The sequence below is a fragment of the Dendropsophus ebraccatus genome, chromosome 1 (assembly GCF_027789765.1).
Source record: "Dendropsophus ebraccatus isolate aDenEbr1 chromosome 1, aDenEbr1.pat, whole genome shotgun sequence".
Lineage (NCBI taxonomy): Eukaryota > Metazoa > Chordata > Amphibia > Anura > Hylidae > Dendropsophus > Dendropsophus ebraccatus.
The window spans coordinates 139156069-139375053 of NC_091454.1; the positions used below are offsets into that span (position 1 = coordinate 139156069).

Genomic DNA, 218985 nt, shown 5'->3' on the forward strand with positions numbered 1-218985 from the left:
ATAAACAAAAGCAAAACTGCTGTATATATACATATATATATATATATATATATATATATATATATATACTCACTGTCAGTGATGGTAATGTAGAGCTTCATAGACATTTTCTCTCAATATTGGACTAGAAAATAGATCAGTTTTCTGATCATACGTGTGAGCAGAAAGAGGTAGTATACTCAATGATGATCAAGGAGGATCAATAATCTGACTACGTAATCCTGACAGAATAATCCACTTTGTGGGTCTTTAACTGTTCCTGTTATATTATTGAATCTCTTTTGTGCTGTAAAGTGATATTTTTTTGTATATCACAGTTGTGAGGCCACAGAACGCATTGTTATAGTTTACTGATATTATGAATTGCAAAATATACAGTTTAGAAAAGACAGAATAATCCACTTCAATTTTTATCATGTTTTACAGAGCTTCTTGCTTTCATTAGTACAGTGTAGTTATATGAGCTAGCAGAGCTAAATAGGATTTACGATTAAGTTGTGTTTTGTTTGTTTTTTTTAAATCCATATATCCAAATAATTAGCTTTTTTTGTAATACATTGTGGCAGATCACATTAACCTATTAACCTTAGGTTTTCAATATTGTACCTGGGCAGGAAAGACAAATGATTGAGTTATATAATGACAAAGCCACTAAGCCAAATTCAGAGTTACTACAGTATGTTCAGATTTACCACTAGGCCAAATGTACTGCCACCCCTAAGTATCCCGCTAGCACTGCGTTTGACTAGCATAAAGTAAGACCCAGGATAAGAGGACAAGGAAGTCAAACATGTCACAACTAAGCAATGAAAAATTAGAATCAAGTGTCCTCTCAGAGAAAAACATATTAAACTGCTGTTATGATAGTAGACTGTGTCTTCTTGGTTCCTTCATCAAAGACCTTTCTATACCTGTATTCTCAAATACAATTTTATTTTTTGTAATACAGTGGTACCTTGGTTTAAGAGTAACTTGGTTTAAGAGCTCACAGTTTTTCAAAATTGTGACTTGGTTTAAGAGCATTGCTTTGGTTTAAGAGCTCCCTGTACTGGGTTGGAGCGCGAGTGGAGGAGGGGCATGGTCTGCATAGCGGGGTCTACAGCACTGTACTCTGACCCAGGAAGTCTCCCCCACCTTCCAAATCATAGCAAATCCACTTCAGGCTGGGGCTTACATCAGGGGACAGGGCTGTGGAGGTAATCTCTTCATAGCTGTAACCTCTCTCTCCCCGGACAGACAGTGCTGCATGTATGTGCCCACATCTGCCCTGCTCATTCCTTCATGCTTTCTGCAGTCTCTGTAAATCCTTGTGTTTCCCATCCTCTCCATTACTGTACAGTAACTTATAATATCACATATTCTGCTGTTTCTGAATGTTTGTTTCATCTGTTTTACATGCTATTCAGAATAATAAATCATTATTTTTGGGGTGTGGAACCAATTGTCTGCATATCAGTGATTTCTTATGGGAAAATTTGCTTTGGTTTAAGAGTAGATTTGGATTACAAGCATGGCTCGGAACGAATTATGCTCGTAATCCAAGGCACCACTGTATTCAAGTTTAATGAGCTGAGTGCATTAGTAATAGAGTCCATATAAAGGTACAGGACAGTATGAACAAGAAAAAAAACAGCACCGCCACAAGTTATTTGGTACCAACAATGCCATTCCAACATCCTTGATGCAGATAGCGTCCTGCTCTCCTCTCTACACATAGAGGAGATAAAAAGAAAGAGAATGCGGGCGCCTCCTGGTGCAATAAATGACAGCAAAGGATGGTTAAAACAAAAGAAGATGAGTGGCACTCACCTATTAGAGTTGTGCTAGGTTATAGGCACAACTCTATGTAGAGCATAAGTAAAGGAACACCGCAGCTCCTGCCGGGGTACGTCAAGGGAGTCGTACGATAAGCAATGCAGTGGGCCGGCCGCAGCAGGCTGAAGGACCGTAGGGATTCCGGCTTGTGTAGGGCGCTGATGTTTAGTAAACCACAGGATGGCGTGGTTGTTCCATAAAGGAATTTTATTAAAAAGTCACAACGCGTTTCGGACACCGGGTAAAAGGGGGCCTTTCTCAAGTTGAGCCGGGATCCCTACGGTCCTTCAGCCTGCTGTGGCCCGCCCACTGCATTGCTCTCTACACATAGGAAATGCCAGCTCAGCCAATTGCTTAGACAGTTTACCACTACAGCCAGTGAGTCACTAAATAGGCATTTCCCATGTGTTCAGAGAAGAGAAGGAATTGCTTGGCAGCAGGAGCACAGGGTCCGGATGGCACCAGCAGGTGAGTACATTTTTATATTTTACCTTCCATCCAGAGTATAAATTCAATGCTCAGGAATACCACTTAAACATTATGTACTAAGTCTCTGTTTTCTATCTTTCATTTAGTAACTAAATTCTAATGGAATTTTTTGAAGACACGTATCATTGCAGCCAGTGAACTGAGTGGCCACTTCATTGTCGAATCCCTAGCTTACCTGGAACAGTTAAATATCATTTTGTAAACTTGATGGAACCAAGTAAGTTTTGTATATTACGTGTCATTTACAATAGTGGTGACGTATGTGGCCAATAGGCCTTTGTGCCCCCACTGCCTCCAAGACCCAGTTGCACCCTGCACTGCACCCTGTATAGCTATGGCCCAGGAGGTAAGGGTATAGTGTAGCTGCAACATTTGCCTTATTGCAATAGTTATAGATATTTTAGGTTGACTTTACAACCAGATTTTTAGTGTTTTGTAAAAGGGTCAATGTGAGCTTTAAAGGGAAACTAACAGCAGGTTACATGCATATAACCTGCTGATATGTCCTTATAGCACACGGGCGCTAAGAGCACACGGGCGCTAAGGATGAAGGTAATTTTCTTACCTTGATCCTCAGCACAGTTTTTGTTAAATTTGTAGTTTATTCCTTATGCAAATGGAGTGGTTTGGTTCACTGGGGGCAGGACTACGACCCTCAGTGCATCGATCTTCCCCAGTCATTCTGCCTTCCCTAATATTGATTCATTGCAGAGTGACGTCACTGCAGAGCGCCGCTACAATAATCATTTGAAGGGGCAGGCCAGCCAGTGTGGAGTGGTGCACTGAGGATGGTAGCCCCATCCCTAGGGCAACAAAATGCCTCATTTGCATAGGGAATAAACTAAATTTTCAACTAAATAGGTGCTGAGGATTAAGGTAAGAAAACTTTCATTCTCAGCACCCAATGCGCTATAGGGACATAAGAGCAGGTTGGATGTGTTTAACCTGCCTGTTAGTTTCCCTTTAAAGCATACCTGTCACTACAAATAACTTTTGACAAGTCATCAAACATGTCGAAAGTTATTTATCTAATCCCCACTATGATCAAAAGATATAGGCAAAGAGAGAATGTGGCAGTACACTCAACTCCCTGGCTGGCCGCTCTTTCTGTCAATATTTTCTCATAGACTTACATTGAATATACTGATGGAATAAGCAGACGGCCAGGGACTTGATTGTGCTGCCGCAATCTCTCCCCGGCTATATCTTCTGATCAGAGCGGGTCTGAGCAGTGAGACCTGATGTGATCAATAACTCTTGACATGTCTGATGTCATGTCAAGTTATTTGTAGTGAGAGTGCCCATTTAAGTTTCAGTCACTGATACAGTGTTATTCTTGCAGTAAGTCTCATCTTCTCAGACCATGAATTCTTCAGAAGAACCCCGTCCATCTTATTCACAGACCCGTGAGCGACTTGTGCGGGTTGTTCCTCCTCATTTAATATGTTCACTTACATGCGGAGGTCGTGAGTGCCGCTATGAAGGTCCAGAAGACTGGACTGTGGAACAGCAAGCAATTCGAGGACTGTACTCTTCTTGGTGAGAAACTCCAAAATAATAATTGTATAAGAAAATGTAGTATTAAGCACAATAAAACATCCTCAGGTTTAGATAGGGGCTACAACCTGTAGCTCTGACTTAATTGAAGGGCAGCAGTAAGGGAAAACACAGCCCTGTCTCAGCCAACAGTAGCTGTCTCAAGAAATATAGGGTTGCTAAAGCCCTGGTCCCTGCGAGATACATATCACCATGCCTGCTGCATTATTCAGCACTGGTAATCCTGAGCCTCCGCTTATGTCTCTTCCACTGTATGTTAGCATTAGAATAGACATTACAGTTGGAGAAGCAGCCTGTGCCAGAAGTGCTGCAGCACCCTGTAGCAGAGCGAGTGGTGATTGACAGTTATCTATTACAGAGTGCTAAGGCTGATAGCTTCCCCAAGTGTAATGTCTTTTCTTTTTTTTTTTGAATCAAGTAATTTTTTATTATTAAGATCTGTACAATACAGTATATGAGTATATGAGTAACACAGTCATACAGAGGATTCTTAATGACACAATGACAAGAGGTTACATGTAGGTAGCATTCAGGAAGGTACAGTTCCTAACTTTTTTCTATTTTATTCATTAAACGGGGACCATTCATATGTAATCAACAGCAAATACCGGAGGTAGAAGAAAAGGAAGTTCTTCCACTAACAGTCTCATGGTCCCATAGTAACATAAAAACCACAAAAAAAAAAAAAAAAGAATACCAGAAACTAAACCTCGTGCCATACCTCTCAGATTGCGTAATACCTCCTGCCGTCTCCAAGTGCATTATATCTAAACTACATTATCATCCAGTCAGGTTATCGGGATAGCTATAGTGTCCCCACCAACGCCTGCATAGGGCTTCTACAGAGTTGCAAGAGGGAGCGTGATGGTAGTCCCGGTGTATCCACCCACTTACCCCAAATTGCTTCAAATTTGCGAGGGCAACCCCGTTTTAAATACACCCCCCTTTCCAGGCGTATCACCACATTCATCTTATTTATATACTCTGTGATAGTGGGGGCCTGAGTTTGGATCCATTTGGCAGCTATAGTCTTCCTGGCCTGGTACAGTAGTCGCTGTACTCCCAACACCGTATAGTCATCCAGGTTAAGGTGATCTAATAGTCCCAGAATACACTGTTTGGGGTGCACAGCAGTATCCAGCCCGTACACCTTTTTAATGAGAGCCAGCACCTCCCTCCAAAAGGACTCAAGTTCCCGGCATGACCAAAACATGTGGAGAACGTGGGCTTCGTCCTCCCCACATCGTGGGCATCTAGAATCCGTTCTGAATCCGATTTTTTTCAGCACCAGAGGGGTACGGTACACTCTGTGTATCAAGAGCAGCTGTGACATGCGCTGTGGTTCACAAAGAGAGAGCAGAGGCGTTAGTGAAAGTATCTCGTTCCACTGCGCATCATCAAGAGGCCCCACCTCTGCCTCCCACTTATCCCTCGCTGCTAAGGGGACTCCCGCATGTCTAGCTGCCAGTAAGGTGTCATACCCCAGAGATATAGTGCCTCTTAGTGTACCCCTGTCTCCAATCTCTACCAACAAAGCATGCGTCCCAATAGTAAGTGGCGTGGCCGCATGCTGTGTCTGCAGAGCGTGACGCAGCTGCAAGTATTGATAAAACATAGTGTTTGGAAGGAGGTATTCCTCCTTCAACTTCTCAAAGGACTCCAGTGCACCATCTTTCCATACCTGTGACAGGAAACGTATCCCTCTTCTAGCCCACGGGGTAAAGCCCTCCAGTTTAAATACCTCTGGAAGGGCTGGATTACGCCACAGAGGTGTAAAGACTGTATGACCGGGAATACCCAAAAGTGACTTGACTCTAGTCCACACTCTAGTCATGAGGAGTAATGTGGGGAGCACCTTAGTGCGAAGTTTAGTACAATTTGCTTCAATTGCCGCTATGGGCGGTACATGTCCTGTAAGCCCAGATGTCAGTCGTCCCGCTATGCCCACATCATCAGCCTGCCCCCACCCTTTAATATGCTGCAGCTGTGCTGCCAAAAAATAATAGAATGGGTCCGGAATGGCCAGTCCCCCGTCATCTTTCCCCCGATGTAGAACCTCTAGTTTTATCCTTGCCACCGACTTTTTCCATATAACCTCCCTGAAGATGGAGTTCATCCGCTTAAAGTATTTAGCTGGGATCCAAACTGGAGAATTGTGTAGTACATACAGTAGCTGCGACATAAGGACCATCTTCAGGTAATGTCTTTTCTAATGATAACATGCACTGGGATAGTCATAAGGGAAGGTTTAGGATCATGCAGAAGTGCTAGTTATTACTGATATGTAACAATTTGTAACAGTCGATTCAAACAGCTTTACATTGTAGTTTGCTTCAGTGCAGGGGTAGGGAACTTGGCTCTCCAGCTGTTGCAAAATGACAACTCCCATTATGCCTGGGCAGCCAAAGCTAAAGTTTTGGCTTTCCAGGCATGACGGGAGTTGTCTTTTTGCAACAGCTGGAGGGCCAAGTTTCTCTACCCCTGCTTTAGTGTGTGTATGTAAATATTTATATCTACAATATATGTATATTATTCCTTTCATTTTAGGATTACTGATGAGATTCTGGCAACAAGCCGCCCATCTTCTCGCCTAATCCAGGATTACAACATCACAGAACAGTTCCACAAGTAAGAGCTGTATGTACTACAAGAGGATGGGGAGTACTCCGCCATATCAGGGTGATTAGGGGTTCTTACCGTATTTTAAATCTTACAACTAAGGTTCCACAGACCCCCTCTTTGCATATTCAAATTTTGTAGGGAGTAATTAGTGTAGACTCTTAAATGAGTACTCCATTGGATTTGTATTCACTGATCTCCCTGAGCTCAGTGATTGTTGTGTTTTTTGGACTCATACTACCAAACCTGACACTAGCTGGTCTGTTTGCATAAGGTGGTCTTTTTCTCCTTATCCTAACCGTGAGGACAACAATCCTTTTCTACACAAAGTCACTACCAGTCATCCTGGCAGAGTACTATACTACCAAGGCAAGGTCCCCAAGGCGGCCTTCTAACCTACTCAACTTAGCTACACCTTCTTCACCTACTATCTACACTCCAAGTACCCCAAGCTAAACGTTGTCCATCAAGAGAAATAATGACTATAATAGAAATCTTTGGTTGTTCAGGCATGATGGGAATTGTAGTTTTGCAACAGCTGGAGTGTCAAGGTTAGCCATCACTGGTATAGAGAAAGGAAGACTGATTAGTAGGGAGATACTATAGTCAAGACGAGAGTGGATCAGGGCGACAGTTAAGAGTCTGAGCAGTGTCAGTGGTGAGAAATAGGCAGATTCTGGAGATATTTTTGACATGTAGATGACAGGAGTGTGCAAGAGCTTGAATATAGGGAGTAAAAGATAGATCCGAGTCTAGCATAACCCCCAGACATCGAGCAAGATGCACAGGAGTTATGCTAATACCACAGACTGAGAGTGAGATGTTGAGTTTGGTTGGTTAGAGGCAGGGAATATAAGAAGTTCAGTTTTAGAAAGTTAAGTTTGAGAAATAGAGAGGTCATAGTGTTAGAGAGAGCGGATAGACAGTCACTGGTATTTTGTAGGAATGCAGGGGTGATGGGAAGACGTGTAGAGCTGAGTGTCATCAGCATAAAGATGGTATTGAAGACCAAACCTGCTGATGGTCTGTCCGATGGGGGCTGTATAGAGGGAGAAGAGGAGAGGACCCAGAACTCATCCCTGGGGAACATTGACAGTAAGAGGTGAGGGAGAAGAAGTATAGCCAAAGAAGGATACACTGAAGGAGGGGTCAGAGAGGTAGGAAGAAAACCAGGAGAAAACAGAGTCCTTGAGGCCAAGAGAGCAGAGCATAGAAAGGAGGAGCTGGTGGTCTACAGAGTCAAATGCTGCTGAGATATCCAGGAGAATCAGCAAGGAGTAGTTTCCTTATGATTTGGCCTTCAGGAGGTCGATTGACACCTTGGTGAGAGCAGTTTCAGTGGAGTGAAGGGAGCGGAAGCCAGACTGTAGAGGGTCAAGAAGAGAGTTGTCAGAGAGAGATCGGGTTAGGCGAGTACACAGAGAACCTTAACTTACTGTATAACAGTCAGCAGGCTAGTCACTGTGTTTCACTTACCTGGGAAAGAGATGGGACTGGGATGAACTACTGGAAGAAGGCAAGCGGGCAGAGACAGTGTGATACTCAGAGCAATGCTCCTCATGTGAACATTTATGTGGATGTTTCTTTGACATTACATACTTGAGGCTAGTTGTGTGGATGTGTGAATGTAACTGTGGTGTAAAACTAGCCTAAACATTGTTGCAGAATAAATATACGGTGACGTTTCTGCTGCATTGCACTTGTCTATAAGGAAACACAATGTTGCAGCATGTAATACAATGATTAAATCATGTTAAATAAATCATGTAAAATACTGTGTCAGGTCATCATGCTCTTAGGTATGGACTGGTATATTAAAAATCACTTTGTGTTTATTAAAGGTATGGTATACGGTCTCTGATCAATGCACAGATTCCCTGGGAACATGGCCACTGTGGAGATTCTCTTGATCCTCAGAGTGGATTTTCATACAGACCACAAGATTTCATGGACTCTGGCAGTGAGTACATTGTTGTTTATTGTACTGTATGTTCCCCAGGCCACAGTGTAGCCATTACATTGCATTAGCTAGTTCTTTTCAGAAAGGGAACCATCACTATGGCCACCCAACTTTTACTTGTGACTGATATTTGGAACAGAAAAATCCACATGGTCTTTGTAAAATAAACGCTATTTGACATTCAAGATATGATTTGGCAAAGAGTTTCAAATTTTAAACTAATTTTACCTCGATAACAGCTCAACCCAGAAGCTATAGCAAGTCCAGACTCAAAAAAAGCTAAAACATTTTATCTGCTCAGGTTTTATATATGTCTAAACATAGGTGTAACCAAAATGCTGCCATTATCCCCTTTTTTACCCCTCTCCTAACCCCTTGAAGTTATGCAAATAGTAAGAAATAACAGAACTTATTAACAAATAACATTGTGTCCTGGCATATTCCAGGCAGTATGCTTAGCGGTTAATCGTTGGCTATGTATTTGTTTTTACCTATGTATTCTAAAACATCTCATTGCTTTCACAACAATCCACAATCCACGACATTGCTTCTTATCACATTGTGTGTACTCTTGTCAATGCCAGTGTCACTTTTCAAACTTGATTTCTCTCCAACATGTCACTTTGTTCCTCACAGTCTCCTTCTATAATTTCGGGCTTCCTGACTTTGGGGTAGTTCCTGTGCCAAGAATTCTGGATGCAGTAAAAGTTATTGCATTTGCTCTGCGAGAAGGGAGAGTAGCTGTGCACTGCCATGCAGGACTAGGCCGCACAGGTAGTGCTTTATTATATCACATTTCATACATGGAAAGACAGACTAAGGCCCCGTTCACACTAAGGAATCAGCTCTGAATCCTGCCCTCAATCTTTTTAAAGGGGGGGGGGGGGCTCGCGTGCCTCTGCTCTCCGCACCACTCCGCTCAAAGAATTGACATGTCAATTCTTTAAGCGGAGAGGAGTGGAGAGGCACGGAGGCCCTCCTATTCGAACACATTGAATGCAGGATTCAGAGATGTGAACGGGGCCTTTCTTAATCTATACAATGGAGGTATGCCTCAGAAGTTGCCTCCAATGTTTACTCCTGTATTAGCTATTGGCCAAGGGTTAAAATAAATGTATACAGTCTTTTTTTTTAACTGATCAACAGTCTACTTCACTGTCTTAGGCTATGTTCACACTACGTAAATTTCGTAATAATCCCACCCGTAGTAACAATGGCTGTGATTACTACGGAACCCACATAGTTCTGCCTCCTAAGGAATCCCAGACAGAGTGTATACACATAGTATACATTCCGGCCGGGATCCCTAGCGGTGCTGCAAGAAACTGACATGTCAGTTTTCCGCAGCCACTATTTAGTGAATAGCGGGTGCAGAAAACCTGTCAGTGGACACAATGGAGCGTGCTCCAGCTGCACGCTCCATTGTATGCAGCGCGAATTCGGATGCAGATGCGCACAGATGCAGGGTCACGGAACGGTCGGTGTCTTTCTACGTGGAAACATGGCCTTATACTATAAAAACAGTATGGATGCTGGTGCATATTACCCAGATGGAGGCCAAGAGTACAGTCAGGACAGTAAGCCCATGGCTGCCCTGGCTCAAATGCTGAATGTGTTCACTCAAACACAATGAACATATATTATATTTACTTATGAATGTCAAAGAAAAAGAGAAAGTACTGAACCAGCACACCCAATACAGTATATCAAAAGAATCAAATTTATTAGAGTACAGAACAAACATAAAAACATTTAAAAACAGATACATTTAGTGCATGCCATGATAAGTAACACTAAAATTCTATGTCCACTAAACAGCAGCCAGTGAGCTGCCCAACTCCCACAATAAAGGAGAAGAGAGGGATAATCAGTTGCTGTATGTAGAGGCAAAGTGCAGACAGTGCAAAATAAGGTTCACAAATGCGTAATGAACTGCCACCTTCCCCTATAGACAGACAGGCTGAAGTACAAACAAATGCCAGCCCCACTCCAGAGGGGACTAAAAAATACAACCTGTACCGCAGCCAATGCCGAGTGGACAAGAGAGAGGAATGCCCAACGCGTTGCGTCGCACAATGCGACTTCGTCAGGGACAACAAACTAGTGCTCTGTACTGCCTTAAATACCTGAAGACCTGCTTGCAATGAACAACACCTGACGCCGCCATGCCTTCTCGCCGCGCGGACCGGAAGTGCCCTCTGACCCAGGATGACGTAACGCGCATGCGCACTAGACCCTGTGGGAATCATGTTACACGCACGCGCTCTGATGATCTACATATGCTATGGCAAAAGTGTAAGTCCCATAGCGGCGCACGCGCACTAAACAAGAGACACAGCTCAGACCAATGAAACCTACGTGTCACACGCGCATGCGCCTCCCATACCAAACTATGAGTTTTTAAAAGAAGGGAGCTACGTGTCAGCGCATGCGCAGGTAATTCAGAAAGTGGCTATAACCATATAGTGGATCTATGTGCATGGCAGTATATATGTAAGGGAAAAAAAATAATGTAGCACCTACATCTCGTGTATCTATTACATCTAAAAAAGGAGCTAAGTGTCAGCGCATGCGCAAATAGTTCTGAGCGTGGCCATATCTATATAATGGATCTGTGTGCATGGCAATATACATATGAGGGGCATATAATGTAGCACCTACATCTCGTATATATATTAAATCCAACAGCCATAGGTTACAGTATAATTGTATATAAATAGTGATTTCATGTTATATTTACTTAGCAGCATGTGTTTAAACACCTAAATATGTTTTGGCTCTGTCTTTTTCCCAGAAACATTTCTAAAATTTAGAAGGAATGCACTTATTTCCCTCCAATGCCAGCCCCAATGCCAGCTCTCTATTGATAATGTGGTTACCTAATATTAGGAAACACAATGTAATTATAAGTCTACCCTCAGTGGATAGTACAGCACTTATTAATGCAGTGAAACCTAAGATATCCTGGACCCTGACTCATTATTGTCATTGCTTTCAGGGTACATAGGATACCTCATTTTGCCAGTATTTGCCATTTTGCTTGCTATGAAGCGCAGAAAGACACTCTAGTGATAATAGTTGTATATAGAGTGTATATCTGGTGTCTGAAGTTTTGATTTTGCATATTGGTCTTTTCTGTCGCTTCTAGTCCTGGAGTTTTAGGATATGCATTAATGGCAGTAATATTTTTCTCTTTCTTTCAGGGGTGCTTATTGCATGTTACTTAATATATGCATGTCGTGTAAGTGCTGCAGATGCTATTCGTTTTTTACGTCTTCGCCGTCCTGGGTCTATACAGACAGGATCCCAAGTTTCTCTAGTTTGTGATTTTGACCTATTTTTATGTTCACAATGGACTGTTTTCCCAAATGTGCCCCCTGGCTATCCTGCCTTTACCTTACCTCAGTATCTGGTTCGCCAACGTCACCTTCTTCATGGACAGGAAGCTCGAAGTTTGCGCCATCTTCCAAAGCCTGTGGTGGTTATATGTCGCAGACTGGCCCAGCTGGCAGGAGGTAGGAGAGCGAGGGGCCCATGGGTGGAACTGGAAAGAGAGTCCGCACATAGACTTCTACGCCAGGTCATTATCAGGGCAGCTAGTGACCGTCACTATAAGAAGGCTCAATCCCCAGACTGTGAAAGTGAAGACACTGAACAGGATAGAAAAGGAAAAAAGAGACGAGGACTTCTACAAAGTCAGATTAGCTGTGACACAGGAATCCTCCAACTCCTGCTGACTAGTGACACATCAGTAAGTAATACTAAAGTCTTTAGTACACAATAGGACCTTGTGCATGGAGCCTCTATAGCGACACACAGTGTCGTCTTGGCTTAAGTCTACATTATGGCATTGTAGGCATGTAGGTTGTAGTGCTCAATGTCTTTTTTTTGTATAATATAAAACTCATTATTTACTCAGGTGGAAACAGTTACCAATGGGCTTTGTGAACTTGACCTTAAGATATCAGCATCTGAGGCATCAAAGCCTAAGATTCCTGAGGTTATACAGAATAAAGTGGAAACCAATGGCCCACAGGTGAGTTGTGCATATACATTTGTGAGTTCTCAGATAAGCATATTCGTAAAGGAACAGAAGCTAAATATCTGATAATTGACAATACTTTATATTTAATATACATTCCTCATTGGTTCAGGTCCACATGACCAACCTCATAAACCCGCAATGTCTGTTGTGTTAACTGAATTTCTCTACATGTATATTCATATGAGAGTGACATTGTGCATCTTTTAGAAGTGACTTCCGGTATGCTGTGGGTGTGCATCCTTCACCACCTCCTACACCTCTCTATCGCCTATGCCTACTTGAGTTAGTACATAAGGGGAAGGCACTCCTACACAGCAACACCCACCGTTCGTCTAACACTGGGCCAATCATGGTGCATCACTTGTCACTAGTAAAGAGAATATCACTGACAGGGAACATATTACACTTTGAGGCTGGGTTCACACTACGTATATTTCAGTCAGTATTGTGGTCCTCATATTGCAACCAAAACCAGGAGTGGATTAAAAACACAGAAAGGCTCTGTTCACACAATGTTGAAATTGAGTGAATGGCCGCCATTTAATGGCAAATATTTGCTGTTATTTTAAAACAACGGCTATTGTATTGAAATAATGGCAGTTATTTACTGTTATATGGCGGCCATCCACTCAATTTCACCATTGTGTGAACAGATCCTTTCTGTGTTTTTAATCCACTCCTGGTTTTGGTTGCAATATGAGGACCACAATACTAAATGAAATATACGTAGTGTGAACATAGCCTAAGGGTATACTCACATGTACCTACAGTGAGGTAAGGTGCTCTATGCAGTTTCTAGGAAATTACTTCTATGAAAAGTGTGATCATTGTGCCACATTTAAAATCTATGATAGGTTTACATTTCTGTAAAGGGCAGGGCATGATACATTGAGGAAAATTGGGCACTTTGTAAAATCCCATTCACTACAATCCAGTACATAAAGTAATTTACCCTAATTTGCAGAATTTTGAAACCTACAAAAATTAAACCTAAGATTGTTACTGGTAGAGATATGCATGACAGGCAAAATCAAGCACCCCTTTCCTTCTTTGGCCACATCACAACTCAAGTAGTATGGTCTGTAAATTCATATGACAATTCCACAAATGATCCATGAACTGTATATGAATGTATATACTGAAACTCCATTGTCAATCTATAGGCTAGTCTTCATGGGTCTACATCACAACCACAAAAGAAATGAAAAGCCCTGCAAATAATTACTGCTAATGCACCAACAGATATGGGATTACCAAGTACTGTGTTTTTAAGTAAATCTGGAGCTTTTTTTTGCATTGTGATGTGTTGTGTTGCTTTGTATTTGTACTTTATGTATCAGTGATTGACTGTTTCTGGCTGTTAACAGAGAGAGAATCCTGCAGATTCACGTCAGCCTGTTACCCCACACCATGTATTGTGCATTGCAGAAGCTATGGCTGAACTGGAAACCCCAGAACCAGTGGTAAAGCAGAGGGTGAATGATCTGCAGGTCAGAATGAAAAACAGATGAAAAAAAACATATGCATTTGAGGGCATCTGGTTGAATCGTTTTTTCCATTGGCTTACTTACATTATAACAAAAATGGACCAAAAAACAGATCAAAACTGATCCATTTTTAATGTACACAAAAACGTGGTTGACCATGGTGCAACAATAGTAAATGTTCCTTATAGTGTATATACTATAGCTACATATACACCAGCCAGATCACTGCTTTTAGAATAGAGTGGTGAGAGCTGTCAACAATAAGAGGGAAAGAGCAGCATATCAGGAAAAGGAGGCAAGTTTGCTAGATTAATGTATGTGCAAAAATATTTAACTTGATGAGTCCTACAAGATTAATTATATTAGTTGAGATGGGAATACCCCTTTAACACAACTTTGCATATTATGACAGAGGCATTAATATCTAGCGTATTTGTAATTCACTTCATTTAAAAAAAATTTATTTTTCACATTAGGTAATCTTCTGAACTAAGTAGTTATTGTTTTAGTCTTTTATGACACTAACAGTAATCCTGGTATGTCACCTTCTGAACTGACTGAATGTGACTAAAGGTAGCCATACACCTTCAATAACTACTGAACAATCGTTCAGCCAACAGTTCTCTCCCCTCCTCCCCATACAAAGGAATGTTCGACATGCCCAAGTGTTCCTGCGTTCTCTATGGGGATAAGCTACTGCCAGACAGATCTGTTTGTGGCTTATCTCTCAGAGAACAAAAAAGTCAGGCAGTGATTTTCCTTTACGCCCAACCCCAATATCCACCAACATTATCTGTCAGTGGATTGTCCAGACAGCCCCATACACCTTATACCGATGGATGAACAGTAAGCAGCGGTACCACCTACAAAAGTATAAAGTGTATGGGGACCTTATTGTCTCTACAATATTTTAGGATTTGGGGCCCCACTTTCAATTTTTTCCCAGGGCCCCAGTTAGTTTAAAACCGGCCCTGTATATAACATGGAGTGCATATAGAGTGACATACAGCAGAGATAAAGGTTTCCAATATAAACCTCAGACGAAAAGCTCTGTTATATGTTACTGTTTATGCATACAGTGGAAACACACAAACCCAAAGTAGACAAAGTTAATTTGGACTTTGTAAGGCTTATAAAATATATGTTTTTTTTAATAAAAGAAATCAAAGCAGATCCCCTTTGCTTAAAGCTTCAGTGCATAGAGGCGGGCTGGTGCATAGCAAAAGAAAGGCACCGAGTGTGGTAACTGGGTGGAGTTTTAAAAAAGAACTATGTCACTAGGATCCCCATGCTGGTGCAAATCAGCTCATGTAAAAACAAAATAACAATGTACCTGATGGTCATCTTCAATAGTACACATACAGCAATTACCAGGTAATCCTATCCTTATCACTGGTGATTACAGTTTACGGTTTATGGCTTTAATATAAATTATATACAACTACTAAAGTGAACAAATCTTGAAAAGGCACAGATCACCAGACTGAACTACGTCGCTCACTACATGAGATTTTTGTTTGATGATGCAGTTTATAGCTGTGCACCAATGGGCCTAACGGGCAGTACACTCTTCTAAGTGCACTGATGACTTCCAAACAATTGCATACAGTCGCCCATTGTAAAATTGGGAATAAAAGAGTCCTCTGCATGTTATGTGTTTTTTTTTTTTAAAGAGTATGCTTTTTAAAGTAATAAAATAAAGGTGAGAGGGGCCACCCAAGAGATTTCTCAGTGTATATATAAAACCACATATGTCACAACAATGGCATAACACTTATGACAAAATAGACAAAATAAATACCAGGTTTTACCTATTAGTAGTGACACTTATAAATGTTTTATTCCTTCTTTACACACAGAAGCTTGTAAATGAAGAAGGAGCCTGGGCTGAGGTGTCCACAGAGAGCAATCCAAAAATCCTTAGCATCCTACTGTGGGATTGGCTGCAACAATTATCGGTGGGTTACTCATTAGGCTAGGCCTAGTCTTCTGTCAGCATCTGTCAATGTCAGTACACGCAGTGGGATAGATTTGCTATTGCTGCTTACATGACACTGTTTAGACACCTTTGAGCCTGTGAGATAAAATCATAAAAAGTAAAGAAGGCCTCATTAACTGGTCTAAATTCACACTATGCAAGATACCAGATTTATCAAATAGACTGAGCTGCTATGATAAATATAACACATTAAAGAGGCCACAACCATACAATGTCTTTTTTTGGCCATTTGACAGACCTTTTTTTTTGGACGGTAGTTCTTTTGCACCCAAATAACAGCCATTCAAAAACATCCATCAGATAGCCAAAAAAAGACATTGGAGGAAAGCAGAATTTTCTTAGTTGCCCCTAGCAACCAATCAGATTCCACCTTTTATTTTTCAAAGAATCTGTGAGGAATGAAAAGTTGAATCTGATGGGTTGTTAGGGGCAACAAAGACAATTCTAATTTACACCAGTTTGATACCCCATCGTGTGGTCATGACCTCTAGCTGTTACACAGTATTAGTGAATCTGGGCCATTGTTTACTCAATTTATATAGACTATGGCTTAGTTTTTTTTCCTAGAGCTAGATAAGTAATAGACATTACTTACAATATTTAATATTTTGGGCAAAATACTGTAACAATATTTTTTAACATTATTTTGTATTTTGGACCAAAATTTTAATCAGATTCTATGGTATAGCTATGGTATAGATTTCGAAATCTTCCGGGGAAGGTGGCCGTTTCATTAAATAATGAGAAAGCCACCTTCCCCCACTAAGTGGGAACATAACCATGTTGTTTAACGATAAATCCTGATTCACCGCAGTGGTCACAAACAGGAATTTAATGTGTAAATCAATAGTCACTTACGTTCCTTGGTTCAGATGTCCAGAAATATGCTTTTCGCAGAGGTACATACAGAATAATTGCTGCAATGTGTATCTGTAACTAAATAGAGGCAGGAAATTAAAGGTTCTCTGTATGGAATAATTGAATTTTATTGTTACTGTTTACTGTTTTAAAGGAGATGTCCCATCAAATTGAAACACCAGCAGGCAGGCAGCGGGTGCAGGAAAATAATAAACAAAGTGAACTCACCCGTCCCCGTGTCTCCGTAGCGCCACTCCAGGGTCACGCGGCAGGCTGCCAGATGTCATTTCCTTCTGGAATCCGGGTACCTCATGTAACCTGCTCTTCCAGCTGCAATGTCACTGCCCAGCTAAACAATTTCCCACTGATCTGGGTATCAGGTACATGATGTTGCCGTTGTAAGAGCTGCAGGTGGCAGGCCGCTGTCAATGAGACCTGGGAACAGTGCTACGAGACACAAGGATAGGTAAGTTTACTTTGTTCATTATTTTCCCACACACCCCTGCCTTCCTCCCTTTTTGCACTTTCATGGGACTTCCCCTTTAATTCTTTCCATTAACTGGTCAGATAGGTATAAAAATCTGCCCGATCTGCCACAGCTGCCATTCCGACAGTGACCTGCCTCAACCAGCAGGTGTTGGGATGTGGACGCAAAATTAGTGAGCAGTGGGCACAATCGGAACATCAGGGGGGACTGGGCAGGTGAGCATATGTGCCATATCAGTTAATTGGTTTTGCTTTTTAGGAACCTGTACTGAGTCAGAATGATGTGAACAGCTTTTGTGATGGGTATTGGAGACACAATCTGAAGAAACTGAGTAGGGTAAGACCATATTTTTATAGCTGAGCTACGATAACGAGTGTCACTTTATTTTTAGTTTTACATGGAGTGCAAACAAGGAGGTAGCTTGTGCTGCTGCTAAAGAGTCCTATACATTGGCAAAATATTAATCTCACCTAATTTCAGATACAGTGATGACAGCAATTGCACAATAGTTTAAAGAAAAACTTTCAGGAGACTAGCGCCAGTAACAGGAGGAAAGTGGCTGCCAGGAACTATCAGCAGGTTCTTATGCACGAACATGCTGATAGTTCTTGGCAGCCGATTACCTCCTGTTATTGGCTCCAGTCTCATGATGCTTATACATAAATGTTCGAGTAATTTAATCCTTTATAAATATGCAAAAGCTGTCTCAGATTCTCACACCTATTTATGCATATGCATAAGCAGCAGGCTGGAATATGCATGAGTAGGCGTGAGCATCTGAGCTGGCGGACGGGCGGAGCGGTGCTCCGGGAAGCCAAGGAACATCCCCAGTGCTCTTAAACAGTTAATTTGCATATTTATATAAGATTAAATTATACGAATACGATGGGACTTGCAAGCATCAGGAGACTGGCCCTAGTAAAAGGGGGTAAGTGTCTGGTGGGATCTATCAGCATGTTCATATGATCGTTTTCTTTTAACGAAGCACTTAGAAGTGCCCACAGTGCGGTTACTTCTACAGCATTGCTCTCACAAATGTACCATGCACAGTGCTCATATCATAGAACACAGATGTCTTCTGTGTGGTCCTTAACTACTTTCCATTCTACTAATAGTAACTTCAATTTAAGCGGGCGCTCCCAGTATCATTTTCTGCATTTATGAATCAGCAATGGAGGATTGTTTCCAACAGAAGCAATCCATGACATGTTTCTTCTATTAGGGCCGATGTGCTGGGTTATGGTATGTGTCCTCAATGTAGAACGGTTTCACTCAATCATGGAAACTTAGGGTGGGATCCAGAAATCTAACCAAAGGTCCTGTAAATTGTATAGGACCTTGAGCCACACTGTGTCACCTAGATATAGTTATACTGATTTATAAAGTTACTTAGACTAATACCTTTTACAAATTGTATTTTACAGAGTCAAGGGGAGATACTCTGCTGTCTTCTGCAGTGTGTTAGCAAACTTCCTTCACTACCAAGTGCTTTGGAGGAGCTGGTGTTATCAAGACTCGTCAAAGCACTAACAAAAGTGAGTTTGAACAGTTTTAAAGGGCATTTCTTAAACATCTAAAAATGGTCTTCTTTATCAGTGCCACAGCTTTATTTCACCCAGAAGACTCATTCACCGACCCCCTTAATACCAGAGGTAATTTGAGTCATACTGACCACACACTAAGATTGATTTACAAATTTGATTTTCAAATATCCCAGGGAATTTCTTGGATAATAGACAGCAGTTTAGGTACAGCACACTCTTCTATTTGTCATTATGGAGAACTCCTCTGGGCTATGTTATAAATAATATAAACTTACTACAATCTAAAAATTATAGAATTGGCACACTTGGGTAAAAGGAACACTGCTGTGGATTTTTTTTTCATTAAAATGTTCACATCCATAGCAGATTACAGTACCAGCAAGTAAATGTGAGTTTTTACATTTCATCTGAGCATGGTTTGGGATATTTTCCTTACTAAAATTGATCTGTAGTGTACATTTTAAAATCTTCAGCATGTCAGCTTATGGTGTGGACTTCTCACAGATTTCAACCATCAAAATCAATGGTAAAATGACCCCTTGCTGGCGGCAGCACGGGAGCAAGGAAGGTGAATGGTTGTTATTTTTTTCATCCGTGCAGAGACCGTCCGTTCCGTGACCCAGCCGAGTCACAGAACGGCCGGTCTCTATACGTTGTGTGAGAATAGCCTGAAGCAGCAAAACATCCTCGCTTCCTGGTGGTCCACGTGGTATCGGCTCCCCTGCCCTCCCCTCCCTTCTGGGACCAAAAGTCACATGAACTCGGTCTCTTCTGTTGCCAGGCAAGCTGTAACACCTCATGTCTAACCCCGCCCACCACTGACATCACACCAATCAGTGAGCACCTGGCCGAGGGGCGGGGAAACCACAGAACAGTGACAGCCTCCTAGGCAGTATAGAGAACATTTTTTTTTTTTTATATATTTCTTTCTCTCTCTCCCGTTCTCTTTCTAATCTATGTAGTTGGATATGTGGCCCAGGGTAAGCTTCTCTGTCACTGTCAAGGGTTAATTAATTACCAGTAGTGTCAGCACAAAATACTGCTAGTTATCCAGTACTGAGCACGTTAACCCCTTAGTGACCAGCCTATTTTGGGTCTCAAAGCAATTTTCATACTTTTTTTCATTGCCGCCTTCACACACACTTAAATAGCCAGATGAGGTCTTTTTTTTTTGTGGGAAAACCTATTTATTCCTAAAACCTATTAATTATTTTTTGTTGACCCTTTATTGGAGGGATAATAGAAAAATGTCAATTATTTTATATATTTTTTTAACCTCTTTAAGACCAAGCCATTTGATGTGCAAAAGTCCGGGTCAAATTAATGCAATGTTCCTCCCCGCCTTCTAAGAGCCATAGCGCTTTTATTTTTCCACCTACAGGGTTGGTTGGGGTGTAATTTTTTTTGCGCCATGCTGTCTAGTTTTTATTAATATCATATTTGTGTAAGAGAAAAATTTTTGATTGCTTTTTATTAATTTTTTTTTCTGATTTACAATTTTAAAAAAATCAGCAATCCTGGTGTTTTTTTCCCCGTTTACGTCGTTCACTGTGCGGGAACAATAATGTAATATCTTAATAGATTGGACAATTCCACACGCTACGATATGTAATATGTTTATTTATTTTAATAAAAAAAAATATTTTTATGATGGGCAAGGGGGTATATTAAACTTTTATTGGGGGGTTTAGGTTTTTTTTTTTAATATTTTCAAAAACTTTTTTTTTTAACGGAATCACAGCTACCTCTCATTATCCTCAGCTCCCTGAACACTGATGTGTGCGGGGCCGCTCTCATTGCAACAGTCCCGCACACATCAAACCCTTTCAGTGCCAGGAACGTGCATATGCGTTCCTGCTGCACTTGGTGTGTGCAGCAGGAATGTATATATACATATTGCTGACGTAACATAATAAATGTATTCTCTGGGTTACTACGGTTATGACGATACCAAATTTGTATCAATTCTTTTTAACTATTACCACTTTGGCACAATAGAAACTATCTCCCTGAAAAAAAGCGTCCAAAACTGTGGCCACATTTAAAGATCCATAGCGTTCTTATCTTTCACATGAGAGAGCTGGTTTTGGACTCATTTTTTGCGGGAAGATGTGTAGTTTTTTTTGATAAAAAGGTTTACATATCTCATATATATATATATATATATATATATATATATATATATATATACTCACCGGCCACATTATTAGGTACACCTGTCCAACTGCACGTTACCACTTAATTTCTAATCAGCCAATCACATGGCGGCAACTCAGTGCATTTAGGCATGTAGACATGGTCAAGACAATCTCCTGCAGTTCAAACCGAGCATCAGTATGGGGAAGAAAGGTGATGTGAGTGCCTTTGAACGTGGCATGGTTGTTGGTGCCAGAAGGGCTGGTCTGAGTATTTCAGAAACTGCTGATCTACTGGGATTTTCACGCACAACCATCTCTAGGGTTTACAGAGAATGGTCCGAAAAAGAAAAAACATCCAGTGAGCGGCAGTTCTGTGGGCGGAAATGCCTTGTTGATGCCAGAGGTCAGAGGAGAATGGGAAGACTGGTTCGAGCTGATAGATAGGCAACAGTGACTCAAATAGCCAACCGTTACAACCAAGGTAGGCAGAAGAGCATCTCTGAACGCACAGTACGTCGAACTTTGAGGCAGATGGGCTACAGCAGCAGAAGACCACACCGGGTGCCACTCCTTTCAGCTAAGAACAGGAAACTGAGGCTACAATTTGCACAAGCTCATCGAAATTGGACAGTAGAAGATTGGAAAAACGTTGCCTGGTCTGATGAGTCTCGATTTCTGCTGCGACATTCGGATGGTAGGGTCAGAATTTGGCGTCAACAACATGAAAGCATGGATCCATCCTGCCTTGTATCAACGGTTCAGGCTGGTGGTGGTGGTGTCATGGTGTGGGGAATATTTTCTTGGCACTCTTTGGGCCCCTTGGTACCAATTGAGCATCGTTGCAATGCCACAGCTTACCTGAGTATTGTTGCTGACCATGTCCATCCCTTTATGACCACAATGTACCCAACATCTGATGGCTACTTTCAGCAGGATAATGCGCCATGTCATAAAGCTAGAATCATCTCAGACTGGTTTCTTGAACATGACAATGAGGTCACTGTACTCCAATGGCCTCCACAGTCACCAGATCTCAATCCAATAGAGCATCTTTGGGATGTGGTGGAACGGGAGATTCGCATCATGGATGTGCAGCCGACAAATTTGCGGCAACTGTGTGATGCCATCATGTCAATATGGACCAAAATCTCTGAGGAATGCTTCTAGCACCTTGTTGTATCTATGCCACGAAGAATTGAGGCAGTTCTGAAGGCAAAAGGAGGTCCAACCCGTTACTAGCATGGTGTACCTAATATAGTGGCCGGTGAGTGTGTATATATATATATATATATATATATATATATATATATATACACAGTGTATATATATATATATATATATATATATATATATATATGTCTTTTATGACGCATTTTCTGAAAAGGATTGATCAAATACAGCAATTCTGATGCTGTTGAAAAAAAAATGTTTACAGCGTGAATGATATAGTTTTATAGATTGGGTCGTTACAAATGTGGCAATACCAAACATATATAGTATGGGCGAATGATTAACAATGTATTTATGGTCAGCTCAAAACATGTAATAAACGACATATGAACAAGGCCCAATCGATTGTTTAACGATTTTGAAGCAACAATTTGTTTTTTATGACAATCAGTGTTTAGACGAATAAATCGTTAGAAAAATCGTTATTGCGATCGCTTAAGCCCATCTCACACATAGGGTGAATCTTTGAAAGACTGTTTACACGAAGCATTCTGAGAATTTTTAGCGAACGACCAACGACGATTTGAGAACATGTTGAAAGATCACAATGAACGATTTTTCACTCGTCGCTTGATCGTTTGCTTTGTTTACACAAGCCGATAAGCGCTCAAATGCTATCTTTATTGAAAAAATTCGAACGATAATTGTTCCGTATAATAAAAAATAATCTTATAATCTGCAGCAGCCGAGTCAATGTGGCGTGGCCCAGAGTATCTATGCCCTAGGCCTGCGACGCCTGTCCTTTCTTCCTCCCCTCCCTTCTCATCATTAGGAACACCCCTGGGCAGGATTTCTCATATTCATCACTTGTCTAAACACTGCACATGTGCCTTAACGATCCGAAGTGGACTTTGCGCAGTGTTTTTGGACAAGAAATAAGAGCATCCCAGGCCTAGGCTACAGCCTGCAGATTAAAGGATAATTTTTTACCCTAACCAAAGCACCAGGTTCAGTTTAAGGCCATGTTCACACTGCGTACGAATCCGTACGCAGTTCTTATGCCACTGTACATGTGTGGCTGAAACTACGGGCGTGCGAACAATCGACATGCGGCCGGATGCATACGCACTGCCAACATACGCCCGCAGTACAGTTATGCTTCCCTAGCTTGTTTCGAAGCGATCTGAAGCAGGTCATTTACTTGGAAATCTTCGCCCAGCCCAATAAAACACACAGAACCTTTTGGATCAAAAAATCAAGTTCAATTCCACTAAAATAAGTACTTCGTACGGGACCGCATGGAAATCGAACATGCGAACATTTCCGTCCTCAAACAATGGTCTTGTTCATTTTTCCCGGCGGCGTATACAATCCAATCGTAACTTTATACGTAGTGTGAACTGTGCGGGCGTATATCGTATACTTTCAAGCGAACGCATCAACCTCAAAACTACATGCGTATATTCGTGGTTTGCACTACGCGCGAAAATATACGTAGTGTGAACCTAGCCTAAAAGACATGACCGGAAAGGACTCTCATCAAAAGGACACTACCAGCGGTTTAGGGAGTGGGATGTGGTGGATATAATATCGCTTTAAATAGTTAGATTCTACACTTATGTATTATATGTTTGAAAAGAGAAAGGGGGAAAACGCTGCCAGATACCTTTGGCACCAACGTAACATCCTTTGAACAAATGGATATACAATATACATTATATATATATATATATATATATATATACAGGGGCGCCGCAATCATGAGGCGACCTGAATCGTCTGCCTCAGGCGGCGCCACTAGCTGTCACCATGGGGGCGGCATTCAGTGGCAGATTATAATATGAGCGGTTCGGCGGCCGCCCACATTATAATCCGCCACTGACTGTACCATGTACTGGAGCCCCCCCGCCCCCGGGCAGTATCTGTAATGAGATGCTGTGAGCGGGGGGGACTGTATTCATAAGCGCCGCGCTGTACTAAATCAGCCGCGCCGTGCTGATACTACAGTGCGGCGCTTATGAATACAGTCCCCCCCGCTCCCAGCATCTCATTACAGATACTGCCCGGGGTCGGGGGGGCTCCAGTACATGCATTCCACGTCCGTGATCCGTCAGGATCACGCAACGTGGGAATGCAGCCTTAGTCCCCCGGGTGATGCGCGGCTGCCGGAGGTGTCCCATCCTGTCCCCGGCAGCGCGCGCATCAGAGAGCTCCCCGTGCGCCGGAAGTCACAGCCACAGGCGCACGGGGAGATCTGTGATGCGCGCGCTGCCGGGGACAGGACGGGACACCCCGGGCAGCCGCACATCACCCGGGACAAGACCAGAGAGGCTCGACGGGGGAACGGAGGGCAGGTGAGTTGTGTGCTGTTTTTTGTTTTATCTGCTGTGCAGGGGGGGGGGGGAGAGGGGGACGATCTATAAGGGAGGGGGGAAAGAGGGGGACGATCTATAAGGGAGGGGGGAAAGAGGGGGACCATCTATAAGGGGAAACCATCTATAAGGGAGGGGGAGAGGGAAGAGGGGGACTATCTATAGGGGGGAGAAGGGGACCATCTATAAGGGAGGGGGGAAAGAGGGGGACCATCTATAAGGGAGGGGGAGAGGGAAGAGGGGGACTATCTATAGGGGGGGGAAGGGGACCATCTATAAGGGAGGGGGGAAAGAGGGGGACCATCTATAAGGGAGGGGGACGATCTATAAGGGGGGGGGACCATCTATAAGGGAGAGGGAAGAGGGGGACCATCTATAGGGGGGGGGAAGGGGACCATCTATAAGGGAGGGGGGAAAGAGGGGGACCATCTATAAGGGGGGGGCCATCTATAAGGGAGGGGGGAAAGAGGGGGACCATCTATAAGGGGGGGCCATCTATAAGGGAGGGGGAGAGGGAAGAGGGGGACTATCTATAGGGGGGGGGAAGGGGACCATCTATAAGGGAGGGGGGAAAGAGGGGGACCATCTATAAGGGAGGGGGACAATCTATAAGGGGGGGGGACCATCTATAAGGGAGGGGGAGAGGGAAGAGGGGGACCATCTATAGGGGGGGGGGGAAGGGGACCATCTATAAGGGAGGGGGGAAAGAGGGGGACCATCTATAAGGGGGGGACCATCTATAAGGGAGGGGGACCGTCTATAAGGGGGGGGAAGAGGGGGACCATGTATAAGGGGGGGAGGGTGACCATCTATAAGGGAGGGGGAGAGGGAAGAGGGGGACCATCTATAAGGGAGGGGGGAGAGGGGGACCATGTATAAGGGGGGGAGGGGGACCATCTATAAGGGGGGGAAGAGGGGGACCATCTATAAGGGGGGAAGAGGGGGACCATCTCCTAAAAGATCAGCACCCTCCTCTCCTGACATCCTCTGTGCTGCTGGGACTTCTCCTATAGGATTAGCACCCTCCTCTCCTGACATCCTCTGTGCTGCTGGGACCTCTCCTATAGGATTAGCACCCTCATCTCCTGACATCCTCTGTGCTGCTGGGACCTCTCCTATAGGATTAGCCCCCTCCTCTCCTGACATCCTCTGTGCTGCTGGGACCTCTCCTATAAAGTCAGCCCCCTCCTCTCCTGACATCCTCTGTGCAGCAAGGGACCAAACATTATGTTTATTGGGGGGGGGGCAGTGGGGGGGGGCAGTAGTGGATTATAATGTGGGCGGATTGACGGGGGGGGGGGGGGCGTCATTCTATAGTTCGCCTCGGGCAGCAGAGAGGCTAGAATCACCCCTGTATATATATATATATATGGAGAGAGAGAGAATATCAATAACACAGTATACTGAACCTTTAGCTAATAGCCCTGACTGAGAGCCTTTGCAGTGGGACACCTTGTGGCCAGCTTATTGTCAGAAATAGATTTTCCAGTGCAGACAAATTCTTTAAATAACTGCCCCATATCAGTGATTATTTAGTAGTAATTTATATAAACCTTTTTCATATGGTAAACCTTCAAAAAAATTTAGATTTTGCCATAATAATGTTGCTGCACAGCTACCATGTTCTGGTGATTATGTTAAATTGTGTTTTTTTTACAGCAACCACAAGATACCCCCCATGTGTCCCCTACTATTCTATTGCAACTGCGCTCCATTGTACATGAGATAAGAGCTTATGGTGTCACTTCCCGATTACAGCGGGCAGCTGCGGAATCAGCGCAAAGAAGACAACTAAATGCAGATATAAAAAAGGAAAAAAATAGTTAATGGATGTATCGAAGTCTACATGTCTTTCGGAGAATTACTAATACAATACTAGTGCAGCCAGTTAAAGGGGAACGTCGGCAATTTTATTATTATTTTTTTTTTAAATCAACTGGTACCATAAAGTTATATAGATATATAAATTACTTCTATTTAAAAATCTCAAGTCTTCCAGTACTTATCAACTACTGAATTTTCTTCAGGAAGCAGTGTTTTCTTTCCAGTCTGACACACTTCTCTCTGCTACCACCTCTGTCTGTGTCAGTAACTTCCAAAGCAGAAGAGGTTTTCTATGGGGATCTGCTTCTGATTTGGTTCCTGTCACAGACAGAGGTGGCAGCAGAGAGCACTGTGTTAGACTGGAAGGAAAACACCACTTCCTGCAGGACATACAGCACATGATAAGTGCTAGGAGACCTGAGATATTTAAACAGAAGAAACTATAAAACTTTCTGGTAGCAGCTGATTTGAAAAAAATACTGGAGTTCTACTTTAATTATAAGGAGCAGGCTAGGTTTTTTTTGCCTATGCACGTTTAACTAAGTATTCCAGTCATTTGTTTAATTCCAGCTTGTCTGCATCTATAAATTTTATTACTGCAGCTGGGACATGTGATCAATAAATTACTTTAATACGTAGATGTGACTGCATGGCTGACTCTCTGAGAATTGCTGATTTATATCAACACCTGTCATTTCCCTTCTAGTATTTCTCAAAACTCTCCCCACCCAGCTCCTCTGTCTTTTTTTTTAAAGGGGTATTCTACTCAAACATAGCTTTTCATATGTTGCTTCCCATGGTGAGACTGACGATTTATTCCATATCTACTCTGCCTCCCTCCCCCAGTTCTGAGCTGCTGCTTCCTGCTGAAGACACCAAAAAACTGTGTGTGTGTGCTTTTTTCTCTGTCTCCCCCTCCTCTTCCTTTCTTCTGAGATGGTTGATAAATGGTAAACAAGCCCCTGACTAGTTTAATCTGTAGCCTTGCAGTGCTGGGGTCCTGGGTTTAAAATGTCACCTTCTCAATGTCTGCAAGGCTGCTGCACAAGCATTATAGGAAATGTAGGTTGAATTAGGTCGATTAGGAGAACCATATCAGAGTGGAAATAAGAATCAGGATGGCAAACAACCAATGCATGCCACCTAAGCTACAATAGGTATACACAAGCTATATACAAGACCTTTACATTATTCTGTAATAATAGCCTATGCTGCAGTTTAGAAACAAATATATCCTGGAGTGTTTTGGTCCAACTTCTCTATACCTTTGCAATATGCTTATATCTCCTGGGTTGTCTTTCCATTATTTTCTCGATATTTCTGTTATAGACTCTTGATTCTAAGATCTTTTTAATACACTAACACTTTAATTAAAAAGTAAAAAGCTTGAATGTCATGGACACATCTGTGCTGATTGTTCTGATTGTTCACTTGATTCCTGGATGTAAAACTAAGGCTGTGTTCACACATTGCAGTTTCATTGAGTTACCGCATTATTTTCTTGATTTAATGATTTAATTGCAGCATTGCATAATTTCATTGCATTACTGCAATGTAACTCCAACGTGTGTGAACATAGACAAAGAACCTTCATTAAAAGTGTCCTGCTAATTTGTTGTAAAGTCTATGTTACTCATTCACCTAATTGGCTGTTCTGCTGCTTCTAAAATAGATCTGACACACTGGTATGGCTCTGCTCTCTCCTGCTAAACTTCAGTTTTTCCTTTAGTGTTTTAGTTTATGTTCACTCTACATAAAAGTATCGTCACCAATGGCCGTACTTTGTATGGTGTGGAACACAGCCTGTTCTTCTATGGGATGCCGGCCGGAGCATATACATATAGTATACGCTCCGGCCGGGATTCCATGCGGCGCCGCAAAGAACTGACATGTCAGTTTTCTGTGGCCGCAGTTCATTGAATGGCCGAAGGCTTCATTGTATGCTGTGTGAGGTTCTGATGCGGGCGCGCGCTGATGTGCCCGCATCAGAACACTGCGGCTGGAAACATCATCCGGCTGGTACTTATATGATCTTTGCAGAGACCAGCCGTTCGTGACCCGGTCGGGTCACGGAACGGCCAGTCTCTACGTAGTGGGAACATAGCCTTAAGAATAAAAATGGGATTATGGGATTATCATTCTTTCTTTACAGTTTGCCACATGTGAAAGTCAAATGTGACAAAATGTTTTTTACAATGTAACCAAATGGCTGGACAATTATGAATCAGTGAGACCAAATTACTTCAAGTATTTTAAAGGCTATCCCATGTAAGGGCCCTTTTACACAGAAAGGTTATCTGACAGATTATCTGCCAAAGATTTGAAGCCAAAACCAGGAACAGACTATAAACAGAGATCAGGTCATACATCAAAGCCTGAGATTTCTGCTCTTTTCAAATCCATTCCTGGCTTTGGCTTCAAATCTTTGGCAGATAATCTGTCAGATAATCTTTCTGTGTAAAAGGGCCCTTAGAGTAGCATAAACTAGTGACAGAGAAGCTGAACAGAATGATGTATCACTTACATTGTTCTCTGCAGCTGATCCAGAGATCTCCTCCTAAATACCATAGACAATAAGTAGTCCTCTCCATTATGTGCATGAGCCCAGTAGTCCTCAATATTTCTGAGAAGCAGAAAACTCCGTCCACCAGCTATCTATGCTGTGTATAGTCAGTCAGCTGTCAATCATCAGCTAAAGTACGGGAGGAGGGCTGTGGCAAGAATCCTATTCTCCTGCATATTAGTAAAACGGCTGAACAGAATTATACAAATAAGCATTCCTGTCATTAGTTTATTCTGCCCTCATTTAAGGCGGCATAAACTTAGTGACAGGTTCCCTTTAAGCTGTAATAATTATTCATTAGTTATTCTTTTTATCCTTTTTTTTCAATCAAATATTGCTTTTATAGAAACTGACAAAAATAAGAAAAATACATTTACCAATAAAAATATAAGAAACATAGAAAAGTCCTTTAACCTTCCAGCATCAGACCCACTATTCTTTTTATCCTTAAAGGGGTTGTCCGGCGATAAAAAATTATTCACAGAATAACACACATTACAAAGTTATACAACTTTGTAATGTATGTTATGTCTGTGAATGGCCCCCTTCCCCGTGTTTCCCCCCACCCACGCTAGACCCGGAAGTGTGGTGCATTATACTCACCGCATCTCGTGTCGTCCACGGTCTCCGATCCTCAGCAGTGACGTCTTCTTCGGGAGGCCGGCGGATCTTCCCGAGTGCCGGCCACCCTCTGCAGCGTCATCCGAAGCTCAGCCGCGATTGGCTGAGCATAACTGTGCTCAGCCAATCGCGGCTGAGCGTCTGATGACGCGGCCACGTCATCAGCTGCTCAGCCGCGATTGGCTGATCACAGTTATGCTCAGCCAATTGCGGCTGAGCTTCGGATGACGCTGCAGAGGGTGGCCGGCACTCGGGAAGATCCGCCAGCCTCCCGAAGAAGACGTCACTGCTGAGGAATTCTGGTCTCTCATAAATAAGAGCCAATCAGTGCTCTGCAGCTATTGGTTGAAGCAGTATTTTACAGCCATTATCCCTGCTGCTTGTGATCTGGCGTGTCTCTTCAGTCCTTCGACTACCAGCTGCATTAACAGCCATAGGAGGCAGGGCCTGAAGATATAGCCGGTGGCCAGAAGACTGGAGAGACATGCTGAATCATAAGCAGGACGGATGGTAAGTATACACCGCTTGTTATCTGGAAACTGACAGCACTCCAGTCTCACTGATCAGTTGACGCTGCAGAGAGGGGGTGCTTTTTTGGTAACTTCTATGCAGTACAGCAACTTTTTGGTTTCCTCAGAATAAACGGAATAATCACCTGTTATGTTTCATGACCCTTATAGATACATTTAACCAAATCTAATAAAATACTTTTCACTTTAATTATCTAGTACATATCTTAAATAGGCACTTTTGAAAAGTCCTAGTGATATGTCTGGGTGTTTAGACCCACACTAATTATTACGTAGAGACAGGAGAAGTGTTTGGCTAAGCATTAACTCTCTGGTTCCCTGCAGGAGATTGTCTCCATTTTGAGTCAATGTAGACTGTCCTCTGCAGCAAGACATGCAGGGAGTGAAGCACTTGGCCAAGAGCATCTCCTGGTTCTAGCTAATGATTGGTAAGCAGCTGAACACCAGACCTCTACTGATCAAACTTCTGACGTGTCTAGGACATGTTTAATGTATTAAAGTAACAGGAACACTTTAGGCTTTTATTATAAAACATTAATAAAGGTGTTAGCTGTCACTCAGTTGATCCCCCCTTCCCTGTGTACAGTATCACCATACTCTGCTTTCTTGCGTCGAGAACAAATAACATCTTTGATAAGAGGTGCAGGAATAAAAGCAGGCTTCTCTGAAATAGAAAGGGAATTCTCAAGGGTCTGACGTTGCACATCTTGAAGAAGTGGTTTATCATAATGGATCCGTATCCAGGAGTCTCCTGTCATAAGAAGGAGTGTTAGACAATGTAAGTTATTGTGTATTATTAATGTGCATTATTACATTATTATAAAAACACAGATATATTGGAAGCATAGTACTTAGTTCCTTTTAAGATGATCTCTTCCATTGAAAACCTGCGCCTATTTTTATAATAATTCCACACATCATTACATACTGTATGCAGACATGCAGGTGACAGCAGCAGTTACACCAAACTATGGCATGTTACCGATGTCACCCATCTACAGGCAATGGCATATACATAATAGAAAGCTGCATAGCACATGTTTTACCTTCCTCTACATGCTGCCCCACTCTCACAAGGAGTTCAGCTCCAACACTATGGTTAATTACATCTGTTGCTTTCTTTCTTCCAGCTCCAAGTGCATTCAGGATTTCAGCAATAGGTCTGGCTTGGATTGACTCCACTGTACCTAGATATACATAGAATTTAATCAGATTAAATTAATTAATTAAGTTAGCCCAAAAGCTAAATAATTTGTACTGTGCTACTAAAACATTGACTGCAAAAAGAGACCTTGAATTATGCTTTCAAACTATGCTTTTAAAGTTGTTCCACTTAACAAACAACATTGAACAACATTTTCCAGTATAATGCCAGGCACCATGACAGAAATCCAATGGACACCATTAAAAATAATGCTGTTGGCAACCAGTGTACAGAAATCCAGTATGAACCCTAAGGGCCCTATTCCACTGGACGATTATTGTTCAGATTATCGTTAAATCGGTCGAATTTAAACAATAATCGTTCGGTTGAAATGCAGTTAACGATTAACGGCCGAGCGAGAAATCGTTGATCGCTTTATAAGACCTGGACCTATTTTTATCGCTGCTCGTTCGCAAAACATTCGCAAATCGTTCGCATTGAATAAGACATTGTTTGGTCGTTCGCAATAGATACGAACGCAATAGCGAGTAAATAGCGAAGAAAAACGATTATCGTTCCATGGAAATGAGTGAACATTTTCAGGTCTTTCGCAATAGCGGTCGTTTGAGATCGTTAATCGTTAACGATTATGCAAACGATATTCGTCCGGTGGAATAGGGCCCTAAGACAACCCTCTTAGGTGTGGCCAAATCACCAAAAGTAAAGCAAAGGGAATTCAAACAAGCCAGGAATCAAAACAAGGACAACAATACCACAGAATCACACAAAAGACAAAATCAGTAGCAGAGGCAATATTGGAAAACAAAGATGAGGTCAAAACACAGACAGTGGCGTAGTACAAAATATCAAGCACATAGTCCAATAACAAAGCCAAGGTCAGGAGCACAGTAAGGGTGCGTTCACACTACAGAATCCTGGAGGATAACCCGCCTCGGATACCCACTGCTCGCACACATCTCTGCCCTTGCCATAGACTCCTTTCTATGGTCGGGTGGATTCTGCTGTCCGCCCAAAGAATTGACACGGACGGGAGGGCGAGGGGGCCAGTGGTGGAATCCGCGAGAACTTCTCTGCGTGGATTCCTCAGTTTGAACGCAGCCAGACTCAAATGATCATTGGCAATTGCTGCAGTCAGTCTGTTAGCTGGGAGCGCCGAGCTGCTCATTATTGGTACTGCACACCTGCACCACGGATGGGCTGACCAGCCTCAGCATCACTGGGGCTGACTAAAGACAGACTCCTGATTGACTGACTGCTATCAGCTGGCCGGGCAGCCATGGCAATGATGCCTTTCCTTATTTGCTGCAGTACAGGGAGAACGGTAAAGTAGCTTTTTAAGAAAATAAAAACAACAACAGGGATTTGGACCACAGGATTGAGCTTGCTTTATTACTATATATGTACCAGGTACCAGATGTGTTCTAAAACATCAGGGGCACGAGCCTCAAGAATAATGTAACATCATCCCACCCCCAAAGAAAAAAATATGGTATAATAATAGGCTTAGATTCACTGGCTCAGCAGTACAATGTTCTTTAAGGGAGTCCCAGCAGTCAAACCCCCCAATCATTGAGTTATCCGCTTACAGAACATTTTACTGCTAAGCCAGTGTATCTAAGCCTATCATTATCATACCATATTTTTTTCTTTGGGGGTGGGATGGTGTTACATTATTCTTGGGGCTCATGCTCCTGATGTTTTAGAACACACCTGGTTCCTAAATGTCAGAAAACCTGTATAAAACGTAATTTACATAAGACTACCTAGCGACAACACTATAACAGTAATCAATTTATAAATAAGGCCATACACTTCTTATATGCAGGAAGACAATAAAAAAATTAAACCGTAGAAGTAGTTAAACAGTTGGCATCAACTACCATGCAAAACAGAAGATAGTAAGGGCCTATTCACACAGAAAGATTATCTGACAGGTTATTTGCCAAAGATTTGAAGCCCATGCCAGGAATGGTTTTGAAAAGAGGAGAAACCTCAGTCTTTCCTTTATGACCTGATCTCGGATTATAGTCTGCTTCTGGCTTTGGCTTTAAATCTTTGTCAGATAATCTGTCAGATCTTTCTGTGTAAATGGACCCTAATGCTGGGTTTACACGGAACAATTATCGTGCGAATTTGCACGATAACGATCGAGTTCGAACGATAATCGTACGTGTAAACGCGGCGAACGACGAGCGAGAAATCGTTCATTTTAATCTTTTAACATGTTCTTAAATCGCAGTTCGTCATTCGCAAAAAAATTCGCCGATCGTTCCGTGTAAACAGTCGTTCACCTATTTTACCTATGTGTGAGATAGGAGTAATCGATCGCAAAACTAATTTTCTGTACGATAAATCGTTCCATCTAAACGCTGATCGTTATAAAAAAAAATTGTTACTTCAAAATCGTTAATCGTACGATTGGGCGAATTATCGCTCCGTGTAAACCCAGCATTAGTCATCTGTATGCAGTCCAGTCAGCTGTGCTCCCAGGTTTGAACACAGAGCAAAACAGACGAACAGATATTGAGCACTTGCTGATAGAAGCTTGAATGGACTTGCTTTATTAACGATCAGCTTACATAGGGCAGGCAGGACAGATGGATCAGCAGGCCTGTTCTAGTTTTTAATTTTAAAAATAATTTAACACTGTACTAGCCTGTTTTGTGAACTTTGAGTTCTTCAATGTGAGATGTTTTTCCCAGTTTGCTGCTGGAGCTCAGAGTTCTAGCTATGCCAGATTCAACACCCTGTGCTTCCAGCATCTTCCGGAAACATTGCAGCGCAGTTCCATTGCGTAAGACTTTGGCAATCTTTTCTGCCCCTTGTTTTTCTGAATCAGCCTGTTCAGAAAGCCAGAGGAGATAGCCACCTGTAAGTACAGAAAAATACATCAAAAATGCTAGATTTTTTTTTATACTACATACTGTAGGTAATACATATATAGTAATAAAACAAGCTCAAACCAGTGGTCCAAATCTCTATTACTGTTTTTATTTTCTTAAAAAGCTACTTTAAAGTGACTGTACCACCAGGCCCAGGCTGAAGCACTGGAGGTGGGCCGAACCACCCTTAGTTGGAAGAAAATCCAGCCCCTCCATGACGTGACTCCATTAGAATCAATGGAACCCTATCATAGAGGCTAGGGTTTCCTCCCACTAAGGGTGGGTCGGCCCACCTCCAGTGCTTCGGCCTGGGCCTGGTGGTACAGTCACTTTAAATCCTGGACAGTTGGGTCAAAAAGGCGGAGCCTAAAGCTGCTGTTCCCTAGGCTTTGCAAGCCCTCTCTGTGTATCTTCCCCACCTTTCCCCTGTGCTGGATTATAGCCTGGTCACTCTGACGGTCTTTTGCATGCACCATTGCAATGTGAGGTGGAGCAGGCATAATGATACAGGAGCATAGAGCGGCAAGCTCCTCTGCATCAGTGAACCTGTGCCGATTCATGTCGCAATAACGCATGCACAGGATTGGCAAAGCTGCCAGGCCATAATCCATGAAAAAGTTTGCTATGGGTCCCAGCCTTTTCTTGTTATACCCTGGCACTATAGGCACTTCTCACAGGAATAAAATAAATTCTATGACCTGTATGCAGAACCAGCTCTCTGAGGTCTTCAGGGCCTTGTCCCTCCAGACACTCCAGGGCTTCTATCACTTCAAGACTGTTTCCAATACAACGACCAATGGGAGTATCCATCTTTGTTATAAGAGCAATTGTAGGGATTCCCAAAGAGACACCAACATCAACCTGTTAAAAAATTTGTCCTACATGAAAATTGTAATTTATGCCCTTGAAGATGTATAAGGCTGTGTTAGGATAGGCTCCTATAGAAACAAACACTTACAAGAGAATGTGCAAGATGCCTTGCTTCTTCTATGGTTGGACTTTGAGCCGCTGCACCGAACTTTACATCCAGTATTAATGCAGAAAGACTCTCTGCCACCTTTTTACTCATAATAGAGGCTGCGGGAAAACAAGTCGGCAGATAATAGCTTGTTTATAATGAATAACACAGAACCTATTAACACTTAGAAGGTGAGAGAGAGATTTGTAGTTCAACACTGGAAAGCCATCACATTATTTGTCTGGTTTATTAATACCTAGGGGCATAATGTTCAGGGGGTCTTTATTCATGATCCTTACAGACAAGGTTGGTGAGTATGTATATGTTTAGTCGGTTGTATCCTTCTATAATTAAGTTGTGTTTATTCTAAAAAAAACAAAAAAAAAAACAGTAGTATTTGTGTTCCAGTGTTTTATACTAGTTGTATTTCAGGCATACTTTATAAGGAAAATTATATGATATTCTACATAGTTACAAGCCCATCTGTAATAAGATAACATCCCAGTAGACCTAGTAAAAATTATTAAAGATTTTATAAAAAATAGAATTTAGGGAGAGATTTATCAAACATGGTGTCAAATGAAACTGGCTCAGTTGCCCCTAGCAGATTCCACCTTTCATTCCTCACAGACTCTTTGGAAAATGAAAACTGAAATCTGATTAGTTTCTAGGGGCAACTGAGCCAGTTCTACTTTATACCATGTTTGATAAATCTCCCCCATAGTGTCTATGTAAGACATAGTTATAGCTCATACTGCAGATTGAATACACAGCATGTCCAATTCCACAAATGGCAGAATTTTTTAATGCAGTTTTGTTACAAACATGCAAATTATTGTAGATTTTCTATGCATCTCACCCCTATGTATAACATAGTGAGCGCTGTGGTTGCACATCTGTAGGCAAAATTTGCATCTTTTATGACCTGTGTGGATTCAACCCAAAATTTTGCAGTTACCGATATATTGGCAGCATCTCGTTGGCACAGTCTTAGTACATTCTCAATCAACCTTAGTAAAGATCCTACTTGATTTAAAAACTATCTGGCACTACCAATGAGGCCTTAGGCCCTGTTCATACGCTGTATTAGACCAGCCGCTCTCTGAAAAGATCATCCCGAATGATCTTTAGAGCCGCTCGCTTCATAGTGTGCACTGACATGTCAGTTGTTTGCGGCGCCGCAAGGGATCCCGGCCGGAGTGTATACTATGTCAATACGCTCCGGCCGGGATCCCATAGACGGCAAGGAAACATATATTTTCGTAATGATCATGGCCATTGTTACAATGTGCAACAACGGCCGTGGTTTTATGAAAAAATACGTTGTGTGAACATAGCCTTACTCTGGATAACAAAATATGTGTCACTGGTAGAGGGGCAGGAATAAGATAAACTACCTGTCATAAGCGGCAGACTGTCTACTGTTGCCGTCACATCTCGAATCTCATAAAAGATCTTATCAGCTGGTACAAGGTCCTTAGATTGTCCTACAATACAGCATCCAACAGATCTTAGGATTTCCAGCATCTGAAAACAAAATATAAAGGTCTCCGTAGGCATAATAGGGGAATTGCACAGTAAGGAGTATTCAACTCAAACTTTTCTTATGTCGCTGCCCATGGCGAGACTAAAATTTATTTCATTACCTATTATGTTATTCAGTCTCCTTCCCCCAGTTCTGAGCTGCTTTCTACTGAAGACACAAAAAACTGTGTGTGAGCTGTGTGTCTCCACCTCCTCCCTTCCGAGACGACGCATGTAAACAAGTCCCTATTTGCAACTTTGTAATGCTGAGAGGCTTCATCACAGTGCGTTCATTAGCAACTTGACCTCAGATTAACCCTGCCAGTATTACAAATAAGCTACAAAGTTGCAGAAAAAAACAGCCAGGGTCTTGTTTACATCAGCTATCTGGGAAGGGAGGAGAATGAGGGAGAGACAGAGACAGACACAGTTTTTCGTGTCTTCAACAGAAAGCGGTAGCTCAGAACTGGGGGAAGGAGACTGAATAGATAATAACAAGTATGGAATAAATTGTTAGTCTCACCATGGGCAGCAATACATCAAAAGTTATGCTTGAGCGGAATACCCCCTATAGTTTACTCACGTTTCACATTAACTTTGGATTTATTTCTACATACCTGTTCAGGGTTCTGCTGTGAGCTGAAACCTGGAACTGACTCCAATTTATCCAAAGTTCCTCCAGTGTGTCCTAATCCTCTCCCACTGATCATTGGAACCTTACACAAAGTCACCACAAGACATTACAAATAGCAATGACTATGATTATAATGTGCCTTCTTACCTACAGTGCTTTCTTAGAAGATAAAGAAAGGCTTGTTACATTCACACAATATTTTTTGCAAATGATTATAAACAGCAAACATGCAGAAGTTTTGCCAACAATCATCCATATTGTGTCAAAGAGTTGTCACTGGGAAAACTCACTTTTGACAAAGTGATTATATGCTACACAATTCTTTTGATGGTTATATCCAGGGCCGTATTTGCCACTAGGCACCCTGGCGGCGCCCCGCGGGGGGCGGCACCCGCAGGGAACACTTTTTTTTATTATTTAAAAAAAAAAAAAAACCTCCGTAGGCACTGGCCCACAGGTGCCTCGTCCACGCCGGGGGGAGGGGGGGGGTGACGGAGCGGCCGGGAGCAGGATGGGCAGGCAGGCTGGTTCCCTCCCCCCATGCAGCACCGGGGTGCGGGGCCGGGGGTGAGCTTCCGGCACACACAGTCTGACAGAGGCCGGAAGCTCACAGCTGCAGCCCCGCGGTCCTGGATCTTCTCTCCTGCTCGGCGGCGCTCACGTGATGTGACGTCATCGCCGAGCAGGAGAGATCCGGGACCGCGGGGCTGCAACTGTGAGCTTCCGGCTTCTGTCAGACTGTGTGTGCTGGAAGCTCATCCCCGACCCCGCACCCCAGCGCTGCATGGGGGGAGGGAACCAGCCTGCCTGCCCATCCTGCTCCTGGCCGCTCCGTCTCCCCCAGTCTCTCCCCTCTGCCCCCCAGCCTCTCCCCCTACTCTCAGCCTCTCCCCTGCCCCCCAGCCTCTCCCCTGCCCCCCAGCCTCTCCCCTGCCCCCCCAGCCTCTCCCCCTACCCTCAGCCTCTCCCCTGACCCCCAGCCTCTCCCCTGACCCCCAGCCTCTCCCCCTGCCCCCCCCAGCCTCTCCCCCTACCCTCAGCCTCTCCCCTGCCCCCCAGCCTCTCCCCTGCCCCCTCAGCCTCTCCCCTGCCCCCCCAGCCTCCATTGCCCCCCAGCCTCTCCCCTGCCCCCCAGCCTCTCCCCTGCCCCCCAGCCTCTCCTCCTTCTCCCCAGCCTCTCCCCTGCCCCCAGCCTCTCCCCTTAACCCCCAGACTCTCCCCTGCCCCCCCCGACCCCCAGCATCTCCCCCTAACCCTCAGCCTCTCCCCTGACCCCAGCTGCTCCCCCTGTCACCCCCAGCTGCCTCCTTTCCCCAGTCCCCCCCCAGCTGCCTCCCTTCCCCAGTCACCCCCAGCTGCCTCCCTTCCCCAGTCCCCCCCCAGCTTCCTCCCTTCCCCAGTCCCCCCCCAGCTGCCTCCCTTGCCCAGGCCCCCCCCCCCCAGCTGCCTCCCTTCCCCAGTCCCCCCCAGCTGCCTCCCTTCCCCAGTCCCCCCCAGCTGCCTCCCTTCCCCAGTTACCCCAGCTGCCCGCCTGCAGACGAGTTGTGGTCGGAGAAGTCTTCATGATGCTGCGCCAGATGGAGAAGAAAGCAAAAAGTTAGCGACGGCAATTCGAGAAGACGTCACCTGTGAGTCATTAGTAACTGCACTGTAATCACTTCTATACTGTGCAGAGCCTCTGTACCATTGGGGTCTCAATGGGTCAGTGTATTGTTTGCGGTAGTGTACTGACACAGCCCCGCGGTCACTACAGTACACTAGCGCAAACTTTTAAACTAGGACCCAACTACAAGAGCTGCAGGCACTACAACTCCCAGCATATCCTGAGGGCTGTAGACTGTCAGTAAATGCTGGGAGTTGTAGTGCCTGCAGCTGTTGTAGTTGGGTCCTAGGTGCATTATACACTGGGTGCTTTGTGGGAGATCAGAATACAGAGATCTGTGGGGGCTCAGTGTAGGGAAGTGACCCCAGAACATCACTAATAGGGGATAGAACAAAAACATCTCCCCCTATCCCCTATTAGTGCTGTTCTGGGGTCACGTCCCTACACTGAGCCCCCACAGATCTATGTATTCTGATCTCCCACAACGCCTCCAAGACCCAACTACAACAGCTGCAGGCACTACAACTCCCAGAACAGTCTGCAGCCCTCAGGATATGCTGGGAGTTGTAGTGCCTGCAGCTGCTGTAGTTGGGTCCTAGGTGCATCATACACTGGATACTTTGTGGCATATAAGTATACATAGATCTGTGGGGGCTCAGTGCAGGGAAGTGACCCCAGAACATCACTAATAAGATATAGGGGGAGATGTTTTTGTTCTATCCCCTATTAGTGATGTTTTGGGGTCACTTCCCTGCACTGAGCCCCCACAGATCTATGTATTCTTATATGCCACAAAGCATCCAGTGTATAGGACCCAACTACAACAGCTGCAGGCACTACAACTCCCAGCATTTACTGACAGTCTGCAGCCCTCAGGATATGCTGGGAGTTGTAGTACAGTAGTACAATCCTCTGATAGCTGCCGCTGTAGACAGATGCATTACTGGACCTTCAGGGCTGATGGTTGTCACCCACAGATTGCAGCCACCAGGAGCCTCTGCACACAGTGATTTATTACAGGGTTATCCTCTCAGAGACTACAACTCCCAGCATACCCTGAGAGCTGTATAAATGGAGGGTGTTCTGAGATTTGTCACAGATACAGATGAATTCCGGAAAGGAGCGGGTCAGCATGTCGTGTCTCACTGGTTCTATATTGGTGGGCGTCAGGTACCCCAGTCCAACACTGGACAGAACCGGTCCCCAAACTAAGACGTCCCCGGCCTCCTTCCTTCCTCCATCACGTCTGTTTGATGAGAACAGCGGGCATCAAGCAGAGCGGCACCCAAGTCCCAGGGTATATACCATGCATGTACAGTAACGGCGGGGGGGCGGGGGCGCCTCTGCGTGCAAAGTGCCTAGGGCAGCATGAACTGTAAATATAGGCCTGGTTATATCAAAGGAGAAGTCCGACACAATTTAAAATTACAGTAGAGGCAGGGGGTGAGGGAAACATAATAAAGAAAGGAACTGCAGAAAGAAACAGACAACTTGCACCAGCCCTGGAAAGAGTCTGATGAGAGTATAAGTGGCAATAGGTCAGTAATAGTAGATCACCGCAGTGCTCACAGCAGACAATAGAATCCAACAATGCACGGAAAAGAAAATTGCGGGCACTCACCATTGTAAGATCAAGTAGGAAGCATGCAGGGGAGGGGGATCAGCAGGTGTGCTACTCCTGGGACAGACTGTGTCCTGGGACAGCTGTGAATGCCAGCAATTTTCTTATCCCTGCATAATAAAGAAAGTATTGTTACCTGACTCCATGCCCGCGCTGCGCCACATCACTAGGCTCCTGTACCCCGCTGGATGTAATTTTCTCCTGGCTTGGGGGTACATCATGGGCCAACCAATCAGTGACTGCAACGGTGTTCCACCACAGTCACGTCAGTTGCTTTGTGGCATAGCGGAGGGAGATATGAAGAATGGCAGTGGTGAATATACGGGAATCAGTAAATATACGTTCTTTATTATGTTACCCCCACCCCCTGCCCGAAGTGATTTTTTCCCTCCCCACCAGACTTCTCCTTTAAATCAGGTTTATTACCCTGACTTCTTATGTCTTTATCTAAATTTTTTACTGGGTTTGAAGGGAAATTTTAAGATAATGTGAGGTAATTTGTAAACATTTGTAAACAGACAATAACCAGTTATAATGTTTTGGCTAGTGAGATGGAAAAGCCCTGCAATAGCTAACCCCATTATTGTACATAGTGATTAAATGACAAAACATCTGAATTGTGGTGTTAGTAGGATGACAGCACTACTGAACGCCTGTTGCCAGATGTCTAACTATCTTTGATGGTAAAACAGTAAAGATACATAGTGGAATATTACCTTGCAACCACAGGCAGCGAGCGCTGGGGCCAGCGGAAGGCTTACTTTGTCCCCAACTCCTCCGGTAGAATGTTTGTCAACCAACAAACCACTCCATTCTTCTGGCCACTTGAGTACACTGCCAGACGCCACCATTTCTTTTGTTAATGCCATGGTTTCTTCTGGATTCATTCCTTGAAGACGGATTGCCATAAGCAGAGCGCCTAGAGTTAAAAGCATACAGTGTGCCATGGTGTTTGAACATTCTCAGTTTTGTATCTTAGCACATGACGGAACTAAAGAGGAGATGGCGTATAGCGTATAATTTTTTACATTTGTTTTATTCCATTTACCATTTCATTCCATATGTATGCAATTCCCAGAATGCAATACTTTCCTTTAGCTTGTCATCACAAACCTCCCATCCTGCCTACACCTCTCCCACAGCATTTCTGCCAGTTTCCCACCCAAAGCTGTGGCAGAACATCTGATTTCATTGCAGACTATTGCACTGTGAGGTTGCAGAACCTGCTGTTCTAGTTCCCTGTAGCATCATTTATTACAAGGCACTTTCCCTAAATGTCTACACTTTTGCTGATTGTGGGACACCCTGTGATAAGCTTATAGTTTGAGTTTCCTTCTAACAAAAAAGCCGGCCAAAAGTAGACAGCCCCTTTAAAGGTTGGACTGTCTTTGACACATGAGAAGTTTCCTAAAAGGCTCCCTTACATTGACTATTATATGGGGCAGTATAAAATAATAGATGATGGTGAACAGAAAACAATGACATTGGCTTTTAACTTAAAATAGTGGAATCAATGTAAGAGGAACATTTTAAGATTATAATATCTAAAAGAATTTTATACTATGGCTATACTTCTATTACAATTTTGTATTGGTCTGGTTACCCAGCTGACAATCTTGAGCTTGGCCAGTCATTGCCGCTTTTACCACATGTCTGATCTCTTGTGTGGACAGTGTCAGGCCATCACGTTTCTTAGCAATTACATCAGGAATGTGAAATTGGGAAACAGCTGGGAAAGAAAGCAAAGAAAAATATGTTACAATCTCAGGGGAGCTATAATGTACATTTATATAATATATATTTAGCTTATTAAAGATCTCTACTGTTTCCTACATCATTGTATGAAAACACCTGTTTGTATGACAAGATCTCAGGATAGCCAATTTTACGTGGGTTTTGCCCAACACGACTTCTCAGGTTGTGTGCGGTCTTACTACTCTCCATTCACTTCATTAGACCTGAGCTGCAAAACTACGGTACTACTAAGGTATAGAGCTGTTGAAAGAAAGCAGCTAGGTTTTTCTATTCCTGGATAATACTTGTGCCGCAGCCTGGGGAGATGGTGGTTTTATGCAGCAGTTGGGCTAGGTGTTTAGTGGCTGGAACACTTGGACACTTGTCACAGTGGCCAGGAGTGGTGATACCCACCCCCGGAAACACAGGCACTGCACTTGAAAAGGGTAGCCCAAGGTGTAGGTGCAGCAACACAAAAAAAGGACAGAGTCAAGCACTCAATCAGGAATAGACATCAGTAAACGTCAATACAGAAACGTCAATACAGAAAAAATACAGAAACGTCAATACAGAAACGTCAATACAGAAAAAATAAAGCAAGAACTTGACAGGTGCAGGTGACTGTTGTGTGAGGTAGTAGGAAAGGTGGAACTTGTACAGCGCAAATGTGGGAACTGTCTTGGGGGCCTTTTTTAATGTAGATAAGTACTCTGCCGGAATCAGTGTAAAAAGGCGTGTAGTAGAACAATACTCATACTGACATATACAGAACCAAATATCTGACTGCCTTCTGCCCAACCAGATTAGGGAGTGCCAGGTTGGGTAATACGAGCCTTAGGCCTTTACAACTAGGTGTAGCAGACTTCCCAAGGTTTCCCAGGATAGCTGTGCGTAGTCAGTAGAATACTTTGGCTCTCAAGAACTTAGTTCTACTGGGGATCAGTTCCTTGACTTTGGCAACTGTCCTGAGAAGGATCCCTGGCGTGGACAAAGTGTACCCTAGAGGAAAGTTACCCCTCCTGTGGGTTTAGCACTGCATCTTGAAATAAATCTTTTTTGCTTGTGTCTGTCTCCCTCCAACCAACTAACTACCTAAGAACTCCTACCAGGAACCAACTGCACTTAATAGGACTGACTGGGTCCAACTCCCATTAGTGGGTGAAGTACATGGACAAAAGAAAGGGAGAGTGTGGTTGGTTGTTTAGTGTGTGGCACCTGCACTCTTGATTGGACAGAACAGCGGATAATACAGTGAAACAGTTATCCCTTCAGCTGTGCTCATATATCCATACAACATAACTGAAGAGTGGGACATCTAGTGGGGAAACACAAATACACACCTTCATCCCCTTTGTGCGATACCTGACAGAGATAATTTACTCAGGTGGTATAAAGACTTAGTGGGCCACCCATACTGGGACACTACACCAGCCCTTTTTATACATGTTATCTGGTTGTAAGGGATGGCAAACCGAATAATTATCCAGGGCATCTTAGGAACAGAAAACCTACAGTCCACAGAACAGTGTTACAGAACCACTGTCTCACTGCTTTCACATACCGTAATTAAATCAGTCAGGCAGTAATGTCACATTGACCTAAATATTAGTCACCCCATCGTGAATAGCTGTCAGCAGCATTTATTTTGCCTCACACATGTCCTTGTGGTACTAGTTTTTGCTTGTGTGTCTGCTCTCTGAAGGAAGGCATAGGTTGCAGCATGGCTGGATTTAGAGGGGGAACATCCTTCCTGGCCAGGCCAGTTATTCCACTGCACCAGCATCTTCTAATTATGTCCTGGCTCTGTTTATATGAGTGGGTCTACAGTACTGACTGGATTGGGAGATACTTTTCTTGTGAACTAGATGGGTGCCTTAAATGAAGAGGGCTACTCACAGGTGCCCTCCTCTCCTGCTGTAGGGGGGTTCTAGTGGGATCCAGGCTACAGTCTTCATAAATAACATTTAAAGGGAAACTCCAGTGATTCCATAAAATATTAAATGCCCCTGTTTTGTAGTATCTGCCCACCACGGGTTCAATCTGCTTCTACTTTGCACAGTAAACACAGTATCTATCTATCTATCTATCTATCTATCTATCTATCTATCTATCTATCTATCTATCTATCTATCTACATCATAGATTAGAAAAAAAGAGAAATGAAACCACAGTGTCTCCTTTCCCCTATACATTACTACTCAGGAGAGGCTGTTTCCCTGCCCATGGACAGGTGTGATGTCAGTGGTGGGTTTCAAAAGAGGTGTTACAGTTTGTCTGGCAACAGAAGAGACAGAGATCTTGTGACCTCTGTCTCATAAAGGAGGGGGGAGGACAGAGGAATGGAGACAGAGTGGACCAGAAAGTGAGGATTTTCAGCAGCTTTAGGGTGTGAGTCAGGATGTGCTGCAGACAAACAGCCCAATGTAATAGAAACCTGTTACAAACAAGCTTATATTTTAGGTGAGGACAGGGTTAAATCTTTCTTATCCGGAGTTCCCCTTTTAGGCCTTCCCTGTGCTTGGGCTCAGAATCAGGGGAATGTCTGGTAATGCAATAAATTACATTATACCTTCAGCTCCAGTAACTGATATGGACGACATCTGAAAAACAAGTGGGAAAAAATGTTATGAGAGCTGAAAAACAAGTGAGAAAAATTTTGTATGAGTACATTTATAATATACATTGTAATTTGTCTATCCCCCCCAATGTGAAAGTATACTTATGCTACTGGTTTGTAGCAGTGGAACATTGTAATGAGCCCTGTGTAACATGTACCACAGTTACAGAACTGATATACATAACTCTCATAGACACTTTGACAAGACAGTAAATAAGAAGCTGTTTGCTGTAATCACTAAAATGGTAAGGTACTTACTTACTTGAAGGGTCAATGTGTAAGCACCTGGAATGGTGCCAGCAAGCAGTTCAGCGCTTAGACACTAGTGATGAGCGAATTTAGCAAACATTTGGGTTTGTTCGGAGCTAAAAGCTTGGCATTTCGGCATTTGACAGCCATAGGTTGTATCCATGTTTTCCAGGGAGCCCCAGGGCTGCATCTAGCTTCTTCAGCTACCAGTAATCAAGTGCAGAGAGTTCAGGTTCAGGGGAACCAGAACAAGCTTAAAGGACAAGTTCAGCCTATTGTATTTTTTAATATGTTATTACATAAGGAAAGTTAGACAAATTCATAATACACACTTATTATGGGAAATGCACAAATACTGCAATTTTCCTTAATTTAGTAGATCTGGCAGACTTCAATTTCTCTAAAAAACCGTGACATCACGAACCAGAGCAGGGCTGGGTGTAATTCCTATGAAGCGTCCAGCAGGTGGAGCAGTATATGGAAAAATTACATTGTAATTTTGGAACACGTTGCAGTCATCCATAGCAGCTTGTGCACTCACAGGATGGCAGGAAGAGGCTCCCCGGCACCCATTCATCCCGCAGCGCCCCCTCCTAGCCCCCAAGGAGCCACCACACCCATCCATCCATCCAGCCGGCCACCCTCCCCTAGCCCCCCTGCTCCCGTCCATCCCTCGGTTGCCCTGCATTACACAGCACAACAGTGACATTTTAGCCTATACATGTGAGCAGACACTTATGATGGAGCAAAGATCACAGATGTTGCGGCAAATGCGACTATCAAAGACAAATAGAGAATGAGAGGTGGGAATGTTCTCCAGCCTAGTCATGTCCTTTGCTTCTTTATTATATCCCGGCCAGACTTGTTTAATGCAGTTTAGATTTTCACATCCTGGCCCCCCCGCACCCGACCATCCCGTCGGCCGCCCACACAGGACCGGGCAGCGGGGAGAGCGCTGCTATATCGTGGTTCTCACTGTTTCTCTCGAGCCGCACAGTTATTGACTGCAGTGTGAGAGAGAGCGGGAAGGGCTGCCTGCGGGATGGTCGGGTGCGGGGGGGCTAGGGGAGGGCGGCTGGCCCTCAATTTAGTAGATCTGGCGTACTTCAATTTCTCTAAAAAACCATGATGTCATGAATCAGAGCAGGAGTTGTCCTTTAAAGTATCACTGTTGTATTTTTTGCAGAAATCAATAGTTCAGGTGGTTTTAAGAAACTTTGTAATTGGGTTTATTAGCCAAATATGCCATTATCTGCATTTAAAAAGCCTTTTCCCAGGTCTCCCCCTCCCTCCTCTTTTCCATCTACTGCAAAAAATCAGGAAATTGTGACTTTTTGCATCAGACGTACCCAGTCTGGTCTAGGGAGAGGGGAGGGGGGAGGAGGGAGTTAGTTGGCAGCAGAAAGCAGATAACAGAGGATTACAGGCACAGAGCTGGTGACAGCTGTAATATGAGGTCAGAGAGGTCAGTGGTGACTGTCAGAGGAGATAAAGGGTGAGGTATTTGTAGATTAACTCTTTGTTGTCCTGTTTTGGTGTTTTATTTAGCTCTCTCCATAGGAGAACAATGAAGACAGGGGAGACTGACATGTCAGTTATTTGCGGGTCCGCATGGGATCCCGGCCGGTGTGTATACGATATGTATACGCTCCGGCCGGGATCCCATTAAAGTAGAGGCAGTGTTTACAGGTGCATAAAGTACGGCTGTTGTTGCCATCGCCGTACTTTTATGTAGCGTGAACATAGCCTTAGTGTTCACGTAGCGAGTTTGACACAAATTCGCTGTAATACTCAGTATCATTAAAGTCTATGGCCCTGCATTCTTGCAGTGGATTGTAGAGATGGCCTTGGTTAACTATTTAACTACTGTGGGGTTAAAAAATAAACAGCTGATGCTTACCTGCCTGCGATCTCCCGGTGCTCTCCTGTTTAAGTCTATGGGCCCCTGCACACTGACAGCACACTTAGTCAATCACTGGCTGCGGCTGGACAGTTTAGTGACAGGTAGGTAAGCATTGGCTGTTTATTATTTTTTCACCCCACATCTATTAAATAGTTAAACAAAGCCATCACTACGTTCACCACATTTTCATTCCACTGCAACAATGCAGGACCATAGACTGTAATGGTACAGAGCATTGCAGCTGGTCTTCTGCGAAAATTGTAGCGTGAAATCCGATGTGAACTCACTACAGGTGAAGGCATCCTGAAAGGGAACTGTGGTGAAATATTATTTCCTTTAAATTGACTGGTATCAGAAAGTTATGTAGATTTGTAAATAATTTGCATTATTCATCTGCTGCATGTCCTGCAGGAAGTGGTGTATTCTTTCCAGTCTGACACTGTGCTCTCTGCTGCCACCTCTGTCTGTGACAGAAACTATCCAGATCAGTAGAAGGTCACCATAAAAAAACTCTCCTGTTTTGGACAGTTCCTGTCATGGACAGAGGTGGCAGGTTGAAAAGAAAACACCACTTCCTGCAGGACATTCAGTAGCTGATATGTACTGGAGATTTAATAGAAGTAATTTACAAATCTATATAACTTTCTGGTACCAGTTGATTTAACAAAATAATAATAATCATTTTTCGCCATAGTAACCCTGTAGGCTATGTTCACACAACATACTTTTTATTAAAAGAATGGCCGTTGTTTTCAGTTTACACAATGGCTGTTCTTTTCATAATGAAATTATTTGCATTAAAGTCAATGCGAACAACAGCCATTGTTCACGCAATGTATTGAACAACGGCTGTTGTTTGCTACACCCGTCGAAATAACGATCATGTCAATTATTTCTCGCCATTGTCCATAGACTTTAATGAAATTTGCATTTAAAACAATTGGCACTGTTTATATAGTGTGTGAACATAGCCTAAATCTGTGCAGCAGGCGCACAAAAGTATTAGCCAAGTACAATGGGGCTAATCCTCAATTTCCACAAAGAATTTTTTTGCAGCAAGGGTAAATATATGCTGGAAACACGTCCATTGCATCTGAACAGGGTTAAAGGGGTTATCCAGCGCTACAAAAACATGGCCACTTTTCCCCCTACTGTTGTCTCCAGTTCAAATACAGTTTGCAATTAAGCTCTATTTACTTCAATGGAACAGAGTTTCAAAACCCCACCCAAACTGGAGACAGCAGTAGGGGGGAAGTGGCCATGTTTTTGTAGCGCTGGATAACCCCTTTAAAGTAACCCAGATCAGACACATAGGATGAGAACTGTCACTGGGTTTAGGCATTTGAACACACCCTTGGGGCAGTTTCACAAGTGCCGCTGTGCTGCAGTTTGATGATGCTGTTTTTGAAGCCAGAACAAGGGATAATAAAGGGAAGGATGTTAATGAAGGAAAGATCCTGCTCTCTCAAACTTCATTAAAACGGCATGTGTGAAAGAAAAGAGTGGAATGGTAGTGTTATGAGCCAGGAGTTAAACCAAGAGGAAAGAAAGGTATGAAGGAAAAACTAAGGGGGACATTTATCAATGGAAAAATGCGTATTTTTTGGCGGAAAGGGGCCAGATGGGAATAAATTTATTTGCAAATGGCGGTTTTGTGAATAAAATATTCGCATCGGGTTCCTTTCTGCTCAGTACGCCAGGGGGACGGAGAGGGGGTGTGAAGGGGGCGGAACGGGGGCGCGGACTCAGAGTCCGTACTATTCATAATTATTTTCGCAAAAAAATAGTCAGGAAACCTACTCCAGCTCTGAGCTGGTGTGGGTTTCCTGGCACGCGCCCTGGTGCGCACGGGATTTATGTAGAGGCAGTCCGCCTTTACATAAATCTCCGTACTGCCAGAACTGTGGGACATTTTTAATGTTTCAAAGAGTTTTATTGAAGATATTTTTTTCAAGAGTGATTTTTCACATACAGGAAACAAAGGAAATAGAGAGAGAACAAAACAAGGACCACCAATCATAAATCAAATAGTACAAGTTACATATGTCCCAGCAAAGACAAGGCCTGAAGGTCACATCCAATGAGGATATAGCGCAGTCCAGGTAGCAAGCAGTCCAGGTGTCATGTTAAGGCAGAGCAATGTCTTCGTAAGACTAGGCAGTCAATCAGAATAACGAATAACAGCAATATAGTAGAACAGTTATAGGACCAACAGAGTAAGCAAATGGTAAACAGACCAAACAGTAAACCAGTAAGTAGGCAGGGCAGCATCTCCAGGAGGCTACAGCGAAATGGGCATTGTGGGCTGCAGTGACTATCAATAACATGCAATGTAAAGCAACACACCAAGGTGGGGGGGGGGGGGGAATGGACGGAGGAGGAGGCGAGCAGATGCGGGGACATTTTTAAGTACAGCACAGACTTAATAAATGTCCCCCTAAGGGTTCTTAACTCTTTTGTATCAATTTTTGGCTTGGCTTCTAAAGTTTGTAACAAAAACTGCTAGTAAAACATGTCATTCCAGCTTAAAGTGTTAAGGAGCAAACAAGCTCTCTCAGCGCTCATTTGCTCCTCGTTCCCCGCTCGCTGCTGCCGCTATTCAACGCGGCTGCAGCGAGCAGGTGAGTGCGGGAGGGGGCGGCGGGGAGCTGCGTGGGGGCTGCCCGGGGGATCGCTGATCGTCCGGGCAGCCCATAGGATATAGCAGCGTCTGCTGCCAACGCTCCTACTCAATGGAGCAATGGCAGCAGATCGTTGCTGTATCAGTCTCTTGTTTTTCAACATGTTGAAAAACAAGCGACTGCAACGATCAGCTGACATGAACGATGTCGGCTGATCGTTGCACTCTATTCCACGGGACAATTATCGTCCGTAGCGGCCGATATCGGCCGTATACGGACGATAATCATTCTGTGGAATAGGGCCTTTACTGTAATGTTTCGAGGGTGGCGGGATACACTGTAAAAAGAACTGCCGCACCATTCCTGCCACTGTTCCGATGCTGCCACCCGCCAGGTACGGATTTCTTCCAACAGTGTTTTTGATTGCATTGAAATCAAAGAAAATTTTTCACAGCCTATCTTGCCACCCACAAAACATTATAGTTACCCTTTAAGGCTGGTATCATACACAGTAAAATAAAAGCTAAATATGGCTGTAATTAAGAATGAAAATAAAACAATGTGTGAACAGATGAAAAAAAAACTGTATTTTGCAAAAGCAGGTGGTAAATAATGAGCACATTTGTCATTTGGATGGTCGTAATCAATTACAGCCGTTATTCCATGCCAGTGATGATAAACCATTGGCACTTCAGCTCGTTATCATACCTAAACAGCTAAAGCCATATCTTCGGTTGTCCAGGCATAATGGGAATTGTAGTTTTCCAACAGCTTGAATGCCAAAGGTCCACCATCATTGTTCTATACAGTGTGTGAACTACTGTCCAATTTCCTATTGACTTCAATGGAGAGCATTTTTATATTGAAAATACTCCATATTTTAACCCTAAAGTTACGTCTATATTTTTTTTTTTATTTCACAGTGTGTGAACATAGCCAGATTATGTTAAGATGACATAGCAGGTTTACCAGCATTCACTATTCCAGTGCAGGCTTCCTGCGCTCAGAAATAGCCCAATAGACAGTCCTTTGGATCCATGCTCCAATATCTCTCTATGGCCACGACCACTCAATGTCTTTATTAGGACATTTTTTGGGATGGCCGGCATCTCTTGGCCAAATAAAGTCCGTCACTTTAAAAAAATGGATATTATTTTAGAATAATGGGCGTTATTTGGTTGAGAAATCATGGCCATTTGAAAAAATGACCGTCAAACAGCCAAAAAAAAAAAGTCATTGGGGGAGATTTATCAAACATGGTGTCAAGTGAAACTGGCTTATTTGCCCCTAACAACCAGTGCAAGTAATAAAAGGGAGGCTGATTATGATCAGCATTTAGGTTCTTGTCAAAGCCCAGTGCTAGAGCATGGTAGAGGTGCTAGAGGTGAGTAACCCTTCACTATCCTAGACTACCATAATCCTTCAGTACGGTAAACTAGCAATAATGTTGGCTTTTATCTCTTTTAATAGCCTACATTTTCAGAAACGTTGTACCTTTAGTACCCTAGCCCATCAGAGAAGAGGACATAAGCCCCTCCTCCACCTTAGGCTACCACATACATTAGAAAGCTGGCATTAATCCCTTTCCTAGCGTAATTATTCAGGAACATAGATTTAACCCCTCCATTATTCTAGACAACCAGGGAAGTTGACATTACCCCTTTAACTGCCTTAGACCATTAGGGGTGTTGGTTTAAAAGGGACCTGCATAAAAAATGTATTTTTAATATTATTGTGCAGTCTATTATGCAATATTCCAATGATGTTATTTATTTTGTCACTACTACTCCCTGTTACCAAGAAGCAGGAATATAATATTTATCAGATTGGCAAAAACTTTTCTGTTGCAAAAATCAGCGTTCAGGGGGTGAGAGTCTGATTCATGCTTCCTGCTGCAATATCCCCTGTGTCTGATTCATCCCAACCTAAGCCCCCCTCCCCCAGCTACAGTCAATACAGTCCAGTAGCAGTCATTTTTATTTTTTTTTTTTTCATTTTTTTAAATGAAATTGCTGTTCATCTGACTATTATCTGCAATGTGCAGATAGTCAACCAAATAGTAAGATTTGTCTTTAGATCCTATTACTACCCTAGGCCACTGGCATTGCTGACCATCTAGTGCGGGGGAGGCTAGGTGGACAGCCTCCCCAGGTGTGGCATCGAGCGCCACCCCTACTGCAGCCTGAGCGCTTGGTTTCATCTCTGGTGTAGGCGTGATCAGGCAGTAACACAGCCATAACCGTAGCTGCCCTTACTGTACCTGCCTCACTGAGATGAAACCCTGCAATCAGGCTGCAGTAGGAGCATCCCTCAACGCAACATCACTGGGGGTGGCAGAGACCATGGCACCAATCTTGGCAGGGAAAGGGTGCGCAATGGTGACACTGACCACCAATAAACTAAAGTGATTTTAGAGAACAAAGAAGACACAGACACATTTTATAAATGTATATATCAATTGTGCTATATCTAAGCTTAAGCATGGTGCTGACAACTGAGCAAGAGGATGACAGTACCACTTTAAAGAGGATGTACCACCAGATACATCCTCTCTAATATGAACCGACGGATCGAATGGTGCCTGTGCACGGCGCCGTTCTAATGGAGCCGCGTCATACAGGGGAGGAAATTCCCTCCCACTGGGGGCGGCCCGGCCTACCTCCAGTGCTTGAGCACCGGCCAGTTACGGTGCATAGAACGGCGCCGTGCATGGGAACTGGGCCACGGTCCAAAAAACGGACCGCGGCACCGGCTTCCCTGTGACGGCACCATTCGATCCGTTCATATTAAAGAGGATGTACCTGGTGGTACATCCTCTTTAACTACTCAACTCAATAGCTACAAAGGCATATAGGAGTTATAAAAAAAACGGATTATACCACTATATAAAGTTTGAAACCCAGCAAGAAAAACACAGACAAACATTTACCAGAAATCACAATTTCATCATTTACTAAGAAACCATAAAAGAGGAAGAGCCACACTCCCAATCCCAGATGTGGTAACGTGGTAATGTTTCTTGGTCAGTATCAAGTTGTCTCTGCTGTTGGTGCAGTTCTGCTCATTCCATCATATTGAAACATTTGCAGTTTACCTAGAGATGTTTATGCACATATAACTACATTTTATATGTTATTAGCTTTACCTTTGTGACATTTAATTGCCAATGTGCACATACTGGCCAGCTATCACCTTCTTTTATCATATGTTTCTTCCTCTTTTATGTTTATATACTATTTTAGACAAAAGATATTTATTGGGGCACATTTATAAAACATGGTGTAAAGTAGAATTGTCTCAGTTGCCCCTAGCAACCAATCAGATTCCACTTTTCATTCCTCACAGATACTTTGGAAAATGAAGGGTAAAATCTCACCTTGGTTCTCCAGGTAGATTATCTGTAGTAGTAGTTGTACAGGATGTGGCTCTCTGTTTTTCTTGCCCACTCTTATTTGTTGAACAAGCCTCTGGTCAAGCACTTCTGTAGCTTTCTCTCAGTGCAGTGATCTTTGCTTGTAATCGGCTCACTGCTCTTTTCTCGCAGTTCGAGTGCTGCTTCTGTTATTTGTTATCCAACCTACTTTTTTTCTGCCAAGTTTTGATTCTCTTTGGCAATAGTTCAACTTCTGTAGAAATAAATAACTCTGGTCCTTCCTAAGGAAGTTTTCTGTGTGATTGCTTCATCCGAGTGCATCTTCCTTGTACTTTGGTTGCAGGTAGAATGATGACAGCTGGGCTGCTGTCCAATCAGGAGCGGGGGGATGAGGGGCGGATGTCAGTGCACATAGTACTCATACACCTCTGACCTGTAGTAAAGGAGCTGTGGATGATTTGTCTGTCACATTTCTTAGGGTATATTTGTCAATTGGGAACAATTAGGTTTTTTCACATTTTGTTTTATTGCAGTCTTGTGCTGTAGCATAGCAATAGGGGTCGCAATGGTCACAATTACAACTAGGCCCCTAGTTATGGCAACCCACACGTTCCCCTTTGCCACATACTGGATCATAATACAGGCCCTGTATTCAGTTATATTGGCATCCTTAAGACTTCAAGATTATTGAAAAGCTAAATACTGACAGGAATAAGAAAGTGCTCCCTCTGCTCCCTGCCCTGCCTCTGTGTGTGGTGTGGGAGTGATTAGTGCTGTCTGCACCCACTCAGTCAGACCTGAGCAGCAAAGCCAAGAGCAGTTCAAGAGATGAGACAGGTTAGTATTACCAGGGTTATTTAGGGTTAGTATTCCCCTAAGTGGCTCTTCAGATTTTGAAGAACTATAACTCCCATCAAGCCCTGTTTTAAGGACAAATTAATTAGGAATAAGGGGCACAGACCATTAGGGGGAATGGTGAGACAGAACAGTTGGCATGATGGCAGATCTTACTGATTTCTTTGATTATGTCACAAAAGTACTGGATGAAGGTGGTGCTGTGGATATCGCCTGGACAGAACTGGACTTCAGCAAAGCCTTTGATACAGTTCCCCATGAAGAGCTGATAGAGAAGTTGGAGAAAATTTGACTTAATCCCTGGAAAGTTCAGTGGATTTGTTGTTGGCTGAAGGATAGATATCAGAGGGTTGTTGTTATTGGTCTATATTCCGAGCAGGAGACTGGTTACAAGTGGTGTGCCACAAGGGTCTGTTCTGGGTCCTATTCTTTTTAATATGTTTTTGTAAGTGACATAGGAGAAGGTTTGGTAGGTAAGGATTGTCTGTTTGCTGATGTGTGCAATAGGGTTAATATTCCTGGAGGTGTCAGTAATATGAAAAATGATTTAGCTTTGCTAGATAAGTGGTCCAAACAGTGGAAATTGCAAATCAATGTTTCCAAATGTAAAATAATGCACTTGGGAGAAGAAATTCTCTATCTGAGTATCATATTGGCAGTTCTGTGTTGGAAAAGACTTCAGAAGAGAATGATTTAGTGGTAGTGATTTCTAACGGCCCTATTACACCAAACGATTACTGGCCATATTAGGCCAATGAAGAGCAAGCGAGCACGGATCTGACAGGTCGGCCCATGTAATAGAGCCTTGAAAATGAGTCACTAGTACAATCAGGTGGTGCTGGGCTGTATAGCTAGAGATATAACTAAAAGAAAGAAGGAGATTGTGAAGAGGGTTTTCTGTTGTTCTGGCAGCTCAATACCTCTTCAAGTGTGCATTGCGGACAGACAGATCTTTAAATGGAAATTGTCATGCAGACCCCATCCTACACTGAGCAGTGATTTTGTTGGCAGCACTGGATCCAGCCTTTGGCTATTTTTTCTTTTTTGTACATGTGTTATATGGCCCCTTTTTGGGAGTATCCTGTTGGTGCCCTAGCCATCTCCTTGCAGTCCTTCCAGAACAACCAGTGTGAAGTTCCAGCCTTTGGAGGACCCCCCTGCCTGGAGAATCTTGACCTGGTACAACTTTACGGAGGTGATATGCATAAAGGGGCTATAAGATGAGCATTGCAATTGGTCACCTACTATAATCCTACCTCAATGTTATCACACAAGGTGCTTTTTGCCATTTTTCTCTCTCTATGCTTTTCTAATCCTGGATCAAAGTTCACCATTCCCTGAGGGAATACAGCTCTGAGAGGAATATAGAGCTAGCTACTGTTGGTCTATGTGAAGGTTAAACGTTACTAGAAAACATTTGTCCTATATTGCTTCACTAACAAGTGAGACCTTGAACTTGAGTTTTTTTTTTTTAAGTTTATTTAGTGTGGTGTGAAGAGCTGCAGTTGAGTTTGCCAACTACAGGGGGTTTTCTGTCCATGGTACTGACTGGGTGTTCTTTATCTTCCAAGTGTATAATTGATCCAGACTAAGGGTGGTATTACACGGAACGATTATCGTTCGAAAAATCGTTAAATCATTCGCATTTGAACGATAATCATTTAGTGTAATAGCAGGCAACGATTAAACGACCAACGAGAAATCGTTGATCGTTTAATAGGATCTGGACCTATTTTTATCGTTTGATCGTTCGCTCATCGTTCGCACATCGTTTGGTGGAATAAGAATTCACAGTTGAAACGTACGCAATAGCGACGACTAAACGACCGCAAGAACGATCATAAATAGCGATCATCGTTTCGTGTACTTGGGCGAACGATTTCGGGTCGTTTGCCTTAGCGGTCGTTTAAGATCGTTAATCGTTAGTCGTCGGAAAATTGCTTGGTGTAATAGTACCCTAACTCTCCTCCAGACTCTGACTCAGTCCATTTCCTTAAAAAAAAGAGATGGAAAAATCTGGACACTGTATCAGTAGTCACACCAACCAACAAATATTGAAAAGTGAATGTATATTACTCGATCTATATTAATACATAAATAACATAACACCACAAAAGACTTTAAAAAACAATAAAAAAGCTATATAGGTAATAATCACTCTAGATGGCTGGACATTATCCACCAACCCACCAGGTAATTCACATAATAATATAATTATTCCACATGATCCAAATTAATGTACAGATATATCCAAATGATAGCAATATACTATGTGGAAGGCCCTTATAAATAAATATAATACACAGTAGCAAAAAATAGTGCAAAATAGATTTACTCTACCCTGATTAGTGCAAAGCTAGACAAACAGTTCATAATCACTACTACTCTAAAAAGGTGCAATAAAACAATATGTCTCTAAATACAAATGACATATAAAGTACATGCAAAAAGGGGCCAAATCTACATCAATGAATAGTCAGTCACCCTAGGACCATGGAAGGAACAACCTGGTGCAGATTTCCTGCACTACAAGACCTTGTCTGGTTATAGGTGTAGCACTTTACCATTCCTGATGATTACTGCTGCTGACCTTTGGACTGTCCTGACTATTCTTCTGCTGCATTGCTGGGACTCCTGGTTCTATGGATTTGACTCTGGCTTGCTTACTGGACTTAGCTCATGGCCACTACTCTGGTACCTCTACTGTCTTCATATTTCCCACCAATACATGTTAAATATGCTTTTGTCTCCTCTCACAATTCTGCCAATCTTAATACTTTGATCCTGGGGACTCCCTGCTGTTGAGTCCACAGCACCAGGTTCAAAGGTGAAACCTGTATAATTCCTTAGACCGATTGTCAGTGCTACTGGATTATGTAAACAGACTAGACTACTAGTGGTGCATAACATGGGGCCTTCATAGATTTAACTTTTAAAACACATCCCATAGATGTTGGATCAGACAAAGGGTCCTATTCCACAGGCCGAGCAGGGCCCGATCAACGATGTAAATGAGTGGCGATCTGCTAGATCGACACTCGTTTACTGGGCCTATTCCACGGCCCGATGATCATTGAGCGGGGGCTGCAAGGACATCGTTACCGATGTCCTTGCAGCCCTTGCAGCAGCATACATTACCCTACATTCCTTGATAAAGCGAACGCGAAACGTGCGTAGGGTGAGTAGGTAGAGGGGACATCATATGTATATGCAGTTACCAGGGGTATATGTGTGTTTATGTATATAGGTATATACTTTTTTGTATTTATTCATTTGTCGTGGATCCGGTACACACCAATTTAACATAGGTTGAACCCCTTTTTATTGGGTCGGTTACTTTATTATTTATAGCACATTCTGCAATATATTTTGGAGTACATCCACATTTTTTGTATTTCTTTATGATTTTGAGTTATATACATTAATAATACACTTGGTTTCATTTAGTCACATACTGGTATTTGCTTGTACGTATACACACACATACATATATATCTATTTATATATTTCTCATGAATATGTGCAATATACTATTATACAAAGATATGTTAATCTGATATATGTCCCCTCCCCAATTTTTGGTGTATGATACTGTCTTTTGCCTTCTGTTTTCAATGTAACTTTTTATTGTGTAATAATAAAGATTCAATGTGATATATTATTTATTGTCTAGCAAAAATTCTTTTGGATCCCTTGTGTGGATTCCTTTTTTGTATGCTAAGTTGCGTTTTTTGCGTATAGGCCAGAATATTTAGGGCATCTTGTGGTATATAATTGCTGTCCAGGCTTCTTCTCCGCACTGTCTGCATCCCAGGGTCCCGCGCGCTCCGTCTTCTGAATGGCCGGTCAGCTGACAGGCCACACTCAGCCAATCACAGGCCACGGCGGCCTGTCAGCTGACCGGCCATTCTGAAGATAGAGCGCGCGGGTCCCGGGGATGAAGACAGCGCGGAGAAGAAGCCTGGACATGTAATGTATGATGATGCTGCTGCTGCTGTCAAATCGTCGGTCACCCGCCGCGCACCGCTATTCAACCGTAGCGATGCGCGGTGGGGGAACGATGATTTTAGGTCTGGCCCTAAATGAACGATCAGCCGATGACACGATCATCGGCTGATTGTTCTCTCTATGTCACTGAACGATAATCAGCCGAATCGGGCCAAATGGGGCCGATCCGGCCGATTATTGTTACTGTGGAATAGGGCCCTAAGATGTGGTGAATTTAGAGACCAATGTCTCTAAACTATGTGCCCATTGTAGGCATGGACACTTTGACCTGCACAGCCGACTGCAATGCACTGTATGTTCTGTCACATGGCTATCATAGCCAGGAGTAACCTTTTTAGCAGTCTGTGTTACAGTAGCTCTTCTGTGGAATTGTTTGAGACTGCATATGTGGTGAGTCCCCGCATTGCTATGGCGGAGGGACGGCCAAACACTTGCTAGATGGTGAGTTGTGACACAACTTCTGTGGTGGTTGGCCGAGATGTAGCTGGCCCCTGAGATGTTGTGTCGTGACGCCAGTGTCGGTTGGGCACACAGGTATGGTGGCACACCTGCTTTTATTTTAAAGGGCCAGTTACACCTTGTTCCCCTGTGGACAGTGATCTGCCGGGCTGCTACGGTGTCCCTTGGGTTAGTGTAGTCACGGTGGTTCAGAGTGATGTAGTGACCCTCCCAGACTATCGCTACCGGCATCCACAGAAAGGGGAGATGTCCCAAGGATGTAGTGTACACTGTGTCAGAGCGAAGAATCACAGAGTCTCTTTACCATAAATATTCGGTTGTTTACTTGAAAAGTTCTGTTTTTTAAGCAAAGTATACAGCTTTCCCTTGACAGGGTACATTTCTCTTGAGAAAGCACTTGATAAGACACTTGATAATACACACAGTAGAACACGTGATAATACAGGATCCAGTTCTGTGATAGGAGTATAGTGGAGAGTACAGTCGTGCTGACTGAGTAGCCTGTAGAAAAGATACAAACAATCAGAGGAGCAGAGAGGAAGATGTTGTAAGAGTCTCAACCCAAGTAGTTTTGTGCTCTGTTGGGATGTTGGAGGATGAAGTAGAAGAATACTCAGAAGAAGAAGACAATACATTGTACCCGTGTTTTGACTTTTGGGTCTTCGCCCCACCTAATGCCCACCAGTGTCGGCTGAACCATCCTATGAGGGTGACACAAGGCTTTGTTACCTGGCATGAGCGGAATGCTGAAGGTTCCCTGCTTACAACCACGCTGCAAGATAGAGTTCCTAGGCTCCATCCGGACCAGTTCCTAGCCTACTGCTGTCTTTGGATACTGTCCTGCACTGTGACTCTCCTAGTCCACGGCGTGGGTTGAGATGATCTCTGACTTGTCTTCTCCTGTAGGAGTTTAACACTGCATAGTTTTGTGTAGCATAAGCTGAGGAGAAACAGCTAGCTGTGTCTTGTCTTGCTTCCTACTCATACAGGAACCTGACTAAGACTGAACTGAAGGCAGGGGACCTGGCAGAGGGCCAGGGCCCAGAGGGACCACTGTAGAGGGCTTGCTAGCTTGCGTCGTTCCTCTACAATGTCCAACACAAAAGACACATACACTTCCTCTACCCATGTGACTTCCTTCCCCAGCGTATCTAAAGTGCGCTGTGAGTGGGTAAAGAGTGCATTAGAAGAAGTAAAGTGAGAGGTGATAGGATAAAAGAAGAAAAGTTTCCTATAGGTTCACAGAACCATGTGACACACAAATAAGCAATAACCCTTTACACACTTCAGCCGTGTAGCATCTAAGTACACATACTCACAATAGCGACATCTAGTGGCAAAACTTTAGCACTACCTTCATCACCACTGATTAACAATAAGTACAGGCTTTCGTAAAGGATGTAACCAATAGCCACACCCATGGTAGGACACCACACATAGCTTTTCTCTCCATGCACCTTAAGGCTGTGTTCACACTATGTATGACACCGGCCCTGTCACAGAACGGCTGCTGTCAGTGAAATTCTTCCTGAATTACCTGAAGTAACGGACGGATGAACTTAATTTCTTTTAATTGGGATGCAAGAGCATTCGGGTGTGCCCGCATTCCAATTAACCACAAATGACAATATAAAGTGCGTCTGGAGCTGTACTTTACATTGTCTGCTGTCAGGCATGTCTGTTTTCGGTGCGGCTGCACGGAATCCCAGCCGGAGTGTATAGATTGTATACACTCCGGCCGGGATTCCATAGCAATGAATGTCATAGGTAAATTCATTAAATAATGGCCGTGGTTGCAAACCTGCAACTACAACCGTTGTTTAATGAATTTTTACGTAGTGTGAACTTAGCCTAAGGGTATGTTCCCACTACGGATTAGAAGGCCGTGCAACAGACTCCGCTTCAAGTTCCCCCTGTCCCATAGACTCAATGATATTCTGAAGCTCAATCTACCATGCGCACAAACAATTGACATGTCAATTCTTTGGGCGGACGGTGGATTTCGTTTGAGAATATGATTGAGTCTATGGGACAGGCGGAACTTCAAGCGTGGTCCGCCGTGTGGCCTCCACTTGAAATTTCCACTTATATTTCATAGTGGGAATAAACCCTAACTTCAAGAACTGGCTTCTATAGTCATACGATAATCAATATAAGTCACGGCATCTCTAAGTAATGTTACTGCTGATCAGTGTTAGGAGGAATGTCCTTATGGATATAGATCCAGTGTACGTGAATTCCTAGAATGTGCTCCATAGCATGCCCATAGGTCAGTGACTTGTAGAAATTTCTGTAATGTCAATGTTATTTTTTGCAGCACTTTGGGGCTGGTATTCTCTGTGATATGTGAGTTCAAGTGTTGGGGAATGGTTAGCTAGCTATACAGTAGTTTTGTTTGTACAGGTCAGTGTTATTATACATAAACTGTAAATATCTCTATGAACCTTTTACCTTTACTTCTGTAGAAAAAACCATCTTTGTGTAAACATATGTAATAAGGGACAAACTGCAAGTCTGTCCAATGTTAACATGGATTCCCCCTGCTTTTTATTTCACAATCTAAAGTTTTGAAGCAAAGAATTGTCTGCTGTCTATATTAATTGTAAAGGTTGCCATACATTTTATATTGATGTCAGCTGAACCTTTCCCTGGCGGAGGGTTCACCTGTCAGTATAAAGTGTATAAGGGGGGTCTACCGAGTCTCCAATGACAGATAATAGGGTTGGGTGTGGAATTTCACCGCCTGACCTCTTTGTTCCCAAATAGATAAGAAGGGTTACCCTTCTCCTCCCCATAGAGAACACAGGGATGTTCAGCCACAGCAAAAGTTTGTGTAAGGGGTCGACAGGAGAGATGACCAAATGATCATGGCCGATAGACCAATATAACTTTAAGAATATGTCTCTTACATACGCAGAGTAAAATTATACAATAATGGCAGCCACTACTTTGGGGCACTAAAGGGTAAAACACAAGGAAAAACAGTTCAGAAAAATCCACCCCAAAATCAGCGTGGAATTTGCTGTGCAGTTTTTGGTGCAGATTTATCACACTGCATGCAACTTTTGTTTATTATACAAATGGTACATAGATAAGGCTGGTGGTACATATTACAAATTATTACTTCTCCTTTTGTATGTACATACAATCTCGTTGTAACATATGTATTTAATAGTCTAAAAAATTTAATATTTATTTCTAATAATGATGAGGTATTATAGTAGGTACAGTATGTAGCACCTCTTTCTCTTGCTGATCTGATATTGGGCATAAGGTTATGCCACTGCTGGGCACACTAAGCAGCACAAGGAAGTAAAACCTCTGATGCCCAGCAGGCATCAAGAGTTTGTCTGGTTAAATAAAATAGGATTTGTGCTCAATATCTGCTGGATTTTGGATTGTCAACCCAACAACTGTCCTGCCTGGTAAGCAGTCCCTCAATACCTAATATCCAATTTTGCAGAGAAGAACAGTGCTACATATCCTCTTTAAGGTTTCCTTTTTTGTGTCGCTACCACCTTATTGTTATGTAGCAAATTATGTTTGTCCTTATTTTCTAAAAAATTGTGCAACGACCAAAGCACTCCTGTTAGTCAAAAAAAAGACTTTCACAACATTAAAATATGGTTGATAATGAAATGAAGCAAAGTTACAGGTTCCGTAATCCAAAAAGAACCAAAGTCCATAAAAAGAGAAAAAAGTAACAGCTTCAAGGCGGATTCAAAGTGCAAAAAAAGTGCTATTTATTACCTCATGGTACATACAATTCAGCAACGTTTCGACCTACATGGTCTTCCTCAAGCTTGAGGAAGACCATGTAGGTCGAAACGTTGCTGAACACAATAGTCCAGGCGATTTTAAGAAACTTTGTAATTGGGTTTATTAGCCGAAAAATGCATTTTTATCATGAAAAAGCAGTTTAAAAGTCTACCCCCTGTCTTCATTGTTCTCCTATGGAGAGAGCTAAATAAAAGACCAAAACAGGACAACAAAGAGTTAATCTACAAACACATCACCCTTTATCTCCTCTGACAGTCACCACTGACCTCTCTGAGCTCTGATTACAGTGTTCACCCAGCTCCATGCCTGTAATCATCTGTTATCTGCTTTCTGTTGTCGGCTAACTCCCTCCTCCCTCCCCTCTCCCTAGAGCAGACTGGGTACGTCTGATGCAACAAGTCACAATTTCCTGATTTTTTGCAGTGGATGGAAAAGAGGAGGAAGGGGGGGGGGAACGTGGGAAAAGGCTTTTTAAATGCAGATAATGGCATATTTGGCTAACAAACCCAATTACAAAGTTTCTTAAAATCGCCTGGACTATTGATTTCTGCAAAAAAAAAAAAAAAAAATACGACATTGACTCTTCAAACCCTGTTCACACTCTAAAAACCTCTTAAAGGCTGTAATGCAATGAATGTGATGCATTCAAGAAATTTGTCTATCTCAGCATTACGAGATTATAATGTATAGTACTGGTAATTTCTTAATATTAATCCCTCTCCTACATGTTGTTTCATCATTTAATATGACACTGTCACCCCCTTTTTACATTCCAATGGTCGGCGAGGGGGTGGGGCCTATGTGCCTATGACGTCATGGAGGGGTTGACAGGGGGTGACAGCGCTAGAATACAAGGGACATCATCAAGATGGCAGCGCTGGCCTTGCTGCACCGGTACAGAGGAGTAGGTAAAGTATAAGATACAGACTGTAAAGGCAGTCTGTATCTTCATGAAGTCTATTTATGAAGATACAGACTGCCTTGCAGTCTGTATCTTTTTACTTTACCTACTCCTCTGTACTGATGCATCAAGGCCGGCACCGCCATCTTGATGACGTTACTTGCGTTCCAGCGCTGGAACTCAAGCGACGTCATCAAGATGGTGGCGCAAACTTGCTGCATAGAACAGGGAAGTAGGTAAAGTAAAAGATACAGACTGCAAAGGCAGTCTGTATCTTCATAAATAGACTTCATGAAGATACATTCCGATGCTCGGCATGATGGGAGTTTCCTGTCTCGTGCCGGCTCTTTTGAAAAGAACCGACGCGAGACCGGAAAGGAAAGGCGAATAAATTAAAAACGGGGCCACAAAATAAATTAATTATATTTGTAAATGTTAATAAAATTTTAAAATTTTAATTTAATGGAGTAATAAAAAAAATGAAGAAATTGTCCGTGATTGGTTCTCTTTAAGTGTACTTGTGATAAAGAATACAAATGATAAAGAATACAAAAAAGAGCATATTGACATTATAATTCTTCGATAGTAATATATATAAACACTGCAAATGTCATCCCAAGAACACATTCCAAGCGTCAGATGAAAAGTAAATAAGTAATTTTAATGTTATCTTAGTACACTGTGTATTAATATTTAGCCAACTGTGGATGGAGCAGAGAATAAAGATGAAAAGAGCATATGCCCAGAAAGTGCTCTGGATGATCTAATTTGGGTATTCCTCTATTAATGTAATAATATTTTATAGGAAGATAGCCTTGGCCTTAGGTTTTTGCAATAATCATACATGTTATAATAGGAAACTGACATCTCATTTTACTGTCTGCAATCTCTAAATGTTCAGGAATCTCCACATTTCTAGAAAAAACTGTAAGGCCAGGCATCCTGCCCTGCAGCAGCCGCATCTGGACAAGATCTTGCCCATGTGCAGTAGTTAGTGCATTTTTACCAGCAAAATTGTGTAGCCATTGGCCATGGGATATCGAAAGTATTTTGTGTGCATGCAGCCACAGCATGAAATCTTAGTCTAGATAGTAGTTTTGGAGGATAAATACTCCAATAGAGATGAAATCACTCTTTGGCCTAGATCTATCAATCTGTCTGAGACAAAAATCAGACAGATAGCAACCAGTCACAGCCCTCTCTCTGAGATCAATGGGATCTGACTGGCTTATCACTATCATCACACCTGGAGGAACACACCTTACACATTAGCTCGGTGTGATAAAATCTGCATTTTTAGGCTATGTTCACACTACGTAAGTTTCCGGCCGTATCGCGTTCCGTGAATAAGCGGCCGGAGATTTCCGTAGTTTGCGTACAATGGAAAGTATACGATGTACGGCTGCACAGTTCACACTACGTACGAACTTACGCCCGGATCGTACGTGGCGCCGTAAAAAATGAACCAGACCATTGTTTGCGGACGAAAATGCCGTAACTTACGCCCGTAGCGTTACATGCGGTCCCGTACGTAGTGGTGATTTCTTCATTTTTGCAGCTTTTTGTGCCGATCCAAAAGGTTCTGTGGGGTGTCCGGGGCTAGGCAAAGATTTCCAAGTAAAAGACAGCTGTCAGATAGCTATGTAGGGCGCTCGGGAAGCGTAAGTAGACTAGTAACTTTGCGGTCCGTACGTAGCCGGCCGCAAGTAGCGTAAATCCCCGGCCGGAGTTTAACGCGTATATGTGGCCGGACATATACGCAGTGTGAACATAGCCTTAAACAGCAGACAGATTTTAAAAATCCCAAAACTAATGTCTGGTTATGCATCTAATAAACGCATGCAGCGGTGTAAGGTATGATCATGATTTTTCAGTTTTTTTTCTCAGCTGTAACACTTTTCCTTCTGCTACCTGACACTTACTCTAAAAGAGTGGGAAAAGGGAGGTTTTGGGTTGTAGTCTGAGGGTTTGTTTGTAGTCTGTAACCACAAACTGTATACTGTATACACAAAATAGGAATATTTTTCTTTTGTTCAACACTATTTATAAAAATACCCATTCTTCTCTCTCCTGTTCTTTCATAATGTAGACAAATACTTTTATTCTCTAGTATGAGGTGTAAAAGAGGCTTTCCCAAGCACAGAGGGGGCCTAACCACTGTATGGGAGCACAGATGAGGCCTAACTTCTGTGTGGGGGCACAGGGGGGCTAAATACTATATGGGAGCACATAGGAGGCCTCATTTCTGTGTGGGCACACATAGGAGGGCTAACTACTATATGGCGGGATCCCACCTCCGTCACTGACTGGCTGAGCGGACTTGAAACGTCACGTCTTAAGCCCGCGTCAGAGACCAGGAAGTGGCCAGGCAGCGGGGACCGGAGCACCGAGACACGGGAACCGGGGAGGTGAGTGGACGTCGTTGCCCTCAGCCATCTCCTCCCTGGCCAGATCGGAAAAAAGCCCCCCCCCCTCCCGCCAGAGTACCCCTTTAATACTATAGGAAGGAAACCTGCATACTATATGTACGCAAGGAACCTAAATTGTTTCTCTGGTGGATTCTGAAGAGAAGAGTCATGTCTTGCATCAGAAAAGACGCCCCCTTGAGTTGATGAATATAAGTCTCTGTTTCAAATATCAGCATGCATGAACATCTGTGTATATATATATACTGTACACACACACACACACACACACACAATAAAATAAAAACATGATCTATACATACACATGTGTGTGTTTGTGGTTTCTGTAGATCGCCTCAGGCAGCAGAGAGTCTTGATTCACACCTGATCACATGCCTCTGACATCAGTATAAATCAGGAGCTTTTCTTGCCACTTCTAGGAGGTGATCCTGGCAAGGACCCCCTTGTGGCTGAGCGCAGAAGACTCGGATTCCAATGCCACATAGAAATTATCGCGGCTGTAATGTAGGTCCTTCAGACTATTCCAGTGCAAGCAGCAAAGGGACTTTATTGAATAATATGCTTAAGAAAGGCCTGATAGTATGTACAGGCCGAAACGCGTCGCTATTATTCAATAAAGTGCCTTGGCTGCTTGTACTGGAATAGTCTGTAGGACCTACATTGCGGCCGCGATAATTTCTATGCGGCATTGGAATCTGAGTCTTCTGCGCTCAGCCACAAGGGGGTCCTTTGGTCCACGGATCCTTGCTAGGATCACCTCCTAGAAGCCTGTTCACACAACTGCATCGGCAGCGGTGCCCCCGGAGGAGCCGCGCTGACATACATGCAAAAGCGCTCTATAGTGTTTTGCCTATATCATAGCACAACTTATCTAGGTGAGTGGGATAACCCCCCACACCCTTGCACACACTACAGAAAGCTTACTGTCATTATTGCACCAGAGAGCGCCCCTATTCTTTTTTTTTCTCTCACATACATACATACAAGTATACAAACAGGGGTTATCATTTAGATTTGACCAAGGCCATAAAGCTGGTTTGTACACTCAGGTATCATTATGACACTGGGAACTCCAAACCTATTTAAATTTTCCCGCTTCCTATAGGTCCCGCACAGCCAATCAGTGCATGGCCCCACCCAAGTCAATGATTGGCTGTGTGCGACCTACGAGAGCTGGGAGCCTTAGATGCAGCCCAAGTGTGGAGCAGGTAAAGTATGCTCTGGGTGGCGGCTAGTTAAAGGGGGTGAGTATGCCCCTGCGAGTATGTAACCCCAGTCAAGTCCACAGAAGAGGGAATCGCAGCGGATTTAGTTGCAGAACTCACAGCCTGAAATCTGCTGCGATTCGCTATGTGTGAAGCTGCCCTATAAGTAGATTTTAGTCTTATGCTGTTCGAAAAAAAGAAACTAAACACATGAAGTCTAACTTGTACAGAGAGTCACTGCTCAATGTGTCCAGCAATCACATGACTACCTTCTCTTTGAGTGCTAACATTACCTGGGAAACATGGGACTTCTTGTGTTTAGACTCTAAACAAAGGAAGTGCTATGTTTCCCATTATAAAAAAAAAATAATTAATGTAAATTGCAAAGTTGCTTTATATCACATCTACTGCTGATTTAGACTTTGAAAGTTGTAACGACAGTGACACTTTAAAGAGAACCAATCATGGACTAAAATGTATTTTTTTTTATTCCCTAATTAGATGTAAATTATGATTTTACCAGCATTTGTAAAATAAAATTAATTAATTTTACAGCTTCGTTTTTTAAATATTCACGTTTTACTTTCCTGCCTTGCGCCGGCTCTTTACAAAAGAGCCGGGCGCGAGACAGGAAACTCCCGTCATGCAGAGCGGCAGCAAGACCGGGCGGCCGCCAGGCCTAGCTACACCAAAGAAGCGGATTAGGTAAAGTATGAGACTGTAAAGACAGTCTGTATCTTTATGAAGTCTATTTATGAAGCTACAGACTGTCTTTGCAGTCTGTATCTTATGCATTACCTACTACTCCATGCCAGTGCAGCAGGGCCGGCGCCGCCATCTTGATGACGTCACTTGCGTTCCAGCGGTGGAACGCAAGGATCTAATCAAGATGGCGGCGCCGGCCCTGCTGCACTGGCACGAAGTAGTAGGTAGGACATAAGATACAGACTGCAAAGGCAGTCTGTATCTTCATAAATAGACTTCATAAAGATACAGACTGTCTTTACAGTCTGTATCTTCTACTTTACCTAATCCTCTGTTTCTGTGTAAGCAAGGCCGGGCGCCGCCATCTTGATGACGTAACTTGCGTTCCAGCGGTGGAACGCAAATGACGTTATCAAGATGGCGGCGCCATGCCTTGCTTACACAGAAGCGAAAGAGTAGGTAAGGCATAAGATACAGACTGCAAAGGCAGTCTGTATCTTCATAGATAGACTTAGGGAAAGATATACTTTAATATTAGGGACAGTGAAATTTAGATGATTGGTTCTCTTTAAGTTATCCTGGAGTATGTCCATTCCTATATTGCACCACCACAGTACGGGGAGAGACACTTTAACAGGCATGTGCTGGTACCAAGGGAGAACTACTACCACTCCAAGTGCCGTGACAAAAGTCACAGCGGCAACGCAACATCAGCTCTCACATTTAACACCTTGCACCCCTGGCTTACCACATGTGTAACTGTCTATGGCTTTCGCCCAATGATAACAACTTGACAATCAGCCACTATTAAAAATAGGGTTGTACTCTAAAATCATCAACAAACCCAAGATAAAAAAGGACAATAGCCTACTGACTGCACACCATTTTTTATGTTTCTAAAAGTTTAGTGATGCTGCCACCTGTTGGTTGTTCTGATTATGTCTCTTCAAAAGGAAGGGAAATTACTAGAGATGAGCGAACTGGGTTTGGGTTCGAGTCAATCCGAACCCAAATGTTTGGTATTTGATTAGCGGGGGCTGCTGAAGTTGGATAAAGCCCTAAGGATGTCTGGAAAACATGGATACAGCCAGGGGTCTGCAGTTTATGAAATGTTTGCCTTTCCAGAGCCTATATCTATATAGTAGTAATAATAATAATAATAATAATAATAATTATTATAATAATAATAATAACAAAAAGATAAATACAGTATAAAGGGTAGATAAAAGCAGCCTTAAACTACATACACTACCCAATTTAGTTTAATAAATTTGATTTAATTTAATAAAAAATGTGTATATATATATATATATATATATATAAATATATATATATATATATATATATACACACTTACTAATTCATGTACTGTATATACCATAAAAGTATACTAATATAAAGTATTAATAACAATACCTTTAACAACCAACAAACAGCTGAAAAAATTGGATGCCACCTTAGGGAGTCCTAGAAAACATGGATACAGCCATAGGCCATGTTCACACATTGTATAACACCGGCCATTCCGTGACTTGACCGGCAGTACCGGCCAGATGATCTTCACTGCAGTTGAATTTGCATGTTGAATAGCGGACGCAGAAAACGGAGATATCAGTTTTTTTGCGGCACCGCTAGGGGTCCCGGCCAGAGTGTATACTATGCAGGGGCGGATTAACTTTATCATAGGCCCCGGGCTGTTCACCAAGCATGGCCCCCCCACCCCACTGTAACTATGGCCAGGGCCGTCTTACCCATTGGGCAGGGTAGGCGGCTGCCCGGGGGCCCTTGCGTCCTAGGGGGCCCCTGCCCTCTGGGACACACCTGTATTTTTTGCTTTATAAGACGCACTTATAAAACTAAGTGCGTCTTATAAAGCGAAGACGGCTCCCAAGCAGTGCTGAGCACCGCAAGGAAGCGGTCCCGCCCGCCCCCTCTATTGCCGCTCACTAAGCATATGCATAGTGAGCGGCCCTGAGCCACCCCCTCCGCCCGCCCCTTCTATCGCTTCTCAGCTGACAGCCGATCAGAAGCCCAGGAAAGTGCAATGAGCAGCACTTTCCTGGGCTTCTGATCGGCTCAGCTAAGTGGCGATAGAAGGGGCGGGCAGTCCAGGAACTCACCCGTCCGGCGGCCCCAGCAGCTCCTCTCCCGGCAGCGCGCCACTCCCGTCATCCTCCGGCACAGGCAGCGGGGTACAGAGACGCTGCCTGTGTCCTGGATGTGTCGTGCAGCAGGTCACTTCCGGCACAGGCAGTCTGTCTGTACCCCGCTGCCTGTACCAGAGGATGTCGGGAGTGACGCGCTGCCGGGAGAGGAACTGCTGGGGCCGGCGGATGGGTAAGTAACTGGTTTGTTGTTTTGGGGGCCACTGGCTACTATGGGGGACACTGGCTACTATGGGGGCACTGGCTACTATGGGGGACACTGGCTACTATGGGGGCACTGACTACTATGGGGGCACTGGCTACTATGGGGGGCACTGGCGATTATGGGGGGCACTGGCTACTATGGGGGGCACTGGTTACTATGGGGGGCACTGGCTACTATGGGGGGCACTGGTTACTATGGGGGGCACTGGCTACTATGGGGGGCACTGGCTACTATGGGGGGCACTGGTTACTATGGGGGACACTGGCTACTATGGGGGACACTGGCTACTATGGGGGCACTGGCTACTATGGAGGGCACTGGCTACTATGGGGGCACTGGCTACTATGGAGGGCACTGGCTACTATGGGGGGCACTGGCTACTATGGGGGTGACTGGCTACTATGGGGGGCACTGGCTACTATAGGGGTGCTGGCTACTATGGGGGGCACTGGCTACTATAGGGGTGCTGGCTACTATGGGGGGCACTGGCTACTATAGGGGTACTGGCTACTATGGGGGGCACTGGCTACTATGGGGGGCACTGGCTACTATAGAGTACTGGCTACTATGGGGGGCACTGGCTACTATGGGGGGCACTGGGTACTATAGGGGTACTGGCTACTATGGGGGGCACTGGCTACAATAGGGGTACTGGCTACTATGGGGGGCACTGGCTACTATGGGGGGCACTGGCTACTATAGGGGTACTGGCTACTATGGGGGGCACTGGCTACTATGGGGGGCACTGGGTACTATAGGGGTACTGGCTACTATGGGGGGCACTGGCTACTATGGGGGTACTGGCTACTATGGGGGGTACTGGCTACTATGGGGGGCACTGGCTACTATGGGGGGTACTGGCTACTATGGGGGGCACTGGCTACTATGGGGGGCACTATATGGGGGAATTGGCTACTATGGGGGGCACTATATGCAAAGATGGGGGGGATTTGATGGCGGCGGTTGGGGGGGGGCCCAATTCGCACCTCTGCCCAGGGGCCCATAATGCTGTTAAGACGGCCCTGACTATGGCAAATCGGCAACAACGGCCGTGATTAATAACTTACATTGTGTGAACATGGCCATAGGCTGCAATTTCTCCTCTGCTGGGAGTCAAATACTGAGCATTTGGGTTTGGAGAAAGTTTCTGAACCGGAACAGTTCGACAAGTCTGCTAAACACTGGTCACCATTTCTCTTTGACATGCTGTATGTGGTTTTAAGCGTTTTTATACTCTTTTGGGGTACATAAAAAGATGAGTTATTAATTTATACCAACGTCCTACTCTGTATATGTATAGCAGCGGTAGGAACCCTGGCTCTCCAGCTATTGCGAAAGCTTTGGCTGTCCAGGCATGATGGGAGTTGTAGTTTTGCAACAGCTGGAGAGTCAAGGTTCCCTACCCCTGATTTATAGGGTGTATAGTTTGACAAAGAGGCCACAAATAAACTGGTCAGTAAAAAACTAACAACCGCGCATGACAAGTATAATGCTTAGTTTGTTGCTGCAGTGTTTATATGTGGCAGTGGTGCAGCTCCTTGGTGTTGAATTCTGCAGTCTTCAGATATGGCAGTGATGCAGCTCCCTAGTGCTATATGTTTCATGTGGCAGTGGGCAGAGTTCATACACCGTTGTATACTATGGGTGCTCCTGAATACCAAATACTACAAATGAATGCACTGACACGGCCATGCGTTTTTCACAATACTTCTTAAATTCTTTAGTAAATTTCAAAATGCATTACAAATACATCCAACCTTTTGTGATAAAAAGTCTGAACACCCACGAGTGCAAACACATAAAGGGGCTCCGTCTTCACGCTATGCAGAAGCCCATGAAGTCTGTGTGTCCAGTTCGGCAGAGACCTCCGTATCGGACGGGAGGCCAGTAGCTGGCATGGGCACACTACCTTTCAGAGGTCAAACCCTCCTTTGTCAAGCGTATTCGACACGTGAAACCCACCACCAATAAATAGTGTCTCTGACACTATTTCATAAACTCAGTATTTTTTTTAATTCTTACATTCAGTATACCATTTTGTTATGCCCGAAATCCTGCACTAAATGGCTAAACCCTAATAATGCTATTCCACCCTTATGAAAGACTGGAAGCTGCAGGTCTCAATCAATCCTTGCGGATGCTGAGACTCTAACGGACAAATCCGTTAAGTTTCCTTTTGCAACAATTTTTTCTTTATATGACTTTTATCGTTGCATCACACTTCTTCTAATACTGTCCACCTAAATTCATGTGGCAGTGGTGCAGCTCCCTGATACCATATCCTACAGTGTTTAGATGTGGCAGTGGTGTTAATTCCTAGTGGCATATTCCATAGTGATTAGATGTGACAGTGGTGCTTTATTGAGCTACATTATGCAGTGTTTAGATGTCACAAAGGTGCAGCAGCATGGCGATGTGTTTGACAGTGTTTAGATGTGAGAGTGATGCAGCTCTATGATGCAATGTTTAGACATGGCAGTGGTGCAGCTTTCCATTGCTGTATCCCATAGTGTTTAAATGTGGCAGTGGTACAGCTCCCTAGTGCGGTGTTTCCTACTGTTTAGAGGATGGGTTCACACTACGTATATTTCAGTCAGTATTGTGGTCCTCATATTGCAACCAAAACCAGGAGTGGATTAAAAACACAGAAAGGATCTGTTCACACAGTGTTGAAATTGAGTGGATGGCCGCCATATAACAGTAAATAGCTGCCATTATTTGCCATTGTTTTAAAATAACAGCAAATATTTGCCATTAAATGGCGGCCATCCACTCAATTTCAACATTGTGTGAACAGAGCCTTTCTGTGTTTTTAATTCACTCCTGGTTTTGGTTGCAATATGAGGACCACAATACTGACTGAAATATACGTAGTGTGACGTGTTTAGACAAGACAGTGGTGCAGCTCCCTGGTGCTGTATTCTGACATGTTTAGATGTGGCAGTGGTGCAGCTCTTTTCTGCTTTATTCTGTAGTCTGTAGACATGACAGTGGTTCAGCTCCCTAGTGCTGTATTCTTCAGTGTTTAGATGTGGCAGTGGTGCAGCTCTTTAGTGCTGTATTCTGTAGTACTTAGATGTGGCAGTGGTGCAGCTCCCTGGTGCTGTATTCTACAGTATTTAGATGTGGCAGTGGTGCAGCTCTCTGGTGCTGTATTCTGAAGTGTTTAGATGTGGCAGTGGTGCAGCTCCCTGGTGATGTATTCTGTAGTACTTAGATATGGCAGTGGTGCAGCTCCCTGGTGCTGTATTCTGAAGTGTTTAGATGTGGCAGTGGTGCAGCTCCCTGGTGCTGTATTCTGTAGTATTTAGATGTGGCAGTGGTGCAGCTCCCTGTACTGTATTCTGCAGTATTTAGATGTGGCAGTGGTGCAGCTCCCTGTACTGTATTCTGCAGTATTTAGATGTGGCAGTGGTGCAGCTGTACTGTATTCTGCAGTATTTAGATGTGGCATTGGTGCAGCTCCCTGTACTGTATTCTGCAGTATTTAGATGTGGAAGTGGTGCAGCTCTGTAGTGCTGTATTCTGTAGTATTTAGATGTGGCAGTGTTGCAGCTCCCTGTACTGTATTCTGTAGTATTTAGATGTGGCAGTGGTGCAGCTCCCTGTACTGTATTCTGCAGTATTTAGATGTGGCAGTGTTGCAGCTCCCTGTACTGTATTCTGTAGTATTTAGATGTGGCAGTGGTGCAGCTCCCTGTACTGTATTCTGCAGTATTTAGATGTGGCAGTGGTGCAGCTCCCTGGTGCTGTATTCTGCAGTATTTAGATGTGGCAGTGGTGCAGCTCCATGTGCTGTATTCTGCAGTATTTAGATGTGGCAGTGGTGCAGCTCCCTGTACTGTATTCTGCAGTGTTTAAATGTGGCAGTAGTGCAGCTCCCTGGTGTATTCTGCAGAGTATAGATGTGGCAGTGGTGCAGCTCCCTGGTGCTGTATTCTGCAGTATTTACATGTGGCAGTGGTGCAGCTCCCTAGTGCTGTATTCTGTAGAGTTTAGATGTGGTAGTGGTGCAGCTCCCTGGTGCTGTATTCTGTAGAGTTTTGATGTGTCAGTGGTGCAGCTCCCTGTTGCTGTTTTCTGCAGTATTTAGATGCGTTAGTGGTGCAGCTCCCTGGTGCTGTATTCTGCAGTATTTAGATGTGTCAGTGGTGCAGCTCGCTGTACTGTATTCTGCAGTATTTAGATGTGTCAGTGGTGCAGCTCCCTGATGCTGTATTGTGTAGTGTTTAGATGTGTCAGTGGTGCAACTCCCAGGTGTTGTATTCTGTAGTGTTTAGAAATTAGATATGTCAGTGGTGCAGCTTCCTGGTGCTGTATTCTGTAGTGTTTAGATGTGTCAGTGGTGCAGCTCCCTGGTGCTGTATTCTGTAGTGTTTAGAAATTAGATGTGGCAGTGGTGCAGCTCCCTGGTGTTGTATTCTGTAGTGTTTAGAAATTAGATGTGGCAGTGGTGCAGCTCCCTGGTGTTGTATTCTGTAGTGTTTAGAAATTAGATGTGGCAGTGGTGCAGCTCCCTGGTGTTGTATTCTGTAGTGTTTAGAAATTAGATGTGGCAGTGGTGCAGCTCCCTGGTGCTGTATTCTGTAGTGCTTAGATGTGGCAGTGGTGCAGCTCCCTGGTGTTGTATTCTGTAGTGTTTAGAAATTAGATGTGGCAGTGGTGCAGCTCCCTGGTGTTGTATTCTGTAGTGTTTAGAAATTAGATGTGGCAGTGGTGCAGCTCCCTGGTGTTGTATTCTGTAGTGTTTAGAAATTAGATGTGGCAGTGGTGCAGCTCCCTGGTGTTGTATTCTGTAGTGTTTAGAAATTAGATGTGGCAGTGGTGCAGCTCCCTGGTGCTGTATTCTGTAGTGCTTAGATGTGGCAGTGGTGCAGCTCCCTGGTGTTGTATTCTGTAGTGTTTAGAAATTAGATGTGGCAGTGGTGCAGCTCCCTGGTGCTGTATTCTGTAGTGCTTAGATGTGGCAGTGGTGCAGCTCCCTGGTGATGTATTCTGTAGTGCTTAGATGTGGCAGTGGTGCAGCTCCCTGGTGATGTATTCTGTAGTGCTTAGATGTGGCAGTGGTGCAGCTCCCTGGTGTTGTATTCTGTAGTGTTTAGAAATTAGATGTGGCAGTGGTGCAGCTCCCTGGTGATGTATTCTGTAGTGCTTAGATGTGGCAGTGGTGCAGCTCCCTGGTGCTGTATTCTGTAGTGCTTAGATGTGGCAGTGGTGCAGCTCCCTGGTGCTGTATTCTGTAGTATTTAGATGTGGCAGTGGTGCAGCTCCCTGGTGCTGTATTCTACAGTATTTAGATGTATCAGTGGTGCAGCTCCCTGGTGCTGTATTGTGTAGTATTTAGATGTGGCAGTGGTGCAGCTCCCTTGTGCTGTATTGTGTAGTGTTTAGATGTGGCAGTGGTGCAGCTCACTGGTGATGTATTCTGTAGTGTTTAGATGTGGCAGTGGTGCAGCTCCCTGGTGCTGTATTCTGTAGTATTTAGATGTGGCAGTGGTGCAGCTCCCTGGTGATGTATTCTGTAGTGCTTAGATGTGGCAGTGGTGCAGCTCCCTGGTGCTGTATTCTGTAGTGTTTAGAAATTAGATGTGGCAGTGGTGCAGCTCCCTAGTGCTGTATTCTGTAGTGTTTAGATGTGACAGTGGTGCAGCTCCCAGGTGCTGTATTCTGTAGTGTTTAGAAATTAGATGTGGCAGTGGTGCAGCTCCCTAGTGCTGTACTCTGTAGTGTTTAGATGTGACAGTGGTGCAGCTCCCTGGTGCTGTATTCTGCAGTATTTAGATGTGGCAGTGGTGCAGCTCCCTGTTGCTGTATTCTGCAGTATTTAGATGTGGCAGTGGTGCAGCTCCCTGGTGCTGTATTCTGCAGTATTTAGATGTGGCAGTGGTGCAGCTCCCTGTTGCTGTATTCTGCAGTATTTAGATGTGGCAGTGGTGCAGCTCCCTGTTGCTGTATTCTGTAGTGTTTAGAAATTAGATGTGGCAGTGGTGCAGCTCCCTGGTGCTGTATTCTGCAGTATTTAGATGTGACAGTGGTGCAGCTCCCTGTTGCTGTATTCTGTAGCATTTAGATGTGGCAGTGGTGCAGCTCTCTATTGCTGTATTCTGTAGTGTTTATATAGCTTCCTCTACTGTGTTGAACAGTTTCCAATGACAGAAGACATGGCTGGTTCTGCTGGTGATCACACAGGACTTCAGGCCCATACAGTACATCTGACAGATACCGACCGGCACTGAGACACTGGTGGCGCAGCGCATGCTGGGAAGCCTGAGGTTTTCCACGTGCGGCGAGCTCTGGTGTACTCAGCCCTGAGGCTGGCCGCAGCGTCGTTACCATGGTAGCGGTTACTAAGGGTCCCGTTACTCTAGGAGACATAAACAATGGCCGCGGTAAAGCTCGGAGCCAACAGCTAGGTCTGTCAGTGTAGAAGCCGGGCGCGGCGGACTGAGGAGCCGGAGGACTTCACAGCAGGTCAGACACTAGCTCTCCCTGATCAGCCCATCTGCTAGAGCGCTATGGGGCCCTATGCGAGCACCTCATACACTGCACGCAGGCAGAGGAGGCTGCCGGTGTACATAGGATCGGCTGATCTCCTGCTGGAAGTGATTCCTGCTATAGTGAGGCCACCCATACCGTGCCTGCCTCCTGCGTTACCGCAGCTGTCAGTCCTCTGTACTCCTTAGTATTGGTGAGATGAGGGCACATCGCAGCTCCCCCCAGTGTCCAGGGTGAGGGGCTCCAGCAGACACATCCCACCAGCTCTGTAATACTGAGGCGGTGGTCTCCTGGTGATGGGACGCTCTAAGGCGCTGTTCACACATCTGCAGTCACATAAGCGGCTGGTCAGCTGTCTGCCCCTGTTCTACAGCTGATCTGCCCAGCTATTACCATTACCAGTCACTGGGGGACATGCTTCTCCTCCTGCTGACTGGAAGTTGTCTGTAGTGTGAACAGGGCCACATACATGGGATGATGCAGCTTATCATTTATGTTGTTGTCTTTGTTTCATATCTGGCATGTGTGAACAGGGCCTATATAGTGTCAGCATTTGGGAGTGCCTGACCTAGTGTAGCAGGGTGCCTGGAAGGATTACTATAGCAGACAGATCAGTTCTTATAATGGGCCTCCTTCCAGTAGGTCATAGTAGTCTCAGGGTTGTATGGCTGACATGTAGTACCAGGGGATAGGATGTGTCATCTCATCCCAGTATATCCTGCCATCACATCATCTCCAATGTGAAGAACATAAACCAAATCTGTGTATAGTAAGGAAAAGAGGGATTCCGCCATTCTGTATTCCTTCATTATGCCTGATCCCATAGTCTGCTGCCCATAATGGTCACTATGCTGGGGAGTTCACATAGCAACAGCGCAGTACATAAAAGCCGCCACTCCATGTGTGTGGTGTTGTAGTGTATCTAAGCAATGGCCGCCTGCAGCAGTCTCAGCAATACCTTGTACAGTAGTGGCTCCTGACCAGGGGGTTCCCCAGAAGTGCTCTGTGCGCCCCTATTGCACAGGGAGGGATTCTAATTTCCAGCTACTCAGTGATGCTTTGCAGTAAGTGTATCTAAACCAAATAAGCATATGGTAGGAATACAGACTGCTGTACCCTTCCCTATCCCCCGGGCCTGGAAACATTTTGTAGGTTTTTTCATACGGTATTCTGGTTGGAAATTACTGGCATACAGGAATGGTGCTGCTGGATGGGACGGAGGAGGCTGGCGATTCTGACTTAATTCTGGTTACAACTGGAGCTGTGTACTGAACAGGCACAACCAGCGGTCCATAGCTGGAGTCACTTGTGCAGAATATCTTCAGGGACTTGGCCCATTTATATGCTGTAGGAGAGGTTCACACATAGGTAGAGATTGATCACACCGTCCTGTATTTCTGGGACTGTACCTTCCCTGTGTATGGGCTTTACATAAATCCATGTGCATAAAATATCCTCATGAATAACATGGACAATAAGTGGTCCTCTCCATTATGTGCTTGTGCCCAGTAGTCCTCAATATTCATGAGCACCAGCTCCTTCTACCCACTGATTGGCAGTTTTCTATACTGTGTATGGGCAGAAAATGTAATCAGGGCAGAGGGACTGGTTGAGTACAAAGCCTATTCTCCTGCATATAGCCTAAGGGTGCGCTCACATGTACAGGATCTGCAGCAGATTTGATGGCACAGATTTGATTTGAATCTGCAACTTTAAATTTGCACCATCAAATCTGCTGCAGATCCTGTATGTGTGAACGCACCCTAAAGAGGACCTGTAGCCAAAATAAGATGTTACTAACCTTAAGTAGCATAGGGTGCCCGGATTACACGCCTTTGTAATTTCTTTATATACGGGTTTATCTTTTCTCTGAGAATTCAGTTAACAGTCAGATGTGTGCAAACTTTTTAATTTTGTGAAGGAAGTAAATATCAGGTGATGAGGGTGATTAAACAGTTAATGGGTGTGTATTAGAGATGAGCGAATCGGGTTCGGGTCGATCCGAACGTTCAGTATTTGATTAGCTGGGGCTGCTGAACTTGGATAAAGCTCTAAGGTTATCTGGAAAACATGGATACAGCCAAAGACTATATCCATGATTTCCACATAGCCTTAGGGCTTTATCCAAGTTCAGCAGCCACCGCTAATCAAATGCCGAAAGTTCAGGTTCAGATGGACTCGAGCATGCTCCAGGTTCGCTCATCTCTAGTGTGTATGAGGCATTCCATGATAGTAACAGCTACATTTTGAGGTTGGCTACGGGGAGTCCAGGGAAAATTAACCACAATTCCAATTATGCCTGGACAGCCAAAGCTAAAGCTTTGTCTGTCCAGGCACGATGGTAGTTTTGCTACAGCTGGAGGGCGGAAGGCTTCATATATCCGTGATGTGAACAATGTGTTTTTCCACTCTGCCTATTCTGTGTAATGATGGGTTGGTACATGAAAAGTTTTGGTATCCAGGTAATGCTATCAAATAAAGCTATAGTACTTAGCTGCAGGTCCACTGCTAACAACTTCAAGTGGTAAAGTTATGATCTTTGCTGAATGTGTTCTGCCCCATACTCAGTACATAATGGGTGTGTCCATGCTGTAACTTGTAGTCCCATTCCACCAGCACTGAACCACATTGACTTGGCCAATAGTATAGTCTATCTCCCTGGCTACAGGTGGTTTCTGAAGCTTTAATGTAGACAATGTTCTAGGTTTTCAATTGCAAAAACCCTAAATATCTGATACAATTTGCGCTAAAAACTGTTTTATTTGGCTTTTCCACATTTGTTAGAGTTTTAGACATTTTTCCACTGGGCGTGGCAAAAGAGCAAGGCCTTAGTAAAAGAGGGCATAGGTTCATTTTGAAGTAAGGGTGTCCCCAACCTTTTTTTGTGGCCCCCAGAAAAACTGCCAAAGATTATCTTGGCATTTTTTTTCTGACATTTTTGACTTTGTGTGATTTATGTGTCAAACAAAAGAAATTCCATTAAACTCTATAGGAGAGAATGCCACAGTTTGCAGAAGAAAAAAACCCTGCCAAACTCTCAGCAGGCTGCATTTTGGAAAAACTGCCACAGAGCCAAAAAAAGAAAGGAGAGGAAAAACACCACAAAAAAAGTATAGCATTTCATAAGATTCCATTCACTAACATCTGGCCAGAGCATCTTTGCTCCAAAAAATGCCATGGGGTTTTTGCTAAAAGTACAGCCAGTGTGAAACCAGCCTAAAGGGGTTATCCAGCGCTACAAAAACATGGCTACTTTTCCCCAGGTCACGTGTGGTTTGCAGTTAAGCTCCATTTACTTCAATGGACTTCCAAACCCTACCCAATCTGGAGACAAGAGAGTGGAAAAAGTGGCCATGTTTTTGCAGCACTGGATAACCCCTTAACAACATAATGTACTTTTTTGTTATTGGAGGGATAAGCCAGTGCCAGATTTTTAACACAAAAAAATGTTTTTTAAGCCATAACATACAGCCACTAAGGATGTATTTTAATATGTTTCCTGAGTTTTAAGTGCCATATTATTAAATAAATGTGTGGGAATAGGACATTTTTTGGGGACATAAAACTGAGATTTTTAGGCTGGTTTACATCCCAAAAAAATGTGTGGTTATAGTCTCAAAGTTAGACTAACCAGTAGAGGTGAGTAAATATACAGTAAAAACAAAGCAAAGCGCTTCATTATGTCTGAAATCCACTCATCAGCCTGCTGCCTTATAACTGACTGCCGCTCCTCCCTGGTTGCTGGAAAAAGCTGGATCTGATCGTGGAAAACTGGGAGAAGTTTCCCAGGAATGGATCCAGCTTTATCGGCAGTCGATTAAATGGAAGCAGGCTTATGGGCAGATTTCAGACATAATGAAGCGCTCATCTCTACTAACCAGTTTATTAGAAATTAATTGTATAATTTCCTGCTAATTGAAGATGAGCTAATGTACAGTATAAATGAAGCTGCTTAGCTAGTTCAGCAGTCGGCTTATTAGCCTGCTGCCTTTGAACTCTGTGTCGCTCTTGGTGCCTGGAAAAGCTGGATCCAGTCCAGAAAAAAAAAAAAAGAAGTTTTCCAGGACTAGATCCAGTTTTTCCAGGCACCCAGAGCTGCCGAGCTAACAAAGCGCTTTCCTTTGTTTATACTGTAAATTAGCTCATCTCTACTGCTAATCAAATAGTCAGTAGCTTAGAAAGTGCACGCTTAGGGTATGTTCCCACTACGGAACACGCGCCAAAAATGTCAGTTCTTGGGCGGACGGCGGATTGAGCTTCAGAATATCATTGTGTATGGGACCAGTAAAATTTCAAGCGGAGTCCACCGTGTGAAATTTCAGCGCATATCTTTCAAAGTGGAAACTTACCCTTACAGGTCAGATTTCTGCTGTGGAATCTCACTCCATACACCACAGGTTTCTCACAAAGATTACCGACATCTAGACCACTCAGTTGTTCTGTGCCTGCACTGCAGTTGGTCTCTGTTCAATGTGTAGCAGTGATGACTTGTAACCGCAGCTCAGCTCCAGTTTAAGGGTGAGTTCAGATTACGGAATTCTCATGGATAAATTTCCGCGGAATTCCATCACCTGTACCCAATTCTTTGAGCTGCAGTTACACATCGCCACCAGTACAGTGAATGGAGACAAACTGCAGGTGCCACACAGCTGATCAGCATGGGTGCCGGGTGTCAGCACTCTACCAATCTGTGGATAGCCCATCAGTTCATTTTGCCCAGAAAATCCATTTAAATCTGAGGCCTGACATGGATTTCAAATCCACCGCAGAAAAAAAATCTGTGCTGTGTAAACCACAGAGTAAATTCTCATTGAAAGAAATGGGGCATTGAATTTCTACCATAAAACTAACTAATTTTAAATATGGACAGACTAAATCTGCTGTGTGAATATGTCCCTAGAAGTAGGGGACAGATGTTATTCTGCAGTCATACAGCCACTTCCATTACCCTTAGTTTGTTTGTCTGTTACCATGGTGATTAGAGATGAGCGAACCTGGAGCATGCTGGAGTCCATCCGAACCCGATCGTTCGGCATTTGATTAGCGGTGGCTGCTGAACTTGGATAAAGCCCTAAGGCTATGTGGAAAACATGGATATAGTCATTGGCTGTATCCATGTATTCCAGACAACCTTAGAGCCTTATCCAAGTTCAGCAGCCCCCGCTAATCAAATGGTGAACGTTCGGGTTCGGATGGACTCCAGCACGCTCGAGGTTCGCTCATCTCTAATGGTGATACATAAGTTTGTAAAGAAGCTGTAGACGCAGCATAGTAGGAAATCCTGTAATAAACGCTGTTTATAAAGCTACTGCATTTCAGATGCAGAAAAGCAAAAATACAACAAAAAACTGTGTGCAGGGGGCTATTTTAGGGAATCTAACTGTATTAAGAAGCAGATAAGCATATTCATAACTGAAAACCACCAGCTACCACAAAGGAACTGATGGTAATAGAGACCTTTTTTATATCATACAACAGGGGAGATAGGGATACTATCCTATAATATAGCTAGGGTTTGTTCTATCATGTAGTTGTGGTATTGCAGCAGTGTGAGCAGTGAAATCCTTTGCCTGCATGCCATGAATGCTGCTGATCTGCTCTTTGTGTTGGGTTGCTATGCTCCTTTGGGCTTTTTGTGAATATGGTGACTAGTTTGTTTTAGTAACAGCCTCCTAGCTTTCCTGGTAACCTGGGTCACATTGTTTCAGTGAAGATGCTGGGATAAAGGCACTGGGACTTCATCATGCTCTCTACATAGCTTCTTACTAAAGGAGACTGAGCCTAGGAGATATTCATATATTCCTATAGACTAACAGCAACTATCTAGAGCCATGTTATAGATCATTTTAAAAAAATGATTCCCTATTCCGTAATTTATCAGAATTGCTTCTTCTCCAAACAGGATCATCTCCAATAATAAACAAAACTCTAATGCTGCTCTACAGGCAGTGTGAATGACATCCATATTCTCTGAATCACACTCCATAAACTGGTCTGTTTGGTTGCCTGATGGTGCTAGGACTAAGTTCTAAAAAACATATCATCATAAGAGATTAGTGCAACTAGAGTCCTGTCATTTGCCATTTAAATACCAGTGAAGAAGTTGGATGCATCCCTAGTGAGTCCAGGAAAACATGGATACAGCCATAGGCCAGGTTCACACTATGTAAAAACTATGGCTATATTTCAGATTTGTGAAATGAAGGCCATTGCTTGCACAACTACGGCCATTTTTATGAAATACGGCCATTGTTTTTACATAGTGTGAACCTGGCCTATGGCTGTATCCATGTTTTCCTGGACTCCCTAGGGCTGCATCCAACTTCTTTAGTCACTAGAATTCAAATGCTAAACGATCAGACTTGAGCTTACTAGTTGTACTCACGTCTAATCAGCCAAACCATACTGTAGTGTAACTATCTGTCATAAGGAGAACCAGTTGTCCCAATATGCAGAAATGGAGCTTTGTAATTCATTTCTACATAATAGCTATTTATGTAACACTAGAACAGTTCAAAATGGGCCTACATTTCTGTACTTTAATATTACAGGTTATAGGATCTAGATTTTGGTCCAGGGATTTATTCTGATTTCCAGAAAGGAATAGTTTTTTCTATTAACTAAGGAAAATCAGTTTCTACCTGTACATGTTTTTTTTCTCCTCCTCTGGATGAACATTATAAAGAGGCTGAACTGGATGGAGTGATGTCTTTTTGCTGCCTCACAAACTATGTCCTATTCATTGTCCTACATTGAGATGAGCAGCTCATATAACATACACATGTCAGGCAGTTCAGTGAATTACAGACTTTTAATGTGCATGTGTAACATAAATGACTTCTATTTTGCAGTTATTCTCCATCTTTGTGTATGGTTGCTGTCCAGCATTAGCTCACCATGACTACTGAGGTGCAGATTGGCCCTTGGAGACCCCACAGGCCACGGGGACCGATTGCAGCTTTATATAGCAGCCCTGGACCTAAATATGCCTTGCCAGGAAATACAGGTAAGATTATACAGTATATATAGTTAGTCTAGAATCAGACAGACATATTAAATTTCTATGATCCTGTCCATAAACATTAGATCAGACAGATTATTGAAGCCAAAGCCAGAAACAGACTATACAGAGAACAGGTCATATAGGAAGGACTGAAATTTCTCCCCTTCTAAAGTAGATTCCTGGCTTTTGCTTCAAAAATAATCTGTCTGTGTAAACACATCATTAGGGTCTTTTTACACGCACAGATAAATAAGTTTGTTTAGCGAACAAACAATGATTTTTTTTCCCCTTTTAGAGGAGAAGGTAAATCGTTATGAAAAGTTGTTAATGCAATCGTAATTATAATTTAAGTACAGTGGTACCTTGGTTTAAGAGTAACTTGGTTTTATAGCGTTTTGGTTTAAGAGCTCACAGTTTTTCAAAATTGTGACTTGGTTTAAGAGCATTGCTTTGGTTTTAGACCTCCCTGTACTCAGTGGGAGGGCGAGTTGGAAAGGGGCATGGCCTGCATAGCGGGGTCTACAGCCCTGTACTCTGACCCAGGGAGTCTCCCTCACCTTCAAAATCATAGCAGATCCACTTCAGGCTGACAGATTATCTGCCAACGATTTGAAGCCAAAGCCAGAAACAGACTATAAACAGAGATCAGGTCATATAGGAAAGATTTCTCCTCTTTTCAAATCCATTTGCTTCAAATCTTTGGCAGATAATCTGACAGATAATCTTTCTGTGTAAATGGACCCTTAGGGCCCTATTCCACCGGACGATTATCGTTCGCATAATCGTTAACGATTAAAAATCTCAAACGACCGCTATTGCGAAAGACCTGAAAACGTTCACTCACTTCCATGGAACGATAATCGTTACTTATGATCATATTTGCGATCGTTTCTTCTTCGCTATTGCGTTCTTATCTACTGCGAATGACCGAACGACGTCTTATTCAATGCGAACCATTTGCAAACGTTTTGCGAATGAACAACGATAAAAATAGGTCTAGGTCTTATAAAGCGATCAACGATTTCCCGTTCGGTCATTAATCGTTAACTGCATTTCAACCGAACGATTAGCGTTTAGATTCAAACAATTTAACGATAATCTGAGCGATAATCGTCCGGTGGAATAGAGCTCTCAGAAAGTCAAATTCTGCAATAAATCCACAGGTGATGCAGATGTGAAGGGGAGCATGATCACTTTCTCACACTGCTGCCACATGGACTGCTTCTGTTGTATACTCCTTTGGCCTCATGAGCATCAGTTGATGCACCATTGCCCTTTATTACTTAGCGAGTGTCTTGGTACATACAGTACTGATTAAAATTGACAAGCTATGTAAAGTGCTGGGGAATCAGTTGGCGCTATAACAAACAAAAAGCATTTAATAACAAGTTATGTTTATTATACTGTAGTTTTTGCATTGTAGCATATTGAAAATTACTATAATAAATAAAGTAGGTACCTTAGTGCTAGGACTTCTGTTGCAAAACATTCAGTGGCAGCAATAGGTAACAGATCCGCACAAACAGAACCTTGTCCATTCACTTCCTGGTGGGGGGTGGAGGGGGGAAAAGACAGGGAAGGGGGGCAGATAGGTGATTGTAATGTGCTTCAATTACTGGGGAAAAGGTTTTCATGGCACTTGTCCTTTAACAGTTTGAATCAACAGGTATGTTTCCTCTTCCTGATCTAGTTTTTTTTTTTATGTTCCTATTTGTACTCCACAGGTTTTGTACAGCATGATCCATGTAAATATCGAGCCCCTGCATTCAGCTTTGGTAGTCGCCGATTCAAGTTTGTCGATGACTGCTCTCCAGGACCTGGGTACTTGGTACCAGCTAACATCACCATGAGGGGAAAAGATGGCACACCTGCATATTCTCTTTATGGCAGGCCAAGGGACCTAAATGCTTTTAGGACACCAGGACCAGGTGCATTTTAAATAGTCAATATCATTTTAATCAACTTGCCTCTGCCATGGTAATGATCCTAGCTATACACCTATATGTATAGCTTGTATATTCACTGGCTTGCAGGAAAAGGACTAACACAATGTACACTTCAAGGGTGTGTTCAGACGTGGACTAAAGTGTACTTAAAAGCATAGAGCAATTTGGGGAGAATCATAGTTTTGAAAACTGTGAATGTACCCTTGACTGAGGAAGTACATGACTAAATGCTAGAGAGAAACAGGGAAGGAGGAATTTAGGGTGTAGTTTCAAATCACATGAAAGTTACATGCCTAAGTATTTGATCATTCAGGAAGCCCAACAAAGGCGGAAGAAGGTCCGAAGCAAGGACATCAGAGGCAAGGGGAGGTTAATGTCAAATAAAGTTATGTAACTTAAGTGTAAATATATACATTATTTTTGTTTTACATTGAGTGGCAGCAGTAAAGGGGTTGAGAAGGCCAGAAACTGCATAAGCTCTGTCCTGGCACAATTACTGGCTATGGAGCCACTGAGATAGTACAGCATTCGGCTATCTCTTGGCTTCATAAAATAGAATAATTGGAGAGACTGAGTGTATGCCCTGACCCACTGTCCATTTTGCTGTCAGTCAATCACATACCATTGTAATAAGGAAGCCTGCCAGTCTTTCATACTGCCTGTAGCTTGGACACCATGAAAGTAGTGACAAACTCCCTTTAACTCGCTTAAAAAATTAACCAGGTTAATGAAAATCTGAAAAATATTTTGCTGGCATTACTTTATATGTAAAGATTAGAATTAATGGAATACACAGTACTGTATATAGTTTTCTCAGTTACCACATGTATGTCTCTTAACAGGGAGGTACTCTCCTGAGCGTGCTGGCAAGTCTGCCTATCGATCAGCTCCAATATATTCCTTAGGGGCAAGAACAAAGACATTCAGCAATGACCAAACTCCAGGTAAACCTGCAGCGCTGGAACATAATTGTCTTAAGTCTCATAAATTTTGCCAATAAAAAGAACAATTGCTTCGCAAATAAAAGTTGAAAAAAGGATTATCATATGAAGGACAAGAGACCATCTGAAACCCCAAACCAAAGCAGTGTTCTATATAGGTGCAATACACCAACCCAGAGCACAAAACTCTAATCTTTTCCCAACCCCCTCCGTTGTAAGCAACTACCTGTCCGGCTGTTTCTGCACTGTTTTTTCTCTCTGTACAGCAGGAGGGGTTAAGGCCCTATTACACGAAACAATTATTGGCCGTTATGGCCGATAATAGTCTTCTGTAATACAAGACAACAATCAGACAACATGAACGATTTTGGCTAATTGTTTCAGTCGTTTGTCTTTCAATATGTTGAAAGACAAACGACTAAGATAGCAGCAATCTGCTTACGTCGCTCCATGGAATAGGAGCGGTGGCAGCAGACCGCTGCTATATGCTATGGGCTTCCCGGACGATCAAACAATCACCCGGGCTGCTCCCCCGCCCCCCCCTGTCCTCACCCGCTTGCTGCCGACGCGTGTACTAGCGCCGGCAGCGAGTGGAGGAAGAGGAGGAAGCAAGCTCTTGTTTGCTCCCCTCCGTCATCCCATGTAATAGGAGCTTTATCAACAAGAAGGTCACAAGAAACTTGGCCTCAGATTACCCACCTGGGTTCAAGATACAAGTCAGTTCCAAATCTTGCTGTAGCCCTGATTCTTTAAAAACACAAACACTTTCTAACTATTCAAGGGATACGAGACTTAAAGGGGTTACCCAGGATTATAAAAACTACTGCCTTTTTTCAAAAAACAGCACTACTCTTGTCTTCAGTTTGTGTGTGCTAGTCCAGTTCCACTGAAGTAAATGGAGCCAAATTGTAATACCACATACAACCAGAGGACAGGAATAGCCAGTAGATTAGCTGTTATAGGGTATCATACAAAAGCCTTCATCAGAATGCCAGTACAAAATGAACAGTTAGAGCATAGAAGTGCAGTGACATATTGGTATAAGCATATTGCCAGTGCTAGCTTTAATGCTGGGCAATGGAGGTGATCGACTCCACAATGTGGGCAGCCACTTGCAGCTCATCTTCACATATGAATAAATAGCAATTTCTTGGCTCACAAACAGATCACAAATAAAGATATGCCTGTGAAGGAGCATATAACCTGGGAATTACAGAACCATTGCAAATTCTGGGGATTCTAAAATCCTCTAAACTCTATACAGATGTGTTGTAAAGGACCCCATCAATTCTCTATTGATTGTTTAAGGGGGTAAAGAAATGTTTTTAAATCAACTGGTGCCAGAAAGTTAGATTTGTAAATGACTTCTATTTTAAAAAAATCTTAAGCCTTCCAGTACTTATCAGCTCCTGTATGTCCTGCCGGAAGTGGTGTATTCTTTCCAATCTGACATGGTGCTCTCAGCTGTCACTTGTGTTCTTGTCAGGTATTGTCCAGAGCAGTAGCAAATGTTCATAGCAAACTGCTCCTACTTTTTTCTCCAGAGTACCCATTTTAATAATCGTCAGACTACAACACCTCACTTTGTCATAGAAGTCAGGTCACTTTTTGTTAACTTTTTTTTTGCAGCAACTACAGTTGTTGCCAACAGTCTATAAACATCTGACCCCTTAATGGATACAGTAATTCCAAATTAGCACAGGTGACATGTTGTATTCCCCCAGGGCCAGCGGCATACTCGCTTCCATCAGTGCTAGGACCAAAAATTGTCGATAAGTCGTCAGCACCAAACTACTCAATGACTGGAAGGAGCAAAATCGGAAGCTTCCATGAAGATCTACAAAGAGTGAGTTTCTGTCCTATAAAACACTGCATGCATGTATCAGCTGACACGTTTATCTTGTTTTACTGAGCACACTTGCTTTTAGACACCAGGTCCTGGAACATATCGAGTTGTTGAGCCAATAACATATAAATATAAGCCCCCCCAATACAGCATGACCGGTAGAAACTCGCTGCCTGGAGATACCACACAAAAGCCAGGACCAGGGGCCTACAGTCCGGAAAAGGTAACAGACTCCATTTGTGCAACTTACTCAAAGCAACTAATCACAGCTCAGATTTTATTTCACCGAGCTGTGATTAGTCACTATGGGCAGTTTAATCCAGTTACTTATTTTACATCATTTTTGCAAAAACTTCTGTTTTGTGCAAAAAATTTAAAAGTTTTTAAATTCTGTGTTATTACTTACGCCAGGGGTGTGGGAAAGTGGCAAGCGGCTGTATGTAAGTCCTCCAGTCTTGCCCTTACATAAATCCAGCATGCCAATCTCTCATCTCAATAAATGCCTCCTAAATGTTAACTAGTGCAATACTGCTGTTGACATAAGCTTTTATTTGTCATTTTTCTCTAGGTTGTTCTGTCAAAACATCAGGCACCTAATTTTTCTTTTGGAATCAGACACTCAGAATATGTCGCTCCCTTGATTGTGGATGTACTAGATTAACACGTGGATGAAAAGCAGACCAGCAAGGACCCCCATTTTAAAAACATTGCAAGCTAATAGCTATAAAAACATTACATTGTTCATGTCAAGAATTTCTTTTTTTCTGCATTAAGACAAAGCAGATCCATCAATACATTTATATTGCAAGGACTTAAAAATTATGTTGGGTTATTCTGACAATTATGTTGGGTTATTCTGACAATAACACATTTTCACCTATCCATGTAGACTTTATTCAAAATTTGAGAACAAGTAACAGACAGCCAAAAACAGTGCTCTGTTCGCTTCATCACCCACTGTCACCCATCCAGTGGAAAGATGAAAAATTTGTTATTCCTGGAATACCCCCTTTACGTTTTAATGGTTACTGACAAAAGTATATTATTCTTTTACTGACAAAAGTATATTATTCTTAATCGTGATTTGTTTTTGTAGAGTACTAGACCAGTTCAATAGGAGCTGCTAATAATCTAACATTCTTGAGGTCAGCCTTAGATTTTAACCTGTTATATCATTTGTGTCCTGAAGGTAAGTGTTGCCTAGTTGCCATTTATCACCCCTCACACACTTTAATGGAATACCATGCAGGCTTAGCCTTGATAAATATTCATGTGTATGGGGAACATTGATGTCTAACCGATAACTATCTTATATGACCAGTATGGCTGGTTAAATCTCCTTATCTCGGCAGACTAATCAGCGCTTTATCAACCTTTTCCTCTATTGTAGCCTATTTATATTATTTCCTACGTAATACAGTCACACAGATTAAAAACACAATTCCTTTATTAACAAAAACCAAGATTCAGTCTTAAAACAAAAGAAAGGTATACAGGAAATGTTATATGACCATAAAGAAAGGTTATGGACGGCTTTGCAGTGAATTTAGTTTTTACTGTTTATTTGTGTCCTAAAATGGAAAATTAGGCAACAATCTTAATAGTCTTCAAAAACTTCAACCATTTTGCTGTTGTAGAGTCTAAGCAGTTCTTTTACATAGCTGGTTGTCCTGCTGCTCCTGATATAAAAAAAAATCAGCACACTCCTCCTGGCTGTGTTGACTCTCTGTTGACCTTCTCTCAGTGTTAGGCTAGTTTCATACAGGCGTAATAGCTCCTCATTTCTGTGTCCATATTATAGTTAGAAGCGCTGGTTTGACTGTAGGTCTAATGACCCAAGCTGAGAGCATCATAGACTAGGAGCTGTGGCTGTAATACAGATGCAAACATGCTGTTGCATTACACTTATGTAAAACTGATCCTAGAGACAAAGAAGGAGCAACCCATTTAAAGTGTCACTGTCGTTATAACTTTCAAAATCGAAATCAACAGTAGATGTGATATAAAGCAAGTTTGCAATTTACATTCTTTTTCTTTTCTTGTTCTCATGCTGTAAAACAAAGCTGTACTTACTAGAAATCCAGGTCCAGTCTCCTGAAGGCAGATTTTCTGACTGAAAAAACAGACTAAACACAGGAATTCTGGCCACGGCTCAATATGTTCATCAGTCACATGACCGCCTTCTCTCTGTGAGCGATCAGATAGCCTGGGATACACAGGACTTCCTGTTTTCTGGCCGTTTCCTGTTTTTTTTTTTTTAATAAAAGTCAGAAAACAGGAAGTGCTGTGTTCTCCATGATAACTATAAAAAAAAGAATGTATATAGCAAACTTGCTTTATATCACATCTACTGTTGATTTAGATTTTAAAAGTTATAACAGTGACATTTTAAGGGCCATTTTTTAGGAAGGGCAGATGACACATACTGCAGAAAGGGGAAAAAATGCACACAAACTGCAGTTAGCAGTGGGAGGCTAAAACAGTGTTGACACAGGAGATCTAGAGAAGGTTGTGGCATCCTGCAATTATTATTTGGAGGGGAACACAGACATGATAAAAGCGTACCTGTACTTAAACTAACTTTTGACATGTCAAAAGTTATTGATCAGAGCAAGTCTCACTGCTGAGGCACGCTCGGATCAGAAGATCCCCAGCCAGTCGCACAGTCTGTCAATATTCGAGAAATTATTGACGTATTGCAGGGCTGGCCGGAGAGAGGATCACACTGCTGCGATCTTTCCCCGGCTATACCTTCTAATGAGAGTGGGTCCCGGCAGTGAGGCCCGCTCTGATCAATAACTTTTGACATGTTTGGCAACATATCAAAAGTTAGTTTTAGTGACAGTGCTCATTTAAACAAGGATCATGATTAGAGGTGAGCGAACCTGGAGCATGCTCGAGTCAATCCGAACCGGAACTTTCGGCATTTGATTAGCGGTGGCTGCTGAAGTTGGATAAAGCCCTAAGGCTATGTGGAAAACATGGATATAGTCATTGGCTGTATCCATGTTTTCCAGACAACCTTAGAGCTTTATCCAAGTTCAGCAGCCCCAGCTAATCGAATACCGAACGTTTGGGTTCGGATCGACTCGAACCCGGTTCGCTCATCTCTAATCATGATGCAAAACACATATCTGGTGCTCTGAAAGTGAATGGAAGGACGGAAACAACAGCATGAAACTTAGTGGAACTTTTTCTTTTTAAACTGGTTCTATCATTTCTATTAACTTTAGACGTGCTGTTCAGAGAAGATCACACTTGTAAGTTACAGCCAGGGGGAGCATGTGGTTACACATTTCATGCAGGCCCTATTCCACCAACAGATCTGATGACAGATTATCTGCCAAAGATTTAAAGCCAAACCCAGGAACAGACTATAATCAGAGAACAGGTCATAAAGGAAAGACTGGATTTATCCTCTTTTCAAATCCACTCCTGGGTTTGGCTTCAAATCTTTGGCAGATAATCTGTCGTCAGATCTGTTGGTGGAATAGGGCCTATTAGCCAGGTGCCCAATCCAACTGATTTTAGGAGTACGGCCTCATTATAATCTATTGTGTCCAACTATGGCCAGATGACCCTCCCCCCACAAACTCACAATTGCAGCAGGTCTCAGGACTGAGTCCTGTTGCTATCTTAACTTTTGACATGTCTGAACAACATAAAGAGTTAATAATAGTAGTGCTTTAACTCAAGGTAACCTCTAATATGTGGAAAAAATATTTTTCCCCTGTCAAAGGTCCACGACCTTGCTAGACACAACATATTTTACTGTCCAATTCAAAGGCATTGTGCACGTCATTTAATCTGTCCTGTGTAACTAAAATTTTAAACTGTACTGCATGAAAACACCACACTAGTGCAACATCCAAAGTGTAGAGAGACCATGGAATAAACCATGTACTGTTGCATCCAGTTATCTTTTGATGTATCCTTTACAATCTTTAGTGCCTTATAGTGTGTGCCAAAAGATTTTTTTTTCACACTTTGGATATTATCTGAAGTCTTCCATTACCTTTCTATGTGACTGTATCGTCATGAAATCAGTGTGCCAACATTAAATCTGTACCTTAACCCTGCACTGGATCTCTTCAATAGATTCCTGCCATTTTTAACATAAAAAAATATATGTCTGTCTGTAAACACAAAAGCTAGTCCACATGTAAGCATAATGAAAGGCCTCCAAAAGCATTGTTATTTATAATTTAGAAATGTGCATTTTGTTTATATGCATAAAATAATTGAAAAAAAGAAGCAGTGAACTGGTCATTTCTGGACAGACTGCATTGTCAAAACAGTCTTCAATCTTAGCTACATAAAGGCCATCACCTTGTTGTGCTAATTCTCTCCTTCATATTCTTTCACCACTGATGGTGGCTTTAATGAATTCAGGTTTACATAAACATAGCTGCATTCTTCCAAAAACAGCGCCACTCCTTGTGTGATACTACACTTCAATGGAAATGAGCTGTGTTACCACACACAAACTGAGGACATAGGTGGCACCAATTTTGTGAGAAAACGGATGTTTTTTTTCTAATCCTGGATTACCCTTTTAAAAGGGAACCAATCAACACATTTGTGCTGACTGGGATCCCAGAACGGCTCCTCCTATAGTGACGGGGGTTCCGGGCTCCGTAGCCTTCATGTTGGGTAAAATGCCACGCACAACGCAGGGGGAGAGCCATGAACTAGTCATCTGGGCTGTGACTAGTCACGACTCTGTCCTGTCAGTACGCTCTGCAGGGTGACTGACAGGCAAGGAGGCCTGTTAGCAGGATGACTAGTACACGGCTCTCCCCCTGCCTCGTATGCAGGATTAAAAAGTATTTTATCGCACATGAAGCCTAGAGCCCAGAACCCCCAAAACCATAGAAGACCCGGCTGCCGATTGGTTTCCTTTAGTGCTGGAGTGTAACAAATCATTTCCAGACGTACTCTGGCTTTAGACCCCCCAAATTACACACTACTCAACCAATGTACATCCAGGTACCATCATTCTTCTGCAAGTCGATGCTCAAGTGTCTCTTCATCATAGTATATTGGTCCAGTGCGATATAAAGGTTCCTGTTTCTTATACCAACGGGTAACATCAAATTCAGGGAAGAAGAATGAAATTTCTCTGCAAGCAGATTCCACTGAATCTACATCAAGGAAAAAAAATCATATGAAAGTTAGAAGAAAAAAAAACAAGGAAAAGCAAAAATACCCTTGAAAAATAAATACAGTCTTCCTATCCACCTTGTAATACCAGATCATTAAAGTACTGTAGTCTATAAATGTTTTATGTTTTATCTATTGCTGCTCTTCCTTAGAAAATAATAAACACCTTATTCATATCTAATCATGCTCCTCTGGGTTCCTCCTGTCAACGGAATACCTTGCTGAACACTGCCTGCTGCTACATCCAAGATGGACTCATTTCGGAAGGGACAAGTCCACATCGGAACGAGAGTCTGAGTGTTCAGTGAAGGACTCGAAGATGTCATAGGGGGACTCAGAAGAGCATGGTTAGGTGAGAATAAGGTGTTCCTTGCAAGGGCCCCTTAAATAGGTCCAACATTTTGTGCTCATTTTTTTTTTATCATCACTACAATGCATACCAACTTGCTGATATGTACTTCAGAATTAGAAAAACACAGCTGCTTTCTTTCAGAATCAGCACTACCTTTGTCCACCCCCAGAACACCAACACACCTAATTCGCATAAAACGTTTTTTTTTGGCTTATATTCCCCCAAAAAACACAACGGATTTAGAAAACAAACAAAAATAGCATTTTAATCAGGGTGCCACAGGCTACATGTACATAAGTTAGCATGCTTTGTAGTGATGATAGATTCCCTTTAACCCCTTAAGGACAGAGCCTGAAATGGCCTTAATGACAGAGACAAATTTTATGAATATGACCAGTGTCACTTTAGTCATTAATACCTTCGGGATACTTTTACCTATCCGGCTGATTCTGAGATTGTTTTCTCGTGACATATTGTACTTTACATTTCTGGTAAATTGGAGTCGATACTCATAACAAATCTTTATGAAAAAAACCCAAATAATGTGAAAAAATGTGAAAAAATGCATTTTTCCAACTTTGAAACTTTTTTGCGTATACAGAAAGTGGTTATACCACATAAATTATATATTAAATAGCATTAGCAACATGTCTACTTTATGTTGGCGGCATTTATTAAACTATTTTTCATTTTTTTTACACAATAGGGAGCTTAAAACATTAGCAGCAAATTTCCAAATTTTCAGTAAAATTTCAAAATCAGATATTTTTAGGGACCTGTTCAGGTTTAAAGTGTATTTGAGGGGCCTGTATGTTAGAAAGCCCCACAAAGCACCCCATTTCAGAAACTGCACCCCCCAAACTCTGCAAAAGCACATCCAGAAAGTGTTTTAACCCTTTAGGGGAGTCACAGAAATAAAAGCTAAGTGTGTAAGGAATTTGAAAATTTTAATTTTCTGTGCAGAAATTTTATTGTAATCCAATATTTTTCATAATTATAAACCTATTACCAGAGAAATGCACCCCAATAATTATTGCCCCGTTTCTGCAGTTTATAGAAATACTCCATATGTGGCCCTATTGCGCTATTTGACGCAACCACAAGCCTCAGATATAAGGGAGCGCCTAGTGAATTTCAACGCCTCCGTTATATTTGGTCATTTTTGACTGTACCACTTCAGGTTGGCAGAGGCTCTGGGGTGTCAAAACCTAAAAAACACCCCTAAAGGGACACCATTCAGAAAACTACACCCCTCAAGGAATGTAACAAGGGGTGCGGTGAGCATCTGGACCCCACAGGTGCTTCACAGATTTTCCGAACAATATGGCGTGAAAAAAGAAAAATTTATTTTTTACACTAAAACGTTCTAGCCTTCAATTTTTCATTTTCTTAAAGGGATAAGAGGCAAAAAAAGACAAAAAATGTGTAGCGCAGTTTCTCCCGAGTACAGAAATACCCCACATGTGGCGATAAAGTGCCAAGCGGGCGCAGGAAGGAGCGCCAATTGGCTTTTGGAAGCTGAATTTCACTGAAAAGGATTTCAAGGGCCATGTCGCATTTACAGAGCCCTCGTGCTGCCAAGACACTGGAAACCCCCCACAAGTGATTCCATTCTGGAAACTACACCCCTCAAGGAATCTAACAAGGGGGGCAGTGAGCATATGGACCCCACTGGTGACGGGCACAAATGTGGAACAATGTGACGTGAAAGGGAAAAATTTCATTTTTTCACTTTCATGGCACAAATGTGCCCGTCATCAAGGGGTCCATATCCTCTTTTCCCCCCCTGTTAGATTCCTTGAGGGGTGCAGTTTCCAGAATGGGGTCACTTGTGGGGGGTTTCCAGTGTTTTGGCAGCACGAGGGCTCTGTAAATGCGACATGGCGTTCATCATCCATTCTAGCCAAATCCAACCTCCAAAATCCAAATGGCGCTCCTTCCCTTCGGAGGCTTGCCCTGCGCCCACATGGCGCTTTATGTCCACATGTGGGGTATTTACGGACTCGGGGGAAATTGCTCTACACATATTGTGTGTTTTTTTCTCTTTTAACCCCTTGTGAAAATGATAAATTCAAGGCTAAACCAACATTATAGTGTAAAAAATGTAATATTTCATTTTCACGCCACATTGTTCCACATTTGTGCCCGTCACCAGTGGGGTCCATATGCTCACTACACCCCTTGTTACATTCCTTGAGGGGTGTAGTTTCCATAATGGGGTCACTTGTGGGGGGTTTCAACTGTCTTGGCAACACAGAGGCCTTTTGAATGCAACATGGCCCCTCAAAATCCATTCCATCCAAATCCAGCCTTCAAAAACGAAATGGTGCTCCTTCCCTTCGGAGGCTTACCCTGCACCCGCATGGTGCTTTATGTCCACATGTGGGGTATTTACGGACTCGGGGGAAATTGCGCTACACATTGTTTTTTTTCTCCTCTTTTAACCCCTTGTGAAAATGATATATTCAAGGCTAAACCAACATTATAGTGTAAAAAATGTAATATTTCATTTTCACGCCACATTGTTCCACATTTGTGTCCGTCACCAGTGGGGTCCATATGCTCACTACACCCCTTGTTACATTCCTTGAGGGGTGCAGTTTCCATAATGGGGTCACTTGTGGGGGGTTTCAACTGTCTTGGCAACACAGGGGCCTTTTGAATGCAACATGGCCCCTCGAAATCCATTCCATCCAAATCCAGCCTTCAAAAACCAAATGGCGCTTCTTCCCTTCGGAGGCTTACCCTGCACCCGCATGGCGCTTTATGTCCACATGTGGGGTATTTCCGTACTCAGGGGAAATTGCTCTACACATTAAATGTTTTTTTTTATCTTTTAACCCCTTGTGAAAATGAAAAAACATGACAAGATTAATAATTTAGAGTAAAAATTTTACAAAAATTACACTAAATGTTGGTCTAGCCTTGATTTTTTTCCATTTCCACAAGGGGTTAAAAAAGAAAATGAACACAAAACGTGTAGGGTAGTGTCCCCTGAGTACGAAAATACCCCACATGTGGGCATAATGTGCCATATGGGCACAGGGCAAGTCACCAAAGGGACAGAGCGCCATTTAGAGGCTGGAATGGAGGATGGAGGCCATGTCGCAATTACAAAGCTCCTGTGCTGCCAGGACAGTAGAAACCCCCGACAAGTGACCCCATTCTGGAAACTACACCCCATAAGGAATCTAACAAGGGGTGCAGTGAGCATATGGACCCCTCTGGTGACGGGCACTTACGTAGAACATGTGCCGAGAAAATAAAAAATACAATTTTTTTCACTTTCACGTCCCAAATGTGGCCGTCACCAGGGGGCCATATCCCCGCTGCCCCCCTTCTTAGATTCCTTATGGGGTGTAGTTTCCAGAATGGGGTCACTTGTGGGGGGTTTCTACTGTCCTGGCCGCACAGAGGCTTTGTAATTGCATCATGGCATCCTCTAATGGGAATGGCGGCCATACCTACTTAGCTGGGGAAAAGGGACAATTCTAATTTATTTGGGGGTATTAGGGCAATTATTAGTTTATAAGGTTGGAAATGACAGGTGTCCATCAAACTCAACCTATGTTGATCCAGAGGAAGGCAAAAAATCCTCGTGAGGCAGACGACAGTAGCCTCATCACAGGGGAAAAATTCCTTCCCGACTCCATAATGGCGATCAGAATAATCCCTGGATCAACGTGACCCCTGAAATAGGAATAAGGGACAGAATTTAGATAATGTAGAACCCCAATGACGTGTGGTGCGCCTTGGAGCGATCCAGTATGCAGAGGCCGGGGGGATCAGGACAGGCGTCACACTGGAAAATGGTGTCCTTCCTGATCCCCCTGTTACCCCACACTCTGCACTTCTTCTGGGGTCTCCTGTTCTCCAGTGTGGGGGACGTCACCTGGAAAATGTTGTCCTGGTGCGATACGGGGTCCTTCATATCCAGAAGCGCTGGGTCCGCTCCATGGCTGCTAAATATTAGGGCGCTATTACTATTTCTGATATGTTCGGATCGTGCCGCAAGCTACAGGGCAGCGAGGGACCGGAAGAGGGGGTGCTGGTATAAAAGTTATCCCCGTACAGATGGTAACCTTTATCCAGCAGTGGGAAGATCAGTTCCCGGACGATCTTCCCACTAACTCCGAGGATGGGGGGGGGAGGGGGCATCTGGGGGCTGGATTCGGGTGTCCCTTCCTACATACACTCTAAGGGTACATGCACACTGCGGAATCGCGACAGATAACCCTTCGTGCATTCCACAGCTGGCACCCGCCGGCGGACTGATGCAGGCGCACGTCTCCACACGTGTCATAGACTCCATTCTATGCACGGGCGGATTCCGCTCTCCGTCCAACGTGTTCATTCTTTGGATGGACGACGGATTCCGCCCGTGCATAGATTGGAGTCTATGACACGGGTAGAGACATGCGCCCGCATTAGTCCGCCGGCGGGTGCCAGCTGCGGAATGCACAAAGGGTTATCCTTCGCCATTCCGCAGTTTGCACGTACCCGAAATCTGTAAGTGTACCCTGAGGTACGCTCACAGAGTTTGTAGAATTTCACACCATACTGTGATCTCTTATTGGGACGGTACTGGCGGAAAAGACGTGTCTGGGGGGCAGCGTACGCTACGCTACCCCCAGACACGTCACTGGATGATGAGGATGAATGGAGGAAAGAAGGATCCCCCCCATTCATCCTCACTGGCTGTTTCGGTGTCGGAGGTAATAATAACGTATCCCTCTGACGCCGAAAACACCCTGGGGGCCATCTTTATACGGGGATTGGTATATGGGGTATGTAGTGGTGTAGTGTCAAACTTTATTCAATGTAGTGTGGTGTAATGTAGTGTTTTTTACGTGATTTTTTACAGTAAGTATAAAAAAAAAACCTACGCCAACAAAGGAGTTGCTGATAAATGGCGCACTTATGTGCGGCACTTATAAGCAGACCGTGGCAGTAGGATATAGAAAAAAAACACCCTACGCCAAAAAGGAGGAGTTGCTGATTAGCAGCGCACTTTCGTGCGATGCTGATCAACACTCAGCGGCGATAGGGTGCGGAAAATAGAAAAAAAAAAATTTGGAAAAAAAAAAAAAAACCTTTTTCTACATTCTGAATATCCCTGTAGCTGCTGATAAGTGTATTACACATATCAGCCGCTAGGGGGCAGCAGAGCGCAAAATCCGGAAAATGACGAGGCTGGAGCCGAAAATAGCCGAAAGAAGACGACGGGGACCGCCGGAAAGACCCGAAGACCGAACGGAATGACGGAGGACGCCGCGAACCCGGAAGACGCCGATCAGGAGCCCGGGACAGGTGAGTAATGTACAAATACCTGCTCTGGACCCCTCGGCTACCTAGCTGAGGGGTCCAGGGCAGGTATTTACTATATTGTGGGACTCTGATCGCCGTGCCACCGGCCCGATCGCCGTGAACGGCCGGCCGGCCGTTCACGGCAATCGGGCCGGTGGCACGGCGATCACCATTACTTTTTACAGTAATGGCGGTCGGTGCCGTCATCGGACAGCACCGACCGCCATTTTTTTCCGGGTCATCGGGTCACCGATGACCCGGAAAGGTTCCGATCGCCGCTATTGGCTGATCTGAATTGATCAGCCTATAGCGGCGATCGTAAGCACGGGGGGTGTTAACCACCCCCCGTGCCGTGAAGCTATGATGGCCTGCTATGATTTATAGCAGGCCATCTTCCCCGACCGCTGTGTGTGAACACGCAGCGATCGGGGAAACATCGGGCGTACCCATACGCCCGTTTGCGTTAAAGCCCAGGCAACGGGGGCGTATGGGTACGCCCGATGTCGTTAAGGGGTTAATCATACAACAGAAAAGGGGGATGCACAGCCAAATCAATGGTGCTCATACTATACCACCGACAGTCCCATACAAGAAAAAAAGATGTATGTCATAAGTGGTTTATGACTAGGCACACACCTAAAATTCAGAAATATATGTATATAATCTTTATTCATAACACAATACAAACGACACAAATAACCCTACACACACTCCAAAAAAACATTAAAAACACTTAAAAGACCCAATATATCCTGGAGGGACCTGTTAACAATACACCAGGTCCCTACACCCCCACTCAGCTCTGTATGACTATATGCACACTCTACCAAATAAATAAGATATTAGAAAACCTCCCAAATGAGAAAAAAATTTACAAGATACCAAGAGTTCAGCAATACGCAGTGTACAATTGTAAACAAAGTCAATAAAGAATAAGTAACTAAACTACATCACACTGAAATTAGAGTGAGTAGAGTGCGATCGGCTGAGTGGGGTCGAAAATACCCTACGCGTTACGTCCTGAACCCGAATAGCTGTTAGGGTAAGAAGACACACGGTACCTTTCATATCAGTCTGTGCCTCCATTCTCCTGTGCAAAGTGTCAAAAAAGGCATTTCCAAGTTCCTTAGGATCTAAAGGCTGTAATGCCTCCTCACTCCACCTCCCATCCCTATCCCTGCTTGAGTGACAATCAGCTAGAAGTCAATTCCCGTTCTAAATTTTGCACAGCACAGGAATGAGATTTGGAAACGGTTCAGCACTGGAAGCTAACTGTCAATCAAGGTATGAGAGTCTATTAAGGGAATAGTACACAAAGAATTAAATGCCACAAGGTGAGTTGTATATACATATATATATATATATATATATATATATATATATATATATATATATATATATATCATACAAAAGGGTTACATACTGTACCTATACACATGTACATAAGGTGCGTCCACATGGTATTAATTGCCCATTGCAACCAATAAATCAGCTTTCATCAGTTTATTCCAGTTTCTATTTTTCACACTTTAAAATATTAAAGCCATTGACTGTAAAGTTGCAGCATACACTGACGACCTCCTTTTCTTTCTTACCCAACCCACTATATCCCTTCCCAATCTCCTTGCTGAATTATCTAGATACCAGGCCCTCTCTAATTATAAGATCAATTTACAAAAATCAGAGGCGCTCAATTTCTCCATCCCTTCTCCTGTAGTCTCTTCTCTTGAGACTTTATTTCCTTTTCGTTGGTCGCATACCTCCCTGACATATCTAGGGGTCCAACTTACACCTTCCACTTCAGACCTATTTAAGGTGAACTTCCTGCCTATGCTTAAATCTATCGAGGCAGATTTGCTCAGATAGAACAACGGCACCTCTACCTGGTTCTATCTTCAAAATGAATATCTTACCTCCCTAAATCACATGGGGGTCTAGGCCTACCTAATCTTTACCAATATTATGTTGCTGCCCATCTTTCTAGGGTGCTGGACTGGCATTTTCATGCCTCCACAAAGTTGTGGGTCGGCCTGGAGATGACACTTTCGCCCCTTTCTCTACCCCCTGCCCTGTGGATACCGGCCTTCACCCGTTTTGCTGGTCCTCATCCCACTATTGCTCAGACTTTAAAAATTTGCCATAAACCTCTTTCCTCCTTTCCCCTTCCTAATCCTTCTTGCTTCGCCCGTATGCATACACAGTTTGAATCTCTCTGCCTTTGCTCTGGCCGTCTTCGACACTCTCTCTCTTATTTACGCCATGTTGGGCTCCCCAATCACGGAGCAATCACCCACTCCTTTTCTTGCTGCTTGGGAGATCTTAATATCTCTTTCTCTGCGGCACAGGTTGAGCGGCTGTTTTCCTGCACACACTCCTCCTCAATTTCTTCTAGTCTCCAAGAAGCAGGATTTAAAATTCTCTCTCATTGGTACTAGGTCCCTACCCTCCTCCATCGGATTTTCCCAGAGATGTCTCCACACTGCTGGAGGAACTGTGGTGGTGAAGGTTCCCTCCTCCATATGTTTTAGAGTTGCCCCAAACTTGTTTCCTTTTGGAAGGAAGTGTGGCTTATCACCCCAACCTTCACTAACCTCTTAAAAGTTACCATCACTCCATTCTCCGACACCTGGTTAACGCTACCCGAGCCTGTATTCCTGCTCTTTGGCGTCAACCTGACCCTCCAAGTATTTCCATGTGGATCCGGAAGGTTGAAGACATCAACTGTAGGGAGGATCTCACTGCACAGCTACACGATCATGTTCCATGTTTCTTTCGGACATTGTTTTACTGGGACCAATTTACCAAAACAGACGAATATAAATCTCTCATTGCTCAGTGAGGAGTTATCTATTCCCCGCCCCCCCCCCCCCCCCCGCCCCCCTATTTTCCCCCTTCTTTCTGCCTCCTCTCTGTTCTTGCTACCTTTTTCTCTTCCCTCTTTTCTTCTTCAGTTCTGAGCTGAGCATTAGCTCACTCCTTGCCTCTCTACATGCCTTTATTACCAAACTTTGGAGAGCCCTGGAATGTTTCTGTTTTGTTTCTATATGGTTACATGTTTGTATTCCACCTTTCCACATGTGTCATTGCACCTTATAAGTGCCAGTTGTATTGACGGTTTTTATAAAAATTGTAAAATGAATAAAATTTTGAATAAAAATAAATAAGGCCAGGCCATAGGTTTTTTTTGTTTTGTTTTGCATTGTTCTCTGAAGGTAACTAGGCCATCATTTTTTGTACATCTATTGCTAATACCTTGAGAATTCAGATGATTAGGTGTATCTATCAGCTGCAATTCAAAAATCTGTTCCGAACTGCTGCTAATGTTAGATAGCATTTATATATTTGTCTTTTGCAGAAGTATAAAAATTATTTTATCCTCCAGTGAAAAGTGTCAGAGGGAGACCATGCTTGATTGAGCTTTCAACACACTAATACTTTTCACCCGAGAGTAAAAGTGTGTTTTTATGTTCTGGAAGCACAAATACATATACAAAAACACATATATGAAAGGTACCATGTTTCCTCTTGACTTAACAACTATTTAACAGTGTCAGCAGTTTGGAACGTGAATTACAGCTGACCGAATCACTTTTATGAAATAAGTTCTTGAATGCAGGAACTCTGATGTTTCAACGCCAACAAGCATTCCCCCTTTACCCTTAAGACTCAAGACTTCAATTAAATATTAATTCTAAAGAATTGTCTAGCATAAATAAAACCTTTATCCTTCCATGCCTCCTCACTTTAGTGCACTTATTTATTTGTTCTGCTTGGTTCATTTAAAGCGTAACTGTCATTTTTTTTTATTGCAGAAATCAGTAGTATACGCGATTTTAGGAAACTCTGTAATAGGTTTTATCAGCCAAAAAAGCCTCCTTCTGTACTCAAGAAGCAATCTCCCAGCCTCCCCCCCTGACTTCTTATCTGTGCATTATCAGGCAAACACGTCTTCATTACAGAGAAGCCAGTGAAGACGGGTTTTGCTCTCTCCATTCTATCCTTATGGAGGGGGGAGGGGCTGAGGGAGATGAGGGAACAGGAAGAGGTGACATGAAGGTCAGCTGTTTGTAGACTCTCTGGGCACCTAAAACGCTAAATTCAGGTGTCAGAAAGGTCAGTGCTTATCTATGAACTTACTGAGAGAAGATTGCAGGGTGTTGTGCTTTGCAGAAATCCTCCGTGCTCAGTCACTCCTAACAGCCCCTCCCCTCTCCATAGCCACATAATGGAGACAGAAATCCTGCTGCTTCTGAGTGAGGGGGGAAGCTGGGAGATTGCTTTTTCAGCCCAGAAGGAAACTCTTTTGGTTTATAAAACCTATTACAGAGTTTCTTAAAATCGCTTGTACTATTAATATTAAATGTTTTCAAAAAAATGACCCTGAAATGACAGTTACGCTTTAAGGACAGAATCAGTCTTCTTTCCCCATTTGACAACTGGCTCCTTCTTACCTTCCAATCCAGCTTTAGGGTAGCTTCACACGTACCGTATCGCTGCGTTTTTAACGGTGCGTTTTGATCACTGCGTTTTTGGTGCGATTTTTGATTTTCACATGAAAATCATGTGAAAATCAAAACGCGCATGTAAAAAATGCAGCAAAAACGCAGCGATAAAAACGCACCGTTAAAACGCAGCGAGACTGTACGTGTTAAGCTACCCTTACAATCTTCGAAGTCTGAGAAGGAGTCTTCCCAGCTGCATACTACTACAGGTCTAATTTATCTTGACTACATTGCAGTAAACAGAGGATCAACTGCACGCAGCACTGTCTGAGGAAAGTAATTGAGCATGTGTGTCCGCCAGCAGTTAGCATATTAGGTGGACATGCACATTTCTATAAACTCTGAACACTAAGTGGGGGGACACAGTAATATATTGTTACTGGATTCTTGCAAATAAGTATAAATATGCTTCAGATTACAAATGCAAACTGATGGTTGTTGTTGTTGCAATTCTTGTTCATACAAAAAAATATGAGCTTGGTGGTTTAGCCTTACCTGAGCCATGTGTTGTGTTACGTGTATCAGTCAATCCTAAATGACCTCGGATACTTTCTGGTGCTGTAATACGGGCCCTGAACACTTTAGTTGGACCCATAATCTTTCTCCACTGTTGGACTGCATCCTCGTGAGCCAGTATATATGCTCGCATTGGACCACTGAGGCAAAAAAGGAATTTAAATAAAAGCCTGAAGTTTAAGAAAGTACATAAAATATTTGGGCAATAATTTACTATATATGCTACACTGTAAGGGTGTGTTCACACATACTTAATCTGCTGCGTATTACATGACTTTGGTGGTGCTGATTTGATGCTGCGGATTACAGTAATTGATTAAACACACACCATCAAATGTGCAGCAGATTAAGTGTGAACATACCCTAATACAATACAGTGGGTATACAGTGAACAGTGTGTACCAGAAGTTTAGCTGCAACATCTGGATCATCCTAATTTAATAAGTGGTAAAATGTTCTGCCTGACAAACCCTATCTGCACTTCACTCCACAGAGGGGATCTGTGCTGAAAAAAAAAAAAAAAAAGATACTCCTAACAAACCAATTCTAGTTCTAGTTGAAATCCTATCATCACAATTTGTACCAGTGCTGAATAGTAAAGTGATCTAAATGGATCTTTAGAGTGGTCGCTGACTAACTACTAGGTAAAACCACAAGACACCATGGAGATAATCACAAATGACTGCAGTTGTTGAGCACAACTTATCACATAAAACAGTATCCTCCGTTTCTAAGCAACTACTAACCACAGGTTAGAGATAAAGCATGCACATAATTCATACAGTATAACCACATGTCATTTTTACCTTGACATGAACTCTACCAACCGCTGATAGAAGAAGCGTCCTACAGAGATAAAGATTTGTATTCAGTATGGAAAAAAAGGAAATGAAAAGTCAAGTAATAGCCAAAAACTAAACCTCAACCTTTCATTATTGTATTTTACACTATTTAAAGGGGAACTATCAGCAGGTTAGACGAATCTAACCTGCTGATAGCTCCCTACAGCCCTGGGATGCTGAGGCGGAAAGTCCAGTATGTATCTTGCCTTCTTCCTCAGCACTGGTCCCACATTGTTAGCCGGGGTAAACTAACAGGACTACAGAGCACAGTTATGAGCACCGCCGCATCATCCGGCCCGCCACCCTCCATTGATTATCGTTAGAAGGGGTTGGCCGGATAACGCAGCAGTGCTCCAGAACGGAGTTTACCTACCCTGACTAACAGGGCGGGACTGGTGCTGAGGTAAGACATGTACCATGCTTCCCAGTGTCCCTGGCGCTATAGGAGGCTATAAGCAGGTTACATTCGTCTAAATTGCTAATGGTTCCCCTTTAATGTAAAATAATCGATTCCCGTAACCAGTGAGGTGAAATGTGCCACGGGGTGTGAGATGGGGTCCCCTCTGTTCCGCTGGATACATTGAGGGCGGCATATTCATTGTACAGAGGCTAACACACTACTGTTATTACGTTTATTTATGGGTATGTAGTATTTTTATTGATAACTATATGCAGCAATTTTTTCATTCTGCTGTGAGACTGTAAAGCCCCAGGATAATACATTTCCTGGCCATGCTCCTGCTGTCTTTTCAGGCTTCTGGCATCCTGGTGTCCCGCTCAGCCAATCAGTGCGCTGCCCTGCCGCAGCCACAGTGCCCCTTTAAGTATATGAACATGTTATAAACAATTCTTACCTGCATGTTCATGGTAAAAATGTTCAGAATCTTTTGCTCTCCATTGAAGTTCCTTATTTTTTACTATAAGAAATCTGTTGTCTAGTATCCTCTGATGTACAGCCTGTGAAATATAATAGAAAGCTATAAGAAAAACACACAACAGAAAAGTCTAAGGTTGGGAGAAAGGGTATTTTATTGTTTAATTTCATGGCTGTGTAAAGACAAGAGGGGAGTTTGAGCTCTTTATCATAAACAGAGACCCCTATAATGACTAGAGATGAGCGAAACTCGAGCATGCTCGAGTCGATCCGAACCCGAACTTTCGGCATTTGATTAGCGGTGGCTGCTGAAGTTGGATAAAGCCCTAAGGCTATATGGAAATCATGGATATAGTCATTGGCTGTATCCATGTTTTCCAGACAACTTTAGAGCTTTATCCAAGTTCATCAGCCCCCGCTAATCAAATACCGAACATTCGGGTTCGGATCGACTAGAGCCCGGTTTGCTCATCTCTAATAATGATATATTACAAAATTAAGATTTTTTTCCCCTATATAACTGCCTACCACCCCTTGATAGCAGGCATTGTGTGCCCTCATATTTAGGCATCATTGCAGTAAAAGGGGTTGGTGGCTCCCAGTTCACTTCTGCTCTAACAGCTAGAACACTTACTAAGACTGGGTTCACACTGCGTTTTTGCAATCCGTTTTTTTCATCCTTTTTTTTCAAAAAACGGATGAAAAACCGATGGCAAAAACGGATGCATTAGTGTGCATCCGTTTTGATACGTTTTTCCATTGACTTCCATTGTAAAAAATGGATCCAAACGGATTTTTTTTTAACAGACACAAAAGTAGTGTCAGCTACGTTTTTGCGTCCGTCAAAAAAAAAAAAAGGATCCTTTTTTTCCAATGGAAGTCAATGGAAAAACAGATAAAAAAGGATGGACACAAATGCATCCGTTTTTTCATCCGTTTTTTTGCAAAAAAAGGATGAAAAAAACGGATTGCAAAAACGCAAAGTGAACCCAGCCTAACAGTAACTGTGATGAACTACTGAACTTCATACATGGCCTCAATCCTAATGTTGAAATTGTTGTTTAGTTTGCTACTTTGTAATGTTTGATTTCATCTGTACATGTACACTCTAGATTGTATAGGGCTGCAAAACATTTTGGCTATATATATTATATATATACACACATACACACTACCGTTCAAAAGTTTGGGGTTACGTTGAAATGTCCTTATTTTTGAAGGAAAAGCACTGTACTTTTCAATGAAGATAACTTTAAACTAGTCCTAACTTTAAACAACTACACTCTATACATTGCTAATGTGGTAAATGACTATTCTAGCTGCAAATGTCTGGTTTTTGGTGCAATATCTTCATAGGTGTATAGAGGCCCATTTCCAGCAACTATCACTCCAGTGTTCTAATGGTACAATGTGTTTGCTCATTGGCTCAGAAGGCTAATTGAGGATTAGAAAACCCTTGTGCAATCATGTTCACACATCTGAAAACAGTCTAGCTCGTTACAGAAGCTACAAAACTGACCTTCCTTTGAGCAGATTGTGTTTCTGGAGCATCACATTTGTGGGGTCAATTAAACGCTCAAAATGGCCAGAAAAAGAGAACTTTCATCTGAAACTCCACAGTCTATTCTTGTTCTTAGAAATGAAGGCTATTCCATGCGAGAAATTGATAAGAAATTGAAGATTTCCTACAACGGTGTGTACTACTCCCTTCAGAGGACAGCACAAACAGGCTCTAACCAGAGTAGAAAAAGAAGTCGGAGGCCGCGTTGCACAACTAAGCAAGAAGATAAGCACATTAGAGTCTCTAGTTTGAGAAACAGACGCCTCACAGGTCCCCAACTGGCATCTTCATTAAATAGTACCCGCAAAACACCAGTGTCAACATCTACAGTGAAGAGGCGGTTGCGGGATTTTGGGCTTCAGGGCAGAGTGGAAGAGAAAAAGCCATATCTGAGACTGGCCAATAAAAGAAAAAGATTAAGATGGGCAAAAGAACACAGACATTGGACAGAGGAAGACTGGAAAAAAGTGTTGTGGACGGATGAATCCAAGTTTGAGGTGTTTGGATCACAAAGAAGAACGTTTGTGAGACGCAGAACAAATGAAAAGATGCTGGAAGAATGATTGACGCCATCTGTTAAGCATGGTGGAGGTAATGTGATGGTCTGGGGTTGCTTTGGTGCTGGTAAGGTGGGAGATTTGTACAGGGTAAAAGGGATTCTGAATAAGGAAGGCTATCACTCAATTTTGCAACGCCATGCCATACCCAGTGGACAGCGCTTGATTGGAGCCAATTTCATCCTACAACAGGACAATCAATGACCCTAAACACACCTCCAAATTGTGCAAGAACTATTTACAGCAGAAGCAGGCAGCTGGTATTCTATCGGTAATGGAGTGGCCAGCGCAGTCACCAGATCTGAACCCCATTGAGCTGTTGTGGGAGCAGCTTGACCGTATGGTACGCCAGAAGTGCCCATCCAACCGATCCAACTTGTGGGAGCTGCTTCTAGAAGCGTGGGGTGCAATTTCTCCAGCTTACCTCAACAGATTAATAGCTAGAATGCCAAAGGTGTGCAATGCTGTAATTGCTGCAAAAGGTGGATTCTTTGATGAAAGCAAAGTTTGATGTAAAAACAATGTTATTTCAAATACAAATCATTATTTCTAATCTTGTCAATGTCTTGACTCTATTTTCTATTCATTGCACAACATATGGTGGTGAAGAAGTGTGACTTTTCATGGAAAACACAAAATTGTTTGTTTGGGTGACCCCAAACTTTTGAACGGTAGTGTGTATATATATATATATATATATATATATATATATATATATATATATATATATATATAAAGATGATTTTTAATAACCCAAAGCAGACATCAGGTCTCATCATACAGAGTTACATCACCGTATGACATTAATATACTGTAAAGCCAGTGAAGTGACCAACTTTACATGGTGGCTATTTATTTAATAGACCAGCTCTCCCTGCTGGCACATTGAAAGGCTCCAGAGCCAGTGAGCCCCCCTATTACATACAGATTACAGAAAAGAATTTGCCATTCTTTAAGTTAAACACTGAGGACCATAGTTGGTACCAGGACTGCAGTAAATATAATATTTATGGAATAAAATACCTACATCTGATATGATTGGATGTGCCACTGCATCTGGCTTAATAACTGCCAATGTTAGCTGAAGGGAGCGAGACCAGCGAAATGTGGACATGACCACATACAGGAATGAGCTGTAGAGAAACAATATACAATAAAAAACATTGTACAAACATAAAAAGTGTCTGGTTTCAAAAGGATCTGTCTTATAGGGGTACTTGGGCGGGAGGCCTTATATCACTATAGCTGGGGAGCTGGTGAATGAATGAAAGCAATGTTGTCTACTTACCTTTCCGGTTCCTGAGCTGGGGCCTGCAAGACGCTGCTCAGGTCCCCTGTTGCTTCCTGGTCCTGAGATGGGGCTTTAGACGTGACATTTCAAGCCGCTAAGCCTTTCAGGGCCATGCTGCCAGGGGCAGGACCCTACTACAGCTGCTTACTGGCTGAGCGGGCCTGAAACACAACATCTCAAGCTCCATCTCAGACTAGGGGACCTGAGCGGTGAATGATGCAGGCCCCAGCGCTTGAACTGGGGACATAAGTAAAAAGTGAAAAAAGGTCTCCTGCCAAAAGGTAACCCTTTAAAGGGGTTTTCCAGTGAACATCTTTTTCTTTCAAGTCACCTGCTGTCAGAAAGTTATATAGATTTGTAATTTCTTCTATTAAAAAATGTCAAGTCTTCCAGTACTTAGCTGCTGTATGTCCTGCAGGAAAGTGTTTCATTTTCAGTCTGACACAGTGCTCTCTGCTGACATCTCTGGCAGAGACAGGAACTGTCCAGAGCAGGAGAGGTTTTCTATGGGGATTCCTACAGAAAACTTTTCCTGCTCTGGACAGTTCCTGTCTCTGCCAGAGGTGGCAGCAGAGAGCACTGTGTCAGACTGAAAATAAAACATTCTCTGCATGACATACAGCAGCTAATAAGTACTGGAAGACTTGAGAATTTTTTTAATAGACGTAAATTATGAATCTATATAACTTTCTGACACCAGTTGATTTGAAAGAAAAAGATTTTCACTGGAGAACCCCTTTAATGTCCAATTTAAAGGCGTGCTCCAATCTTGACATTTATGCATATTCATAGTTGTAAGCAGTAGTGGTCTCTTATCTGATGAACAATATGTTAAAATGGGCGTAACTAGAAATGGCTGGGCCCCATAGCAAACTTTTGATTGGGCACCTCCTGACTGACCACTAAGCCATCAAGTATACTCATAGCTGCAAGTGTTGGTCAGGGGTGGTTGCAGTTAAAGCGACTCTGTACCCACTGTTCCCCCTCCCCCAACCACTTATACCTGTTTGTAGCTCATGTGAAGTCCATTCTTCTGGTATGTTTCGGAACGCTGGTAGAGGTTTCCTTCGGCTGAAAAATAAACTTTAGTTGAGGAGATGCCGTGTCTAAGAGGCGGGGCCGAGAGCGTTGGTGCCCAGGTGAAGCGCCGCCTGTGTGGTCCTGGTCTGCGTCTCCCCTTCCTCTGGTTCCGCCCTCCGTCCGCCCTCACAGGCCAAGTTCTTCTTGCGCCTGAGCCGTGCTTGTAACCCCCTGGCGCTGTTGCGGGTCACGCTGTGGGTCCCGCTGCGCGTCATCCGCGTTGTCTTAGCGACGTCCTTCTGCCTGGCCCTCCTCCCATGTCAGTGTGAGCCGCCTCCCGTTATCCCAGTCCCGCCCCCTTGTCCGTCTGCAGCCAACACGCCCCCCGCTTACGCTTTTTGCGTCCGTCCTCTCCTCAGCTTCACATCACATGCGCCTTTGAGCACCATAGCGCACGTATCCCGCTCAAGCACAGTGACGCGAACGGTCTTCTACGGCCAGTGTAAAGTGTCACTGCGCCTGCGTGGGATACGTGCGCTACGATGCTCAACGACGCATGTGATGTAAAGCCGAGGAGAGGACGGACGCAAGGAGCATAAGCGGGGGGCGTGTTGGCAACAGATGGACAAGGGGGGCAGGATTCTGACAACGGGAGGCTGCTCACAATGACATGGGAGGAGGGCCAGGCAGAAGCGCGTCGCTAAGACAACGTGGATGACGCGCAGCTGGACCCTCAACGTGACCCGCAACATCAGGCAACAGCGCCAGGGGGTTACAAGCACGGCTCAGGCGCAAGAACAACTTGGCCTGTGAGGGCGGACGGAGGGCGGAACCAGAGGAGGGGGAGACGCAGACCAGGACCACACAGGCGGCCCTTCACCTGGACACGAACGCTCTCAGCCGCGGCTCTTAGACACGGCATCTCCTTAACTAAAGTTTATTTTTCAGCCGAAGGAAACCTCTACCAGCGTTCCGAAACATACCAGAAGAATGGACTTCACATGAGCTACAAACAGGTATAAGTGGTTGGGGGAGGGGAACAGTGGGTACAGAGTCGCTTTAAAGGGACATTTGCAGAACCTGGAAGGCCCGCCCGCTTAGCCACCAGGTGCAGCAAATGATGACGGCTCAGGGAGCCCAGTGTATTAAAAGAACAGGCCATGGGGCCCCTTAGCAGTCAGATAGATAACAGTTCATTTAAAAATAGTAAAGGATAAGAAAGGTTTGGTGTAATTTGGTGAAGAAATGCGGCATGGTCACAGGACAAAACTCTTCACCAATTTGGACCTGGAGTCTCCTCCATTTGTTTCCCATTGACCTCTATGGGAGTGCCCTCACAATGCTGCCAGACCTGCGAGCTTCTTATGAATCTTTCAGAGTATTAGATAACAAGAAAGGGAAGGCGGCTTGCTGACGCTGGATAATTCCAAGGCTCCCACTGAGTGTAATAGGAAGATTAGCCCCAGTGCTGCTGATGGTGACATCACGTGCACACCAAGAGGCTTCGAGGCTATCATCATGGTGGGGCCTCTGCTTGTGATACTTTACACACAGCAGAAAAAAGTCCCCTCACAGCATGCAGGCCGCACAGACACAGCCATTGAATTGTACTATCACACATGTGAATGGCTCCGTCACACCCTCGACACCCGCTCCTCACCTTTTACAGCGCCAGCAGCCCCGGCTTCTCTATGGTAACGCATGACGCGCATGATGTCACTTCCGTCCCGCTTTAATTAGCGCGCCATGAATACGCGGCTACAGCTCTTGCGCTCTGCCTCACATAGAGGTCTGCACTGCGGGAAACGAACGCCATTTTGTCGGAGCCCAAACTCAGTAGAATTAATGGCCCTGAAAACAATGGCTGTCACGTTATGTGTAATCGCAGTGAGTCGAATCCATTGTTAGTATATCATTAGGACACCAGGTTTACCTCTAGAAAATGCAGCTATAGTAAAGGATGACACAGACTACTGCGCCTGCGCGGAGTGCCAATAGCTGTGCGCCGGTAGCTTCGGTTGCTAAGCAGAGGGAAGCGGATTGAGGTCAGTAGCACTTGGGTGTATGTGCCTGTATGTAATGGTCAGAGTGGCTGGATGCAGGGTTTTAGGGTTATTTTAAAGGGGCAGAATCTGTCCCACACTGAATTAGGTGTCTTTGTGGGCTCTTCCTTACTCTACAGTACTGTTACAGAAGTGATCTCCAAGCAGCTGCTGAAACACTACAACTACCAGCATGCCCTTACAGCCACATCTTTATAGCAGGGAACACAATACTATGTGCAGTGTCCAAGCACAGATAGTGGGTACACCTCTGTATCTATATCATATACAGACAGGGAATGGACTAGTGTCAGGTGGTGCTCAGCATCAGAACCTATAGAGCAGAGATGGAAAACAAGGGCCTCTCACCAGCCCCAAGGAGATTTCCCTCATTGCAGCAACAAAGGACAAGCAGACACTACTATGTACAGTGCTATGGATAGTCTGCAGTTGTAGTTCGCCACAGTGGCCCTTATTGTGTTATATCACATTGCAGTGGACTTTGATGCCACGCATAGTTAAACCCCCATCGTGACCTTACCCATATGATGTCCTGAGTCTGTGGCTCAATATCGACTACAGGAAGCCATGTGCAGCTGAGATTGGATTGTGAGAAAATATGATGGAATATTGGTATTATGGCGATCACTTCCCTAAAATGTTTTTCTTCTTCTTAAAGTAGAAGCCATCAGAGTGTCTGCTCCAGTGACCGTCTGCATAGAGCCATGCTTGGCATTTAGTTTGGTGTCGATTAAGTCCGAGGCTCGTCGGTGCCACCATGGCTGGGGATGAACAGGGAGTCACCGAGGTTGACCAGGAAAAGTATGACGCAGATGAAAATGTTAAAATCATCTGTCTTGGAGACAGCGCAGTTGGAAAATCAAAGTGAGTATATGAATATTCACATCATGTTACCTTAACCTGAGAAGACATTACATGTGGCATGTGTTCTGTATCAGGAAAGTCAGCAGGTAATTGCAAAAGAAAAAAAAAAGAAAAACTGAGACTTTAGGAAAAGCCATGCAAAGGAACCTACATTGGGATATGCACAGTAAGACAGCCTAGATAGTGTACCTAGTGAAAAAGGAGGGCTGAAGAAGGCCAGTTAGTGAACAGGCATGGATGCTCAAGGCTTATTGGTGCACATAGGGACTGAAGGCCTGCCTATCTGGTCTGATTCCACAAAACAACTAATGTATATAGTACAACATAGCTGCAGAATGGTGATAGTGCCCATGCTTTCCCCTGTTAACCTTTAAGAGCACCTACAGCCAGCACATGAGCATCAGAACATGGCCATTGAGAATGGAAGAAGGTAGCCTGATGAATCATGTTTTCTTTTACACCACGTGGCTGGGCAGGTGTGTTTGCGCTAGACAATGTTCCCTAATGGTAGTGGACTTCAGCAGGATAAGGCTATGTTATGTGTGAGTAGTCTAATGTGCCCTGCCACACTGCAAACATTGATTGGACACAGTGTCAGGGTGTTAACTTGGCCTCTAAAATATCCAGATCTCAATCCCCTCTGAGCAACTTGTCCAATCCATGGAGAAGCCGCTTTACAACTTACAAATCTCTAGCGAACATCTTGGTGTCAGATACCACAGGAAACAGTCAGAGGTCTTGTGACGGCAATGCCTCGATGGGCCAGAGCTGTTTCAGGGACATGAAGGCTACATACTCAATCTTAGATTTCAGCAATATGGCTAATTTTGTAGAGCATCTTATAACTGAGCTTCTTAACGCTAGTCTTCTAATTAAACCTTTCATAAGAGAGTGGTATATAAAAAAGAAAAACATTACCTTCACACAAACAGTTATTGTTGTTTCTGACATCCATTTTTACTGCAGGTTGATGGAGCGTTTCCTAATGGATGGATTGTATCCTTTCCAAGCAGCGTTTCAACTTCATATATGGTATAATATAATAGACGTAGTAATAGTATAACTCAAAACCATGCCTTAAATAGCTATTGTATGTTGGTCATCATAGTTTCTTGTGAACTAGAAGAAAACTGTTCCTTTCAACAGGATGCAAAAAGGGTGGACTTAGCCTTAGTGTAGTAAAAAAAAACATACTACAATTGTTATATATAGAATCAGAATCAGAGTGTTATAAGATATAAAAGGTAAAATCTTCACCAAAATCTACTCTACAACCATCTGCCACGTATGGTTGGATTGATATATAGATATAGTCTGTATACAGTATATTTATATACACCAACTAGACCACCACTTTAAGAGCAGAGTGATGGGTGGTAACCTATACAATGAGCTGTCAGCAATGGGAGGGAAGAAGCAGCATATCAGGGATGAGAACACCCCTTTAATACTTCATCTTACTCCAGCAATCTTCAGTTTGACTGACGTATAAAATGTCAGTCTTAGTCATTTTGTCCCACAGAGGTTAGTCGATAATTTTCATATCTGTATCTGTCTTGAAACCTTAACCTTTGCCAGTCGTCCCCAGCAGCTTTCAACCTTTGCCCTAACACTGTATAAATATACCACAACTGTGGATGGAAAGACTGTCTTGGTTGGTAAGTACCACCTAATACTTCTACAATAGCATGTCCAAAGATTCAAGTAACACTTAGGTTAAATCTCCACTGCATATTACTGTAGAATCTGGATTCCCATCTGACATTACAGGGGGTTTCTTATAAGCGACACTCACCTGTCCCAAGGAATATTACAATGAGAAAAAGTTTGAATGGAGCGATATGAGCCCTGCTGCTCCATTCAAGGTCTATGGTATCAATGGAAACAGCCAAGCACTGTTATAGGAAATTCCGTTTGAACTCCTGACTGTCCAAAGATCTATTTTGCTTAAGTATTTTTGTATGTTTCAGATTTCTGGGATACGGCTGGGCAGGAGAGATTCCAGAGCATGCACGCTTCTTATTACCACAAAGCTCATGCATGTATCATGGTATGATTTTACTTCTGTTAATCTAGGGAGATTTGAGATTTAAGTTTTAGTAATTGTCTATTTTGGCCGGGTTCACACGTGCCGTATCCACAGCAGATTTTATGTGTGAACCCGGCCTTAAACAGTTGTTTTTTTGTTTTTTTTTTGGGGAGGGGGTTACAACCTGCCAGGGTCCTGAAAAACTAAATACACATGGCTTACCCGTGTTCTGCTTTCTGAATCAGTGACTCTGTGCTTGGGCCTTCCTGCTGCCTCTGTTTACGTCTCTGGATGACACCCTCTCCTGATGACTTCACAGACTCTCTGTATCCAGTCCCTTGCCTCAGGCTGAGGCAAGTGATTTGCTGCAGGGTGCTTATGGGATATCATCAGGAGAGCAGGGGCCACAGTGGCAACTAGACTCAGAAAGCATAGAAGAGATGAGTATAGTGTACTTTAAAATAATACCCTGTTAAATTTAGTTACTTATATCATACTAAACACAGTGGCTTGCTATTAAATGCTGTAAGAAGTATGTTATGTTTTTCGCCCTTGTTAAGGTTTTTGATGTACAGCGCAAAGTTACATATAAAAATCTGTCCACCTGGTACCAGGAGCTGCGAGAGTACCGACCAGAAATCCCTTGTATTGTTGTGGCAAACAAGATTGATGGTGACTTTTTTTTTTTTTTACTATTTAATAAAAATAAAAACTAAATGACTTTGACTATATGACCAAAACCATACCAACTGTAGAATTGCAAGTGTAATAGGACTGTGCTTCAACTCTCCGCACAATGGGTGGGTGGGGTGCCATGATACAGTACAACAGCACTGCAGTCTCTTTGTTCTCAGGAACAGTGGGGTTTCCAGCGGTCATACTAGTTCACTGTTCACTAGTAGACGGTTTGTCAACATTGTTCTTTTTCCTCAATTTAGCTGATAACCGGGTGACCCAGAAAGGTTTTAATTTTGCCAAGAAGCACAGCCTGCCATTTTACTTTGTTTCTGCTGCAGATGGTACCAACGTAGTAAAGGTGAGGCACAAAATATATGGTTGTATGTGGGGTTTTTTTTTTGTTGTTCTTCAGCTGATTGTAGGGGACACCAATTGTTCTTGCAAATGTTCATTTGGCTGGTATTCAGCCTGTGTAAAATGCCTTTTAGGCTTTGGTTTGGGCTTGTTTTTCCAAGTTCATTGTCTGACATTATAATATTTTAGTTTACTATAGTGAACCTTAGCCCTATAAACCCTCCCCAGTACCTTTATAGCAGTAGAAAGTTCCGACACTGTGCCTATAAGTTTTTTTTTTTTTTTTTTTATGCCATACTATAGTAGAAAGCAACTCTGCTGGTTAGTAGGCATGGGGGTGGAGCCACAGCTTATGTAGCCATGCTACCACCCTACTCAGAGCCACGCATGATAAATTGACTGAGGGCCTAGCACTTTACGCAGAGCCGGCAAATAAAGGGAAGGGCCAGCATGACTACATGCGTGGTTGTGGTGAAGCTTATAGGCACAGCTTACTGCTACAAGGTAAAGGGAGGGCCTATTTACAGTTCAGTACAGTTTTTCTTAACTTTCTGAAGTGACACCACTTTTTGCCATCTGTTGTTAATAAAGTTACTTACTTTTTCCTACTTAGCTATTTACAGATGCTATAAAACTAGCGGTATCTTACAAGCAGAACTCAAGGGACTTTTTGGATGAAGTAATGCGGGAATTGGAGGTATGTCACCAGTGTATTAACAAACTGTATCACATTTGCTTGGAATGTGTGCAACCTGTAGTTATCACTATTTGATGATTAATAACCACAGATTTAACAACATTAATAACAACAGAGTCTTTTTAGACTGGCAGATTGGTGCCCATTATGAGCGCCAATAAACTATATGCAAGTTGACTGGCACTTTTTGAAAGGATAGTTTATGCAGAGTAATTGTTGGAAGGGAATAGTCAACAGCCAAACAATTCCCAGCCCTACAAGGGAAAATAAAAAGCAGTACACAATAAATATGATTGTTGAAGCCTGTGATCTGTTAGATAAATGTCTCTGTGTAAACTCGCCCTAAGTGGCGTGCTCCTCTAGGTAAATCTGGCCGGGAAAAAGGGGATGGTGCTTTATCTAAGACTGGAATACAAGTAAGCCAGTCTTCATAAATGTCCCCCTCTGTCATTATATTTACTTTTTTTCTTTAATAAAGCATTTAGCAATTTAAAAAATCTTCACAACCCGAGGTAAAATACCAATGCTAAGTTACCCATGATAGCCTACTTCAGGTTAGTCAGCAGAAGTATTTTGTAATCTAGTACCCACCCCATTAAGTTGAGGGCTCTGTTCACGCAACGTTTTTCCCTCTCCGTTTTTCAAAAAGAAAAAATGATTTCCCTCTCCGTTTTTTCAAAAAGAAAAAATGATGTCCGTCATTTCACCGTTTAGCCGCCTGTCAGTGCAATAACAGCTGTTGGTACATTATTCTAGTTTAGGGTGCGTTTACACAGAAAGATTTATCTGACAGATTTTGGAAGCCAAAGCCAGGAATGGATTTGAAAAGAGGATAGATCTAGGGCTGGGCGGTAAACCGTGAAAATACTGATACCGTCTCTGGCGTCGGTTAACCGACCTCAACTTTGCCAGGACGGTATCTGCGGTATTTCACAGTTTTGGGTGCTTTATGAGCAGAGACGCAGGGATGGCAGAGCCAGGCAGGACGTGGCTGCAGCGGATGAGAGGAGTCTTATCCCAGGCTCGAGACAGGAGGGGGATCACTGAGCTCCGACACTACAGACCAGGGATCTGGCTTATCTCCCTCAGGTCCCCCAAGAAGCAGACACTGAGCCCCGCAGCCTCGGAGTGTCCTGCATCCCCCTACCCAGGCAGCGCGCGCAGAACAGACCGAACACCTTCTGCTGGGGTGACCGCTCTGCCCCCTCCCCCTCCTGTCACTGCCGGGCCATCCTTTCAAACAGGGCAATTGCCGTGCAGAGCAGTGACCAGGAGCCAGAACGGTTCCCAGGCTCCAGTCACTGTGCGCTGCCACAGATATTCCCCTCCGTGTAACAGCCAGCAGCCTTCAGGAGGTAAGCTACTACTGTGTGCTTCTGCCGTCCACACAGCCCTCCCCCGTAACTAGCCGCCACCGGTTTCCAGGAGATAACACTCTGCAGCTGAAGGGTTGTAGCTTCTCTCGTGTACTGGCCAGAGAAAGAGTGTCTGTGTAGTGGCAGTAACTGCACAGAGGAGCCTCTTTCTTATTTAGCTTCTCTGCTGCTCTAGATCACTGACATCTGAGGCAGAGGCTGAAGGAGAAAGTGGTTTCCCCATGTACACACAGGCTCTGTCTGTTCCTGGAATAGCAGAGCTGTCACACAGGAGGAAGGGGGACAGGTTGCTATATATACACTATGTACACACAGGAGGAAGGGGGGCCTGTCCCATCTTGTGTGTGTATATATAGGGACCTGTCCCCCTTCCTCCTGTGTGTATATATAGCGACCTGTTCCCCTTCCTCCTGTGTGTACATAGTGTATATATAGCGACCTGTCCCCTTTCCTCCTGTGCGTATATATAGCGACCTGTCCCCCTTCCTCCTGTGTGTGTGTGTGTATATATATATACATAGAAACCTGTCCCCCTTCCTCCTGTGTGTGTATATGTAGCGACCTGTCCCCCTTCCTCCTGTGTGTATACAATATAGCGACCTGTCCCCCTTCCTCCTGTGTGTGTGTATATATAGAGACCTGTCCCCTTTCCTCCTGTGTGTGTATGTGTGTGTATATATATATATATATATATATATATATAGCGACCTGTCCCCCTTCCTCCTGTGTGAACATAGTGTATATATAGCAACCTGTCCCCTTTCTTCCTGTGTGTGTATATATATAGAGACCTGTCCCCCTTCCTCCTGTGTGTGTATATATAGCGACCTGTCCCCCTTCCTCCCATGTGTGTGCGTGTGTGTGTATGTATATATATATATATATATATATATATATATATATATATATATATATATATAAAATATATAGCGACCTGTCCCCCTTCCTCCTGTGTGTGTGTGTATATATAGCGACCTGTCCCCCTTCCTCCTGTGTGTGTATATATAGAGACCTGTCCCCCTTCCTCCTGTGTGTGTATATATAGAGACCTGTCCCCCTTCCTCCTGTGTGTGTATATATAGAGACCTGTCCCCCTTCCTCCTGTGTGCATATATAGAGACCTGTCCCCCTTCCTCCTGTGTGCATATAGAGAGACCTGTCCCCCTTCCTCCTGTGTGAACATAGTGTATATATAGCAACCTATCCCCCTTCCTCCTGTGTGTATACTGTGTGTGTGTGTGTGTGTGTGTGTGTATATATATAATATAATATAGCGACCTGTCCCCCTTCATCCTGTGTGTGTGTGTATATATATATATATATATATATATATATATATATATATATATATATATATATACACACAGTGGTGCCTTGGATTACGAGCATAATTCGTTCCCGGGGCCATGCTTGTAATCCAAATCCACTCTTAAACCAAACCACATTTTCCCATAAGAAATCATTGATATGCTGACAGTTGGTTCCACACCCCAAAATAATGATTTAATATTTTGAATAATATGTAAAACTAATGAAACAAACAATGAGAAACATCAGAATATGTGATATTATAAGTTACTGTACAGTAATGGAGAGGATGGGAAACACAAGGTCTGACAGAGACTGCAGGGGACATGAAGGAATGAGCAGGGCAGATGTTGGCACAGTATAACAGCACTCTCTGTCCGGGGAGAGAGGGGTTACAGCTATGAAGAGATTACCTCCACAGTCCTGACCCCGGATGCAAGCCCCAGCCTGGAGTGGATCTGCTATGATTTGGAAGGTGAGGGAGACTTCCTGGGTCAGAGTACAGTGCTGTAGACCCCGCTATGCAGGCCATGCCCCTCCTCCACTCGCTCCCACCCTGGACAGGGAGTTCTTAAACCAAAGCAATGCTCTTAAACCAAGTCACAATTTTGAAAAACTGTGAGCTCTTAAACCAAGTTACTCTTAAACCAAGGCACCACTGTGTATGTGTGTGTATATATATATATATATATATATATAATGTGTATATATATATATATATATATATATATATATATATATATATAATGTGTATATATAGTGACCTGTCCTCCTGTGTGTACATAGTGTATATATAGGGACCTGTCTCCCTTCCTCCCGTATGTACATAGCCACCTGTCCCTTTCTGTGTGTGTGTGTGTGTGTGTGTGTGTATATATATATAGACCTGTCCCCTACTGTGTGTTCGTAGTGTATATATAGAGACCTGTCGCCCTCCTGGGTGTATATACAGAGATCTGTACCCCCTCCTGTGTGTACGTAGCTGTATAACTCTGCTGAGACCCTCTAATAATGACATATAATAATAATAATAATAGACTAAATTCACTGCCTTCAGTTGCTGCTCAGTGAGTTTCCTCCCTTTCCTCCTGTGTGTATATATAGCGACCTGTCCTCTTTCCTCCTGTGCGTATATATAGCGACCTGTCCCCCTTCCTCCTGTGTGTATATATATATATTAGGGCTGGGCGGTATACCGTGAAAATACAGATACCGTCTCTGGCGTCGGTTAACCGACCTCAACTTTGCCAGGACGGTATCTGCGGTATTTTCACTTGCATCTCCCCGTCTGAGCCCTGAGCTGCACAGGTTGGAGGATGTCTCTTGTGCTGTGTGTGCAGGGACGCACAGACAGCACATAGGAGACTCTGTGTGTCTGAGCGCCCCTGCCCGGCGTGTCAGAGCGGCCCGGTCGTCTCATCCCGCCCCAGCGCCCACAGACTTTGCACAACACAGCGGAGCCGCCACCCGCCCGTCCCAGCGTCCCCCAAACTCCCGGCGTGTCAGAGCGCCCCGCGTCACCCGCCCGGCACGGCACACCGCCCCTGCTCATCTCAGCCAGTTCCTGTGGCTCACACATGCCTCTTTCAGCGGCACGGCACGTCCCAGCGCCCCCCGCCACCTGCCCGGTGTGTAAGAGCATCACGGCCAGTCTCCTATGTGCTGTCTGTGAGTCCCTGCACACACAGCACACAAGACATCCTCCAACCTGTTCAGCAACCCATGAGAAAAAGAGCAACGTTTCTGACCACAACCGTGGTCTTTTCTCAAGCCAACTGTTATTTGGCTTGAGAAAAGACCACGGTTGTGGTCAGAAACGTTGCTGTTTTCGACATGAATGATAAAAGGTGTAGATTTAATCACAATCCATTTGGAATGCTGCTACTTTTTGAATATAGATAGAGGAGATAGATAGATAATAGATAGATAGGTAGATAGATGGATAGATAGATATAGATAGATAGATAGATAGATAGATAGATATCTATCTATCTATCTGTATCTGTCTCCGTCTATCTGTATCTGTCTCCGTCTATCTGTCTCCGTCTATCTGTCTCCGTCTATCTGTCTCCGTCTATCTGTAGAGGGATACAGCTAGAGGGATACAGCTAGAGGGATACAGCTAGAGGGATACAGCTAGAGGGATACAGCTAGAGGGATACAGCTAGAGGGATACAGCTAGAGGGATACAGCTAGAGGGATACAGCTAGAGGGATACAGCTAGAGGGATACAGCTAGAGGGATAGATAGAAATAGACAGAAATAGATAGATAGAAATAGACAGAAATAGATAGATAGAAATAGACAGAGATAGATAGATAGAAATAGACAGAGATAGATAGATAGAAATAGACAGAGATAGATAGATAGAAATAGACAGAGATAGATAGATAGAAATAGACAGAGATAGATAGATAGATGGATACCGATAGGAGATAGATAGGAGAGAGATAGATAGATAGATAGGAGATAGATAGATAGATAGATAGATAGATAGATAGATAGATAGATAGATAGGAGATATCTTCACGGCGTGTCAGCACAGTGCCATCTACAGCCCCCTATAATGTGCCACTCAGTGTCCCCATAACTGTGTCTTTGTACTGTCACCTATACATAACATACTGTATACCCATCATATATACTGTATGTCTCTATACTGTCACCTATATATACTATATACACATCATACTGTATATACTCCCTATAGTACTATAGTCCCTATACTACTGTATATACTCAATATAGTACATAGCTATATACTTGTCCTGTGGTGTGTCCATAGCTGTATACCTGTATATACATGTCCTGTGGTGTGTACATAGTTTGGGTTGCTGCTCATTGAGTTACTGTACTTTTTAAAAACTTTATTGAAACAAAATATCCCCAGTTTGGTATGGTCAAGTGGGTGTGGCTTGTAAAAAGGGGTGTGGCGTACAAAGGGGTGTGTCATAGTTATTGTCCAATTATCGTTACCGCAGCTACATATGCGATAAACTGCGATATTGATTTAGGCCAATATCGCCCAGCCCTAATATATAGCGACCTGTCCCCCTTCCTCCAGTGTGAACATAGTGTATATATAGCGACCTGTCCCCCTTCCTCCAGTGTGAACATAGTGTACATATAGCAACCTGTCCCCCTTCCTCCTGTGTGTGTATATATAGCGACCTGTCCCCCTTCCTCCTGTATGTGTATATATATATATATATATATATATATATATATATATATAGCTACCTGTCCCCCTTCCTCCTGTGTGAACATAGTGTATATATAGCAACCTATCCCCCTTCCTCCTGTGTGTATACTGTGTGTGTGTGTATATATATATATATATATATATATATATATATATATATATATATATAGCGACCTGTCCCCCTTCCTCCTGTGTGTGTGTATATGTGTATATATATATATATATATATATATATATATATATATATATATATATATATATATATATATATAGTGACCTGTCCTCCTGTGTGTACATAGTGCATATATAGGGACCTGTCTCCCTTCCTCCCGTATGTACATAGCGACCTGTCTCTTTCTGTGTGTGTGTGTGTGTGTGTGTGTGCGTGTGTGTATATATATATATATATATATATATATATATATATATATATATATATATAGACCTGTCCCCTACTGTGTGTTCGTAGTGTATATATAGGGACCTGTCCCCTTCTGTGTGTATATATAGAGACCTGTCCCCCTCCTGGGTGTATATACAGTGATCTGTACCACCTCCTGTGTGTACGTAGCTGTATAACTCTGCTGAGACCCTCTAATAATAACAAATAATAATAATAATGACAATAGACTAAATTCACTGCCTTCAGTTGCTGCTCAGTGAGTTACCTTTCTTTTAAAAAAAAAAAAAACTTAAACAAGTGGGTGTGGCTTACAAAGGGGCATGTCATATTTATCATCCAATTATCGTTACCCCAACTACCTGTGTGATAAACCGCGATATCGATTTAGGCCAATATCGCCTAGCCCTAGATAGATCCCAGTCCTTCTTTTATGACCTGTTCTCTGTTTATAGTCTGTTCCCGGTTTTGGCTTTAAAGGTCTGTCAGATAAATCTGTCTGTGTAAACGCACCATTAGGTGGACTAATTGGCATTTGGGTGTGTCTTTAATTGAAAAGTCCATTGAATTTAATAGTAAAAAAATAAAAAACTGTGTGTGACCAACTAAAAAACAACGTCCACTGTTTGTAAAAGACGTCTGAAAATAATTGTCATGATCATTATTTTAATGCCTGCGCAGACAATGTCCGTTATTTTCTACGCTGTGTGCATTGGACGTCCGTCATTCCATTGACTTCATTGCATTAAAGTTCATTAGATTGCAGCAATAACGAACTTCTTTTTTTAAAAAAAAAGTGGGTGCCTTTTCTGTTTGTTTGTTTTTTTTTTTTTACATTGTTTGAACATAGCCTAGGTCAGTCTACAGATATTTACCAGAATAGTTTATCATAAATGTAATATCCAGGAATTTTGGGACTCTGTGCGGCTCTATCTTTTGTCCACTTGGGGCCATGCCATACCACTTCTCCCTCTTAGTTATCTTTTTCATTTTATTGATATAGACTCTACTACTCCCTCTCCTAAATTACTCACTTCTAAAGGAATTCATTTAACTCTATTAGTTTCCCTGAAATGTTTATTAAGACACTGGATACTGGATACTCTACCAGACATTTCTGAGGTAATCTCCGCTCTGAAGGAGATCTTTCATTGGGAACTTTTGGATGTATTGCGCACCAAAGAAAAATCAACAAAAACATTTATGTCCAAATGGACACAATTTCTAATTCATGATTTTACTATAGAAGAGAGAGACTCTGTCATTAATCAATTTAAGGACACTGATTGGTATTGCATGGCCGCCCAAAGGGAAACTCTGGGAGCACTCCAAATATCTTAAGCTTTTCCCTTTCTCTGTTAAAGACAATTTTCTCCATTCTATTGGTAGCAAATTTGAATATCTGACATCTATATCATGTTTTAAGGTGATATTATAGGTTACTGTTTTTCTACTTGGATGTTTTTGGTAAGACTACGTTGTATTGTATATGATAATATATCTTTTAAGGTTATTACAAAGGCTCATTGTAGCTGTATGATATTGTAAACATACATCCTTTGTAGCCTGTGAGCTACTTTCTTTTTGAATATGTAATGAATTTTCAATATGTATGTTCAAATATTACATAAGCCACTAATAAAATATCGTTTAAAAAAAATAAATAAATGTAATATCTCTTCTTTTCCTGTACAGAACTTTGAGCTGGAGAAGCCAGAAGACACATCTGACAAAGAGGAAGTATCTGAAGGCACCGAATCACAAAAGACTATTTGAGGTGGCATTTACAGAGGATATGTTTAAGCAATAGTAGGTGCCCTGTTCACCATGGTCTATTTCCAGATAGGACCTTGTTAAAAAAAAAACTAGTTTTGGAGAAGCCAAAATGTCGCCTCTACACAGAATCCGCATAACTGAGCCTCCTGTTTCCTGTTACAACCTTACTTGGATAAATAATTGCAGACAGCGCTTATAACTGGAACTGAATACTATGAAACTTGGTCACTTTACCCATCTGTGAACAATGGTAGCTGCTGGTGACATCAGATTGTAACATAATGCAAGAGACCTGCATTTCAGCTTGCCGTCCTTCAATGTGATCTCATTAGAATTTACCATTCCCAACTTCCATACACGTGATTTTGTTTTTTTTTAATTTCTGTATCTATGACTGTATTACATTAGACCTTTAGACAGCTTAATAAATTATTATAATTGTTAATAATTCTTAACGAGTGTCTTTGTTTACATAGCTGTGGCTTTCTAAAAATGATTCAGTCATCATAAACACATGACGCCTGCCCTCTGTATCCCCTAATCCACACTGTTGCCATGGAACCACTGGTTGTAAAGCTCCATTAATCTCAAGGACAAATAGACTTTCGACAAGGCCCCATCAATGAGAAATTGATCTATGTGAATGGCATCAGATCCAGGCACTGAGATATGTTTAATACATATGGCATACACAGCGGTACAGATAACCTGAAGTAAACTCGATATGTTCCTTAGTTCATGTAATAACGAAATAAACATGGAACTCCCTAATATAAACCCGTAAAATAGTCACATATTTATAAAACCAAACAAGTAAGATAGAGGCTATGGGGGAGATTTATCAATTATGGTGTAAAGTAAAACTGGCTCAGTTGCCCCTAGCAACCAATCAGATTCCACCTTTCATTTTCCAAAGAGTCTGTGAGGAATGAAAGGTGGAATCTGATTGGTTGCTATGTTCCTACAATGTGTTTTTAGGCAAAATATCTGCCGTTGCTTTTAAAATAACGGCTGTAATGTTATAATAATAAATAATGATCATGATAATTAAAGTCTGTCATTATCAAAAACGTCAGTTTTTTCGCTAAAAGGCAGTGTGTACGCATAGCCATAGGATGCAATTACATGCTACAATTTAATGCCATATAAGGCTACGCTAAAATATCAAACTACAGCCATAATTGTGAGGTTAAAAAAAGTCAAATTTTCAATATAATATGCTCTATTTAAGTCAGTCGGAAATTGAACTGCATCTGTAGACTAAAAAATAGGATAAGTAAATCAAGTTACCCAGTGTCTAGTGTCCTGACTTTTATGCCATTCCCCACACCCAGAATATAACCATGAGACGAAGAGTGGTATTACACGGGCCGAGCAGGGCCCGATAATACCTGTAAACGAGCAGCGATCTGCTAGATCGGCGCTCGTTTACTGGGCCTACTACACGGCCCGATAATTGTTAAACAAGGGCTGCAAGGACATCGTTACCAATGTCCTTGCAGCCCTTGCATAACTATATACATTACCCATCCACGTTCCAGGGCTGCTGCTGCGGTCTTCTTCTCCCCGGGTCCCGCTCCCTCTTACGTCAGAGTGGCCTGTCAGCTGACAGGCCACTCAGCCAATTACAGGCCAGGACCACCGCGGCCTGTGATTTGCCGGGCGGCCTGTCGGCTGACAGGCCACTCTAACGTTACAGCGCGCGGGACCCGGGGAGAAAAAGACCGCAGCAGCAGCCCTGGAATGTGGATGGGTAATGTATATCGTTGGTTGCTGCCCGCGCACCGCTATTACACGTAGCGGTGCACGGTCGGCGCCCGACAAAAATAGGTCAGAACCTATATCAACGATCAGATGATGATCGTTGTCATCGGCTGATCGTTGTATTTATTACATGAAATGATAATCGGCCGAATCGGGCCGATTATCGTTCTGTGTAATAGTACCCTAAGGGTCCATTTACACAGAAAGATTATGTTACAGATTATCTGTCAAAGATTTGAAGCCAAAGCCAGGAATGGATTTGAAAAGAGGAGAAATCTCAGGCTTTTCTTTATGACCTGATCTCTATTTATAGTCTGCTTCTGGCTTTGGCTTCAAATCTTTGGCAGATAATCTGTCAGATAATCTTTTTTGTGTAAGTGGACCCCTGTAAGGGACCTATTACTCAAACAGATATATCTGACAGATTTCTGCAGCCAAAGCTAGGAATGGATTTGAAAAGAGATGACATCTCAGTCTTTCCTTTATGACCTGTTCCATGTTTATAGTCTGTTCCTGGTTTTAGCTGCAAAAATCTGTCAGACAAATCTGTTGGTGTAATGGCGCCCTATGACTTATGTTTAGAGATGAGCGAACCGGGTTTGGGTTCGAGTCCATCCGAACCCGAACGATCGGCATTTGATTAGCGGTGGCTGCTGAACTTGGATAAAGTTAAGCTTTCATTGGTCATGATTATGGTATTAAAAGAGTTTTTGTAAAAAAGGGTCAAGTTAACTATAATACACCATTGAACAAGCAACATTTACTGTATCTGTACCAACATTCAACTTAATTTTCCAACTACATTTCTGAAAAGTGCCCTCTAGTGGTTAGGTATCAAAAAAGACAAATGACTACATGTCTCTTTAATGAGCCCTCTCAGGGACAGAAACAGCTTTACTGCAGGATGGTTAGCTAATAGAGATGAGCGAACCGCGTTCGGGTTCGAGTCCATCCGAACCTGAACGATCGGCATTTGATTAGCGGGGGCTGCTGAATTGGATAAAGCTCTAAGGTTGTCTGGAAAACATGGATACAGCCAATGACTATATCCATGTTTTCCACATAGCCTTAGGGCTTTATCCAAGTTCATCAGCCACCGCTAATCAAATGCCGAAAGTTCAGGTTCGGATCGACTCGAGCATGCTCTAGGTTCGCTCATCTCTATTAGCTAATGCTACTGCAATGGTTAAACAATCACATTCTAAATAAATATGGAGCAAATGGCCCCTGTGCCTGCCCATCCTCAGAAGAGAAGTCAAATGGTTTTCTAGGAGAAATGCTGCATTAACCCCATAGTTCCGCTTTAATTAATTATCAGCAGGTTGGACGAATCTAACCTGCTGATAGCTCCCTATAACGCCGGGGACACTGAGGATGAAAGTATGTGTTCCCTTTCTCCTCGGCACCAGTCTTGCACTGTCGGCCATGGTAAACTCCACTCCAGAGCACCATTAAGAGCACTGCTGTGTCAATTGGCCCGCCCCTCCATTGATTATCATTAAAAGGGGCGGCTAGCTGAAGCGGCAGTGCTCCAGAGCGCAGTTCCCCCTAACATCGCGGGACCAGTGCCAAGGAGGAAGGTTAGACACATACCATCCTCCTCAGCATCCCCGGCACTATAGGGGGCTATCAGCAGGTTAGACTCCTCTAACCTGCTGATACTTCCCCTTTATGCAAGAAGCATGTCTTCAAGAACCAGGCTGTTCCAGTTAGGGAAGAGTTAAATAAAGTCACATTGGTTATACACTCCTACCTCTAATACGATGGGATCAGATTGGATCGGTCCACCGGAGTGCAGAAAAAGTCTGGAACGATCGCAAAAGCATATTAAGGGATTCATAAGTATACCAATATGCTTTTTTTTTTTTGCCAGAATCACTGGACAACCCCTTTAGGCTATGTTCCCAGTCAGCTGTGAGCTGGCGTAGGCGTCACAATTTTCGCACGGATGGGCTCTGTTCGCTCGGGATTTATTTAGAAGCAGTGCGCCTCTACATAATTCTCCGGAGCTGCGGGGACATTTGTAAGCCCGGCGTAAAAACTGCCGGACTTCATAAATGTCCCCCACTGTGTGTATATGCTATGGCTGTTGTTGCATTGAAATGAATGCAAGCATATTAAAGCGGTTGTCCAGCGAAAATCTTTTTCTTTCAAATCAACTGGTGTCAGAAAGTTAAATAGATTTGCAATTTACTTCTATTAAAAAAATCCTTGTTGGTGTAATAGGGTCCTTAATGTGCCTTACCATTTCCTGGTTGCACATTATAAATTAGGTTACAAAGTGCTTCACTGTACACAGGCCTGTATTTAGAGTTCATGCTGCCCTAGGCACTTTGCATGCAGAGGCGCCCCCCCCCCCACGTTGCTGTACATGCATGGTATATACCCTGGCACTTGGGTGCCGCTCTGCTTGATGCCCGCTGTTCTCATCAAACAGACGTGATCGAGGAAGGAAGGGGGCCGGGGACGTCTTAGTTTGGGGACCGGTTCTGTCCAGTGTTGGACTGGGGTACCTGGGGCTCACCAATATACAACCAGTGAGACACGACATGCTGACCCGCTTCTTTCCTGAATTCATCTGTATCTGTGACAAATCTCAGCACACCCTCCATTTATACAGCTCTCAGGGTATGCTGGGAGTTGTAGTCTCTGAGAGGACAACCCTGTAATAAATCACTGTGTGCAGAGTCTCCTGGTGGCTGCAATCTGTGGGTGACAACCATCAGCCCTGACGGTCCAGCAACACATCTGTCTACAGCGGCAGTTATCATAGGATTGTACTACTTTACTACAACTCCCAGCATATCCAGAGGGCTGCAGACTGTCAGTACATGCTGGGAGTTGTAGTGCCTGCAGCTGTTGTAGTTGGATCCTAGGTGCATCATACACTGGATGCTTTGTGGCACATAAGAATACATAGATCTGTGGGGGCTCAGTGCAGGGAAGTGACCCCAGAACATCACTAATAGGGGATAGAACAAAAACATCTCCCCCTAGATCTTATTAGTGATGTTCTGGGGTCACTTCCCTGCACTGAGCCCCCACAGATCTATGTATTCTGATATGCCACAAAGCATCCAGTGTATGATGCACCTAGGACCCAACTACAGCAGCTGCAGGCACTACAACTCCCAGCATATCCTGAGGGCTGCAGACTGTTCTGGGAGTTGTAGTGCCTGCAGCTGTTGTAGTTGGGTCCTGGAGGCGTTGTGGGAGATCAGAATACATAGATTTGTGGGGGCTCAGTGTAGGGACGTGACCCCAGAACAGCACTAATAGGGATAGGGGGAGATGTTTTTGTTCTATCCCCTATTAGTGATGTTCTGGGGTCACTTCCACACACTGAGCCCCCACAGATCTCTGTATTCTGATCTCCCACAAAGCCTCCAGTGTATAATGCACCTAGGACCCAACTACAACAGCTGCAGGCACTACAACTCCCAGCATTTACTGACAGTCTGCAGCCCTCAGGATATGCTGGGAGTTGTAGTGCCTGCAGCTCTTGTAGTTGGGTCCTAATTTAAAAGTTTGGGTTAGTGTACTGTAGTGACCGCAGGGCTGTGTCAGTACACTACCGCAAACAATACACTGACCCATTGTGACCCCAATGGTACACAGGCTCTGCACACTATAGAAGTGATTACAGTGCAGTTACTAATGACTCACAAGTGACGTCTTCTCGAATTGCTGTGGCTAACTTTTTGCTTTCTTCTCCATCTGGCGCAGCATCATGAAGACTTCTCTGACCATAACTCGTCTGCAGGCGGGCAGCTGGGGGTGACTGGGGCAGGAGGGCAGCTGGGGGTGACTGGGGTGGAGAGGCTGAGGGGTCAGGGGAGACGCTGGGGGTCAGGGGAGAGGCTGAGGGTTAGGGGGAGAGGCTGGGGGGGCAGGGGAGAGGCTGGGAGGGCAGGGGAGAGGCTGGGGGCAGGGGGAGAGGCTGTGGGGCAGGGGGAGAGGCTGTGGGGCAGGGGGAGAGGCTGAGGGTTACGGGGAGACGCTGGGGGGCAGGGGAGAGGCTGAGGGTTAGGGGGAGAGGCTGGGGGGGGCAGGGGAGAGGCTGAGGGTTAGGTGGAGAGGTTGGGGGGGCAGGGGAGATTCTGGGGTCAGGGGAGTTGCTGGGGGGCCGGGGAGAGGCTGGGGTCAGGGGAGTTGCTGGGGGGCCGGGGAGAGGCTGGGGGGGCAGGGGGAGAGTCTGGGGTCTGGGGAGATGCTGGGGGGCAGGGGAGAGGCTGAGGGTTAGGTGGAGAGGCTGAGGGTTAGGGGGAGAGGCTGGGGGGCAGGGGAGAGGCTGGGGGGGGGGCAGGGGAGAGGCTGGGGGCAGGGGAGAGGCTGGGGGGCAGGGGAGAGGCTGGGGGGGAAGGGGAGAGGCTGAGGGTTAGGGGAGAGGCTGGGGGGTCAGGGGAGAGGCTGAGAATGCAGGGGAGAGAGGCTGGGGACCGGGGGAGAGGCTGAGGGGTCAGGGGAGACACTGAGGGTTAGGGGGCTGAGGGTTAGGGGGAGAGGCTGGGGGGCAGGGGAGAGGCTGAGGGTTAGGGGGAGAGGCTGGGGGGGGAGGGGAGAGGCTGAGGGTTAGGGGAGAGGCTGGGGGGGAGGGGAGAGGCTGAGGGTTAGGGGAGAGGCTGGGGGGTCAGGGGAGAGGCTGAGAATGCAGGGGGGAGAGGCTGGGGACCGGGGGAGAGGCTGGGGGGAAGGGGGAGAGGCTGAGGGTTAGGTGGAGAGGCTGAGGGGTCAGGGGAGATGCTGGGGGGCAGGGGAGAGGCTGGGGGGGGCAGGGGAGAGGCTGAGGGTTAGGGGGAGAGGCAGGGGAGAGGCTGGGGGCAGGGGAGACGCTGGGGGGCAGGGGAGACGCTGGGGGCAGGGGAAAGGCTGAGGGTTAGGGGGAGAGGCAGGGGGGGGCAGGGGAGAGGCTGGGGGGCAGGGGAGAGGCTGGAGGGCAGGGGAGAGGCTGGAGGGCAGGGGAGAGGCTGGGGGGGCAGGGGAGAGGCTGAGAATGCAGGGAGGAGAGGCTGGGGGGCAGGGGGAGAGGCTGAGGGTTAGGTGGAGAGGCTGAGGGATCAGGGGAGACGCTGGGGGGCAGGGGAGAGGCTGGGGGGGCAGGGGAGAGGCTGGGGGGCAGGGGAGAGGCTGAGAATGCAGGGGGGAGAGGCTGGGGGGGCAGGGAAGAGATTGAGAATGCAGGGGGGAGAGGCTGGGGTCAGGGGAGACGCTGGGGGGCAGGGGAGAGGCTGAGGGTTAGGGGGAGAGGCTGGGGGGCAGGGGAGAGGCTGAGGGTTAGGGGGAGAGGCTGGGGGGCAGGGGGAGAGGCTGGGGGTAGGGGGAGAGGCTGAGGCTGGGGGGCAGGGGAGAGGTTGAGGCTGGGGGTAGGGGGAGAGGCTGAGGCTGGGGGGCAGGGGAGAGGCTGAGGCTGGGGGTAGGGGGAGAGGCTGAGGCTGGGGGGCAGGGGAGAGTCTGAGGCTGGGGGGCAGGGGAGAGGCTGAGGCTGGGGGAGAGGCTGAGGCTGGGGGGCAGGGGAGAGGCTGAGGCTGGGGGTAGGGGGAGAGGCTGAGGCTGGTGGGCAGGGGAGAGGCTGGGGGGCAGGGGAGAGGCTGAGGCTGGAAGGCAGGGGAGAGGCTGAGGCTGGGGGGCAGGGGAGAGGCTGAGAATGCAGGGGGGCCGGGGGCGGGCAGAGGGGAGAAGGATGGGCAGGCAGGCTGGTTCCCTCCCCCCATGCAGCGCCGGGGTCCGAGGTCCAGGGTGCAGGGCAGGTGTTGAGCTTCCGGCACACACAGTCTGACAGAGGCCGGAAGCTCCCAGCTGCAGCCCCGCGGTCCCGGATCTTCTTTCCTGTTCGGCGATGACGTCACATCACGTGAGCGCCGCCGAGCAGGAGAGAAGATCCGGGACCACGGGGCTGCAGCTGGGAGCTTCCGGCCTCTGTCACACTGTGTGTGCCGGAAGCTCAACACCTGCCCCGGACCCCGGCGCTGCATAGGGGGAGGGAACCAGCCTGCCTGCCCATCCTTCTCCCGGCCGCTCCGTCACCCCCCCTTCCCCCCCCCCCCCCCCCCCCCTCCCGCCGCGGACTAGGCACCCGTGGGCCGGTGCCTACGGAGTTTTTTTTTTTTTTTTTAAATAATAAAAAAAAGTGTTCCCTGCGGGTGCCGCCCCCCGCAGGGCGCCGCCCTAGGCACCGGACCACGGGTGCCTAGTGGCAAATACGGCCCTGACTGTACACCCAAACATATACACCAATGCAGAACGATAAAATGCTCATAGCTCAATAAAACATCATCAAGATAGGAACATTTACATAACTAGGGTATAGCTGAGTCCTTGTCCCCCACCCATAACCCCCCAATAATTTGAGATGGACACCGAGGTGGATTAATTGGCCACAGCAGCAATTTATTTTACAACAAACATGAACAGTATATATAACATGTCACCCCACAACCCCTAATCTGGGGTTCCCCAAACTCAGCCAAATCCCAGGCAGTCATTTGAGCCTCAATGCTGACGGTCCCCTAGTACAGGCATCCCCACACGGGATTTGCCGGCAGCCGCCAATCGGGCTTGCTGGCAGCAATGTTGACCCCCGTGTGTCCGGGGGATCGCTAGATCGTCCGGGCAGCCCATAGGATATAGCAGCGTCTGCTGCCAATGCTCCTATTCAATGGAGCGACGGCAGCAGATCGCTGCTATATCAGTCGCTTGTTTTTCAACATGTTGAAAAACAAGCGACTGCAACGATCAGCCGACATGAACGATGTTGGCTGATCGTTGCACTCTATTCCACGGGACGATTATCGTCCGTAGCGGCCGATATCGGTCGAATACGAACGATAATCGTTCCGTGGAATAGGGCCTTAACACAGTCATGCAGGCCTCCGTCTTAGGTTCCCTGTACTACAGCCTAACTAATTTACTTATATACTCCAGCCTACAGAACAGTACCTCCTGACCAAAATGTAAAAGCCAAACTTTTGACATTTTGGACTCTCTTTGGCATGTTTCCGACCCATATTTGGATATGTTGAGGCTATTATCAGGTGCAGATACTCTAAGCACTGTGGGGACATTTATCATGACTGATCATAAATTAGGACCAGCACGCCTCTTAGATTAATCCTTTGGGACCTGCAGAAATCTACACCTGCTCCTGAGCAGGCGTAAACCATGGTAAGTCAGATGTGGGCTCCTCCCCAAGGAGTTGTTAAGAATCTGCACCTTCTCCGTGGCGTATGCCACAGGTGCAACAATAATATAGCCTATAGACATTATTAAAGAGTATGAACAGTTTGGATGACACCTTTTCTGATCACAGACGAACTGATCAGAATAGGTCCTGTTTCCTGAAAGCTTGATGTCAGGACTGTTCCTTGGCGCTGCTCGGTTGGGGTTCTGCGGCCGAGAAGGCTCTGTGTTTTAGTTTCTGCGCAGTTTCCTGAACCCTGTCTGAACACAGGTGTATATTAGGTTTGTTCAGCCCCACCCATCTTGCTTGCTATGCCTTGGCAGATTTAGGGTTAACCTGCTGCTGTGCAGGTGAGCTGTGTTGAAGATCAGGGGCCGGTCCAACCATCTTCTGGCTCCTCCATAAATAGTATTCAGCTAAAGCAATTCTTGCTGGTTATTGTAGCTTCATACTCTTGTTCAGCTTTGTATTGATTCTCTCTCTGTGTTTGACCCTTGGCTTTCTTTGGTTTGACTATCCATGTTTGCTGCCTGCCCTGAACCTTGTGCCTGTATCTGGATCTTCCTCTTGCCTGTCACTTTTGCTGCCCACTATTCCTGACCCAGACTCTAGACTTTGATAGCATTGTGTTTGTTTGTCTGTCCTGTTACATATTATCCACCTATTTCAGTGCAGGGACTGGCACCGTGGTTGCCCGCAGTCGCCTAGGGCTGTCTTGTGGCAAGTAGACAGGGAGAGTGGGGCGGGTTCAGCGTAGGGCTTACTGTCCTTGTCCTGTCTGCCTATCTTGCCAGTGTCCTGGTGCTAACACCTGATGCTTCACCCGACCCAACTGATCATTGCACGGCTCCCTGTCATCTGTCAGAGGTAACAGAAGACAATATTTTCTCCATAGTTAAGACTATTTCCAGGGTAATAAAGTTCATAAAACAGCAATTATGGAATGCAATAAACATTTATTTCTCAAAGGATCTGATGGTAGTTAGCCATAAACTTATAGATTTCCTTTCTTTTTACTGGATTTTGCTAATCTTTGCTTAATATGCTTATGGCGTGGAAGTTGCAAAGTGCAGGTTTGGTGGAGTATCTGAACTTGTGTTGTCTGGGCTTGTTGTCTAGGTTTTGATTCTCCTTTAGGGGAAACCGTGGTCCTTGGAATATTTTCCACTTTAGGCGGTGGTGTTGATGATGAGATGCCTGTCAACTTTTCTTGGAACCACTCCAAAAAGTACTGGGTGTTGGTGTACACACCTGGTTTCTTTGACTGGGCACAGCCGCTCCCCCAACTTGTGACCCCAGTTACATAATATTTAGCGGTTACTTCATCCAAGCACATGAGGGGTCCTCCGCTGTCACCCTGTATGTGGTTTTAAAGAAATTATTATTATGTTAATAATAGTCAATCGGTAATAGTAAACACAGATTTACAGGGACATTTAGAATAAAGGGACACATTTTGATATTATAAATCCTACCTGGCAGCTGTCAATTCCACCTTCTTCATACCCAGCACATAGGTTGTAGTCCCAAATAACACCATTATACCACTGGGAGCTGTTGCACCTTTTGGGATCCACCTGGTTCACTTTAGCCTCCTGTAGAATATCTGCGGTTTCTGCAGCTGTGCATAATAATTTATGTCATTGCTGTGCATGAAAGCTTCAATAATATACATAACTCACCAATGTAATCTGTCAGCTGCATTTCACTTCCCACACTGCTAACACGGATAGCTTTCATGTATTTAGCTGTGTTTCCATAAGGTAGGAAGAGAGGCTTTCCCAAGCACCTGATCATCTGGGGGCTGTAAAACCTCCTCCCTCGCCATCCCTGACCTTGCATGAAGCTCAGGCTGCAATCCCACGGAGCCCAGGCGCGGAATGCCAGTACCGGTGTCCCCCCGTGCCTGGACAGCATCTGTAATTAGATGCTGGGAGTGGGGGACCTGTATTCATAAGCGCCACGCTATAATGAAGCAGCCACGTGGTGCTGTTACTACAGCACAAGCTTATAAATACAATACGCGGGGGGACTCTGGTACTGGCATTTCATGTCCGTGTTCCGTCAACATAGGAATGCAGCCTCAGTTTGCAGCTGACTGTCAATCAAGCAGGGTCAGGTATAAAAAGGTAGTTAGGAGGTATTCCAGCTTAAAATGCAGCCTGGGAAAGCCTCTCTCAGAATATGCACTGAAAAATAAAAGCTTGTCTCTACATCCTGGAAGCACAGCTGGATATATGAAAGGTACCGTGTGTCTTCTGACCTCACAGCTAGCTACCAGTGTCAGTTTGGAACCTGAATTGCAGCAGACGAGTTCACTTTAGGCCTGCTAAAATGTAATATAGAAAGCAGATCAAACTAGATAACTATGTTCAGCATTCCCTTCCAGACAAACCATATAGCCCCTTTTCTTAGAAGCAATGCTTCCTTAGTATTAGTTCTGCTCATTCTGCATATATGTATTATCTTTTTATTGCACATTACTGAGTATCACTATTTGGATATGTTCACACACTGTCAAAATAACATCTGTTTTAATTGGACAGCCATCATTTAACAACACATAAAGGCCTTTATTTTATAACAGCGAACATTAGTTATATAATAACGTATGTTGTTTTTCTTAAATAGCAGCCACGATTTTCCATTAAATGATGGCCGTCAATCCTCCTCTCTGGCCTTCCATCTAACTCTCTTGCTCCCCTCCAGTCTATCCTTAACTCTGCTGCCTGACTAATCCACCTTTCCCCTCACTTTGCCTTTGCCCACTTTAAATTGTCGACCATGACGTACAAGGTACAAGATACATCTCTGACCTGATATCCCGCTACCGTACCTCACGCAACCTTCAATCCTTCATTCCCCCCTTGTTCGTACCTCACACAACAACCTCCAAGACTTTGCCCGAGCCTCCCCCATACTCTGGAACTCGCTACCCCGACACATCCGTCTCTCATCCACCATCAAGTCCTTCAAAAGTAACCTGAAAACCCATCTCTTTAAACTAGGCTACAACATATAAAAACTTTGTATCACACTTGACTGGCTGCACTTTATCTCCTGTTTCTCTCCCTATACCTTATAGATTGTAAGCCCTTGCGGGCAGGGTCCTCTTCTCCCATGTATCAGCCTGCCATTTGCCTTTATGTAATGTGTTTTTGATCTTGTATTGTTCCTGTTTGTTACCCCCTATCGCTCTGGAATTAAGGGCCCTTTATAAACAAACAAACAATAATAATAATATTAAAAATGGCTGTCATTGCAACGGCGTGTGAACATAGCCTAATAATGCAAATTGAAAATGCATTAAACATTCTCTTCCATCATCTTTGGGTTATTTTTAGGAGATGTTCTTGTATATTTGCTTAACCCTTACTAGACGGAGGACTCCCTAACCCCCAAAACAAGCTGCTGCTCTTACAAGTAACATACTGTACAAACAAGGGAAAGATTTGTATGAAAATATATTATTACATGCTGCTATAAGAGTAGAATTGAAGGGGGTATCCAGGATTTTAAAAAGTACTTACTTGCAAAAAACAGCACCAAAACTGGTTGTGTATGGTATTGCAATTAAGCTCCATTCACTTTAATTGAACTATGTTGCAAAACTCAAACCCAAATTGGAGACAAGAGTCACGCTGTTCCTGGAACAACGCAGCCATGTTTTTCTGGGCCTGGATAATCCCTTTAACAAAAGTGGCTACGAGAAAGTGTACTAAGCCAGAGGATATTAAGAAGGTCCATCATAAATACCATTAATTCCCCCACATTAGGTGAATGTGGAATAATCAGGAGTTATAGATTATAGTTGTTACTTACATTTCTCAGCCATGACTCCCCAGCCACTTATATAGCAAGGGTGGAATATGTTGATGTTCATAGTGGTATTAGGTAAACAGGCTGGCTGCACATAGTCATTATATTCCACTGATGAACTGAGCTCAATAAGTGCAATATCATAGGCCTCTATACGTGGGTTGTAGTTCTCATGAGCAGTATATGACTTGATTGAACGTATCTGGACATCTTGAGAGAGTGCAGAAAGTTGATGACCTCCTACAATTATTTTCCACTTAGGCACAGACCTGAAATGGGGGAAAAAAGTTACTAAAGAGTTAGATTTCCACATATTTCTAAACATTATATACATATAATAAAATATTGTTACCCATATTAAAGGGGTTATGCAGCGTTATAAAAAAACATGACCACTTTCTTTTGGACACAGCACCACTCTTGTCTCCAGTTTGGGTGCAGTTTTAAAACTCAGTTCCATTGAAGTGAATGGAGTTAATTGCAAACCACACCTAAACAGGAGACAAGAGTTGTCTCTGGAAGAAAGTGGCCATGTTTTTCTAACGCTGGACAATCCCTTTAAAGGGGAACTCCAGAAGTTTCATTTTTCTAACCTCTACCTGGAGTTTCCCTTTAACTGATTGCACTTCATTTAAATGTATTGGTCAACAAAGCAGGGTAGAGGTCTATAATAATGATGGTTTTGCCCTGAAGAAATCAAGGCTTCCTCCTGTTGCTAAATGTAATTATTATTATTATAATATTAAAATGAATAAAATTTCCCACATTCACCAGTGAAAAATATGAATCAACAAGGGGCTAAATCCGGCTATACCTAATCAGGGCCATATTTACCACTAGGCACCCGTAGTTTTTTTTTGTTTTTATTTTTTTAGTCTCTCACCTCCTGTTCAGACTTGCCAGTAAATCTGGTGTCTTTTCCAGGGGGGTGGGGGTATGGTGGTATTGGTCAGGCCTGGTATGGCCAATCTGTGCGTGAAGATGGGGCGTCTTCAGGTTTAGTGTCTAGGACAGCAACAAGTGTTAATACGGCTCTGTACCTAATATATATATATATAATCACACCAAAAGTTAGGGCCATTAGCCCAACACACACCTAAACTGCACCTCACTAATAAAATAGCCCCTGGGGCCATGCGGCATGTTTTTATATCACTCCACCATGAGTCTTTATGTATAGAGAGATAGTGATATATTGAGTTAGTCAGTAGACTGAAGCTGCTTAGACTATGTGATACATACAGTATACATAGGGATATACCCTAATCACTAACTGTAGTGGTGTGTGTATCCTAATCACTAACTGTGGTGGTGTGTGTACCCTAATCACTAACTGTGGTGGTGTGTGTACCCTAATCACTAACTGTGGTGGTGTGTGTACCCTAATCACTAACTGTGGTGGTGTGTGTACCCTAATCACTAACTGTGGTGGTGTGTGTACCCTAATCACTAACTGTGGTGGTGTGTGTACCCTAATCACTAACTGTGGTGGTGTGTGTACCCTAATCACTAACTGTGGTGGTGTGTGTACCCTAATCACTAACTGTGGTGGTGTGTGTACCCTAATCACTAACTGTGGTGGTGTGTGTACCCTATTCACTAACTGTGGTGGTGTGTGTTCCCTAATCACTAACTGTGGTGGTGTGTGTACCCTAATCACTAACTGTGGTGGTGTGTGTACCCTAATCACTAACTGTGGTGGTGTGTGTTCCCTAATCACTAACTGTGGTGGTGTGTGTACCCTAATCACTAACTGTGGTGGTGTGTGTACCCTAATCACTAACTGTGGTGGTGTGTGTACCCTAATCACTAACTGTGGTGGTGTGTGTACCCTAATCACTAAATGTGGTGGTGTGTGTACCCTAATCACTAACTGTGGTGGTGTGTGTACCCTAATCACTAAATGTGGTGGTGTGTGTACCCTAATCACTAACTGTGGTGGTGTGTGTACCCTAATCACTAACTGTGGTGGTGTGTGTACCCTAATCACTAACTGTGGTGGTGTGTGTACCCTAATCACTAACTGTGGTGGTGTGTGTACCCTATTCACTAACTGTGGTGGTGTGTGTTCCCTAATCACTAACTGTGGTGGTGTGTGTACCCTAATCACTAACTGTGGTGGTGTGTGTACCCTAATCACTAACTGTGGTGGTGTGTGTTCCCTAATCACTAACTGTGGTGGTGTGTGTACCCTAATCACTAACTGTGGTGGTGTGTGTACCCTAATCACTAACTGTGGTGGTGTGTGTACCCTAATCACTAACTGTGGTGGTGTGTGTACCCTAATCACTAAATGTGGTGGTGTGTGTACCCTAATCACTAACTGTGGTGGTGTGTGTACCCTAATCACTAACTGTGGTGGTGTGTGTACCCTAATCACTAACTGTGGTGGTGTGTGTGCCCTAATCACTAACTGTGGTGGTGTGTGTACCCTAATCACTAACTGTGGTGGTGTGTGTGCCCTAATCACTAACTGTGGTGGTGTGTGTACCCTAATCACTAACTGTGGTGGTGTGTGTACCCTAATCACTAACTGTGGTGGTGTGTGTACCCTAATCACTAACTGTGGTGGTGTGTGTACCCTAATCACTAACTGTGGTGGTGTGTGTTCCCTAATCACTAACTGTGGTGGTGTGTGTTTTTAACTTTAGTAACTTTAGTAACCATTATATGATACAAGTGAAGTCATTAAAAGTTATATTTTATTAGTGGGGTGCAGTTTAGGTGCGTGTTGGGATAATGGCCCTAACTTTTGGTGTGATTATGTAATACACTGCCGAGACCCTGCTACTACTGCGGGGAACGAAAGAGAGTCCATTCCTGGCAGTTAACCCTTCACATGCTGCATGGTAGGTGAAGGATCTGGGAGGGAGCTTCTTGTCAACATCGGCACACAGCAAAATCAGTTGCTGTGTGCTGATGGTTGCCATGGCATCTAGGAGCCTAACAGAAGCTCCAATGGCTGCCATGGCTATAATCTGTATTGGGCTGTGCCTAGCACTCATACACAGACAGGCAATAATAATGCTTTGGCATATAAAGCAGATATGAGCGCAAATCCGCTCGTTCTTCATTTGAATACCGGGGGCTGAAGAAGTTGGATGCAGCCCCAAGGAGATTGGGAAAACATGGATACAGGCTGTTTTCCCAGGCAGCCTTGCAATTGACAGACCTTACTTTATAGTTTGGAGGTGAAGAGTTGAAATAAGGTACAAGGCTAGTAAATAAAGCTTATTGACCTTTTCTGCTAACAATTTACTATATGAATTTACTTTCCTCCTAACAAATGTCAGGCACTAAAATAGAGTACTTCCTCACTATGGCTTTAGACTTCCATTATTATTTTGCAATCTTTCTTACCTTTTGTTGGCTTTGAAGCAATGTGCTGCTGTTAGCACCCACAACTTATTAATAAGTGTTCCCCCACAAGAGTGTCGATGACCAGTTCGAGTTGGGACCTGAATGCTCACAAGCCATGGCCATGCACCTGGTTGAGCGTCTACTCCACCAACAATCCTCATGCCGCCATACCCTGCTGCCAGGGGACGTAGACCACAGTCTTTAGGAAAGAAAGAGCTTCATGTTAGAAAGGTTTTAAGTAAAAAAAGAATGAATAAATACAAAGCAGTGACCTACTATGTAGTCAAGAATATACCAGTAAGCATTAGTCTTGCTCCAGCATGATATTTACGTTTACATGCTTTGCCTATGTACTTTTAGAGACTTACCTTCGAAATTCAATCCATTGTTAATTGGTATAAGCACTATGAAAATAGATGTGATGACAACAGAGGAGACGTATGGAGCCATTACTAAGTCATTTCACCAGGTTTTCACACTATGCCATTTCTTGGATATTACAGTTGTCACAGTGTTCCATTGCTGCTGAGAACACTTGATGACATCACAGAGATGCATACTGTTGCCTTGCAGGAATGCATACAGCTGGTAAAAGGGACAACTGCCCTGGGGTTTTACCAATTGAGGGTGTCCACCCCTACACATTCTCATAATGTACAGCTTATCTTACTTATAGTGTGATGATATGGTGCTAGATTCATAAAACTGAGATTTAAATCTAGTGTGTGGGGGTGGGATGGGGTTGCAAGTTCTGCTCTGTTTCCAGGTGCGGTGTCAAGTGTCAGTGCCAGGGAGTTGGGCGAGGGCTGAGCGCTCTGACAGGCTGTGAGTGGCCGCTATGAGTCACTGAGTCCGGGGGTACAGGTGTCCCTGTGCGGGTAGCTGTGGGTCACTGCACCGAGGGGTGTCAGTGTTGTAGCCTTCATGGAAGCTACGCCATTGTATACATGCCATTGAATTAGGAAGGGCAAGTACACAGGGCTGGCCTTAGGAGTGTGCGACCTGTGTGGCGGCACAGGGCGCATCAGCCCATCAATCAAAAGGGGCGCCAGCTCCCTGGTCCTGCACCAACCTTATTGACTACAGCATGTTTAATGACATTCAACATGTTCAACAAGGATCCTAAGACACACTATCCAGACTCCACTGAATCTGTATTGTCCGTAATTGTATCAGGAAAAAAGTATGGTACAAACAATGGTAATTCCATTATACAAGTCATACCTTAGATCTTCGCAGCTTTTTATTAAAGGCTTATAACTCTATGTAGAGAAGACGCTCACTGGACTTCATATTGCTGTATTTTATTTTACATTATGGCACCTCGTAACACTCTGCTCACAGACTGATGTGTGATCAAGCCACACTCCGACCACTTCGGCCTCCCGAAACGCGTTGTGTTTTGTTCTTTTAATAAATTTTATATTTTTTATCACTGTTACCTCTTGGACCTGCGTCTGTTTTACCGGTCTTGGAGTGGAGGAGGATACTGACTGTCTTTAATCTCTGTGGGGATTAGTCGGGAGTGGCTGCGGTTCATTCACATGCTATCAGTAATAGTTGTGCCTTACACCAGCACAACCTATTCAGGGGAGAGTTCTATGTGCTTTCTTTCACCACTTCAGCCGTGTCTGAATTACGCTATGGAGCGCTGTTATATTTTGTGACATTACTACGTGACAAGATTATTTATGTTTTGCACATAGGGGCCTGATACTATACATGGGCTTCTGGGGGTAACTGATATTAAATGGGAGCTGAAGGGGGGTACGGATACTATAAGTGGCCTGCAGGGGGGGACTGATATTATATGGGGCTGAATGGGGGGCTAATACTATACTGTATGTGGGTTGCACGGAGTGGCTAATTCCATATGTGGAGGCTTTAGAGGAGGGAGCCTGATACTATATAGGGGCTGGAGAGGGGGGAGCCTGATACTATATAGGGACTGCACCGGTGGGAATCTATACTATCTGGGTGCTGTGCAGAGGAGTCTCATTCTATATGGGGGTGCAAAGAAAGGCCTTATACTATATGGGGACTGCACAGAGGGGACTATATTATATAGAAGTGAAGGCACATCTTGGTACTTCAATTGTAGCAAAATGCAGTTCCAAAATCAACCTTAACCCCTTAGCGACCCATGACGTATCTGATACGTCATGGTGCCGTGGGGGGTGTTCAGAGCGGGGTCCCGCCGGGACACCGCTCTGAACAACACTGATCCCAGCTGACATGTGCAGCCGGGGAGCGTCTCTATTATCCGGCGCGGGTCCCGTTGCCTGACAGCTGCACTTAGATGATGTGCTCTCCCTGTCCCTGGTGTCTAGTGGGACGGATCTCCCCCCCGCGATGCGATCGCGGGGGGGAGATCCGTTCTTCTGCCCGTGCCGGGCCTCAGCGTCGGAATGACGCTGAACCCGGCTCGGCAATAGATTGCTATGGCCTGCAGCAGGCCATAGCAATCTATGACTGATCTGATGGATCTTTGCTGTGTATATACACAGTATTGATCTCTATGAGAGATCAGTGCTGTTTATATACAAGTCCCCCAAGGGGACTTCTAGTTAAAGTAAAAATAAAAATGTTTTTTTATTAATAAAAAAATCCCCTCCCCCATTAAAAGTCCAAATCACCCCCCTTTTCCCATTTTATAAATAAATAAATATACAAATAAATAAACATATTTAGTATCGCCGCACGCGTAATCGCCCGAACTATTAATTAATCACATTCCTGATCTCGCACGGTAAACGGCGTAAGCGCCAAAAAATTCCAAAGTGCAAAATTGCGCATTTTTGGTTGCATCAAATCCAGAAAAAATGTAATAAAAGGTTTAAGGAACATATATTTGTTAACAATGGTTTGAATTTTTTACAAGCCATCAGATACAAGAAAAGTTATACATGTTACATATCGTTGTAATCACAACGACTTGAGGAACATGCATAACAAGTCAGTTTTACCATAGGGCGAACTGCGTAAAAACTCCCCGAAATCAAAACAAATTCCTTTTTTTTTTTCAATTTGACAGCGCAAATGATTTTTTTCCAGTTTCGCAGCATATGTTATGGAAAAATAATGCCTGTCATTGCAAAGTACAATTGGTTTTGCAAAAAATAAGGGCTCATGTGGGTCTCTAGGTGGAAAAATGCAAGCGCTATGGCCTTTTAAACATAAAGTGGAAAAAGCAAAAGTGCAAAAACGAAAATTGGCTTTGACCTTAAGGGGTTAAGGCCGACTCTGTAAGACAGCCCCTATTCCTGCCTTAAGGCCCCACACACACTTTAATTCATCTCTGTTCTATGTTTACTGGTAAAATAAAATTAAAAAAAATTATTGGGAGAAATAAATATCAAGCTCTAATATGTTATGACATCACGCAACATTAACAGATACTAGTATCACTGTGAACAAATATTGACCCTAATATCCACTCAGCCATAAATATTAGTTGTCAGACCCTGGCCCAAAAGGAAAATATTCGACAGTACATCCATATGTCCCTCATCTATTCTCACTTGAACTAGAATATTTCTAATGTAAATGTCCCTTCATGCTGACTTTCCATCTGGAAGTGTAGGAAGCAAAACAGACCATCCTTTGTGCACTACTCATACAGAACACTTGGACTGGAAAAAGACAGATAAACAAATGTTTGCAGAGCTATTACCAGTGTCTTTCTTTATTATTGGTTTCTGATGAAAGGAGTTACACCAGGAATTATTAAAATGGTTAAAATAGCTTGTGCACAACAATGACAACAACAGACCATTCTCCATCAGTGAATGTTGATGTTCAGGGCCTGTATTCTGTGTATGCACTGTACATTGTACACGTCTTATAACCATTACCTAATGAATTTTCTTAAAGTACTTATAACAAGAACTTTGATCCTTAGAAGTAATATTGCCCAAAGGGGTGCTACTGCAGTGGCAGTTACATTAGATGTTTAAGTACAATATTCCACACTTGGGAGCTTGTTAAAATTTGCGCACAGCCCTCTTTTGCGCATATAAAAATATGTCACTGACATATGAAAATGTGTCAGTCTTGTCTAATGTATTTGCCTTCTCCAGAGCAAGCGAACACTTGCAGTGATGGCTTCAATTTATTTTTTAAATTGAGCAGTTCATAAATTCTTGTAATACACTCTTTATGGTGAATATATTCACCTTTTCTGCCTTTCAGGGAATATGTTAAAAATATTGCATTAAACCAGTATACACTGAGCGAATTTCCAATAATAAATACCACTATAAATTATGTGCAAAGAAATTGTATTTGAACAGAAAAACACACAAAGGTTATGTTCACACAAGTTTTTTCAGCTTTGGACGTTATTTAGCAGCCTGGCCTCCCCTTAGTGCAATGACTGGTGTTTGTACATTATTTTAGTTTGGGGTTACTAATTGGACTTTGGGTCCGGCTTAATTGAAAAGTCCATTGAATTTAATAGTGAAGACTGAGAAAGAACGGTGACAAAAGAAAAACTGCGTGTGAACTGCTAATAAAAGACATCCTAAAATAATGATCATGTTCATTATTTTGCCGTCCGTGGCAAAAACGTCCGTTATTCAATACACTGTGTGCATTGGACGTCTGTCTTCTCATTGACTTCAATGCATTGCCATTGCAGGCAGTTAAATCGCGGCAAAAACTGACAGTTTTTTTAAATATGAAAATCGTCGGCCTTATGAATATTTTTGACGTTGTGTAAACATAGTGTAGACATGTCACTGGAGATGTGTTCGAGGGGGTGTACATCTCACCTAGGCTGATGCATAGTGTGAGATGGTAAGTCCAGGAGGGATCTCTTGCTCAGCAGTGCTATGCTGCTGAGCTATTATTTATTTTTACCGGGCCTGGATTTACATGGAATGGCAGGTAGGTTTTGGTTGTGGGATCTGCCATTCCCTCCCCCTCGATCCAGTATGGGTTTTGGGATCAGGTGAGCTCTGATCCCAATCAGCCTGAGAAGGCAAAAGGTGTGCTCAGTGTGCAGGTCCTCTCTCTCAGCCAGGAGTGAACAGCCTGCATGCTGTTTGGTGAGAGCTAGGAAGACAGCCGCTGCTGGGGCCTGTTCACACCCCGCAATACTGCCGACTGAAGTGCCAGAGAGGTAACCTGCTTTGTTAGTTAGCGCCCAGACGGGCAAGACCTTTTGTTTTGTTCTTAAAGCACAGTGTTGCTATATTTCTGTTATGGACTGTTTATGCTGCAAATAAACGCCAAGCTGTTATTTTACAAGTCCAAGTCTGCTGTGAACTGTGTCCAAACACACCATCCCCTGGGAAGATCCCTACAATAGCCAAATAATGAATTCCCCCAGTACCTGTATAACCTTAACACCCATATTGTACCTCTAATTTTACATTGAGGCCCACAGAGATTCATGCCGGCAATCAGAGCATAATAATATAATTTGTTATTGACAGAAATCTGTTCAACTAGTCTAAATTTTATTAGATGTTTTCTTTAAGGGTCTGTCCACACATACAGATTCGCAGCATAAATCTCGCTGTGAGTCTGGCAGGTCCTGGCAGTTCCCTGTCACTACATACTCGCAGCTGTGTGAAAGACTGCTGCGATTATGTAATTCTGCCGCCCCCTTAACCCCTTTGGCTCCTGCTCTGCTGCGTCTATACGCAGGGCCGTCTTAACAGCATTATGGACCCTGGACAGAGGTGCGAATTGGGCCCCCCCCCCAACCGCCACCATTAAATCCCCCACATCTTTGCATATAGTGCCACACATAGTAGCCAATCACCCCATATAGTGCCCCCCCATAGTAGCCAGTGCCCCCCCATAGTAGCCAGTGCCCCCCCATAGTAGCCAGTGCCCCCCCATAGTAGCCAGTGCCTCAGGGCTTCTGATCGGCTCAGCTTAGAAGCGATAGAAAGGGCGGGCTGGGCCGGTGGAGGGGGGTCGCTCAGGGCCGCTTACTATGCATATGCATAGTAAGCGGCAATAGAGGGGGCGGGCGGGACCGCTTCCTTGCGGTGCTCAGCACTGCTTGGGAGCCGTCTTTGCTTTATAGGACGCACTTAGTTTTATAAGTGTGTCTTATAAAGCAAAAAATACAGGTATGTCACAGAGGGCAGGGGCCCCCTAGGACGCAAGGGCCCCCGGATGCTGGGGTGCCGACTGTTTGCAATAGGCATCTGTATTGTGGTAAATACTTGTAATCAAAGTATTTTAGGAGTGATACCTTTATTGGCCAACAAAAATTGTTAGAGCTGTGAGCTTTCGGGATTCACAAGATCCCTTCATCAGACAAGTTCACGAATGAATAACTTGCAGAAACAGCACAACATTATAGGGATGTTACAAGCAAGAAAGGAGAGACATCTGTGAATAAGGGGTTGGGGGATGAGGGGGTAAATACATCACAGATAAGCCAGGGCAATAAAAAGGACTTGTTGTAAATTAAAGCTTATGTAGAAGTCCAAGATTCTTGGTCAGTTCAGTCTTATCTGTGGAGTGTGTCCGTGTAGTGGGTCATAAATCCAGGTGCCAGGTTTAGTCCGTGTAGTGGGTCATGAATCCAGGTGTCAGGTTTAGTCCATGTAGTGGGTCATAAATCCAGGTGCCAGGTTTAGTCCATGTAGTGGGTCATAAATCCAGGTGCCAGGTTTAATCCATGTGTTAATGACTGGAATGTTTTTATAAATTTGAATTCCCACACTTTCCTCTCTGTCACTCTGGAAGTGACCTTTGAGGACCATGACCTTTAAATCTGTTATTCTATGGTCCAGTCCTGAGAAATGTTGGCCTACAGGGGTGTTGAGACTTCTTTTTATTTTATGTCTATGTAAGTTCATTCTAGTTTGTAATTTCTGTTTTGTTTCCACAATGTAAATCCCTGTGGGGCATCGTGTACACTTTATCATGTAGACCACATTGGAGGATGTACATGAAAAAGCATTGGTGATTGTATAGTCCCGTTGTGTATTGGGGATGCGGATTGTGTTTGTTTGTAGTATGTGGGGACATGTGCTGCATTTTCTGTTGTTGCAGGGGAAGGTGCCAGTCTCTGTTGTTGATGTCAGAACGCTTTTTATAAGGAGGTTTCTTAAATTCGGGGGCTGTTTGAATGAAAGAAGAGGTAAACCTGGGAAAATCTCTTTCTCTCCTCACCTTCACGACGGCACCATAGGAGGATAGGTTATACCCTAGGGACAGGAAAAAGCACGAGAGGTTAAAAGCCCCTCCCTTTCCTCCCAGCACCAGTGCTTTTTCCTGTCCCATTAGGGCAGGCACGAGAGGGAGGGGATCCGCGTGAAGGCAAGGAGAGATCCCCTCTAAAGAAAGAAAGAATTACCAGGAAGGCTGTGGGGTCGATCGGGGCCTGGCTCCCTTCCTCCCAAATCGACAGCCGGTCTCGGGGCATGGAGCGGTTCCGTCGTCCATAGGGAACCTCGCACCGTCTCCAGACGCCCGGTGAAGGCGGAATCGACGCCGCCGTCAGAGGTAGGCCTCAATTTCCCCACCAGAGTCCGTACGGGGACGTCGGGCGTCGCGGCGCTCTGCACGTGACGTCGGACGCCGCGTCGCTCTGCGCGTGACGTCGGACGCCGCGTCGCTCTGCGCGTGGCGTCGGACGCCGCGTCGCCCCGTGGTGACGTAGGACGCTGCGGCGCTCCGGAAATGACGTGGGACGCCGTGCGGCCGTGTACGCTTCCGGAACGCACAGTTAAAGCCACATTGGGAACTGGTCGGATCGTCTTGCCGGTAATGATGGATCCCTCCACGTCCGACAAGACTGCTCCAACGGTAACCGTGAGTAATGATCCGACTCCGGCCGCTTCCGCATGCGTAGCTCTGCATTTCAGCACGCTTCCCATGCAAACTCTGCAGTTCTTATCCCTTGGGGTCTGTGCATGTCTCCACTGGGGGTATTTATTACCTTGAATATGTTATCACTATGGTCCCTCTCCACTCACATTATATATTCGGGGGAAGAGATATACCAGCCGCAGCAGGCTTTAGGACCATGTAGGATCCCGGCTTAGATAGGGCGCAGATGTCCAGTAACCACAGATTGAAGCAGTTATTTACATGGAAGGGGTGTTTATTTAAAATCACGACGCATTTCGGCCGCCAAGTATGAGGTGGCCTTTCTCAAGTGGTACCACTTGAGAAAGGCCACCTCATACTTGGCGGCCGAAACGCGTCGTGATTTTAAATAAACACCCCTTCCATGTAAATAACTGCTTCAATCTGTGGTTACTGGACATCTGCGCCCTATCTAAGCCGGGATCCTACATGGTCCTAAAGCCTGCTGCGGCTGGTATATCTCTTCCTCTGACTGTACGACTCCCTTGGACGTACCCCGGCAGGAGCTGCGGTGTTCCACTATATGTGCCCGATATGGAGTTGTGCCTATAACCTAGCACAACTCTATTAGGTGAGTGCAACACTTTTTTTCCCCTGTGTTTTTCACTCTAGCCATCGTTTATTGCACCAGGAGGCGCCCCCACCTCTTTCCCTCTTCTCTCCTCTCCACATTATATATTCGGGTGCAGGGAATGCATATGTACATGTATATATATGGTGGTATATATACAAATGAAATCTTCAGTGCAGCACTCCTTAAGATGAAATAGGTTTGGTGCCTTCCAGCATGCACCCTTGCGACCACAGGTGCTGGGTATATACAAACAGAAAAAGCCGTGGCACTCAAAGTTAAAGTGAAAAAAATACGTGGTTTATTAGCCCAAATCCGCACTGGTGGTATATATATATATATATATATATATATATATATATATATATATATATATATATATATATATATATATATACATACATACATACAGGGGATATATATATATATATATATATTTATACAACTGGTGTGTGGGTACTATCCATCAGATCACTGTGTCTCATATGAATTCTGATGTGCATATTGCTTATCCTCCCTAGGAGACTAAAGAATCCAATCCTAGGAAGGATAAACCCAAAACACCAGAGAGGAGATGTGTGACCTGCAATTCTAAATTGTCACATAGTTGCAAGAAAAACATTTGCCCATCTTGCATTGGAGATATTATAAAGGAAGACAGATCATCTTTCCTAGAAGATATTAGGAAAATGATGAAGGATGAGATTGCTACGTCCATAGCTAACCTCCCTCCTCCTCCTCCTCTACTGCCACCTCCACCTCCTCCTGCTGCGCTAGATCCAAATCCTCCTCAGATATCCCCGGTCCATCAGGTGGTGACTAATGATGCACCGGTGGAGGCTATTTCTAATTATTCAGCTTCCGTAGCAGCGTCAGATGAATCCACATCATCCAGAAAACGCAGGAGACATTCATCTGCGTCTTCTTGTGAATCGGGTCAGATTCAAGAAAGAATTGAATTAAGTGACAATGACACGGAACAAAAAGAGGAAATAAAGAAATATTTCTTTGCCTCAGACCACACCTCTGCTCTTCTTAAAGCGGTCAGAGATGCTCTGAGTGTAGAAGAGATTCAGGAGCAGGTGGCTCCCAAGGATAAAATGTTTCAGGGCTTGAAAACCAAGAGGAAATTGGTTTTTCCAGTTCATGAGACCCTACAACAGCTAATCTCTGATGAGTGGGAAGAACCAGAGAAAAGACTGCAGGTGCCCAGTGAGATCAGGAGACGATTACCCTTCGGGGAAGAGGATATGTCTAAGTGGGGAGATATCCCCAAGATTGATGCTCAAGTGGCAAAAACCACTAAAAGATCATTACTTCCCTTTGAGAATTCTTCTCAACTTAAGGAACCCATGGACCGCAAAGCGGAAAGCCTGTTAAGGAAATCATGGGAGACGGTATCTTACTCCTTAAAAAATAACATTGCGGCCACTTGTGTAGCCAGGGCCCTCCACGTCTGGGTAGAACAGCTTGAAGACCATTTAAATGATAAATGTCCAAGACAACAGATAGTGGACTCCTTACCTCTACTAAAAGACGCCACGGCCTTCCTAGCTGACGCCACAGCTGAATCTATTAGGTTTGCAGCTAAAGATGGTGCTTTAACCAATGCCGCCCGCCGGGCGCTCTGGTTAAAAAACTGGACCGGAGATAATACTGCTAAGTCAAATCTTTGTGGTATACCCTTTGAAGGGCAGTAGGTATTCGGGACGCACCTGGATAAAATTATAGAAAAATCAGCAGATAAAAAGAAAGCCTTACCGGAGGAAAAGACTCCGCAAAAGAAACAACAATTCAAGCGGCCTAAGTTCCAAGATAACTACCGCGGTAAAGGGAAAGGAGGCCGCTGGAGTTATGCCAAAGGAGGGAAAGGGAGAAATATTTTTTTCAATCCCAAGACCTCCCAAGATAAACAGTGACATCGGTCCGGTAGGGGGAAGACTGCAGGGCTTTTCAGGTGTGTGGGAATCTATTACCAACAACAACTGGGTAATGGATATCATCAGAGAGGGCTATCGAATAGAACTGATTCACCCTCCCCCACACAGATTCACCATCTCACGCCAGTCTTCAGATCCCCTACAAAAAGAACTACTAAAAAGCGTGAGGAAACTACATCAGATGGAAGTAATCTCCCTAGTTCCACCAAAGGAGAAAGGAGCGGGTCATTACTCAAACTTGTTTCTAGTAAAAAAAAACAACGGCTCCTTCCGTCTAATTATAAACTTGAAACCGTTGAACCAATATGTCAGGTACCAGAGGTTCAAAATGGAATCAATAAAGACGACAACACCACTAATAGCGTCCAATGCCTTGATGGCCTCCATAGATCTCCAGGACGCTTATTATCACGTCCCAATACATCAGGACTCCCAAAAGTACCTAAGATTTGCGATACTAATAGGGAAGGAAGTACGCCACTATCAATTCACAGCTCTCCCATTCGGGATCTCCTCGGCTCCAAGAATCTTCACCAACGTAATGTCAGAGGTGATATCTTTTCTCCATCTCCAGGGAGTAAATATAGTGGCCTACCTGGACGATCTTCTGGTCATAGCAGACACACAAAACAAACTACTACGGGATCTAGAAACAACTCGCAACCTTCTTACATCCCTAGGTTGGATCATCAATACCGACAAATCCGACCTGACGCCATCACCCAGGAAAATATTTCTGGGAATCCTCATAGACTCGACTCTCCAAACGTCCTTTCTCCCAGAGGAAAAAATACAAAAGATCATCACAAAAGTCAGGAGACTAAAGAGCAGTTCTCTGACATCCGTGAGAGAGGCCATGTCAGTACTAGGCTCAATGACTTCATCCATCCCAGCGGTGCCATGGAGTCAAGCCCACTCTCGGTGGCTTCAGGCTCAGATCCTAAAAGCCTGGAACAAAAAACCCTCGGGATTGGACATGAAGTTTTCTCTCACCCCGCAAACGAAGTTATCTCTACGCTGGTGGCAAAAAAGAGAAAACCTACAAAAAGGGGTACAGTGGAACCCTCAACCCAAGATAACAGTAAAGACGGACGCAAGCCAGACAGGTTGGGGAGCCCAAGTCGGGACCCAGTTCTTTCAGGGGGTTTGGGACACAAACAATTCAAAAGACTCCTCAAACCTCAGAGAACTCAAGGCAGTAAAAAATTCATTACTGGCAGCTCAGAACACCTTAAAAGGGACCCACGTTCATGTCCTATCAGACAATGTAACTACGGTAGCCCACCTAAGACACCAAGGCAGTGCGAAACACAATCTCCTGTGGTCAATATCAAATCAGATATTCACTTGGGCAGAGGCTTACCTTCTGTCTCTTTCAGCAACTCACCTGAAGGGAACAGAAAATATTCAGGCAGATTTTCTCAGTCGCCACCAGGTCCATCCGGGGGAGTGGTGCCTCAAACACCAAGTCTTCCATCAACTAGTACAGCGCTGGGGGAACCTCGAGATAGATTTGTTCGCCACGAGAAAAAACAAGAAAGTGGCAAACTTCTACTCCTTAAACCCGACAGACCATCCTGCCGCAGTAGATGCCCTGACACAGGATTGGAGGGTAAATCTGGCGTATGCCTTTCCACCCATACCATTAATACCAAAGGTATTCCAGAAGATCAGGGACCAAGGAGTAAAAACGATTCTGGTAGTTCCGTATTGGCCAAAAAGAAGCTGGTTTGGCCTCCTCAAGGCATTAGCACTAGAAGAGCCAGTCCTACTTCCACATTTAACAGACCTTCTCTCTCAGGGTCCGATTCTCCACCCAGAACCAGAGAAACTACAGCTGTCTGCATGGATCCTGAAGAGACAATATTAAGGAGACGAGGCTTATCAGAAGAGGTAATATCCACTCTAATGAAAAGCAGAAAGAAAGTGACTAACTCAATCTACCTAAAGGTCTGGAAGGTGTTCTCCTCTTGGTGTACATCTCCCCCACCAATTCCGGCAGAACCAAATATAGCCCAGATACTGGACTTCTTGCAGGCTGGTCTATCCAAAGGCCTTAGACCAGCCACGCTTAAAGTACAGGTTTCCGCCTTATCGGCGATCTACGACACTAATTTAGCAGACCATAGATGGATAAAGAGATTCATAAGAGCCGCGTCTAGGATTAATCCTAAACCTCAGTCCATTCATCCGTCATGGGACCTAAATTTAGTACTAGAAGGGTTAACAAGACCAACCTTCGAGCCTATAACAGATATCAACATAAGACTACTCTCATACAAGACAGTCTTTCTGGTCGCGATATGTTACGCCAGGAGGGTGAGCGAGATCCAGGCCTTAACTATCCGTAGACCATATTGCACTATCTCAGAGGACTGCATTACGCTAAAAACAGATCCCTCATTTCTACCCAAGGTAGTTACAGAATTCCATAAGAATCAGGACATTATCCTTCCATCATTTTGTCCAGATCCCAAAAATTCATCAGAAGAGAAATTCCATACTTTAGATGTCAGAAGAGCAGTCTTACAGTATATGGAAACTAGGGCCCCCTGGCGAATTGACCAAAACCTGTTCATACAATTCCAGGGAAAGAACAGAGGGAAGAAGGTGTCAAAAAGTCCCATCGCTCGATGGATAAGAAATTCAATAACAGAAGCTTATAAAGCTCAGGACCTGCCTTCTCCCATTAACATCAGAGCCCACTCTACGAGAGCAATGTCTACATCGTGGGCAGAAAGAGCTTCAGCTTCTCTAGAACAAATCTGTAGGGCCGCGACATGGTCGTCCCCTCATACATTCACAAAACATTACAGACTACGTCTGCAGTCAAAAGAAGATCTCACCTTCGGCAGGAAGGTGTTGCAGGCTGTGGGCCCCCCCTAAGAGTAATGGTTGGTATTGCTCCTATGGTGCCGTCGTGAAGGTGAGGAGAGAAAATAGGATTAGTCTTACCGGTAAGACTGTTTCTTCGAACCTTCACGACGGCACCAGTATCCCTCCCTAGTATTGTATGATTAATATAATACTCACGTGGTGCTATTGGTTGTTATAAAGGCACTGGTGCTGGGAGGAAAGGGAGGGGCTTTTAACCTCTCGTGCTTTTTCCTGTCCCTAGGGTATAACCTATCCTCCTATGGTGCCGTCGTGAAGGTTCGAAGAAACAGTCTTACCGGTAAGACTAATCCTATTTTCAGTCTGTTGTCCCTCTGGAATATTGGTCTCCCTGGATTACCTTCTTTATGAATTTTTGGTAGGATGTAGAAAGTCCCCATTTTGGGATTGTCAGGTACAAGGTTCAGAAGATTGGTAGATGTAGAGTTGAAGCTCTCTATGACGTTTAAAAGTTCCTTAGTATATCGTTTTGTGGGGTCCTCCTGCAATGGCTTGTAGTATCTTCTGTCCTGGAGTTGTCTCTTTGCTTCCTTGATATAATCAAACGTGTTCATAATCACTACAGCTCTTCTTTTATCTGCCGGTTCAATAGTGATATCTTTGATAAGTTTTAGAGATTTTATAGCTTTCCTTTCCTCCGCACTGAGGTTATGCGTTTGGTTGTGTTGTTTATCCAAAATACCAGATTTAACTTTCTTTCTAAAACAGTCTATGTAGTAATCCAGGGTTTGATTATGTCCGGGTTGTAGTTTTTGTAGTTTCTTGTTCCGTGTCAGTTTGTGAGTTAAAATCCATTCTTTCATAGAAAAACTCTTTTAATCGTAATTTGCGAAAAAATTCTTCTATATCACAGCAAAATTGGGTTCTGTCAAGTTGTTTTGCAGGGCAGAAGGTGAGTCCTTTAGACAACATTTATTTCTGCTGTATTTGGCTGATACTGTGAGAGGTTTACAACTGAAGATGTTTCCAGCTTGTGCTGATCCAAGTTTCTCACCGGTGTTATGAGACCTGCTTTCATCCTTAGTCTGTAGAGTTTCTTCTTCTTGTTGATTATAAGTTGATGTTGTAGTTTATTGTGGAAATTCCAAAGTATTTCTCTTGTTGAGCAAAATGTTGGTCCTTCTGTTGTGTTCAGAGAATTAATAGCTTCTTGGACGGTTTTTTTCTTGCTGTAGAAAACGTGGATGAGGTGGTTCCTCAGACGTTCAGATGTTCTGTAGCACAGTTTCTGTGTAAAATAAGTTTTGTACGTACACCTATGTTGGGTTCTTGACCATGAGACCCTTGGGAATTAAATTATCCTTTTTGCATTGGGATAGGAAGAAAATGTCGCTGTTCAGTTGTGCCAGTTTCTTCAGTAGGTTTTTAAGATCCATCTGAAAATAATCGACATGATCATTGTCCACCATTATACACTGTGTGCATTGGACGTCCGTCATTCCATTGACTTCACTACATTGCATTAAAGTTATATACATCGCAGCAATAACAGATGTCATTTTAAATAGCAAAGGCAGACGCCTTTTCTCTTTTTTTGTTGTGTGCTCATAGCCATTGAGTCATTCGCAATAAATTAGTGTGAGCAACACTGATGTCAGGAAGGTCAGATAATAAAGCAGATACAGAATATGAGACACTTGCCACACTAGGAATACTAGTCTAATAGCTAGCGAAGGTAATGGGAACTAAGGTCCATATATCTATGGGAGGATGGTCTGGCCCAGAACTTGATTGGACCCACCCCCTGATCAGCAGTTTGCCTTTTTTCCACTTAGCTCTAAGGCTGCAGTGAGGCTTATGCTGGGTTTACACAGAACGATTATCGTTCGAATTTGCACGATAACGATCGAATTCGAACAATAATCGTACGTGTAAACGTAGCGAACGACGAGCGAGAAATCGTTCATTTTGAGCTTTTATCTTGTTCTTAAATCGTTGTTTGTCGTTCGCAAAAAATTCGCCGATCGTTCCGTGTAAACAGTCGTCGCACGAAAGTCTGGCCCCCCGCTCATCCACAGCCCCTGCGCCGGCTCGATCACCACCCCCGCCGCCCGATCGCCGCCACTCCAATCGCCACCCCCACTGCCTGATCGACACTCCCACCGCCGCTCCGATCGCCACCCCGCCACCGCCCCGATCGCCACCCCCGCCGCCACTCCGATCGCCCCCGCCTCCCCGATCGGGGCCGGGGGCTGCGGTTGACCGTGGGGCCGGGCTGCGAGCGGGGGGCCGGGCTGCGAGCGGGGGGCCAGGCTGCGGGCGGGCCGGGCTGCGGGCGCGATCACAAAACGATTTTTCCGTACAATATATCGTACTGTCTAAACGCTGATCGTTATGAAAAAAAATCGTTACTCCGACATCGTTAATCGTACGATCAGGCCAATTATCGTTTAAACCCAGCATTAGGGTCCATTTACACAGAAAGATTATCTGACAGATTATCTGCCAAAGATTTTAAGCCAAAGCCAGAAACAGACTATAAACAGAGATCAGGTCATAAAGGAAAGCCTGAGATTTCTCCTCTTTTCAAATCCATTCCTGGCTTTGGTTTCAGATCTTTGGCAGACAATCTGTCAGATAATCTTTCTGTGTAAATGGACCCTTATTTATCAAAATCTAAGTCCCTTGCAACCATACTTTCTATAGCAACAAATGTCAGGATTCACATTGCCATATTTTCATACAGTATCAGCAAATATATATGGCACAGTAACTTCATCATTTTAAACTGTCCAAATCTTTGTTTTCTTAGATAAAAAAAAAATCCTAGTCATAGTGCATATTGTATAGCACATTTCACTGTAATTGTTAATTCTCTTTTTGCTTCCTTTTAGGAGACAGCGGACAGCGGTGCTTGTCCATCCCACCCTGGCAACACAATCTCTGATAACATCAAGAGATTAATTTTCCATCGTGTGCTTGGCCGGAAGAGTTTTGGAGGGGTAATAAAGCAGAATAATATAATTGTAACTATTACTGTGTCCCTGTCTGAGAGATTACAACCAATCAACATCCGTAACATTATCCTAACTGGAGAATACTCCTCAGAATTATTCCAGCTTGTATCACCAGAAAACACTATGTGCAGCCACCTTGTCCTCTTAAGCAGCCAATGCAGTATTGGAGAACACACAATAAAATGTATTCTATGTGCTTGTTGTGTTACATTCTTTTTTATACCTGCTGTTTTAGCCCCCCTCTCCTTCCCCCATTAAACATTTACACTACATACTGTGGTGGGTTTCGTTTGCGAATTTCACAACCAAACCTTATCAACACCACATGGCTTTGCCCTAAGGGTGCTTTCACATTTACCCTTTCACTTGATTAGTAACTTGCCAGTATTAAATATATGACAATACAGGTACACAGAGCAGTGAATATTGGAAGAGTGCCCATGAACCTGTCAAGGTAATAAGCAGGGTAGCGTACATAACACTGCTGTCCAGTTAAACTGTACTAGATGTCCTCATCAGGAAAGATGGGAATGATGGACATCTATTTATCGTAAACTCACATCGACAAATCTGTTGCGATGGGAAAACCATCACCCATTAAAGGAGAAGTCCGGCGAAAATTATTTTTTTATATGTTATTACTGATGAAAAGTTATACAATTTTCTAATGTACATTAATTATGGGAAATGCTCCTATACTGCTATTTCATAGAGTAAGGAAGCAGCAGGAGGGGGATGATGGCTGCAGTGATGAGCGGCTCCCCCTGCGCGGCATCGCGGCGGCGATCTCAGCCATATAACCCGGCTACTACTCTCCCATCACCTGCACATGCTATGAGCAGGTGGGGAGAGTAGTAGTTGAGAGTATTCCACAGCGGCGGCAGTGGCGGCAGCGTCGGGCGTTCGGTAGCGACGGGCTTACTGTGATGTACTGATTGCTTACATTTATGGAATACTTTGGGGAGCAAGGACACTTGCTCCCCAAAGTATTTCATAAATGTATTCAATCAAAAACACTGTATATTACATTACATACACATCCATTGTAATTCCAATGGAGTGTCCAGCAGGGGCGCACTATATATAGAAGTCAATGAGTACCATTGACTTCTATATATAGTGCGCCCCTGCTGGACACTCCATTGGAATTACACCTTTCGTCGTGACGTCACTGCTTTTGAGAGAATTCTAACACTTCCTGGTACACTAAATTAAGGGAAATAGCAGTATAGGAGCATTTCCCATAATTAATGTACATTAGAAAATTGTATAACTTTCCATCAGTAATAACATATAAAAAAATAATTTTCGCCGGACTTCTCCTTTAAGGAGAATAACAAAGAGGTTATCTAGATACAATGTTACGAAAAGCCCTTATGGGCCAGTTCACACTGAGTAAACACGGCGTAATCCCGCGGAGCTCAGTGTGCTACTTTAAGTGAATGAGAGGGTGCGTGCTTGTCCGCTGCTGCCGCTCTCCGCTCAAAGGGTGGGTTCACACTGAGGAATTCTCGCGGAAAAATTCCGTGGAATTCCGTAGCCTGTAGGCGCGCACGGCCGCGCACCTTTCCGCCGGCTCCATAGACACCATTCTATAGGCCGACTGATTCCGCATCCCGCCAAAAGAATTGACACATCAATTCTTTCGGCGGAATGCGGAATCAGCCGGCCCATAAAATGGTGTCTATGGAGCTGGCGGAAAGGCGCGCGGCCGTGAGTGCGTTCTAGCAATGGAATTCGGTGGAATTTATCCGCGAGAATTCCTCAGTGTGAACCCACCCAAACATGTTAGTTCTTTGAGCGCAGAGGAGAGAAAGTGGACGAGCGTGCGCTCTCCCATTCGCTCAAAGCAGCACACTGAGCGCAGCGCCGTGTTTACTCAGTGTGAACTGGCACTAAGCATGCAATCAGAGAAAATTGTGATAACCTGACGACCCCCAAGCCAAGAGATTGATATGCACATTTGACAAACGGTCAAATGAAGTTATGTCTATTATTAGGAAATATTGGAATATGTTGAAGGTGGATCTGAACATTAGGAATAATGTTTGTCATTGCCCATCTGTTACATACAAAAAGAGAAGATACCTTTGTGACCGGTTGGTCCACAGCCATTATCAAACACCACCTAAGAGTGGTATGTGGTTGGATCATAAGCCCCTTGGTATGTACAGATGTGGAAAACATTGTATAGCTTATCCCTATATAGACAAGACAAAGAGCTTCACAAGATTATAGGCAAAGGTTATGAAATCATCAAAGGTTATGAAATCATCAAATTTTGCAGCTGTGGGAGTACTGGTGTGTCTACCTGTGTCTATGTACCTGCCCATTAGAATATGTGGGGAAAAAAACAGGAGATAGCTTAGAAGAGGTGTTGATGACCTTTTGGGGAAGATATGACATCAAGGACACACACCAATAGCAAGTCATGTATGGTAGGTACACAAAGTAAATCGCGGTGTGATTAAATTCCTAGTGATTCCTAGTACATCCTGTGGCTAGAGCAGGTGGCTTTGAAAAATTCTTAGGAAGGCATGTAAGTGGACCTTTAGGTTGCAAACAAATAATCCAAAAGGCATGAATGAAACAATCTCATTCCATAGTTTCATAGTGTGACTCACCACCATCTTGACATTGGTCATTTCTTTATGTATGTTTGATAGTATTGTACATACACATATCAAGTATATGTTTTATATATATATATATATATATATATATATATATATATATATATTTAGTCCATGTTATTCATTTGTTCCCCGAGCCACTTAATCTCATCCTTCTCTTCTTAAAATTTTTAGTAAACCCTATGTGACTTCACATTCATAAACGATCATAAACTTCCATGTTTCTCCGAAAATAAGACAGTGTCTAGTGGTCTAGTGTATAATTTTTTTTTCTCTGAAAAAAGGGCTAGGGCTTAATTTTCAGTATAGGACAATTTAACCCCTTCACATCAGTAATGTGTATATATACGTTCCTACTGCACATACCCCGTGCAGTAGAAATGTATATATACGCTCCTGACTGAAGTGTGTCTGGGGCTAAAGATAATGAGAGGCAGCTGCAATCCCGCAGCTGCCTCTCATTAACCCCTTAGGGTCCATTTACACAGGAATATTATCTGACAGATTATCTGCCAAAGATTTGAAGCCAAAGCCAGAAACAGACTACAAACAGAGATCAGGTCATATAGGAAAGCCTGAGATTTCTCCTCTTTTCAAATCCATTCCTGGCTTTGGCTTCAAATCTTTGGCAGATAATCTGTCAGATAATCTTTCTGTGTAAACGCACCCTTAAACATCGCAATCTATAGCGAACGCAGTGTTTAAGGTACCTTGTCGGGGGTCCCGATTCCTTACACTGACGGGTGGGGGTAATCCACTTACCTCCGTCCTGTCGGATCGGCCATCCATGCATAGAGTCTGCTCTGAAGTAGGCTCTATGCATAGATCGCCGATAACACTGATCTATGCTTTGCTATGACATAGCATAGATCAAAACATCTAATGATTGCATGTTTTACTGTAAAGTATTAAATACTTTAAAGTATTTAAATACTGTAAGTATTTAAAAAAAAACCTTATAACACCCCCCTAATAAAAGTTTAACATACCCCCTTGCCCATTACAAAACAGAAAATATAATAAAAAAAAACATATTATATATCGTAGCGTGCAGAATTGTCCGATCTATAAAAATATAACATTATTGTTCCCGCATGGTGAACGGCGTAAACAGAAAAAAAAAAAACACCAGGATTGCTGATTTTTTTAATTATCAGAAAAAAAAAAGCGATCAACATTTTTCTGTTACACCAATATAATAATAATAAAAACTAAGGCTCATGGTGCAAAAAATGACCCTGTAGATGGAAAAATAAAAGTGCTATAGCTCTTAGAAGGCGGGGAGGAACATTGTATTAATTTGATCCGGACATCCGTGCATCAAAGGGCTCTGTCTTGAAGGGGTTAAAATACAGAAAAAGCGTACACTTTTTCTATTTAAAGGGAACCTGTCACCCCCCGTGCCGGGGTGACAGGCTCCCGACCCCCCGTTAGAGCCCCCTAAACTCACCTAATCCCGCCGGGTCCCGCTTCTGGAGGTGGTCGGGTGATGAAGGTCTCAGCCGCTGCAGCCCGGCGCGCGCGCTGAGAGATGAGTCCAACGCTCATAGAGAATGACAGGAGAGTCCAGCGCTCCGTCATTCTCTATGAGCGTTGGACTCATCTCTCAGCGCGGGCCGGGCTGCAGCGGCTGAGATCTCCGTCACCCGACCACCTCCAGAAGCGGGACCCGGCGGGATTAGGTGAATATAGGGGGCTCTAACGGGGGGTCGGGAGCCTGTCACCCCGGCACGGGGGGTGACAGGTTCCCTTTAAAAAGATGTCTCTTATTGCCACAATTTATTTGATTTCAATGCAATGCACTTAAGAATGACAGACATCCAATGCACACAGTATATAAAATAATAGACATCCGCACAGACATCAAAATAATAATCATGACAATCAGGAGGTGGGGCTCTAAACCAGGACTCAGAATTGGGTTAGCGGTGTGTGTGTGTGTGTGTCAGGAAAACATACAGACAAATTGTACTGAGACTTTTTGTTGCTTACTCGGTTATTTAATGTATATTTGTGCTTCTTTATTTAGCAAAGTTCTAAAAACATTGGATAAAGGAGATCTAATCCCCTGTGTCTTCTTGGTTATAAGTAACCTCTCTGTAATCCTCTTTGACACTGACTCTTCTATTGTTTGCTGTCAAAATGTTATCTTTTACTACCCCCCCCCCCCTCCTTGTAGTCTTCCTGGTAGGTAGGCACCCTCTGTAGGTAAGCCCCCCCCCTAGAATGTAGCATTTCCTATGTAGGTATCCCCCTGTAGGTATTCCCCCCTATTAGTTACCCCCTCCAGTTGGCATTGTCCTGTAGGTTATCCCCCTGGTAGTATCCCCCAATTCTGCTATAGGTAATACCCAGCTAGCTTTCCCAGTAGATAGCTACCCCAAAACTTATATTTTTTTACTATGTTTTTTTTTACTTAAAGGTCTTGATGGACCCACCAGACCACATTTATATTTAGACAACTGATATGTTACTCTGCTTGAACAATTTACTGCAGCTAAAATGTGTCACATTTATTAAAGAAATGTATTAAATAAAATATATTCAAATATTCCTGCTCACCAGTTATACATTGTGAATGCAGGAAAATAAAGCCAGTTAGGGAATTTCTCCATAAATATGTCAATGAGAAATAGCTCCTTCCCTCAATTGCTCCCAGTGGAGCTGACTCAGAATGCAAATGCAGTATTCACAAATTGATCCAAATTTGGAGTACAACATTAATATTATTTTTGCTCCCAATCTGTTCTCCATACAGGTATATAGTATACCAAATCTTGGAGACTTTTACATATTTCTGACATTTATCTGGGGTGCTTCAGTAATTTTGCTGCCTAAGGCAAAAAGTGAAACTGTGCCCTTTATAAAATTCTATATAGAGAAAGATCACGGATAAACTATGTGCCTACTTAGTGGTGTAAAATACTGCTCATTATATTAAACTGGTGATCCACCTGTAAGATATCAATAAGACACTATTGATTATAAGGCATGGTGGAGACATTGAGAGGTTACATATACAGTTGTGCTCAAATGTTTACATAACCCAGCAGAATTTTTGCTTTCTAGTCCTTTTTTTTTTTTTTTTTAGAGAATATGAATGATCGCGCAAAAACTTTTCTTCACTCATGGGTAGAGGTTGGCTGAAGCCATTAAGGGTAGCTTCACACGTACCATATCACAGCGTATTTTCTGCTGCAGATCAGCAGATTTGACTAAATGAATGCACACAGCATCAAATCTGCACCATCAAATCTGCTGCGGATCCGCAGCAGATTTGACTGTGCGGAATTAATGCTGTGTTCATCCATTTAGTCAAATCTGCCATGGATCTGCTGCGGATCCGCAGCAGAAAATCAGCTGCGATACGGTACGTGTGCAGCTACCCTTATTGTCATACTACTGTGTTTCCTCTTTTTAAATCATAATGACGACCAAAAACATCCAAATGACCCTGATCAAAAGTTTACATATCCCAGTTCTAATACCATGTATTGCCCCCTCTAACATTAACCCCTTAACGACATCGGGCGTGAACCGCGCCGGTCCCGGGTGCCGCGTGTAGCCCGGGACCGTAGGTATTAGCGGGCACGGTCCGATCGCCGTGCCCGCTAATACAGTAATCGGATGCAGCTGTCAAACATGACAGCTGCATCCGATTACCGGACGCAGCGTCATCCCTGGTGTCTAGTGGGGAGATCGCTCCTCCGGGATGTTATCCCGGAGGAGCGATCTCCGTAAATGAAGCCGGCCGGGGACCGCTCCAAGATGGCGCCGTCCCCGGCTCGGCACTCGTTTACTTCCGGCTGCAGCAGCCGGAAGTAAACGAGTGCCTATCTCATGGATCTCTGCAGCATATCTATGCTGCAGAGATCTCTATGAGAGATCAAAGTATATATACTAGAAGTCCCCCAGGGGGGCTTCTAGTATAAGTGTAAAAGTTTAAAAAAAAATGTCATTATTAGTAAAAAGCCCCCTCCCCTAATAAAAGTCTGAATCACCCCCCTTTTCCCAGGTTATAAATAAAAGTAAATAAATAAATAAATAAATAAACATGTTTGCTATCGCCGTGTGCGTAATCGCCCGAACTATTAATTAATCACATTCCTGATCTCGCACGGTAAATGGCGTCAGCGCAAAAAAATCCCAAAGTGCAAAATTGCGCATTTTTGGTCGCATCAAATCCAGAGAAATTGTAATAAAAAGCGATCAAAAAGTCGTATATGCGCAATCAAGGTACCGATAGAAAGAACATGTCATGGCGCAAAAAATGACACCTGACACAGCCCCATAGACCAAAGGATAAAAGCGCTATAAGCCTGGGAATGGAGCGATTTTAAGTGACGTATATTTGTTGACAATGGTTTAAATTTTTTACAGGCCATCCGATACAATATAAGTTATACATGTTACATATCGTTTTAATCGTAACGACTTGAGGAACATATATAACAAGTCAGTTTTACCCCAGGGCGAATGGCGTAAAAACACATTTCCCCCAAATAAACAAAATGCGGGTTTTTTTTCAATTTCACCACACTTTGAATTTTTTTCTGGTTTCGCAGTGTACTTTATGCAAAAATCAGCCTGTCATTGCAAAGTACAATTAGTGACGCAAAAAATAAGGGCTCATGTGGGTCTCTAGGTGGAAAAATGCAAGTTCTATGGCCTTTTATGCACAAGGAGGAAAAACCGAAAACGCAAAAATCGAAATTTGCTCTGTTCTTAAAGGGTTAATGACAACAGAAATGAAGATTATCTGGCCGGTACTGCAGTACCAGCCAGGATGATCTTCAGTAACACCGGCCGCGTCTTTATTTATATAGGGCCAACATATTCCACAGCACTGTACAAAGCTTGTGATGACTCAGATTGGTCCCTGTCCTCAGTGGGGCTCACAATCTAAATGTTTTGTTACCCACCCTCATTTATAGTTATTTGTTTCCAAAAATGCATTTTATTTTAGAGAAGTATATGAAGAATTTCTTACATATGAAACATTCAATAAATTAATAAAAATATATATTTATATATTCAAATATTCATGTTCACCAGATCTGAATGCAGGAAAATAAAACCAGTTGGTGAATCTCTCCATAAATATGTCAATGAGAAATAGCTTCTTCCCTGAATTGCTCCCAGCAGAGCTGACTCAGAATACAAATGCAGTTTTTAGCAAATGTATCCAAATGTGGAGAACAACATTAGTATTATTTTTATTCTTAGTCTGTTCGCAATACAAATATATACCAAGGCTTGGCGATTTGAGCATATTTCTGACATTTGTTGGAATTTTGTCAAAGTGTCTAAACTTTATCCAGCATTTCTTTTTCAAACTGTGCAAAACCTGAAGGTTCCATCACATCAAGATCACAGATGGGATGACTGGAACAGATGGGCCCAGACAGATTTGGCAACACATTAAATCCAGTAAGATAACATTAGTCATTTCTAACACAGTGAAACAATATACTGAATTTTTTAATTGGAGAAAAATTGCTTCAAGGTAAGAACAAGTTGAAGACGGAAATTAGAAAACCAATGCTAGAAAACTTGTGCTCTAGAAAATGGCAAAGTCATGTCCCTATACCATACAGCAAGTATAATGAGTGGATGTTGAATGTCATGATTTAAGTGAATGGATTTGGAATTAACCAGATGGAATTATCCATGGTAATTATTCCCTAGAATGCTAATGCAAATAATTTTATTCCACAAAATATACAGAAGACTGCCAAAGTTTGAAGACGATGAGAAAAGATGATTATGATAAAATAATCTTTATGTTTTAGGCTAAAACTTTTCTTGCCTTAATTCAGCAGTTTTGCAAATCAGGCTTCAGGGAGAACCCATATTTAGTAAGCTCACGTTTAATAAACCACTCTAAGGCTATGTTCACACAACTTTTTTTTAGCTCTGTTTAAAATGACGTCCATCATTTTGAGTCTAAAATAACAGACGTCATTTAGCAGCCTGGCCTCCCCTGGCGTTTGTACATTATTCTAGTTTGGGGTTACTAATTGGACTTTGGGTGTGGCTTAATTGAAAAGGCCATTGAATTTAATAGTAAAAACGGAGAAAGAACGGTGACAAAAGAAAAACTGTGTGTGAACAACTACTAAAAAAAGTCTGTTGTTTGCAAAAGACATCCGAAAATAATGATCATGTTCATTATTTTGAGGTCTGCCGTAAAAACGTCCATTATTCAATACAGTACATTGTTTGCATTGGACTTCCGTCTTCCTATTGACTTCAATGCATTTCTGTTGCAGTCAGTTAAATTGCGGCCAAAACGGACGTTTTTTAATATAGTGAAATCAGCTGCCTTTTCTCTATTTTTGACATTGTGTGAACATAGCCTATCACTGTGTAAATTTGCCAGCAAAATATGCCAGATCCAGTAAAAATTTGTAATTTTCTCTTTATCTTATCTTTTACATATATTTACATTACACAAACATGGTACAATACAATAATAATAAGAATACTTTTTATTTATATAGCTCCGACAGATTACACAGCATTTTACAAATCTGGATAAAATAGCTTAAGCGTAAAACAACTCCCATAGAAGGGACTCAATTTATTTGGAGCACTAAATCCCATGCTATTGCCACAGAGGTTACCCGAAGATGCCACTAGGGGGAGCTCATTATGTTGGAATTTACAATGCATTTGGGAAGTATTAAGACAGTCTCCCTTTTTCACAATTTATGTTGCAATATTCTGCAAAAAAAAAGCCAGTTTTCCCCCCATTAATCAGCACTCAATACGCCATAATGACAAAGTGAAAAAAAATGTTAGAAATCTTACATTTATTGAAAAGAAAAAACTAAAATATTACAATGACATAAATATTCAGACCCTTTACTCAGTACTTAGGTAGTGTAGTGTCCCGATGCCTGTTTCACAGTTGCTGAATGTGTAGTGTCGCCTGGCTGATAAATACTTTTTTTTGCATTCTAAATATTGTATACTCTGTCTGTGTACTGCTGATTCACTTGTTACATTGCTAAATACTGCTTAACAGCATATACTAAAGGGCAGTGCAACATACTGTATGGAAGTAAGGTTATCTAGTCACCACCTCATCCTCTACCAATGAGTGTAATCTCTAGTCACCTAATGCCTGTTAACCAATGAAAACTATTTCTAGTCCAATGCCTGCTAGTCTATAAAAGGTCTAGACAGGTCAGGCTCTTAGCCATTGTACAGTATGTGTCTGATAGCTCAGCTATTTAGCTGTAAATTCTCTTAAAGGGAATGTGTCGCCTAATTTTTTATGTAGAGATCAAATGTCTTCTTCATATTTTTATGTTGTTTAGGGACTTTTTTTTTAGTTTGTTCCCTTGTTAGGAAAAACATTAAATACAAATTTTCCATATTTCCCACCCTTGACCAACAAAGGGCGATAACATGGGAAATTGGTGAAGGCAAGCAACATGTAACTTGACTGCTGCGAATTTGGCCTTGCCCATCACGCTGGTGACCTTACTCCCCCCCCCCTTCTTCTTGTGATTGTGAGTAAAAGAGGGGGAGTAGGCTTTTTCTTTGTCACTGAGTGGTGCTGTTTTGTTAGTGTCTGCATGGTAGTAAACTAGAGCTACTGCGAGTTATGGGTGGTAAAATATTTTAGTGTACAGTATTAGTGCAGTACAGTATTAGTGCCCCCTCAGTGTCCACCACTGAGCCTGTATTTCCCAATTGAGACACTGGGGGTGGGGCATGGTAACATGCTCCTCCATGTGGGCCATCTTATGGACAGACTCACCACAGAGCAGGGCAGCCCAGCCTAGAGGAGGGGAGTCTGGTTTTAGCTCTATAAGATACACAGGGAGCTGCTGTCAGTAAGTGCAGTGAGTACAAGGGACAGGTCTGACGGGATTCTCTATTATGTGCAAAGAGGAGTGCAGAAGAAAGGAAAAGTAAAGTAACAGGGAAGAGGGACCTCAGATTTTGATATTCTCTACAGGCCATAGTGCCAATTTTCAGGACATTAAAAAGCACAGGGCTCTAAGGATGAAAGTATGCTTCGCCCCCAGATGGCCTGGTTAATTAAGAGTGGGCAGCCATCTGGCACATCGGTGCACTGGGGGCAGTAGTCCCACCCCAGTGCACCAAAGCAACTTATTAGCTCAAGGATCAAACTTCTAATAGCACAAAAATGGCGCCTAGTGATAATAAACTTACCTTCATCCTTAGTGTCCTGTGCACTCTAGGGATCTAAAGTGGTGGCAAGAAGGGACAGAACATTGGGGCATATTCTTTCTCTTAGTTTCTGTCTCTGGCCCAAACTTCAATTAAGTGTGTTTACTACAGAAGAGTTCCTGTGCTACTTTGTCTTCTATGTCAGCATTGCACACCTTTGGCATTCTAGCTATTAATCTGTTGAGGTAAGCTGGAGAAATTGCACCCCACGCTTCTAGAAGCAGCTCCCACAAGTTGGATTGGTTGGATGGGCACTTCTGGCGTACCATACGGTCAAGCTGCTCCCACAACAGCTCAATGGGGTTCAGATCTGGTGACTGCGCTGGCCACTCCATTACCGATAGAATACCAGCTGCCTGCTTCTGCTATAAATAGTTCTTGCACAATTTGGAGGTGTGTTTAGGGTCATTGTCCTGTTGTAGGATGAAATTGGCTCCAATCAAGCGCTGTCCACTGGGTATGGCATGGCGTTGCAAAATTGAGTGATAGCCTTCCTTATTCAGAATCCCTTTTACCCTGTACAAATCTCCCACCTTACCAGCACCAAAGCAACCCCAGACCATCACATTACCGCCACCATGCTTAACAGATGGCGTCAGGCATTCTTCCAGCATCTTTTCATTTGTTCTGCGTCTCACAAACGTTCTTCTTTGGGATCCAAACACCTCAAACTTGGATTTATCCGTCCACAACACTTTTTTCCAGTCTTCCTCTGTCCAATGTCTGTGTTCTTTTGCCCATCTTAATCTTTTTCTTTTATTGGCCAGTCTCAGATATGGCTTTTTCTTTGCCACTCTGCCCTGAAGCCCAAAATCTCGCAGCCGCCTCTTCACTGTAGATGTTGACACTGATGTTTTGCGGGTACTATTTAATGAAGATGCCAGTTGGGGACCTGTGAGGCGTCTGTTTCTCAAACTAGAGACTCTAATGTGCTTATCTTCTTGCTTACTTGTGCAACGCGGCCTCCCACTTCTTTTTCTACTCTGGTTAGAGCCTGTTTGTGCTGTCCTCTGAAGGGAGTAGTACACACCTTGTAGGAAATCTTCAATTTCTTAGCAATTTCTCGCATGGAATAGCCTTCATTTCTAAGAACAAGAATAGACTATTGAGTTTCAGATGAAAGTTCTCTTTTTCTGGCCATTTTGAGTGTTTAATTGACCCCACAAATGTGATGCTCCAGAAACACAATCTGCTCAAAGGAAGGTCAGTTTTGTAGCTTCTGTAACGAGCTAGACTGTTTTCAGATGTGTGAACATGATTGCACAAGGGTTTTCTAATCATCAATTAGCCTTCTGAGCCAATGAGCAAACACATTGTACCATTAGAACACTGGAGTGATAGTTGCTGGAAATGGGCCTCTATACACCTATGTAGATATTGCACCAAAAACCAGACATTTGCAGCTAGAATAGTCATTTACCACATTAGCAATGTATAGAGTGTATTTGTTTAAAGTTAGGACTAGTTTAAAGTTATCTTCATTAAAAAGTACAGTGCTTTTCCTTCAAAAATAAGGACATTTCAATGTGACCCAAAATTTTTAAACAGTAGTGTACATGTAAAAACTGCAAATACTCCTGCATAAACAATACTCTATAATGCTGTGTTGATGTAAAAATAAAAAAATATATTAACTCTGGAATGGCAACATAAACATCGATATATTTTGTGTGGTCCTAAAAGCCAAAAATGCCCTAGTCCTATACTTTTGTGCCAAAACATCCATGTAAAATACAGTGAGCTGTCTCAGAACAATCCCAACAATTATCTGGAGTTACACATTGAAATGCTTTTCTACCTATCTAAATAATAAAACTTATGAATATTGGTATGTGGTCGACCTAAGACTTCCTACAAGATTTTCTGATAGTGGGGTCAATAATGTTTTTCCACCCCAAAATCACACAACCATACCTTTATGGATCTTGTTTTATTCACTGGGGCACAGTCATGCTGGAACAACCCCATAGTATTATCCTTCTTCCATTAAATTTTAGAGGTGACACACTGCATTCAGTCAAATGTTCTCCTGGCATTCGGGAAACCCAGACCCATCCATAAGTGTGGTGGCCTGCACAACTCAGTGCTGTTATTGTGCTTGATAAAGTAAGTACGACATGGAGAGAAAGGAGCGGATGCACATCCCACGTATGGCTGACACTAATGCCGCTAGACTATTTTTAAAAACCAATGCCAGGATGTTGGTATATACGTTGATCAAACCATATTGCTCTGTGTACCATGTGCCGGTCTCTTGGTTCACACGGGTCCCTACTCTAACTCCACACTAGGCTATTTTTAAAAATAGCATAGTGGCATTAGTATCAGCCATAGGTGGGATGTGCAGCCGCCCCTCTCTCTCCATGTCGTATTTTATAGTTCTCCCTTTTCTGAGCAGCTGGCACTCCTCTTCATAAGACCCACATGACCCAAATTGGCAGGATATACCTGTGCTCACATGTCAGTACCTTATGTCTTTCCCATTCTGTCTGCAGCAGTGGTGGTGAGTGCAATACCTTATTCATACTTGTGCTGTTTGGGGGCAGCCTTCCTCGCCGATGGTGCCAGATGGGTTTTGGTGCGGCATTTTGGGTTTGGTCCTGTGACATTGGGGTTGCAGGGTCATTCCATGGCCTCCCTTCCCTGTATGTGTACGCTTTGCGGGGTTGGCGGTCGCTGACCGACACAGTGTGGAGTTAGCGTAGGTACCCTTGTGAACCAGGGGACCTGCACATGGTACACTGGGAAATATAATTTTATCAAATTATATACCAACATCCTGGCGTTGGTTTTTAAAAATAGCCTAGTGGCATTAGTATCAGCCATAGGTGAGATGTGCAGCCGCTCCTCTCTCTCCATGTCATACTTGATAAAGTAAGGTTTGCACACAGCTTCCTGGCTTTGGAATTCCATGTCACAGAACTCCCAGCACACACTATTTGTGCTAATATTAATGAAAGATGGGGTTTGGAGCTCTACAGTTATGTCAGCAGAGCGTCAGCCATGAAAACCAGACCGGAGATCTTCTCATCTGGAAGCTGATAGTAAGTATACAGCACTGTATACTCTTTACATGTCGCTGTCACAATTTGACCCCAACATGTAAAGAGATGATCTATCAGGAAGGTTCCTCTGTTTCTGATAGATACAGCGGGGGGCCTAGTTGTCATACTGACAGCCAAGCTCCCACGATCCCCACACGGTGGGACCACAATTCCTTACTCTAGGCTTGCTGTAAAAAGGCGGCGGCCTAAAATAAAGGGCCTTTAATGAGTGCAGTAAAAGCTGTCTGGGGAGCAAAAGACGGCCAAAGCCTTTTGTTTCCCTGTGTGGTGGTGTAAGTCCTGATTATCGTATCCAGGTGAAACTCCCCCCGGATGTGATGTCCAAGCCTTCTGTTTCCTTGTGCAGTGGGGTAAGTCCTGATTATCGCATGCAGAAGAAACTACCTCCGGACGTGATGTCGAAGCCTTCTGTTTCCCTGTGCAGTGGGGTAAGTCCTGATTATCGCATGCAGAAGAAACTACCTCCGGACGTGATGTCGAAGCCTTCTGTTTCCCTGTGCAGTGGGGTAAGTCCTGATTATCGCATGCAGAAGAAACTACCTCCGGACGTGATGTCGAAGCCTTCTGTTTCCCTGTGCAGTGGGGTAAGTCCTGATTATCGCATGCAGGGGAAACTACCCCTGGATGTGATGTTGAAGCCTTCTGTTTCCCTGTGCAGTGGGGTAAGTCCTGATTATCGCATGCAGGGGAAACTACCCCTGGATGTGATGTCGAAGCCTTCTGTTTCCCTGTTCAGTGGGGTAAGTCCTTATTATCGCATGCAGTGGAAACTACCCCTGGATGTGATGTCGAAGCCTTCTGTTTCCCTGTGCAGTGGGGTAAGTCCTGATTATCGCATGCAGGTGAAACTACCCCCGGACGTGATGTCCAAGCCTTCTGTTTCCCTGTGCAGTGGGGTAAGTCCTGATTATCGCATGCAGGTGAAACTACCCCCGGACGTGATGTCCAAGCCTTCTGTTTCCCTGTGCAGTGGGGTAAGTCCTGATTATCGCATGCAGGGGAAACTACCTCTGGACGTGATGTCGAAGCCTTCTGTTTCCCTGTGCAGTGGGGTAAGTCCTGATTATCGCATGCAGGGGAAACTACCCCCGGATGTGATGTCCAAGCCTTCTGTTTCCCTGTGCAGTGGGGTAAGTCCTGATTATCGCATGCAGGTGAAACTACCCCCGGACATGATGTCCAACAGCTGCATAATATATTTGATCATCACAACTTATGCTGCGTTTACACAAAATGATAATTGGCCCGATCATACGATTAACGATGTCGGAGTAACGATTTTGTTTTCATAACAATCAGCGTTTAGACGGTACGATATATTGTACGGAAATTCGTTTTGCGATCGCTTAAGCCTATCTCACACATTGGTTAAATCGGCGAACGACTGTTTACATGAAACAATCTGCAAATTTTTTTTTTACGAACGACAATTTTAGAACATGTAAGATCAAAATGAACGATTTCTCGTTCGTCATTTGATCGTTCACAGCATTTACACGTACGATTATCGTTCAAATTCGATCGTTATCATGCGAATTCGTGCGATAATCGTTTCATGTAAACGCAGCATTAGACCCATTCCTCAACATTTAGGAAGGGGTGGGGGGACTGAAAAAGTTTCAGCGCCAGGAAGAAGGAGGCTTTTTAGCAGTTTTCTGCATCCCGGACAACCCCTTTAAATACACACAATTTTTTGTTTTCATAATATATGTAAAGATCCTGAAGTCAGCAGCTTTGCCTCATTGAAAAATACAAAGTACTATTACCTCTGCAGAAATGTCTTTTATTTTTAAGAAAACATATTCAAGGTGTTAATACTGTTTTAGGTGACTTATCCAAGGTTGCCATATTTCTTTATGGGGTTGGATTCGATTTTGTCCAAGATCCAGTTGAAGAAGTATTGGGTGGAGGTATAAACCCCTGGGCTTTGTGCTTGTGCACAGCCTGATCCCCAGCTGGTTATTCCAACAACTAAAAAGATTGTAGCCTTAGGATCCTTGCACATCAATGGTCCCCCACTGTCACCCTATAAGGCAGAAGAGAAAATATCTATTAATACTGTATTATGGATTTAAAGGGGTAGTCCACCAAAAAAATTTTTCTTTCAAATCAACTGCTGCCATGAAGTGCCAGAGATTTGTAATTTACTTCTATTAAAAAATCTCAAGCCTTCCAGTACTTATCAGCTGCTGTATGCCCAACAGGAAGTTGTATTATTTCCAGTCTAGAGAGCAGGAGAGGTTTTCTATGGGGATTTGCTCCTGCTCTGGACAGTTCCTGACATGGACAGAGGTGGCAGCAGACAGCACTGCGTCAGACTGGAAAGAAAACACCACTTCCTGCAGGACATACAGCAGCTGATAAGTACTGGAAGACTTAAGATTTTTTAATAGAAGTGAATTACAAATCTCTGGCACTTTATGGCACCAGTTGATTTGAAAGAATTTTTTTGGGTGGACTACCCCTTTAAAAAACAGCAATAGCTACATAAATTCACACTATGATTACCTGGCAACTGTCAATGCCTCCTTGTTCATAGCCTGCACATAGGTTGTAGATACCCACAGCACCATTATACCATGTAGTGCTATTGCAACGCTTAGTAGAAATCAACTCTACGTGGGCTTCTTGAAGGGTATCTGAGGGTTCTATACCTGCAAGGAAATAGTATAATTTAACTATAAGACACCATAACCTCAAGCCATATAACTTTATCCATTTTTTTTGTACCTTCTGTAGGTAAAACAGAAAGTGATTGATTGGAAAATTACAGTATTAAACAGAAGCAGTTTACAAATTATTGCTGCACAGAGAAAGGTTTAGCTCGAGCACATGGCACACAGCCCTGGCCCTTGTTAGTTTTGCAACACTGCGGAAATCTGCGGAATCTGTTGGCGCTATACAAATAAATATTATTATTATTATTACTGCAGGCAATGATTGGCTGAGCAGGCAGGTCCAGCTAAAAGCTCTTGTCTCAGAAGCAGGCAGAAAAGATGAGTAGCAGGAGAACAGAATAAGCCAAATGACAGCTGCAGCAGGACCAGAGGGGGACCCGGGTTAGGTAGGTATAGCTTTCTTTTTTTTTTCCATTTCTCAACAACCCTAGCAATATATAACTTTTTTTTAGCCATACTAGCATACCCCTTAAATTCCATTCATGGTCCTATAGTTGCTTAAAATCCAAGCCTTACTTACATAAAGAAACAAGAAGTTCTTCAAAATGTGTACACTGTTCATGGTCTTCTAATGTGGTAATCTTTTTCATGGTTAATCATTACCGGATATAGTGAGCTTCAAAAAAGCACGCTGCTGTATATTTTAATGAGCTTAGGGAGATATTCTGCATATTTATTATAGACTACTAAAGCATCATGAGGTTGCATATTAAGGAGGATTTGTCTCATATTAATCAGTATATGCATAAAGCCTATGGCACTATTTAACTGTTACATGTTTCCTTTCTTTTCCATAAAATACAGTGTGAAAATAATTATCAAAATGTGTTTCTCGCCGCTATTGTAATACTACTTATGCTTATCCATTAGGCAGGAGCATGTGCTTTTTAGATGTGTATAAGGACAAGCGTTAGAGAAGAACTGGTTCTGGGTTTAAATCTCTTTTCATTACAATGGTCATCAAAAATAAATTACATGTTGTCCTGCAGCTGGGACCCCCAGAGATCAACTAGTAGGCTTTCCATGTATTGCATCATGTATGTACAATGTTCTCAAGAGAAAGAGATCTCTGTAGCCACGCTCTACCCTAATAAGAGATGAGGGCTCCCATGTCACTGTCACTCATATCTCACCTCTTATAACATGTCAAAGTATACATACAAGTTTATATTAAAGAGATGCTGTCAATAGGTTTATGCTGCCCTGAAGGCAGAGAAGCTGAACAGAATGATGTATAACTTACATTGTTCTGTGAAGCTGTTTGGGAGATATCCTCTTGAATAACAAGAACTCTAAGAACCACACACTAGTCCCCCTTATTATGTGCCTGTGCTCAGTAGTCCTCAATATTCATAAGCATCAGTTCCCTTTGCCCACTGTCTGCTGATTGGCAGTTGTCTGCCTATACTGTGTAAAGGCAGACAGCTGTCAATAAGCAGTTAGAAGGTAAAGGGAATGGAGCAGCATAAAGCCCATTCTCCTGCAAATTAGGGGAGCCCTGAACAGAATGATGTAGTTAATAAACTGATCTGTTCATCATCTCTGTCACTAATGATTCTTACTCTGACTGGTCCTTGGTTATAAGTGGTGTACCCCAAGGTTTAGTACTGGGCCCCTTCTGTTTAATATTTTTATTAATAATTTAGAAGATGGAATTAAGCTTTGTAGTACAGTACAGTACAGTCTATGGAAGATGTGCACATGTTTAAAGCTGGCTTAGACACATTGAGGAACATTTATCAAAGGATGTAAAATACAGTTAGGGCCAGAAATATTTGGACAGTGACACAAGTTTTGTTATAGTGCTTGAAAAGCACTATATTGTAATCCGTATTCTTCTTCTTCTTCTAGCCATTTTTCTGCGCGTAATACAGCCCAAACCGCTTTGTGCACACACTCCATTCAAACTGCGTTTCGAAGCCCTCGGCGGTGTGTGGTGTGCTATTTTTCGTTTCGATCGGATTTGTCGTTTTTAAGAAATTTACGTTAAACGACCCCAAATTTCCCATAGAAAATAATGGCCCATTGCAAATAATGGCCACACTCTAACCGCTGACAGCCAATCACAGCACATATGCAAATAGCTGAAATATAGCAGCCAATAGGAACTCTAAGGTTTTGTCAGGCAATGTATCACAACATCCACAGTCACATGTCCACTATTGGCCAATAGAAGATGTAATATATGGAAGGTCCTTAATGATTTTGTCTCACTGACATGAGGAAGATTGTCATGGTAACCGAGCAATGATCTTTACCATTATAAGTACCCAGATCGCTCTTAAAGGAACCCAGGTCGCCCTTAAAGGAACGCAAGTCGCTCTTAAAGGGATGGGAGCCATGTCGCTCTTAAAGGGACCCAAGTCGTTCTTAAAGGGAACCAAGTCGCTCTTAAAAGGACGGGACCCAAGTCACTCTTAAAGGGTCCCATGTAGCTCTTAAAGGGATCCAAGTCGCTCTTAAACTGACAGGACCCAAGTTGCTCTTAAACAGACGGGACGCATATTGCTTTTAAAGGGACCCAAGTCACTCCAAAAGGTATGTGACCCATGTCGCTCTTAAAGAGACACATGTCGCTAGAGCGACCTGGGTCCTTTTAATAGTGACTCGGGTCCCTTTAAGAGCCACCTGGGTCCCTTTAAGAGCGTCCTGGGTCCCTTTAAGAGCAAAATATGTCCCTTTAAGTGTGAAATTGGTCCCTTTAAGAGTGAAATTGGTCCCTTTAAGAGTGAAATTGGTCCCTTGAAGAGCGACCTGGGTCCCTTGAAGAGCGACCTGGGTCCCTTGAAGAGCGACCTGGGTCCCTTGAAGAGCAAAATATGTCCCTTTAAGAGCGAAATATGTCCCTTTAAGAGCAAAATGGGTCCCTTTAAGAGCGACCTGGGTCCCTTTAAGAGCGACCTGGGTTCCTTTAAGAGCGAAATGGGTCCTTTTAAGAGCGACCTGGGTCCCTTTAAGAGTGAAATGGGTCCCTTTAAGAGTGAAATTGGTCCCTTTAAGAGCGACCTGGGTCCCTTTAAGAGCGACCTGGGTCCCTTTAAGAGCAAAATATGTCCCTTTAAGAGCAAAATGGGTCCCTTTAAGTGCGATCTGGGTCCCTTTAAGATCGACTTGGGTCCCTTTAAGAGCAAAATGGATCCCTTTAAGAGTACCCTGGGTCCCTTTAAGAGCAAAATGGGTCCCTTTAAGAGCGAAATTGGTTCCTTTAAGAGCGATCTGGGTCCCTTTAAGTGCCATCTGGGTCCCTTTAAGAGCGAAATGGGTCCCTTTAAGAGCGAAATGGGTCCCTTTAAGAGCAAAATGGGTCCCTTTAAGAACACCCTGGGTCCCTTTAGGAGCTACCTGGGTCCCTTTAAGAGCGACCTGGGTCCCTTTAAGAGCGAAATATGTCCCTTTAAGAGCGAAATATGTCCCTTTAAGAGCAAAATGGGTCCTTTGAAGAGCGACCTGGGTCCCTTTAAGAGCGACCTGGGTCTCTTTAAGAGCTAAATGGGTCCCTTTAAGCATGAAATTGGTCCCTTTAAGAGTGAAATTGGTCCCTTTAAGAGCGAAATATGTCCCTTTAAGAGCGAAATGGGTCCTTTTAAGAGCGACCTGGGTCCCTTTAAGAGCAAAATATGTCCCTTTAAGAGCGAAATATGTCCCTTTAAGAGCGAAATGGGTCCTTTTAAGAGCGACCTGGGTCCCTTTAAGAGTGAAATGAGTCCCTTTAAGAGTGAAATTGGTCCCTTTAAGAGCGACCTGGGTCCCTTTTAAGAGCGACCTGGGTCCCTTTTAAGAGCGACCTGGGTCCCTTTTAAGAGCGACCTGGGTCCCTTTAAGAGTGACCTGGGTTCCTTTAAGAGCGAAATGGGTCCTTTTAAGAGCGACCTGGGTCCCTTTAAGAGTGAAATGGGTCCCTTTAAGAGTGAAATTGGTCCCTTTAAGAGCGACCTGGGTCCCTTTAAGAGCGACCTGGGTCCCTTTAAGAGTGAAATGGGTCCTTTTAAGAGCGACCTGGGTCCCTTTAAGAGTGAAATGAGTCCCTTTAAGAGTGAAACTTGTCCCTTTAAGAGCGACCTGGGTCCCTTTAAGAGCGAAATGGGTCCCTTTAAGAGCGAAATGGGTCCCTTTAAGAGCAAAATCGGTCTCTTTAAGAGCGACCTGGGTCCCTTTAAGAGCGACCTGGGTCCCTTTAAGAGCGAAATGGGTCCCTTTAAGAGCGATATGGGTCCCTTTAAGAGCGATATGGGTCCCTTTAAGAGCGACCTGGGTCCCTTTAAGAGCGAAATATGTCCCTTTAAGAGCAAAATGGGTCCCTTTAAGAGCGACCTGGGTCCCTTTAAGAACGAAATATGTCCCTTTTAAGAGCAAAATGGGTCCTTTTAAGAGTGACCCGGGTCCCTTTAAGAGCGAAATATGTCCTTTTAAGAGCGACCTGGGTCCCTTTAAGAGTGAAATATGTCCCTTTAAGAGCGACCTGGCTCCCTTAAAGAGCGAAATGGGTCCCTTTAAGAGCGAAATGGGTCCCTTTAAGATCGAAATGGGTCCCTTTAAGAGCAAAATCGGTCTCTTTAAGAGCGACCTGGGTCCCTTTAAGAGCGATCTGGGTCCCTTTTTAGAGCGACCTGGGTCCCTTTTTAGAGCGACCTGGGTCCCTTTAAGAGCGACCTTGGTCTCTTTAAGAGCGACCTGGTTCCCTTTAAGAACGACCTGGGTCCCTTTAAGAGCGACCTGGGTCCCTTTAAGAGCGACCTGGGTCCCTTTAAGAGCGACCTGGGTCCCTTTAAGAGCGACCTGGGTCCCTTTAAGAGCGACCTGGGTCTCTTTAAGAGCTAAATGGGTCCCTTTAAGCATGAAATTGGTCCCTTTAAGAGTGAAATTGGTCCCTTTAAGAGCGAAATATGTCCCTTTAAGAGCGAAATGGGTCCTTTTAAGAGCGACCTGGGTCCCTTTAAGAGCGAAATATGTCCCTTTAAGAGCGAAATATGTCCCTTTAAGAGCGAAATGGGTCCTTTTAAGAGCGACCTGGGTCCCTTTAAGAGTGAAATGAGTCCCTTTAAGAGTGAAATTGGTCCCTTTAAGAGCGACCTGGGTCCCTTTTAAGAGCGACCTGGGTCCCTTTTAAGAGCGACCTGGGTCCCTTTAAGAGTGACCTGGGTTCCTTTAAGAGCGAAATGGGTCCTTTTAAGAGCGACCTGGGTCCCTTTAAGAGTGAAATGGGTCCCTTTAAGAGTGAAATTGGTCCCTTTAAGAGCGACCTGGGTCCCTTTAAGAGCGACCTGGGTCCCTTTAAGAGTGAAATGGGTCCTTTTAAGAGCGACCTGGGTCCCTTTAAGAGTGAAATGGGTCCCTTTAAGAGTGAAACTTGTCCCTTTAAGAGCGACCTGGGTCCCTTTAAGAGCGAAATGGGTCCCTTTAAGAGCGAAATGGGTCCCTTTAAGAGCAAAATCGGTCTCTTTAAGAGCGACCTGGGTCCCTTTAATAGCGACCTGGGTCCCTTTAAGAGCGAAATGGGTCCCTTTAAGAGCGATATGGGTCCCTTTAAGAGCGATATGGGTCCCTTTAAGAGCGACCTGGGTCCCTTTAAGAGCGAAATATGTCCCTTTAAGAGCAAAATGGGTCCCTTTAAGAGCGACCTGGGTCCCTTTAAGAACGAAATATGTCCCTTTTAAGAGCAAAATGGGTCCTTTTAAGAGTGACCCGGGTCCCTTTAAGAGCGACCTGGGTCCCTTTAAGAGTGAAATATGTCCCTTTAAGAGCGACCTGGCTCCCTTAAAGAGCGAAATGGGTCCCTTTAAGAGCGAAATGGGTCCCTTTAAGATCGAAATGGGTCCCTTTAAGAGCAAAATCGGTCTCTTTAAGAGCGACCTGGGTCCCTTTAAGAGCGATCTGGGTCCCTTTAAGAGCGATCTGGGTCCCTTTTTAGAGCGACCTGGGTCCCTTTTTAGAGCGACCTGGGTCCCTTTAAGAGCGACCTTGGTCTCTTTAAGAGCGACCTGGTTCCCTTTAAGAACGACCTGGGTCCCTTTAAGAGCGACCTGGGTCCCTTTAAGAGCGACCTGGGTCCCTTTAAGAGTGAAATGGGTCCCTTTAAGAGCGAAATGGGTCCCTTTAAGAGCGACCCGGGTCCCTTTAAGAGCGACCTTGGTCCCTTTAAGAGCGACCTTGGTCCCTTTAAGAGCGACCTTGGTCCCTTTAAGAGCGACCTTGGTCCCTTTAAGAGCGACCTTGGTCTCTTTAAGAGCGACCCTGGTCCCTTTAAGAGCGACCTTGGTCCCTTTAAGAGCGACCTGGGTCCCTTTAAGAGCGACCTTGGTCCCTTTAAGATTGACCTGGGTCCCTTTAAAGGGAACCATTCACCCCGTGGCCCCCGTTAGAAACAGACAAACAGTTACATAAAGGTCAATATACTTACCATATCGCTCCCGGTCCCGTCCCGGATCTCGTTGTTGACACGGAGAAATCGCCGATTCTTCTTCTCGCGCCCATTATGGTAATGAGCGCCGCCGGCCCGAAGTCCAGCCTTCTCCCCGCCTCCGACACTTGATTGACGCCGGGTCTTCTTCCTCCTCGTCTTCTTTCTTCTCGCTGAATCCCACGCAGGCGCCGTGACGGTCGTTTTCGGCGCATGCGCAGTTCACAATTGAAGCCGCTCCACAGCTTCAATGTTTACTGCGCGTGCGCCGATTGTCAGAGCTGAAGTGACGTGTTGGACTTCGCGCATGCGCGGTACACAGGAACGTCACGAGCACGTATCCTGTTTACCGCGCAGGCGCAGAAGAGATGACGAGACCTTTGCAACGGCGCCTGCGCGGGAATTCGTGAGGAGACTGAAGACTGAAGACGTCAATCAAGTTCCAGGAGGCGTGGATGGGCGGCGACGAGAAGAGGACCTCATGAATAAGTTGGACTCGTCCGTCGTTTCCTATGGACGTTGGACTCATCTCAGCTCATTACCATAATGGGCGGGAGAAGAAGAATCGGCGATTTCTCCGTGTCAACAACGAGATCCGGGACGGGACCGGGAGCGATATGGTAAGTATATTGACCTTTATGTAACTGTTTGTCTGTTTCTAACGGGGGCCACGGGGTGAATGGTTCCCTTTAAGAGCAAAGGGACCCAGGTCGCTCTTAAAGCGACCCCGGTCGCTCCTAAAGGGTTCCCATTTTGCTCTTAAAGGGACGGGAGCCAAGTTGCTCTTAAAGGGATGCGACCCAAGTCGCTCTTAAAGAGACGGCACCCAGGATTAAAGTTTCTCTTAAAAGGAAGTCACTGGTAAAGGGGCGCTCTGGAAGTCACTGGTAAAGGGGCGCTCTTTTGAAGCACTATGTATTTCCCTGGAAATGCAAATCTAGTTATTTTAGCTTTTTACAAAAGCATGTTCAGAAATACAATTATATATATATAATATGGGCTGAAAGTGCACACTCCCAGCTGCAATATGAGAGTTTCCACATCCAAATCGGAGAAAGGGTTTAGGAATCATAGCTCTGTAATGCATAGCCTCCTCTTTTTCAAGGGACCTAAAGTAATTGGACAATGGACTCTAAGGGCTGCAATTAACTCTGAAGGAGTCTCCCTCATTAACCTGTAATCAATGAAGTAGTTAAAAGGTCGGGGGTTGATTCTAGGTGTGTGGTTTTGCATTTGGAAACTGTTGCTGTGACCAGACAACATGCGGTCAAAGGAACTCTCAATTGAGGTGAAGCAGAACATCCTGAGGCTGAAAAAAAAAAGAAAAAATCCATCAGAGAGATAGCAGACATGAGAGATAGCAGACATGCTTGGAGTAGCAAAATAAACAGTCTGGTACATTCTGAGAAAAAAGGAATTGACTGGTGAGCTTGGGAACTCAAAAAGGCCTGGGCGTCCACGGAAGACAACAGTGGTGGATGATCGCTGCATACTTTCTTTCGTGAAGAAGAACCCGTTCACAACATCAACTGAAGTCCAGAACACTCTCAGGGAAGTAGGCGTATCTGTCTCTAAGTCAACAGTAAAGAGAAGACTCCATGAAAGTAAATACAAAGGGTTCACATCTAGATGCAAACCATTCATCAATTCCAAAAATAGACAGGCCAGAGTTACATTTGCCGAAAAACACCTCAAGAAGCCAGCTCAGTTCTGGAAAAGGATTCTATGGACAGATGAGACAAAGATCAACCTGTACCAGAATGATGGGAAGAAAAAAGTTTGGAGAAGAAAGGGAACGGCACATGATCCAAGGCACACCAAATCCTCTGTAAAACATGGTGGAGGCAACGTGATGGCATGGGCATGCCTGGCTTTCAATGGCACTGGGTCACTTGTGTTTATTGATGACATAACAGCAGACAATAGTAGCCGGATGAATTCTGAAGTGTACCGGGATATACTTTCAGCCCAGATTCAGCCAAATGCTGCAAAGTTGATCGGACGGCGCTTCATAGTACAGATGGACAATGACCCCAAGCATACAGCCAAAGCTACCCAGGAGTTAATGAGTGCAAAAAAGTGGAACATTTTGCAATGGCCAAGTCAATCACCAGATCTTAAAGGACAACTCCCACGAAATTTTTTTTTAGCTTATTTAACACACATTACAAAGTTATATAACTTTGTAATGTGGTTAAATACCCGGTCTGGCCCCCTTCCCCCACTTTCGGACCCCCGACCCCCCCGCCCGGAAGTTAAAGAATATATACATTACCTATTACGATCGTCACGGTCCTCTTCTCCCGGGCGGCATCTGGTGACGACGACGTCAGAGCCGGGGGGCGGTCCGGGTCTTCTTCCTCCTCGGCGTCTTCATAGAGAGTGAATGGGACGGAAAAGGCTGCTGGTGCACATGCGCACCAGCAGCCTTTTCATTGGCTGGAGCGCATCACATGGCTTCCAGCTTCGTCAGCCCTGATTGGCTGAGGTTAGTGGAAGCCATGTGATGCGCTCCAGCCAATTCCATCCCCAGGACCCGGAAATCAGAGACATCGCTGGACAGCGGACGGCGGTGACGGTGAGGCGGACGGCGGGTGAATGGAGTGGCGATCGTCACCGGAGGGATGGTGAGTATGGTGTCTGTGTGTGTCTGTGTTTTTTTTTTTGGGGGGGGGGGGGGTCCCGCGGGAGTTGTCCTTTAACCCAATTGAGCATGGATTTCTCTTGCTCAAATCCAGACGAAAGATGGAAAGACCCACAAACAAGCAAGATCTGAAGGCTGCGGCTGTAAAGGCCTGGCAAAGCATTAAGAAGGAGGAAACCCAGCGTTTGGTGATGTCCATGGGTTCCAGACTTAAGGCAGTGATTGCCTCCAAAGGATTCGCAACAAAATATTGAAAAAATTTTTTTTGGTTTGGATTATGTTTATTTGTCCAATTACTTTTGAGCTCCTAAAATGTGGAGTGTTTGTAAAGAAATGTGCACAATTCCTACATTTTCTATCAGATATTTTTGTTCAACCCTTCAAATTAAATGTTACAATCTGCACTTGAATTCTGTTGTAGAGGTTTCATTTCAAATCCAATGCGGTGGCATGCAGAGCCCAACTCGCGAAAATTGTGTCACTGTCCAAATATTTCTGGCCCTAACTGTATAGACTGGTGTAAACTGCCCACAGCAACCAATCACAGCTCAGCTTTCAGCTCTGTTAAAATAATACAGGAGCTGTGATTGGTTGCTGTGGGCAGTTTACACCAGTCTATATTTTACACCCTTTGATAAATCTGGGCCATTGAGTATTTGAGCATCCACTTGGTAAATGAGGTTTAATGTGGATTAATGTAAAGTTCTGCACCTGGTTTCTAATAACCTGCATGCTTCATATGTCCTAGGGGGAGTTACACTGGGAGAGAAGGATTCTACTCGTAGAGAATAGACTACAGAATGGCATGCAATGCCAATTAGCTGCTTCTGATTGGCAATGTGTGCCATTCTGTAGTCTTTTATCTACACAGGATATTATCATGCATTAAAATAGGCATGGACTCTTGGAACAGGGATATAATATTACCAAAGCTATAATGCGGCCTTATCTGGAGTATGTTTTTGGCCGTGATTCATAGAAAGGGTGTCCTTTAATTGGAAAAAGTACAAAGGTGGCACCTAAACTAATAGGGGCATAGAACTTAGTTATGAGGAAAAAATTAAGTCTTGAGAAAAGGGGTTTAGGGGCTGACACGATTAACTTATTTAAGTACATACATAGGCTGGGTTCACACTATGTATATTTAAGCTGTATTTGGTCCTCATGTCAGGTCCTCATAGCAACCAAAACCAGGAGTGGATTGAAAACACAGAAAGGCTCTGTTCATACAATGTTGAAATTGAGTGGATGGCTGCCATATAACGGTAAATAACTTCCATTATTTCAATACAACAGCCGTTGTTTTAAAATAACAGCAAATATTTGCCATTAAATGGCGGCCATCCACTCAATTTCATCATTGTGTGAACAGAGCCTTTCTGTGTTTTCAATCCACTCCTTGTTTTGGTTGCTATACAGCCTCAAACATACAGCCTCAAATATACAGTACGTAGTGTGAACATAGCCATAGGCTGTATAATAAATATGGTGAAAGATGTGCCAGGTAAAAAGACAAGGGGCACTCCTTTTGCCTAAAGAAAAGAAAAAAGGTTTAATCTCCAGAGGCGACAAGCCTTCTTTACCATGAGAACAGTTAATCTGTGGAATAGTCTACCTTAGAAACATGTCACAGCAGAAACAGTACAGGGCTTTAAAACAGGCTTAGACAAGTTATTATAACAAAATAACATTAATGCATATGTATAGAACCTACCCATCACCCATCCCCCTTCCCTTCATCCATCCCCTTCTTGGTTGATCTTGATGTTCATGTGCCCTTTTTAAAAAAAAAATATTTTAAACTAGCTATATAACTATGTATACTCTGCAGGCTGGGTTCACACTACGTATATTTCAGTCAGTATTGTGGTCCTCATATTGCAACCAAAACCAGGAGTGGATTAAAAACACAGAAAGGATCTGTCCACAAAATGTTGAAATTGAGTGGATGGCCGCCATTTAAAGGCAAATATTTGCTGTTATTTTAGAACAACGGCTGTTATATTGAAATAATGGCAGTTATTTACTGTTATATGGCGGCCATCCACTCAATTTCACCATTGTGTGAACAGATCCTTTGTGTTTTTAATCCACTCCTGTTTTTGGTTGCAATATGAAGACCACAATACTGACTGAAATATACGTAGTGTGAACCCAGCCTTAAGCTGTTTTCTGTTTTGTTCAATGACCATCAACATGTTAACCATCCCGGCCACTTCACAATTTATGGAGCTGGCTGCTTTTATCTTTTCTTTAATAGTGTATACAGGTGTTGTGGCTCTGGTATGCAGCTGATTGTCAGGGTGCGGGATGTGGGAGCCCAACCAATCAGATATTAATGGCCTATTCTGAGGAGATGCCATCAATTAAAGAGTGCCAGAAAACCCCATTTAATAAGAAATAGTACAATCAGAATTTGTTGTCATATCATATTGTGCTTAAAAAACTGATGTACCTTGTTCTTCCAGTACACCCCAGCCAGCAATATAGCAATCAGTCATGAGTGTAACATCTGCAGTTCTCCGAGGAAGGCATGCTGGTTGAATATACTTATTATAAGAGATTGGCCGATCCACAGAAAGCAGAGTGATGTCATTGCGTTCCGTCTCTGGGTCATACTTCTCATGTTCTATCTTTTTGGATATGCCACGAATCTGTACACCTGGGCCAGCAACTGACAACTGATGGCCTCCAAACACCACTCTCCAAGAATAGAAATGGCTGAAACAATAGAAATTATAAATATAAACAAACACAAAGATTATATGTTTAAAAAGGACAAGTTTGTTATGTCTGTTATGAAAAATGAAGCCTAATAGTTATGCAAGATTTACAGAAAAAAAGTAAGGTGGCCTTACCTAATTTGTATCTTCAATCCATACTTTTTACCATTTTTCACTTTTTATTTTAAACTTTACATTTTTGTTATATACAAAAGTTCAGAAATGTGAACCACAGGTTTAAAAGACTCATAGAATTTCTACCAAAAGCTACACCGACACTCAAATACAGAATAAGAGTTTCTTCTGTGACCTAGTTATTCATCTGCCGGCTTCTGTCAGCTCTACTCTTGCCTTTGATACCATTTGACTCTTTCTTACTGTACAGTCTCCAGTGGGATTTGAGAGAATATCTGTCTTGTTAGTTTGTTTCATCAACCAATGAACCTGTGTTTTCTGCATTTACAGATGTTATGCTGTGAGTCAGAAGCTGTTGAGAGCAGATTCCCAGAAGGTCAGTTATTTTTGATGTATCATGGTTGGTGCTCAATTGTATTTGCTGCACAACCTCAATGATACATAAATTATCTGCCTCAATAAATTATATTGTAGCAAACAATGCAGTGCTCCCTGTTGAACACCACATTTTCTACACAACACATTTTCTACAATAGTTATAGCCTTATGTGCTTTATAAGTTGTAATGTGATAACTAGAGCTGAGCAAGTAGTAAAATACTCAAGTCCTCATTACTCGAGCCACTGATTTTTCAATGCTTAAATTGAGTAATGAAACCCATTGAAATCAGTGGGAGACTCAAGCATTTTGCCAGGTGCCCACTACTCAAAACCGAAGGTGAAAGTTAACATAGGGAATTTTAACTCAGGGCGTTCATCTCCTATTGTTCTTCATCTGATATGCGCTTCCTGGGACATTAATCCAATAACAGCTAGAATAGGCATACTAGCAGTAGTGTAGTTACATAGTCAATGCCTGTGATTGGTCTCTCTCGGAGCCTCACTAGCATTCCTTTTGCCTTATCCCCTAGCTGCACCAGTCAGTAATAGTACATCCTTATAAGAGGTTAGTTTCAGCACCAGGACATTTATTTACTGACCTGCCTCTGATGCTCACTGGTTACACAAACAGTGACCGGGAGCCGCAACTAAACTGTCAGCTGATAGCTGGCAGTTTAGTGTAACTGTCACTGGACCCCAAAAGGGGATCCAGCACTGGGAATCGCCCCCATTTATGGATTGGTAACGGTAATTGGTGTGCTAAAAAAATACATAGGATTACATTGGAATCTCTGCCAAGAAAATGCGAATTGTATTTTTTCAGAGTACATTCACGCGTACAGGATCCGCAGCAGATCTGCAGCAGATTTGATGGTGCAGATTTGATGCCGTGTTCAGTTATTTAGATCAAATCTGCTGCAGATCTGCACCATCAAATCCGCTGTGATACGGTACATGTGAAGCTACCCTCACTCATACTTTGCAGGTATTCTTGTGAAATGCTCAAAGGGTTAAAAAAAACTGTATAAAATGTCAATTTGAATACTTGAAAAGGTGAAAATTTCAAAATGGGGTAAATTATGGGGGTTTATAGTATACAGGCCTCTGAAATATACTCCAAAACTGAACATGTTTCTAAAGAATTTCTGAGTTTAAAATTTGCATGGAAAATTGGAAAATTGCTACTAAACATTTACGACCTTTAACATCCTAAAAAAGTAAAAGCATATTCCCCAAATGCTGTTAATATAAAATTACACATGTTATAGATATGAATTAATAAATCATTTATGTAGTTTAACTATCTTCCTTATTGGCGGAGACTTTCAAATATAGAGAAATACAATTTTTTTAACAACATTTTGGAGCTTTTACAAAAAAATTGTAAAGGTATCAACCCAAATTTACCACTAACATAAAGTAGAATATGTCACTCATGCTTAAAGTGACACGTCATATTTGAAAAATTTGGCCGTTTTATAAGCACTAAAACTGTCTGTGTCCCCAAGGGGTTATACTGAGCTTTCCCAGTATCCTGATTTCCAGCTTGTATTTGACCCTGCCTTTGCCTGACAATTAACACCCTGATGTGACCTCTTGGTATTGACCTAATCTTACTGACCTGTTTTTCCTCTCTGACTTTGACCCTCTGGCACATTATGTGTTTTTTCTCCTGTCTTAAGGCTGCCATGCTGTAAATGAGCACCAATCTCCTTGGTCCCTGCTCGTTTACATCGCATATTACACGGCACAGTGATCAATTGCTAGATTGTTCATGCAAAGCTTTGCTTTGGGTAAGAACAGGGCTGTACTGATCCCTACTTAATGTGACAATACCTTGTTTTATTCATAATTGGCGTACCTTCTGTTGCCTAACAGGTAACACAACAAAAGTGGCATTTATAATGTAGACCAGATCTATCACTTTATACTATGCAGTCCAGAATGTTTATAGAAGTGTAATTCAAGCGACATTAATGCAGCTTTAATAGACTTTACACTCCTAAGTGCAGTGATAAATACTGTAAACTAAGATCAACTTCTATGTCTCTTATCTGAAATGGAATTTTATCAAAAGCCTAATGTAATACAAAAAGTATAGTAAAGTCCAAGGTCAGTGACTAATATAAAATTGCAGCAAATTATAAATGTAGCAAAAAAAATTCCTACAGTAGAAAGATAAAAGTGAAACATAGAACCAACTAATTACATGGTCAGGGAGACACATGCATTCGCTATCTAAGTAAGGAACAAGTGTACAAGCACCAGTGTAATAAATAATGATACCATACATTGACCATATAGTGATCACAAACCAGCTGTACAAAGGCTCTGCAGACTGTACAAGAGAATACAGCACTAATGAAAAGCAGTCACTGAAGGATCTGTCAGCACTCCTGACCTGTCTCGACTTGAGTAACAAGCTCTACTGAAATCAATGGGAGACTTAAGCCTTTTGCCAGGTGCCCGCTACTCAAGAGCAGACAGTGCGGGTTAGCATAGGGAATTTAAAATTTTATTCCTTCTGAAAATGTATGAATGAATTGACAACTGGGTGTTTCAAATCACCTTTTCAAAGGGCTGAGTCCACTCATTGTTGGTAGTCCCAGCATGTGTAGAGACCCATCCTATTGGCAGACAAAATGATACCACCCAGCTATTAATTACGTCTACACTACACAGAGACTTTATGTAGCCTGAAGTATAGGTTTTCATCATCATGTGGTTACGTTCACACATACAGAATAGCGGATGTTATGCTGCGAGTTAGCAGTGAAATCCGCTGTGGATACCTGCCCCTTCACTTCAATTGGATGACAATCCCGCTGCAAGTATGTAATCCAATTGAAGTGAATGGGCAAGTATCTACAGCGGATTTCGCTGCAAACTGGCAGAATAAAATCCGCTGAGGAAACATTATGTGTGAACGTACCCTAAGGCTTTGTACTGCAGCTATAGGTCTAATCTATTATTTTCATAACTTTATAATGTTCAGATGAGCATGAAAAAGTTCTAAATAGAGATGTTCCAGAATTTTTATCTTATGGTTAATACAAGGATTTACTATAACGGCATGTAACGACTCTATAAACCCAGTGACATCTTCCTTTTCTTCTGCTGAGTACATGAAGCCTATACCAACATCCAGTATATAAATCTAAGCATAACCTGAGAATGCATTCGACTGCATGCAATAGTAACATAAAGAGTGAGGTTATTTCTTACTCTGCTTGATTCTTGAAGCAGTGGGCAGCTGTCAGAATCCATTGACTGTTCAAGACTGATCCTCCACACAGGTGTGTAAAATGCTCTTCATCTATGGGTTGCTGGATGCTGACTAACCATGGCCAGGACCCAGGTAGGGCATCTTTTCCACCAACAATGCGGGAGCCAAAGTCATAGCCTGCCAGAGGTCGATTTCCACAAGCTAGAGGGGAAGATAATATTTACCTGCATGTTAGCCTTTGCTATATAAAGGCCGGGGGGAGGCGGTCAAAATGCCACAATAAACCCTAATTTTATGTTAATTACTACTGGCATTTTTATCTCTACTTGTTTATCCCCTGATTTTTTTTCCTGCCCAAATCATGTGATTCTAGGATTTCTATTGAAGAATTGAGGAAAAAATGCCAATGTTTCTTGACAAAAAAAATACACCGAAACGCACAGCCTGCTTCAAATTACCAAAACTGTTAACCTGAAAAATGCCAAAATCCCCTAAAGAAACACCAAACTAAAACACATCATATGGTTATTGCATTTACATTCCCCCCACTGTTAGCTAACATCCGACCATAGCCAAAAAGAAATGCTATGTGCCAATTTTTGGGCTGTAATTTTTGTTGCAGGTGTTTTTAAGCCAAAGCCATAAATGAATCCAGCAGGAAGGAGAAGTGGAAGTCCTTATTTATATTTCCAATTCTTTTGGGATCCACGTCTGGCTTTGGCTTAAATTAAATAAAAAAAAAATTATCTATACATCTATCTATCTATAACAGAAATATTTGTGACAGCTTTTCATAAATTTTTTTTTTGTCCAAAACCAGAAATGGATCCGGCAGGAAAGGGGAGTATAAATCATTTCTTTATATTTCCAATTCCTATGGGATCCACATCTGGCTTTGGCTAAAAAAAAAAAAACACTGTCATATAAACTTCCATATAAAGTTGAACCACCTTATAAGTAGGCATACACTCTCATTGCATAGTTACCTCTAGGGTAAGGAAGGGCAGGAGCATGATCTATAAAATGCCACAGAAGAATGGTAGTAGCGTGCAGGAGCATCTGGAGCTTCATTACTACTTTGTGTTATTCTGCGTAATAATGAGGAACATCAGTGAAAAAGGAATAACATGAAATGCGTTCTATAATGTGTGATATAAAAATGGAAGTATTATGCTCAACTGCTATGATGGTAACTTATATTAAATATCTTATGCTATAGAGTTAAATCTTATTCCTGTAGAAAAAAAAAAGCGAGAAAAGAAGGCGGCTGATATCACAGGGGAATGCTGTGTTCATGTCACTAACAATTATATCATGTTTACAGCTATGTTCCACCAGTCGGCAGATTGCTTTACACTTGGTTATTTCATCTGCTTCCCTTCCCTAACGGAATGACCTAAAGATGAATACATTTTGTCATAGCTGCAGAGGATGAATTTTGCAGCTTTGTTCTACAAAGACTAAGACTTAGTGTAACATGATTCATCAGTCTTACAAGACAAGACAAACAGGAAGATAAAGAATGTTCTTAAAAATTACATGGACAAAAAAAGAAGATTAATTCAAGGTTACAATTACTAATAAAAAAAAAAGAAAATAAAATACTGGGCATCACAGGGCTGACAGTGGAGGTGCTGTAACAACCAATAGGATTACACCTGTCATCTTTGAGGTGCAGATAACAAAATGAAAGAAGTCGTCTGATTGGTTGCTATGGGCTACTCCCTCTTAAACCATAGAAAGGCACGGCATAAACAAAATACCTAAATACTATCCTAAAAATAAGGTTCTATACATTAAGGCTGTCTCGGTACATCACCAATCCACAGGTCCTCAGCCAGCTTTTCTATAGATCAGTCTCACAAGTCTGGAGGCTGGTGTATCAAGGCATCAGGCACAACCTGGCAGAGAACTGGGCTGCTTCTTCAGCCATGTCTGAACCTCATCTAGCCGTGTGGTGCACTAAATAATGATGTACAGACATACTGTGATGGAGGAAGATTATTTGTTGGATATTAAACACAAGCATTTATCAAACCTTGTGCACAGAAACAATGGGGCAGTTGCCCATAGCAACCAAACAGACTTCAGCTGTCATTTTTAGAGGCCTTTTCAAAAAGACATGAAGCAAGCTGACAGGTTGTTATGGGCAACCACTACCCTGTTCATCTGCACAAGGCTTAACATATCTCCCCCCAAAATTTCTTTGCCAGTATTTTGTGTACACCACGCCTTTCTATGGTTGCTGTCATTTTGGGAAGTTTGGGGAAACCCCCTTACCCCAAATGTATAATGTTGTTGGTCTTCTACCTACCACTGGTGGAGACTACTCCTTCGCTGGTTTGTTTCTTGAGATGTTCATGCAGGAGGGCTAAAATTATTTAGGAAAAGACATCGGGCTCCATATATCAAAGCTGCCTAACAGACCAACTGTCCTTGTTGCATGTGGCAGCCAATGAGAGCTCAGCTTTCTTTGTTTTTTAAAGAGCTGCCCAATGATTGGCTGATACGGCTAACAAGGGCAGTTACACAGAAGTGTATTACAGGATTACGAGTGTCCCAGTCCAACCATTGCTAAGTGACAGCATCATGGAGGTTGGCCTGGACACACTGCCATAATATGCACTCATGAGAAACCAGTTCTAGGGACAATGGGAGAAATGCCAATTCTTTTCCTTTCTGTGGCGAACTCCACATACCTAAAGACATAAAGCTTATAAATACTGAGAAGACATAATATCTGAAGACAGTCAGGAAAATAAGATATACTGTATCTATCCCTTGATATGGTGTTACATTAAAAAGCCTGTCAATATACCCAAGCTGGAAATTGCATTTGAATCTGAATATATACATTCTAGATATCTAGAGTTGATCAGTGCACTCTGATGCCACTTTTAATTTTTTTTCTAAGTTTAGTTATAAACTTACATCTGGGGTAAGGAAAGGCAATGGTACTGTCCATTATATGCCACAGTAGGATGGTGGTAGTGTGAATGAATAGCTGGAGCTTCATTGCAACCTGTCAAAAAGGGATGCGCAGCATACTGACAGTGAGTCCATTCCCAAAGGAACACATATCTTGATCTCATTGGCAACACACATGTACATTTCATCAACTAAACATATACACCTAATAAAGATATATGGCGCCCAGAATTAGGTAATTCACAATTATCCTAACTTGAAAATTATATGACAAAACTTTATTGTTGTACCATCACAAATGAACATTAAATGGAGGTGGGGGCCATGCTGCTGGGACATATACCATGAATACAAAGTGCTAGTGCATCATATAAGTAAACCAATTCTCTCCTCCATCAGCATAAATGCATGTAATAAAGTGTAGGTGCAAACAGACATCATGCCTATAGTGCACTGAACAGGGTTATGGGATATACAGACAAATAGATGCACAGAAAGTAAGTAATACCAGTATTAACACAGGTCTCAGTCCACTGCCCCCCACCCCCCTTACACTCCAACGCCATGAACTGGCTTACTTATAGTGAATTGGTTTACTTATATGATGCACTAGCACTTTGAGTTCATGGTATATGTGCCAGCAGCATGGCCTCTGCCTACCAGGTCTTGTTTAAATGTTTGTTTATGATTGGATAATAAAGTTTTGTAATATAATTTCCAAGTTGGGATAATTGCGGTTTATTTAATTCTGGGTACCAGATATCTTTAAGGGTGTCCTCACAAACACTTTTTGTCTGTTTCCAGGCCCCGCTCCCCCCAAAAAAACACCAATGTGGCTCACAGTGTTTTTCTTGTCATGCATATTGCATTGCCTAAAAAAAAAAAAAAAAAAAAAAGAGAAGGAGAGAAAACCACCACCCCAAAAAACACCATGTGTGTAAGGCAGATAATAAACTTCCAGCTAACATCTGGCTGCTGGAGTTTTTGCAAAACAAAGAAAAGCCATGAGATTTTAAGGCAGTGTGAAGCCAGCCTAATAGGTGTATAAATAATAAATATATACAGTACAAAGGTATACTTTCAGCTTGTAAAGATTCAAACGCATGTATGGAGAACGTCTACACCTACAACCTTTTTAGTATTTGTGCAAAAAGATCGATCCCATAAAGGTTTATGATTTTTTTTTTTGTTTTAAGAAAAGCACGCACTTTTAGGCTGTGTTCACACACAGTATTTTTGCTTAGTATTTTGGTCTGTATTTTAACCAAAACCAGGAGTGGGTAAAAACACAGAAAGGCTATGTTCACACAAAGTTCTTTTTAAGTAAAGAACGGACGCTGTTTGCAATTGCCTCAGCGTCCGTTCTTTACTGCAGGGGCGGCATTGCATTGACGTCAATGCAATGTCGCCCGCTGTGTTCTCACATCGTTATTCTAACGCCCGATCTTTAGAACAGGCGTTAGAATAATGTGCCTGTCAAACATCAGCTGTTCACACAACGCAATGTGCAGCGCGGCCGCACATTGCATTGGAGTTAATGGCTAATTGATTTGCGGGCACAGCCACCGATGCCTGCAAATAAACTGTGAAAAAAAGAACGTGCCTGCAGCCGATATGGAGGTATCGGCTGCAGGTAGGGGCTGAGTGTAGCCCGGTGGCCGGCTCTTTAACAGCATCCGTTGCATGCAACGGACGCTGTTAAACATGTGTGAACCTAGCCAAATACTGACAGAGCTATATGCTGCCACCTCTTGTCTGTGGCAGCAACTGTCCAAAGCAGTAAGAAAACCTGTTCTGTTCCTGTCACGGACAGAGGTGGCAGCAGAGAGCACCTTGTCAGACTGGAAATACACAACTTCCTGCAGGACATACAGCAGCTGATAAGTACTGGAAGGCTTGAGCTTTTTAAACAGAAATAATTTACAAATCTGTATAACTTTGACACTAGTTGATGTAAAAACAATTTAGTTTCACTGGAGTACCCCTTTAATAAAATGTAACCGGAAACTATTATTTTTGTCTTTAAAAAACAATAAATGAATCTTAATTTAATTAATCTTAATTTAATTATTAAAAGTTTTCATGAAAAAAATGGACCGTGCTGATACACAAGACATGTCATTTTATTATTTGTGTTTCATAAATATTTGTTATTAGAGATGTAAGTACATAGTTATTACAGTATTAGCTTTAAATGTACCAAATTTCAAGACAATTTTGTTTATTGGCCAAAGAGCTTTTAGTGTCTTTGTACAAGAATGGAGCATTAACGTACATATAAAACATTGTTTATGAACCTGCTGATATCAGCCAGCCGCTCCCTTAGGATTGCACTGCTGTTATTCTTATTACTGTGGGGTCTGATATTGTGCCGCTGTTTGATAATTGCCCATATGCTAATCCACAGGTGCAGAGCATTCTGGGCATTCCCATCCACCCGGAGCACCCCCTTGGCCCACCTAGCCTGCCCCCCTCCTGGCACACCCACTATGCAAATTCATATATGCATAGTTAGGCTGCTTGTTACAGGCAGCTTCCTGCACATGCGCAGTTACAGGCAGCCTAATTATGCATATATGACCATGCATAGTGGGTAGGCCGGGAGGTGGCAGGCTAGGCGGGCCGAGGGAGTGCTCCAGGCAGACAAGGAGCGCCCAAAATGCTCCAAAACCCATAGATTAGCAAATGGGCAATAATCAAAATGCGCCACTATACCATAACAGACAGAAATAAGAATAACAGCAGTGCAAACTTAAGGTAAAGAGCTTGCTGGCTGATATCAGCAGGTTCACTGGCCTGAACCTGCTCATAGTGCCCCTTTAAAGTGACACTGTCACCCACTTTTTGCATTATGACTTCTCTACACAGGAGTAAAGAGTACATTTTGCCGTTTTCATACCTTATTTTATATTGTATGTCATAGTGCTTGTTCCAGTAAAAAGTGATCTTTATCATCTGTGGATTGTGCTACCTGGGTGGGGCTTCATGGCCACAGCACCACTTTGCCACGTCCATATCACCACTGTAGGCATTTCCCCATCTGTGACGTTATCACACATAGGCCCTTGACTGCCTTTGGTATGGGCCAACCTAGAGGGGGTGGGGCCTAGACCTTTAGGCCGTCCCAATGGTCATAGGGGGCGTGGCCTAGACTGCGATGTGTCACAGGGGGAAGGGTCTACAATATTGTTGTGGGAGGGGCTAAGTGGCACTTCAGTTGAGAAGCCCCGCCCAGGTGGCACAATGTGCAAATTATAGAAGATCACTTTTTACTGGAGCAAGCACCATGATGTATGATATAAAATAAGGCATGAAAACTGCTAAATTTACCCTTTACACTTGTGTAGAGAAGTCATAATTCAAAAAGAGGGTGACAGTGTCACTTTAAGGCATACTAGTCACCTAACCAAATAAACAGTATACAGGCCCTCTAGCCAACAGTGAATGTCAATTTAACAGATTTTGCATTCTGAAGTCACTGGAAATGTCCAAATATTATCCAAGCACATGGCTAATACTGAAGTTACAAACCTTTTACGTGACTGGCTCACTTTTTTTTATCTAGTTGGCATATGTAGTTGAAGTATGCAGTCTATGCCTACATATTATTTGTGCCAAGATGAAAACTAAAAACTCACCATAACTAACATTAGATGACCTGCACACCCTGTGTGCTCAATTCAGTTGGAGGACAAGTTCCAGCACAGACTGTCAATGCGCCACGTTAGGGTATGTTAACTAGTAAATCCGGCAGAATTCCGCGGTGGAGAATCCCGCCTGCCTCAGTGTGACACTGCTTCTCTATGGGAGAGCTCATGCTTTCCCATAGAGAAGCCACGTCTTTTCACAAGACAGGTCACTACTTTGAGCAGCGGCAGCAGAGGAGTACGCATTCTCCCATAGACATGCTATGGCACACTGAGGCAGGCGGGAAGGTTCCGCCGCAGAATTCGGCCTGATTTACGCAGTGTGAACATACCCTTAAGTGTCATACTGGTTGGGGTTCAGCCACAGAGTAGGTCCCATTCCCTGGCTCTTTAGAAAGGTGGCCATACATACATAATTACTTTCTACTGAAATAAATGGGGTTTGCAGCAATCAGTAACGGTCGTATGAAAAATTCCAGTTAGGAATGATTAACACGTATAGTTCTTATGCCATTTTGATATAGGAAGAAATGGATCATAAGGGAAGAAATTTGTAAAAGGAAAGATGCTCTTTTGTATCTAGGATATAGTTCAAAAAGCTATAAACAACACCAAAAACGGTTTCAAAACTGCATGTGTGAAAAAACAAAACAAAACATAGAATGACTTATATCCTTGTGTTTGACTGGTTATAAATTGAACCCTCCCATTGGACAGACAAATGACAGGCGCATTAAAAAAAAAAAAAAAAATTACTGAATTAACAGTGGCAACAATTTGGCTTAGGAGTGCATTCTGGGTTGCAACATGGTCTTAATGAAGGGTCTTTGCCTTTGTTAATCTCGCTTTCTGCATAAGTCATACTTTTCAGGAATCTTTCCCGCTCATTCTGGATTGCATTTACAATTGGTTCTAGGTCTTTAGGGATAACCGCTTTCAGTAAGTTGTAGTTCTCAGCAGGATCTGTGTCAAGATCAAACAGCAGTGGCGGGTTATGTTCAGTCAGCAGTGCAGTGATGTGGCAGTCCGGATCAGGAGTTGTCTCACTGTGAAATGCTCCTTTGGGGATAGGTAAAAACAAGACAAGAGTTAAGGATAGGTTTCAAGGAATAAGACATCAGTACATTAGCAAGAAGTAGAGAACAGATGGACGTGAATAGTGCAGCAGGATCAGACTACACACAGGGTTTTTTTTGTTGCAGTTCCTAACTGTGGAGACACCTTAGGTTTGCATAAGTACTTTTGGAGCTCTAAAAATAAAAAGGACTTATTTTTTAATCCTATATAGACATCTGCTATATACACAGTGCTACTGCCAAGGGGCTAACACAATCTGCCGAATATTAATGGTGCATTGATGACAAAAGCTTAGGAGACGAGTCTGAGCCTTCTGTTTATTACTGTGCATTACATCTGACATCTTGGCCCTGCTTGATCAGGGATAACTCTGAATCCGGCCTCTGTACAGTTGAATCAATTGATAAATAAAATGACATTTATCTTGCATGGTGAAAAATAAATTAAAAATGAAGAGATTTCCCCATTTCCACCCTCTTGTAGGAAAAAAAAACTGAATAGGTACCACTAAATATCATTAAAAATACAACAATTACAAAATGCAAACAATAAAAAGGCCAGAGGGCATGTTATAGTTTTTGAAAAATATGAAAACTTTAAAGTCCAAATGTGTTTTTTTGTGAATCATCACTTATAAATTAAGGAATTGCACATATAAGGGCCCTATTACATGGAGTGATAATCATCCGGCGGCTAATGATTAAATAAACTGACATACATTACTTCTCCACGCTCCCAGCCTTCTCCTGCCCTCTGTTTTCACCCCCAGCGCTGCTGCAGCAGCTTCAAGGTGGTCTCTAAGCTGACAGGCCTTTCAGCCAATCACTGGCCGCAAAGGTCCCAGCCAGTGATTGGCCGAGTAGCCTGTCAGCTTAGAGACCGCTTTAAAGCTACAGCTGTGGCGCTGGGAGTGAAAGCAGAGGGCAGGAGAAGGCTGGGAGCGTGGAGAAGCAATGTATGCCAGTTTAAGGCAAGGGCTGCACAGGCATTGCTAACAATTTCCATGCAGCCCTTGCTAAACGATTATCCAGCCGTGTAATAGGCTCAGTAAATGAGCCCAAATCTAGCAGATCGGTGCTTGTTTACACTATTGATCGGGCCGCCACCGTCCCATCTAATAGTACCCTAACTTTCAGACATTCAAGCAAGGGAATGAAATTATGCATTGCATGTATTCTATCTGCTCTGCATCCCTATCTTGCAACTAGCTTGGCAATGACATCAAGCATATACTGTTTAATACCTGTTATCCACATAATTTCAGCAGAAATTCAGCAGTGGACCATCTAATGTGTATGGAAGCCTCCTAACCCTCCATTAACAGATGTTGGGGGAAAGAAGAATTAGGCACTTGGATTTCAACATGCATAGAATCAACACTCTTTGTTCTCAGGGAGGATAATCCACTGCTAGGGGAGTCTGGCAGCGGCTTACTCCCCTCTCCCCATTCAGTGATAACAGTATCAATCCTACATCTTTGTTATGTTTTCTGGTATCTTGCCATTTGCTCACTTACTCTGTAGATCAGTACATCCATCATGCCTGTGGTAGTGATGTCGTTATCTATGTTTATTGACTGCCATGGTACTTCTATATAAAATAAAATGGCCTTTAACTAGTGAACACATGATATCATAATATAAAAGAAAAAAAAATTACCTTGTGTATAGAAATGAGCCTTGTATTTCCCCATCCTAAGGGCATAGATCCCTCTGGTTGAATCAATTGATGGTGGATAATAGTAAAAAGTGTTCCTTGGACTCTGAAGAACACAAAACACATGATTATGTTTTACCTGGAAACCATGGGGGGAATTTATTAAGACGGCATACCTGTAAGCTCACCTGTACGCTAGTCTTCCATTAATCCCCACCCCTAGGCCCCATTTGGATCCATTTCTCCATTGACCAAAAAAAAAAAAATCAAATTGGAACTGTTTTTATTTGTTTTTAATGTACCCAAAAACATGGTTGACCACCTTTTTGTGTACTTTAAAAGTGACCATTTAAAAACTGATCAGTTGAATGGACAGCAAAAATGCAGTGTGAACCCAGCCTTAGAGACACACTCCTAGTAAATATGGTGGATCTGTGGCTGCTGCATAGGGACAGAAATCTACCTCTGCTCCAGAGCAGAAGCAGATTCCTGCCATCATTTACACCTGCAAGCAGGTGTAAACCGTGATATGTCAGATGCAAGAAGAGGCCATACCTCCTACCACCATGCCTTGCCACTGTCCGTCTATTAGGTGAGCCATGCGTATGCCAGAAAAATTATGCAGGTTTTTGGGCAAACCAGGTAATTTGCAAAAAGAATGCACTTTTTCCCTGGCATACTCCAGGAAGGAGAAGCCCACATGATAGTACATTGATAGCCTTAATGTAAACAATTGTGGGCTCCAGTTTACACCACCCTTTTTTTTTTAAGATCTTGAGGTTTTAATACAAGATGGTGACATAGTTAAGAGAACTCACTTTAAAAATGTTGATACAGCTTTTTAAATGATCATAGAGCGCATTATAGTAACTGGGTTAAGAACGTATCCTATAGTGAATAAAGGCAGATTTGAAAAAACTGTACCAGCACCCAGGACTACAAGGAACAATCAAGGGTCCAGATTCATACCATTTTGGAAAAACACTGGCGAATTTTGCGGTTAGACCCGTTATGAAAAATTCTCATGCCCTGCAAACCTCAAATTACATTCAGGAGAAGGAAGACTTTAAAAAGACATTCTAGCACCCAGTCTCCTCCGTAAACAGAGAGACCTTAAAGTAGAGGGCACTTGGTTCCCCACGAGGGAAAAAGGGGAAATTATGTGATGTGGGAAGCGGGGATGCCTATGCTGTCTGAACTTAGGGCATAATGTACAATTCTTTAAATTCATTGACTCAGAAGAATCCTCTCCGATTTAATCTTCAATCCCGTCACTTTATTGCTTTAACGCAAATAGTGGATTTCTCAAACACAGTGTATCCAGTCACCTAGATGAGCGCCAGAAGGATTTGGGGGTTTTAATAATGTTACCAACTGAGCAAATACCAGGAACTCTAGATCAGTGCAATATATATTATACATACATACAGACACACACACACACACACAGTGATGTGGCCAAAAAATAAAATGTCTTGTGGCCAGAGGCAGAATCCTGCCTGCAGCCACAAGAGTGACTGGCAGAGCAGAGAGACAATGGCTGCTTGCTCTGTTAGGTCACTCTTTTTAACTATAAGGGCCCATTAGGAGCCCTTATAGTTAAATACATAGGTGCAAAAGCAGACTTTTTGCTTAACCCATTATGTACTGCAGTGTGTAAGTGACCCAATGTTCAGAAGACAAGGAGATATCTTCTTTATTGCCCGTGTACTGATAACCCCTAACCCCTGACCTCTTCATGGAGTCTTGCACATTTTCCTACTTGATTGCGGCAGGCAGCCAGAACAGGGGTCAGGGGTTATCAGTGCAGTGAAGAAAATATCTCTTTGTCTTCTGCTTGTTAACCTTTTTTTTTGGGTTGCAGCATGTAGGTAAACATTGTGTCACTTACACACTGCAGAACATAAGGGGTTAAGCAGAAGGATACAGGAGGCTCTCATCTTACTTGTGCATCCCTGGGCCCCCCTCCCCCATGGGCCCTATAGCAGCTGCATACCCTGCCTCTATGGTAGCTACGTTACTGGTGCTTTCCAACCTTTCGCACCTCAGGGCACCGCTTGGAATTTTTTTTTAGCTTGGGGCACCCCTACTGAATAATGTTCCACAAAATACAAAAACCGCCATTCAGTGACTTACAGGGGACGTCTTCTTTGACCTGAGGTGTCACTTTCCCTTTTCCTCTCCATACAGCCCAGGCTTCCATGACAATTTCTTCCAGCTACATGTCATCTCTTCAGACCCTGCCAGACAAACATCTTAGGCTCCACACATTTCTAGCAATTTTCTTCCCTTTCTCCCTCCTATAGGGACAGTAGTAATTTCACTGTTTGTTGTTATGTGCAGTAAAACAAGTAGGTATGTGGGTTGCCCCCTGTATGTTGGATCCCCTGCATTTCCCTCATATACTAATAATGCCACCTGCTGTGCCCCTCATACAACAAAAATTCCCCCTGCTTTGCCCCCACAGAGTAATGATGCCCCTGATATAGGAATAATGCCCCCTAATGTGCCCTCCATATAGTAATAATGACCCCTGCTATGCCCCCACTGCTGAGCCCTCCATAGTAATAGCCCCCCTGCTTCCCCCATAGTAATAATGCCCCTGCTGTTCCCCCATAGTAATAATGCCCCCTGATGTGCCATCCATAGCAATATACCCCTACTGTGCTGTTTATCGTAATAATGTCCACCATGCTGTTCCCCTCAGTAAAAATTCCCCCTGCTGTGGCCTCCATATTACTAATGCCCCCCATGCCGTGCCCCCTCATAGCAATAATGTATTTCCTGCTCTGCCCCTCGTAGAAATAATGCCCCCCATGCTGTGCCTCACAGTACTATTGTACCCCCTGCTTTGTCAGTGCTAATAATGTCCCCCATTCTTCTAAGCTCCCCACCTGCTGTGCACCAATAAAATAAAAAAATCACATCATATTCACCTAATCCAGGCTGTGTGTATACAGGGAGCAGCTCTTCTACTTCTTCTGGCTGCAACCAAGCCGCAGGGATGGATCCTCCGGCAGGCGTGATGACGTCCCGGCGACCTATAGGCTGCAGGCATGAAGTTCCGGCAGCCTATGGGATTGAATGTAGGAGCAGGCCGCTAATAGTTCCTGCCTCTACATTCTGTCTGTTTACTTTATTGTTCCGCACGCTCAACCAGTGAGTGGACAGATCATCAAAGTGAACGGTGCATCCCCAGAAGGTGTGCGGCCGCAGCTTCTAGGTATACTTAAAGTGGCAGTGTCACGACTCCCAACGGGATCCCATAGCGTCTGACTTTCCTTGGTTACTTCTCGGGCCGCAGCACATGACTGTCTGGACTGAGAAGCAGACTGATGACGCCACTTGACGCAACATGGACCTGGCGCACTGCGGGATACCAGCCTGCACGGTTCTGTTGTAGAGAAGCTTGTCCTTGTCAGAGAGCTACTATTGCCTATCAGTGACAATGGCGCTCATAATGGACACAGTGGGCGGCCATGGACAATCCGGTATGTAGCCATTGCTGTTATGTTTTTTTTATGATGCCCCCTAGTTTTCTGGTTCTTACTTCGAATCTGGTTCTTACTTAGAACAAGTGCCCAATGTCAATGGTCACAAATACTCATTTATTCATACTGAAGTTCATTTATGCACCACATAAAGTAAAGTTTAAAGTTTTCCCAGTGCAAAATTAGCATGAAAAAAATTACCCTTTATAAATTTGGTGTCACCATAAACATATCAACCCAGGGAATAGTTATGTTATTTATTTATTTACAGTGAACACCATCAAACAAAGACCCCAAAAATAATGATAAGTAATTTTTTTCCATCCTCTACCACAAAAAAAAAAAAAAAATTACCTACATAATTTGTACCCTAAAATTTGCATTAATAGATGCAGCTTACACACAAAACCAGACAGCAATGTCAGCAGAAAAACAACAAAAATATGGCAAAAAAAAAAAGATTGGTCATTAAGGCCCATAATAGGCTGGTTTCCATGGGGTTAAAAGGTTAATATTGTATATAGTTTATGGCATTATAAACTCGCTTAGTGCTAGCTGTGGGATGTTAGCCTAGTGTAATTTAAGATATCTTCATTGCTCAGAGAACTGTTGCAGAAGCAGTAGGCATTCGTGTGTTCTTAGTTACAGGACAGAAGTCCAACTGGGAGGTAATTGTTACTGTTGTGGGGACAGTAGACTTTCAAATAAACAAACTGGAAAAGAACATTGACACAATGTAACCTACAGTACCAGTAATGAGTCAGCAACTCTGTCCAAGTCATTTCTATTTAAATGAACTGTGCAAAGAAAAAAACACTGCAGTAAGCTTAGGTTTTAACCCCTTAATCACCAATATTCATTTTATCTTTTGCTCCTCACCTTCTATAAGCCATAGCTCTATTTTTATTCTACAGATACATGAGGGCTTCTTTTGGTGGAACCAATTGTATTGCGAAATCAGAAATTTTTTTTTTGTATTTTACGGTAAAAATTACATGGTATCCATATTCTGTGGGTCACTAAATTTACAATGAAGCTCAATTTATACGTTTGCTTCATTTTACTATTTTTTGTTTTTAATTTTAACTTCTACAAAAATTAAATGGACTAAAATGGCTGATATTTTTATTTTTTCATTTAGGAGGCTATATATAAGGGCTTTTTTGTACCTTGATATGTAGATTTTATCAGAAATATTTTGGGGTCGATGGGACTTTTTGATTGCATTTTATATATTTTTTTTTTATAGATAAAGGTGACCAAAATCATAAGAAAAAGGGAAAAGAGATGTTGAGTAGCAAACTCCTATTACAATATTTACACACTATATATATATATATATATATATATATATATATATTTTTTTTTTTTTTAATTTATTTTTTTTTTTTTCCCACTTTTTAAAAAAAATTTCACACTTAAGTCCTCCTTGGGGACAGCATAGCACTGATTAATTAGAGTGGTTCTCTGCCGGTAGAGCCTCAGCAGAGATACTATGGTTGGTACAGAGGCCTAGTAAAGACTGGTTACTATGGCAACTGAGGTGCCAGACTCCGTGGATGATAGATCAGTGAGCCATGATCACAGCATTTAAGTGGTTAAATGATTGACATCAGCATCCTGCCATGTGGAGAGTTACTGACACACTGGCTCTGTAAGGTGTCCTGCAAGCAGGTGTTCTGTCCTGATCTAGCTGTTACTAGAGACAGAGTTTGCAGGGAAACAAAAGAACTAGTGGCCAATACTTTAGAGCTATTTTTCTGGGTTAAAGGGGTAGTGCAGTGGTAAAGAATTATTCACAGAGTAACACACATTACAAAGTTTTACAACTTTGTAATGTATGTTATGTCTGTGAATGGCCCCCTTCCCCGTGTCCCACCACCACCTGTGTACCCGGAAGTGTGGTGTGCTATACATAGCCGCGTCATCAGCCGCGATTGGCTGAGCAGTTATGCTCAGCCAATCGCGGCTGAGCAGCCGATGACGCTGAAGCGGGCGGCCAGCACCCAGGACGCTCGGAGGGATTCGGCCCGGCCGTCCGAAGACGACATCGCAGACTGAAGATCGGAGACGAGTCGGCACGTGACAGGTATGTATAGCGCACCACACTTCCGGGTACACGGGTGGGGGTGGTGGGACACGGGGAAGGGGGCCATTCACAGACATAACATACATTACAAAGTTGTATAACTTTATAATGTGTGTTATTCTGTGAATAATAGTTTACCGCCGCACTACCCCTTTATTGAAACAGCTGAAAAAAATGCCTATTGTAAGGGTATGTTCATACTAAATAAATCAGGCGGAATTCTGCGGCAGACACCTGTCTCAGTGTACAATAGCCTGTCTATTGGAAAGCATGCGTTCCTCCACTACCGCCACTCTCCAGTCAAAGAAGTGACATGTCACTTCTTTAAGCGGAGAGCGGTGGCAGCGGAGGGGCCTGATTTACTCAGTGTGAACATACCCTAAATGAAGAATAGATGTTCACACAATGTGCAAGACTTTTGTTTATCAAGGCCTTCCAATGGCATCTTACAGTACTCCCCCATGGAAGAAAATACAGGAACTTATTTAATCATAGATCAAAAGGAAAAGTGATCATTTCAAACTGCCCATAAAGTTATATTACAAATATTGTAATATGTTCATAAAAAAAAAATGTATTGTTTTTTATTTACATATGTACTGTTGGTGTGTGGCAGCAGTAAGGGACGAAACGGATCCTCTGCTGCTATCAAGGGTTTTGTCTGCAGTTCCTGATTCCCTGCTCTGTTCTAGCGCTGCCGAACACTGCTATGCAGAGCAGGGTCCCTTTACCCCCGTGTAATGTATATTCTTATACACGATCACGCTAGCAAAGCGAGTGGTGATAATAGTGAGCACCCACTCTGCAAAGTCTGATGGACATTGCAACTGTGTCAGACAGCCTCCACCTATGTAATGTATAGTAAAATACAATATAACTTTAATAGAGCAATGTATTAGCAAAAAAAAATAAATACATTTTTTATATACACACACAAACACACACACACACACACACACACACACACACACACACATATATATATACATATATATATTTACCCTTTTAACTTAATATCTCTGCCATTTAACTCTGTGGGGCACATTTATCAAATGCACTAGCGTAAGCCACAGAAAAGATGCAGATTTCCACGTAAACCGCTCGGTTTGCTCAAAAATCTGCCATGGCAAATAGCCAATTGCCTCATAGGTGGACGGGGAGGATGCTTCCATGATGCTAGCAGTCTTGAATCGTGGGAGATATCTACACCTGCTCCAGATTATGTGTAGATTTCTACACATAATCGGCCGGCACTCAGGACGCTCGGAGGGATTCGGCTGGGCCGTCCGAAGACATCGCAGACTGAAGATCGGAGACGAGTCGGCACGTGACAGGTATGTATAGCGCACCACACTTACGGGTACACGGGTGGGGGTGGTGGGACACGAGGAAGGGGGCCATTGTTTGAAAAAACCAGTGACCACTAAAATATGTTGAAGGTTTAACCCCTTCAAGACAGAGCCCTTTGATGCCCGGGTCAAATTAACGCAATGTTCCCCATGCTGCCTTATTAGAGCCATAGCGCTTTTATTTTTCCACCTACAGGGCTGGTTGGGGTGTAATTTTTTTGTGCCATGATCTCTAGTTTTTATTAATACCATATTGGTGTAACAGAAAAAATGTGATTGCTTTTTATTAATTTATTTCTGATATATAATTTTAAAAACATCAGCAATCTTGGTGTGTTTTTTTTTTTCCCGTTTACGTCGTTCAACGTGCGGGAATAATAATGTTATATTTTAAAAGTTTGGGCAATTTCACTCGCTACGATATTTAATATGTTTATTGATTTATTTTTAATATATTTTATTTTTAAAATAGGCAAGGGGGTATTTTAAACTTTTATTGGGGGGTTATAAGGTTTTTTTTTATAATTTATTAAAACTTTTTTTTCCACTTTAAACATGTAATTATTAGATTGTATATACTGATCAATGCTATGCCATAGCACAGCATAGATCAGTGTTAATTGTCGATCTCTGCATAGAGCCTGCCTGAGAGCAGACTCTATACATGGATGGCCGATCCAACAGGACGGAGGTAAGTGACTTACCCCCGCCCGTCGGCACAAGCGAACACTCAGTGACAGAAGCTTGTTTTGTCACTGTGTACCTTAAATGCCGCGGTCGCTATAGATTGCAGCATTTAACCACTTAAGGACGCATGACTGCAGCAGCCGAAAGCATCCGAGTGCCGATCTCATTGATCTTTGCTGTATAAATATACAGCAAAGATCTTAATGAGAGATCAGTGTACTTATACTAGAAGTCCCCCAGGGGGGCTTCTAGTATAAGTGTAAAAAAAAAAAAAGTGTTATTAGTTTCCTCATGTTTTAAATAAAAGTAAATAAATAAATAAACGTGTTTGCTATTGCTGCGTGCGTAATCGCCCGAACTATTAATCACATTACTGATCTCGCACGGTAAACGGCGTAAGCGCAAAAAATCCCAAAGTGCAAAATTGTGCATTTTTGGTCGCATCAAATCCAGAAAAAATGGAATAAAAAGCGATCAAAAAGTCGTATATACGCAATCAAGGTACCGATAGAAAGTAAACATCATGGTGCAAAAAATGACACCTGACACAGCCCCATAGACCAAAGGATAAAAGCGTTATAAGCCTGGGAATGGAGCGAATTTAACGAAAGTATATTTGTTAACAATGGTTTGAATTTTTTTACAAGCCATCAGATAAAAGAAAAGTTATACAATGTTATATATCGTTGTAATCGTAACGACTTGAGGAACTTGCATAACAAGTCAGTTTTACACCTGGGCGAATGGCGTACAAACAAATACCCCCCAAATAAAAGAAATGCGTTTTTTTGTTCAATTATACCACACTTTGAATTTTTTCCTGGTTTCGCAGAGTACTTTATGCAAAAATTCAGCCTGTCATTGCAAAGTACAATTAGTAGCGCAAAAAATAAGGGCTTATGTGGGTTTCTAGGTGAAAAAATGCAAGCGCTATGGCCTTTTAAACACATAGAGGAAAAAACTAAAACGCAAAAACGAAAAGTGGCTCCGTCCTTAAGGGGTTAAGGGGTTAATGGCAAGCAGCTGCGGCAATTACCTTTGCCTCCCTGGACTCTGATGTGTGCGGGGCCGCTCTCACTGCAGCGGTCCTGCACACATCAAACCCCCTGAAGTCAGGAACGTATATATACATTCCTACTGCACAGGGTATGTGCAGTAGGAACGTATATGTACGTATTACTGACGGGAATGGGTAAAATAAGGTAAAGGTGAAATGATTTTAATAAAAATCTAAAACACAAGTGCAAGAAAGCACAATATTCCATTAGTTTAGGAAGGGGAGCTAAAAAATAGGGCAGACTAGATGGATCAGATGGTCTTTGGTCTTTGGGCTATAAGAAAATAAGAAGACTGTCCCTCCACTACCACAAAGGGCCTGCTGCCCATGTAAGTCCCTAATGAAGATGCCCAGGGCTGTTTAGCCATATTCCCAGTTGTAAGAGCATACTTGGTATGTTCTAACAGCTGCTTGAACAGGGCTAAAAAATAGGTTATCCAGCGCTACACAAATATGGCCACTTTCTTCCAGAGGCAGCACCGCTCTTGTCTTCAGTTCAGGTGTGGTTTGTAATTAAGCTCCATTCACTTTAATGGAACTAAGTTGAAAAACCTGCACCCAAACTGGAGACAAGAGTGTGTTGTCTCTGGAAGAAACTGGCCACGTTTTTGTAGCACTGGATAACCCCTTTAACAATACCAAACAACTATGAACAGAGAAAAAGGAAATCTGTTTCTGGGAGGGAAAAAAAAGGAGACCTCTTTTCATAGTTAATACATCATCCTTGGGCTGCCCAGAGGAATTTTAGAGCTGAAGTCATAATCTAGCCTTACATTTACTGCTTATAAACATGCTAACAACCTTCTATATAATTCAGATTTCTTACCTTTTCGCCTTTAAGAATCAGTTTACTTAGATCATATCCATCCAAAGTGACTTTTGGAAGAGGGGCACCTGCAATAGATGCTACTGTAGGCAAAATGTCCAGAGTGCTGGCCAGCTCAGAGGTCACTCCTACAAAGTTATTAAAAAATAAAAACACCAATGACAATGGCCACAGCCTTTAAAAAAAAAAAAAAAAAAAGTTACCCACATGAGATAAAAACCTAAAGTAAAAAAAAACTTACATATTACAGACATCTGTCACACTTTATTTGCAATAATAAAGGAGTCAATATTATATCGTAAGTGATTACAGGAACAGTATTTAGCAAAACTAGATTTGCATTTCCAGGGAAATACATAGTGCTTGAAAAGAGAGCCCCTTTACCAGTGACTTCCATTTAACTTTAATACTGGGTCCCTTTAAGAGCGACTTGGGTCCCATCCCTTTAAGAGCAACTTGGCTCCCGTCCCTTTAAGAGCGACATGGGTCCCTTTAGGAGCGACCTGGGTCGCTTTAAGAGCGACGTGGGTCCCTTGGCTCTTAAAGGAACCCAGGTCACTCTTAACGGAACCCAGGTCGCTCTTAAAGGGACCCAGGTCGCTCTTAAAGAGACCCATTTTGCTCCTAAAAGGACCCATTTCACTCTTAAAGGGACCCAGGTCACTCTTAAAGGGAACAATTTCACTCTTAAAGGGACCCAGGTCGCTCTTAAAGGGCCCCCTGTTGCACTTAAAGGGACCCAAGTGCCTCTTAAAGGGACCCAGGTGGCTCTGAAAGGGACCCAGGTGGCTCTAAAAGGGCCCCCGTTGCACTTAAAGGGACCCAAGTGCCTCTTAAAGGGACCCAGGTGGCTCTGAAAGGGACCCAGGTCGCACTTAAAAGGACCCATTTTGCTCTTAAAAGGTACATATTTCGCTCTTAAAGAGCCCCAGGTCGCTCTTAGAGGGACCCAGGTTGCTCTTAAAGGGACCCAGGTTGCTCTTAAAGGGACCCAGGTCGCTTTTAAAGGGACCCATTTTGCTCTTAAAGGGACCCAGGTAGCTCTTAAAGGGATCCATTCTGCTCTTAAAGGGACCTATTTCGCTCTTAAAGGGACCCATTTACAGCGACTTGGGTCCCTTTAAGAGCTACTTATGTAATTCCCCTTACACAGCGACTTGGTTACCGTCCCTTTAAGAGCTGCTAGGGTACTGCCCCTTTAAGAGCGGCTTGGGTACCGTCCCTTTAAGAGCGGCTTGGGTACCGTCCCTTTAAGAGCGGCTTGGGTACCGTCCCTTTAAGAGCGGCTTGGGTACCGTCCCTTTAAGAGCGGCTTGGGTACCGTCCCTTTAAGAGCGGCTTGGGTACCGTCCCTTTAAGAGCGGTTTGGGTACCGTCCCTTTAAAAGCGGCTTGGGTACCGTCCCTGCTACATGGCTGCCTCAGCTCTTCTTTTTTTACTGACTGACCTCCGCTACTTATAATGGTAAAGATCATTGCTCGGTTACCATGACAATCTTACTCATGTCAGTGAGACAAAATCGTTAAAGACCTTCCATGTATTACATCTTCTATTGGCCAATAGTGGACATGTGACTGTGGATGTTGTGATACATGCCTGACAAGACCTTAGAGTTCCTATTGGCTGCTATATCTCAGCTATTTGCATATGTGCTGTGATTGGCTGTTAGCGGTTAGAGTGTGGCCATTATTTGCAATAGGCCATTATTTTCTATGGGAAATTTGGGGTCTTTAAACGTAAATTTCTTAAAAACGACAAATCCGATCGAAACGAAAAATAGATAGCACACCACACACCGCCGAGGGCTTCGAAACGCAGTTTGAACGGAGTCTGTGCACAAAGCGGTTCGGGCTGTATTACGCGCAGAAAAATGGCTGGAAGAAGAAACGGAAGAAGAAGAAGAAGAAGAAGAATACGGATTACAATATAGTGCTTTTCAAGCACTATAATAAAAGTTAAGGGTGTTCTTTTCTTACAAGGCCTACATACAGTGGCCCATATTTATCAATCTGTCTGACACAAAAGTCAGACATGTTTATTTAGCAACCAGTCACAGCTCCGATTTAATTTCTTAAAATGGTCTGTGACTGGTTGCAATTAGTCCGAGACAAAAAAAGTGTCAGATTTAAGTCTCAGACAGACTGATAAATCTGGGCCAGTGTATGGTATTTAGAGAGAATTGATGCATAATCGTGCTGCAACTCTTTTTACTTTTTTTTGGCAATAAAAGTTATTTCTTACCTGGTGTTATATTCCCTTCCCAATACATAATAGCAGGTTCTCTTAAGCCTCCCTCATAAGTTGTACTTTTGCCACATTTCAGGAGTCCAGAGCTACCACCTCTCTCTTTCCGCATGGTCTCAGGTCTGGTAGAGAGGAAAAGCAAATGATCACTCACTTGCCTAAAGTGCACTAATAAACAGACAGACAAAATAGACGTTCTTTGCATCACCGCTCTTGAAAAAAAACAAAAAACCTGTATGCATATTTTAGCTACTTTTTTTCTAATCTTCATATTTTTGTTTGATTGTGTTAAATCTACCCTGAAGTTAGGGTTATTCATAGAAGAGTCTGACATAACCTCCTACCAGCATTTGTCATTTAAGGGGTATTCTTAACTTGCAAAGTAACTAACTTTCTGATTGTGGAGGGTTTGGCTGCTGGCACCCTGTGCAAACACGAGAATGGGGACTTGTGTTTCTATAAGAATGGAGTGATGGGGCATGTATGTGCACCACTGATTCATCACTTTTCGATGGGAGAATGGAAGCCATGGGGATAGCTAAACACCTATCTATAAATATAGCTCAGTTGGTTGCATTCTCTTAAGTTGGGGAGGGCATGCCTTGTCCTATGAAGGTTATCAAAAATGGTGTTTATGAATTAAAAATTTTTGTGTAAGAGAAAGAAAGAACATTCTAGGGGGACATTTATGAAGGTTCCGCCTGAGACATACAGCAAACGGTATGTCAGGGAGAAGGGCGAATCTGCGCCTTCTCCCTGGCTTACGCCTGCCCTATTCTTCGCTTGCCCGGTGGGCAGGCAGGGAGGAGGCATTTCCCTCCTCTTGCGCCTCATTTATCATGATTTACACCTTTAAATCACGATCTAAATCTACACCTGCTGAAAGCAGGGGCAGATTTGGTGCGCCAGGCGCAAACTCGGGCACCCGGACGGCCAAATTTACTAAGAGGCATATTTATAAATCCCCACCCCCTTGTGTTTGGTTTAATAAGTTTGTTATATATGTGACATTTTATGATCTAATTTTTATTATTCAAATTTCAATAAAAGGTGGCCGTGACCAACATCCACTTCTTAGTTGTCCAAGCTCATTGTTTTAGCTTTTAGTAATAATTAGAATGACTTTTATAATCGCTATACTCGAACAGCACAATTAGCAAAAAAAATTGTACATCTAAACAAAGGTAAAAAACATTACAATTACATATGCATTGATAGAAGTACCCATTGTCAGAAGTAAAGATGATGAGTGTGTTGTTCTGAACTCCCATATTCCATACAGACTTTATTATCTCCCCCACTGTTCCATCCAATTCCAGAAGAGCATCTCCAAACTTTCCCCTTGGAGAATGGCCTGTATACCGAGCACTTGCAAACTGAGGGTAATGTGTATGCTGAAGAAAAAGAAGATACACATGACTAGAGAATAGATTATTCTATAGTTCCATTAATCATTTTTGAAGTGTTCTACCCTAGTAAAGTAAGCCTGTTTGTGAAGATAGTCTTCTAACAACAGATAATGTACTGCAAATAAACCCAGTGAGCAGGTACTGGAATAATTTAGAATTTTACAATTACTGCTAATATATATATATATATATATATATATATATATATATATATGCTTGTATTACTTAATTTAGTTGCTCCTTGAGGAGATGCCTGGAATGCTTTCCTTCAGGTGGGTCATGTGATCTCATGGTGACCCCTCTGGAAATTACATGCTGTCAATGGGGTCATCTCATGATCGGGCTGCATGGACTGTTCCACACAAGCTCTCCACAGAAGGGTGACAGAAACTTCCATTAGTCACTGATGAGGATTATGCAGGTCCTATCACACAGTTATAATGGTTTGATGGCAGTTCAGCCTCCCTATATACTTATTGCCTCCTAGCTTATTTAGAGATATACAGAGATTAGGATTATTTTACATAGTCCTCTCAGCATGCAGAGATAGAAATTGCTCTAGCTGCCCATGTGATTCTTTGCATCATGGGATTGATAGCAGATTTGAAAGGGAGAGGATGAAGTTTGCAATCTAAAAGTCAAGACTGGTGACTGATTTAAGGTTACACGACCCAGATGCTGTAATGATTTGTACGAATGCATCAGAGCTGTGATGAGAAAGGTGACACTGCAGGAATAATGGTGGCGAATGTGTACGTTAGAAGCAAAAAAATAAATAAAAAAATGGAGTAGTGCCTCTTTAAAGTGTACCTGTCGTTACAACTTTCAAAATATAAATCAACAGTAGATGTGAAATGAAGCACTTTGCAATATACAGTCATTATTTTTGTTGTTGTTGTTACAATGCTGTAAAACAAAGCTGTACTTACCAGAAATCCAAGTCTATTCGGCAGATTTTCTGACTTGTGTTGGTTAAAAAAAAAAAAAAAAAGACTAAACACATGAATTCCGGCCAGTACAGAGAGTCACGGCTCAATGTGTCCATCAATCACATGACTGCATTCTCTGTGTGAGCGCTCAGATGGCCTGGGACACACAGGACTTCCTGTTTTCAGTTTCCTGTTTTTTGAGAAAAACAGGAAGTACCAAGTTTTCCATCATAACTAAAAAAATAATGAATGTAAATTGCAAACTTGCTTTATATCACATCTACTGCTGATTTCGATTTTGAAAGTTATAACGACAGGGACACTTTAAGTTACCAAATCTATTAAGACTTACATGTGACGCATAGTAGAGAAAGAATGGCTTCTTTTGGTTCACGGCTTGATGAATAAATTCCTTGCTGAATTGTTCATACAGAGGTACTAGTCCAGTAAAGTTCACTGGTTGTTGCAAGATCTTCTCATCTTTAAATACAGGCAGTAGGGTCTCCCCTAAGTCACATGTTCCATAGCACTTTGTACTTGGAGGGAAACATATTAAATTCTGACATGGACCCTAAAGAAACACACAAGATGGATGTAAATAAACAATAGGATACCATACAGATATTGTATCCTGCCATGTGATATTGTACCTGATCATGTGAATAAGGAACACCCAGGTAGTGCTGAAATCCTTGACGTGTGGGTAGGAAGGTCCCATTAGCTCCTAGTCCCAGATGCCATTTGCCTGCCATTGCTGTTACATATCCACGAGATTGGAGCACCTCAGCAATGGTGACCTCACTGAGGGGAAGTCCACCCACTGAGCTGGGGTAAAACACTCCCGGGTATACTCCAGAACGGGTCTGAAATCGTCCAGTCAGGAGACTGGCTCTAAAATGATACAAAATAAGACCGCAAAAACATAAGCCTATTTAATAGAAACACCATGAGCCTTACAGCAACAGTTCATAAAGGTGCTTGGAGTGGCATTATTAGCTCAGTTATAATACTGTTTAATGGTGCGTTCACACCTACAGGATCTGCAGCTGATTTTCTGCAGCAGATTTCATTTAAATAACTGAACACAGCATCAAATCTGCTGCAGATCTGCTGCAGATCCTGTAGGTGTGAACGCACCCTAATAAAGATACATTAAAAGGGTTATTGTCATTTGTAATAACTTTTGACATAATGTCAGACAATCGCAATCCTACAATACAACCTGGGGGAGAGTGTGGCAGTGTTCACCCCCCTCGGCCGGCCAAAGATCAGACTTTTTTGCTTCAGACTATAATGAAGTAAAACAGTGGGATTTGATTGATAGCCGGGAGAGATGTGCACTGCTGCGTTCTCTTCCCAGCTGTATATCAGGATCACAGCAGACCATATCAGATCCTGCCGATATAGCCTAATAAAGCACGTTTCAGTGAGTGTTTAAAGTGACTGTACCATCAGGCCTGGGATGAAGCACTGGAGGCGAACTGACCCACCCCCAGTGGGAGGAAACCCCCGCCCCTCTAAGATACAGCTCTTTTGATTCTAATAGAGCTGTATCATAGAGGGGCGGGGGTTTTCTCCCACTGCGGGTGGGTCAGCCCGCCTTCAGTGCTTCAGCCCAGGCCTGATGGTACTTCACTTTAATGTCTATCCATTGTTTACAAGTGTTATGCCAGATGTGGATATTCAAGCTATTTGTTGGAGGGGTCCAATGGAATTGGACAAGCAACTTTATATGGGTATATACACAGTGAGCGTATCTGCTGTGGATTTGATGCTGTGTGAATCAATAGAAATAGCTGAGCACAGCATCATATATGCAGCGCATATGCTATGTGTGAATATATTTTAAAGGGGTTATCTAGCAAAAATCTTTTTCTTTCAAATCAACTGGTATCAAAAAGTTATATAGATTTGTAATTTACTTCTATTAAAAAAAAACTCAATTCTTCCCATACTTATTAGCTGCTAAATGTGATGCAGGAAATGTTTTATTTTCAGTCTGACACAGTGCTCTCTGCTGACATCTCTGGCCGAGACAGGAACTCTGTCTCAGTTTTCTATGAATCCCCATAGAAAACCTCTCCTGCTCCAGACAGTTCCTGTCTTGGCCAGAGGAAGACTTGAGATTTTTTTTTAATAGAAGTAAATTACAAATCTATATAACTTTCTGACACCAGTTGATTTTAAAGAAAAAGATTTTCGCTGGACAACCCCTTTAACCTCTTAAGGACATAGGACGTATGCGTACGTCATATGTCCTCACTTGCACTTCAAAGCGGGGCCGCGAGTAGCCCGGGACCGCTGCTATTAGCGGGCACGGTCTGATCGCCGTGCCCGCTAATTAGCTAATCGGAGGCAGCTGTCAAAGTTGACAGCTGCCTCCGATTACCGGAGGCAACGTTTCCCTGGGGTCTAGTGGGGGAGATCGCTCCTCCGGGACCTTGTCCTGGAGGAGCGATCTCCGTTACTGATGCCGGCCGGGGACGCGTCCAAGATGGCGCCGTCCTCGGCTCGGCACTCGTTCGTTTTCGGCTGCAGCAGCCGAAAGCAAACGAGTGCCGATCTCATGGATCTCTGCAGCATATCTATGCTGCAGAGATCTCAATGAGAGATCCAAGTGTATATACTAGAAGTCCCCTAGGGGGGCTTCTAGTATATGTGTAAAAAAAAAAAAAAAAGTGTTGTTAATAGTAAAAAGCCCCCTCCCCTAATAAAAGTCTGAATCACCCCCCTTTTCCCAGGTTTTAAATAAAAGTAAACAAATAAATAAATAAATAAACATGTTTGCTATCGCCGCGTGCGTAATCGCCCGAACTATTAATTAATCACATTCCTGATCTCGTACGATAAACGGCGTCAGCGCAAAAAAATCCCAAAGTGCAAAATTGCGCATTTTTGGTCGCATCAAATCCAGAAAAATTGTAATAAAAAGCGATCAAAAAGTCGTATATGCGCAATCAAGGTACCGATAGAAAGAACACATCATGGCGCAAAAAATGACACCTCACACAGCCCCATAGACCAAAGGATAAAAGTGCTATAAGCCTGGGAATGGAGCGATTTTAAGGAACGTATATTGGTTAACAACGGTTTGAATTTTTTACAGGCCATCAGATACAATATAAGTTATACATGTTATATATCGTTTTAATCGTAACGACTTGAGGAACATGCATAACAAGTCAGTTTTACCCCAGGGCGAATGGCGTAAAAACACATTTCCCCCAAATAAAAGAAATGCGTTTTTTTTTTCAATTTCACCACACTTTGAATTTTTTTCTGGTTTCGCAGTGTACTTTATGCAAAAATTCAGCCTGTAATTGCAAAGTACAATTAGTGACGCAAAAAATAAGGGGTCATGTGGGTTTCTAGGTGGAAAAATGCAAGTGCTGTGGCCTTTTAAACACAAGGAGGAAAAACCGAAAACGTAAAAACGAAAATGGGCCATGTCCTTAAAGGGTTAAAGCGAATGTACCACTAGGTACATTGCTTATTTGTTTTCTACATGAATGCATCAGCGCTGGAGCGGGGATGCCTGTGCTGCAGTCCTTTTTTGAACCACCGCCCAGTTTCCGTGCCGGTCTATTACCGAGCATTGTCCAGTCATGAAGCACTGAAGGCTGGCAGGCCAGCCCCCGGTGTAATGATCTAGCCTCCCCTCTGTGACGTGACTCCATTAGAATCAATCCCATCACAGAGGGGATGGGAGATCATCACACTGGGGCAGGGCCGCTTTAACCAGAGGGCACATGGTGCACGTGCACCGGGCCCACTGGTTAAAGGGGCCCCCCCGAGCAGGCCGGCCGTTGCTATGTGCGACCAGTGCGGTCGCACAGGGCTCCGGCCACCAGCCTGTCAGGGGGGAGCGCCATGGATGGGTAATCTACTTACCCCTCCATGGCGCCCCCTGCAGGGCCCCCCCGTCCGCCGCTGCCCCCGTCCGCTGCTGCTGCGGCGCTTCAGCGCTGCAGCAGCAGCGACACTGACAGAGAGAGAGCCATTGGCTCCCTCCCTGTCAGTCACTCTTGTGGCCGCACTTCCTGCGGTCACAAGAGGCCGCACTCTCCCTCTAGCGCCCGACGTCACTGGAGCGTCGGCGCGAGGGTGAGGGGAGTGCAGCCTCTTGTGACCGCAGGAAGTGCGGCCACAAGAGGGAAGAGAAGAGGAACGCGTGGACCTAGGTGAGTAACAGTGTTTGTTTTTTTCAATGTTATATGGGAGGGGGAGCTATATACTATTGGGGAGCACAGGGGGCTATATACTATTGGGGAGCACAGGGGGCTATATACTATGGGGGAGAACAGGGGGCTATATACTATGGGGGAGAACGGGGGCTATATACTATTGGGGAGCACAGGGGGGCTATATACTATGGGGGAGAACGGGGGCTATATACTATTGGGGAGCACAGGGGGCTATATACTATTGGGGAGCACAGGGGGCTATATACTATGGGGGAGAACAGGGGGCTATATACTATGGGGGAGAACGGGGGCTATATACTATTGGGGAGCACAGGGGGGCTATATACTATGGGGGAGAACGGGGGCTATATACTATTGGGGAGCACAGGGGGGCTATATACTATGGGGGAGAACGGGGGCTATATACTATTGGGGAGCACAGGGGGCTATATACTATGGGGGAGCACAGGGGAGCTATATACTATGGGGGAGCACAGGGGGCTATACACTATGGGGGAGCACAGGGGAGCTATATACTATTGGGGAGCACAGGGGAGCTATATACTATTGGGAAGCACAGGGGGCTATATACTATTGGGGAGCACAGGGGAGTTATATACTATGGGGGAGCACAGGGGAGCTATATACTTTGGGGGAACACAGGGGGCTATATACTATGGGGGAGCACAGGGGGCTATATACTATGGGGGAGCACAGGGGGCTATATACTATGGGGGAGCACAGGGGAGCTATATACTATGGGGGAGCACAGGGGGCTATACACTATGGGGGAGAACGGGGGCTATATACTATTGGGGAGCACAGGGGGCTATATACTATGGGGGAGCACAGGGGGCTATATACTATGGGGGAGCACAGGGGAGCTATATACTATGGGGGAGCACAGGGGGCTATACACTATGGGGGAGCACATGGGAGCTATATACTATTGGGGAGCACAGGGGAGCTATATACTATTGGGAAGCACAGGGGGCTATATACTATTGGGGAGCACAGGGGAGTTATATACTATGGGGGAGCACAGGGGAGCTATATACTTTGGGGGAGCACAGGGGGCTATATACTATGGGGGAGCACAGGGGGCTATATACTATGGGGGAGCACAGGGGAGCTATATACTATGGGGGAGCACAGGGGGCTATACACTATGGGGGAGAACGGGGGCTATATACTATTGGGGAGCACAGGGGGCTATATACTATGGGGGAGCACAGGGGGCTATATACTATGGGGGAGCACAGGGGAGCTATATACTATGGGGGAGCACAGGGGGCTATACACTATGGGGGAGCACAGGGGAGCTATATACTATTGGGGAGCACAGGGGAGCTATATACTATTGGGAAGCACAGGGGAGCTATATACTATTGGGGAGCACAGGGGAGCTATATACTATGGGGGAGCACAGGGGAGCTATATACTTTGGGGGAGCACAGGGGGCTATATACTATGGGGGAGCACAGGGGAGCTATATACTATGGGGGAGCACAGGGGAGCTATATACTATGGGGAGCACAGGGGGCTATATACTACTGGGGAGCACAGGGGGCTATATACTATGGGGGAGCACAGGGGGCTATATACTATGGGGGAGCACAGGGGGTTATATACTATTGGGGAGCACAGGTTAGCTATATACTATTGGGGAGCACAGGGGCTATATACTATTGGGGAGCACAGGGGAGCTATATACTATTGTGGGAGAGCATAGGGGGGCTATATACTATTGGGGGAGAGCACAGGGGGGATATATACTATTGTGGGTGAGCACAGGGGGCTATATACTACTGGGGAGAGTGCACAGGGGGGCTATATACTACTGGGGAGAGTGCACAGGAGGGCTATATACTAATGGGGGAGCGCACAGGAGGGCTGTATATAACTGGAGGAGCACATGAGGGTCTATATACTACAGGGACACCTTAAAACTATGGAGGCACAGAGGGGTGTAACTATGTAGGGGCACGGAGGGGTGTAACTACTGTATAGGGGTACAAGGGACCTAACTACTGTATGTGTTGGAGCCTAAAATATTTGTCTGGCAGATTCTGGAGAGAAGATTCACAGCCAGGAGAAGACTTCAAGGTGGCCCACGCTGGATGGAGAGAAAAAGAAAAGGTGACAGACTCTGATCGGAGAAGACGCCTCCGGTGAGTCACTGGATGTAACTTCACTCTGTTATAGGCTTGTACTGATAGGGGTCATGGTGTGGCGGTATTATGTAATGGTATCAATGGTGATATCTTTCTGTTTTGTTTAGTGCAGTTTTTATGTAATATGTAATCACTGAATGGTGGAAATAGTGTTATAAGGTAACTACTGTATGTATTGGGGCTCTTGATACAG

The 218985-nt window shown here is 43.4% G+C and overlaps 8 protein-coding genes and 1 long non-coding RNA gene across 15 annotated transcripts in view; 4 read left to right on the plus strand and 5 right to left on the minus strand.

Annotated features, from left to right (window-relative positions):
• The first annotated feature begins 2454 nt into the window (after window positions 1-2454).
• On the plus strand, window positions 2455-26479 carry LOC138799030 (protein tyrosine phosphatase domain-containing protein 1-like). Its single transcript, XM_069979754.1, has 12 exons — window positions 2455-2521; window positions 3647-3843; window positions 6409-6489; window positions 8322-8440; window positions 9077-9214; window positions 11644-12191; window positions 12360-12476; window positions 13853-13975; window positions 15832-15930; window positions 17575-17652; window positions 18741-18851; window positions 26200-26479. Exons 2-12 carry the CDS (start codon window positions 3668-3670, stop codon window positions 26365-26367), a joined length of 1758 nt encoding a protein of 585 aa, XP_069835855.1. The 5' UTR covers window positions 2455-2521; window positions 3647-3667; the 3' UTR covers window positions 26368-26479.
• A 4062-nt stretch (window positions 26480-30541) lies between these two features.
• Window positions 30542-45894, minus strand: TYMP (thymidine phosphorylase). Its single transcript, XM_069957952.1, has 11 exons — window positions 45787-45894; window positions 44769-44799; window positions 42069-42194; window positions 41182-41384; window positions 37225-37323; window positions 36481-36610; window positions 35084-35202; window positions 34824-34986; window positions 33900-34112; window positions 31125-31265; window positions 30542-30829 (listed from the first exon to the last, which is right to left on the minus strand). Exons 1-11 carry the CDS (start codon window positions 45892-45894, stop codon window positions 30636-30638), a joined length of 1527 nt encoding a protein of 508 aa, XP_069814053.1. The 3' UTR covers window positions 30542-30635.
• Window positions 45895-75990: 30096 nt separating this feature from the next.
• CIMAP1B (ciliary microtubule associated protein 1B) lies at window positions 75991-88655 on the plus strand. The gene is made up of 7 exons (XM_069979768.1): window positions 75991-76142; window positions 83018-83172; window positions 84894-85097; window positions 85958-86059; window positions 87781-87902; window positions 87985-88125; window positions 88471-88655. Exons 2-7 carry the CDS (start codon window positions 83064-83066, stop codon window positions 88561-88563), a joined length of 771 nt encoding a protein of 256 aa, XP_069835869.1. The 5' UTR covers window positions 75991-76142; window positions 83018-83063; the 3' UTR covers window positions 88564-88655.
• Window positions 88656-89331: 676 nt separating this feature from the next.
• On the minus strand, window positions 89332-111624 carry NME6 (NME/NM23 nucleoside diphosphate kinase 6). 3 transcript variants are annotated; one of them, XM_069979827.1, is made up of 7 exons: window positions 111548-111624; window positions 108604-108709; window positions 105439-105541; window positions 104549-104588; window positions 103722-103882; window positions 92896-93046; window positions 89332-89771 (listed from the first exon to the last, which is right to left on the minus strand). In XM_069979827.1, exons 2-6 carry the CDS (start codon window positions 108688-108690, stop codon window positions 92898-92900), a joined length of 540 nt encoding a protein of 179 aa, XP_069835928.1. In that variant the 5' UTR covers window positions 108691-108709; window positions 111548-111624; the 3' UTR covers window positions 89332-89771; window positions 92896-92897. The 3 variants fall into 3 exon arrangements, with proteins under 3 accessions (XP_069835928.1, XP_069835936.1, XP_069835918.1); XM_069979835.1 differs by having other exon boundaries at window positions 92878-93046; XM_069979817.1 differs by lacking the exons at window positions 89332-89771; window positions 111548-111624 and adding an exon at window positions 111239-111484 and having other exon boundaries at window positions 91247-93046.
• Window positions 111625-111649: 25 nt separating this feature from the next.
• Window positions 111650-125082, plus strand: RABL2B (RAB, member of RAS oncogene family like 2B). Of its 4 annotated transcripts, none has more exons than XM_069979790.1 (9): window positions 111650-111932; window positions 112609-112814; window positions 113781-113810; window positions 114393-114472; window positions 114785-114864; window positions 115404-115515; window positions 115782-115879; window positions 116489-116572; window positions 124554-125082. In XM_069979790.1, exons 2-9 carry the CDS (start codon window positions 112708-112710, stop codon window positions 124632-124634), a joined length of 672 nt encoding a protein of 223 aa, XP_069835891.1. In that variant the 5' UTR covers window positions 111650-111932; window positions 112609-112707; the 3' UTR covers window positions 124635-125082. The 4 variants fall into 4 exon arrangements, with proteins under 4 accessions (XP_069835891.1, XP_069835884.1, XP_069835897.1 ...); XM_069979783.1 differs by having other exon boundaries at window positions 112612-112814; XM_069979796.1 differs by having other exon boundaries at window positions 111650-111774.
• Window positions 125083-134511: 9429 nt separating this feature from the next.
• LOC138777449 (acrosin-like) lies at window positions 134512-141517 on the minus strand. Of its 2 annotated transcripts, none has more exons than XM_069956297.1 (5): window positions 141123-141517; window positions 140755-140953; window positions 137398-137663; window positions 135051-135196; window positions 134512-134932 (listed from the first exon to the last, which is right to left on the minus strand). In XM_069956297.1, the coding sequence occupies exons 1-5, from the start codon at window positions 141202-141204 to the stop codon at window positions 134570-134572; spliced, it is 1056 nt and encodes a 351-aa protein (XP_069812398.1). In that variant the 5' UTR covers window positions 141205-141517; the 3' UTR covers window positions 134512-134569. The 2 variants fall into 2 exon arrangements, with proteins under 2 accessions (XP_069812398.1, XP_069812397.1); XM_069956296.1 differs by lacking the exons at window positions 140755-140953; window positions 141123-141517 and adding exons at window positions 138278-138399; window positions 140178-140401.
• LOC138777475 (uncharacterized) lies at window positions 140284-157152 on the plus strand. Its single transcript, XR_011360830.1, has 2 exons — window positions 140284-140603; window positions 156834-157152. It is a non-coding gene; the product is annotated as an uncharacterized lncRNA (long non-coding RNA).
• A 15477-nt stretch (window positions 157153-172629) lies between these two features.
• Window positions 172630-191501, minus strand: LOC138799077 (acrosin-like). The gene is made up of 6 exons (XM_069979846.1): window positions 191360-191501; window positions 190032-190133; window positions 189045-189246; window positions 185037-185302; window positions 173371-173516; window positions 172630-172888 (listed from the first exon to the last, which is right to left on the minus strand). Exons 2-6 carry the CDS (start codon window positions 190114-190116, stop codon window positions 172694-172696), a joined length of 894 nt encoding a protein of 297 aa, XP_069835947.1. The 5' UTR covers window positions 190117-190133; window positions 191360-191501; the 3' UTR covers window positions 172630-172693.
• A 3818-nt stretch (window positions 191502-195319) lies between these two features.
• Window positions 195320-218985, minus strand: part of ARSA (arylsulfatase A) — a 24975-nt gene continuing 1309 nt past the window's right edge. Inside the window, exons 2-8 of the mRNA XM_069956298.1 lie at window positions 213085-213325; window positions 212787-213005; window positions 211321-211490; window positions 210094-210218; window positions 207853-207980; window positions 198357-198459; window positions 195320-196679 (exon numbers count right to left, since the gene is read on the minus strand). Coding sequence (XP_069812399.1) covers window positions 196381-196679; window positions 198357-198459; window positions 207853-207980; window positions 210094-210218; window positions 211321-211490; window positions 212787-213005; window positions 213085-213325 — 1285 coding nt within the window. The 3' untranslated portion in view covers window positions 195320-196380. The remainder of the gene's footprint in view (window positions 196680-198356; window positions 198460-207852; window positions 207981-210093; window positions 210219-211320; window positions 211491-212786; window positions 213006-213084; window positions 213326-218985) is intronic.

What these genes read in the sequence shown, in the direction of transcription:
- RABL2B (XM_069979790.1), top strand. Translation starts at nt 112,708, where the DNA reads ATGGCTGGGGATGAACAGGGAGTCACCGAGGTTGACCAGGAAAAGTAT. An exon ending in ATGGTACCAACGTAGTAAAG is followed by an intron (nt 115,880 to 116,488) that starts GTGAGGCACAAA and finishes TTTCCTACTTAG; the next exon opens with CTATTTACAGATGCTATAAA. An exon ending in AAGTAATGCGGGAATTGGAG is followed by an intron (nt 116,573 to 124,553) that starts GTATGTCACCAG and finishes TTTCCTGTACAG; the next exon opens with AACTTTGAGCTGGAGAAGCC.
- LOC138799077 (XM_069979846.1), bottom strand. Translation starts at nt 190,116, where the DNA reads ATGAAGCTCCAGATGCTCCTGCACGCTACTACCATTCTTCTGTGGCAT. An exon ending in GGGTGTACTGGAAGAACAAG is followed by an intron (nt 173,517 to 185,036) that starts GTACATCAGTTT and finishes ATTTCCTTGCAG; the next exon opens with GTATAGAACCCTCAGATACC. An exon ending in GAGGCATTGACAGTTGCCAG is followed by an intron (nt 172,889 to 173,370) that starts GTAATCATAGTG and finishes TCTGCCTTATAG; the next exon opens with GGTGACAGTGGGGGACCATT.
- CIMAP1B (XM_069979768.1), top strand. Translation starts at nt 83,064, where the DNA reads ATGACTACTGAGGTGCAGATTGGCCCTTGGAGACCCCACAGGCCACGG. An exon ending in TGCCTTGCCAGGAAATACAG is followed by an intron (nt 83,173 to 84,893) that starts GTAAGATTATAC and finishes TGTACTCCACAG; the next exon opens with GTTTTGTACAGCATGATCCA. An exon ending in GGGCCTACAGTCCGGAAAAG is followed by an intron (nt 88,126 to 88,470) that starts GTAACAGACTCC and finishes ATTTTTCTCTAG; the next exon opens with GTTGTTCTGTCAAAACATCA.
- NME6 (XM_069979827.1), bottom strand. Translation starts at nt 108,690, where the DNA reads ATGTCCACATTTCGCTGGTCTCGCTCCCTTCAGCTAACATTGGCAGTT. An exon ending in CACATCCAATCATATCAGAT is followed by an intron (nt 105,542 to 108,603) that starts GTAGGTATTTTA and finishes TATATTTCACAG; the next exon opens with GCTGTACATCAGAGGATACT. An exon ending in TAACACAACACATGGCTCAG is followed by an intron (nt 93,047 to 103,721) that starts GTAAGGCTAAAC and finishes TCCTTGATGTAG; the next exon opens with ATTCAGTGGAATCTGCTTGC.
- LOC138777449 (XM_069956296.1), bottom strand. Translation starts at nt 140,399, where the DNA reads ATGAGTGCTAGGCACAGCCCAATACAGATTATAGCCATGGCAGCCATT. An exon ending in GGGAGTCATGGCTGAGAAAT is followed by an intron (nt 135,197 to 137,397) that starts GTAAGTAACAAC and finishes TATTATGCACAG; the next exon opens with CTGCAGAAACCGCAGATATT. An exon ending in GTGGAATTGACAGCTGCCAG is followed by an intron (nt 134,933 to 135,050) that starts GTAGGATTTATA and finishes AACCACATACAG; the next exon opens with GGTGACAGCGGAGGACCCCT.
- TYMP (XM_069957952.1), bottom strand. Translation starts at nt 45,894, where the DNA reads ATGACTAGGCTGGAGAACATTCCCACCTCTCATTCTCTATTTGTCTTT. An exon ending in AGCTCAAGATTGTCAGCTGG is followed by an intron (nt 41,385 to 42,068) that starts GTAACCAGACCA and finishes TTTTAACTCTAG; the next exon opens with GCGCTCTGCTTATGGCAATC. An exon ending in GGGGCAGCATGTAGAGGAAG is followed by an intron (nt 30,830 to 31,124) that starts GTAAAACATGTG and finishes TTCTTATGACAG; the next exon opens with GAGACTCCTGGATACGGATC.
- LOC138799030 (XM_069979754.1), top strand. Translation starts at nt 3,668, where the DNA reads ATGAATTCTTCAGAAGAACCCCGTCCATCTTATTCACAGACCCGTGAG. An exon ending in AGATTTCATGGACTCTGGCA is followed by an intron (nt 8,441 to 9,076) that starts GTGAGTACATTG and finishes TGTTCCTCACAG; the next exon opens with TCTCCTTCTATAATTTCGGG. An exon ending in ATCTGAAGAAACTGAGTAGG is followed by an intron (nt 17,653 to 18,740) that starts GTAAGACCATAT and finishes TGTATTTTACAG; the next exon opens with AGTCAAGGGGAGATACTCTG.